The sequence below is a fragment of the Camponotus vicinus genome, unplaced genomic scaffold (assembly GCF_025532165.1).
Source record: "Camponotus vicinus isolate PSW18456_S1 unplaced genomic scaffold, iyCamVici1.0 SCAF_1, whole genome shotgun sequence".
NCBI lineage: Eukaryota > Metazoa > Arthropoda > Insecta > Hymenoptera > Formicidae > Camponotus > Camponotus vicinus.
The window spans coordinates 8,610,961-8,850,342 of NW_028141945.1; the positions used below are offsets into that span (position 1 = coordinate 8,610,961).

Genomic DNA, 239,382 nt, shown 5'->3' on the forward strand with positions numbered 1-239,382 from the left:
GGAAAACCGAGGCTGTAGATAGCGATTGAGAAAGGGGGACGCAGGATGAGAGAGAGAGAGAGAAAAGAGAGAGAGAGAGGGAGAGGAAGAGGGGGGGGAGAGAGAGAGAGAGAGAGAGAGAGAGAGAGAGAGAGAGAGAGAGAGAGAGAGAGAGAGAGAGAGAGAGAGAGAGAGAGAGAGAGAGAGAGAGAGACTTACGGGAGAGAAACATGCTGATGGAGTGGCAGAGTGGAGTGGGAAGGGGGTATCCTGCGGAAATTCGATGCTAATGAAGGAAATTGCGTAGATGCCAAACCAGTATTTCCCTTATCTCTCTCCTTCTCCCTCTCTCACACACACACACACATTCATTCCTTCTCAGTCTCTCTCTCATCTTCTTCTCGGAGGAAGATAACACCCGCCTCCGCGAAGAGGCCGTAACGAATTTCGCCCCCGCTTTCCGTTCGCGGGCGTGTACTTCTGAATTCACTAATTTCCAGCTCTTCCTCCTTGAACCATCGATAAACATAGGTCGGGACAGAAGGTTCTTGAATGTCTATGTTTTCGGAATTTGCGCCGAATTAATCCTTGATCTTTCTACGAGATTTACATTCCTGCAAATTGTCTTAATCGAATCAGCGTTCATTTTACTTCAAAATAATATCAACAAATTTTCAGTAAATTAGTAATAAACATAGATAAATAATAATAAACATAGTAATAAACATAGATAAATAAATAATAATAAACATAGTAATAAACAGATAAATAATTAATATTATCAATTATAAACGACATTCCTCATTTTAATTTCATATCGTGTTAATTCATATAATATTAATTTGTTTATAAAAGTGGATTATCCAGGATGCTTCTTAAATATTTTACTTATGACCCAGTTATTCCAAAATTAACCGATATTTGCGAATTGGTTCTCATCACCTCCCTCTTTCCCTGAAGCAGAATTCGCGAGTGAGTTCTTATGCCTTCACATTATCTTCGTTTCGCCAGACGCGTTTCCCTTATTGAGGCAAACCTACACGCACCCCGAGAGAGGGGTTACTTTTTCGAAGCGGTGAAGCAGGACACCGCACCCTCTATCGAGCGTAATTATCGCGCAATTCGCAAGGCAGTAAAGTTAGGTGTGAGGTGTGCGCTCGTCGTCGCTGTACCGCAAATAATCGCCAGCTTGATCCAATCTCTGGAAAAATAATGTAACTTGACTTTGCGCGGACATATTGTACGTTTATCAATCGACGTTAATTGCTTACATCGTCACGTGCAACTAATTGCATCGGGTTAATTGATTGGTCTCTAATTGACTACTCGATTTTCCGAAAGAATTTACACCAAATTGCTCCCCTTTTTGTCCGTCCGTTCGCCTTAATTATGATTTAACTCACGCGTGTAATTGCACCGGATGCTGCCTGGTAATTCCCGCGAGTTTCCAACAGGGATCATCGTCCGCGACTGTCCGCACCATCTCTTACACATTCGCGACCATAATTTCCTAGGATGATACTTCTCCTTCTGGACGCGAAAATACTCGGAAATGAAAGTGTCGGGAATATTTAAGACTGCAAGCGCGTACTACGAGCTTTTAACTCTCTTTCTCGCATCTGCGCCAAGTACGAGTGTTTTCGAACATGTTTCTTTGCGCAGAGAGAATTGTGGAAAACAAGTATTTTTGTCGCATGTGTAAAGCTATCTAAGCTATGTAATTTCTCGTCTGAAGTTATATTGTAGAAAGCCCGCAAAGAATTTTTACATAACAATGCTAAAACAAAACTGATAAGAATATATCACACACATTTAAATATATATATATATATATATATATATATATATATATATATAAATTTACAAATTTCAGAGACATCTATTCGACATATATTCAAAAGTCATTAAATAATAATATAATTAAAATAATACTTAATCCATGTTTTTTGTAATAATTTTATACGAAAAGGGAAAATATTACAGCAATGTTTTTTTCACACATATGATACGCATTTTCATATGTATTCACGTATTTATAATAATTATTTATTAATAATAAAACGTTTTTTAATAAAAAAATTTTCCCATTTATATATGAAAACTTAAAGAAAGATTATACAGAATATAAAAATTATTTTATTAAAATATATATACAAACATATTTTTGCATGTCATAGTTATATAAATAATTTTAAATCAAAATTAATTAAATATATATATATATATATATATATATATATATAATATTTATATAATTAAATTTGTATATATTTATATAAATACATTGGCTTTATTATAAAATAATTCAGCAATAATTATTATTGTTAATTTGATGTTAGTATCTTTTAGCCGCTTATTTTAATACAATTTGAACAACGTCGATGAGTTATTATATTAAAAAATAAATAATCACATATTAAAAAATATATTAAATTAATTGAAATTATCTTTTTCCTTTTTAAATGAAAAGATTTAAATTAGAGTCGGCTAAAATTTTTACAATATTACATCAAATACTGGTCATTACATAACAATTACGCAAGTTCTTATTCAATTTATTTAACTAACTAAATAGTGTAACGAATAAGAATGTCCTAAAAATGTTTTTATTCATAGACATGAATAATGCACCTGCACGTTGAAATAGGACATTGCATCATTCTTATTAAAAAGTCTCAGTAATTGCTGCTGCGCATTTTAAAGCCAACACAGCGTTTTTGACTGTAATAAGAGTAATGAAAAAATTGAGTGTAATATTTGAAGAGACCATGGAAATATAAATATAATTGAGATTTTTCTCATAAAATCACTAATGAAGCAATCACTGACTTTAAATGTTTGATTTCACAACATTATTATCTACCATGATTTTAGCTAGAAGTTAAGAACCTCAATTATTTTTATAACAAAGATTCATATATTATTATTGCAGATAATTTTAAATTAATGATTCCACATAAAATAGCGCATAATATTATATTAACGACATATGCATTATCTGTTACTTTAGTTCGAAATTTTCATCTTTTCCTACTCTTTTTTTTTACTATCATATAATATAATAATCTGATATTTTATATATAAGGAAAATGATAATTATAAATATTAATAAATATTAATTGTAAAATATTGATAATTGTTAATATTACGATCAGAACAATATTATCCGCATTAAACATTAACGGTATGTCACACATCGAAGTTGTTTACAAAGGTAGCAAAAGCGCAATACAAACAGTTTAATTAGAACGAGGGCTTTGTGTTAATATTAATAAGCACCGCGTTGAAAAATCGACAGTGCATTAATTGAACAAGTGGATTCAATTAATATAGAATCCAACGGAAATTGACAACATGCTATTTTGAACAATCGTTCGAAAATTAACTTGAAAATAGTTTTCCTTTGCGAGTGAGTCGCATTGTAAAAAACAAAAAATGATCGCACGATCGCGCTTATACCCTTGGAACGGATTTTGAAATATCTCGCGCAAACTTCCCGATACGTGGCGAAAGGGGAGGATTCCATAGGCGGAAGCAGAATCGGGTTGCGCGACTACCGATCTTCTCCCCTTTTTCCGTGAACGATACTCGATATTTCTCATTTCAGAGACGCCACTCGGCTATTTGCATCTTTATGGAACATTTTAGCCTGCAGCTCGCTCGCAAACGCGCGCGCGTATACTATTACTTTTTCGGCGGGTGTTACTCGCGCGAGATTAGACGATGAGAATAAAACGCACGTGCTGTGACGGAAATAAATGTTATTGACAAAAAGATTCTCGTGTGAAGTATTTTTGTTGCAAAGAGTGGCCATTTTTTTAATATTCTTGAGACACGTTCCATTAATAATTTTTATTCGCACACATATCAAAGTATATATATAGATATAATATTTTAAAATTACATGAATATGTATCTCAAATTATTAGACTACTTTGTTAAATAAATAGAGAATTTTCATCGACGACAAGAAAGAAGATAGAAAATTTAGGATAATGCCGCTGCAAAATTTTTCAATTGCAAAATCACGAAATTATGATCGCGAGTCACTGTTTTTCTCGTGAGAAAATTATGACACATCGCTTGCTGCGATTCATCACATGCCATTACACGAACGGAACGTGTTGTAAAACTATCGACAGGTAGCCAGTCGTGGGTAACAGTTGGCATCTGTCTATTGATTGATGAAGCGCACAAGCGAGGATATCGTTGTCTATATATGTTGTATCTAGACAACGATATATATATATATATATATATATATTTATATATTTATATATACACACACATATCTACCATTCACGTCATTGTACTTGCGGCACACGTAACCGGTGCACAGAGCATTTGGTTTTTTAACAGAGTTCAGAGGGAACGCTTTGCTCTTGTCACTATCTGCTGTCCTGAAAAGCAATGCGTTCTAATTTACGAGAGTGTCCCAGCAAATACCAGAAAGAGCATATGTTGCTTTGTATCTAATATTATTTATCTATACAATAGTTATATTATTTATTTAATATAATATAAAAGAAATCAAATTTTGAACGAATTTATATATCTCATATTCATGATACATTTATAGTAACATTTTATTATAATCTGATTTTATTTTACAGAGATAGCATTATAGTTTTTAAATCTTTGCAATAGTAATATTAAAATTTTGACATCGTGTAATAATAAATGAATTCCTGCGATAACACGATGCTTTGGTATTAATTTATTTTACTACAAAGAGAACATGCTATGTGAAAAAAGTTCGTAGAAACGCACACAATGACGCTAAACTTTTCTGTTTTGTATATAGCTGCGTCGAAACGTCTCTCGAATTGCAGAAGCGTTATAAAAATAAAATAGTATTCGTGTTTTATTAACTTCTGGAATTTGAAGGCGTACCCGATAAAAGCAATCAATGAAATTCACGCGAAAAGCGTGCCGACCGAGTTTATCCTTCCTCTCTCCGTTCGATAACACATAGAGGCAAGTGTATCTTTTTTTTATCCTATTTATTTCATTTTACATTGATTAACGTACGCGAAAGCACGGACGCGGATTCCATTAGGGATTTAAAAAATTTCTGTTCTTTCTCTCATATTTGCTATTCTCTTCATCAATTCCAATCTCATCTCTGATAGGTTTTTTCCTCATCTGCAATCTCGGTGTACGCACGATACTTGATGTATATTAATATATTGGTCATATACATATATATATGTATGTGACATAATCGACATTTGTGTGAATTTTATTGGAATTAATCTTGCGACTAGTGATAAAGTTAGATATTTAATTTTAATTTATTTTCATATTACAATATTTCTTCGCTATTTCTTCTTTTATAAAATAAATGAAAAAAATATTATGTAGAATATATATATATATATATATATATATATATATATATATAATATAGCATATTTGACAATATCTGCAAATGAATACATGATACTCTTGAGACGTTATATTTAGACTATGATAACGAAGTTTGCGAATTAATTTAGTTAAAATATAGGTCAAATTTGATTGTGTCAAGAAGGTGACAGAAAGGTATGTTGTGTGACAGAAGCTACATTATATGGACTTTCAGCTTTGATCATCATTGTCTTTGCGCGCGCTGTGGAAAGGTAAACAGAATCTTACCCAATTTACGGGACGCTTTCACCGGGCTCGATCTTTCATCGCGTCTGCTTTTCGCCCCGGCTTTACCCGAGAAGCGTCGTGAAAGTTTTCGAGTAAAGCAAGTATGAAGGTAGGAGAATCGAGGGAAAAGGGGTGGGCGAGGGGAAAAGATTCTTGAAAAGCCCCGTGCCATGGTATCGTACATAAGGAACATCTCGCTTGTAAAGTTTAAGCGGCCTTGAGCGCAGCATCTTTGAACTCGGTTGCAGAGTCTTCTTCTTCTTCTTCTTCGATCACAGGAAAGAAACCGATAGTTCGTCGAGTATCTTTTCTAGGGTAGTCCCTCGCGAGCATCTAATAGATTTTGCAGTCGTAAACAAAGTAACCATCCCAGATACTCCGTACAGTCCGACGAAAACTGTCTCCTCATCTCCGAAAGTCGATAATATGTCTTGTTGATAGCAAAATGATATTTTCGTCATGCAGATAAAGTTTTGTTTTATTCACGGCGTAATGTTCAGCTCCAAATGTATCTCCCACATAATCCGCTTAAGCTACTAAAGAGAATGTATGGATGTGTAACGTAGAACGATACAGCCAGAAATAAAAAAATTGTGCTCTCTCTTTATGTAAAAAAATTAGGATACATTTAGAGAAAAATTAGTTTTAATGAATCCTCTTGCCGAGAGGGATGATTATATCCTTTCCGCGCATTTCTTATGGAATTAATTATTTGATATTTCATGCATTTGAAAGAAATAGGATTAATCGCTCAAAAAACGAATTGAGTGATAGCTTATTATAATCTTTTAGTAATGTTGTTAATTTATTGAAATCATTGCTAAGTTATATCAAATGAGTAAATCTTTTTTGAAGATACTCATAAAGTTTGTAATTTAAAATAACAACTACGCACTTTTTTATAAAAGAGGAAGAGGATAAATGTGTAAACGATTTGATAAAAAAGAAATAATTATGATATTGATTTAGTTAAAAAGCAATAATCTTATTATTGAAAAATTATTTTGGTCTCCAACAATCCGACCAGTCTTAATTATCCGACAATTTTAATCTCAGTTTTAATGCCAGTAGTTAGCAAGTATTGCGCGATGATTTTTTTCGCCGTTGTTTTTTCATCTCTCTTTTCTTGACGTAACTTATCTTTCTCTTTCGGAAATGTACGTATCTCAGAAAATGTACATCGACGAGCACGAAGAGCTGCACTTTACTATTTCGAACTTACGATCTCACGATTTAGCTGTTCGTGACCGGGATTTGAAGCGGTCATCTAAGTGATTGTGCTTCTGGCGTCAATTTAACGAAGAGTTTCGTGATGCACAAGTTGAAGTGCGAGTTTACGTAATATCAGTTGCCGATAGGAAGCTTTATGCGCTATATATATATATATATATATATATATATATGTGTGTGTGTGTGTGTGTGTGTGTGTGTGTGTGTGTGTATTTTGCGAAAAATTAAACACTCGATGATTCGCAAAGTTATAAGATCGGGTATTGCTTAATAACAGTTTGCCAAGTAGTATTTCCGAACTAGCACACTCTAGAATCTAAACATTTTTTAATTAATATCATTTTAGGCCGGTTTCTCTCTCAAACTGGATATTACATAATTCCTCGAATAATATATTACTGATTTTTAATTTTATAAAAATGCACTCGTCAGGCTTCCATGGACTTTTCTCGTTACAGTTTGGTCACGAATGTACGCCAAAGGCGACGGGGATCGATCCGTTTTATCTGCGCGGTTCACATTTCTTGTAACAATAACTCATCGCTATCGCAATTACCGAGAGAACGATTACGACGCCGGAGGAGATCCGGCGTCTCTATTACGGATTCCGTCATTGAGGTAAGACAGGAAGGGAGGTTGCGATAGGAGAGTCGACGTGGTAAAGGGAAAAGGGAAGAGAAGTTCTAACTGTATGCAACGTTTGATTGGGTGCAGTAAGACCTTTGAGGGGATTGTTTAGAACAATATGACCGATCCACGGATCAAACGCATAGTAAGCTACAAGCTACTTGTCGAATAAATATTGATTTCCTTCCTTTTCTCTCAGTCTTGTGAGCGTTGTCGCAGAGATGGAATATGTTCTTGGGGGCAACTGTCAAGCTCACCGGCGTAACAAAGTAAGCGTGCGTTAACAAAGGTCGACAAGCAAACGGAATAATTTGTGCGTTTACCGCCATTACTACTTGTATGGACGACAGAGAACGACCAAGAGCATTTATTCTCCCCTAAATCTCTATATAATGTAAAAATATTATCTGTAGTCTGAATCTTTATTTTTTATGGGATTTAAATGCGTAAATTTTGAACTTTATGAATCTCTTTAGATGTAAAAAAAATACATTTTAAGATAACGATTAAAAGAGTAAAGATTAATTATTATTCAAAATAAAACACTCTTTTTCACTTAATTTTAAATAACAGTAACAACATCTTGAAAAAAATAAATCATATCAATAGATAATATAACGCGATTCTCGCTATAAATTTTTTATTCTGTACATGTAAAAAAACCGCATTTCTCACGTTAAATTAATAAAAAAACGAAGACGATTGCGTGGTAAATGATGATAGTTTTTGCATTTTGGGAGCAATAAAGAGTCTCGGGATATAGAAGACGCCAAGTTAGCCGGCCGACGCGGTAATAAATGAGGTAATTTTCCCGACAATATCCCCAGAAATTTATGAGTTATTAATTTTGTGAACCTTCGACTATCGTCGTATCTAATCGGGCGGCGCGTGTCATCTTTGGTAATATCTCTATTATGATTGACTGCGACCGCTTTTCCGTACGTTCGACAACTCGCAGGCTTCGTTCGTTATTGCAAACTCGTCGAGTTTCAGTTTTACTTCATTATATTCCATTATGCATAAAATAAGTTCATTCAAGTCGGAGTATATTTACGATTGTGATTGTTGCATGTTATATCGTATCTTATATTATTATAATTTACACATATACTGAACTTGAATAAACAATTATATAAATAAGTTTCAATTTTCATAGGATAAATTTATATTTTATATATTTATATAAATTTTTTTATATAAATTTTGTTTATATTTTTATATATTTATTTATATTTTATATAAATTTATATTTATATTTTATTCTTAAAAATATGAAGATTCACTAAAGATCACAGTAGATATTTTTTCTCTTTGTATTTCTCTCTGTATTGACATTAATATAACCAACCTGCCATAGCGAATAGCCATAGGAAATGTTTTTTTTAATAACGAATCTGCGCGAAACATTAGGAAAATTCTTATAATATTAAATATTAATAATAGTAATATTAATACGTGTGTGTATAAAATAGCAGTAGACCTTAATTCGCATTTATTAAGAACCACGTGTCCAATCAGAATCACATGCCAGTTGCATTTTAATTTCCACAAGTAAACACGGAATAAATGGAATAAATGCTCGATATTCTAACGAAAGCAAATCGAAAGCGAACCTCGAACCAACTCCGTTAGATCGATTTTATCAATTCACACAGCCTATAGTGTTGCATGTTTTTTCTGCAAAGTTGATTTATGCATAAAGTGCAAATTAGCAGTGTGTATGTAAATATTTCTGTGTATTCTAACCTTAGATGTATTTTTTTTTCTCCTCTTTTATATCAAAAGCTAAACTCATCATTTATATATTAAGCTTTTTATTTAATATCTTATCGAGAGAATTTTAACATCTTTGATGAAAATAATTATCTTTGCTCTGATTTGAGAATTAAAAAATAAACACGTCACAGCGATATATATACGCGGCATTCCCTATCAATCTCTTTCAATTCATCAAATCTTTTTATTATAAAAATTATAAAATAAAAAACTAAGATAGAGTTCGCAGATAAACCAGTATTACGTACTAACATCTGTGAGCAAATACACATTTGATCCCCCGATAAGAGGGATAGAGCGAGTTTCGATCCTCCCCGATGAATAGGTCTTATCGACTTGTATACGGCTTTGGGGCATCATTATGTATCGTTCAACGCCGCAATAGCGACATACGTAGTGCGCTGTCTGTTGACTCTTGTTTGTGCAGCAGTATTATATATCGTTGGCTCATGTCGTGAAAGGAAGAGTGAGAAAGGAAGAGTTGGTCCTATCTACGTATCTCTTATTCGCGAAGGGTTGCGAGATTACACGCCTTCAGATATTGTACCCCCATCTCTCTATCTCTTACATCATCCCGAGGATTAACCGGCACGTTGTCCTTTATTTCGGAGTAATGTTGCGTGATAACAAGCAAAGCTGGTTTGACTAAGAACTAAACTCAGGGAGAAGAATTATCGATATAATTGACAGATTTTCAAAGAGAACGAAATAATGGATGTAAAGTGTTGAATCGTTGAAAGCTCCATGATTATTTAATAATTTAAACTTATTTTTCTTCTATCGTAAAGTATCACGAATTATTTTTTTAATAATAATACATTTCAACAATATATAAAGTTTTAATGTTTTTTAATAATTTTAATATTTTAATAATTTTAATATTTCATAACATATTAATTTCAGGCTTAATTAGAAATTTAAGTTGGAGGCTTTTAAAGAGATGTGAATTGTAAATTAAATGTAAGTATTTAATTATTAGTGAATATTATATAAAAAATTTACCGGTTAATACAGTTTAATATTCAATGAAAATTGTATAATATTATTATATGACTTTGTGAACTCTATTATACTTCGATCTTTTCCCTGCAATTTTGCAGCAGCGCCATTGCCATCGCTGCGTCGAACGCTTTATCTTGGGGTAATGTTGCGTGATAACAACGAACGGGTAGAATCGTCCCGTCGGGACGATTATTAGTGCCGTCTGCAGTTCCGTAAAGACTGGCAAGTCGATAAGAAACTTATAGGGAGCCGCGTATTATTATTTCGATGGGATATTTTTATTCGCAAATTGATTGCATATTAATGAATCCAATTCTTGTCGCGTTATCTTATCGCTTTTATACGCAACATTAATATTTATTTTTATTTTCTGCCTTTTTATTGTCAAATGATGAAAATGCTCCAAAAATATTTTTCTAGTATTTAACCTTATTTAATTATTTGATTTTTTGTATTACATATTTTTTAAAGCCAGTATTGATTGGTAGCAATTTTATTGCTCGAGAATTGCCTGTACTAAATTTTATAACATACGCAAAATATCTTATTTGTGTATTTGCAATAAACAATAAATCATCAGAGAAATAAGTAATGGCAAATGCAATTGTTCAAAGAGTACCTTTATTCTCTGAGCTTGTTTATTTTCAAAAAAATAATATTATTCCAAACGTTCACTTGAGACGAGGAGAAGAGTGACTCCTAGTCAAACAGAGAAAGTTCTCTTTGTCAACTTATCTTTCGCGAATATAATAAATGCGATATAATAAAATACATATTACAAAGTGGTGGAAAACTGAAGATTCGACGGTATAGAGAGAGGAGTGTTCAAGATTGGATACGACTTATATAGCTTGACTCTCTTCACAGTGGTTTACCATCGCTCGTTGGTTTCGTCTGTCGAATGTCGGGAAAGGATGTGCAATAGGAACAAAGAAAAACAAGTCCGTCGAGCAGAGAATCACCGGGAGCAGTGAAAGATGAATAGAACTGCTGCGCTTCTGCGCTTTCGAATGATGCCGCCTGGTCTCGACCAGCGGTAAGCAAGAATAGCTACTTGTGAAAAATGGATTTCAATGTGGGTTCAACGATTGCTTCGACAAAAGCTAACAATACTACCGCTTTCGGCTTCTCGCATTTGTTATTCTAACTATGTTAGAAAGACTGTCTGTTTCGTTATCGATTGATGTAATTCTCTATTGACGAATGTTATAAATGCAATATTCAACTCGATATTCAGTGAGAGATATTTAATTACAGCAGATTCTGTTGGAACATTTTTAGAAACCTTTCCAGAGTGTATATACGGTATACATATATATACATATTTCGGATATTTTGCAAGGAAATAATAATAATTGAATGTAATTGACTAATATAATACATCATTAATGATACATATTTAATGACAGAAATATTTTTAATGATGATTATAACTAAACACCTCTCTTTAATTAATAAAATGATTAAATAAATTTCAGGGATTATACATACAAAAATTATAATTCATCTAATCTCTCGAAATAATAGATTTTATATAAATAAAATGTGAGATATTTTTTTTTACTAGATGGATATTTTGTTGAAATGATGCATACGCTGACTGTTCACAATATATTTTTTTTTTTTTAACGCAATATGGATGTTGAGATAAAGAATAAATATAAACGCAAGTAAATCGACATGACAATATTGATCCTCTTGAGCGGCAAGACTCTAGTTTCTGCGTTATCTTTCTGTCTATTGAATTTCGTTGTATCTTTTTGATAAAAGTTATTGAGAGGCTATTTTTCTCTTATCGAAATTGCATTCTAGCAATATACCTGTCAATTACACATGTTTTCTATTTTCATAAGATTTGGAGATTTTATATTCGGAACATATAAAAGAAATCCGATAATTGTCTTTGATGTTTTTGTAGTGAATATTTATTGCAAACGGAAATATCACGTCCGATGACGTTTTGTAATCATGTTTGAAAAAAATCGAGACGCTCGCTTATTAAAATTTTCGTGGATATAGTGTGAAAAATTAAACGAATTGCAGTATTTTCTATCCTGAATTTTCTATACTCCCAGTCGTGCATATTATATGTAAAATGTTTTACGCGGGATGAGTAAAATTTCAGAGTAACACTGTTAAAAGGCTGTTATGCGGGGGAGAACGCTATCTCCGTAACGATCGATTTCCTTGAAGCGTGAATTTGCGTACCATCACCGACGGTTTTATCATGGCTGCGATGTGGTGGTGGTGAGATGGATCTAGAGGGTGGAAAATGGCAGACGAGAGATAGAACTCGTTCGGTTTTATAATTTGACACGAAATTGCTCACTTCCGGCGTGGTTATATACTTACGTCGATGTAATTGCATACTTACAGTAGTGGCTTTCATCGTCAGGGCTCTTCTATCGGTTTTGATATACAACAATGGCTATATTATCATGGTGTCTTACAACAGATACACACAACAGATTGTCGTAAAAAAATGTTCAATAAGATGCGAACGGATAAAGATGTACTTAATATTTAATTTGAAAAGGTTTCTTTAACGTGAACTACTTGAAATTACAGAATCTTTGGCAGACAGTTGTCAAAATGTGCACGATAATAAATGTTACTTTACAAAAAAGTTAATTTATTTTTTGTTATTAAATATATGACTTATCTCACGATATTAAATACAGCCAATGGAATTGTTTTATACAAGTTTTATCGTAAAAAGAAGTTTGTGTGATATTTGCGAAGAACAAAAAAGGGTGACAAAGATAAAGAGAGAGAGGATTACACGATTCCTGAAATAATTGCTACTTTATTATATACGAATACCATTCATACGTCGCAAGTGAAAAATATTATGTATTCGAAGATCGAGAAGGGAGCCCGCTTATTTTCTCGACACATTTTATTATGTAATATAAACTTATGTGTTATACATCGCTACATATGCTTCGGCTTAATCGCTAGTCCTATCTGCTATCCTTACAGGGCTAGAATGCACAGTGACTTGTACAGAATAATCATCATGGCACTCCGCTTAGCTCCTCCATTAATCTGTCATTGATTTGTCATTGTCACGTAGACCGGAAACGCGCGAAAGAGGAAAGGAAGAATATATACATTTTCATATTTGAATAAATGTTCAATAAAATAAATGCAAGATGCGCAAAATATAAGCAAGTTGTCCGATTTATCATTGTTTTTTCAATAATAAAAAACAAATCGTATATTTTGCGGACAAATTAAATAATTAATTTGCAAAGTCAAAATGAATTGGAGCAATCATAATTAGATGATAAAGTATACAAAAGATATTTGTGATACTCAGATTGTATCCAAAAGGGAAAAGTTTTGCGATCTCGAGCTCAATTGAGGAGTACAAAGAGAAGAATTGCATTTCAAATTATCATGGATCTTGTTATAAATGAACTCTGTGATTCAATTGCACCGAACTCAAATACCTCTGTTCAATGATAATGATTTTACAGTAACTTGCGTCGTTTTTTTTCAAGAGTACACTCGATCCTTTCCTCTTTCCGTGTCACAGAAGCCCCCGTTTCTCATGAAAGCGTTCCCGTTTAGTTTACAAAACGTTTACCCTTAATGCATCTAAAACTGCGAGACGGCAACGGCTCGACCCTCTTTCCTATATATATTTATATATATATATATATATATATATATATATCAGAAAAAATGAAGAGAACGGCACTCTCTCTCTGTCTCTCTCTCTTATCGTTATATGGTATTGTTCCAAGATTTTACAATACGCCGGTTGGATTTCCGTCTCGGGGATTAACTCGATCCGATATTTCACTTCGACCGCGCGCTCCCGCCGCCAGCGACGGCTTCCAAGGGATTCTCTACGGCAAAGATCAGCCGCTAATTATCGCGGACGAACGGGTTTTAACGAAATAAGAAAGAAAGAGAAAACGAGAGACAGAGAAAGAGAGAAAGAAAGAAAGTATCATAAGTACCGCTGTAATTAAGGTTGTATCTTCGCCTCGTGCGTTTTCTATATCTTTGGCTCAAAAGATAAACCAAGAGTTATACATTTATATAAATTGCGTTTTATATAAATGATTTTAAGAGAAATTCTTTGACAAAGTCGATCCTTTCTCAGGAAAAATTTCAAGAGTCGTCATGTTTCGTTTGTATTCAGTTTTATTATGCAACTATTATTCTGATTGCGAGGGCTTTTTGCTTGTCTCTTCCGTTGAGAGATTTGCACAAAGGTTTCAACAACTTTAGAATTGAAAAAGAAATCTGAGCACAAGAGAGAGAGAGAGAGAGAGAGAGAGAGGGGGGGAGAACGAGCAAAGATGATTATGTAAAAAAAATATATCTTACTCTACACGAGTATTGTCGAAAGGTGTTGCGTAACGCGCAGATTTTTCGCACTTTCAAGATAATTATCGAAGCGTTATGAGATGCTAAGCGGCAATTTAAAAATTTTTACACGTAATCGACTCCTCTCACCATCTTTATCCGTTGTTATTATTGCGACGATTAGCCTTTCATTTCAGTTTCAGCGCTATGAAACAAACGGAGATAAGTACAGACATTACGCAAGTGTGGCATGGGAGTTTGCACAGTACGCTATGTTCTTCGCTCGTACCATTATTTTTCATAGCGTGCTTATTTTAAATTTCGCTAGAACCAACACAACAGGGAAATCATTATTGTTGTGTCACGCCGAAATTGATTTTGAAAATTTACAGTTAGTTATTTCCTTTTATTATGGTGACGCATGGTAACGGACACAATAGCGCTTTTCATTTTCGAAATAAACACATGATTAAAAAAAATTCAGATAAAAAAAGATTGTATAATTCGGTTAAAAAAAAAATTGTATAATTACAATACTTTAGCTACGTAAACCTCTAGTCTCGCCACGTGTTTAGCGCTAAACGCGACTACGCAATTTCTGCAAATTAAATGGCAATTATATTATTTTTAAAATTTAATTTAATCAATCATATATCGATCTCTTCACGATCGAGCATATTGCGCTGAATATCCGATGAGAATAGTGGCTACGGACACTGATAAACATGAAGGACAAGCCGTGCGTCGACAATATATACGTCGCGTGCGGAATTCAACATTGAGTCACTTTTAGATCCATCCCTCTCTATGAGATGGCTCGAATTCTTAGTTCTTTTGTTACAAATGAAGCTTCGCGCATTCTTCGCAACCAACGCCGAATTCCGCGTCGCGGACGCGATTAATACGGATCTAATAATTAACGAGTGTTACAATTAGACGTTAGTTATTAATTATTATCGTTAAATTTATGCCTAAGATATAATACACTCACCTAAAACGTACCTGATGATATCTTTGTAAAAATTTCCCTACCACGTCACGAGAGAGAAACAAATAGATTGAAAGAGAGGGAGAGAGGGGGAGGGAAGAGAGAGAGAGAGAGAGAGAGAGAGAGAGAGAGAGAGAGGGAGGGAGGGAGCAGCACTCTCGATGACGATGGAGAAAAAAAATCGTTTTTGCGAAACACCCGCTCTATCGGTTCCTGCTTTATTCCACGGTGTTCTCCATCGAGCGAGGAGACGCTTTGCGAAAAACACTCACGCGATTTTGTCTGGGATTTTGAAAATCTGTACGAGCTACCTTGTCTATACGAGTGCGCTGAAAATCGCTCTTACGCTTTTTTTTTCTTCTCGCGAGATATTTTAACTTTTTCGATCATTGCACGACATTTCGAAAAAAAATTGCAAGCGTATCTTGCGAATTCTCTCGAAAATGGAATTCTTTTGCGAATAAAAAATTATACTCTATAAAGATTAAACTAAATGTAAAATTCCAAGCGTAGAGATAAATAAAAAAAGAGAATGTACAATTACGAGAAGATATAAAAAGATTCTTTTTTTTTTAATCAAGAAAAAGATCTCATTTAGATCTTAAGTTAATTATTAACTTTATTTGTACCTTGTTTAAGGAGGATTTTATCGCAAATCTCTCGCAAGCAACCGTTTTCGTTTCGCGATAGAAAATAGCGGGCCGATAAAAACTTCGCTTTAAGCTATGTACGAGGTTCCCAGAAACGTCGGTTTAATTTCAGCGAGACTATGGTGTGGCACGCGACGGTTAAATTTCACCGGAGAAATTCTTGCACCTGAGCGTGTAGTACACGTCGATCATTCGCGGTATATTATTTGTACCGGCGATTAAACTATCGGTTTAATTGCACGTAACGTTTTTCTTCCGGAAAGTTGGGTCAATTTTCCAATTATGCCGAGGTTCATTTCTACCCTCGATCGCGTGCAAAGATCGAGGCGTATTATCGCCACGTTCCACGTTAAGCTCGTTTTCGACGCGAGTTAAAATCGCGAATTAATTTAATTTTCAAGGCGAGATTCTCTCGTTAAACTAATATATAGATCGAGGAAATCTATACGTGTGCATCTATATATCTTTGGTATCTTTATAATCTCAGACGTGTCGATATGACTAGAGACACATAGGTAATTCACCCTGTATTAGTGAGATGTTGCAGATAGATACATGACTTTTTTCTTCTCTTTTCGTTTTTCATTGTAACTTCACCATAACAAATTCGACAAACACACTGCTCGATTGTTCAATTACTTTGAAAAAAACGAAACACACTCCGACGAGTGAAAAACGAGCTTCAAACGCATTTTAGTGATACACGTGGAAACGCGATACGAGTTAGCTATTCGGATTTCTCTTTGGCAATCTTTATGTTTTCAATGTTCGGGGGTTTGCGAGCAAGGATACATATGTATCGCAGGGTAACATCAAACGACGATAAATGATTAAAATAAAATCGCCGAGTAATCATGCTTCTCCGATTATGTAATAATCGCGAATATCGTGATCGTGATCGCTTTGAGCCGCATCAGAAATACATCGTGCATGATCGTTTGCGTCAACATACGTACGTAGAATCATCCGGTATCCCTCAAATAGCCCTTTTTTTCCTTAAGATATCAGTTACCGTTTACGAAAATTTTTCTGTAATATATATTGTCAAATCACACACAAATCGCCCTCTAAAGCATAGCCCATAGTAGTACATTTCCAGCGCCAAGTCGATATAAAAGATATTCTCCAACTCGTTCAACCTTATTTCATGTTCTCCGTTTTAATTTAATTTCCCATACGTCACGTCCGTCCCGTTTGCGTGCGCATTTCTCGCATAAATCGCTCCTCACCCGCCTCGTCCGCTTGCCAGCGCGACCTCTCGTCCGTGAGCGAGTCACTTTGGTACACGTGTTCGTGAAAGGAGACCCCCGACAATGACTACCAATGGTAGTCGATGATGGGTTTGCTCTCCGAGCACGGGTTGATGCTGCCGCACCACTTGGTCTCCTTCAGCGGGGGACACGGGGTGCCACCTCGGCGCGGCTTTATCGTGACCTTCCGCGTCCTCTGGGTCTCGCCCACCCCGCAGCTGCGACTGCACGCGCTCCACGGACCCCATTCGCCGACCTTGCAATCTCTCGGTGCGCCTGGAATCACGAGTGCAATTATTCCGCTCGAGCGGGTCTGCGGATCCACGTCTAATCTCGCGACGTGCAGGGAAATTGTTGAACTAGATGACTGTGATAGGTGACCGCAACGAAAATGGAGAAAGTTCTAGCTTTAAAGAGAAGTCTCTTAAATTTTATCCTGATGTCTCTCTTGAAGACTAGGTTTGAAAAAAATCAATTTTTAATTTAAATAGTATTTATAGAATTTTTTTAAATTTTAATTAGCTTAAAATCGAAGAATCATGCAGTAATATTTCTCATCAAGTCTCGACTAAGATTGTCTTCTCGAACAATCACAACTGAAGTGGTAATCCTGAGATTAAATTGCAAGAAATATTAGATTTATGCAAACATAATAATGAATTTTCTCATTCTTTTCTTCTTTATCTTTTAAAATTAAATATTTATAATTTTTGTCATTATCTTGCAATTTGTTAGCTATACTGTTATCAAATCAAATAACATACAGGGTTTAGCAAAAGTGTGGAAACCCCTTAATATTTCGAAAAATACGCATTTTAAAAAAAAATGTTTCATACAAAAGTTATAGGGTTTTATGTGGCGCATTACACAGCAACATTATTATGACCTCGAATAGCGTTGTCAAGGTTATGTGAAGGTCACCTCCAAACCTTTTTAAATGGGATACCCTATATGCTTTTGCATATTCTTGTAGCTTATCTCGAGAGCTTTCCAAAACACTATAATTAAGTTAGTTTTCATTAAGTACTTTCCGAGTTATGAGGCTTGAAATAATTTCTTAATTTTACATAAACCATAAAATATCTAGTAAAATATTCATTTTTCGATTATCTTACCTTAATACTTTTATGTACAAAATAATGAGAGGAATCAATTGGTGTAAAGAAAAAACATAGTTGTTTTTAAGAAAAAATATGTAATTTGCAATTAACAATTCCATATTTTTTCTTAAAAACAACTGTATGTTTTCTTTATACCAATTGATTACTCTCATTATTTTGTACATAAAAGTATTAAGGTAAGATAATCGAAAAATAAATATTTTACAAGATATTTTATGGTTTATGTAAAATTAAGAAATGATTTCAAGTCTCATAACTCGGAAAGTACTTAATGAAAACTAACTTAATTATAGTGTTTTGAAAAGCTCTCGAGATAAGCTACAAGAATATGCAAAAGCATATAGGGTGTCCCATTTAAAAAGTTGGAGGTGACCTTCACATAACCTTGACAACGCTATTCGAGGTCATAATAATGTTGCTGTGTAATGCGCCACATAAAACTCTATAACTTTTGTATGAAACATTTTTTTTTAAATGCGTATTTTTCGAAATATTAAGGGGTTTCCACACTTTTGCTAAACCCTGTATACTGCTATGTAAAACAGAATACAAAAATCTTGCACACTAGATGCTCGCACGCGAGGAAAAGGCTGCATTTACTTGACACAGAAACCAGAACGGCGGACAAACGCGAGACAGAAAGGGTGGAGGCTACAACGCGGATGTGAAAGACGAAAGAGAAAGAGAGAGGAGAAGCGTGGTAGTGCGCTTTGATCATTTACGCGGGAAATATGGCTATTGAGAGCGCTCGGTTCTTTTGCATTAGCTACCGTCAATGAAAAACTGCATCGAGGGTTTTGTTCGGTCCTCCCGTTTTCGTCGTGTCTATTAAAGAGTTAATTAGAGGCTCGAGTAGATAGCAAAAGCAAAAATACCAGCGAAGGATCGAAAAACATTCTGAATTATGGTCCGTAATCATTCTTTGTCGGATTAGCGATGATCAATAGGGGTGGCTATCGATCGCGTTGCCTCGATATAGTGTCGTTATAATATCACATAAGACACAATATAAGGTATAAAAAGGACATGAAAAATATATCATATAATAAATAGTATTATTCTAAGAAATATAGCTTTCTATTAGCTGCACATGATAAAACTTCGCAAGTGACACGATTTGTATTCTGAAATTCTTATACTCACGTGTTCTAACTCGCTTGCCCTTGGACGTCAACCCGTGATGCTTCATCCTGAGTCTGTGCTGGCGCTGATCCGCCAAGTTGGTCGCGTTGCTCGCGAATGAGTAACCGATACTCGATACATTCGAAGCGTTCGCAATCTTCCTCTGGATATCCTCGTAGATCTGCGCCTTCTGCGCCTCCGCCGTTCGTCTGTAAGTCTGATAGTACGGCCAATCGGATCTTCCTGTCTCGCTGTACTGTCTCGTTTTATCACCGTCGACGGTGATCTTCGAAGTCCGCGGCATCGGGGTCGCGTTGTACCTCGGTCGCTGCCACGAGGCGTACGACGAGGCGATGCTGTTGATGATCGCCGCCTTGTTGTCGCGCGGAACGTCCGTCACGATCTGCTGACCGTTCCCTGTCGTGCTCCAGTATCTGAAGTCAGAAAAACGTCAAGAAGACACGTGTCATTAGATCGGGTAACTCTAGCAATTTCAAGGTATTCCCGCTCTGTACCTCCTATATCGATCCTCGGGAAGGAGACTCGAGGGACCGCGATGTTCACAGAGAGGAGCCGAATATAAATTAGTTCATTAAAATAAAATTGAGACTTTTTAATTAAAAGACTCTAGAATTCGGAAATTAGAAATTCGTAAAGTCTTGGAAACTTTCGCAATGCGAAGATAAAAACGCGCTGTGCGTGTACGTGTGCAATTCCAATTTCGCCATTTGCACCCCCGACGATTATTTACGTCAATATGGCGTTTCGTTAATATTATTCGCGTGTAATTGTTATTCGATGCGCGCACTTTGACGACGCATCGGGCAATGCTTTAACGCGAATCGGCGGAATTTCCATTACTATGTCCTGTCCATATACTCGCAATCAATACTCGATGAATATACATGGAGTCGGTCGGTGCGGTGCAGCGAAACGCCACAGTGTAGACAGCGCCTAGACAGTAATAAGTTGGACGAGCGTGTTAGGTAGCAATTACTAAATGGAACTGGCCAGGTATTAGTGGCGCACTGAACTTGTCGGACGCCATTTGCCAAACGTATACGTATTACTTGTATGAAGCACGAGATATGATGCCCGTGCGAGACAAAGTTGAAAATGAATTATTTTCAGGAGAAAGTAAAATTCGCGAATTTGTAAATAATAAAAATAATTTCATTTGAGTTCTGTCAGTCGATTTGTTTCGACTGAATTTAACTGGCCAATGTTATAATTACAGCTGCGTTGCACAACTTACGGATTTATTATATATAATATATATATGTATTTATCGATAAATTCAAGTATCGTTGGACTACGCATTGATATTCGGCCTTTGTGAAGTCATAATTAATATTTATTCGAGAAAGAGAGAGAATATATACGTACAATTAAAATATTATAAAAGCATGTACATTGTATTTAATTATAATTAACATTTTTATTTGGAAAAGAATAATTAACTGTATAATTAAAATAATATAGTGGCAGAATAATGATTATATAATCTTGAAAAATATAAAATGTAATCAAAAATAATTCACAACGTGATGTATACATATAATAACGACACAAAAGGAAATAATGATAAAAAAATAAAAGAAATATAATGTATTATTTTATATTCTCTCTCTTTTCTCGTAATATATTAATAGATTCTATCTCTAATATCAATTAAGGCTTGAGTTTACTAGTTGTTCACTAGTGCATTGAGGCTGGCACTTCGTTTAGACGACACCTTTCTCTAGATTTTCGCCGCTCGAGCGCGCCGGAATGGAATCGGTCGTTCATTATGGACCGTTTCTACGGGGGTTTTCGTCGTAGTTTTCGTCGGTACGTGCACTCCGACGAATCGAATTTAGCGAGCGCACTCGGAGGCGTGTGGATGTGCGAAAACAATTTCGAGAATTGATTTACGGTTGGCATGTGGTACACATAAGAGAACAGAATCAAGGGATTGTCCAGCAATCTCGAAACTTGCGTTTCATGCGGGGGAAACTTATTCACCCCGATTTTCTTTCCTTTCTTCTCTCATTTTCTCTCTTTCCATCTTCTCTATCTTTGGAAAAGAGACAACTATTGCCCAAAATGTTCTCAATTCGACGTTGGATTCGGCTTCATTTTCGGCTTAAAATAAAGTTTATGACATGTAGATTACGAATTACCAGTTCCAGAGGAAATGATGGTCAAATGATAAAATAAGTATTATTTATAAGGGTAGAAATAAAAATTTTTACAGGAGTGAAAATTAAATGGTAACTCGGTCCATCTGGAAACTCGTATATTATCCGTAATTTATGCATCATAAACTTTATTTTAAACTAAAAATGAAGTTCAACTTTAAATTGGGAAAATTTTGGACAATACCCTATGCGTAGTTGCTCACACCTTTTTTATGGAAAATTGGCTTTTCGTGTATTTTCGCTCAACGAAATGAAAAATTTTCATCGAGAGTGTTTATTCTCGCGATCGTTGGATGTTGCGTGTTTCCCGGCGCGAAATTGCCGAGCGCACGTGACATTTGCGATTTCATTATTATAGCGATTTGCGGTGAAAATTTGCACCGGACGCAATCGATTAGAAAATTCTGTTTAATCATGGTAATTACAAATCCCAATTGTAATTTGTGATCCAATTAAGCAATTACACTTTGCAATATGTAGGCAATGCATATGCAATCGGTGCGTATCAGTTTCGAAACGCAGCTACGAAATCGAAATTGTCTAATTATCATGATTATCTTCTAATCTGTGAATCCCTCTCGTTGACCTGCATCGCATGAGCGAATGAATGCGATGAAATAATTTCGTAATTTCTTTTTTTCATAAATTTTAGCTACATTTTATTATTTATCAACGAATGCATGCCGTTCGAAGAACGTAATTCTAAATTGCATTCGCCGAGATAACTTCTTCTGCGATTAAAGATACGCCGACATGGCTCGTTTAACATAACTGTATTTTCTACGCGATATTTGCATGTATGCAGATTTAGCATAAGTTTACTTTTTCCTACGCTTTAAATATTCCTCCAGGAAGTTCCAAACTTCACGGTTGGCTAAGAACTCGAGCTGGCGTAGGTCGGTATAATTTTTTAATTAAACTGACCACTGTTGCTCTGTCGTTGTCAACCGAAAAAATCTACACAAATACGAACAAACGTGAATTTAATTCGCTCTTTACAAAATTTATTGTCATCTAATTGCGAACGAAAAAGGCACGTTGGGTATTTTAATCTATGGGCACTTTTAATTTCTGTTCGATCAAACGCAATTCAGAATCGAATGTCAACAATTGGATCAATCGTCCTGTTTGAGTTGTGAGGCAATTCGTGGAATTATTTTATCGCAGGGAATCGAACTCTCTATATTTAGATCTAATCGACTCGTTACACTCTACCGGACTTGTGTAACGACATCGTCTCCGCCGATTATGGTCACGTCCACAGGAAGTTTGACGAAGTGGGGTAAACAGTATATGTATATCGTTGGCAATCAGTATAGTCGAGGGTGTGAAGACAAGTACAGGAAATTGTCTTCGTTATTACTTTACTTCGTAAAACAGAAGGACACTTTTCTTGGAAATGAAATTTTTCTCTCTTCCTCTCTCCGATCGATTTAACTTTCATTCTACTCTAATATTTTATATGAGAAAAGGGAAAGTATGAAAAGGAAAACCTTAATAAATCTTCATTTACCGAATAATAATATCGTCTCGTTTGAGGGTTCCCCTTATCGCGTGCCGTTTGCTTTATATTGAGTTTCATTCTCCGGGCGTTGAAACTTATTGCGGGTCGTTAAATCTATAAGAAACAGGCGTCGTTTCATTCCATGGCGATGGCGGAAAAGAAGGTATTAGCTTCTGCTTTATTATATATTTTCGTCGGGCGGAAATCGAGAGGTAGTTAACAATTTTACAACGATACGATATGCAATGCCCCACGGTCGCGTTTTACATTCTTACTAGGGATTCTCGATCCAGCGTATATTCTCGACGCAATAATTTAATTTATGTCACGCTCATGTGTGGAATTTACAAGCGCGATGAACTTAATACGCGGTAGAACGCGATACAATGGACACCGGTGAATTAATTGCGCGCTAATGCGTTTGCATCTGACGGCAGAAAGGAGAAGTGGAGAGGGGGATTTTGAGCGTTAATGCATGCATTTCATTGTCGGTCTCTCGGATTTTCGTTCCATTATATACGTTCTCGTCTGCACGTCTCAATCGCGATAACGCGTAACATGCATGATTTTTAATATAAGCTGCTCTTTTTGTCGGTATATTTTTTCATCTGTACATGAAGTATGAAGAATTGTGATTTGTTGCGCGAATTTCATCAAAAGTCTCTTTCAACGAGTAATTTATTTTTAGGTTTTTTCATCTTGCGACGCGATTTGTCCCATTATTAATTAATTATTCGTCATTAAAAAAAATATGTGTATGCATATATATCTTCGCTTTAAATCGAGAAAATCCAGAGTACAATTAAAACGTAAAAAAAAATAGTCTGGATTTCCGGAAAGATTCCAGAGATATATGAAATTGTCTAATATGAGTACGAACTATGGAGATTCTCCAACGGTACGACAGTAATAGCATTTACATTTTGGATTATGCAAGCTGTTTCCGTAGTCCGGCTCGCGCGGATTATCACAGAGCTCGTGAGAGATATGAAAAAATGTTTTCAGAATATTGCGGGCCACGCGCACACACTCGCACTTATACACACATACACGCGCACACACACACATATATCTATAATATATTTAACCGAGAATCGAGAAAGAGAGGGAGAGAGAGAGAGACATACGCAAAGTTATTTGCCGCGATATATCGTTGTGGATATTTCATATCCATCATTGACACTGATGGATTAAGATGTCCAGAATCTATTTTTTGGAAACGAGACGTCTCGCTCGGACAAGCTAACTTTAATTTCTTTGACCTCGCGTGCGCACCGTTGAAAAATACGCGCGTGGAAATAAATTATGGGTGGCGGGAAATAAATTACGCCGGGTGCATTACGATTGCCGCGGGTTCGCGACTCTGCTCTCTCTCTCTCTCTCTTTCTCTTTCGCCTTGCGATAAATACGGAGGCGGAATGCATCGGGTGCGATACCACCTAAGCACGTCGTCTGTTATAGTTACTTCTTGTTACACTCTCGCCCTCCTATCGCAGTAAATTCATTGGAACGTGCTATATGCCGAATGTTCTCTCTCTCTCTCTCTCTCTCACTCTTTCTGTCACGAATGGTACCTATTACGTTTAGCGTGCGATAGAGATTTACGCGGTCGCGTTTGTGCTTCTAGTGAAGTGCACGCGGTTTTATCACTCTGTCCGGTAATTAACTTTATGATTACGCAAAAAGCGTGAACTTCGCACACGAGTTTCATTGAATTCGCAGGAATTCATAAAGCTTGGCGAAAAACGTATTATTATTCTTTGAAATTCGCGATTCGTTGAAGTTCGTTATATCAAGATGAATTTCACAGGTAAGTTTCACCTTGAAGCTTTTTCTATTTTTATAGTTAGATGACTTCATTGACGTTCAATTGTTCTATTTCTATCTGTATATTCATAAAATTATATTCAGATATTTATTTATATAAGATGATGACACAGTAAGCATCATATGTGTTTAACATTGCCTTCAATAAATTTGTACAACGTAATTTGGCAAATTCTTATGATGGGAAATCATTATTTTAATCCAAAATTTATTTGTAACTCAAGGATTGTAGTTCAAGGATGCATATATTTATAGTTTTGTTGCAATAAAACTTTCGATACGTACATTTTCAACATTTATATGCAGATAAACAATGCGGATAAAAGATATTTTTTTGCAGAAACATTGTAAATAATACGTGTAATATGTTTTCATTTTTTCATTTTACATAATATTTATACATTTTAATGATCTCATCACAGAATAAAAATAAATCATTGTATAATCGAGACCGTATGCGGTGTGTGCGATTGTTGTCCTGATTTTGATTTATTATTTTGTTCCATCTCTTTGCGTGCCTTCAACAAATTTATGGAACCGGAGACTATTAATTTGTTTATTTGTGCAGTTTTATTAATATATATGGAGTAATATATTTCTCATGATAGAACATCGATGATATGAAAAAAAAAACAAAGAAAAACATATTGTTTGGTTAATAGAAATTTTTTTACCATAACAATGGGGCGAATTATTTTTATGAAAAGAATATAATTCACTATTCTGGGAAGCATAAAATACATATTGGCTTCGGGCACAGAAACTTTTAGCTAAATTGAAATATTGCTGAACGAGATTTACCTTTTATCAATTTGCTTTCCTTTTATTAATTTACGTATTTATTCCTTTATTAATTTATGTATTGACATTACTTTTAGCACATCCAAAAAATCAATTTTCGCGCGCAAACACATATATATGATAAAACTTACAAAAATTATAAAATAGCTTATATAAATTATAACTTATATATTATAAAGTATCGCTATATAGTTCTTTCATGACGCTTGTTTCACAAACAGTTCAATAATGCAGAGATATTTCTTCACGATAAATTTACAATTTCATTAATTACACGAAAAAAGTTTGTGCTCCCTAAGATTAATCTCTGGTTGCTAACTCCTCGAAGAGATCAGTTCAATGGCTGTTCAGTAATGAGATATATCGTTACCGTAGTCACATTGTTCCGTTCCGAAACTATCTTAGTGCGCGGGTCCCGGACAAGGAAATGACCGGGATGATCCGGTCGTAAGATTTAATCTGTTAAGACAAAGAGCAGGAAAATAGAAAGATCTCGTCCTAAAGTGGGGCAGTAGCATCAGTAGCAGTCTCGAAGGCACAATAGCAATTACCAGAAAACGACGATCGTTCCCTGCCGAGTGGCCAGATAGCGTCGAATGGAATCGAATCTGCGGTAACGTTCCGAGGAGATTGGCTACTCCCCGCCGCAGAAGGGAGGATTACAGATCGATCTCGAGTGTCATCGAACGTAAGCTTTATCGATCTTGACGGCGCGTTAACCGGATATTGGATGGATACTAGGAGAGGCCTGTAAAGCAAACGCCTGGTCGGTTTTCGCATGATCGCTCGCCGATTGTGCGTATCGATTCAATCGTTCTCCGAAATATTTTGCGGTCTTTGATACAGTTCCGATCTGGTTAACGCATCAGTTATCGCAGAGACGTTAATTGTGCAGTGATAGAAGAGCACGGAAAATACAGGATATTTTGAAACCACTGGGTGTATTTTTCGCGATGGATTTTTCGAGCGAGTCGAATAATCGGAATTGTTGAGAGTTACATCTTTCTTTTCGAATGGCATTCAGAATTTTATCCTGATCGGCTTTGTTGCGTCAGTATGAGATATCGAAGTATAAGAAATGCGTCATAGATTGGATTTTTATCGATAGGATAGAGTGGTCGAAAGTAGAACACGTGAGAGTGAAATCATTTGTTTGGCGAATTGTACGAATCGACGCGAGCGTAAATACGATTGTAATATATTGATAACAAATATGAGACAGCAACTCTTGATACATCACGCAAATACTCGAAACTATCAATCTTTAGTCCGATGAAAATACAATCGAATATAAAGGATGTTTCTTCGTGCAATTCTCATCTCTCGCTTTTTTTCGAAGTTTAAATCTCTTCAGAGCCCTTTACAGTAGTAAAAATATTTAATATTAAATATTAAAAATATTAAAAATTAATAGAGAGAAAATATAATTTTATATATAATTTTTTCTCTGGTATTTCGAATTATCGATATTTAATATTGAATTAAGCATAGTTATAAAATAATGGCATATATTTTACATCGTCCGCGGATTTTTCTACAAAGAACTATCTTTTCGCCAACTGTAATATTTCGCGCTGCGCACGGTCAGCTCTTCAGTGGAGAAAATATCCCCTTTATTTTCCCAATTTCGTCGGACAGCTTGATCGAAATTGGAGGTCATGAAAATCTCCGTCAGCCATGTCCGCCCCAGTAGAAGTAAAACAAGTATAAAATGTCGGAGACGATATAACAGAGAAAGAAAAAGAGATAGAGCAGCACGTTACAACGTTATTTTCAAGTTTTTCTCCCCGTTGATGTCGATATTTTCTGTCGGCTTTTAACCTCCGGTCGGATATTACGGCGAGAACTACCGGACACGGTTGCACGTATCGCAAAAATTGTCACGAATCATCCGTAAAATTAGTATCGCAATCATCCATTAGATATCAAAACCGCACACATATTCGATCGCGATTTTTAGAAAAGCTCCTTTCATTCTCGAAAAGCTTTACCGCGCTTTTATAATGCTTCAAGTTCGTAAGAAATATAAATAATATTCGCGAATATAGAAATGTGCAGAGTACACGTCCTGTTACGGAATAGCGGAATATGTGAATATGGAATATGTGAAGACGATATAGAATTTTATATGGCGATTGAAAACATTGAATTTATAGCAATTTCAATTGCGTCTTAAATACAAAAGATAAGTATAACGTGTATTGTGTATTATATGCGCATATTTATTATATCCCATAAAAATATATATTGCTTTTTCATCAAGATGCTGCTTCTTTCATTTATAATTATACAAATTTACTAATTGTACAAGATTTATAAGCTAAAATTAAAATTCAATATGAAATTTAAAGCATATTAGCAGTATAACTTTTTTACTACTTTACTTTATTACTTTACTACTTTTTATTTAAGAAGTACGTTTAAGTATGTCATCTATGTTTGAATCGTGTATACATATAAGTATTTATTTTCTGATTTTCATTTAAGTTAATGAAAATATTTTATGATTTACTTTTCATTACGATAAAAGTCCGATGAAAGTCGTCGAAAGGTGGTCGATCTTGAGTAACTTCAAAGTCGGGTCTGAAAGTGCACTTTCCGGCGTGTTCGCAGGTATATGAAAAAAGTGTAAAAAAGTCATCGTGCGTAGCACGTAATATTATATCGAGGTAATAGGTTATACCCCCCCATTTGTATTTAAAACATCGAGCAGAATCAGACGCGACACCCACGGACACGCGTAATATCGTTATTGGTATTCAATGTCGGCTGCGTCCTATCCAATCCGACTAGCTGTGTTTCACGATAAATTGCATTTGCGGCTCGAGGGGTAGCTTCGGTAGGATTTTTCGCTCGATAAACAAAACGAAAGGGGGAATATTACTTTTCGTCGCGTACAATACATACATCCTGATCAATTAGCCTATTCTGTTGGCCTTTTATATTTTCCAAACCAGATTTATATCTTATAACACGCAATTCTCTACTTTCTAGAAGTCGTACTACGAAAAATTTACTATTATTATAAATGGAAATATGATATTTTTATGTAGTTAAATTTATTGGAGAAATTTTTAATTTTTTATATACATTTATTCTGAAAAGATCAAAGTATTGTAAGAGTTAATTATGATTAATTTGCAATTGAGAAGTTATATGAATTTTGATCATTATTAAAGTGTATTGTTTAATCGAGTAATGACTAAGTTATATGAATTTCTCATGTCAATATCGGATGGAATTAAGTAATCATTTACTTTTTAATGATCTCCTAGATATAAGGGAGAATTTTACTTCGGATGTGGAAATACAAGCACATTTTATACCTGCACTGGGAAAGTGGTCTTAAAACATCCCCATAAATTCTCCTTAAACTTTTATTCTCGTGCAATTGGGGCGAACGGTGTTAGTAGTAATTCACAGTTTGCGTACTCATGGTGTATTAGAAATAGAAAGTAGACAATTTTATTAAAGTTAACTGAAGAGAGACTCGAGAAGATGTTGTTGGCGTGGTATGGCGAAAGTGAAAAGTTGTGTCGCCGGCGGATGAATTTTCTTCTGAGGACATATTACGGCGGTTTTGCTCCATTATTGCGCAAACGTTATACCGAGTTGTCAAATGTCACAGGGCGAGTCCGATGATTTTTCCGAGGGTCGAGTAAGGATGACACATCGTGAGAAAAGAAAAAAACCCTCGCGATCTTTATGTGCGAACCTCTCCCCGAGCTCGAGCTCTCCGTCATAAAAGTTAAAGAGAGAAATAGAGCGAGAAGGTACATGCTAGAGGGACGGACAAGGGAACAATCTCGTAAGGGCATGAAGAGATGCCGGTGGAAGGCAAAGGAGAACGATTCCTGTTCGTGTCATAAAAGAGAGCGGCGAAAGGGGTTGGATGAATCTCTTCTCGAGCGTGTGCTGAGCCTTTCATAAGACGAGAGAAACGCGAGAGTGACCCGAGAGGAAAGGTCAATACTTTGGCGGGCGACAGTATCGGTCACTGTGGAGGGAAAGAAAGTCCCTCACAAATACGTGTCGCAAACTACCTGAGAAGTGCATGGCGATTGAAGGTGGAATTCGAGATTTTTGTGAAATATGTTATTTTCGTATATTAGAAGTATATTTAAATGCTACTGTTTTGTAATATTACTTTTTTATCCATTTATATTTTTAGATTCAAATACATAGTTTACAAGTTACAGAGAATCAAGCACATCCGAATGAATATTTTTACTTATTATTAGAAGATACTATATCATTTTTTGAAGTATATGTCATATTGTTCTCTCGATAAAGACCTGATAGGGAGCAACAAATGCCACGTTTACTTTAAATATTTGTCGCTCATAAGCAAGGTAACTCAATGCTTTGCACTGTCATACAATTCCACGACTTTTCGCGCACGTTTGCCTCTCTTACAAGAGGAAAAGAAGCAAGATAGATGCGAAGACCATTTTCGGGTAGTCAATGACGCCGTTTCCAAAATTCGATACCAATACGCGGATGTTGTCAGACGATTGTCGCTCCTCTGGGATGAAATACGCTTGACGTGAATGTGCGCGTCCATTGAATACATACTCGTCATTTTTGCGATCCTCTCTCATATCGCTGGGAAAAGGCAACCATTTACTATCTACCGTTCTCAAGTTTAAGAGCTTCGTCTCACGGTGACGTCCTGGACGAACTAAAACTCGAAGAAAACGTACTAGGCTGCTGGGCTTAACGAGCTGACTTGAACTTTGGGCTTCCTCTCGGACCCTCGGTTTTATTAACTGGATTTATGACATAACGGTGTCTCCCTTAGTCCTCAATCTAACGTGACTGAATACTTTAAGAAGCGAACATGAAGAAGATGTCGCATCGTAAAAAATATTTAGTCACATGATGTGTCATAATATTTACATATATTAGAAATATCGAAAATTATACGTATTTATATAATGGCTATTATTTTATTTTAAATTATTATACTATGTATTCAGATGAAAAATAGTATCGTCCCTATATAATGTAATTTATTGTAGAGTTCGAGTCTTTTTATGTATGCTATATCTGTGCATCTAAATTTAATTATATTTCTTTAAATAATGAAGAGAAAAATCATTCATTTATATACGTGAAAAATACCTCATGTCCTACATTCTATAAATATTCTAAATTTCGGTCAAGATAAATTAAAATTTCTCTTTTCAAGTTTTTCTTTTAAAATTTTATAACCGATTCGATTGAATCCGAAAACGCGGATACGTAAAACAAGAGAAAATTCTTTTATTTTTTTACAACCCATTTTGGATTATCAAATATGTATGTGACCCAACACATACATACATAAAGTATAACTTTCTGCTCCCGTTAATCCGTAAAAATATAAAATTTGACGAAGGAGGTCGAGAAAAGACCGACTGTGGTAGTATGTGGAAATGTGTACCTGTATCTTTGGGTATCCATTTCCCTTCGTTCCTCGGCTATGGCCTCGTTTAGATCCCTGTTCGGATCGATTCCTCTGGGAGCCTCGTTGTTCGCTTGGAGATTGTCGTTGCTGACGAATTCTACCTCGACGTCGTCTTCGTGATACGATTCCGTCAGGGTATACTCGCGCAGCTGAAACAGCAGCAACAGCGAGCACACTTTCAATCAACGTTTCATCGGCACATCAGTTGAATAAAAATAAAAAGGAAGAAAATACCATCGGTTCTCTATACCGCGGAATAAGCGATGAGGCATGCATATTTATAAACCAGAAATAAATGTGCTCTTCGAGAGTTTATAAGCGTTTCGTTGCGTTTCACATGATCTACATGCGCGCAGTATGCGAATTATGCTCGATGGATAATAAACTTTTAAGTATCAATAAACGGATTTAAGAGGAGTGCTTTCTGTACATATTTATTGCAATACAACATAAGTACTATATGTGCGTATAATTAATTATATCGTAACACAAGTTACTTTATTTAATTAATTAATTTAATTTTTTGTTGTATTTTATTAATTTTTTATTTTATTATTTTTTACTTTTTTATTTTATTATTTATTTTTTTTATATTAAATTTTTTTTATATATTTCTTCTACTCTCAAATGTAAATACATACATACATGTATTATCAAAAAACAAAATTAGTCTAATTAAATGTTTAAGCTTTTAGACATAGGCACTATATAATTTTTTTTCAATCTCGGCAAAGCATCATAATAATAAGAAATATTACTTTGATGTATGTAGGGTTTCGTCGTAAGTTTGTTATTTTCATCAACAGATTCTTTTAGCAATCTAAAAGTGGGGAAGGGAAGAGCGCAATAAAAAATTAAAGATGAGTCTTAAAAACTTCCAAGATTTAATAAGGGATACAATGAGAATGTATAATATATCCTGATCTATTTAAAGATTAAACATTGACCGACCTTCTTCCCTTCCTTTTAAAAGTAGTTGAATTTTTCATCACCATTAACCGAAAGCCCCTTCTTCCTTTTACGATGAATTTTAATAAATGGGAACACAGATATTTGTAGTTGAGAATACCGGATGATGGATACTACTTGGAAAAACATATGATGTTACCAAATACATAATTTATATATTAATTTTTATGATTTTAATTGGGAAGAATCTGAGATTTTGGACAGGGAGTCCTCGTTGGGCAAAAGGCTTGTCTCTGAAATGCTGTTTATCAAGCGCCAAAAAAATAGCTTGAACTTGCAGAGTGATACAGAGGGCATCATACATTTGCGACGATAATCGATAATTTATCGAAAATATGAGGCGTTCGTTCACGCGTCGGTATGTTTGTTATCGTTGAGTCAACTGCGCATGTCCTTGGTTGAGTCCATGTTTACGTCCTGACAACCGAGGACATATTTATACAGTTCGTCATTGAATCTCGAACCGACATGAGGCGCACAGCGGTATACTATATTATTAATTGTAAAAAGCGCGGAATCTGGTGAGCCATGCTTCTAACTATTAATTTAAGCAAAAAAGCTTATTCACGTGTAATATCTTTCGGTATTTATTTTATTATTTTTACTCGATTTGTTAGATCTGCTGTGACGTCGCATAGCATAACTATAGTATATTTAATTGACTATTGGAAGCAGAGCGCTTACTAGACCTCCGCGGGACACAATTTAGCGTCACCTACGCGTCGAGAACAAATTCGTTTAATGTAACGCGTCACTATCTGTAACATATATTGTTAACATCGCGCTGAAGAAGGATCAAAAGATGATCCGAAACGTACGTTTTTTGTTATTATAATGTGTTTTTTAATAAACTAATACTGAAAAAAGAAAGAAGTGTTGTTGCTTCTCTGCGCTCCAACTACCGCGCGTTGGTTCTTATGCCATTTTCTTTTTAATTTTTTGATTACTTGAGCCAAATCTCTAATTATTATATTAATTTTGTTTTAATTACTTTTTTTAATAATTTATTTTTTCTCAATTTAAAAATAAGCCTGAAAATATTGTTAATAAAGTAGTTGTTTATTTCTTTTTTGTAAAATAACTATATACAGTCAATCAGGTGGGCAACGCATTAAGCAATTGTTGACTTGCTTTTAAAGCATCGTAGAGAATGATTGGTGGTAAGGTGCTTTCGTGTTGCAGTAACCTTACGATTAATCACTCCCAGTGGCCAGCAGGGTACGACCGAATTAAAGCCAATGAGACTTTATGGTGCTTTACCGAGCAACACACCGCCGTTTTTCTCCGTTTGCCCCTTAGTACGACTCGTTTGTGTTTCTCGCTGAAATTTTCGTAACTCCTGCACTTACTTCGTTGCGAAAAAACGGCATTTTGCACACGCGTGCGAATAAAATACTTTATATTCAATTTAAATAATGTATTATGAGCTTTTAATTAAACTTTTACACTTGTAATGTTTCCAAAGAAGAAGTAGAATTTTATTTTTCGTGAATTATGAAAAATAGTATAGCTTGTAAAATTTATTTAAAAATTATCGGGAAAGTAAAACGTGAGCGTAATTTCACATACAATGTGCAACATAATCTCAATATATCTTTTACGAACATTTTTGGATTTAGGAGAAAACTGTATCCCATTAATGCATCTTGAAACACTTTTATCCGTATTTTTACCGTTAATATCGGACATTTATTCTTAATGAAGCTTATCGCCGCAGACGTGCAAAAATTAACGATTTGATATCGATTTCCTTTTAGTCAATAAATGATGTAAGAGTCACAATTATAAATAAAAAGTAACGAATATACCATGTATCTTATCGAGCGAATAGTATCAAAAGAATTCATAATCACTGCTTATTATGATAAAACTTTCAGTGGTGCTCTGGTTATTTTAAGCAACTCGCTTCCTTAGATTATAATACTATTCCAACCAAATTAATTGCCTTACTTTCACGAGTGGTGTTCATTTTAATTATTCGATATACTTTGTTAAGTGGATAATTAATTATATGAAATATAAGAACAATAGTTTTTATAGAATTTTGAAAAAAGAGAAAAAAATAGTTATGCATAAAAGAGGCATTTTTCATACGTTTTATACATTTCTTTTTCAAAATAATTGATACATACTTGAAGTCTATGAGAAAAATAGAACAGTTACTAAAAAAAGAATATAAAAGTACTAACATTCTTCCTTTGTATTCATTTATATACTTGTGGAGACCATTGTGTTGATAAGTATTATACAACTTTATCTGCTTGCCTGTACTAGTAGGGCTTTAAAATTGGAGCAAGCGTTAAGTATTGTCTAATTAATCCTTTTAGTCGATAAATTGATGTAAGAGCCACAATTATAAATAAAAAGTAACAAATATACCATATATTTTACCGAGCGAGTAGTATCAAAAGAATTTATAATCACTGCTATTATGATAAAACTTTCAGTGGTGCTCTGGTTATTTTAAGCAACTCGCTTCCTTAGATTATAATGCTATTCCAACCAAACTAATTACCTTACTTTCACGAGTGGTGTTCATTTTAATTATTCGACATACATTGTTAAGTGGATAATCAATTATATGAAATGTAAGAACAATAGTTTTCATAGAATTTTGAAAAAAGAGAAAAAAATAGTTATGCATAAAAGAGGCATTTTTCATACATGTTTTATACATTTCTCTTTCAAAATAATCGACACATACTTGAAGTCTATGAGAAAAATAGAACAGTTACTAAAAAAAAATATAAAAGTACTAACATTCTTTCTTTGTATTCATTTATATACTTGTGGAGACCATTGTGTTGATAAGTATTATACAACTTTATCTGCTTGCCTGTACTAGTAGGGCTTTGAAATTGGAGCAAGCGTTAATTATTGTCTAATTAAACGCCGCGCGAAGAGCGACAGCTTCTCTCTAATCGCGTTTCGGTAATCATTTTGTAAAATTCCTCACGATGCGATAGTAGCGTTGATTCTATTCGAGATGGAGAGCTAAATCAATAGGTAGATGCAAACTAAGTGCAGCATGTCAAGCAAATATTTCTCAACCTAGCATATAGCTTGTTAGATATTTTTGAAATGTCTGCAGTAACACACAATAGGAAAAACAATACAAGTCTTTTTCAAAGATATTTCTTTGTTGAAATATACCGTAATTGATTTATTGGAAATAATAATCTCGATATAAATAGAAATATTCTTTTTTGAAGGAAAAAATGGTAGAACAATAGAATTCCATTTCTCTCATTTGATTTCACTTGACTTTAAATTCTATTTTTCTCATTCTGGAAACATGAACAGATATTTTAACGAAATATTTCTGCCAATTAAGCTTTTTCGAAAATCCTTCATTTTTCAAATAAAGAGTCTACAACGGAAATATTAATAGGACAATAGAACGAATGCTGTTCGTCAATTATACATATAAGTACAAATGTGTATATAATACTTGAGCTACTAATATATATTGTATATACATACACACATATAATTGTAATCGGGTGCTAACAGCGATACTAACTACGATCCGCGATCTCATATTGAGAGTCCGGGAGGAAACTCGCGGTACATGTTGAATTAATAACAGTCCAATTAATAGCCCCTCGAAACCCCTACGTGGTTTCCCAATTAATCGACGATAACATGCGTCCCCTTCGAGAATATCGAACGTCGAGATTATTACTGTTGCTAAGTGCAAGTACATATAAAGCGTGTATCCTAATTAATTATCCAGATAATGAAAAAATCACCTATTATTTTTCACCTATTATTACTATTTTGTGTAAAATCTGCTTATCGAATCATCGGTCATTTGATAATAAAATTCAGTTTGTCCACTCACTCGGAGAAAGATATTCTGAATTATGATATTAAAGAATATAATTTTCAATATTATTTTAATTTTAAAATAATTAATTCTCCACGGTATATTTTTTTCATTATTTCATTATTTTATTCACTTTTTCGTTATTTTAGCAATAAGTATAATATATGATGGTACTATATCGATTAAAATTAATTTCTTTTCGACAATAATTTTTTCGAAATTAATTTTTTATATTGAAGATTTATATACGTTAAGACTTGTTATTGTGGATCCTGATATAAGGATGAAAAATTCGTCTAGTTGCCGCTGACGACTTGCTAGGAACAAAAGGTTAATTATTTTCTGACGTAACATAAATTTACATTTTCTTTTATTCTCTTTCACAGAGAGTATATAATAAAATATCTGCAAACACAAAGCACTTTCACAAACACTTTTGTTTTCCTAAAGTGTGAAAAATCTAATTTGTATCATTATTTTTTTCAGCGGTTGGATGATGGCGCGTTTGATGCTTATTAAAATTATATCGTTTTCAATGTCTTTGATAGCAATCATATTCTTCATCCGTAAAAAGCAATCCTCCTTTGTATTCTGTCTTTTTTTTTGCATTTTTGTTTTTCTGTCAACTTCTCGCGTATTCAGGTAACGATATCAAAGCAATTAATATTGATTGGCGTCTGCATATAATCGTCTGATGAAATCGTCAAAACGTTTATGATCCGGAAAAAACGGAGGCACGTCGGCTGGTAAAATTCGAAGAGGATTTACAGATCTAATTGAAAAGGTTGGCAATCACGGTGAGTTGCCATCATTTAGAGAAAATAACTCGATCTCTCGCGAGCAAAAATGCAAAAATAACCTCCATTAAAGCAGATTAATCCTGCGAATAACAAGTCTGTTTTTGTCATATGGAAAACCGATAATTGTTCTTTTTTTCTATTTTACAATACATAAAGAAAATTGCGCTAATGGAACGAGCGATACCAGGATAATTAACGCAATTCGAATTTATATTTTTTATTTTTATTTTGATTAGAAATCACTTATTTAGCGGAATGAAATTAATTATATTACTATGAGCATGAAAATATATAAATCTAAACAAAGCGATAGCGCATATATAATTTGCACGAAGCATCTTTTTAACTTCAGACGCACACGCAGTTTTACGTGCATCTCTCCGATTTTTTTGCCGTTGTTTTTTTTTCGTGAACGCGCATCACGTCGAAATGGCGTTTATGAAAAAAAAGCTTCCCATGGCGTATAGTCCAGGAGAAGGTCCATCCGAATAAACTCCACCTGGCAGCGTGTTTTGTCTGCGTAATAACTTTTTCGTCGGGAGGTTAGTGGTTTTTCAGAGACGAGGGTTCGATCCGCGGTGGATACATTTTTCAACGGGCGCGTTGTCTTCGTCGTGTGTTGTCTCCCTCTCTCTGTCATTGAAAGGGGACGAGAACAAAAAACGCGGCTGACAGATACGATAGAGAGAGAGAAAGAACTTTGTGTCGGGTACGAGGAGCGTTCACGAGCACAGAGGAGACGATATTACCAGCCAAAACAAACCCCGGATAACCGAGAAAATTAGCTTGGGCATACGTCGCACTACCGAGGTAATATCAAGCTCGATGTAAAGGACCACCTGCGCTGCGTATTAGCGCGTAACTTCGATGCTTGTGTCGCGTTTATGTCTATTTCCGTTTTTACACGATTTTTTTCATCATGCGAAAGGCGACCATCGCTCTCTGTCCGAGGAGCTTTTCTGTCCCGATCTCTCGGCTCTTCGGATTAAAAGTAGAATTTAATCGTCATCTCCGAGCGAGTCACTATAGAAAGCATAAAGTATATGTTGCGTGATTAAGGGAATTAATTAAATTTATTTTATTGAAATAAAAATATTTTAACGAGCGTATAAGTCTTAATATCCTAAAATTAAATTTTTTAAAACAGTTGCATCTCAGTTGAACCTCAAAAGATTTAACTCCAACTTTAATTTACAAATCTCATTCAAATTCCAATTAATAAAGTTTCCAGAGACTTTTAATTGATTCTGTTTTTAAATATGAGATTATTATATCAGAATTAAGGAAACGTAAAAAGAGAGAGAGCAAGAATGCTGACATGAATAGTCGCATGTACTCAACATTATTAATGACTTAATTATTAAAGTTTGTACATTTAATAGCACGTTTTGCGTTTAATACATGCGCGCGACTATAGATATTTATACTCTTATGAAATATTTGCCGGCCTTTAATTATTTTATTACTGCCGATGCGAGGGAGAACATACATAGAGTTGTTTGTATCGCGCAGGGTATTAATAAACTTGGCGCACAACTATGTAAAACTACGTGCGTTGTAACAAAGTGCCGCTATAACTGTAAAGAAATGCTCGCTCGCGTCTTGTAACGTTCTCGCACTATCGCTCTCCCGCGCATAAATCAAATGTCGCCGTATGAGATAAAGAGTTTGCAGCGAGCGTTACGCTCTTCCATTAACCATCCATGAGAACTGTGTAAACGCGCGTGTTTTCTTCCTCTTTTTTGCAAGATATTAAATGAATGCGTCCCGAGATACTTAGCGAGATGAAGAAAAGATAAAATCTCTCTCTTGCTTCTTTTTCTCCACACAATTTTACCCATTCTCAATTTTCATTTGATATTTATCCGCTGGAACACTATAACACGCAGCAATTTATATTTGACGTTAATGAAAGATTATTAGCAAAGATTTAGAAAGATTATTAGTAAGTAAATAAAGAAGTGAAATAAAGAATAAATTCATGAATAATTTCATAATAACTCTTTTTTATTCTTTCATATTTTTTTCTTTTCACGGTAGCCGTATTTTGCGTTTTATTTAGAATTTATTTTTTAGATTTTACGACACGCGAAGATTCCAACTCGCTGTATTTCCGGTAATAGAATCTCCTCACTTGGAGTTCGCGTTATTTCGCTCGCGGCACCCATTCGCGCTTATACTCGCACGTCGCTTCCGTCATGAACCTGTCCGTAGCGTTCGTCAGCGGACGATTCACGATGGTTCGAAACGTAGAATTGAAATCGTAACGACAGTCAAAGTTATATCTCTCACCTTCACGCGATTCCCGCGAACTCGAGGTCCATGCATTTTGAAGCGTCGAATAGAGTGAGAGAGAGAGAGAGAGAGAGTGCACTCTAGGAAACTAACTCACAGGTGATGTCGAAGTTGCGTGGAAAATGTAGAGAGGAGAACAAAGATGGAGATAGCGATGAAAAGAGAAGGTTACAGGAATAATATGACATACGAAAAGTGTGTGTTTTTGAAACAAAAAATATTCCCCAAATATGATATTATCAGATAAGTAAATATTTAAAGATATTAAAAATTATCTGAATTATTTATATATATCTTAGATAATTTCGATATCTTCAAATATATATATAAAAGATGATTTATAAATAATAATAATTTATAAATAATAAGATTAAATAGTATATAAGGAATAATAAATTTACGAGTGAGAGAATACAACGGTACACGCGAGGGTTGGAGTAAAATAAGTACAGGAACTGTATGTAGGGAAAATGGCGAGGGACAGCGCCGTGAGATAAATCTCGACGCTATTTACGTGGGGTATATTTGCGCGTTCATTTGCCGCGGAGTCGAATGTCGCAGACTCGTGAACGAGGGAGTCACGAAGCGATGAGCAGACCAAAGGGAGGGTGCAACAAGGGTTGAACTGGCCTGGCCGGATGGCCGGAGGGAAAGAGAGGAGTGGGCGGGGACGTAAACACAAATTTGAAAATTTTCTCTGGGGTCTCCCTCACGTGCAAACGACACCCGCCGTTCATTAGCGCCCCATGTCGCCCGAAACCTAATCTACAACTCATACACACACGTGCGTGCGACACGCGTAGAGGAGAATCGCGCAGGGTTGGATACGACGACAAGAGAGAGAGAGAGAGAGAGAGAGAGAGAGAGAGAGAGAGAGAGAGAAAGAGAGAGAGAGAGAGAGAGAGAGAGAGAGAGAGAGAAGGGGAGAGAAGTCGTTCGCTATTTACCCGATAAATTCAAACAACTCTCATAAATTTGCGCGATCAGTTTTTGGCTCATCGCCGGGATAATCGCAATCGGCTCCCTTTGTTTCTCTTTTTCAGCATCGAGAATTTTACGGATAATCGCCCAATTTATTTCAGGATTCATTATATTCATACATAGTCGGTTTTTTTCATTTCTCAACGATACATTCGTGAACTTTTATGTCAAATTACATACATATTTTGGAAAATATATTTTTAATGTTCTTCTCCAATGCGTCAAAATTGTATTAGAAATAACCAGCATCAAAATTGTATTAGAGATGAGAATCGTGCTAAGTATGGATTTCTTTATTGAATAAAGATGATTCTGGTTTGAGTCAGATCTGTATTTTAGTGATATTTTATTTCAATACATTTATATTTTTACTTCAACTATAATTATCTGTGTTCAATAATTTTGGCCCAATAATTCACTTTCAATAATTTAAATTTTCGTTTTAAATTTTCGCACAACAGCTTTTATTTCAACTATTCAATTATACTTTATATTTTTATTCAGTCGCTTAATTCACTTTATTTGTCTTATTTAATTTTTATATAATTTTTGTTCTATTTGTGTGTGTGTGTGCATATATTTAGAGAGTAATTATTCCAAAACATTAATATATTAATGTTAAAGATCTTAATAAAGAGCTTGTATCTAGATGAAATTTTTGCGAGATCTGCAAAATTAATGATGGCTTTCTCTCTCTCTCTCTCTCTCTCTCTCTCTCTCTAATACTTTTTAATTATACAATTAAAAATAATGTATATTAACGATTATTGTGTATCATGTTATACATATTTTGAAGCATTATAAATACACCTGCGTTTCCGCGAAATGTATACCGATAATTTGGGTACATGTCAAGCAACGTTTGTAGCCATAGAATAGCATTTGAGTTAGAGGCGTTATTACTTCGCAAACAGTGCCATAACTCTGGGAGAGCCACGGCTTCGGCGTCTCCCTGGCTCGTCTCAGACCCTCGGGTAACTGCGCAAAGTTCTATGCACCGGGTTTAGACATCATGTCATCGTACAGTCATACTGGGAATATGTAATTACGTTGAATCATGCAACCTGAAAACGCGACCGATGTTAATTCCAAATAATATCCCTCAAACATTTTTAAGCAAGAATCCAAGACTGATTTATATTCTTGCGCACATTGTATGTGTGCAGAATAATAAAAACAATTAAAATATTGTAGAATAATGAAAAATGATTTCTCCTAATATTTTATGATAACAGTAATATTATGCTTTTCACATCACGATTTTTCAATATTCGCGTTTGCATTTTCAAGCAAGATGTTTACCGTTACGTATATCGAATATGCGATTTTCCGCGATTTTTCAACGTTTCTGCATAAAACAGCGCATAATCCGAGGCTCTTTTAATGCAAAGATTTTTGCAATATGAAATAATCCCCATTATTATTAAAGTATTCTGAGACACATTTCGACACGGGCTCTCCAGGGTAATCCGGCGACTTTATTACGTGCATCTCGTGGAGCGGCGTTTTCCAAATCCGCAGTCAAAACGGATCGTGACATTTCGTACGAATTAGAGCTTTCTGCCTGTGAGACTTTGGTATTAAAATTCGAGAAGTCACATTCAGTCGTTTATCGGAAATGCAGTTCGGTTACACGATTCGTCTGATTTAATTGCGCGATGTATCGCGCGCACGCTCGTGTGTTTGCGCTGAGCCAATAAAACTGGCACGCCGATCGTTTTTGTCCGAAAACGGTTCTGATAAAGTTAACTGCAACACTAAACTCCGTTGGACACAATCATCGATCCCTTCGTGCAAACGCTCGCGACGATTTTCATTAGTACAGCGCATTGCATTGTCCTAGCTAAGAGACCTTTGATACCAGACTCTTTGAGACTGGGAGGAGGTGAATAAAGAAAGAAAAGAAAGAGATAAACACGAGAAACAAAGAAAGAAGAACATGACAACATGATGAGAAGACTATAAGCGGAGAAAACAAGAAATGAGAAAATAAAGAAAATAATTTGAGATATCTTTTAACGGACGTAAGAAACGTTAATAATTTGTTATTAACTGTCATATATTATGAAATATTTTAAGTGATCAAATATTCCTTTAATTTTATATTTTTCTAACAAAAGTAAAAATTACATATCAATATTGTATTTAATTTCTAGTCTATTATTACTGTATTTCTTTTCTCTATTCTATATTGTATTTAATTTCCATCCTACATTTTTATTCTATCGCGCGAAATGTTATCTAAAATAAAAGATAATATTCCGTTTAGATTTTTATTACGTGAGTTTATTTATATTTGTTAGCATTATCATGAAAAATCGAATGGATCTTTCGTGTAAGACTTACACTTGCCATTTTACAATTAGCAGTAATTTAAAATTTAAATTATTCGCACGTTCATATGATTTGCATTAAATTGTTTGACATTTGTCAAATGATCTACTGACAATATGTACTTATTAGTCTTCTTTTATTCATGCGATTAAATAAGTTGTGCTGAATTTTTCTCACGTGAATTTGAATGTCAATTAGGTTTCGTTCAAATTATTTGGACGGTGGAAAAAACAAACATTTTTGATCGATTACTTGATTCGATAAAGATCGATGATTTTCGCCATTGAATATTACATTTCTAAATTGATACTCTTTCTGTGTAGCGTTATATTTAACCAATCGTTCTTTTTTTACAAGAAATTACGTCCGAGCTACGATTGAGTGTGCTAAGCGCATTTCGATTACGTCGCGTCGTTCTCTTTGGCAGGACGATTCATCACCGATTGGCTTCAATTTCAATCTGTCATCGGGCGATAATTTGCGCGATAATAAATAAGATCCGGTGGATACGTATTTTCTCAGTTTTTGAGTTCATCGATCGCGAGAGCACGACTATACAGCATTCGCGCTGAGACGTAAAACGCCTGCCGCGAGTAATGGCAATCGGCTTTCAAAGTGCCACTACTACTTACAGAATGACGCTGTAAACTTGACGGAACGAAGCGCAGATGCTCACCCTCGGCCTCGCTGTGTGTCGTGTCGGGGATCATCTCGTCATTCATTCATGGCAAGAGAAAACAGGGAGAACGCGGGACGCTCGTTGCATATAGTATAGGGCGATGCAGCTCACCGGGGTGGAATATCCGCAGTAACCGTTGTTCGTGAGAGCGGCCTGGTGTAAATTAATTCTGTAAACTTTCCGCGCCGTATCGCGGACTTACCGGGTGGCGAGGGAAGGGAAGGAACTGTCGGACTTAGAACGCAACGCCCCGCGCTCCGTAAATATGTATTATGTAAATTATTAATTACCGATGCCGCGCGCGCCGAGAAAACCGTGTTTCGCTCGCTGTCAGTCTCTTACGTAGTTAGACAGACTAACGAATCACAATTGAAGCCGGGGGGGCTTTCGAAGGTGCTGTTGAGCGTTAACAACTTGTTTGAATAGGTGTACCTCTGCACTCGCTCTTTATTTACTTGTTCATCCCCTGTTTATGGGAGTATCAATTAATTAGCTTCTACGAAAAGATGCCGCTCATAATCACTTGTTTTTAAACTTGGCTCATTTTCGATGTTAATGGCGTAGCGGAAAAGGGGTGATTTACATCTTGAAACTTTTAATGCGAGATGCAATTATATCATAACGAGATATTTAATATTTGGCAATTAAAATGTAACGAATAATAATTTTGACAGAAATCTGGAGAAATGTCATTTCTCTTCCTCCCTTTCGATTCGGTCTTTGAAAGTTAGGCTGATCCAGAATGACGCTAGTTAAATCGTCGTTTCCCCTCGACGGAGGAAGGATTTTGAGAGTGACGTTTCGGGAAAGGGGTCGAACGCATTTCCGGAAGCGTTCTAATTTTACATTGCGGCGAGCAGCGTGACGCTCGTAAATCTGCGGTTACTGAGGTCCGTTGGTGATGCTGCAGCCCGTCTACTATTTCTCTCTGAATTACCCGACGTTGCTGGCCACATCGCTGGATATCGCAGTCCGCCGACAAGCGATATCTATCCCTGCCGTGAATGCACGCGTTGCACGCACGTGCGCGAATAGGTGTTTGCATATCCGGCGCGACTCGCCGGATGTCGGTGTGTTTCTGCGGCGTTACTACTTTTTGTTTATTTAGAGTAAGGATGACGAAACTATGGATCTCATATCTCGGCCCGTAACGATATACATGATGGGAGAGCAACGGAGAACAGAAAGAAACGAACGGAAATGTTCAATTAAATAAAACAAAGTACGGCAAAAAATCGGATAGTCAGCTTAAACCAACTCAGTTTTCGTGAAAAAAATGAGGAAACGGGATAAAAAGTTTGCGCTGTGCACTCTTGACGCATTAATTTTTAATAGTAAGTACGTCCGTAATATAATACCTTATGCAAAGATGAGAGAAGAACAGATACTTGGCTCTCGATCCATCTACTCGCTTTTCTACTCTCTCTACTTGTATTCCTAATATTATCTTTACTCATATATTTAAAATTAATTTATAATTCATTGTGTTACATAATTAAATTATTTTCTAATTTACTTTCATTATTTACATAATCAAGTATACGATTATAATATTTTGGCACGCTTCTTATGATCCTGAAAACTTTGTTGGAATTATATCGCTAATAAAAATTAGATGTAAATATGCGCATGTAAAGGGTTCGAAATTTTATCTTTTAATGATATTAATACATTATGCGATATTTCCATATTTATCTATTCCCTTTCATATTCTTATAATATATTCGCAGAGTATAATAAGAATATTATCGTAGCACAAAGTAATATACGTTAGTATAGTGAATATTTTTACAGACACGCATGTGTCACGTGTACAACGAAAAAATCGATAGGGTCCTCAATCTTAGGGTTCTCAATTATCGCTCGTGACAATAAATGAGTTATTAATAATATTGAGTTATTAATATTATTTATAAAGGTAAATACATAATTATGACGAAAACGAATTACATAAGTGCCAATACTCATAATTACTGACACTCGCGAAATAATTAAACGTTTAAATCGATTAAAATTATTATAATGCGCTCGCGATGTGATAACGATATATGTAATCTCGTTTACATATATAATGCCTATAATGAATTGAAATTATAATGAATAATTGCAGATGAAATTGTCGGATACTGAATATCTTTACGCGTCAACGGTAAGAAATTTTTTATTACGTTAACACGCGAAAAGAAGATAGAGATGTTAATTTTATCATTATATATGAATTTAATTATTTTTTTGTAAAAATAACGAGTACAAGAATTTTCCAATTTTTTTCATACAATTTTATATAACAATTAAATATTGACAAGCATTTCTCTCGATTACACGCTTTTATTAATTACTAATGATGAGTTAATAATGAGTTTGAAATAATCAAAGCTTTTATTGCTAAATTGCATTAATAATTCAACTTAAATACGTATAATTAATCCGCAATCATTCGAATGACATTAAATTAAAAAAATGCAGATCCCAACGGGTTCGAAGACTTTTAATCCATGCTTTTCGAGCTTCTCTTTTCCAAATTGCTACTCTAAGCGATCGATCATACAGCTTTGCCACATGGCACATTCGATCGTCGGAATCGCAAACTATGATCGCGTGCGTAACCAGTAATTCATCTCGCGCTCGGAGCCTTTTTGCGTTTATCGAGGTGCATGTGCAACGTAAGACAGACCGTGTTCCGCGCTATTCCGCAGAGAGAAGCGCAACACCGCAAAGCCACTCCTATATCACCTTGTGGTTTTGGTTAGAGAACAGAGAGAAAACAGAGAGAGAAAGATAGGGAGAGAGAGAGGAGATAAAAGAGAGAGAAACACGTATCATTCGCGCGCGGATACTGCAGCAAATGGTGATAAGAGCGCCAGCTGAAGGGGTTGCACTGATGAACTATTCTTGAAATGGATTAATGGAATACCACACAAAATTGAAACTATTTGTACTCTCTGCTGAACTGCCCGTATACCATTTCTTTGTGCATGTATTTATAATTTCTATAAATTCCTTTATTATAATTTGTGAGTAATTTATATTATCATATACTCTCACGGTTCGCATTGCAAAATGATATAATTTCTAGATTTAATATTTTTTTTAAATAGATCGAATATCGCGTTATTAAAAAAAGAATAAATAAGTTATTAAAAAACAATAAATAAAATAAAATAAAATAAAAAACTTATATATTTTTAAAACATATTTTAGATAATGATTGATAAATATGTTTCTTTAATTTAGTCTCCCTGTATATGAATAAAAATTTATAAGCGAATAATGCAAAATGATATAATTTCTAGATTTAATATTTTCTTAAAAATAGATCAAACATCACAAGTTATTAAAAAAACAATAAATAAAATAAAATAAAATAAAACTGATATATTTTTTAAAACGTATTTTAGATAATGATTGATAAATATATTTCTTTAATTTAGTCCCCTTATATATGAATAAAAAGTTATAAGCGAATAATAAGAAGTAAAAATATTTCTAATTGTTGTGTAACAACAATCAAAGTTCCAGTTGCAACGATAATTAATTTAGAAAATATTTATATATTTTCATAGTACCGTTCTAAAGGAACTTTCGTTATTACACAAACGCGTAATTATATTTTTATAAATATTCCCGGTTATCGCCAATTACGATGAATCGCGATCGTTAGCGCGAAAACGAACTTCTCGTGCTACTGGTGTGCATCGATTGCTCGACAGTTCCCATTAATCGGATTTGTCCGGCATAAAATCTGTTAATACCGGTGGGGTCCGCGGTAATTAGCAGCCGGTGGCCGGCACTGTAATTTAATAATTGTCGCTAATATTACATCGTTTACTTGCCGGAGGGAGGCGAGGGCGAGTAGAGCGGATAGAGTTCGGCGTTTGCGTCGCACGGGAGCTGCTTTTCTCGTAACCACCACGTTGGTTAGTACGCTGATGGTTAGAGAACCGTGACAAATTGCAACGCGGTATAGCCGATCGAAACGGCCGACTGCAGAGGCGACCAACGAATTTCGTGAAATTGGAAACTGGAAAACCGAATCGAACAAGAGGGCAGGGGGAGAGGGAAGGGAGAACTCCGGAATTTCCAGATTGACACGCGCACGTGCCAAACCACCATGTATAAATTTGCCAGGCTCATAATTGAATAACGATGTTAAAGTCCATGTCATCGACAGGTTACGTATCCTTATTTTATAATTTTGATTCATTTTTCGAGTAACTTATCGATTTTTGTCATTTACATTTTCTTTATAAACGCACCTTTTTTTAATAAAATTTATTTCTTCTTGTTTTTTACTTGTATGCAATCCAGTTAAATAAATAATATTTAAAGAAAAGTTTCTTTCTCACGAAATTTTATAAATCTTATTTTAGCTTTCATATAATAATTTTAAACATATAATAATATTAAAGATTGATAAGCAACTATGAAATATTAATATTAAGTTTATATGTTTTAGAATTTATTTTATTATTATTTTTGATATGTGACAATCATAACGAAAGTATATATAAGTGTAACATAATTATATAATTGAGCTTTTAAATTGTTATATTAATTGAGCTTTTAAATTGTTATATCACGCATTGAATAAATTATCTTCAATTAATTGTCATCATTGAATATTTCTCTCCGAGTGTCACAGCAATGAAAATTTTACCTACGTCGCTTCCTTATCCATAATGTAGCTTTCCATTACGCGTCAGCGTAATTAGCGTAATTTAATAAAGCTTCGTTCCGTCGTACTGTCACGAATTACTGAAATATCAGTTTATCTGGCAATCGTTGCTTTCGTTACGGATTTATACGGTTTGGAATTACGTAACAGTCAAGCTACCTCAATAACGAGTATCTCGCGGAAATGTCATACTTTTTTTTTTTTTTTTTGATAAAGTGCATTTATACTCGAGAGCTTGCGCGAAGTTGCCATCAACAAATTCTCCTTAAATATTATATCATGTATTTTTTAATGCACACATAACTCTTAGAGATGATAGATGCTTTAATTTATTATGTATATAATTTCTGATTATATACAAGTAGATATATACAAGTTAGAGCAATTAGTGTAATTTAACAAGTGTGTATCTTGTACGATTTTAAATTGCTTTGCCATCAAATTTGTATTTGGCTCTATGTGCTCTTTTATTTAATTTACTCCGTGTTATAAATTTATTTGATGTGTTTCGTTTGAAATGTCAACATGTCTAGTTTTTAGTTTAGCAAGTCTAATTAATTATAGTATGATATTTATTTCATGTTTTTTGCTTTTTATTAAAATGATTACACGAAATAACTGCTAATGTTAATGGAGATTAAAATTGAAATTTTATATATATTGTATATATATATATATATATATATATATATATATATATATATGATTTTTTAATGTCACTCATCGAAGTGATCATCGCACTAGCGATAATCGCATTTGCAAGGTGTTCATCGATAACGTTTGTCAATAAATTATTAGCGGTGCTTATCGGCACTGCAATGATTTGTGAATTGCAATTTGTCGAACGCGCGATCGTGCATGATTAACGAAAAATCCATTATTGCGTTTGGGTGATACTTAATGACGAACAAATATAAAGTAATATTATTGGTAAATTTTATAAATTGTTAATCAACATTGTGGATTAAAAATTAGAAGATATTCCAGAAACCAACATATTTGAATGAGAAATGATAATGTTAACTTACACATAGCACTAAAATTTCTTATTCACCTATTGCATTACTTTTGTCAATATAAATTGCAATTTATCTGTTTAACTCTTTTAAATATTTAGCAACGCATTGAATATTTAATAAAATATTAAATTCTAACATCCTTCTTCTGTATATCTGCTGCATATATATACACTAAAAATATGCAAAAAAGACAATAGATAAAAGTTGCAATTATAAATATAACGTATTAGTTGTTAATATAACATATTATAGGGAATGCACACAGACGCTGAATTACACTTTGTTTAATAGATGCGATTATCGGTGGTCGATTTTAATACATTTATCATATCACGCGTATCAGTCGGATGTACAATTTATCTCTCTCCCTTTTCCTCCCTTTTCCGATAGGATAATATCGCGTTGCGTTATTATCGCTAATCCGCTTCAGGATCGTTTTGTCGAAATCACACAATGGTGAATTTTGTAAGCGGGTCGGCGAGGTATTGAATCAAAATTGTAATTTCCAATAACACTTTGCACGCGATCGGGCAATGCTGCAGGGATGATCCTATACTAAGCTCGATAATGCGGCCTGAAACTCGATTTCCGAGGTTATTGATATCGAAACTACCGCTTAGGATTTTAAACTTTCGCATCAATCTCGCGATTTCTGCCGTTATATCGGAATATATTGTTAGAATATCTCGGGATTTGCAAGTCTCTTGCGAGCAGAATCGAAGATGAATTTTTGTAAAAAGATTAAAGTACTATAAAGCATTTCCTCCACATCGTTGGAGAATCTGTACCAATGTTTAATGAGATTTTTGGTTTACGTGGGGATAACGGATTAAGTCGTAACTTTGTCTCTGGAGTTTCTCAGACTCCACAAAGTTTCGCTGTCGCGTGACTCGAGGAACAGTCATTAATGAAGTTAAACAAAGCGAAGACAAAAATTTACTTAGAAACCCATTTAACCTCAATATCCCTCGACTTCTCTCACGTAAGCTAGTATTACAAGTATACAATCGTGAGTTGGAAGAATAACACGCTGTACACGCTCTTTTCTTTCTTTATGTGTCATATTTAAAGTAAATTATAATTTACCAAAATATATAAAGTTAACGCGTGCACATCACGTGCTGGAATCTATTTAGAAAAAAAAAAATTTAGCAAGAATATCTCTCAAGTTCTATTTTTTAACTTTTGTCAAACGAAAAACAGGGAACTTTAAAGAGATGCAGTTTCGGCCACAACTAGAATTAAATCATAAATAACGTGTCAGATTTTTCCGACACGCAGCAGTATTCATCTCGCTCTTTTCTCGCGATCCGCGAAGCGTGCTCTCGAAAGGCGGTCACAATGTATTCATCGCGCTCGTTTATCACTGTCCATCGCGTATTTCCACAATGAGAGTCATCGACGACGGAGGAGCGTTCTCGCTCGGCGACAATATGGGGATGCGCCGCGCGAGGGGAATGGTTGCTATTTTTTTATGGCTGGACGAACGTTTAACAATGCAATACGTCCTCGTATCTTGCGCTGGACGTCTGTGTCGGCTGGTCAATAAAAAAAAAAGAAAAAATGGAAATAAAAAAATAAACGCCGTCGCGCGGTGCGCCGCAAGCTGCAATTCCGATTCCGCCGGCGGCTTTAAAGTCAAGTTGTTGCAGCTGCTGCAGCGGCGACGGCGGCGAGCTCGTGTTCCACGATCCGATGAAACGGAGAGAGAGCTAAATTCCGCGGAGTCCATAAATTTTTGCTTCGTTAGAGAATAGCTCCGGCTTCCTCGATATATACACGTATGTATCGGCGGAGCATATTTCACGTGACACGTATACGCTGGACGTGCGAGTATATCGGTGCAACGTGGAAAGAGTTATTTGCAGGAAACAATGTTGATATGGAAATGTCAAAGTTCCATCGCGGTCCATTGCGCTGCGCGCGCTATGCTATTTCGCCGCGGTAACGATTTTCCGATCGGGTTCTCATTTAATGAATGCAATTCGTTATTGATACAACCTAACGATAACGTGTTAATCCTTATACAAGTTTATTAATGAAATTTTCTACAGGGAAAAATATATTATCAAATATTTTTGGATAAACATTTTTAGCTTTTTTATATTTAAATGAAAGAAATGGAAAAATTCTTTTTGTATTTAAATGAAATAAAGATTGACGAATAAAATATATATTTATTTTCACTTAAATATAATATTATATTCGCACTATTATTAATGTAATTAGTAATGGAAGAGTGTTTCTTTTTTATATTCATTAATTCCGATTATGAAAAAGTTAGAAAATTGTTTCTTTACGTCTTCTTCTTTTTCTTTACTTTTAATTTACATCATTCTTTCTTTCATTTGTCCATTTCATATTTCTTCAAAATAATATTCGTTTTTCCTAGCTAAAAGCAAATAATTTTACTCATTTATGCATTTCATTATGTGATTAAAAGTATTGATCTTTGTGTTTGTATGCTGATAAGTAATTCTATAAATTTTTTTCTGATATAAATTTTATATCATCGTGATTATTTTTTTACTTTAAATATATTCAATCTTTTCATTTTTTATTAACTCTTCTTTAGCTTGAAATCGTCGACCTGATATGTTTATTTCAAATGTTTCATCTGGCCAATTCGAGTCCGCGCGATACTCGTTTATTTCATTATTGATTTTATATAAATCGCGCAACCGCGCTTGGTAACGTCCTCGTCTTATTTTCATGCTTCTTCGGGAATGAGGTCGAAAGTATTCCGCACAATTCACAGGTATCCGCTTGTGTACGAATACGATACTTTTTCGACGTATATAACCTCGGTCCAGAGAAAAGTTTATCCTAAGTACGCGGCGTGACTTCTTTCCAACTCTGTACGCGAAATGCCAGAAATGCCTGCGAACGAAAACGCAACCGTTGTGAAAATAAATTTCTACGGGGTTGAGAAAAGACTTATAACGTGACACCAGTTATAAATTCTTGCGTTTTCGCCGATACTTCGAAACAGACGAGATGAACGAGGAGAAAAGTAACTTTATTGGTCGGTTCTTCTTGCTTTCTCTCGTCGTCTTCGATTGTACAAGTGAATTAAATTCGACGAGTTCTATCTTTTATAAAAGCCAACCTTAGTTTCCTCCAATGATCTTTCGTTTGTTGAAAAATAATGTTTCTACAGTATCTTTTCCCAAAAGTAACGGATAGGACTTTCCATCGTTAATATATTATACTGATTTTCTTCTTCTAAAAAGGGACTATTATTTGAATGTTTCAACACATTCGCTTCTTTCTCCTTCATAAATTTTATCGTTATCTTATTATAACCGGAGAAAGAGAGCCGTGTTCATCTTTCTTCTGTCCACGTAAATCCCTGTACCGGTAATAACTTGCACGTGATGCATACGGAATATTACACATTTGTATACATTCTCACGACAGCGCGAGCAGAAAAATAATCACGGCTCTCTTCATGCGGAGGAGCGAAAACACGTAGCCGGCACTTTCGAAGGTACACCCTTGATGTTTGCTCCGTCGATTGCGTGCTCGGAATTTTCGTCGGATACACCAATGTATTCCGCCATTTTTCCCTAACCGAAATCCAATTTCCAACGTCCTTGAGACGACTTGACTGTATAAAAGGGCAAAAATTGCAATCATATTTTTTATAATAATTATCTATAATACTTCGTAAAGCTTGTGATCAATCTAGAAGTCATTCAGATAATATGCACTGCCGTAAATATCAAAAAATAGAGCGGCATAAGAACGTGTCATAGATTCGTGAATCATCGAGAAGCGAGCCATCCAATGTAAGGATATCGGGAAATTCGCGCGAGGTCGGGAGATTTTAGACGTAGAATATATTCTCACGCACATACATACACACACACGCGTCGTCTTTACCGAGATGGTTCCTTATCGCGAAGTTTAGGGCGTTGACGTTGATAGGGTGGCGTGGGGGTTGAACTGCCTCCCCCGTGCCGAGAGGCAGGCAAACGGCCCCTACTGCCTCGGCTTAATCTGTTTAATCTGCCTAATCCGTTCCATGCCGATTCTGTTCGCCGCCGCGAGTCTAACCCTTTATCTGCAGCACTCGACGATAGTAATTCATGCGTTACCAGTCCCCAGAGCACGATCACGTGTTTTCCCCGTGGGAAGATTTGGATATATCTATTCTGCAATTCGGATGGTATTTTTGAGCTTGGTGAATTAGCATATATTGTATCCGAAGACCAGTCATTGAATAATTTTATTCTGATACTCGAATTGAATCGATTCATAAATAAATTAATTAATTCGCGAATTAATTGTTAAAAATAATTGATTTGCATTTTTCCAGCATCAATCCTAGTGAGAAATACAGGCTTGACAGTAAGATGTCGAGAAATCGTACCTTCGATATGCAAAGATATATTCTCTAACACAATTTATAACATTTAAATTAATTCAGGACGCTCCGCATCATTTTCGAGTCGATTTAGCTAATTCGCCTCACGATTAGACGCACCGCAGCCGTAGACCTCAATTTATCCATATCCGTAGCCAGTAATTCATACTCTAGCATGTCCGCGCGCAAACCTCAAGAGGAGCACTAATTATCTCCATGTGAACAACCGTGTTCGAGAAAATTAACACGCGCGTATTAGCTGTCCGTATAAAATTCGTGTTCGCGTCAACATTAACAATTGATAATCGATCAAAATAAATATAAGCCATCTGCAAACGTTGGCTAGTCCACTTTCTGTCCACAGATACCTTGTGTTTAAGAAGTAAATATTATCCAATGGCGATCTCATCTCATACTGGCTAAGAAGTATCATTAGATAATTCAATTTATATAAAAATCTTTTAGAGCTCTTAATACGTACAGTAATTAATTAATTGATTGAGAAAATATTGTTGAATTAAATTAAATATAAAATTATTAAGTAAAAATCAATTAATATATAAAAATTAAATATATAATTACACATAAGAAATATTTTGTCATTTGAAAAAAACGACATCACACACATTCTGAGCCATTATAAAATTAACTTTAAGTTGTATTTTTATTTCGGTCGATATAAAATTAAGAATGCAAATAAACATTTTCAGAGAAAATTTCGAATTAAAACCGTATATATATAGTTACTTTTTAATTAAATTTCTTTTTCCACCTTTATAATTTCTTTTTTTCTGTTTGAGAATTAGACACATCTTAGTCTCTTTGCACAGATGCCAGTGAGCACGTCGCATTTTCCGCCGCAATTTTAATTTCGCGCGAACATGTTATCCATAATAAAACAAATTTTTACTGCAAATAGTATGTTAATAATATATTTATTTGTTATTTTAGAAAATTTATAATCAGTAAAATAATAATGAGTTTTTTCCTCCTTTTTCATCGAGTTATTCTAGTTTCTGTTACATTATTATTATTATATACTCTTTACGTGTGCGTGTATAATATATATACATAAATATATTATTAAAATAAAAATGTGAACTAAGAAAATTACTAAATCGATTACCAAGCTGTCGCAAGTATCTTAAGCCTGTTTCGCAACAATATTTATAGTTTATTCTAATTTTAATTTCTCTACTTAACTCCGTGCCACCGTTGTTCAAAGCTCTCAAGCAGTCAAGTGGCGTAAACAAACGTCCTCGATTTCGCAAAGCCGGACACTTTGGGGCGATAATGGGCGCGTTGTTGTACGAAATGGGCATTACATTAGGCGGTCTGATTTTCACTTTAATGGAGTTCCGGAAGCGTGAAGTTTAATGGAAACAGTGGGGTTGCGAGCGCAGTTGTGAGAGCAGCTCTCTTTCTCGATGGGGCTAAAACTGGCTCTTGATAGCTACTCGTGAAAACGCGTTACGCGTAGAAATATATCGATGCATATGTGTTACGGTGATTATATAAATTTATTTTGGACGCCAGATTCTAGGCTAAAAAAATGCACACGCCAAGTAACGACGTTTTCTAGGAAGATTTTTCGAATAAAATGCAAAAATCCTCGAAAATGTTACAACGTTATTCCGTTCAATGTCCCTAATGAGTTTGAAAACGCTCAAATATCAGAAACGGAGCCAACACAAAATAAATTAAAAGTAATTAGTAATTGAAAGTATATCGATTTATATCTTTAGCAATCAGCGATGTCACGTCGCGATTTTTTCCTATCTTTTTATTTATTCAAAATGACAAAAAATCTGTCGGAAATATTAGTAAGTGTAAATCATGTAATCATAAACGAGGAAAAGTCAAGGAGGAAGAGAGATGGCGAGAGAACGAGAGGCGAATATCGGATTAGCGACAAAAGTTTAGTAATTGAGTGATAAGTGAGGCCGAGAGCAAGGGACAGGAATTTAGCAGGCGGACCATCCCTTTGCTCCAAAACGGAAGCAAAGAGTGACACGAGTCAAAGAGAGGTCGGAAGCAAAGAGGTGAATGACGAGGAGGAGTCGGAATAAGGGAAAGAAGGAGATAGAATTAGACTGTAGGCAGAGATAATTAACGAGTTAATGCGAGTCGTTGCCTCTCAAATTTCCTTCCCGCAAGTGTCATGTTGTGGTTAGAGAAAAAATCTCGAGAGACTGCACTTCGTCTGAATTTTGGATCAACTTAAGTATTCATGTTCGTACGGAACGAGCGTAATCTCTTTTCGCGACATCGCGATTAAAATATTTATAAAGTTTTATTCATTATAAATCTTTAACACGTGCGCGTCTGGAAGCTTTATTAAAGTATCGATTGCTTATTATTCGCTAAACGATGATTAAAATCGTGTATTCTTACATATTAATTTTATTCTTAAAGTATTTATACTTTATATTTAAAGTACATTCAGATTTTGTAACGAAGTTTTACGTCTGAAACAGTTTTTGCCGTAATGTTAATATTTAACTCTCGGATAAAAAAACTGGGTTAGAGATATCAGTTTGGCAATGAGGAGGAAGATACTTCGCGAAGATAGCTTCGATGTTTGCAGGAACGCAAGGTGGAGGAGTCTGTTCGTATAGCTTCGGAAAACAAATATTTACGTTGAGCCAAGCCATCCTTCTTGCGTGTCAGAAACGTATTTAATGCCAGCAATAAGGAAAGGGGTGCGGGATGATAAGGGCAAAACAGCTCAGCGGTCTTGTTTCGAAAAAAATTCATCCATTGCGAAATATCGGGAAAAACGTCGATATACCATTAATCTTTTTAAGCAAATATTTAAAATATTTTTAATTAACTTATTTTAATGCATTTTTAAAAATCAGAAGTGTATAATTTCAATATTATACTTTGTGCTTGATATTCGAAAATTGACACAATGAAGCAATATCCGGTCTCGTCTATTCTCGGGCCTGTATTATTGGGTCATCTCGTATAAGAAGAATTATTAGATTGTTTAAACAGTGAATTGCATTTAATCAGTTTTATGCTGAAACTGATATTGTCAGCGCATTTATTATACGCAGCAATATCAATATCGAAATAAATTAATGGCTATTATCGAAGCCCGATGTTCTTTTAATGGGGGCTGCTACGTTATGCATGCATTTTATCAAACGACAAAAGGGCTCTTATGAAATCGAGATATTAAATGCATAAACGAACGAGATAATATTGAGCTATTAAAAAACGTATATAATTTATATATCCTAATTTTAAAAAAGGAAAATACAAAAAGCTTTGAACAAATAATTGATATAAAAATTCATTTATTTTATTATTCTTTTTTTCATGATTTTACATCAGGAGCAAAATTTTTTAAATTTTATATCACGTCAATAGATAATCAGATGGTTTATACCAAAATTTGACTTTATATAAAACCGATAATATAAATAATTATCTCGCGATAGATCAATTAATAACGGAGAATAAAGGATCGTACATATAATATAGAGAGTAGTGTAGTTAGTTACGTACCTTGGTAAATGTGAGGGTAGCTATCGGTGGTAGACGAGGTAGATTCGGATAATAGAAGCTTCCCGCGGGATGTGCCGGATATCGGGATGTGATCCTGTAAGCGATTCCTTGGGGCTGCGTCGGCCAGTTGGCAGCCGTGAATGTGAAACCGTTATCCGTGCCTCCATCCAGCGGGTCGAGCTGTTGAAAAAGGAACAGCGGAGAGTGGTTTAAACGGGGACGTGAATTTCCAAGCATTTGTGGATTTTAGCGAAATGACAAAGCGCGCGGCGCGACTTGCGGAGATAAATGTATGAATTATATTTCGCGACCGGCGCGATGCACGAATGCCTGACTTTCCGGAGGCTGATTCAAACGCGATTCACGTTGTATCCACGTATGTACATAAATATTTCATAATGTCGCGTAAATTAAAGCGCTTTGATATGCTTTCCTTACAAATAACGGTGGTCCAATAACATCGAACAAATAATACTGATCATGTAATGCAGAGATAATTTCTCTCTCACGTTATCTCTCGATATTTTTCGGATTTTAAGCTTCGTAAATTTCGATTTTACGTCGACCGACAAATCTTGATTGGCATAAATCATTTTTGAAAAAAAAAAAAAAAAATACATTTCAATATCCTTTCACGCGAGACAATTTTCGACCATATTGACACGTTTCGAGCAACATTAATTTGACATCGCTAGACGTAATTACCTCGACGGTAACGGTATCGACCCAATTGCCCTCGACGCACAATTGGAAGGAATCCACGCCTACGAACCAATCGGGACTGGGATTGATGCGCGCCATAATGCTAATTATAGTGTGATTGCCATCCAAGAAGGCTCGAGTGACGCTCGTGCCTTCGCCTTGAGGTATCGGCGGGCCCGCGAAGGAGTGCAAGCTATTGGGCGAATCCCCGTCCGTGTCCAATCCATCGGCTCTTCCGGTTTCCACGTACAATCTGACGCCCGTAGACAGTCTCTCGCCTAATCTGTACAGGGTGTAAGTCGAGTCGTGCGTTCGACCTGGAAAATAATACACAATTGCACCTCATTAAAATATTTCAACTTTTTCGAAAAATTCTGTGATAAATCGTTGCATCGTTAAAGGAGAGAAAAAGAGGAGATCCTCTCTCTCGATGCTATACATCAGACATATTTCGCATGAATATTTCATTCGCCCGAAGCGGCGCCTGTTTGTTCACGTTACGAAACGCGACGATTACAGTGTAAGCGTCGGTATAATCCTTATCCAAGCGGCGGCGAAACAACGACCGCGCCGCGATGCAAATGCATTTAACAATCAATTACTCTTGCCAAGCAGCCCGAACCCGGGAAAACCGTCTCTCGTCGTCCCGCTTTCGTTGCGGGGCACGCTAAATAGCGCGCGTTTAAGGCGCTTCGTTAACGGCGATTCCTCCTTTTGTAGTCGCGAGCAGCCGCGGACGACGAAAGCCGCTCTCGAGATAGCCGAATTAATTCCGAGCGAGAGAGAGAGAGAGAGAGAGAGAGAGAGAGAGAGAAAGAGAGAGAAATATGGAGAGAAGGAGAAAGAGTACTGAATTTATAGTCAATTAATGTACCCCGCTCGAAAGTCGTTGTCCGCCATCCCGGAAATAATGCGCCACCCTTACAGACGAGCCTTACGCACAAACACACGCACACCGACTTCCTCCTCACGCGACTACATGCATACTAACGCAATCCTGAAAAATCCCTCGGACGATCGTCTCTGACGCTTTTCACCCCGTGTCTCGTCGGTTTCACCCCGGACCGGCATTCATCGTCACACACGATTTAACGATCGATCGACGGCGAATAAACTACGACCCGGGCGCCTCTGAAAAACTAACGTCGCTCCAGACGGGGGATTTTGCGGCCGGGTATTGTGCGCTACACGTGCAGCTTCCGCTGCGCCATCCGTTCGCTTCTCCTCCACGCGAGTCTCCTTTTTACCAAGGACTCGCGGAATTTTAAAACAGGGATCGGCAAAACATCCGGCGCAATTAAACGCCGCGCGTCGCGCGACTCTTGGGCAATTTTTGCGGTGCTCGCGCATTTTAAAATACGATAAACGCTAAAGTTGAATAGGAAACAATTGTTTTAATTAATTAATCTCCATTTGCAAAGTTTCACATATTTTAGGAAAGAGAAAAATAATTACATGCTTGTCAGATAATATAATATTAATATAATAATATAATAATAATTATAAAAAATGGATAATAATTATAAAACTTTTTTGTCTACGCTGTATATTAATCAGCTGTATTTTTTTAATGCGTCGAGTTAATCGCCAAAACGAGTTACGCTGCGGCTTCTCGTACCATTGCCACGAACAAACTCGAAATGTAGCTTTCAAAGGGATCGAAATAGTTCTCCTGCCGAGTTCGAAGGAGACGTAATTAGTTACGAAATTAGTAGAAACCGCGAGGGATATGGACTGCGTGCGTTGGCAGATTTTACGCAGAAAGTCCGAAACAGACTGTTTCGTTGCAGTTTCGACGTGGCCCCGTCACTTTGTCGTAAGAATCGAAGATTGTGAAATTCGATGAGAGAACGTATTCGGATATTGTTATTTTTTACCATTACTTTTAAATAAAAAATTATACTCTCTACGTTTCTCGAGCACAAACGTAAAGATAATTTTTATAAAATTTTTGCGACTTACAAATTGCAAAATGACATCTTTACTTTATTTTTGTTTTATGTTTTGCTTATGATACGATTTAACTTTTATACATGGCAATGTTATATGTTCCCTAAACGAGAGCGAAATATTTCTTCTTTGATTCGTTAATTAAATTGATATATTTTCCATTTTCAATTAAATCTCAGTAAATTATAACCCTTTGTACAACTCTTTGTGCAGCGCGCTTGCGAGCTAATTCAATAGACACGGTAAAAATATTAGTCATTTCGTTCATGGTAAAAGTAAGCTAAAAAAGCTATTAGGATCGGCTCGTGGCTTAAATTTGCCTCTTTAATTAGATTAATTAGTATCGACCCGCCTCTCACAGTCGCTCCAATCTGATCCCTGTCTGTCTTGCAACGCCTTCCCTTCTATCTTGCCCTCGTGCTCGCCTCGGGCAGACAGAATTTATGAATGAATATTATCCCGTCCCTTTGAAGCTCTCTCTAACCTGTCTCTAACCGGCCGGTAATTTCATCAAGACTTAAATAGACGTTGATTCCATTCCGCAAATTACATTCGCAAACAGTGGCGTTTTATTAATTCCGCTCGTTACTGGCGGCGAAGTCGCCTCTTTTCAGCCAGTGCCTCGTTCTTTGGGCGAACTTGTATTAATGATTACTATTCAGGAAAATCTTCGGAGACACGTCCGTTTTATATTCCGTGAATCGCGGAGGTGAAGAATAAGAATTCGCGGGAAGAGATCAAAATAAAGTGAACGTACAAATAAGAAATAGTAAAGTCCTGTCTTTTTTTATTTATTAGATTTATAAAAGAAAAATACTAAGTCAACGCGTTTGATTTTGACTTCAAATTTAATTATCTTTTTGACACGCGTCATGAAAAATAAATGCGAATAAAATTCATGATTAAAATTAATAAATTGCATTCTCGCGACCAACCGGAAATTTGTAGATTTCGTGGGTGATTTTCTTCGCACATGCAAAATTTTTGCGCGGTTGATGAAATTTATAAAAGAAAAATACTAAGTCAATGCGTTTAATTTTGATTTCAAATTTAATTATTTTTTTGACACGCGTCATGAAAAATAAATGCGAATGAAATTCATGATTAAAATTAATAAATTGCATTCTCGCGACCAACCGGAAATTTATAGATTTTTCGTGGGTGATTTTCTCCACACGTGCGAAATTTTTGCGCGGCTGATGAAATTTAATCTGAGAGTTGTTCAATATTATTAGAAATTGAATATTATTGAGAAGTACTCGATAAAAATAAACGAATTTTGTCGTAAATATTTATCATAAATTTGCGCACGAAAGTTTAAAATAAGTAAGATATTCGATTCGATCAATCTATTGAAACTGTTGGAAACTTCTATTCGCTTGCTCTCTCTTTTTCTGTTTATATGCAGCGACCCCCATATTCGAGTGGTAAGAACAGGAGCTATGAAGCTTGGAACGAAGATTGACGACACGACGAACACGAATAGTGATCTTGCGATTCGACTCGCGAAATTCAATGTCATTGGATTTAAACTTTCTACGACAAAATCAATCCGCTCCAACGACCATCATAATTTACCTTGTCGAAGAATTCACGCGAGGCGCTGAACCGCGAATCCTTTTACGATAATTGTATCCTTAAAACGCGATTCGATGGAAACGTCGCGTATTATCAAATAATTCACGAATAGTATTAAAATTTCTATTTATTTAGCAGAAAAACTTGATAAAAATTCAACAGTACATGTATATTAAAAAAATAAATTATTAAATTTATTTTAATCTCTTAATGTAATTTTTAGCATCTCGAAGAAATGCATAAACGATATATCAGATGAAACACGATGATCGCTTTTCGAGAATATTCTAGGAGTAAATCTCCGCATAATATTCGGGCAGGTACTATATCAAACATATCCCGTGTCTTAAAGCGGTCGAATTCCTGATGAACAAGAGGGATAAGAACAATGTAAAGCCGGGAGGAGAAGAGAGCTCCGGGCCATCCGGATTGGCTGGTGGTGCTTCATTCAACGAAATCGACCGGGCCGTAATTGAAATGCGAACAAAGCTCTCTCGTGACAATACGCGACCTTTAATTAGTACCGCGGCCTAGGAACGTGCCAACGGCGACGAGCGGGGTTCGTCGAACTTATCCGTGAAGTTTCGGGAAGTGCTTAGGGCAAACAAGCGTGATTTGACAAATTGCTCACGATCGCGCCGAGAAAGACGAGATCGTTCATTCCGGTGGCTGAAGAATGAACGTCTCGACAGCGCGCGTCGACATCGAGATTGATAAATTCGCCGGCGCGCGATGGCAGAGGGTAGAAGTCGGATTGATGGTCGCGCGGAGCTGAGTTTCGAGCCGACTGTAAATGTTTTCGGTTCCTTCGTGTCGGGGGAAGCAGGAGAGAAAGCCCGGATTGGACCGCCCGGATGAAAATCCGCAGCAGGAAGACCAGCTCTCCTCGTCTCTCTCTTTGCCGGCAGTTTTCTTTGTTCGTCTTCATTTTCCCCCGGAATTGGCGCCTGAGAGAGAAACAACTTTTCAACTCTTTCCCGAGAGTGCCGAGAGTTAGGTTACGAAGATACTCCGCCCTGGAATAGAGGAGAGAGGCGGCGTGAGAGGTTACGCTACATATATTCGATATTCGATCCACGAAACTTTCCTGTATTCCATGGAATGTTCTCCGGAGCTCGGATCATGGAAATTATAAGGATCCGGGAAGAGAGGCCAAGTCTCTTAAGGACGTGCGATACCGCGCACAGATTTCTTCGCTCCACTTTTTCCACTCTATTCCTCTCGACACATTCTAATATTTCGAGGATTTTATCCTATTCTCGCGATCCTATTATCTATTTGAAAGCGCACTTTCGCGCTTCGTTTTTTGTTCGGTTGAAAATCCGTTGAATACGGTTGTGTGCAGCTTAAAAAGTGAAATATGTAATAGAGAGAGAAGGAGAGAATTTTTATTTTAGTCCATCGTACCTATTTGAGATGATGTGTGTTTATTCGCGTTTCTTAGCTGCGCTAAACTACCCTGTGTGTGAATCATCGTCTTCAGGCGTATAATTTAACTGTCACAATATATTTTCCGACGATGAAGATCAAGCGCTATTCCTTTATTATCTCTGCTCCAGTTTCTACAGTGAGCTTTAATAGTATCTCGAGGATTTTATTTCAGTTGTACGATTATTATCATTTCGGGAGGCCTATCTTTGCGCCGCCTTCTTTATTCACTCTCTGCCAAATATCTCTTCATAGTTCAACAGAAAATAATAGTCACTAAAGAAAGACTTTATCACTTTTTAAGATCATAGCTGTGAGTGCTCTTTACACTTATAAATCGCATTTCTTCTACTGCGAATAATTAAACTTTATTTCTTCTACTGCTTTATGTATATTGCTAATTATAGCGGTATCATTTCATTAAATACCACGCACTAGTGCAATTCTTTCTTTCACAGCTTTGTAGGACGTTTCACACTAATATTCCTTTATTTTATCGACTCAATTACTTTTTTATAGACATATCTTTTCTCCTCGTATTTTCGTATCTCATTTAAAAGATTTCTTAAACGTTCCTTTATGTAGTTTAAAAGAAATAACTATATAAATCGATCAGAAATGTAATAAATAAATGACATAATAAATTAATAATATAATAAATTAATATTAATGATAAATTAATTTAAGAAATACGGATGTATATTACTTTAAACAAATGGAATATACTTTTCATATTTAATTTTATGATATTATATAAATATTATATAATATATTATATAAATAAATAAATATATTAAATAAATATTATACTATATATAAAATATTACATAAATAAATATATATTTAAAAATTAAATTAAAATTGGTAAATTAGAGCCACAAAATTTTATTTAAATATATTATATATTTTTTTGTGTAGATAAAACATTTCGCGCAGTGAGATAATATAAGCAATAGGGTGAAGTTTTCGCACAATTTCTACATATCGCTTCCATCTTTATCGGTATTTCGACCTTATATATCGTCGACCTGAAATCTGTTGCATTGACAATAGGTTTCCTTCTCATCGATTTCTTATACGCTGCAGCGGCCCTCTTTTCAAGCTACAGGTTTATACTTTCCAATTTTACTCTACATCGTTATCATACTTTCTTAATCTCGTGTTACTTCACTCTATAGCTACCTAAAATTTTATAGGATAGGAATTTATATGCTAATACAAGGTGCATGCTTTGGATGAAGTTTAATATTTTTGACGGAGAAAATTTTTTGAACGAAATACCTTTGCTTAATTTCCTTGTCTATAATACTTTCTAAAATGTATTCTTAACATGTATAATGATGATGCTAAAAGAAAAAAAAAGACATTTCTTATTTAAGATGGTCCTCGTTTTTTTTATCCTGTTATAAAAATTGAAGGAATTTTTCGTTCGAAAATTGCGCATCGATATGCATCATCCGTCAGATTTAGAAATAACTATCAATTTGTGTCCGACATTCCGTACGTTCTTCGGCGAATATGTCTCTATCCATCGTATATCTACGAAAAAGAAGATAGAACGAGTCGCGTTTCATCTTCAGAGATTTAATAGAATATACCGCGAGAACCTACATTTTGGCACCGATGCCAAGATAATAATATGCCCACAAATTTTCTCGGAAATACATATACACAAAAATTTCGCCTAATCAGTTCATTCGTATAAGATTATCTCGTTTCATGAGATTATCTCGTTTTATATGTCTGACTTAATCTGTACTCAACTCCTTGAAGCGTAATAAATAATTTATTACAGTATATCTTGTATACTCACACTAAATCATTATGTTTTATATATTATATAATATATTATTCTACCGGGTTTTATATATGTACTATAAAATAGATAGAGATTGGATAAATTTCAGAAGTAAACGTGCATAGAACTTGAAATTTGGACGTTTAAAAGTTTAAAGTATTAACGTTTCCGCGCTACCTGAAGTGGTTACAAGAACGTCGGAGCAGCTCTCGCTCAGTGTCCAATAAAATCGTGTTATGCTGCGAATGGATGGCCTAGTTTTCGTACAATTTCGCGGCGATAAAGTCAAAGAAGCTTTTACCGTGCTGATGTAGCACGCGGCGAAAGAAATTTATGCGTAGCCATATGGCCAATAAATTGTAGCTATATTTTTCTACACAGATACACAATACATACAAGCTACGCCGAAATGAACATTAGCGAGGGAAGCCCTTAATTCCTAAAAATTAACAACAGAGATTATATGTTAAAGAAGAAGAGATATTATATTTCTCTTGTGCCTTTTATTTTTGTATCATATATATTTTTAGTGAATATTTTAAGTCTTACAGCATTAAAGGATATTTTATTTTTCCCAAGTTACTGTATCGTGGGTCTCACTCTCTTTCTTCTTTGTTTCTCTTAATCAATTAAGCTTCTTATCATTCAATTCTTAATAAATTAATTCCTCCAAACTTGTCCTTAGTTTGTAAGATCCCTCAGTGCATGGAGGCACTCTCATACGAGGTGGATCGACGTGTCCCTCGCGAATTTAATGAAGTACCGCAAGACTCTCCATTCTGGCACCGATGCCAAACTCTACCCATAATAATACGGGTAAATCTACTCTGGCGCGCGCCATACATTCGCATGCACACGCGTGCGCGCGCTTCCGGTGTATGTGCGGGTCGTTTCGGGAGGCAAAGGTTGGCGAATACGGGTGACGTTCCGGGGGATTTTGGCCCGGTGGGAGGGTTACGGGGGGAGACGATACGGAGGAGCTCTCGAGCGAAGTCTCTCCGTGGGTAGCACGATCCAACTTGATACAACTTTCCTAACAAGCCGGTCTTAACTTGGCGAGCAACCGCGAGTCGTCTGTGCATCGCTTGCAACTGCGCCTCGCACTGCATCTTCCTTCCTCGTCCCCTTCCCGCGACGCGTGTCCACGACACCTGCACCTGCCCCTGTCCCTGTCCCTGCCCCTGCCTCTGCCCCTGCCCCTGCTCGACCGAGTCCCTCCGCGGATGTTTGAAACGCGCGAGCGGGCAGAAACGTGTTCCTGCAAAGTGGATAAACTAATTTTGTCGCGATGATACTGTTATTTCGCGCAGCCGGCCAGCTTTGTATATCGCCCGCTCTAAGTTGCATCTCTGTATACGAGCATCTTACTGGGTCGAGGGGGAAAAGGGTGAAAAGAGACGATTTCTCGACGGTAATTTATGAATTTTGGGCTATTAATTTGTTCCTTTGGCGAATAATCTTTGAAATCTAAACATCTATCAGTTTTTTAAGCTCCTATAAATTAAAAATCCATGTATATTCTTTTTTTACTCGGATCCTCTAAAAGATATCTTATATAAATAAACCAATAAATAAATGTTATATGTGTATTATAGATAGTTAATATATTTAAATCTAATCATACGCATGGTTGAAGAACCATAATTCATATGTACAGAGAAATCATATTACTATTATATATACGTCCATTTTCAAAATTATATGTATGTGTAAATTAGGCCGTTAATTCCACATGAATTACAGTATCGAGCATATTAATTAATGTTAATTAACTGAGTATCTGGCTTATGATTGCGGTGGAATTATTTAATTATTATACATCGAATTTTACAACTTAATCTTGGCACAATATATTTGCAACTATGTGGATATTAATATCAAATCGCAATTATAATTAGATAATTACAAGTAATTATGCCAAATTATGCCGCTATTTAACATTTTAATACAATTATGTAATACATTTATTTCTCTATAATATTGCTTATATTATTATATTCTTCTAAAAAATATTTTATGAACTTGAAATGTATAGAGTCGATTTTGCTCTCCTCTGTCAATATTGTGTAGGACATTATTTGTTTTCTTATCAAGTTAATTTTTCCATTCTCCAGCATAAAAATAATTACCGTAGCATGTTAAATATAGTATCGATGCGGTTTCTCACCCAGATCGTTAAGGACGTCCTTTCATTCGCCGCGTTAAGGAAGATTTGCAGCTGCCGGAATTTGAGAAACTTCCGTCCAGTCGATTTACTGTCGCCTTTTCCAACACGCGCGCTGCAAGTGCGATATATATCGATATCGATCCGTTTTTCCCTTATCGATGAACCGGCAAATGGATGGTAACGTTTTCCGGAAATGGGGCATTTCGAATGCCGAAAATTGAGAGCGACCACCACTGCCCCAGTGACGGTGGCTGAACGAAAAGGGGTTTACGGAGCAGTGGCTTCGCGTCTAGGAAGGAAATGAACATTTCGTTCGCCTAGATTCCCCGGGAAACGAGTGATTATTGAACGCGTAACCGAATGGCACGATTGGCAGAGACGGAATCGCGGGTCGCGCGGGACTCGAAGCCGGTAACCGGTTCTGTCAGTGAAATTTATCGGAAGCGGCAATTAACGTAACATCAAACGAAACGATCGACGATCTGTGAAGCCGCGCGAATCATTTCCCTCGCGGGTGAAAGGGAGAGAACACAAATGATGTGCCGGATAAACGTTATTATCATTGAATATCAAAATAAACAGAATAAATTATAAACGAAACACGTTTGCGATTACGAAAAATAAAAGAAATCGATAAGTATTTTCGACACGTAAAGTATTTTAATTTCTTTCTAATAAAAAAGGACCCAATTTGACAATTAAAGAAAAATTCAATCAAAAACCAATTAATTTGCACAATTAATTTTTCAATTACTTGCTCGATTTCCATTTTAGTTAATTTATTTATATATCATTTATTTTCTATTTTAGAGTCTTTTCATTTTTTATTTACTTTCTATTAAGAAAAAATATATCGTTGATCCTTTCGTTGATCTCATACCAAATGCAATTTTTCATCAAGAATATTGTTGTCATAAACATATTCATTAATTAAATAATTAAAGCATGCAATACGATCTTCAATTTTTATATATTTCATTTATACTATATATTTATTTTATTTATATTCTATGTTTATATTTTATTTATATCTTATATTTTATGCCATGCTAGAGAGCTTTTATTACTTCATTCATATATTATTAACTTTATTCACATAAATCTTCTGTCTTTTTCATCTATCTGTCTCTTTCCTCTTCATAAATGATATTATTCTCCTTTATTTGAGTTTTATACTAGAGCAAAACAAATTATCTATCTATGCAATTTAGACGCGGATGATGATGTCGGACGATATTGAATGATGCCAGAGCACGTGGTTCATTTCCATTGGAAGGCTCGCCGGGAAAAATCGTGCCTGCAACATCAATATTTACACGACCTGGCTATGTCGTCGCTCAACGGAATAATCGTCCATTTCGCGTGGAGGTCGCGCCGCGAACAACCATATAACGTGCGGTGGCCGCAGCGCGCCGAATTTATCAGGAACAATAACTAATTTCGCGTAAAGCCGTATAAATTATGAATCGCGCCGTCCTCCACCTCTCTCCGCGATAGGACGTGGACGCTTTTCCGGGCGCTTCGATTACCGTAAAACCCGACGCGCTGCACCGCGAGAGCGTGTTACAAGCCGTGGCAAACAAACAGGTCTCTAACGAACCCGTCGAAATGTCCGCGCGAACCCTACAATGCGTTGCGAAACGTCAGAATAGCGCGGTGTTTGTCGCTTGACTAGATGCGTTTCGTCAACTCGGTCCCGAAGCTCGATCAGAATTCGTTCTACGAGTCAAAACGAATTATTGTTTTAAATTCCAAATACATTAAATTATCTTAGATCTCTATATTAAAAAATATATGTAATTTATATTACGTAATATTTTTATAATATATATATTTTGCATAATATTTATATTACATGTATTATATATTTATTATATAATATTTATATAATATATGTATTTTATTATATATCTATTCTTTTTTTCTTTTAGTATAAAATGATAGATCTTTCAATATAAAAAATTGATAAGTGATGGAAGATATATGATTAATTTTTTAATAATTTATAGGATTCCTATAGAACTATAGTGACTGAGAAAACCAAGTTTGTATAATGTAACAATTTACGCCGAGATGTTGCGAGAGAAAAATCGATGTTTATTCCCGATTTGGCTCACTGCACATCATCATTTGACTGCTAATCACCGTCATTTCGCCATTATCGATTCGGCAATCGTGTCGCGAAAGTACGCGTCGTTTTCAAACGGTTAAATTGCGCTCAATAATTGTTTCACGCGCTGAACAAGCTGAATAAATTATGACGACCGCGCTTGATGGCAATTCTCTCTCTCTCTCTCTCTCTCCCTCCCTCCCTCTCTCTCCCTCCCTCTCTCTCTCTCGCCCATCGATTAAAGTAGATTTTACATGGAGCGACATAAAGCGCGCGCACAGAGATCGCTCGAGGTCGTGCGATTGGATGCGATGGTATATCCGCGGGAAATAGCGTAAACAAGCGGCAAACCGACATATTCACCAAAAGTGCCGTATCCCATTTCACAATTCACCGCGAAGCGTTTAAGCGACACGCATTAACGTCGCGGATCCTCCGCGCGCGTGGCTATTTAATTAGAATTTCGAAACTGTAATAGAGTTTTACCCGCGTTAACCGTATTCTCGTATTTGCGGCTGGAGATAACGATTGCGAAGAGATGTCGCGAGATACCTGAAAGTGTGTTGAACCGCTATAACCGCTTCCATTTTATTTTTGTTCAACCTTCCTGTAAAGTCGAATGGATTTTTCTCGGATAGAGAATTCTAATCTGAAATTTGTTGAATGGAAAAAACATGCGAGAAAGAGAATAACCATTTTGTTTAATCTTTTTAATCCTGGGATGTCGATTCCGACCTTTAAATTGTTCCATTATGTCACAATATTTATTATTATATACAGTGAATATAAAATTCGTACGTACAATAATTTTCTTAAATATTTGAAAATTTATTTTGAATTTTGTTATAATTTTTAAATCTTAAAAGTTGTATTTAGTGTCAAAAACCTACGAGAAATAAAAGTTCTCTTTCTTACATTAAAAAAAAATATTTTTTTATTAAACTGTGTGCTAAAGATACTTAACAAAAAGTGATAACAACAAATGTCCATCGTATACTAGCTAGAGGAAAGTTGTTCTCAATTTTACGTCAAAGAACGAAAGATTTAAGATCGCATACACTTTTAACCTTTAATGTGTAACAATTTGAAAAATGTAATAAAATCATATTAATTCTTCTCTCATTTCTATAGATTGCGATATAGATTCAGAATATATATTCAAGTGGACTCTAAGAGATTCCATTATCGTCATCAATTAAGATAGGGTAAATTGCAGTTGCGGGGTCCTATCGAGGCAGTCGCTATCGCGTGCGTCAACGATCGAAGTTAACGTCGAACACGGCGCGGTCTAAGTAATTGGAATTAATTATCGATACCGTTCCGGAATTCGTACACGTTGCGCCATTTTGCCGCCATTTCGTGCCGCATCCGCAATCGCGGTCGTTTCTCTTGCGCGAAACGATCGACCGATCTCGGTCGGGAGCGAATTAACGCTGGATAAATATTTTCTAACGAACATTTGGCAGCAGTGGGTCGGCAATTTGATCCTTAACGATTTCCGGTGCACTCGTCGATTATTTTTCCTGCGATGTTAACGTTGATTTGTCACCATCTGGTGATTCATCAATCGACAGATGGATGCGGATCATCAACCGCGGTTATCCATTAAAGAGTTTTAATTTGCCGTTGACGGTGCTCATATGTATATAAATCGAGCCGCAATGAATTGTGTGTTTCGTGAACCAACGGAAAATGTCATTCGTCATAATGATAATGATAATGGAAATCGTCCGGTATATCGAACACACGATTCATTGCTGCTGCCATTGTACCCGAATTTTCCATTGTGGAAAATTGGTCGATGAGCAAAAAAAAACATGATTTGTTCTCGTCACATCGTGTTGTTTGGAACATTGTAATCCTTGATGCAAAATAGATTGAAATATTTCGATATTTTGCTTTTTATTAATACGTGACTCGATACATTTTGCACCGCTTAACCGCGTACGGTTAGAAGAATTAAATTAGTTTCATCAGAGAGAGAGAGAGAGAGAGAGAGAGAGAAAAAGAGAAATATTTTCCAGAATTTGATTTGCGGTGTATATGACATGCTACAAAGTTTATTTTCGATAGTTAGCTCGCGAATATAAAGTGAACATATGATTGAACTGTCAATAAAAGCGTAAACGCTAATGTGTAATGTGTAGTATAAAATAATTCAATAATTGTTTAATAATAATTTAATAATTTAATTTAACAAATAATTAAATAAATAATTTATTAAATAATTAAATAAGTAATTTAATTTAATAAATCTTCTGCAGCATATTAAATTATTGTTAAACTATTATTGAATTATTTTATATTACGGTACAAGAATTTTACTCAACTTTAAACAGAGAAAGAGAGAGAGAGAGAGAGAGAGAGAGAGAGAGAGAGAGAGAGAGAAATATATTAAAATTTTCGCAAAAATCTGCCGGATGTTTCAATATTGTGCCGCGATTTGTTGCTCGCATCAATCTATAACGTCAAATGTGCGACTTCTTGTTGGAAATCAATCATTAATCGTCGTCGATTCTATTCGCGTGTAGTAGATCGCGTCGAACATGGTCGCATAAATCAAGCGAAACGGGGCACTTTTTACGTTGCTAACGGCTGTACGGAAAATAACGGCGCATACGTATCGATTAGGCAATATGGCAGAAAAAAAGATTATTTACGACAGTCAACAGCGATTATTGATATAGCAACTTTATCCTTTTCATGAAAAAGCTCACTCTTTAACAAGTTTATACGAATTAAAGGAATATCAATGAAGAAAATTAATAACAGAGAAATTAAAAATCAATTAAAAATAAAAAAAAATATTTTGCGACGAAATACACTAATGCAATTAAATATTTATACAAGCACTTTACATGTACGTAGCATCGTATATTATTTTTCTCTCATGTTAAAATGTAGTTTTATAAAGAAACAAAAAATTAAAAAAAGAGCCAAGAGGCTCTTGCTTTTGACAAGACTGAAAATAACATACACTTTGTGTTGGCGCGAAAGTCTAGAAACGTAGCAGAAAAAAACACGCGTTTCTATGCAAGCAAGTTCTCTTGCACGAGTTGCTTAATCTGTCCTCTGCGACGAAGAGATATTCTTTTCTCAGCATCGCACGTGAGAGTTTTTAACCCGTAAGAGGTAAAAGGAGAACAATTTCGTGTCTTCGTGTTAAAGCGCGAATGCAATAATCTACCTTCTGCCGTTACGTTCTACAGTTATGAAAATGGGTGAGTTCGCGAGCAGTGAAAGAGAGGTATTCGCGCTCGCGACAACCGACTAATGCGCAAGAAAATGGGAGACAAAAGCGCAAAAGTTGAAAACGCTTTTCATAAAGCCGTCGAATTCAGAGTCACAGAGTAGACTAGGCTACTCAATCTACAAGCGCAACAAAGAGAGTTTAAACGCTTCGTACTGTTTTAAACGGAGCCTTTGACGACATATGATATACATATAATTCAATTGTACAGAGTATGACACGCAGAAGGTAAGCGAAAATTCCGCGATGATATGCGCAGCTATCTTTAAATTAGCTTCATTTTTATTTCTATTTAAAATTATATAATTCTACATCTTAAACATCAAAATATTTATCGTGTTTTGCGAAATTTTTATAAATAAATAGAGATAATATTTGTACACTTCTATATCAAAATTTAGTGAGTGATCATTACCATACATAGATTTTTAGAATTTTATATTTTATGGAAGAATGCGATATGATTAATATTTTTTGTGAAATTTCTCAGGAGAGATATATACAGTGTTTTTAGGAGGAACAGTAAATATTTTGGAAGATTGTAGTATCGATTATTTTGCGTAAAAAAGTCCATATAAACATGTGTCAATGGATGCAGAAATACTTATATTTACAGTTGTTTGAAACTGACACATACAAGGCTGAAGAGAAATATTAAAGAACGATAAATGACTTATTTATATTTATTGACTATTTGAGTGGTGAAAAATATAAATAATTGACAAATAATTTACAATCAACATTAATTGTTCGAAAATTCCATCATCAATCTCAATGCATTTTGCAACTTTTGTAGTAACTCATGTATATACATGTTATGTATACATGTTATAAATTATTTGTAAATTATCTGTCAATTATTTGTTTTGTATCATTTATAAATAGCCAATAAATACAAACAATAAATCATTTATCGTTCTTTGATATCTCTCATAATTGCTTTGTACACAATAATTTCAAATATCTGGCTATATCTCTATCATTGACAATAGGATATATTTATATGAATTTTTCTACTCAGACTAAAATCGATCTACAATCTCCCAAAATTTATTATTCTTCCTGAAGCACTTTATATAGTATGGAGCGAAAATCTCACGAGTATACCTCGGCGCCGATTACAAACTCGCAGTGAAGCGAACATACGAAACGACCGTCGAAATCTCGCTTCCACGAGCCCCGTTTCACGCACCAAAGTTCAAATGACGGGAATGAGTTTAAAGCATTTCCTTCACGAGTACATATTACGCGGCTACACTGATTCGTAGCGATTCGAGAGGGAGAGAGAGAGAGGACGAAAATGAGGACTGGAAGGCGGTTAAAGAGTCCTGGCGTCAGCCAGGTGCGAGGGAGGATGAGGGCCTCGCGAGAAAAAGATGAGAAGACGGCGGCGAAACAGGCGAGGAAGTAAGACAGAAGGAAGGAAATCAGAGATATAGATGGAACGGGGAAGTGGAACGAGGGGTGATTGCGCACCCCTCGGAAATGTTACCCACTTATGCACGGCACATTTAACTCCATTCTGCGTTATAGTGCAAGGAGCTCGGAACCTAGCCAGCTCTCATGCGTGACGTATGCACATGCACGTGGAAGCGAACGCGCTAGCCGGTCTCATGAAAGCCGTAGTCGGTAACATAATCGCTTGTTTTAACACCTCTGGCTTTTGTATGGCTTATAGGTGTCCATAAAGATGCATAGGGAAGACGAGGGCGAGGCTTTTCGCGCGCCGCTCTTTAAAACATATGTTTCTTTCGCAAAAAAGGTTGAATTTTTTAAACATATGCGTGCGCTTTTTATTCATATATCGCGAAGGTTGATTAAATTTTCCGAGACCCAAGTGTATCACGTACGCATCCGTATTTTTCTATGATCGTTGCCGCCGTATGACGGATAAATCAGGTCTCACCCGCGAGACGCGAAACGACAAATGGTGAATTTCTCGCGATCGGTCATCCGATATTCATGAGGTACAGCGTACGCGAACCGATGTATAGTTCATATACCGGGTCCATATATACATGGATTCACGTACACAACGACACACGTGTCGGAGTCGCGCGCCACGTGGGAATAGGAGTTATTCGCGGGGGGGGGAGGGAGGGGGCGTGAATATAAATGAACCGCGTGCACGCGCGCGGTGTAATATCGTGTGCCGGCTGTAATTTCCAATGTAGCTAACTAAGTTATGTATACATACACGCAAATGTGCAGTGCGTGCAGCCATGAGAATCCGAACGTGCCCGCGGCATCGCGCATTGTTCCGTAGATGCAACTGGAAAAGTCACCGCGCCGTTCGTTCGAAGCGAGATCGATATTTCGAGCCGGGTTGAATTTTCAACGCCCCGAATATGGAATAATTTTTCTTTCTTTTACGCTTTAACGATTGCTGGAATAAGCAGGCACGGAAAATATGTTTAATTGGAATAAATTTGGCACTGGTGGTTATTCGTTTTTCCACGCAATTAGACAATTCGAAATTGAATTTGAATACCATTTATTAAGTGATTTATTTTTTGCGCGCATACAAAAGCTGTATATTTTATATGTCGGTTTTTTCCATATTTGTGTCGTTCATGCGTCTGAAGAGCATTTTTGAAAAATAATATTTTTGTTTCGCGATATGAATACTCTATATGCACATACTAGAACATACGGAATATTAATTTTCCACTATTTGTAATTTTATATTTTATTCCATATTTTTAATACATTAAATATTTTCCGAAGAGAGAAAAATTCTCCAAATTTTTCCTAATACTGATTCAACGGATGTGTCGCTAAATTAGCGAGCATTCGTGCATGGTTCGTTTGTCTCGTCGAGGGACGAAACTCGACGGCACTTTCTCATCTACGAGGATCCTTCAGATCGTGACTCAGTTTAGAAGTCGCGAGGACTTCGTTAGTGCGGCTTTTCAAGCTAAAAGTCAAACATCAAGCAACCGGTGTGAGGGGATTAGGACGCTTTGTTACTTCGCCTCTTCATATAGATAAAGGCATATCTTAGCTGATGAACTCTAAAGTAGACACGTGCACATCCTATAATTCGTCATTTTGTGAAAATTAATTTCGGTGGGAAATATCGAAAATATTCATTCCAATCGATTTGTTTCGCATATGCATTATATATAAACGGGTTAAATTCTCTGCGTATTTCTCTCTCATTATGCGTAATTTTATACAACTAATATAATCGTTTATAATTACGTTCGAATTGTATTAAAATGAATTTTCAGCTTTGTAATTTAATTTGTTTATTCAATATTTAATAATGTAATGTTATATGCGATCTTTTCGCAGTATAATATTTTAATTTCATTACATTATATTTATATGTCGATACAAATACATTTTAGCACATAATATAAATTCTAATTTTATAAAATTGCGCATTTTCAGCTTTATGGTTTATCATGCAAAAATTCTCCTGTGGTCCCATATTATTCTGCAATTGCAAAATTCATTTCCATTAAAAGATCGTTTTGCAAGCTCTTCTAAATAACTAAATAAATAAAGAGTCATTTGGCAGAGATTTTTTTTATTTCAACAGTAGAACGCACAATGAGTCGAGAATCGTACGTCAAACGGCATAAATAAATGCCTCACATGGTCGTTTTTTCCACCTTATTCGTGGTACCGCTCGACCATTGTTAGTGCTTCAACATGCACGGCGGTTAAGTGCACGTTAAGAGAGAGCCGAGAAGCGGGCAAAAGAGAATGATGCTTAGAAAGGGTTGCAGTGCCACGCAAAAGCAGAGGTGGCTTTAGGCATCGCGACAAAATCTGCGGCAACGGTTTTAAAGGCGCCACTGCAATTTGTCAGGCTTTCTTAGGTGGTCACGAGATCACAGGCACGAGGTCAAGTGTACTCTCGCGATAAGAAACGTAATAGCACGTCTTCTGTTTTTCACGTTACAATCGCCTACACGCGAATATTCGTGTGAGTTAGAAGTTAAATAGCTTTAAGATATTTCATATACAATGTTGATAATGAGAATATACCATATAATATTCACTCTTTTAATTAAGGATTGAACGAACTTACCTAAGTGATGTTCAATCATGATTGTATGAGCCGCCTCTTCCGAAGAGATCATATTTGTAGTACCTCCCACTTACCACAGTGTCGCCACAAGCTTCAAAGCTAGGGAAAAAATTTCCCCCGCGGCGCGGTCCACGCGCCCTGCGTATATCTATCTATGTTCATTCTTCAAAGCTCTGCCGTAACTTCTATTCGGGTATTTCCCTCGAGATAAATGGGAGGGAGGGACTGATCTCTTCGGAAGAGGCGGCTCATACAATCATGATTGAACATCACTTAGGTAAGTTCGTTCAATCCTTAATTGTATTTCGCGCCTCTTCCTCAAGATCATATTTGTAGTGTTTAAAGTCGGTTACGGCAGTAGTATTTCGATAGAAAAAACATTATTATAAATAATGCCGTCCAGGATGGAGAAAGAAAGAAATAAACAAAAAAATTATAGTTTTACATTATTAAACTGTTTTTTTTTTTTTCAATCTTAATGACAAAGTTGTAGCTGTATTAGTCTCTCTAATTTCCAGCAACCTTACAAGCTATATTACAGCCTCGGTTTCTAAAACTGCTTCCGCAAATTGCGTGTTCTCCGCAATGACGCAACGATTATAAAAACGCGCGAACGTTTCAGAGTCTTTTGACCAGCCCGCGGTTTTTCGTATTTGATCGATATTTACTCCGTGACGTTTTGCTGCAGACGTCGATGCATGGCGTGTGCTGTACGCCGAGAAAATATTAATATCTATACCGCTTTTGCACATGACCTTTTTTATCCACCGACTAATCGTCTGCGCGCCTACTGCTTTATGCGGTTTTTTGAATGATATAAATAATTTGTTTACCAATCCGCGTATATTTTTGGTTTTTTCTAAATATATTAACAATACTGTAGCAGCGCAGATAGCTTTATCCTGCGTAAAAAAAGGTAACCTCAACACCGGCTGGTTTTTATTTTGGCCGGATGTCTTTATTCTGTCCGGAATTTTTATCTCCAACGTGTTTTCGTTTGCTCGATAAATATTCCTTATATCGATCACCGCTAGGGTCTGCATACGATGCCCTGTGACTAGGGCGAGCAAGGTCACTAATTTTAATGTTAAAGATTCCAAACTTAATTCTCTATTTGGGTACCAACTCGATAGATGTCTTAAAACGATTTTAGGATCCCACGTCGAATCATATCTGGGAGCAGCCGGTCTTAATTTTGCTACACCTCTAAAAAAACGCTGAACTTTTTCGTCTTTTCCCAGTTCTGGTCCCACGATTAACGAAATTGCTGATCTATAACAGTTTAGTGAGCTGAGTGATGCTTTCTTTTTGAACTCTTCCGTAAGAAAAGATAATATGTTATTCGTGGAACCAGAAAATGGATCGATTTTTTCTATTTTACAAAAATTCCACCACTTCTTGAGACCGGAATCATACTGTCGGAGCGATGATTCTGATAACGACGCTATTAATATATCAACCGATTCCAGTGGAACTTCCTTTCGGATGAAAGCTTCCCTGATAGCTTGCCGGCCACCAATGAAAGCCGATGTCACAAAGGGTGTGTTTCTCTGTAAGAAGATCATATCAAATTTTCATTCGGCTGAAAAATAATGGGCTAAGCGTCAAGTAATGATGAAAATAAAGGGAACCATGGTTGTGCCTCCCAATATGGCACCACCACAATGCCATTTGATCCCTCATACTCAATTTTTCTTAAAACTTTTAATATTACCGAGAAAGGAGGAAAGGCATAAAAAAGAAATCGTTTCCATTCCAGCGTAAATGCGTCAATGGCGATAGAGCCAGGATCTTTCCGCCATGACACGTACCGACGACATTTAGCGTTCGCCCTTGAGGCGAACAGGTCAATTTCTGGTTGTCCAAAAACTTTAACTATCTTTTGGAAGGCGCTATCATTCAATTCAAACTCTGTTTCCGGTTGTAGTCTCCGTGACTCATAATCTGCTTCAACGTTTTCTTTGGAAGGGATATAGGATGCCGAAATCCAAATTTCCCTTCGCTCGCACCATTGCCAAATTTCCCTGGCAAGGGAACTAAGACCTTCGTAACGACTGTCTCTCATGCGGTTAATGTATGCAATTGCTGATGTATTATCTAAGCGTAACATGATATTACAACGTCGCCTGTTACTTGCAAAGCACTTCAAACCAAAGAACGCTGCCATAAGTTCTAATAGATTGATGTGTAAACCTAAATCTTCAGCCTTCCAATACCCATGACTACGCTGATTTTCGCAAAAAACGCCCCATCCCGTAAGAGATGCATCAGAAAATATTTCTAAATTATAAACGGGTTCGGTCATTGGTGCGCACGCAAGTAGAATGTTCTTTTTCCACCATGCAAAATCTTCCTCTAGCTCTGTCGAAAGGCTTACTATTGCATCAAAATTATTCTGATTTTCTTCCAACGCGCGAAGTCTCTCCTTTTCGAAGCGTCTCACATAAGTCATCCCGTACTTTAAAGCCGGACACCGAGAGACTAACGTGCCTACGAACGCTGCTAATTCTCTTATCGTGCAATACGATGTTTTACTAAATTTATTCAATAAATCCACCGTTCTGTATTTTTTCCTCCGGTAACTCTATAGACATCTTTTCTGAATCAAATATCAAGCCTAAATATTTGCATCGCTGAGTAGGAACCGTAAGACTTTTCTTTTTATTAATTATGAAACCTAGCTCCTGTAACAGTGTAGCTGTTTTCTGGATATTATCAATACATTTTTCGTACGATCTTCCTATAACTAAAATATCATCTAAGTAGAACACCGAAATAAGCCCGCGTTTTCTTAAGTATGCTGCTACCGGTTTCAACAGTTTTGTAAAAACATACGGTGCCACGTTCAGACCGAAAGGCAAGCAAGTAAACTCAAACAATTTTCCTCTGTATAAAAAACGCAAAAATTTTCTATCCTTCTTTTTTATTGGTACGAGATAGTATGCGTCTTTTAAATCTAGTGTTGCCATATAGTCATGGGGGCTGATTAATCTTTTTGCTACTTTCCAATCTTCAATTTTGAAGTGCTCCGCTGCAACAAACTCATTTAGTTTTTTAAGATTCAATATTAATCTATGTGTTCCATCCTGCTTAGGAACCAAAAATATGTTTGACAAAAATTGACCTTGTGACGGAAAACAATCACTTACAATCACTCCTTTATCAATTAGCTTATTAATTTGTTTATCGCGTAATAATTTTTCTTTGTCAGACCACGTGCGTTCAACCGGATAGCTCTTCTGAGTCGGCGGGGACATAAATGGAATTTCATAACCCTGAATCCATTGTCGGACCACAGAATCCTTGGTCACTTTTGACCATATGTTACTAAAAAATTTTAGTCTACCCGCTGGTCTACCTACGCTTGCTGATGCTCTTAATGCCGTCTCCTGTACCGATCTCTGGTCGACTCCCTGCGATGTGACGTCTTCCTCACATCCGAGCTGCTGAACGTTCTGCGATGGCTGCTGGGGGATGTTTTGCGTTGCCCGCCGGACGCCGCCGTTCGACTCTTGTATAACTGTTGACGCGGCGGGCCTTTCACGTTTTTTGTGTTCCTCTGTGTGATGCTCTGCTGCGAAGATCTTTGCGGAGGTTTTAAGGTCTTTGTTGTTTTTTCGAGGTTCTTTGCTACTTTTATTTTCTCCTCCAAGTCACCTCCGAATAGCCACTCGTCAACCGACGTGTTTGACAGCGTTGTTTTCATAGAAACGTTTAGATTGGCCATGATAATGTTCTTTCTAGCCAGGGACTCGTCCCTATGAATTGAAGCGAGAAGCCTACCACCATCGCTTAGCTTCTCGAGTAGTTCGAGCTTTCCAGGAATATCCGTTTTGAGCGTGATTGAAATTGCTTTTCCTACGGCGCCCAAACATGCCGCAACACGCTCTTGTTTCTCAACAATACGTCTGTCTCTTTTTATTGTCGATTCTTGTACCGCTGCAGTGATTTCAGCGTTTAGCTTGGGAACCGCTATAAAATCGCAATTTTCCGGAATCGGATACTTTTCCAAAAGTGATTTGACTTCCTCCGGCGGGAGCCCTTTCTTTACAATTTCCGACCAGCGAAGAGCTACATCCTTATGAACCGCCGCTGCTGTCTTTTTGTCTGATTCTAGACGGGCCCCTATCACATCTACTATTTCCTGTTGAAGTTCGATCTCGTGCTCTGGTATCTCTTGCGGGGCGTCGTTTGGAGGATCTGCCGATAATGCTTCCGGCGTCTTGTTATCTGACGGTTCGACTACTAAGGCCTTCATAGCCTGTGTTGCGTCGTCCCTTCTCGACTCATGGTTATCAAGAATATTTTCTCTCGCCTCTAGTATCTCGTTGATACTAGGCGACGTGTGTCTTGATATAGATCGAGATCTTGAGCGTCTAACTGACGAATAGCTCAATACAGATCGAGCTGCTGAACTCCTGGGCGAGTATGGGGGTGCTGACCGTTCTCTATGCGGCGAATATCCCGACGAGTATCGGAACGGTGAGCGTCTTCGAGACGCCAAGCGTCTCGACACCGATCGAGACAAAGAGCGATCACCTGTGAAACCACAGTTAGTTAAACTTGTTATGTGGGTTCAATCCAATCTGTCGTTTTTCGTCAAACGAAAAAACGCACTCCCAAGGAGTGTCAGAATTGACAGGCCCTACGAGTTAAACCCGCGTGGTTATGGCCTTTTTTTTTTTTTTTTTACGAAGAAATTGTGCTTTTCAAAAAGCTTCATACGTAACGATCAAATCGCTATGGTAATCACTGTTCTGGTAAAAGTGAGGTTAGCTCTCTACTTACGACGCTCTTCCTTCTGTCGATCCAGTATTTCCTCCAATCGTTGAATTTTTCGTCGAAGCCTTCTGTTCTCCTTATCCTCATCGAGCGATGGTCTTCTCCTTTTTTCTTTCTTTCCCATATTTTACGCAAACGATGTAACGACACTGACACAAAGCGAAAGAATGAACATAGATAGATATACGCAGGGCGCGTGGACCGCGCCGCGGGGGAAATTTTTTCCCTAGCTTTGAAGCTTGTGGCGACACTGTGGTAAGTGGGAGGTACTACAAATATGATCTTGAGGAAGAGGCGCGAAATACAATTAATCAATTAGTCTACCTAAACGAAAAATTCTTTCATATAATAATGGAAAGGATGCGAATTATCTTGCATGATATGAAACAAGTGACAAGAAGTTCATTCAATACGCTGATAGGCAAAATTTCTCTAAGTATTTAGTTCCTGAATGAGGCATTTAGTCCCTAAATGACATTTCTAATAAAGCTCCCTTGTCCATTGGCGAATTATTCTTGACAAGTTGTACATGAGCTCAAATTCTCATTATGTAGTTCGTAGTCGCGGAAAATTACTTCTGTAGTCATGACATACCTAGTCAAAGTTGTTAGAGTAGCGTTTGCGGATTACTATCATGAGAGAACTGTTGCGAACATCTGAACATTCAGCTCGCCAAGTTGCATGAATTGTGCAAATTGAAAAGGCAGAACTATGTTAATCCGGCAAAAATTTCGAGTACAGTTTAATCGCTATGATATTATATATAGGGTGTCAGGGCAATCTCTTCCCAAAAAAAGCTCTTGTAGCTTACCTCGAGAGCTTTTCAAAACACTATAATAAAGTATTTTTTCATTGAGTACTTTTCGAGTAATCTAGTAAAATATTTAGTAAAATATTCATTTTTCGATTATCTTACCTTAATACTTTTATGTACAAAATAATGAGAGGAATCAATTGTGTAAAGAAAACACATAATTGATTCCTCTCATTATTTTGTACATAAAAGTATTAAGGTAAGATAATCGAAAAATGAATTATTTATTTATTAGATATTTTATGGTTTATGTAAAAATTAAGAAATTATTTTAAGCCTCATAACTCGAAAAATACTCGATGAAGAAATACTTTATTATAGTGTTTTGAAAAGCTCTTGAGGTAAGCTACAAGAGCTTTTTTTTGGGAAGAGATTGCCCTGACACCCTGTATATAATCACAATGATGATGTTCATATATGCATATTTCTAACAATTAGCAATCGTCAATTATTGAAATGATAAATTATCGAAATGATAAATTGACGAAATAATTTAAAAGATTTATATATAATAACCGACGACTCAAATGCATAAAATGTAGCAAATATTCTTGCGCGTGTTTGTACGACATATATAAGATTAGATATGTGACTGGATACATAATATACGAGGGTTGTTCCATACTAATCAAAATCCATCACATGAAGTGTACGTGCACACGTAAGGATCTCGGTAGTAAAATATGAGGAAGCGCCAAAGTTCCTTCTGCACAAACAGTTTAGCTAATAAATCATTAAGCAACTCGTCACCCGAGCAGTGTCCTCGACGAAGACGAATGATATTAGATCCGCAGAGACGCTCTTCGTCGAATGGTTAATTCCTTAAGTAACTCACGTGTCTGCGCATGCATGGCGACGACTTTGCTCCGAGAGCGAAATCCTTGCATCGGTGCTTGCTAAAGTGGATATTTGTTTTTGTTTAATCGCAAAGATCAAATAAATCCATAATTTATCTAAAGTCTTATATATAAAATCTTAATTCAGATATAAAATCGTATTTGAAATTAAAAAATTGTATTCTAGAATAAAAAATTATACGAATTGTGGTTTTATTTCACACATAATTTTATTCTGTATAAAATAAAATTAAAACTGAATGTTTTAATAATATGTGTGTGTATATATATCTGCGCGCGTACAAGTATAAACTTCATTTTCTATATAAAGATGATCTTTTATCCAATTTTTATAATTAACTGTCTCGTTTATTTTGCTGGGAGATAAAAGTATAAAATAAAACGATGGTTTTTAATCTAGCTTTATTCCTCAATCAAAACGTAATATTATCGATTCGAAAGAGAAATATATAGAAATTTTATTAAGTTTTATCATGTTACTTTTTAAGCACAGACATACATTGAAAATTACTGCTTACTTTCAAACTGGAAAACAGTGGCCAGGAGGCGGTTACGTATTATTCTATAGACAGCAATAATTTTGCCTACATTGCACGTAATTCGTTTTGAATAAAACAACGAAGTAAATTTCACTAAATTAAACAGAGAATTACGAACCATTGTGCGCGCAGTATAATAGATACAGATACATTTCAACAGGTTAAAATGCGCCGTGCGTGCAAGTTGTTTTTATTTTTTATTTTCTGGAACCGGAACTCACGAACCTGGTAGTTGCGATAAAATATGGCATAGTTGTTTATTTACTACTTTTATGACTACCTCAGGCCTGCATACTGGAATGTCTAAACTTGACATCTTTTGTTCATGTTATGCGGACCAGGGTGCCGTGTATCACGGTCGCGATATGAACTATAAAAAAACGTTTCACTAGCTGACCAAAATTCCTCGCGTTGTGTGACTTTACTTAAAATAACGCCAAATTTAATAAAAAATTTTAACGGAGTCGATGCTTGTCGCTCGAGGAACCATTTGCTTTCTAAAGTAGAAAAGAAGCAAAATTGCGCTTCTGTCAAAATCTCAGAGATGTCCCAGCCAGAAAAATTTGGATTATACGTACGCAAGTCGCAAATTTTCACAACATGTGTATATATGAAAATATGCATAAATTTCCGTGAATCCTCGCATAATTTTTTAAGATGTAATTTTTTATAACGTAGGAAATATTTCAAAAATGTTGCCAGCGAAAGACTAGGCTAAGAGTGAATTTTAAAACTTAATTCTATATCTGTTAAGAATATTATGAATGGGAATTTTTAATTTCATCGTGGAATTTGCAATCCTAAAATTATCAAGTCCATAATTCAGATCAAAAATTTCCAAGCGTTATTTTTATCACAATATGTGTTAACAAATAAGATCAGGAAAATTTGATTTGTATCTGATCAATGATACGTATAATATTAAAGTGCATTCGCAGTTGATGTTTTATGTATTTTCATTCAATCATTTGTAATTTCTTGTTATCGGAGGTATTGAAAAGATGACTGAGGGAAAATTCATACTTGAAGCGAGCGAGTGTTTGTGCTTGTTTCGATTCATTCATGAAGGCTTTCTTACGCAATTACGCAAGAGACAGTTAGAGAATGACAACGTTTCGCGCATCCAGCGGTTACTTTAGTCCGGCTCCGGTCAGGTTGGCGCCTTGTATATTTATAGATTGACCTAATCTCTCTCAAAGAAGAGCGAGAACGAGGAGACATGCGACAGATGGAGAGAGTTACCGCGTATCTCTCGGCTCTACGTTTTCCGTGAACGCCATCATGTCGCTGGCATCCGTTTTCGCCACTTTGCATAGGCGAGGCAACGACGAAATTAACGCCGAAGAGGTGAGTAACCGGCTCTGCTTCGGCAACAACTCTGCTTCTTGCGCCGCTTCTCCCCGCGGATGTCTTTACTTTATATAACTGTCCGCGATACTGAGCTTAAAGCTCTTATTCTTTTTTTTTTTAATTTTCTCTACATCATGATTTTTTTTATATATTTTTATAAATTTTTATTTTAAATTATATGACATTTAATATACCCGTATATACTTATGTGTTATATAAATGTATTATATAAATTCGTATATATAAATGCGGATTGAATAATTTATTTTCAAAAAATTCAGCTATGATTGTATCATGTTACATAAAATATTATTAATTTTGTTAAATTTATATTTAAAATGAATAAACCTAAAATATAGGTGAAATAGAAAAACTAATACGTAACATTTAAAATTCATTATACAAATTTATATAACGCAGAAGCGATAAAATAAATTTAAAAGAAATATATAATGTAAAGCCCCTTACATTATCTTGTGAATAAGATGATGGGGTTGCCGCGATTTCGGGTTTTGCCGATTACATCGCCTCTTGCGGAAACGCAGCGATTTGTTCTGTTTTCGAATGCGAGTTGCATAAACAGTGGCAGAAACGAAAAATAAAGGATGTATGTACGTACGTAGCTAAGCCGTGATATCGTCTTATCCCCATGGGAGACTTTAAGCCGGCCAGAGCTTAACGATCGCGGGAAACGACGGCCACTTTGGCGAAGGGAAAACGACTGCTCGTTCGCCATCTCTCCTCTCCGTCTTGAGAAAAAGAAATCCTCCCTCGTCGACTTACCCTCCCTCCCCTTCCGACGGCCAATTAAGACGACCGATTACCCTCGCTCGTATTATTCGTCTCAAATAAAATTCGTTACGTTTCTCTTCCTCTCCCTCTTTCTTCGTGTCGAATGTCCTCGGCTCGCATAATCGCGGAGACACTTGTAACAGGAGAGTGCGACGTCATGTTTAAAGCCGCAACTGGTCTAAAAAAAATCTCTTTGAAATTTTGATTTAGGAGTCGTCGCGCTTTTTTTTCTGTCGCGAAAAACCCCTTTCACGCAAAATTATACGGTCTCGGCGAGGCGTTAAAATTTTGCGCGCGCGCACACACACACACACACATACATACATTTTCTCGAATTAATTTTAACAGCGCGCACGGTGCACCTATAGTATTTACGTAATGATACTACTTACTTTCAATTTGAACAAATCTCGTGAGTATATAAAATAAGAATAACATTAATGGCTATAGTTTTTCAGATGAAAGGGATGAAAAATATTACAATTATACAGTGAGAATCGATCTATTTGATCAAAAGGCGCGGTAGAATTTCGTATCTTTTTTTTTAGAAAATCAAAGCGAATTATTCGAGGTGTAATCGATTTCAAATGATGCATTAGAACGCGATGCTATTGAATTAAGCTTCGTTTCACGGGCATTCCTCATTTCTCTCGACAAGGGACACGAAAAAAGGGGAGAGGGGGGAAAGGGGGAAATGTCGTTTAGGGAAAAATCATGAGCTCTCTCTCTCTCTGTGAAACTAGTCGCATAAATCTGTCTGACCAATTATCCTTTGATGTGCTTATTCGTACGTAACGTTGCAGCTCGCATCCGACTCCACTTATTTCATAAGTTAAGAGGCAAAGGAGAGTAAGGGGGAGCCGACTAATATTCATCATTCGCTCTTCTCCCGCGAAAATCAACAGTTATGTATTCTGTTTGCCGACATCGTCTCGCTCCGCCGCTTGACGTTATCGAGAGAAAGAGAGAGAGAGGGGGGGGAGGGACAAAGAGGAGGGAGGGATCCTTTGATCCTCGCGATGAATATCGTCCGTTTGCGTCGACAATTACGAATTGAGTAATGAAATGAAATACGTCGCACCGACGAGACTCGTCTATCAACGATACGAAATCAAGTACTTGAGTTTGCGATTCACATCCTTGATGCAAATTATCGTATCTTGCAGGTATCATCTTTTCTCGCAAGCTCGATAATCTTATATTCGTATAATTTCGCAAATATACCATAGATACGATAAATATGTCGCAGCGGTGTGTGAAATATCAGTCGTCTCTCTCTATTTCGTTCTCGACACGCGGATAATCCTCGTGCCCTTCGTGCGATTCTCGCCATGAACAAAGAGAAAATGGATAATGCTTGACCATTTGCACATACCGGCTGTACATTACTCGCCTCAAAAGCACCTCTGTTACCACTGAAAGCGCCCTTCGAGGCTATTTGCCAAATGATTTCCCGCTCGAGATACTCGTCTGTTTGCTATACATGCTGCATACTAACTATAATGCAGCATTTAGGGGAGCTTGCCTATTCGTCTCTCTCTAAGGATGCTTTGATGACAGAATGATCATCTCTATCGTCCTTTTACAAATCATGCGTAGCGAAATGCAAAAATAAAAAACGCATACAAGCACACATGTGGTGTTGCAATATTTAAAAAATTATACGAAAATTTAGTTTCTAAATATATGTATAATATACTTGGATATATTTTTAGATTAATAAATTAATGGAAACAATTATATATTATATAATTATTTAAATTGATATGTTCCTTTCGCTTTTATTTATTGATTGTGCTTCAATCAATTTTGAGAGATAAGGATTAGTTTATTTATATTAATATTATATAATGATAATGATATAATACATAATTACATATACGCTTAATTATATTTCGATTATTCTATAGCCTGCATTAATTCTAGTTAATAATTAAATGATTACTGCGTGCATGTAGTTGCATAATACTTTGGGATTAACCATGATTATGTTGTCTCGTTATTCGATATTTGCACATTAATAGTGTATGTTGTAAACAAGATTAAATATTAATATTTCCTAAGAATTTTATTTAAACAAAAATAACTAATATGCTGATTTTCAAGCAAAAATCTTTTGCAGCCGCTATTTCAAATTTCAATATATGTGATCATGTTTTTGTTCTCGTCTGTTCCTTTTAATATCGTGTTTGGCTTAGTCCGAGAGAAGAGTGACACGACAAGCAATAATGAAATGAAGACGGCTTTTTTTAACCTTTTAGCCTTTATCCTCGAACACTGTGTTCGGTACCAGACGCAAAATTCGCGTAAATATAAAGCTCTCTTTATGTTTTTTTACATGTGTTAGGCATTCATGGACGCCACTGAAAAGCAAGGCTCTCTATCGCGACGATAAGGATTTTCGTCCCATATAACGCGCGTCATAGCGTTATAACAGCGACTATATCCTGCAATCTATACATATATGTGTGTAAAGAATTTCACGTTTAAAAAATACCTAACATAATGCCAGGCAAACTCAATAGATAGTAAAGTGTGGCATAGATTTTTACAACGTGTGAAAGTATTGTTTTATAAAGTTTATAATTCTGTACATATATAGCAATTAAGAAAGTAAACTAACAATTACTACAAGAAAGAAAGCATAGCAAAAGTCACAATTATATCACAAAAATGTTTTAATAGTTTTTTTTACTTTAATTTTTTTGAAATATTTTTCTTTTCTAATGTTTAATTTATTAGCAGCGAAAGGAATATATCAATTTAAATAATTATATAATATGTAATTATTTCCATTAATTTATTAATCTAAAAATATATCCAAGTATATTATATATATATTTAGAAAATAAATTTTCGTATAATTTTTTTAATATTGTAACAACACATGGATATTTGTATGCGTTTTTTTTATTTTTGCATTTCTTTTCTAATGTTTAATTTATTAATTTAATTTATTTATTTGAGACAAAGGCTAATTGTAAAGAAATTTATAATTATGTAAATATAAATGCTATATATTATAAGAAAAGAAAATAATATTTGTATTTTCTTCTTTGTTCAAAAATGTGGAATTGATATTAAACTTTTCACCAAGAGATGTGCAAGATCGGGATAAAATCGGTTGTTCGATGAAATCGTAAAGAGAGAGAGAATTATCGCGACGCGAAAAGTTGGAATCTCTATAAAATCCCGGTGATAAATCGAAATTGTTAAATATTATCGACAGAAAGTGCTCCCAAGGTTTCCGTCGAATAAAGAAGAAAGAGCAGCTCCCCCCGTTACGTAGTCTTCGGAAGACTTCGGATAACGAGCCGTCTTTGCCTCACCCGAAACGACCCAATTCTCCTGTGGGAATCTTCGGAGGTGGAGGAAGCGATAGTAATATCGATCGCAATAGACGGAGGGGGGGAGAGCATCTGTCAGGAAGAGATGAACCAACGGCGAGTAAACGGATCGAACGAAGAGGGCTTGCGATCGTTTGTCCTTCCGTCGCGTTTGCGGTGGAAAAAAATCGAGCTTATCGAGCAGGAAGGAATCCCTTCCGGGTCACTCTCTGCAAAAGACAGACTATGGATAGGAGGAAATAATAAAGGGACTTTGTAACTGCAAAAATGTCGTATCGCAAATGCAATGCAGAAGCGCACGACCGATCGATGAATTATATTGGTATATGAAAATGTTGATGTACAGACTAATGTAAATGTTATCGTAGGTTCACTCGCTGTTTCCTCATACATGCTGATTCGTTGTGATAATAAATGATAAGAGAAATAAGAATAACAACATCGAAAAGAGAGAGAGAGAGAGAGAGAGAGAGAGAGAGAAAAGAAAAATAAAGATATTCGATTCTTTGTATAAAAATAGAGATTTGATTGATGAATTAATCTCAGTCTGTAATTATAAATTAAATTTAAATATACTCGTAAAAAATGTTACATTTATTGTAATCGTAAGAAATTTGAACGTCTTGTAATCTTCATCCCTTTACATATTATAAAAAAATATCAACGGGATATATTATCGTAATCACTTCCCTGGAGGATTCATCAGAGTTCCGACAAGAGGGTCGAGTTCGAATAAGTTCGCCGCAGACGGTTGGTCGCTCGTCCTTTTGTTCCACCCGATCGAGAGAAAAAAGAATCAAGTTTACCGAACCCCTTGTGCTTTTCGGGAAATTCCCTGTGAAGATATACGTAGGGCAGAAGGAAAAAAAAAAAGAGGAAGCGTCCCCCCTTTGTTTCATCGTGTCGTGCTCTCCTCCCGTTGCTGGATTTTCTTCCTCACAAGCCTCAAAAATCCGCGGTGGTTTCTCTCCCTCGCGAACCTAGTTCTTTTTATTTCGCTCGATTCACTTCGTCTTTTTTCCCACCCTTCCATCGCGACCTTTCTTTCGTCATTTGGTCTATCTCCTATAACCCCCTTGGACTTTCATCGATATCTTTTCTCGTGACTTCTTACATCGCAAAAATATCCTTTCTTCCACTCTATCTCTTTTCTTCCAACTTGTTCTCTTAGTGTATCTTTCGTTTACGTTTCCGTCCTTTTGATTATCTTGTCTGCTTTTTTGGCTTGTTTCTTTTCACCAATTTTTGCTTTTGCCCGAAAAAACACTGATTTGATATATTATTCAGAATTCGGTTGAAAAACAAATATTCTTTTTTCTTTTTATCTTCTTTCTTCTTTCTACTACATTCTTTATTCTTCACTTAACTCTCTTTTCGTTTTTTATTTTTTTACCTTCTTCATCTTTCCTCTATTTATTCTTTACCCTTTTTAGCCTCAAGAGGCTAATTAGTTATGCTACTAGATGAAGAGAAAACATTAAGTGGAACGGAGATGCGTTAGAGACGAAGGGTACTAGCCGCATGCAATATACGGTAAACATTCGTGGCACACATATTCGCTGAATTTTCGTGGAATAAACTGCACTGCGACCGTGGCTGCTTTCGATTTGAATATTTGTAGCATGCTTGGTTTACACATATTCCGTATGTGTATATTTAATGGAAGTTCTCTCCATAGAGTTTGTCCATACTGTATTGACATTTCAGGCTATCGCAAATAGTATTGTTTTATAAGGTTGTTTTATGTGCGACTACGGCACATGCAAATGAATAGACCAGTCCAATACAGTAAAAGTTACATATTCGCAGCGACGGAGAAATTTATTTATGTCCCATTCGGAGAAATCACATGCTGTAAAATAGTATTCATCAAAATATATCAAATGTAAAAAAAAGAGAAAAATGGAAAGCTTTTATTCCCTGCAATCCATAATATAAAGAGGAAACTGAATAGTAGAATATATAAAAAAAATGTAACAATGAATTTGTATATCCCGTGCATGTATCACGCATACATCCAATCTTGCAATAACAATTCCTGACGACCAGTCTTGAAACGAGAGTTCCGGACGTGAAAATGTATAGGACGTGGCCCGACGTAAATGTAAATGTAAATGCAGAATATTTCCGGCCGTGTCGATGGGGATGGTCCAACGATACATCAGAGAGGGAGCGGCGCATGACCTGACGAATTAATTAAGGTCGGGATTATGGTACTCAATGGCATTGTTTCGGCTCACTTTACGACCGGGGCGTTCCCAATATTCAGAGAACATCGAGTATAAACGTGCAAATTTAAATTGTGCATGTCTAGAATTCGCTCGTAAAAATTATACTGAGCAAATATGATGTTTGCATAATTATTAATAAGAAAAGTGAATTTCTTACTAAACATTTGGTGTTAATTGTTTAATGGAAAATTAGTCTCTTTTATTATCATTATATAAAGTGTACTATTTATTATGCAGGTTATTATAAAATGGAAAAAGAAAAAAATGCTATAAATTCTTTTTTCAAATTTAAAAAAAATTTCTCTAAATACATAAAAAACAATATCTTAAATATTATGCCATTTAAAGGGAATTGTACAGAATTTTTCATTACTGTGAAATTAAGTTAGGGAAATTAATTAACTGTTTATTAGTAATGCAGTTTCATTACGAATAAAAATGCTTGAAAGACTCTCTCAATGCGCAGCTTAATTGAAAAATGTTCGCGTTGTGGTTTGTTAGTCGTTGCAATATAAATCAACGCTTAATGTAATAAAGTGCCGAAATAGCTCATCTGACTGTAACACACAATAAAAATCCCAATTTTAAAAACTCGAATTATTACTTGCCGCTCACTTTTTAATGGTAGATTTTTTCTTTACAGTAAATCATCCAATCATAATCTTTATATTTTTTAATTTCAAGGCACTGTGAGCGATGTTGTTATGCTCGGATAAATTGTATTGATGTGAGCGATCATATAACTGAATGAATATAACATCAACAATCATACGTTTACACACAGTATGTTTATCAAGACAGGTAATGCGTAATAAATTTCATATCGACGCGAAATCAAATTTCTACTTGGTCAAATTAACTAAATGAATTCTTATATTCCATGCAATGATATTTACACGCGTATGATATAATAATGTATCTGTGTATATCTATATATCGATAATAATCTGTGTTTGACGTAACATTAAATTTTGCTTTTACTTCATTAAATTATTCGGACGATTTTCATCCACGCGAATTTATGCATCTCAATAACATATTTGTATATATTTATGTATAATTTACGTTTAATGCGAAATAAAATTGTCCTCTTACTTTGTCGAATTAACGAAATGAATTGCATAAGTAATATATGCTTTGTGTTCATTATCGAATGGTACACGCTAAAAACTATATTTTGCAAAATACAAAATATCTCACGCGTTTTTTTAAAGATAAAAAAAATTTCACTAATTTTATTAAGTACAATGTGAAATTTGATGGTCTTTGCAAAACTGCGAATTCTATTAAAAAAATTTTGACATTTATTTATAATATTGCGAATTTTTTTCATTATTCAAACTTTCGAAATGTCTACTTTATTTATTGTTTTATATGTGCGCGTGTATTTTGTTCGTATTTTATCTAAAAATGAAGCTTTTATATCTCCTCGTTACAGAATGAACAGGTTTCGATTAAACGCGGATGTACGTTCGCGAGAGATGTGTCAAATCTTTCGAAAAAATACGTCTCTCCCGAGAACATTTGCATTAATTAGTCAGAATATCTAAATCCAATCGCATCCGAAATCATCCCCGTAGAGCACCGGAAAGCCTGCACCGAGCAGATTGACCGTTCACCGGCGCTTTTCCGTCGTCCGTTACAAATGGTGATTGGCAGAGAGTGATGTCGACGTCCAATCGACAGCCGGATATATACCGCTGAGAATTGGCGACCGCTTATTGAGCATACAATCTGCCGGTCCTGACCGCAGGTAATTCGCCACCCTCCCCCTCCTCCCCACCCCCGCTATCGCGTATTTCGCATTCGTACAACGCGCGCAGCATCTCGTTGCAGTTTGTTGTTTTTCACGCGTAGCGCCGCGCCTCGTCGGACGGGCTTTGAGCTGGGAATTAACACTCTTTTCGCTCTATCCGCTGCGATATCGGTGCATGTTGCCCATGCCAATAGAATTCTATCAATCACCGATAAAAAAAGAGGCTATCATAATCGTAAAATTTCAAGCGAGGGCGAGGGGAAAAATATAGTTCTTTATTTAAAAAATATAAGAAAATGATATAAATTTTTTTACATAGGGTGTTAATAAGTACGTAATAAGTAAGTTAATAAGAAAAATTTTAGGAGATGATTCTTTGTCGAAAATTAAGGAGGATTTTTCATATAAACATATACTCCTACATCTGTCCTCCTGTGGAGTTACACTCCTCCAAAAATGGGATAAAAATTAAGTTTTTAGATTTTTATTATAATGTTGTTTTTGTTCCAATTTTCCTAACATTTACTCTAATTTTATTTTTATTTTAAAATTTAACTTCTCGTAATTCGAAACCCATATGCTATTTAGCATCGTGCTGTGTACGATAACGTATTTTATTTTTCTTTCTTGAAAACTACTGATTTTATGAAAAAAATAAAGGAAATAAAAAAGTTTCTAAATAAATCAAATTTTTTAATGCATATTTTTAGATGATCATATTCCGGCCCATTAAAAAGTTCTAATAAAAAATTGAATAAGGGTTGCTAGTTTCATCCCCTTATAACAATACGGGAGGCTGAAAAAAATATTAATAAATAACCTTTTTATTAATAGAAAATATCCACCTAATTTCATTTCTTTAATTTGTTCCAAATTTGAGAAAAAAATAAAAACCTAATTTTTACCTCCATTTTTGGAGGAGTGTAACTCTACAGTGAGGGATGTAGGAGTATATGTTTATATGAAAAACCCCCCTTAATTTTCGACAAAGAATCATCTCCTAAAATTTTTATCGCACTTATTAAGAAACGCCCTGTATATTTTATTCAACAGAAAGCTATATTTCCTGTCTTCACTTAAAATTTTGCGATTATGGTAGGCCCTTTTCTTATCGGCAATTGATAGATTTATAGCTTTCTTATAAAAATGTTACTTCTTGTACATATAAATATTATTTTCTTACATATTTCTTTTATAATATTTATACAAGAAAGTATTTTTTTACACATATAGAATATTATTCTTGGGACAAAATATAAGACCGGAGAAAGAAATAGAATATTATGTGGGGACATAGTAATATTCAAAAGTATGCAATGCGATAACCTTTGGAAAAGATTATTGCAGAATTCCAACATTGTTTCCTGCGATGGAAAATAAATATGAGACATTTATATCGTGGTTGCGTGTAATATAAAAATTCGCGTTCGCAATATGATATCAATCGTGAAAAAATGTCGCGAATGTGCGCCGGATATTACGAGACCGAATTCGAGACTGAAATGTTTCCGTGCTGTTGGATCATTTGGACGGATAATTTTCGCAGCGCAGTCGAATCGATGAATATGATTGAATCGATGAATATGATAACCGAAGTCGAAAAAAAAAAAAGATTCGCGCATAATGGTGCGTTTTGCTTGCTAATTTTCATCCACATCCGACGATGAATAACCGTTCTCCACTTATTAACGTTGCATTCGTACGGCGTAATTCGCGTCGGAATTTCATTTAACCTGAATTGAAATTAACCGATGAAACGTACAATATCGCGTTAGAGGAGCGCATTTATTGTAAACTTTATGCGCTCGCGTGTAATCTCGTAATTATTTTACCCTAGCGCGCGTTTGCTTGATACACCATGTAATTCGGTTGATAACAATAACAATGGCAATGTAACGATTATCGCACGGCCATTCTCAAGAGTATTTCATGCGCGCTGCATCGCGGTTTCCCCGCCGCCCGTCCTTCAAATTAATGACTTCGCAAATACGAGGTGCATCGAGAAACACGCACCTGTTTAAACAAGCTGATACTCAAATCCAAACTTCCCCGTGTGTATATAACGGTTATCCATCAAGCATCCTGTCTTACCATTGTTAATAGTGTCGTATCGAGACCCGCCTATCCAACAATACAGTTTATATTGCTCCCACTTGAGGGTCGGTTTATGCGTTCGTAAATTAATTTCCGTCATAATTTCGTACGGCTCACTCGCGATAATTAGTCACGAACACAACGTGCGTATAACTTTGTTAATTATATATTCGTCGTATGATATAAATGAAATCAATTATAATTGCATCGCGAGGATCTCTCGATACGTAATATGCAGCCTTTTCTCATGCGATTTATATCGGATATACCAAGGTGCTAGTATAAATATATAAAAGAGTAATAATCTAGGTATCATTGTTGCAAATTATCTGGGAAATGTAAACTGGAATGTGTTATACGTATGCGTTAGTACAAGTGTGTCTTCGCCTCAAGCATATTGAATCATTCAGGGGTCATCAGGCCTCCTGAGCGCCCATTAGCCGTCCTCTGTAAACCGGCATGTTGCATCGCATAAATACAATTCACCGCAATATATATTACATAATAGCAAGTTAAATTACTGGACGTCTCGAAAAAAAAAGAAACTGTCGGAAAACGCGATCGTCGCATTTTCGCGCGTGCGAAACGCACTCATTTACTCCTATCCTTTCATTCCCCCGCGAAGTAATCCGTTAATGAAAATATTAAAAATCCGATCATTCGGATCTCGCGATGAAGGTTTTTTCAAGCGTTTAATCACGGAAGAGACGAGCGAATTAAACGAGCGACTATCGATCGGTCGCTCGACCGGATTTCCAGGTCGAACTGCAAACGTCGACGTTTTATAATACCCTCCCCCTCCCCCGCGTAATTCCCGCGGACACTCGCGGGTGGCGGACGGCGCGAGTTGGTTGCAACTGGCAGCCAACGAGTGAAACGCGAGCATTTTCGGCCGGCTGCGGAGATTTGACACACTGCCTCAGATTCTAACCGATCGAACCGCGAGAGAGGGTGCGGAGAGGCGAGAGATGCTCTCGTCAAGTGTACGTGAATACACACGTATTGCGTATCGCAATACACGAGCGGGGTAATCAGCCTTTTGTTCCCGCGCTAACGAGGTGTGGCGAGAATCGCGCGGCTACACGTGTATGTATAAAGGTTCCGTGTACCGAACCCACGTACATGTGCGTGCTCGCACTTGGTCGAAATGTTAAACACGTACCACGAGAGTGTACTCTTTCCCCCTCTCCCTCCTTCCTCGCGCATGCCTTGAAACAGCTGACGTAAACCCCACCGCGCAATTACCCTACATAGACAATTCGATTTTTAATTACATCTAAATGCGAGAATTAAAAGCCATCATGCAGTTTCTCTCCAAAGTAATTTAAATTTAAATTGATTGAAATTAAACGACAAAGTGCGGATATAAAGTTTTCATTTTAAAGAATTTTATGCGTATTACAGAGAATTTCGAAACATGATACGCCATGGCTCGATGATGATTATATATGTACGTGATCGTATAATGACTGAATTTGCAAAATTATTTCCTCCATAATGATACGATAAACAATTATTATATTATAATAGTAAATTATCAATCGTCGTCGGCCTACGAATTAATTGCAAAATTAAGAGCTATTATATGAAAAGAGACGCACGTTTCGCCCGCGTCTATTATGTCCGCGCAGAATACATTTCATTTGCAGTCCCAACAATTAGTTTACATAGTAGAATTTAATTTTGCGCGTTGCGATAATGTGCTTGTTTTCCGAGTAAATGAAATTGACCTGATGTATATGTTATGGCGGCGCATTAGTTGACCGTTCGTTAATTATGCGTTTGAAGTAATTTCTCCTTTGCAAGAACGAAGTACATTAATGTACACGCATGATATTAGTTTATAAAAAAATATAATCTCCGATATATATTTACTTTGGATTCAAATAAAAATTTGCGTAAAGAGGATTAAAATAACACATGTGTATATTTCTCTTTTTTTTTTTTTTTTTAATATCGTCCGATATTGAATTTCCGTAAATTTTCACTGTACATTTTATGTTTAATTTCCTGAAATATTTTCTCTTTCCACATAATAGCTCTTAAAATATTCCCTGTATTTTTGAGAGCAAACGTACTTGTTATTGCTATGCAATTGGATGCATTTAACGCGAAACGTCTATGCGAATAAAGTAATTGAAGCAACATGGCCGATCATCATCAATCAAATGTATTTCGTCTGTTCAAGTCCGATCGTTTCGAGCGATTGAGCCGATCGATCGGTCGACCTATCGCAACCTATTGGAGGCTGCTGATTTTTCCGGCGAGTAGTTGGACACGGGCCCGAAACTACCGGATTTTCTCTAGCGGCGGTGGAGAACAAAAACACCGACCAACCCCGAAGAATGCGGCATCATTTAATCTCGCTATGGGACCGCGCCATATCGGCTACGCTTGGCATGCGCTCGATTGTACCATCCGAACGGCCGTCGACCCCTCGGAAAGAATTTTAATGAAAGGTTTTGGAATATTTTTCTAAACATCGCTCGGAATCAGAGAGATCGCGAGCGAACGAGTTACTCTGTCTCCCTTTCTCTATACAAGTGTACTTTCAATTATGTTAGCGGGAACGTGAGAATTTTCCAACAGAGGTATTTCTCGACAACGAAAAATCCCTCTTTATATCCCCTCTCGATAACCTGAATCTCCATGTTTCTCTATTTTTTCATTTCCGAAATAAAAATTGGAAAATAAAAATTATCTCTCGTTTCGAGGGAGATTACGTCCCGTATAATTTCTTTTAATTACGTATCTCTAAAGAGCATGGCTTTGTAACGCGACATCGATACGTTCGTTGCAAGTTTAAAATAATCAAAGAAAAAAATGCTTTTGTCACGAAAGAACCTTCGATATCTTGATATTTACAGTAGAGGGGAAACTCCCGAGTGCTCGAGAATGTAAAGAGTTAATAAAATGAAAGTCACAAACTGTGTTCCTTTTGTCGATGCTTGCGCGAGTACGACTGCAGTCGAGAGGAGGATACAAAGGACCTCGGACAAAAAATGAAAACGTAGATGTGCGAGGAGAGGATCTCTCAGCAAATACAAATGTATCCTCCGGTATCTCGAATGCGGTTGTCCCGGGTATAGGGGAGAATCTTCTCCCTCTCGACTCCGGCACAAATAGGTTCTAAAAAATCTCTTAATCGGCTTCACCCTTGTAGCTCGTGATCTCCTCTCGTTGTCAGGATATAGGGGGACGATGAATGCGGTAATCCATCTCGTGTTCCGTTCCTCCCTGAGTCCGATTGTATATCGAGGCTTCGAATAATTCGAATAATTCCTTAATTGATACAGCATCGTTCGCGAGAGTGGCTTTCGGAAGAACTCGCTCTTGTTTTTCTCATACGCAAAAAGTAATTGAAAAATATATATTTAATTAGGGGATTTTTAGCAGATATATTCAAATGTAATTTCACATTTCTCCTCTAATTATCGAGTGAATGTTTCAAATCGCATTTCACTATGTTTGAAAATAATCTCTTATTTATGTTATGACTATTCATGACGCGCGCATACGTTTGCAGCGCAGAGGTCCGGTTTTACCCGGCGCGAACCGATGATGCGGTATGCCGCGTGCGGTAATACGCCCACAAGCCAATCGGATGGCTTGCGGTGGTCTGGCGTACCGCATAGTAACGCGTGAATAGAATTAAGCCTTACGGATCCCATCCCAGGACCGGCCATGTAGCGCAGAGATATATGCCATATTTACATCCCTATGCGATTACTCGGGGCCTAATTTGTATAAATTTGTGATGCAATCGCTAGGCGCAGAATTACTCATCTACTCGATCGATCTGTTTATTTCGGAATCATGTAGCGAGACATGTGTACATGAATATCCAAATGTTATCGTATCGCTTACTATCACATGCAAAAATATTTTGTGCAAAAATGATAAGTAAATTATAAAAAATTATTATTAAAATAATAAATTGTTATTATTAATAATAATAAGTTGTTATTATTAATAATAATAATAAATCTTTATTTTAAATAATAATAATAATAATAATAAGTTATTATTATTATTATTATTAAAATAATAATAATAATAACTTAATAATAATAATAATTTTAAATAATAATAATAATAATAATAAGTTATTATTATTATTATTATTATTAAAATAATAATAATAATTAATAATAATAAGTCAGAAATTATACAGAAATTATATTTATATATAAAACATCAAAGTAAAATTATTTTGTAAAAATTACTCGAGCAATATTAAGATTAAAATAATTTTCCTAGTTTAAAAAAGCGAGGAGATTCGAACGGATAATAAATTCGATACGATAGACGACGAGAGCAATTACTGGAAAGATCGGAACATCTGTTTTGCGACGTCGTTTTATCGACGGCCTTAAGGCGTGCACGAAATTTATGAAATATCGCTTTAACGCGCGAGTCTCGATCTGAACGGAAGTATATTGGACCGGCAGTTCGTGTCTACGAGCAAAATGAAACGGTCGGCCGGTGGTGATGGTGGTCTGGATGGTGGTAGTGGTGGTCGTAGGATTCGCGAGAACAGATGGAGAAGGAGAGCAGTATTTTATATTTCCTTCGGACCCCGAGCTTTCTCCCTGTAACCAGCAATCTCGCTGCTTTCGACGTCGTAGCCGCCCGGAGACCGAAACTTTATTCTGTTTGCAGTTCGTCCAACGCACTTTGCCCGCTTACGTTTCTTTCGTCTCCTCGTCGCCCAAGTTTTCCATGAAGATTGTGGTGTACCAAGCCAAAACTTCAAATGGATGCTCGCGAGTGTGCCGCGATACAGCATCGGGGATTTTCCTCTATTTTTTTCCCCGCTTTCCATTGCTCGGTCGCTTTTACCTGTCTCCACCGCGTACAGGGAAATTTGTTCTCGCAAATTACTTTTCCGCGCTCGCGCTCTCCCCGACTAAATTCGGCACGTATCGAGCAGACCCGTGTCTCGATCGTCTCGTTTATTTCCATTTCTCGTGTAATTTCGCGCGTTTTCCGAAAATGATACGTCGTTTCCTAACAAGCGTTACGATCTATCATCTGCCACATTTATTTAATAAATTGTCGAAATGTCGAAATATATATTCGGGGAACGAATCATCGATAAAATATCGACGAGAATGATATACGCTGCGATGAAAAAGAGTATTCATGGGGCGCGAATCTGCTAACATTGGGCGGATAAGCCGACTATCTGACTTGCATAGCACGGCTCTTGCCACATACCTACTTGCAAATAAGGGAGGTACGAGTTCCTAAACTACTTTCATAAGTATTATTTCCCTTCGGCTGCCGAACGGCTTCAAACTTCTATCCGCTCGCAAAAGAAACAAGCGAGGAGTTTAGACGACTCTTCACGCGCGCGCGAGAGAGCATAATGCAGTCGGAATGCATTTTCCATGGGGAGAGATCCTGGAGACGTGTGCGCGAGGAGTTCTCGCCAAGCTCCTCGTTTAATCCGCGCGCGTACCAGCTTTCCCGTCCAGAATTACACAATATATCTACGAGGCGAGCATCTTCACGGAAATCGTATACTTGTAGCTAAAAAGAAGCGAGATCGATAAAATAAGAATTCAGCTCACACACACGCAAACGCGTACACACGTTCTATAACGACGATCAGTTTTTAAATGAAAATCCTAATTTACCTAATAAAGTAACATTGGAATTGAAATTAAAAATTAAGAAATTTTCTTAAGACGTCGAGTGTCTTTAATAAAATTTATTTAAGAAAAAACGATTTCTTTTGAAATTTTCATAAAAAAGAGAGAGATCGGATTTTTGCTTTCAACATGTCGTGCTGATTTAAATTACGATTGATTTTTTGATCGACGCGAGAGCGACAACTGCGACAGCTTGTCCGATGATTTTCTCACGACTCGATGAGATTCATGTGAACGGAAGGAGCGCACGTTCGAGGATTCAGCTTGGACCAGCTGTTCTTCACGAGAACGATGAAAAACGTCGAAAGTCGGGTTGTTATTCATTCGAGGGGGAGGGGGAGAAAATTTTTGCGCGGAATAAGAGAGGAAGAGAGAGATCAAGCGATATTGACTTTTCCGCAAATGTTTCCATTCTCCGTAACATGGATACGCGACGCACGAGCCAATAAAAAAGCGTTCTCTGTTAAAAATTATTATTTCACGTATGCTGCGTGCGGAATATATATACAGGGTGTTTCTTAATAAGTGCGAAAAATGTTAGGAGATGATTCTTTGTCGAAAATTAAGAGGGATTTTTCATATAAACATATACTCCTATATCTCTCCCTGTGGAGTTACACTGCTCTAAAAATGGAAGTAAAAATTAGGTTTTTATTTTTTTCTCAAATTTAGAACAAGTTAAAGAAATGAAATAAAGTGGATATTATCTACTAGTAAAAAGGTTATTTATTAATATTTTTTTCAGCCTCCCGTATTGTTATAAGGGGACGAAACTAGCAACCCTTATTCAATTTTTTATTAGAATTTTTTAATGGGTCAGAATATGATCATCTAAAAATATGCATTAAAAAATTTTATTTATTTAGAAACTTTTTTATTTTCTTTATTTTTTTCATAAAATCAGTAGTTTTCAAGAAAGAAAAATAAAATACGTTATCGTACACAGCACGATGCTAAATAGCATATGAGTTTCGAATTAGAAGTTAAATTTTAAAATAAAAATAAAATTAGAGTAAATGTTGGGAAAATTGGAACAAAAACAAAATTATAATAAAAACCTAAAAACCTAATTTTTATCTCATTTTTGAAGGAGTGTAACTCCACAGGGAGGGATATAGGAGTATATGTTTATATGAAAAACCCCCCTTAATTTTCGACAAAGAATCATCTAAAATTTTTCGCACTTATTAAGAGACACCCTGTATATATACACACACACATAGAAATTTTTTTCCGAATGCTTTGTTAATAATACTATGCTTTGCGTGCGGAAAATCTGCCGATGGGTCGCGTGGACACCTGTGTGAAGTTGGCCCCTCATTTTTTAAATTTGAAAAAAATGAGTAGAGTTCTGAATGCCCCCGGAAGAGTTCTAGAGTTCTCAGTCAATTTTAGAAAGAGTTCTGTCATTTAAAGTAATGAAAACACCATTTGAAAAACCGGGGGGGCTAACTTCATGACGCCCCCCATTTTGCGAAAAATTCAATTTTCTTTAGAGTTCTGAGAATATTTCAAATAGTTCTATAGTTCTAGATAAGTTTCAAAAATAGTTCTGTTCAAAATACCGCAAAAATTAAATTTGAAAGTTCAGACACGGGAAACGAAAAATTGCGAGAACTCGTTCAATTTTGATTTTAACGCTTCGAGCCTTAATAATAATCGTTAGAACTCGTGAGGGGCTACTCAGAACTCTCAACAAAACGTCGGATTTCTCAAAAAAATTTTTTTTCGATTTATAGAAGAAAAATTTTTTTCAACAATTCGATGTTATATTGAGAGTTCTGAGTAGCCCCTCACGAGTTCTAACGAATATTATTAAGACTCGAAGCGCTAAAACCGAAATTGAAAGAGTTCTCGCCAATTTTCGACTCTCGAGTCGAAAATTTCTGTCCCAGGCGTCGAAAAATTTTTTCCGGAAATCCAAAGTTCTGTTAACAGTTCTGGGTAGCCCCTCACGAGTTCTAACGAATATTATTAAGACTCGAAGCGCTAAAACCAAAACTGAAAGAGTTCTCGCCAATTTTCGACTCTCGAGTCGAAAATTTCCAAGTCCCAAGCGTCGAAAAATTTTTTCCGGAAATCCGAAGTTCTGTTAACAGTTCTGGGTAGCCCCTCACGAGTTCTAACGAATATTATTAGGACTCGAAGCGCTAAAACCGAAATTGAAAGAGTTCTCGCCAATTTTCGACTCTCGAGTCGAAAATTTCTGTCCCAGGCGTCGAAAAATTTTTTCCGGAAATCCGAAGTTCTGTTGACAGTTCTAGGTAGCCCCTCACGAGTTCTAACGAATATTATTAGGACTCGAAGCGCTAAAACCAAAACTGAAAGAGTTCTCGCCACTTTTCGATTCTCGAGTCGAAAATTTCTGTCCCAGGCGTCGAAAAATTTTTTCCGGAAATCCGAAGTTCTGTTAACAGTTCTGGGCAACTTCTCAGAGTTTTAAAAATTATAAGCATATTTAATATCACTTATCATCCTCAGTCCTTTTATCCGATTTCGGACGTGGTGATAATCTTTTTCATATACATACATACGTTTGCTTAGATTATCATACGTATATGGGACCTACAGTTTAACGCCGAACGGCTACATTAGAGAGATCTCTTTGCAAAATATTCTCGGTTGTCTTCCGAGACAGGAGCGAGCGTATACAATTTTTTGATTCTACCGGGAATCGAACCCGGAACCTTTGGCTTTGTAAGACTAGTATGCTGTCTGCTGTGCCACGCTTCGCTCATCGCTTATTATATGTAACAAAAAATCTTTGAATTTTTTTGTGTATTGTGTAACGTATATAACATAATAATAACATAATGTATCTTAAATTTTGTACTATTTTACTTAATATTCTACGTTATATTATTTTTATTTTTATACCACATTATTTTTCTTATTGCTAAATGTTTTTTTTTTAATTTTTTTGATTAAAAATTTTTTTGTTGGATTTTTATATTTTTTAAAAACGATTTAAATTTATTGCTGAGGTTTTATAAATTTTTGTCAGATATATATTTAAAAATTAATGTTTAACATAAATAATAACATGTGGACATATTTCTTCATTTGCAGTTACGGCAGATCATTTCGATGTCATATCATCGTATTTGTACCAATTCGTACCCGTATATGTGAATGCAACGTAATGTCCATTACTGAATCCACTGCCGTATTTAATGTACGAAATTATACCTGACAAGCTATAACAATTGTCATCAATGACAACAAATTTTGTTATATTGTCTAAGGGATCATTATGTTTGACTTCTATATTTTGGGCGTGCATATAGTTGTCATCACTAAAGATGCTTGTATCTATAATTAAGTGACATCCATATGAGATGGTACGGTTAATGCATTTTTTACAATTACTGCATGTTGTTTCTTTTCGAGCAATGATATTGTCATTTATCGCTTGCTGCATATTATTTAAGCCATTCTTCAAGATGACATCTACATTTATATTGCAGATCGGTGATGCTCTTCTGTAACTATGACTGCAGTTGTTACAGTTATAAGAAGTTGTGCAACTGGGGATATTTTGAAATAAATGTTCTGTGAGATGTGCAGCATTGCAATTTGAATTTAAGGAAAACATACTTCGAGTACATATTTTTTTGTTAAAAATAGGTATATTGCACAGTATCGTTGCTCGTGTGCTATAATCACTAGCAACAATTTTTCCGCGTGTTAAAATATCTATTATAAATTTTATAAAATGATTAGAAGACTTTATTGCAATTAAATCTGTTTTATAGGCATCGCGCATACCTATACCATTTGCGACGACTTGGAAGATGGAATCAAATGCGCAAGTTTCTCGCACAACAATTTGTTCCTTGCCTACTGTTGTGGCGTTGCATAAGCTGCCATTTTTTAAAATTGGGATACCTATTATCTTATTACTAGGGATTAAATCCCAATCAGCGCATGGCATTAAATAATTAGGTTTGACTCGCTTCGTAACTTTTTCATTATCATTTACGGATATTTCTCTTTTTATCTTACATCGCCAATTTTCCATTTCATTTAACGAATCGCGCGCAATCTCATTTCCATTTTCAATATCTTCATTCTCTATATTTTCACTTTTCCTTTTATCCTCGCTTTCTATTGATAAAAATTTATTCTTATAAATTATAGGCGTATCTGAAATTGTTACTGGAGTATGTTCGATAGAAATATCTTCATTTAATGGCGTTTTTTGATGATCGAATGTACCAGCTGTTAATCGAAGTCTACCTTCTAAATATTCGAGATGACGGATAATAAATTTATCGATGCGCATAGGTAATTGATTTTTAAATACTCTAGTCTTTAATTCCGAAAATTCAGCTTCGACAAATGATGACGTAGCAATGTGTGAACCACGTTTAAAATATAATTTCATTATGCCTGTCCATAATGGTAAATAAGACATAAGAGATTTTATTTTTTTTGCAGCTTCAGGATTGTAGTATGCATTAACAACATTTCCACTGTGCGAGTTACGAGCAGATTGTTGTGCCTCATCGCATACATTTTCGGCCCAAGTTGTCCAGCCTCCTATGACAATTTCTTCGTCATCTTTATAATCTAGAATATCTTTTTCTGCGTCGTCAATAACTACCCCTTTAATAACATCATTTATATCTCTCAAATGTTTTTCGGATGGTAATAATATTCCACTTTCATCTACGCCTATTTCCTCGCTTAAAGCTACTATTAATACTGATTTTATAAAATTATGCACCTCGATAAAATTTTCCATTTGATATGCCTGTCCTAAACATCTTAAAAAAAATTGTCGTATTTTAAGCGCTCTTCCTCTTAGACATTCCCATTTGGCGATCATACCTATAAAATGGCTAACGTCTAGTCTTATGTAACATTGTGGAATGTTACCGGAATATATATTATTAATAATTTCGTAACAGATTTGCATATAGTGACGTAAATCTAAGCAATTCGCGAATGCACGCGCAACTGCGATTAGAATTGCCTTTCCAAAATCTGTTACTACAATTCGTGGTATTGGGGCACCGTCTCTTACAATTTCAGACAAAAAATAACTTATAATAGATGCGTCCTGCTTTGCAGAGACCATCTGGAAGGCAGGGAAATTACCAAATTCAGAAACACACATACATTCGTATAAAAATAAATGTGGCGACTTTTCTTTATTGGGGAGTCGTAATTTTTTTCCTATACTTCCAGTAGCATCTATAGTTAGAAAACAATTAATATCTTGCTTATGAGCTTTTTTATACATAAGCTGTTGTTCGAGCGACCAATACATGCAGTAAAATGGATTTAAACCTATGTTATGTATTGTACGAATGAATCTAGTGCACTTGGCCATATGTAAATTTTGCACGGGATCAGTATTATGTAATTGTAGACGTTTGTCTAATTCAGCTTGTTTTGCCTTGCGCAAAACTGTCGCATCATATAAAATGGGTGGAATATTATCACCAAATGTCATTAATTTGGTCGCTTCTTCATTGCGCCAAACATTTGCACTTTTATGTCCGTCTACTAATTCACTTGCAATTTTTTCACGTACAAATCCTTTTAGTTGTCTTTTCTTCTTATGTACAATCTCGGTAGAATATCCAGCGAGAGTACATTCGAATACTACATCATTCCCTTTCATAGGCTTATTGTACAATATACCTATTAGTTGCGCACCACATTCGTTACACATACCTTTAAAACGCGCATAGCACTTGGCATCGCTATTAATATAAATCTTAGCGTGTTTAAATGTAAACGCACACGGTAATTTCGTTTGCTGCCATATTTTATCAGCAAAAACATGTGTCCATTTGCCTGGCTTCAATGACATGTACTTCCGTTTATCACGTCCATATATTTGACGCGTGGGTTTTATTTGCGCCCACTTTTCTTCAGAAATAATAAGTTTAAAATTTTTCAATTGTTCAGAAGTGGAAGTATTATTTAAATCGCTCACATTCAAGGTACTATCTTTTGAATCGTTGTACACAACTTTTTTCTCTATGCCAAACGCTTTCAATACGGCGCTGTACATACCGTTTCTGTCATTTTTTAGGATCGTATAAATATGCTTAGGAGTAATATGTGATCCACTATTTATAAGCGTTTGAGATATCATGCGATAAACATCATGAGATGGTGGAAAAATTTTACCATCATCACCTATAGTCCTATATTCATCATTTGTTATAATATCATGTAATTTGTCTTTATCATACATATTGAAATAAAATATTTAAAAAACTTAATGCAGAAGAAATAATACTATCTATCTATCTATCTATATATATATAATACTTAAGTAAAACTTTATATATATTATAAACTAAGGAAAATTAGTAAATTATAGAAAACTTAACGCCAAAAGTCTAAACCTAAAGTACAATAGAAAAATCTAAAGCTAAAATAAAATCTAAATTAAAATGTGGAAAACCTAAGGCTAAAATAAACTCTACAGCAAAAAAAAATCAATGGAAATGAAACAAAAATGATATATTATAAACTAAATATATTATAAACTAAGGAAAATTAGTAAATTATAGAAAACTTAACGCCAAAAGTCTAAACCTAAAGTCCAATAGAAAAATCTAAAGCTAAAATAAAATCTAAATTAAAATATGGAAAACCTAAGGCTAAAATAAACTCTACAGCAAAAAATTTAAAATAAACTCTATAGCAAAAAAAAATCAATGGAAATGAGACAAAAATGATACTCGTACGTATCAAAATATCAACTCTATCGTTCTGCTTCTCATTAAATGTTATGCTGATAATAGAAGTCACACGATTGAAAAGGCAATGTTCGTCTTGTTCGCCTTGCGCTTTCTGATAAAGGATCGACTTTCGTGGCTCTGCTACTCATTCGCTCACGAGTCAGAGTCAAGCTTATGCGTGTCGCAGAGTATGACGATGGTGGGGGCGAGTGGAGGCAGAGGCTGCTAGAGTGGAGGGAAAGGGATAACGCATCATGCGCATGCGCGTATGCTCGCGCATGTTGAGCTTGGCGCCTCGGCTAGCTTCGGGTAGTAGAAGAGGACAGAATAATGTTTCTTCTCCTTCCTACGAAGGCGATGGGCGACGCTGCACGCTTCGCGATATCGCGGTATATTCGATAGCACATTAAATGATTTTCTTACAGCTTTTTATAATATATATTTACCTACACTGAAGAGGGTCCGAATCGGACGTATGTAATTTTATTTTTATTTTTATTATTAAAAATTAAAATTTTATTATTTGCGCTCTAATTACTGCGTTTGGTTCTGTTAGCCTTTCTCATTTAGTGAAAACATATATATATTTTCATATAAAAAAACCTCATCAGAATTCGTGAGAGGCTATCCTGAACTCTTAACAAAACGTCGGATTTTCGGGAAAAAATTTTCGACACCAGGAACTTAGAAATTTTCGACTCGAGAATCGAAAAGTGGCGAGAACTCTTTCAGTTTTGGTTTTAGCGCTTCGAGTCCTAATAATATTCGTTAGAACTCGTGAGGGGCTACCTAGAACTGTCAACAGAACTTCAGATTTCCGGAAAAAATTTTTCGACGCCTGGGACAGAAATTTTCGACTCGAGAATCGAAAATTGGCGAGAACTCTTTCAGTTTTGGTTTTAGCGCTTCGAGTCCTAATAATATTCGTTAGAACTCGTGAGGGACTACCCAGAACTGTCAACAGAACTTCGGATTTCCGGAAAAAATTTTTCGACGCCTGGGACAGAAATTTTCGACTCGAGAATCGAAAAGTGGCGAGAACTCTTTCAGTTTTGGTTTTAGCGCTTCGAGTCTTAATAATATTCGTTAGAACTCGTGAGGGGCTACCCAGAACTGTTAACAGAACTTCGGATTTCCGGAAAAAATTTTTCGACGCCTGGGACTTAAAAATTTTCGACTCGAGAATCGAAAAGTGGCGAGAACTCTTTCAGTTTTGGTTTTAGCGCTTCGAGTCTTAATAATATTCGTCAGAACTCTCAATATAACATCGAATTGTTGAAAAAAATTTTTCTTCTATAAATCGAAAAAAAATTTTTTTGAGAAATCCGACGTTTTGTTGAGAGTTCTGAGTAGCCCCTCACGAGTTCTAACGATTATTATTAAGGCTCGAAGCGTTAAAATCAAAATTGAACGAGTTCTCGCAATTTTTCGTTTCCCGTGTCTGAACTTTCAAATTTAATTTTTGCAGTATTTTGAACAGAACTATTTTTGAAACTTATCTAGAACTATAGAACTATTTGAAATATTCTCAGAACTCTAAAGAAAATTGAATTTTTCGCAAAATGGGGGGCGTCATGAAGTTAGCCCCCCCGGTTTTTCAAATGGTGTTTTCATTACTTTAAATGACAGAACTCTTTCTAAAATTGACTGAGAACTCTAGAACTCTTCCGGGGGCATTCAGAACTCTACTCATTTTTTTCAAATTTAAAAAATGAGGGGCCAACTTCACACAGGTCGCGTGGACGACAACAGCGGTGTCAACGGCAGATTCCGCAAAAGCGGCGTGACATTCGGGTTGCACACGCGACAGAACGTTTACGTTCGCGGCCGTTATTTAAAAGTCGATGCACCGGCCGCGCGAGCGAGATCTGTGAGTTTTTAAACGAGCGAAACGCTCGAAACAGAATTGAAAATTCGCGAGCCCGCGGGGCGTTTTAATTCCACCTATCTGGACTAACTTTTGAGCGGATATACACACCCGTGGCATTTTATTCCTGGGCTCTTTTTGCCGATCACGTTCAAAAGAGAGAGAGGGGAGGGGCGGAGGAAAGGGGTGAAACGATGTCTTCTCGACGGCGCATCCAGCCAGGTCGATATAGTTTTGCGGCGGTCGCTTTTACGATTCCACCTGACGTCACATCCTCCCGTAGGCAGCAGCCGGTTATCCGGTAAATACCTGTCAGTCATAAGAGCGGGCAGGATGGAATTGAAAACCGTCGCCCTTCGCGACGCCGCTCGCTGGATTCGACGATTGAGAAACGTGGCGTGCGAACTATGCAGACACGATGTCACGAGCATATTGAATGTGCTGGGAAAAATGTGCTATCTCACTGCGAATGATGGAGGAAAGTGTGTCTCGATTTGCGAGAATGCCATAAATTAATTATTTTATAAATGTATAATTGATTATATCATCTCACAGGAATATTATTACATCACCTGCTCGAATAATGAAGGAAGGTGTGTCTCGATTTGCAAGAATGCAATAAATTAATTATTTTATAAATGTATAATTGATTATATCATCCCACATGAATATTATTACATCTAGACACGCAGTTTGAAATAATAAACTTTTAAAATACGAAAATTGTTTCGGAGCTCGCTTCTTTTAAGTTGATTTAATTACTTATGCGAATTGAACGATTATTTATTGAATTTCACGGAGATTTATCGGTAGTTTTTCCAATTTAATTTCCGCCTTAATTAATATCTCGAAAACGCAAATCCACACACGAGGAGAGAGTAATATTTTCTCATTTAGCACAACGAGCTTGAATTATCTGACAACACGCTTTTATCGGACATTCGGTTACGTTGCAGCTGCCTTGTAATGCTTTACACGTATTCCGTTCACGTTGGAGAGATCTGGGGAGGGGAGGGAAAGGGAGACACATTTCTCCGTGCACGCGAGGAGGTCGCCGAACCAGCAGATATACATTCGCGACGTGGGATGGTCGGCCGTAAAAACACGAACGGAGCAATTGAAAACTCGGGTTCGTGCAGTTTATAGATATTCCTCCCTCTCCCCTCCCCGGCTCTCTGTATATTTCTGCGGTGTGCGTTTTCCGCAACACGCGCGAGCGGAAACGCGTATTAGAGGCGAGGCGAGGCGTACCATTCTCCGCGGAAATTCCTATTCGTATGCGCATCGATATGCGAATTCGCCATGGTAATGCGAATCGGGGGAGATCGGCCACCGGGCGGGCACCCTCGAGGGCGCTTACAATTTTTTTCCCCTCCCCCCTTCTCTCCCCGGCTCGATTGCGATCGTCGTGCGGTCGGGTCGGAACATGAAAGATCGGAACTTTTCGGGGAAACCACGAAAGGCCTCTCGAAACTGGTCGATGCCTATGGCCGATCGGACTGTCGGGTTCTTGTTTCATTCGATGTGCGCCCATTCATCTTCCAACTCGTCGATAAATTTATCCGAAGCGCGCGTTCAGGCGGCGAAGGAGAGAGAGAGAGAGAGAGAGAGAGAGAGAGAGAGAGAGAGAAAGGACGAGGAGAACGGCCGGCTATATCGTATTCTCTTCCCCTCGCTCAGTCAGTCGGAGTTGAAAAGTTTTCAGTCATCTCGTGGAAACTAGGATCGGCATGAAGGCTCGTCAATATCGACCTGTGCACCTTTAAAAAGCCTGGCACGTCTAGGCGAGAGTGTCCCGCGACTCAATTCTAATGGCAGGTACTCCGACTCGATAAATCAGCAGTACACACGGGAAAAAAATAAAAAAAAAACGAGAAATCAACATTATTTACAAGAGAGAAACATTTTTACTGTTTTAATTCTTTTTACAACCGGTCCGCGGCTACGTGAATTATTTTTCGGACCTGACCCCGCAATAATTCACGTCGCTCCTGCGTGGACCCACAGCCACTACTCGCTCTACCTATCTATCTCTCTTTCATTTCGCAGCGTTGTCCCGCAACCCTTCCAACTTTTTTCCCTCCCTCGATTCCCCGTGTCGATATGTTTGTCTCTCGACGTATGACGCCGATTTTCCGAGAGAAATTTCGAGAGATCGATGCTCGGTGAAAGCATCGAGACGGGCGAGAAAAAGAGGAGAGACAGTAGGTTAAAACAAAAAGTTTAACAGAGGGTTTAGAGAGAATCCGCTGCATAACAAGAATTTATATCTCCCCGGTCGCTGGGAGACTCGCTTCTTTGTGTTTCGTAATTTTAAAAGTAGGTGAGCGTTGACGTACGGGAGATTGGTTTCTTTTGCGCGTCCAATAAAGGAAGGACGAATGAATATTTTCGCAGGTGAGAAACCTCCATCATGAGAGTGAAAGTCAGATGTCAGATGTCAGATGTTCGGAAATAATTACGTGGCGGTTACTCGAACGTTACTGTTTAAATCATTAGAAATTTTATTTTTAGCGAGGAAATTGACGGATATTGATCTCTGTCGAATCGAGAGGAAATTAATGTGACGTCTGTTGTTATTATTCGAATTTTGCATACAAGTCAAAATGCACTGACTACTCGAGAATATTTTCCTTTTCTTGTCAGATCTCTTCATCGCGAGAATTCTTTATGCTCTTTTTCCCAAGAATTTCTCTCGTACGATTGTTCTCGGAGAAGAGCAAGGAGAAAAAATATAATCTTCCATAGAGAGAAGAAAAGAGGAGAGAGAAGACAGTCTGGAAAATAACCTTGTGAAGTCGTTTCCATTGATTCTAACTGTCTCGAAAATTTCATATCTCTGCTTCGCTGAACCGATTTAAAGCGATTCTACCTGGCATTCGTGATCCCCGAATGCTTATGTCGCGATGGTCGGTATAAACCTGCCAATCCTTATCACGTTTTTCCGGCAATATACTGATCGAGATATTACAAGCCATATTTTTACGAGGTCGCTCTATATTCCTGCTCTTCAATATTCGCGGAAATATCTCTTGATAAAAGAACTGTCGTATACGGAAGAAATCTTTTATAATATTTGAATGTCACGCCAAATTCTCTTTCTCTCCGTCTCGATGTTTTTCGTCGAAAATACTTTATACGTCAAACGAACATCGTCTATCTCGGGAAAAAAGTGAGCTTCCGTAACGTTTGTCTTAAGGAATTAATCGGTTCAGCGCGTCTGAGTGGGACTCAGACCAATTATCGATCGAATTAGCAGGATTTCTCTCTTGGCCGGAGAGCAACGTTTTCTAAACTCGCGGAGAGCCGTCCAGCGGAGAGTCGCACGTACAAAACAAAAGATTCAATTGGGAGTAGAGTCGATTACACGGTGGATAAAAAGCGCCGGGTATCAGAGAGGTTTGCCCGAGAACCCCTCGGTCCGGTCGCTCCCTCGTCGTTAGCGGTTACCGAGGAATTAGTACGACTTTTCCTTTTGCCGCTTTTCCCCTCCCACCTTTTCTCCTTACTTCTTCGCTTTTCCGCCGTCTATCCGTTTTCCGTTTCCCGCTTCCGACAAGAAACTCGCGAAGACGCTGCGCCGGCTCGTCCGCAAGCAAGTTAGTTACATTTAGGTGAAATTGTTTGCCGATCCCGGTTGGTTTGTTTAAGCGCAAAATTCCGAACGGTTAATTCCATTTACGTCGAATAAAGCACCCCGCGGGAACGTCTTGTTTTTCCGTCCGCCGTTACTTGTGAAATGTAGGTAACGCGAACTATGCACCACGTAGCGACGTAGATCGATTGCGAAGAAATTTTCCACGAAAATTGTCGAGATGCAGAAAGAAATTTGTAAAATGTGTACATGTATTTTTGTTAGAAATTTTTCCTAACAACTACACTTTTCTCAGAGATTATAAATTCAATATAATGCACTTTTTATTTTTCTATAAAGCGTATAATTCCATAATAACGATAGAAAAAAAGTTATAACTTTTTATCCCGAAATATCTCTCCTCCATCATGCGATACAGCAACACTGTTGTTATTTTACAATATGACCGTCATAGTGTAATTCTGATTTAGGAAACTTTTCGTGTATTTAATCCGAATGGGGAGGGGGGGGGGAGGGGGCGCCGAGGGGGTAGTGATATAAAGACACATGCACCAAGAATTCCGCACTAATCTTTTTTTTATGTTCCACAATTTCTATGCCACGAGGACTATTTTGCATCCGAATAGCGGTTGATCGATCATCCCCCGAACGGTAAAAATTGAACGGTCGTGATCAGCAGAAGTCACGCGATACGATCCCCGTAACCACCGTGAAATTCGAGGCAACCCCTCGCAGTATGCAAAGCGGATCGGCCGCGTGACATAGGGCTTCGATGTTAATAGCACGAAGGTTTTACTTGGGAAGAGCACTCCACGAGCACGTTCGATCCGCTGGGAATTTGTCGGAACTAAAGTTTCGTCGCGCGCGCCTAAAAAGTCCGAATAAAACGTGGCGAGTTATGCACGTGCAGTGTCATGCATTAATTACCGCCGCAATGTAACGACAATTGAATAGCTTATTGTTAAAACGGCAATTAAGATAACGTTACCTTTGCTAAATAACACCGGTAATTTCTGGCAATGAATTATTACACGACCAAGGAAATATTCAAATATTCTCGTCATTAAAATACATTTAGAGCCCTTCAGACACAGAGCACGATTTTTTTTTAATTAATTAGGTTAGGTTTATTGTCGCGTTTTATATAAAATGTAAAATGTTGCGTTACGCAATTTCTAATTTTGCCGTAATAAAAATATCGCGTTTCTACCGATTGCCTCTGTTAATTGCCTCGTGGATACACTTTTATTAATTACCTCGTCGATGCACTCTCGTGATATACGCCTACACGCGCGTACGGCAATGTGTACGGACGCAAATCAATATGCGCTATTTGTAAATCGCCCCTCGCTTCTCTGTTAACTGTTTATCGATACTGCAAACGATCCCACGCTTGACTAACCGTTGCCTGGCGCTCTTCGCAATAACGCTTTAACGTTGATAGCTTCCTATCGGGAAGTCTACAAATCTTTGGTACACGTTCAATTATATCGCAATCAATGTGTAATTCTGTATGCTTAGAAACATCGAAGGTCATTTTCGTGTGCAATTATGTAGATCAAACGGTGCGTATTCGACTTTGAAGAGTTTAAAATCGATAAGAGGAAATTTCAACAAATTTAACTCTATTTAAAATTAAATAGAAAATAAAGAAAGAAAAAAGATAAAGATTTATTTCTCAATTTGTGAAAATGTCACAAAATTATAATTAGTTATAATTATTTGTAACCGAGATAATATTGATGCTCAAGCAACATTTTTCTAAAGTAATATTAATCCATCAAAGAGTTTATTTAGATAAAAGAAAGCGCAGAAAATCTTGAATGTGCTATTTTCACCTTTATTACATTGTAAATTACATTGCAAATAGCTTTCAAAAATTCGAGAAGGATGACTATCCTAATATGATTCCATTCGAATTCTGTCAAAAGAGGAATTAAGATAATTACTGAATAAGAAGCCGTTAAAGTACTAAAGAATTGTACCATAATACATTTCATGCACGGAAATTGGAATGCAGAGCGAAAAATAACGTATATTAATATTGCAAGAATAAAAAATTTAAATAACGCATTAATGGTAATATTTAGCCTCTGTCGAATATGAGCTCTATATTTTCAAACTAAAGATAAATAATGTAAAATATTTCAAAAGCCAGAGAAACTGACATTTTTTCGATATTAAATATTTCCGCTTTAAAAAAAAGGTAAAGGTAAAAGTAAAGATACATATAAAATTCACGCTAAATTACTATATAAAAATATCTCTCTTAAATAAAGCAATTTCTACTTAAGGAATTATTTGACATTTAAGTAATTCAATCTTTTCCATCTATTTTAAAATATTAAATAGTGATAGCTGAAGAAAGTAAATAGACGTTCTACGTTATTACAAGTTTCCAACAAACACGCTTTTAGAAATATAAAAACGGATCAAGAGGCCGATAAAAATTGGAGTAAACTCGCGCGCGAGTGATCCCAATGTGCATAAAGCGAAACGCAGTACAGAATCGGGGGAAGGGGGGAGGGTTGATGCACACATTCGCGATCGTGACACGGGAGGATTCGTCTCCTAAGGGAGCTATCGAGAGAGGGAACGGCGTCGTCCTCTTCCCGATCGTCAACTCCCTTCGTCCCCCTTTTCTCCCTTCCGTTTCGCATCGTGCAATTCTCACTTTCTCGAGAGGCTGCGCCGAGTGTCGATCCTTGTTGCCCAATGCGATCTCCGACGTTTCCTCCACCCACGTTTGGATAACGAAAGCGACGAAGGTCGACGGCACGAAGTTGAAGAAACACGACGCTCCTCAAATACCATACCGCGGCCCTTTTCTCGACAACGATTCAACCAGCCGCCTCTGTCGTTCCCTCCTCCTCCCCCCGACAAAACGACAAAGAGAGCTCGCCGAGCGTCTCGTATTGCCGAATCGTCGCCGGAGAATTGCACGGGGATATTGCTTCTCTAGAATTCATAAGGTTGCCGAGATACAATCTTTTGGCGAGGTGCATCGCATGAACCAAGGGCGCGAAGACACGGACCACGAAGTGATCAAATGCAGATATTATTATGTTTTTTTTAGAACAACTTTCTCTGATAAAATTTATATATTAAAAAGGTACAGGCTACTATAAAATTGATTAATTTATATTCGTGTAATTTGCATCGGGACCACTGAATTACGCTACATAATTTGTTAAATTAAAATAATATTAATACTGAAAATATCCAAATGAGAGAGAATTCTGATGAAAATAGTTTGTAACAATATATTATTATTTGTCGATATGTTAATAATATCAAGAATAAAATATATTAATACAGGACTGTTTCAATCGATAAAATTTTTATTTATAAACATTTTTTTTTAACAGAATTTCGTATTTTCTCATATCTTGCACATATTTGAACAGTATGCGCGACGATGGCATTACAGCGTATCACAGTTTCAATTTCCGGCTCGTAAATCATGCATCATTATTTCCGGTTATCCCGATGATTGGGACTACAGAGATTTTTTGGAATTTCAATGATTAAACTCTATTTGCGAAATGTATATCCTAAATTCTTCATTATTTATTCATAGATAAAATTTTTTAAGCAAATAAGCGCAATTCTTGCTAATGAATGAAAAACAATTATCTTTTAATCGAATTTTTTTATTAATTCTATAAAAACATTTTTCGATCGATGTCTTCGGTGCTTTTGATTGTTCCATTTATAGTATCGTTTTTGTCAACTTTTGCCGCGATCATTTCTCTCCCTTGTCACAAACCTCATAATTATTGAGTTGCTCGCGAACATCCGGTCCAGCGTTTGCTCGTCATTGCTCGCGCTTCCGGCCGGATTTACGACGTGGTTGTACGCTCGTTTCGTGTCGTTAGTCGAAGGGTCACGCGGATAAATGGCGCACCGCCCTGAAGAAAAAGTTCCACCGTCCCTTCTTCGCGCGGTGAACACGTAGGGCGAGAAAAAGAAAGGAGGGTTGAGCGATAAATGAGTTTACTCTGTTCACCGCGTCGCGTCTTGAGTTGGTAATAGTGCGTTTATCATGATAATCGGGCAATCAACAGACCGATGGACCGACATCCTTAATTTTTCAACTAAACATGGAAGGAAACGCGATTACGTCGACAATCGTTTGTTCGTTGCGCGGAATCATTCATGATTCACATTTCGTTTCTCGCATTCTATGCAAAAAAAATTGATTATCATTTCCATCGCTCGTTTATCGCCAAATATGCCTATTTGCGTTTCTTCACAACATAATTCAAATTCGTCGCGGATATCTCCTTGTCAGCGAATATTCGCGCGCATAGGTAGGTATATCGGCCGTTTGGCCGACGGGGCTGCTGAATTATTGGCGAAAATTCGGCAGCGAATTTTAAAATCGTTCCATTATGGCCGCTTAATGTATGCATGGAACGCCCGAAGGCAACGCGGGGGCAGATTATACGGTATAATAATTGGAATAATATAGCGCGCATGCGCCCCGCGCATCGAAACAATTTTGCCGCAGTAATTAATAATGCGTTAAATAACGCGTTCTTTGTCGGTATCTCGCAGCGCGCGTAATTCCCCGCTGTAAATACAATGAATGTCATATTGCTCTCTCCGGCATCGCGCGACCAGACTCGAGCGCCAAGCGTTTCTGAATTAGCTATGTATGACCTATTTACTTGCACAAGAGAGCAAAGTCTGCTGTATTTTACGGCTAAAACGAGCCGACGACTACTCGACTGTCATCGAGTACGAACTAGCGGGGATGAAATGCACGCTAAGAGCATTTTAAGTAACGATTGCTCGTAAGAACCGTATGGCAACTATGAGGAAATTTATAATGCGATTCAGAATCGAGAATACATTTTAAAGGTACTAATCTATCGTAAGAAATACGACGAGATATATTTTATCATCTCGAGTGGATAACTGGGGAATCGAAATGGAGGATTGAATATTTTATCTCGCGAAAGTAACATCATGTCAGTTAGAAAGGATTCTTCGATGAGAAATAGTATATACAGAATTTAGGACAACTATATAAACTAATAATACAGTGAAATGTCAAAAAGTTACTTTTCCGTAGTCTATTTTTATACAGTTATATTTTATAACAAGTAACAAAAGTCATGCTTATTTTCCTAATTAATGTTGCACACCAAAACTAGTCTTGTGATATTGTATTATCTTAAAATTCGAGGCAATATTAAGAAAAGATTTTTTTACTAGTTATCAAAACAATATCAAGATTAATATTGTCAAAATTATTGGTTTCGTCAATATTATTGATTTTTTTAAAAAACTAAAATATATATATTTGTAAATGATGAAAAAAAACTCACTATATTATATATGAATTTATATAATTTTATTTAATAAATAAAAATATTTATATTAATAAATTTATAGAAACAATTAATAATAAAATAAATAATATAATATAATTTTATAATTAAGAGATTAAATAAAATTTTAGATAATCATTACAAAATCATCAGTTACAAAACTGCGTACAGTTTATATACGCGATTTTCTGGTTGTATATGTGTATGAGGTGAATCTGCATTCTGCTTTTTCGTAAAGACAACACACACACACAAAAGACAATATATATCGTGTGTCAGGAAATAACGATTAAATATGAAAAATCTTGTCTTGATCTTGTTTCGAAAAAAAATTTCGAGATAATATAATATCAAGAATAATCTTGGTATCTCGTGCAATCCTAATTAGAAATAAGAGTGACTTTCGCCTTTATATAAAATATGGCTGTATAAAATATAGTCTACGTATTGTATAAATATGGTTTACGGAAAAATACTTTTTCGACATTTCACTGTAGTATTAGCTTACGAGTATATAGTTTATGCTTCAAATTCTGTATACCATTCTCCGTACATTATTCTGTATACTATACTGTATGTATTCTGTATACTATACTGTATGTATTCTGTATACTATACTGTATGTATTCTGTATACTATACTTTATGTATTCTGTATATTATTTTCCATCAAACAATCATTTCGAATCAATATAATGTTATTTTCGCGAAATAAATTTCAGCTTAAAATATTTAATCCTCTATTTCAATTCCACAATATCCACTTAAAATAATACTAATAAATAATAATAATAAATGGACAAATAATGGAGAAAGGATAAATAATAATAATTATCTTAAATTATGTTATAAAGATTATATTAAATATTATTTTAAGTAAGTATTTAATACTAGATAGAAATTGTTAATAAACCCGAAACAAGACAAGATATAAGACGAGATTTTTGCTATTAAAATTCAAAAACAAGATAATTTCATTCAAAAACAAAATAATTTAAATTTTTGAAAATTTTTAATACCAATGTAGTATTTTTACGAATATTGTTTTGTCTTGAATCTTGTGCAATCCTATTTCCGATCACTGTACCATTTCTATATATATGAAGTTATTACTGGACAAGAGTATTACTGGCGTGAGACACTGGATTTATACTTAGACTTTCCTGGTTCAAGATCGATGGGAATTCGCATTGTACTCATATATATATATATATATATATATATATACATTACAAATTTTTTAAAATTCTCCGAATACAGCATATAATTAAATAGAGGTGATGGTAGAGGAAAAGAGGAGGGAGCTTTCATACTTAAAAATACATTAAGAAGATTCCGCAGTTTCGTCGCGTTCCATTCCTACGATGGTCTCTTTCGCACGTTAATTCGTGTCCGAGCGAAAACAAACTTACGAAACAAAAGCGCAATAAAGTATCGGGACACGTGCTTCGTTTCTCATAGATATTCAATTTGTATGGGGCGTTCGTGCTTCCAGCATCCTACGCGGACGGTATGCAGATAGAAGGGGGCTGCAGAAAATAAGGCAACAAAGGGAGATAACTGAAAAAAGAATCAGACTCCCGATTGTGTCTGCGATATATGTGTATGTGTGCATCGTTTGCTTTGTGTAAGTAATCATATTAATAAACATCTTTTCGAGAGAAATTCTCCGCTCTCTCTAATCCTCTGCCGGAACTAATTTAAACTATGTATTACCCACTGCATTTTGAGATGTATACAAAGTAAAGTCCATTTCAAACTGTTTTAGAGCAAGCATTATAGTATATATTTCATTCAAAGAACCTATTAGCTGGATTCCCAGAATTTGTAATAGTTTCTATACCGGCAATACGTTGCATCTCTCTCATTTCGCGTTAAACAAGAGAAACTAACCACGTACGAGCGGGTAAAATCAAGGGGATATTACACACAACAGCTCGCGGATAACTAAATAACTCGAATACGTGATAACATACTTCTGAAAGTAACTAACTTCTATGCTTAGCCGTGTCTGCATCAGCGCGGAAACGGAAACACGCGCGTAAAGAAAACCGCTCAACAAAATATGTGAGAGGACTAGAAAAAGAGTTGAATGATTTAATGGTGGAAAAACTCGCTCTCTTCCACCCCTCTATATTTCCATCACATCAGGTCGGACAATTTCCACGGGCTCAGTTCCGGTCAGTCGGTCCACAAAGCTAGCCGGGCTTGACTAGACTAGGACAAAATCCCCCGGGATAGTGAAAGCGACGGATCGAAAATCGAGTCAATCCACCTCTCACCCCGTCCCCTTCCGCTCATCCGGCTGCAAGTCGAAATAGTATGCCATCAAGTTGCAAGGGATATTGGCTCTTTGAGGAGCCAGGAGGACGTAGTCGAATCAAAATATAAAAATTAAGAATATTCGACTGAGAGAAGAATGAGTTTAACGTTGTAATATCATTTATTCAATAATATTTAAATGCATGAAAGGAACCGACAAGGACATTTAGGCTGGAGTGCACCAAATCAATCGGATTTACTTCAGAAGTATCGCCTACTTCCATAGTTCAAACTATAGAAGTAATTTATACCGGGAGTAAATTACTTCTATTGTACACGTTGGAGAGCTAATATTAAATTTACTTCTGTAGTTTTAACTATAGAAGTAAGCTCTATCTACTCTTGTAGTATGGTTCTTTCCTCTAGGGAGCAGAGTTATTACAATATTTTTGTGGTCTAATTTGAGGTTAGATTAGGTTAGGTTAGGTTAGTAAGGTCTTAAATATTTCTACGTCTTTATTAAACTTTCTTCAGTTTTATTATTGCGTATTTTTACGAATATTTCGTATTTTGTGTGTGAGCAACTATGCATTGCTTTTCTTTTAACTTGTTGAAAATGGAGAGAAAAGAAGAAGAAAAGAAAAAACGAAGCAAGAATATGACAGAGGCAGAGAAAGCTAGATTTGTTGAGCTAATGAAAAGTCATATTGGTATTATTGAATCTAGAAAACATGATGTTATGGCATTAGAATTTAAAAATAAAGCTTAGCGAAAGATTCATATTGAGTACAATGCTGAAGCACAGCAGGAGAGATCTGAGAATCAGTTGCGAATTTTGTGGAAAGATTTAAAAGCAAAGGCAAAGAAGGCGAAAGCTAAACCAAATCGCTCTCGGAACTCCCCGTCAGTATAAATCTCCATTGGATTTCTTCTCTCTCTTATATTACGTATCACTACATTGTCCTCCTCATCAATATCCATATAATCCAAATAATCTAGTAGGCCTAAATCCAGAATTTTAGAAACTCAAATGAAAAAAAACATTAATTGCTTGCTATTAACCTTATTTCTTATTTCTGATTCCTTACTCGTTGACTTTACTCCTACCACACTGAAGAAGTAATTTTTGCTCTAGTTACTCTTATACTTTAGGCTAGAAGTAAATTACTCTACAGTGGTGCTCTCTGCACATTATTTACTTTAGGAGAATATTTAATTTTACTTCCAAAGTAATTACTATGATAGTAGCAATTGAACCTTACTATTGTAATAACTCAATTTCTAATGGAAGTCTCCGATTTACTATAGAAGCCAATTTTTACTACCAGAGTAGAGTTTACTCCGAATTGGTGCACTCCAGCCTTAAAGAAAAAAAATGATATTTTGAGTGAAGAGACATTTAAAATTTTGCGAGTACACGTCGATAAATATTCGACTATTTACTTAGATAAATTATGCTAAAAATTATTTAATTAATTTACTTGTGTACAATAAATAATTATAAAAAAAATTTTAATAAATTATTTAAACACACGAAAGTACTTATGGATGCGGCTAATAATTGACACGTAATATCATCAGATTATTAAGATAATACGCTCGACACTTAATTTGTACTTTAAGCAAGTTTGTCAAAGGACGAAAGATGAGAAAAATGAAAAAGAAATTAATTCTCCCGCTTTTATCTCGCAATAATTCTGCTCCTTTCGACGCGTGATTAGCGGGATCTTGTGCGAATTATAAAAAGTGCCACGAAAGAGAAATACCTTTCATCGTGTGCACGGATACGGTAGGAACAAATTTTTCCACTTCCTCGCCCGAGAGAAGAACAGAACGATGCTTGGACGCTCATTAAGCGTAATCTGATCAAGCAACGTCATTAATCTTTGTCCGGTTACTCGTTGAAGAAGAACGCTTCTTTGTCGCGAAACAAGACCGGATCACTAGCCAGGTAAAATCGGCTTCGATCCTGTCGCTTTATCGATTAATTATATTCTAATCACCGTCACCGTTTATTAGTCGTCTCATTTTCTTCACCGCCTCGTTTGCGCAACGACGATGACCCTATGTAAATGCACCTTTCCTTGACCACCGTAAACGCGATCGCTTTTGTGTTTTTCGACGCATCACAGCTACGTCAACCGCTCGTTCAACTACGTCAAGTCGTATAATTGATTACCGCCGAGAGAGAAATATCGGATGCCGCGGTGACAGCCGTCTATTTCTGACGAAAATAAATGCGATGATATTTTCGCGAAAAGTATTGCAATCGCGATTCTATTATGCGACGTATACAGTAAACTGTCTTTTTTCCCAAAGCTTCACGCTCGATATTCTGCGATATAAATGAAACTGATTCTTAAAAATACACATTTAATAATATACGTTATCTTCTATGTTTTTATCAAGTTTCTAATTTATTTAAATTAAATAAATAATACGCACAATTCTTATTGATCTTTATGTCTTTAGTAAATTTTTAGTATAATAAATAACGTTTGTCAAAACGTTAATTACTAAATATGGGAGAACTATAAGTGTAAATATCGTTTGCGGTTTGGCAAATTGAGAACAGCCGGTCGCTAAAGTGAAAATGGCAAATCACTTACGAGGTAGTTTGGATCGTGTAACTTCATTCGGTTAAGTATCGCTGAAATTACTCTAGCAACTGCCGGCCGGTGTTACTTCAATCTGCATAACAATTGAGCATACGATCATATGGACTACTAGACTGACTAGACAATCGCCACTGGGAGCAGCGACGAGGAAGTGAATTATTTCGCGCTCGATTCCGCGATGTATCTTCCGGAGACGTCGCATAAAACTCGCGCTGGTAGAGTAGTCACTGTAAAATAGGAAGTGGGAAAAGTACACTCGCATTCTCACGCGAGGAAAATATTCTGGGTAATATATGATGCATACATGTATGGTGTATATATATTTTTTTTAATCACACACACACACACACACACAAATCTTTGAAATATTTCAAAATAGAAAGGAGGATAAAAGGAGGATATTGCAAATTCGAAAACTTATATATAAGACGGAGGAAAAGGGAGGAGTGATGAAATTAGTTGTCATTTTTCGAAATATATTTTATATTAATATATATTAATATAATATATTAATATTATATTAATAATATATTATATAATATAATATGTAATAAATATATTATATATTATAATATATAATATATTATATATTAATAATATATTATATTAATATAATATATTTTATATTAAAGAGAATAGAATAAATAAAATGACAAAATTTTTACACCTTTAATAGGAAAATAATGAACGTTAGAATTTGAAAAGAAAGGAGGCGGGGATAAAATTTGTGCGAAATGCAAATCTTAGAGTGTTCAGAAGGAGAAAATAAATAATGAATTAATGAAATATTATCTCGGACACCCGGAGAGTATATGACGATCGCGAATAGCGTCTAATGAACCGAGGCAGCCATAAATCGCCGTGTCTTTTTATAACGACTCGATATATCCTGGGCGCTGTCGTTTTCGTTTTCAGGACCTCGTAAAAAGCTTCAGCAATTAACGAAGTTTCATGGTCGCGGTACGGTTCATAACGAGCGACGTGACAAAGTTTCGCGCAGTAATGAACTATAATCGCCGTGAAAATGGAGTCGAAAATCGGTCGTGTTCAATGTTGAAATTTTTTTTCGCGTATCAATTGCTGGTGATCAAAGATAATCGAACTTGAGAAAAAGAAAAACACTTTATGCGATTTAATCGATAGCTATAATAGCCGAATATTGCAGGATTGTTAAAACATAATATCAAAATTAACATAATTATACGTTTTATAATCTTCACGACCTGTTTTTCATATCTCGCAATAACCAAGTAGATCCTGATACTATCACAAAAAATATAATATTCAATATTAATTATTATTCACAAAATAGAGGAGCCTGTATAATAAGATAAAATTTAATAACTTAATCAACTCGAACTCTCTCTGATGGTCCATTTATCGTTCTCTCGACGCACTCTTGTTATCATCGCCCATCTAAAGTACCCATCCAACGTGTCTGTGAAGCTGGCACGACAATCTACGAATTTTAAAAAAATACTAAGAGTTCTGATAGCACTTTTCATAGTTCTATAGTTCCTGATAAAAATTAAAAAAAGTTCCGCATTCCTTATATTAAAAAATCGAAATCGAAAAAATGTCGTGCTAACTTCGCGAATCTAGCACGACACTCTTCCCTCTAAAGTACCAAAACGCGTTGAATATTATGATTTTTAGCAAGAGTTCCCGATAGTTCTGTTCAAGTTCAGCCTATATATGCAATTTCAGATCGATATTTCAAAAATTAATAATTTTTAAACAATTTTTAAAATTCTCGCCCGGCACGACATTCTCCCTCTAAAGTACTAAATCGCGTTGAAAATTATTATTTCTAATAACAGTTCTCGATAGTTCTGCTACAGTTCAGCCTATATATCCAAATTCAGACCGATATTTCAATAATTAATAATTTTTTATGAATTTTTAATGTCCTCGATCAGCACGACACTTAGTAAAAATGTGTCGTGCTGATGACTTTCCGTAGTTTTAATGGCAGTTCTCGACAGTTCTATAACAATTCTGTTCTTTAAAAATATTTTTACGCAGAGTTCCGACCGTTTAATATTTTTTAAACAATTTTTTATTATTACCCAGCACGACATTCTCCCTCTAAAGTACTAAAATGCGTTGAAAATTATTATTTTTAGCAAGAGTTCCCGATAGTTCTGCTATAGTTCAGCCTATATATGCAATTTCGGATCGATATTTCAATAATTAATAAATTTTTATGAATTTTAATGTCCTCGATCAGCACGACACTTAGTAAAAATGTGTCGTGCTGATGACTTTCCGTAGATTTAACGGCAGTTCTCGACAGTTCTATAACAATTCTATTCTTTAAAAATATATTTACGCAGAGTTCCGACCGTTTAATATTTTTTAAACAATTTTTTATTATTACCCAGCACGACATTCTCCCTCTAAAGTACTAAAATGCGTTGAAAATTATTATTTTTAGCAAGAGTTCCCGATAGTTCTGCTATAGTTCAGCCTATATATCCAAATTCAGAACGATATTTCAATAATTAATAATTTTTTATGAATTTTTAATGTCCTCGATCAGCACGACACTTAGTAAAAATGTGTCGTGCTGATGACCTTCCGTAGTTTTAACGGCAGTTCTCGACAGTTCTATAACAATTCTGTTCTTTAAAAATATATTTACGCAGAGTTCCGACCGTTTAATATTTTTTAAACAATTTTTTATTATTACCCAGCACGACATTCTCCCTCTAAAGTACTAAAATGCGTTGAAAATTATTATTTTTAGCAAGAGTTCCCGATAGTTCTGCTATAGTTCAGCCTATATATGCAATTTCGGATCGATATTTCAATAATTAATAAATTTTTATGAATTTTAATGTCCTCGATCAGCACGACACTTAGTAAAAATGTGTCGTGCTGATGACTTTCCGTAGATTTAACGGCAGTTCTCGACAGTTCTATAACAATTCTATTCTTTAAAAATATATTTACGCAGAGTTCCGACCGTTTAATATTTTTTAAACAATTTTTTATTATTACCCAGCACGACATTCTCCCTCTAAAGTACTTAACCGCGTTGAAAATTATTATTTCTAACAACAGTTCTCGATAGTTCTGCTATAGTTCAGCCTATATATGCAATTTCGGATCGATATTCTAACAATTAAGAATTTTTAATAAATGTTTAATATTATCGCCCAGCGCGATACTAATGAAAATGTGTCATTCTGATGATTTTCCGAAATTCTAATTTGATAGTTCTAAGTATTAAGTAATTGAATGAAGTAATTAAATTAATTAATTAAGTATTCCTACTTGTATGATTGTTATCTCAAGCACGTGGACTTTGTGTTATTATTGTTATTGTATTATTTAAATTGTTTTTATGTTTTTTTTTGTAATTATATAATTGATTGTAAATTATAATTTTATCACTACGTACTACTAAGTGCGAATTATGGTTTAAAAAAAGTCTTTTCTCATTTGTTTCGATTTATGTTATGGAGCAGATACGTTTATTATAGATATATTAGCATTAGTCTGTTTATATGTTATTGAAATATTAAAAGCCCTTTGTGTTTCCTGGAATTGTATGAATTGTATAAATTTGGAATTTGACCTTATTTCTATTTTGTTTACATAACAAAGTTAGTTTTTATCTATAATATAAGGGTATATAAAGGATATCCTTTTGGATAAGACGATCAGTAGTTGACGAAATCTTGTATTGAACGGTTGTGTCAAGAAGCGTACGTACTTGAACATATGTACGTATGTAATATTACGCACTTCGGCGAGATCATTCATAAAAATCATAAGTGAGAAGATAACTAGAAATAAATCTTGTGTTTATGTGTTATATTTGTATATAATTTTATAATATACATACAATATCACATACAACACTACATCTTTTATTATAAAAAAATATCAGTCATTAATAATAGATCATATATTTAATAAAATTTATACTTCTGTACTAACTATAAAAAATAAGATGCGGATTAATACTAATGTTTGTGTTCATGGTATTTCTTTTTTTTAAGAGCTTTTCTTTAAGATCATCGTACCAAATCGTACTAATGTGTTCAGTAAAATTACACTACGTGGATGCATGTGAAATTACGTACTTCGGCGAGATCATTCATAGAACTCATGAGTGAAAAGGTAAGTAGTAGAAATAAATTGTGTTTATATCTCATATTCATGTATAATTTTACAATATACATATAGTATCACATACAGTATCACATCTGTTATTACAAAAGACATCAGTCATTAATAATAAATTTTGAATTTAATAAAATTTATAACAAAATTTATATTTCGGCGGTAACATATAAAATAAGGTGTGGACTAATATTAGTGTTTATGTTCACAGCAATTCTTTTCTTTTTGAGATCATCGTATTCATACCAATGAGTTCCAGCTCTTGCATACGTGACGTAATGCCCGCTAGCAGTACTAGAGGATTTTACGTAATGTATTACACCAACTAAGATATATTTTTTGGAATTTAGTACGATACTTGTAGCGATTGTCTCAAGAGAGTGTATGATGGTTTTATCTCGTTTAACATATCGCTCATCAGTAAACACCGTAGTATCAATAAATAAATGTGGACCATACTCAACGTTTTCTACGACAGTATTTAAACATTTTCTGCATTTTGTCATAATTGCCAAAGCATTGTCGATTGCTTCTTGCATATATTGTAAACCCTTACAGAGAAGTATGTCCACATTTACATTTAATTCCGTAATTTTAGTTGTTCGCGAAGAGCCACAGGGACATGCGATAGTTTTTTGACAACTCGGTATGTCAATAAACAAATAATTAATTAAGTGTGCAACATTGCAATTGGTATTTAATTTAGAAATTCTACGGGTATAAATAGTTAAAGCGTCACTAAAAAGCGAGAGATCTAATAAGATTTTAGCTCTTTCTTTATAATGATTCATCATTATTTTTCCAGCATGTAATATTGATACAGCTAGATTTATAGTGCGATTTTCTAAAAATTTTATTTTGTCATCGTAAGACTTTATACTTGCAATGCCGCTTGCGACTAGATGAAGTACCGCGTCAAACGCACAAGTTTCATGTATGGTTATAACTTTGTTATTGACATTAACAGCTTTGCATACACTACCATTCCGTATGAGTGGTATATTTTGATCTCTCGCTAATTTAATATAATCCCATTCTGGACACTTGTCTAAGTATGATGGCTTATGTCGTTTTTTTGGAATAGAACATTGCTCGTCCGGTGATTCGCGAATAAGACCTCGCCAATTTTCGCGAATGTTACAACTTAATTGATTTTCATTATCGATAACGATGGTATCAATCATTGTACTATTTTTATCATTGTTATCATTATTATTATAATTATTATTGTTGTTATCATTGTTTAAATCATCAATATTATTAATAATGGTATCAATCTTTATATTTTTGTCGATGTCTTCTGTTATGTTAATATTTTGCACGTTATAATTAATTGTACTAGAATAAGAACAATAATTTATCGATAGATCTGTTTGCGTTTCCACGGAATTTGCAGAATAATTAAGTGTTGCTTGATTTTGCTCACTAACGTTTAAAATATCTTTTTGATACGAGGCCAATTTTATTTTTCCATCAAGATAGTCGAGATGCTCGTATACAAATTTGTCGGCTCTCATTGGCAATTGATTTTTAAATGCGCGATTTTTTAAATCTGCAAATGCCGCCTCAACGGAGGAGGAAGTAGCAATTTCTTCGCCTATTTGGAAATGCAATCGCATTACGCCACTCCAAAGCACTACATATGGAATTAAACGCGTTTTCATTATTTTAGCAAAATCAGGATTATAGCAAGCATTTATTGCTGTTCCTTCGGTACAATTCATTGCTAATCGTAAAGCATTATCGTATATGTTGGCACTCCATTGAAACCAGTCGGAAGTATTCTGATCTTCTTCTAATTTATCTGTTTCATCGCGATCAGTATTCTCATTTATTTCATCTGATATTTCTGGTGCAGGAATAGTTTTGATTAAAGCATTCAAATATCGTAAACGTAATTCAGACGGTAATTCCTCTCCGTTTTCATTGGAACCAACATATTCGCTTAATGCTACAACAAGAATTGCTTCAAAAAATGTGTGCAATTCTTCTAAAGAAGTCATTTTATAAGACTTGATTTTATTTGACTTAGAGAACGTAAATAAAACTTACGGACAAGTAATTTATCTCTCTGTTTGAGACAATTCCATCTCGATATCATAGAAATAAAATGACTTACATCTAATCTTATAAAACATGATGGAATCGTGTCATCAATACCGTGCAAAATATTAAAACATTTCTTTAAATAATGTCGTAAATCAATGCATTTTGCAAATATTTCTGCAATAGCGATTAAAATCGCCCATCCAAAATCGCAAACGACCATACGCGGAGCTTCATTTCCTTTTGCTATTATCTTACGTAAGAAATATGCAATATGCATTGATTTATGGTCGGCTGATACCATTTGAAATACCGGAATACTTCCATCATTATCAACGTACATACATTGATATAAAAAAATAGGCGGTTCACAATTAGAGTATCGCTTTATAACGCCTCCGGTTGCATCAATTGTCATAAAGCCTATTGGATTTTTTTTGTTTCTTGCTCTGTACAATAATTGCTGTTCAAGACTCCAATAGATACAGAAAAAATCTAATAATCCAATATTGTGAATAGCGCCAGAATGTTTTCCTTGCTTCGAACTTTGTAGTAAATTTAAGATGGGATTTGCGTATAAAAGTCCGTGCCGTTCTAATAATCCCTGCTCTTTTGCTTTCCGTAAAACTGCAGCGTTAGGAATAATTGAAGGTTCGATATCACCAAAATCTTTGAGGCGTTTAGCCTCTTGTCTGCGAAATGTTATAGCATCAATTTTTCTTTCAATTAATGTGGCAGTAACAATTTTTCGACGTTTACCTCTTAATTGCCGTTTTGTTATGTTAGAATGTTTTTCTTCTTCTACATTTGATATTATGAAATGTATCTTTATGTCGACATTATCGCGCGGTTTTTGTATAATTCTACCTTTTATATTCGCGTTACATTCTTTGCAAATTCCGTGAATGCCAATATAATACTTTGCGGAACTTGATTGGTGAACATCATGCTTTTTAAATGTTAGTGTACAATGCAATTTTTGTTGCTGCCACATTTTTTCAGCTATAACATCGGTCCAGCTGCTTTGCAGTACATATTTATATCGCCTTCCATAGAGTTTTCGTACGGGCATAATTGTTTTCCATTGTTCCGCGGATATGATTAAGTCAAATTCTTTTACGGAAAGCTTATTGATCGAATCATTTTTAACAGTTTCGATCGAGCAGGAAGATATATTGTGGGAGACCTCTTCATCATTTACCTTAATATTGAAAGCCTCCAGAATTTTATCTTTGAAGCCATTCCTGTTTTCATTTATTAAAACATAAATGTGTTTTGGTGTTATATGGGAATTCAACTGCTTCATTTTCTCCGAAATTATGCAGTATATTTCGGCCGATGGTGGATAAGGTCTACCACAATCCTTTATTGTTCGGTAATCCGCGTCCAGTAAGATCTCCAATAATTTAGTTTTATCATACATCTTGCTGTTTAAATAGAAAAATGTAATGTTAAATAAAAAAGTGTTAAAAAAAAAAATTATAAAGGAATATAATAAAGTAATATATAAATATACATTTTATAAATTTTTTGCGAACTTTAATTTCCTTAATTCCCTTTCATTTCTTATTTCATATTTTCAGAAAATAAAAAAAAATTATCGTTGGGACTTATGCATCACTATTACGCTAAGCTCTTACAACCCGATAAAATTTTAAAAAATTATGTATACTTACATCTTAATTATTTACCAATTTTATAATTAATTGCTTCCAACGGATCGCAATTTCACGGTGATCGCAATTAATATGCGGTCTGTTGAATCTCCGCACTATAAATATAACTATTGTCAATTTCCTCATTCTATTATTTCTTAATTTAGGAAAATATTTAAATAAAGAAATCATACGTGTGTACTTACATCTTAATAATTTGGCACCAATCTTAATCACAATCGTAAATTACGATTGCGATAATCGCGGTCTATCGAACGGTAAATATCTTCTCACGTTAATGTTCTTTCCTTTTCACTAAATATCGAAAACTCACTAAATTGCGAAAAACCACCTCACGATATGAATGACTCGCTAGAGAAGATGATTCACTGTCGAGAACACCTCGCCTTATGTACGCTTTTCTGTACAGATCTCAAGACTTTCCGACTTTCAGTTGCTAATATCTGATAGGTGCGGTTTTATTCTTTCATCAGTATACACAGATCACGAAAAAAATTATTGTCAAAACAATTGTCGGCGTAGCGTACTTACCTTACAGAACGCCGCGCTTCCCAAAAGACGCGCACGTAAAGTTAAGGCGGCAAATCCTTTAATGTAATATGATCATAGGGCACACCGCGTTCTTTACAAATCCACGAGTGTGCATATGTATGTGTGTATATGTGTGTGTGAATATGTGAATAAAACTTTTCAATAAAAGCCATGTTAAACGTAAATGTCAAAATTTATTTAAAAAACAGTGAACAGTCGGAAATCGGTGTAAAAATATACCTCTAAAGTATAGAATACTTAATTACTTACTTACTTAATTAATTAATTAATTAAATTACTTAATACTTAGAACTATCGAATTAGAATTTCGGAAAATCATCAGAATGACACATTTTCATTCGTATCGCGCAGGGCAATAATATTAAACATTTATTAAAAATTCTTAATTGTTAGAATATCGATCCGAAATTGCATATATAGGCTGAACTATAGCAGAACTATCGGAAACTCTTGCTAAAAATAATAATATTCAACGCATTTTAGTACTTTAGAGGGAAAATGTCGTGCTGGGTAATAATAAAAAATTGTTTAAAAAATATTAAACGGTCCGAACTCTGCGTAAAAATATTATTAAAGAACAGAATTGTTATAGAACTGTCGAGAACTGCCGTTAAAACTACGGAAAGTCATCAGCACGACACATTTTTACTAAGTGTCGTGCTGATCGAGGACATTAAAAATTCATAAAAAATTATTAATTATTGAAATATCGATCCGAAATTGCATATATAGGCTGAACTATAGCAGAACTATCGGGAACTCTTGCTAAAAATAATAATTTTCAACGCATTTTAGTACTTTAGAGAGAGAATGTCGTGCTGGGTAATAATAAAAAATTGTTTAAAAAATATTAAACGGTCGGAACTCTGCGTAAATATATTTTTAAAGAACAGAATTGTTATAGAACTGTCGAGAACTGCCGTTAAAACTACGGAAAGTCATCAGCACGACACATTTTTACTAAGTGTCGTGCTGATCGAGGACATTAAAAATTCATAAAAAATTATTAATTATTGAAATATCGATCCGAAATTGCATATATAGGCTGAACTATAGCAGAACTATCGAGAACTGTGGTTAGAAATAATAATTTTCAACGCGGTTTAGTACTTTAGAGGGAGAATGTCGTGCTGGGTAATAATAAAAAATTGTTTAAAAAATATTAAACGGTCGGAACTCTGCGTTAATATATTTTTAAAGAACAGAATTGTTATAGAAATGTCGAGAACTGCCGTTAAAACTACGGAAAGTCATCAGCACGACACATTTTTACTAAGTGTCGTGCTGATCGAGGACATTAAAAATTCATAAAAAATTATTAATTATTGAAATATCGATCCGAAATTGCATATATAGGCTGAACTATAGCAGAACTATCGAGAACTGTGGTTAGAAATAATAATTTTCAACGCGGTTTAGTACTTTAGAGGGAGAATGTCGTGCTGGGTAATAATAAAAAATTGTTTAAAAAATATTAAACGGTCGGAACTCTGCGTTAATATATTTTTAAAGAACAGAATTGTTATAGAAATGTCGAGAACTGCCGTTAAAACTACGGAAAGTCATCAGCACGACACATTTTTACTAAGTGTCGTGCTGATCGAGGACATTAAAAATTCATAAAAAATTATTAATTATTGAAATATCGATCCGAAATTGCATATATAGGCTGAACTATAGCAGAACTATCGAGAACTGTGGTTAGAAATAATAATTTTCAACGCGGTTTAGTACTTTAGAGGGAGAATGTCGTGCTGGGTAATAATAAAAAATTGTTTAAAAAATATTAAACGGTCGGAACTCTGCGTTAATATATTTTTAAAGAACAGAATTGTTATAGAACTGTCGAGAACTGCCGTTAAAACTACGGAAAGTCATCAGCACGACACATTTTTACTAAGTGTCGTGCTGATCGAGGACATTAAAAATTCATAAAAAATTATTAATTATTGAAATATCGATCCGAAATTGCATATATAGGCTGAACTATAGCAGAACTATCGGGAACTCTTGCTAAAAATAATAATTTTCAACGCATTTTAGTACTTTAGAGGGAGAATGTCGTGCTGGGTAATAATAAAAAATTGTTTAAAAAATATTAAACGGTCGGAACTCTGCGTAAATATATTTTTAAAGAACAGAATTGTTATAGAACTGTCGAGAACTGCCGTTAAAACTACGGAAAGTCATCAGCACGACACATTTTTACTAAGTGTCGTGCTGATCGAGGACATTAAGAATTCATAAAAAGTTATTAATTATTGAAATATCGGTCTGAATTTGGATATATAGGCTGAACTATAGCAGAACTATCGGGAACTCTTGCTAAAAATAATAATTATCAACGCATTTTAGTACTTTAGAGGGAGAATGTCGTGCTGGGTAATAATAAAAAATTGTTTAAAAAATATTAAACGGTCGGAACTCTGCGTAAATATATTTTTAAAGAACAGAATTGTTATAGAACTGTCGAGAACTGCCGTTAAAACTACGGAAAGTCATCAGCACGACACATTTTTACTAAGTGTCGTGCTGATCGAGGACATTAAGAATTCATAAAAAGTTATTAATTATTGAAATATCGGTCTGAATTTGGATATATAGGCTGAACTATAGCAGAACTATCGGGAACTCTTGCTAAAAATAATAATTTTCAACGCATTTTAGTACTTTAGAGGGAGAATGTCGTGCTGGGTAATAATAAAAAATTGTTTAAAAAATATTAAACGGTCGGAACTCTGCGTAAAAATATTTTTAAAGAACAGAATTGTTATAGAACTGTCGAGAACTGCCGTTAAAACTACGGAAAGTCATCAGCACGACACATTTTTACTAAGTGTCGTGCTGATCGAGAACATTAAAAATTCATAAAAAATTATTAATTATTGAAATATCGATCCGAAATTGCATATATAGGCTGAACTATAGCAGAACTATCGGGAACTCTTGCTAAAAATAATAATTTTCAACGCATTTTAGTACTTTAGAGGGAGAATGTCGTGCTGGGTAATAATAAAAAATTGTTTAAAAAATATTAAACGGTCGGAACTCTGCGTAAATATATTTTTAAAGAATAGAATTGTTATAGAACTGTCGAGAACTGCCGTTAAATCTACGGAAAGTCATCAGCACGACACATTTTTACTAAGTGTCGTGCTGATCGAGGACATTAAAATTCATAAAAATTTATTAATTATTGAAATATCGATCCGAAATTGCATATATAGGCTGAACTATAGCAGAACTATCGGGAACTCTTGCTAAAAATAATAATTTTCAACGCATTTTAGTACTTTAGAGGGAGAATGTCGTGCTGAGTAATAATAAAAAATTGTTTAAAAAATATTAAACGGTCGGAACTCTGCGTAAATATATTTTTAAAGAACAGAATTGTTATAGAACTGTCGAGAACTGCCGTTAAAACTACGGAAAGTCATCAGCACGACACATTTTTACTAAGTGTCGTGCTGATCGAGGACATTAAGAATTCATAAAAAGTTATTAATTATTGAAATATCGGTCTGAATTTCGATATATAGGCTGAACTATAGCAGAACTATCGGGAACTCTTGCTAAAAATAATAATTTTCTACGCATTTTAGTACTTTAGAGGGAGAATGTCGTGCTGGGTAATAATAAAAAATTGTTTAAAAAATATTAAACGGTCGGAACTCTGCGTAAAAATATTTTTAAAGAACAGAATTGTTATAGAACTGTCGAGAACTGCCGTTAAAACTACGGAAAGTCATCAGCACGACACATTTTTACTAAGTGTCGTGCTGATCGAGGACATTAAAAATTCATAAAAAATTATTAATTATTGAAATATCGGTCTGAATTTGGATATATAGGCTGAACTGTAGCAGAACTATCGAGAACTGTTATTAGAAATAATAATTTTCAACGCGGTTTAGTACTTTAGAGGGAGAATGTCGTGCCGGGCGAGAATTTTAAAAATTGTTTAAAAATTATTAATTTTTGAAATATCGATCTGAAATTGCATATATAGGCTGAACTTGAACAGAACTATCGGGAACTCTTGCTAAAAATCATAATATTCAACGCGTTTTGGTACTTTAGAGGGAAGAGTGTCGTGCTAGATTCGCGAAGTTAGCACGACATTTTTTAAATTTCGATTTTTTAATATAAGGAATGCGGAACTTTTTTTAATTTTTATCAGGAACTATAGAACTATGAAAAGTGCTATCAGAACTCTTAGTATTTTTTTAAAATTCGTAGATTGTCGTGCCAGCTTCACAGACACCCATCAACGTCATTCTTCTCGATTGACTACATGCACCGAGGAAGCTCAAGTCCTGATTGCATCACTGAACCGAGCACCACCTGTTCCGACCGCTTATACTGTCGCTTTTGTAGAATGCCCCGGTCTGTGCCCAGACAAGGGTCTCATCTTCGACGGGGTGGGTGGCTCAACGTCGTTATTAATGACGCACACTCGAAGTGCGGTAAGATGCCGAGGGATTTATAGACCTCGGGATACGCGAGTCAAGTTTGAGAGAGAAAGAGACAGCGGCGACAGAAGGCGCGGGCGAGCAAAAAGAGGCCTCGTTTTATCGTCGGAAACTTTCCCTCGTGGCGATGCTTCCAGAAATGATGGCGGACGGGTCAAAGAAGAAGGAGCGGTAGCTGAGTTTTTCTCCGGGCGATCCATTCGGCCCCGGGTCTGCGGTCGTTTCTTACCCGCAGGAGAAGAGAGTGGATACGGAAAAGGGGTGGGCACCTTTACCTCAGTCGGTTTGCCCTCACGGCGGGTTCTTTTTGTTTCAGATGCGTCAAAGACGTCGCTGAACGTGGCATGACGTTCTTCACAGAGCGTCTATTAATGCGCGGTTGAAAAATTCATGAACCCCCTCATTCTCGTGACGAGGTCGACGGCGGGTTTGCATTATTTTTCCGCGGAGAGATTTGCAAAATGGCCTTTTCACGAAGCGTTCAAGATGCGTGTATTTATAAGCAGCGCTTATATTTTTCAAATCCACGAGCATTGATTGCAAATGAACGTGAAGATAAATTAGAGTCTTAATTTTGTATCCTTCATTTTTTTCATATACATGAGAAACATATTCTCCATAAATAAAATTCTCTACAGAGAATGTCATCTGCATCCTAAAAACTGAGACTTTGTCGCAAATTCCTCATTTATGAAGTTACATACTTTGATTTAATTGTGAATTGTAATTCTGTGAAACAAAGTTTCAATTAAACTATATAAAAAAAAATTAAATTAAATTGAATTAAATTAAAAAAAAACTTTTGTCACGTGTCTATTCTTTTTCGAGATTTAATTTTCCTATATTTTTCAATTCTTAATGCGATAGAAATATCTTATCATCGATACAACAAAAGTCGTTTTTCTTAAAATTTATCCCTTGCTTCCAGAAACGAATAAATTGGCAGTTATCGCTTTGAAAAGTCGCGGAATATGATTCTTTTCCTCCTCGCGAAAACGTTATGACAATCGCAATAATCGTTGCGAGTTCAAGAAGCTTGACAGAAGCACAAGAAATTCGCGCAGGCCCTTTTGCGAACCGTGTTAGCTCTGGTTGCCGCCCAGACGATGACTGCGCACTTAATACCTTTAATATCGCGTTTTATTAAAATCTCGTGCCAGGAATGAAAGATGGACGAGGCGCGGCGAAGAGGAATCGCGGACGGGGTTTAATAAAAGCGAAACAAGCGGCCGAATCAGCCGATAGGGAGAATATTTGCCAAAGAAATAATTACGGGTCAGGAACGTGAAGAGCAGCCAGATCAAGCCCAACAAAGGACACGCGAGTACATTCCATCCTTTTTCAAGTATCGAGAAAGACATCACAAGAAATGCGAAATGCCTTAGATCAAAAAGCTGCTTCATTAAAATCTCTCCTTTTATTAAATAATCTAATTATTCCACCAAATTAATAAAACTGTCATGTCATAAATAATATATTTATCTTGAGCAATTTTTTATTTTGTAACATTTAAAATTATTTGTAGTATATATGATGAATACTGAATACATGATGAGTGACGAATGCACACTGAAAAATTGTATTAATTCGGAGGAATATTTACATAAATAACTTAATGTAAAGTAATGAAAAGTTGAGCTTTGCGAGGAATCAAGTTCTATCTACGCTACTGTCGCAAGGCATCCCTTTAGCACGTCTTACCGTTCCGGCTGCGCGTATAATACACTTGCATTCACGTCGTGCGTACACGCACGTAGCGACAAAGACACTGAAATACCGGTTAATTGAGTATTTGCATGAAAGGGATTTAATTTGTACTCGCGGAACTTCGCTAAGTACCTTGTGCGCGCTTTGTAAATTGAATAAATTAAATACGTGAGGAGCTTTTTCATTGCTTTTGCGTTCCGCTTTCTGTTCTCTCGAAAATATTTGTCCAACAATTCTGATATTATGGTATCCTTCATTACAATAACATTAATAAACAACTAGCGAGAAAGACTAATTAACGAAATTGCGATCGAAGGATATAAATGAAAACAAAGACGGGAAACTAATTAAGCGAATGATAATCGCGTCTGCACACACAGTGATAGCTAACGTGTTGTAATGTAAAATTGTCTGTGTAGATTGTTAACGATCATAATTATTCGAAATTAATTCGCAGTACGAGAAAAAACTCATTCGTAAATTACGCTTATGATTTACGGTCCTAATCTCGCACTGACTCAACTAGCCTGGGTAATCGCTTCGGATGTAATAAATCTACTCTGCAGCAGATTCGTTTTTCCCTTTACACGCTTCGCTCGCGCCCTCATCGCTGTCAAATTTGTCCGATATAAAACGCAATTTGTTCGCTACTTGTACGCCAACGGAACAAGATAATCTTACATAATACAGAAACAATCCCGAGAATTTGCGTGCATGATTAATTAATTATCCGAAAAACAGCTTTTTCCACGAATATAAGAGAGAATCGTCTATTCTCTCGTTCCGGTCGGACAAATTTAATGAATGTATCATGTTTTTATTTTCACGTACGCGATGTCGAATTTGTGCGCGCGAAATGTTGGGGATAATCGGCGGAATTTTCAAGCAATCTCATGTAAGTTTCGCCGGCCGGTGCATTTCATTTGCACGTTAATTAAAAATAAATTTGACCTAGACGCGCGTGCAGAGAGAGTATATTGCACCCGATATCTCCCGACCGGGGTATTCGTACTCGTTAGGGAAATTCCAAGCTCTCGGTACTAATTGTAAGTACAAAATAATAGATGCAATGAGTCAAGCATCCGTGTTTTTTTTATTTAACAAAACAGTTTTTGGTAATTATGCCTAAAAAGGACCCACCTTCGCAAATGTGTTATTGACGTATGTTGTGAAGATGTTATCCCTGATTAACATTCTGAAGATTTTAGCCGACGGTCGTTCTTTATTCAAAAGTTATTAACAAATAAATGTGAGAAATATTGACATAAAGATTCTACTTTATTTGTTCACCGATTTGCTTTATTTTTAAATATGTTATAGGGAAGATTTTCCCGAGTAATTTCGTATATATATATATAAGGGTCGGACTCAAATAGTCTTGGAGATATAGGCTGAAAAAGGATAAAAATAATAAATACAAAAATAAGGTAAACCTTCGGAAAACCTACTTATATGAAATAATGGGTAAGAATACCCAATTTCTACGTATTTTTACCTCCTGAACACGAATATGAAACTTAAAAATAGCGGTCGAACTCGCAAGTCGAAGAAAAACACAAAAAAAGGTAAATTAAAGATAAATAAAAAATAGGTAAACAATTTAAATTTATATAGAATTTAATACAATTTAATACAATTAAAAAATATCACAAATGTATGTGTACACACACACACACACACACACACACGCGCGGGGGGTGCAAGGGGGGCCTTCGGTCCCCCCTCCCGCAACCACCCCGCCGGTAGGCAAGGTGGATCTATCAGTATTATATGCGAGTGGGGATGGTTCTGAACGGCCGCACATGCATACAGACACTGTGTACCGTCCAAAATGACCCCCACTCATCCCCATTCCTAAGCTATCGATGCTGCTTCAGACGTAAGCGCGATAAAATGCGAAATAATACAACGTAATGCGAAGTAATTCGAAGTAATGCAAAGTAATTCGAAGTAATTCGAAGTAATGCGAAATAATTCGAAGTAATTCGAAGTAATGCATAAGTAATTCCAGGAAAAATGTACATGTATTGCGACAGTGAGACACCCCCTGAACTAGGTCTTAATTACCTAAGGTCTTAATTACCTAGTTGCTTCCGTTTATGATAACATAATTCATCACAAATATTAATTTTATCGTAATCTAATCATTTTATCGTAATCTAATCTATTAATCTAAATCTATTAATTTTATCGTAATCTAATCATTTTATATAAGGATTATTTTATTATTACATATACAAGTCCTTCTGTAAAGGAAGAGATACTTTTAAGTAATAATTATTATTAATGCTCGTTATACGCATCCATCTTTTTATTCATTATTTTATGTATATTTAAAAAAATACTATATATTCCTCTCATTATTATACTAAAATAAAATATGAAAAAATAAAATATTATATATTAAATATTATACTAAAATAAAATGAGAAAATAAAATATTAAACTGTATTAAAATAAAATAAAATTTAAATGAATAAAATGTGAATATTATACTAAAATAAAATATGAAAAAAAAAATAATCGAAATATTATTTTGTATTGTTATAAATATCAACGCATACAGCATGTAAAAATTATAAAATTGAATTAATCAAAGTTTAATTTATTTTAAAGAGACATGAGACAAAAATGTCATGTAGTATTAATAATTATTATTCAGAAATAAAGACGTTATATCGAAGAATTATGATGAAATTTCTGTTAATGTGCTATAAATATTATTTTACCATGAAAGTTCAAAAGAGAAATGTTCAATGTGATTATAGTATTCTTGTACGCGAGATGCTTCTCATATTTCTAAAAATACACAGCGACTGTGTAACTATTTTGAAAGAAACTTGTGAGGAGAGACGTTTTCAAGAATTCTCGTCGCTCTGAAAAATGCTCGGCTCGAGACTAGTGTCTCGAGTAGCAGAGAAAGAGAGAGAGAGAGAGAGAGAGAGAGAGAGAGAGAGAGAGAGAAAGTCCCGATATATTCTAAAGTCATGCCGGAGGCGTATGTGAATCGAAAAGTTTGGTGGATATATTTCCATACATATACATTAGGAAGACAGAAGACACGAAGTTCAATAACTTGGCGTGTTACGGCGGAAGATCGATGACTTGATTCTTTGTTAAAGCAGGAGCGTTTGATAAGTGCAACAAAAGCGAGCTCGCTGTATCTTTCTCGGAGTAACAACGACAACGACCGTGTTCAATGTGTTCCGTCACATGGAAAGAAAGAGCGTGTGTCGCGTCGTCAGTCATCGTCGGAAGAGACGACGAGGAGAAGTTTCGCGCCGTCGGAATCTAGGGTTATCCGCCGTCAACCTCCTTCCCTGTATCCGCTAAGTTGCCGCGCTCTCACAGGTGGCACGACGTTTATAAGCGACGTTTCAATGACGTTACAATGGGAGTTATGAATCTAGGTATCTTGCTGCGGCCGCATTTACGAAATGTCGCCCTACATTACTGCGGTTTGAGATAGTTTAATGCCGTGACAAGTGTACTCTAACGAAGTAACTGTGGACTTTCCCTCTCTATTTTTTGCCCATCGACAATTTATACCATCTCCAATAATTGTTAATTCAAGAAATTAAGTTCCTCTGTGGAGACCTTTGTAAGCAGAAAATCGAAGAGAGATAAGAGAGCGAACTTTGAGCGATAAATTATTCGGTCCATGATGCGGATATAACCGGGCCACGTGTCGTACAATCGAGGGCATCAAGCGTTCACGGGTTATAACGGGTACTCACACTTCGCCGAGTTCGCAAGTTGGCAAAGTTGCCTGCAGCGCACGATAGGTCGAAGAAGACGGCAGCCCAAGTGGACAGAACGTGTTTCGTAATCTACACGAGTCTGTTGCTGTCCTCCGGGTTTTCCCGCGACACGAGAATCGCCGGATGCAGCCGATTCGATTCCCACGGATGTCGGACGGAGCTCCCGCTTAATACGGGGACCATTCTCGTAGCACACGTAGACGTAAAAGGACGCTCAAAGGGTATCGATATCGGCGCAACTCGAGAGATGCAACGAAAAAAAAAGATTTCTGACTTGGGCATTTCCGATATCAATATTGCCAATATCATTTTGCCAATATTCCTTTAATTAGAATGTTAATTAATTAAAATATATATAATCCTCTAATTAAAATTTATATACAATTATATTTTAATTAGAATTCAGATAAAAAAATTTTGCAATATTAAATGCGACAATAATAATGTAAATAACAATGCAAGGTTTAAATTGAAATTAATGCTATGCGTCAAAACATAATTTTTCTTTATAATTTATAACTAATATATATAAAAAGTAGCAGGAAATTATAAAATTCCTATTGTTGAAAAAAAATACAATTTTAATTTAAAAAAATATTATTTCTTATTCGCGTTTCTTCCGGCAATAATTTCAATTTTAATTGTTGATTTAATGAGTATTACACGCACGTCTATTGAATAATACTTGCAATATTTAAATTAATTCATTAATATTGATATTACGTTATATATTACATGTCGCCATGAACACAACGCGATTCAGTCGTACTCATTCGTAAAAAGTAATTTATTATACGTATTAAACGCAGGCGACGCACGACTAGCAATACTCGCGATTCGTATTTAAAACTGGTGATATCTGTATTGATTGAAAATGCGCCCGGCCGGAACGTTTAAAACTAAAATTGATTACAAGCGTTAGAGTATCGATTCCAATTTGTGAAAATAATTTGGCCGCTCGCGCCGATGTTTTCGGAAGGTTAATTTAGAGATTGAAAGCTTTTCACGAAATATTATCGTTATACTTTCAAAATCATCTTTTTTTAGCGTGTGATCAATTAGCGTGTATAAAGAGAAAAGTTTTATTGATCGCTAAATAAAAATATTCAAACGCTCATAGATATCAGCTGCAAAGTTCGCAATAACTGTTTTGAAATATGCTTTTCTAATCAAGAGAAACAACTTGTCAAAAAAAAAAAAAAAAAAGTTTGATATTTTCAGAGAATTAGATTTTTAAAATAAAACATGCGATTTTTTCTGAATCGATAATCTAACGTGAAGGCTTGGACATTTTTTCGTCAATTATGTTACATCACACGTTGCATACAAATTAAGTCTTTAAAATTGTTGAATAACTCCCCTGTATATAATTTTCAGAATAATTTTTATAATTTTTATATAATTTAAATTTTTATATAATTTTGATATAATTTTTAGAATAATTTTTATCTTTAAAATTACTAAAGAAAAACACGCGAGTTGAGATAACATATTTTTCTCGGGCGGATCGTAATAATTTTACCTCTAAGCCCGCAGGTGAAAATATCTCCTCGTGCCAGACAATTCGTTACACGGTAATTAACAGCCCTATCGTGTCGTGTAACACTTATCCGTGGCTTAGGTCTGTCTCCCTCGGTAAATAACAGAAGAATGATCCTGCTTACGAGAAAAGCGAATTTTGACGGCGGCTCGACCCGGCTCGGCTCCAACGTTCGCATGATTGCCCAGAATCCACCGCAAATCCATGCTCGCCTAAGGCTCGTCGGGGATCAGGGGCGTCTATAATTTAAGCTCCGCGTATCAATCGCCGTGGGGCGAGTACGGCTGGAGGAGCAATTTACGTGATCGGAGAGGATGAAGGTGGAGAGATCGCCGTGGTGGACGCGATGGTGAGGCGAGTCGAGTTGATGGTGGAAGTAGGGATTTCCAGAGGGTGGATGGGGGGAGTGACTGACTGGAGTTCGAGGCCTAGGGGATGATTTCCCGATGGGGCTGAGAACGGCGGCGATCCAGACGACCGGGGAGGCTACGTGGCTGGTTAGGCCCGTGTATATCGATCCCCCGCACGTCGCTACACGCTTCGCCCTGGGCTGGCTCCTCTTCGGTGGAAGTAAAACCGCACTCTTTTGCGCTTTTACCTGTTTGCGCGCGAGAGTGATCCTTTTAATACCCTTGCCTCCCGGGCGGCTGTCTCGCTTCGGCGATCGCGAATACGTGCGCACGCAACATCGAAAATTGCAAACTGTAACACGCCGCGATCAGCCACAATCTCGCCGATTGTGTTGGCTTCCCTTTGCCGCCTCGCTTTTGTTTGTGCATCCCCGTTAGTGACGCGTCGCGGAGATTCCATCGGCTTGCGATTCACTGATACTTGTGCGCGTTTGTTTTAAAGTCTGTCGTACATTCGTTCTCCGAGCATTGGAAATGTTTTTTCAACTTTTCCGCAGGTTTATCCATTTGTTTGTTAAACGAATTTTAATCTCTCTTTTGAAACGTATACATCGTATGTATTCTGTGAAATATTTTAATTAAAATTGTTCATATTTAAAAAATAATGAAACATTTAAACATATTATTTATATCGTTAATTCGATGTTATTATCATAATATTTAGACTTGAACGGCGAGGTAAATTCCATTCTATTTATTCTTTTCTAAAAATATTAGATTTATATAATATTACTTTTATTAATAGATCTTTTCTTCCATCAAAGTAGGTATCTTAGAAGAATTTTTAGATCACGTTACAGCCGCTTACAATAATTAGCCGCGACGTTATTCTTGGGAGACTCAATCGAGCTATAATGAGTTTCTGCCGACCCCGCGCGAGAGCTCCTTCTCATCCTGTTAAGGATTAGGACCGGCTGCGAGCTACGGAAGTGGCTGCTGCAGGATGGAGCAATCGAGTTACTCCGTAGTCCGCCATATTGGCGGCACCGAAATTTAATAAAGCTGATTGGTAAATTGCCACCGAGACCTCGTAGAAGGAAGAGAGAGAGAGAGAGAGAGAGAGAGAGAGAGAAGAGGAGGGGGTGAAGACACGAAGACTCTTCCCTTGGATTTCTGCGCACCCACACGAGAGCAGAGATGTCCTCCTACGAAGTTACCGTGAATTATTAACGGGAGAGGACACTGAGGATAAATGTCGAAGATTAGTATTCTGAAAAGATAGAAGGAGAACCTGGATACGCAGTGATTATCGGTACTTTTGATTCACGTTGACTTTGAACCTCTTTTCTATCCACTCATCGAAGATATAGTGATTTTTCTCGTTTCACACAAGTCTAATTGCAAGTGAAACACAACAACTTGTCGGTCCATTCATCGTTTTATCGTGTTCGCTTTCTAATCAATGCGTATTGACGCTTAATGTTACCCGCGAATGTTCATCATTAGCGGTAGTGGCGAGATGAGATCTCGTGGTGATGATCAAGCCGCGCATTCAACGTTATTATCATCATGAAACAAGCGGGCTTTGAACGGGACTCCGGGCTCGAATCGAAGATCGAATCTTCCGGGCCAATCGCAATACCCATTAACGGTGTGTGTGAAGTTGGCGTCTCATTTTGTGGAAACTCATAAATAAATAAGAGTTCTGGCTTTATTTACAATAGTTCTAGAGTTCTTGATGAATTAAATTAATAGTTCTGGCCTTTAAAGCAAAAAAATAGTTCAGGACAAACTGAGACGCCAAGTTCACACAGCGTCTCACTTTGTCCTACGACATTTTCCTTATCAGTAATTGTCAGAATTCAAAAGATACATAGTTCTATTAGAGTTCCAAAGATAGTTCTACATTTTAAAAGTAAAAAATATTAATTAAAATAAAATGAAGGCACTCGGATCCCTATATGTACCCGCATAGAAATGAGACGCCGGTCGATTTCTCAGAGTTCTGATTATTCTAAAACAGTTCTGGTACAGTTCCGGGCATGTACCATGCCTTTCCATAGAGTTCTAATCATAAAAATAATTAGAAATTTTTTTAAACAATTATTATGCCCGAAAAATCATATATTCCAGGATAAAGGTGTGAGACGCCGGTCGATTTCTCAGAGTTCTGATTATTCTAAAACAGTTCTGGTATAGTTCCGGGCATGTACCATGCCTTTCCATAGAGTTCTAATCATAAAAATAATTAGAAATTTTTTTAAACAATTATTATGCCCAAAAAATGCATATTTTCCAGGATAAAGGTGAGACGCCGGTCGATTTCTCAGAGTTCTGATTATTCTAAAACAGTTCTGGTATAGTTCCGGGCATGTACCATGCCTTTCCATAGAGTTCTGATGATAAAAATAATTAGAAATTTTTTTAAACAATTATTATGCCCGAAAAATCATATTTTTCAGGATAAAGGTGTGAGACGCCGGTCGATTTCTCAGAGTTCTGATTATTCTAAAACAGTTCTGGTATAGTTCCGGGCATGTACCATGCCTTTCCATAGAGTTCTAATCATAAAAATAATTAGAAATTTTTTTAAACAATTATTATGCCCAAAAAATGCATATTTTCCAGGATAAAGGTGAGACGCCGGTCGATTTCTCAGAGTTCTGATTATTCTAAAACAGTTCTCGTATAATTCTGGGCATGTAGCATGTCTTTCCATAGAGTTCTGATTATAAAAATAATTAGAAATTTTTTTAAACAATTATTATGCCCGAAAAATCATATTTTCCAGGATAAAGGTGTGAGACGCCGGTCGATTTCTCAGAGTTCTGATTATTCTAAAACAGTTCTGGTATAGTTCCGAGCATGTACCATGCCTTTCCATAGAGTTCTAATCATAAAAATAATTAGAAATTTTTTTAAACAATTATTATGCCCAAAAAATCATATTTTCCAGGATAAAGGTGTGAGACGCCGGTCGATTTCTCAGAGTTCTGATTATTCTAAAACAGTTCTGGTATAGTTCCGGGCATGTACCATGCCTTTCCATAGAGTTCTGATCATAAAAATAATTAGAAATTTTTTTAAACAATTATTATGCCCAAAAAATGCATATTTTCCAGGATAAAGGTGTGAGACGCCGGTCGATTTCTCAGAGTTCTGATTATTCTAAAACAGTTCTCGTATAATTCTGGGCATGGTGAATGCCTTTACATAGAGTTCTCGTGATAAAAACAATTAGAAATTTTTTTAAACAATTATTTTGTCCGAAAAATGCATATTTTCGAGCATAAAGGTGAGACGCGGTACGTATAAGTACCGAGGTGAGACGGTGGTCATATTGCTAGATCTTTATGGATTCTGAAAATGTTATATCACTGTAAATGCGTATTGTTTTAGAAATGTTTATTAGAAATATATATCTCGTTCTTAGCATTACCCAGAACCACGGCGTGGACGTGACAAGATTACGGTTGTGTGCGTGAAGTTAGCATATCATTTTCCAGCAGATCATAAATAAAAGGAAGTTCTTCTCGCATACAGTCGAGTTCTATAGTTCCTGATACTTTTTAGTAATAGTTCTGGTGATTTTATCCAAAATAACGTCGATCGAAAAAATGATCTGCTAACTTCCCGTAGCAGATCATTTTCTAGGAGATCAAAAATAAAAAGAAGTTCTTCACGCATGCAGTCGAGTTCTATAGTTCCTGATATTTTTTAGTGATAGTTCTGGTAATTTTGTCAAAAAACGTCGATTGGAAACACCAGCAAATCTCTTACTTATATATATCGAGGTAAGACGCCGATCGATTTTCGAGAGCTCTGTGTGTGTGTGTGTGTTCCTTACAAAATAGTTCTCGTACATTTTTGGGCATGTATATTGTCTTTCCAAAGAGTTCTGATGATGGAAATAATTAGAAAATGTTTAAAACAATTATTTTACCCGAAAAACGAGTATTTTCGAGTATAGAGATGATATGCTGGCCGTAATTCGACAGTTCTGTTTATTCTAAAACAGTTCTCGCATAGTTTTGGACATGTTCATTGCCTTTCCAAAGAGTTCTAGTTACGAAAATAATTAGAAAATTTTTTAAACAAATTTTTTACCCAAAGAACGAGTCTCTATAAGTATAGAGGTGATATGCTGGTCGTAATTCGACAGTTCTGTTTATTCTAAAACAGTTCTCGTATAATTCTGGGCATGTTCATTGCCTTTCCAAAGAGTTCTGATGATAGCAATAATTAGAAAATGTTTAAAACAATTATTTTTACTGAAAAACGAGTATTTTCGAGTATAGAGGTGATATGCTGGTCATAATTCGACAGTTCTGTTTATTCTAAAACAGTTCTTGTATAGTTCTGAGCATATTAATGACTTTTCCAAAGAGTTCTAGTTTTGAAAATGGAAACAGCTTAAAAAAAGAAAAAATTTATTCAAAAAATTGTAACTATTTTTATCATTATAACTATTCGGAAAGGCACTGTACATGCTCAGAATTATGCCAGAACTAGTTTAAAATAAACAGAACTACCGAAATACAGTTAGCATATCACCTTTATCTTCGAAGATGCTTGTTTTTTAGGTAAAAAAATTGTTAAAAAAATCGTTTAATTATTTTCATAACTAGAACTCTTTGGAAAATTCATTAATACGCTCAGAACTATGCGAGAACTGTTTTAGAATAAACAGAACTGTCGAATTACGGCCAGCATATCATCTGTATACTGAGAGATGCTCGTTTTTGGGGTAAAAAAATTGTTTAAAAAATCGTTTAATTATTTTTATTACTAGAACTCTTTGGAAAGGCAATGAACATGCCCAGAACTATACGAGAACTGTTTTAGAATAAACAGAACTGTCGAATTACGGCCAGCATATCATCTCTATACTCAAAGATGCTCGATTTTTGGGTAAAAAAATTGTTTCAAAAATTTTCTAATTATTTTTATCACTAGAACTTTTTGGGAAGGCAATGAACATGTCCAAAACTATGCGAGAACTGTTTTAGAATAAACAGAACTGTCGAATTACGGCCAGCATATCATCTCTATACTCGAAAATACTCGTTTTTCGGGTAAAATAATTGTTTTAAACATTTTCTAATTATTTCCATCATCAGAACTCTTTGGAAAGACAATATACATGCCCAAAAATGTACGAGAACTATTTTGTAAGGAACACACACACACACACAGAGCTCTCGAAAATCGATCGGCGTCTTACCTCGATATATATAAGTAAGAGATTTGCTGGTGTTTCCAATCGACTTTTTTTGACAAAATTACCAGAACTATCACTAAAAAATATCAGGAACTATAGAACTCGACTGCATGCGTGAAGAACTTCTTTTTATTTTTGATCTGCTAGAAAATGATCTGCTACGGGAAGTTAGCAGATCATTTTTTCGATCGACGTTTTTTTGGATAAAATCACCAGAACTTTTACTAAAAAGTATCAGGAACTATAGAACTCGACTGTATGCGAGAAGAACTTCCTTTTATTTATGATCTGCTGGAAAATGATATTCTAACTTCACGCACACAACCGTAATCTTGTCACGTCCACGCCGTGGTTCTGGGTAATGCTAAGAACGAGATATATATTTCTAATAAACATTTCTAAAACAATACGCATTTACAGTGATATAACATTTTCAGAATCCATAAAGATCTAGCAATATGACCACCGTCTCACCTCGGTACTTATACGTACGGCGTCTCACCTTTATGCTCGAAAATATGCATTTTTCGGACAAAATAATTGTTTAAAAAAATTTCTAATTGTTTTTATCACGAGAACTCTATGTAAAGGCATTCATTATGCTCAGAACTATACGAGAATTGTTTTAAAATAACCGAACTCTGAAAAATCGACCGGCGTCTCACCTTTATGCTCGAAAATATGCATTTTTCGGACAAAATAATTGTTTAAAAAAATTTCTAATTGTTTTCATCACGAGAACTCTATGTAAAGGCATTCACCATGCCCAGAATTATACGAGAACTGTTTTAGAATAATCAGAACTCTGAGAAATCGACCGGCGTCTCACCTTTATCCTGGAAAATATGCATTTTTTGGGCATAATAATTGTTTAAAAAAATTTCTAATTATTTTTATGATCAGAACTCTATGGAAAGGCATGGTACATGTCCGGAACTATACCAGAACTGTTTTAGAATAATCAGAACTCTGAGAAATCGACCGGCGTCTCACACATTTATCCTGGAAAATATGATTTTTCGGGCATAATAATTGTTTAAAAAAATTTCTAATTATTTTTATAATCAGAACTCTATGGAAAGGCATGGTACATGCCCGGAACTATACCAGAACTGTTTTAGAATAATCAGAACTCTGAGAAATCGACCGACGTCTCACCTTTATCCTGGAAAATATGCATTTTTTGGGCATAATAATTGTTTAAAAAAATTTCTAATTATTTTTATGATCAGAACTCTATGGAAAGGCATGGTACATGTCCGGAACTATACCAGAACTGTTTTAGAATAATCAGAACTCTGAGAAATCGACCGGCGTCTCACACATTTATCCTGGAAAATATGATTTTTCGGGCATAATAATTGTTTAAAAAAATTTCTAATTATTTTTATAATCAGAACTCTATGGAAAGGCATGGTACATGCCCGGAACTATACCAGAACTGTTTTAGAATAATCAGAACTCTGAGAAATCGACCGACGTCTCACCTTTATCCTGGAAAATATGCATTTTTTGGGCATAATAATTGTTTAAAAAAATTTCTAATTATTTTTATGATCAGAACTCTATGGAAAGGCATGGTACATGTCCGGAACTATACCAGAACTGTTTTAGAATAATCAGAACTCTGAGAAATCGACCGGCGTCTCACACATTTATCCTGGAAAATATGATTTTTCGGGCATAATAATTGTTTAAAAAAATTTCTAATTATTTTTATAATCAGAACTCTATGGAAAGGCATGGTACATGCCCGGAACTATACCAGAACTGTTTTAGAATAATCAGAACTCTGAGAAATCGACCGACGTCTCACCTTTATCCTGGAAAATATGCATTTTTTGGGCATAATAATTGTTTAAAAAAATTTCTAATTATTTTTATGATTAGAACTCTATGGAAAGGCATGGTACATGCCCGGAACTATACCAGAACTGTTTTAGAATAATCAGAACTCTGAGAAATCGACCGGCGTCTCACACCTTTATCCTGGAAAATATGATTTTTCGGGCATAATAATTGTTTAAAAAAATTTCTAATTATTTTTATAATCAGAACTCTATGGAAAGGCATGATACATGCTCGGAACTATACCAGAACTGTTTTAGAATAATTAGAACTCTGAGAAATCGACCGGCGTCTCACCTTTATCCTGGAAAATATGCATTTTTTGGGCATAATAATTGTTTAAAAAAATTTCTAATTATTTTTGTGATCAGAACTCTATGGAAAGGCATGGCACATGCCCGGAACTATACCAGAACTGTTTTAGAATAATCAGAACTCTGAGAAATCGACCGGCGTCTCATGTCTATGCGGGTACATATAGGGATCCGAGTGCCTTTATTTTATTTTAATTAATATTTTTTACTTTTAAAATGTAGAACTATCTTTAGAACTCTAATAGAACTATGTATCTTTTGAATTCTGACAATTACTGATAAGGAAAATGTCGTAGGACAAAGTGAGACGCTGTGTGAACTTGGCGTCTCAGTTTGTCCTGAGCTATTTTTTTGCTTTAAAGGCCAGAACTATTAATTTAATTCATCAAGAACTCTAGAACTGTTGTAAATAAAGCCAGAACTCTTATTTATTTATGAGTTTCCACAAAATGAGACGCCAACTTCACACACACAAGCCCCTAACATCGATTTTCAGACGATGCAAGATGCGAAAACCTCATAGTGCTCAGAGCACTATCAGTGGAAAATATTAGAGTCGACTAGTCACCTGCGTAAAATAGCTGAGTAACCTTCTAGAAAATCGCGAACATCAATCTTGCGGAAATTTACATCTTTTCTCTATAGCTTTGATGCAAACAACATTATGTAGGACGCAAATTGTATTACTTTCGTCGCATCTATCTTCTAATAAAATGTTCTCTTTATAATTTTCATATATCGATGATATATTACATTATCTCTCCTATTCCTTCATATCAGGAAAATACGATAATATTTATATCTATCCCTTATCTTTATATTTTATTTTCATCCTTCGTGTGATAATATTTTTTTTTTATTACGTTTCTCGCATTCTCTATTTTTATATTTTATTATGCGTTTTCTTATAGCGTCGCTAAAATTCCAAGACGCAAAAGTATTGAACGCGACGATAATCCCCGAACGTGCAAATAGCCTCGCACGAGACTGCGCTCTAAAACACCCACGCAACTCGCGCAGGACGCGCGTAAATCGTATATTTCTTTTCTGCCGTGCCGATAACGCGTCATCCGGCGTTATCGCTCCCCGGTGTGTTTATATCGAGGGGATTTCGATGGCGTCCAAGGAATTCGAGATCGCCGGGCGCTCGCGTTATTTGATTTATCGTGGGCTTTCAGGACGGACGAAAACAAGGAGCGCGCCAATATTAATCTGCAGCCCTGGGGGTCGCTGTAGATTACGCCATCGGCGAGCTCTCGTTCTTTCCCAATTCGCTGGAATCGCGCGGGGAGCGGACCGTCATGTCGCGCAATCCGCATGTCCGGCATTCCCTATCGCAGACTTCTATATTTCCTGTCCATTTTTCTCAGTGATGTATAGCGCCGGTCATTAATTGGACTCGACACGAGAGAAGAGCAAGTATACGTATGCTCGCAATTATTTTTCCGTTAAGGGGGGTTCTGCAGACGCGATTTACGGTCATATGTAAAGACATATATATAAGAAATATTGGTAGTTTTATTTCTTCTCCGTATTTTAATATATAAAATTACTATTACTCCTTGCATATAATTTGCTTATGAAATAAGCAAGATATATTATTATTTTATTTTTATATTTTATCTTATTCTGTTGCGCGTTTACGTAAAGTACGTAGAGGGAAAAGAGAAATCTGTCAGCGGTGCGAACGCGACGAAGTTTGCGAACTGGGTCACAACGACAGTACGTCGATCGTACGTCAGTAACTCCTGCAATTCACCGTCTTCGAAATCGGGACTCGGAATTATGTAATCCGCGTAGGGCGGACTCGGCCGACTGGAGTATCACGCTTGGCTGGCCGAGCATCGACCGTTACTACTTGACGAGCACGCTGGAATCGTTCGCTCTCGCGCCGCATTTCCTGCTCGTCTCCTTGTCTTTATCCGATTTTTCCTCGCGTATTCCGTTTCCCTCGTCCTTTCTTGCTACGATTTCCTCTCGCTCTTCTTTTTCTCGTATCCTCCCCTGTTTCCGCCCGTCCTTTTCTTCCCCGGCTTCTACTTCCGCTCGTTCCGCTTTCTTTCGCGACCTCTCACCGCGATCCGCCTAGAGTCTCTCTTTTTTCGAATTAGCCGAGAGAAGTGCTGCTTAACGCATTACTGTCCGTGCACGGAATTTGAGGGCAAAAATATCGCGAAATCTAATCGGCTACGAGTGTAATGGCCGGAAAAATTGGAGATAAATAGTTTGATGCTTTCATTCACGCGGTGGAATTACTTTGTACTGGTCGAATAATCTCGATGTATCTTTAAAGTAAATTCGATTAAATACCGGTTCAAAATTTTCAATAATGTTCGTCTGAACATTGTTGAACATTGAAATGTGTGTCTGATGAGTCTAGTATTGCGAGAGCAAAAAATATATTTCGGAAAAAAATACTCGTTAACCTATTCATTTCAATCCGCGCAGATTTAAAACGTGGAGCTTTACGCATAAAATTCGAGAGCGTGAAAATTTGCGAGCATTATCTCGGTTTTTCTGCGATGCATTAATCCGTAAAACACATCCGGCAAATCTGCGTTACGATATTACGCGCGAAAGCGATGGAAACGATTAAACGTCAAACTCGCTCGAGGGCAAAAAAAAAAGAAAGATATGCGCGGCCAGAATTTGCGATCAGGAAATCGATTTTTGCGAGATGTAACATGTAAATGCGCGTCGTTTTGAATAAATTGATACGCTTTATCGCGGCAATTCAACAGAGCTCGAAAAATAACGATGAAAATATATTTTAAATTTAATGACGTACCCTGTGCATCAGCACAAATTAAGCGGATTTCTTTTACAAAAAACGAATGACCATTATTATATGGCTATTATCTTTGAATCCCGAGAGGTAGAAGAAAGCGGACGAGCTCCGATACTGATTAATGGTTTAGTGTATCTCGTTTAATAGAATAGGGATCGTAAAGAAAATTGCCAGGATGATAGTATGGCTCCAGTTATATGTATTGGAGCACGTAAACAATCGAGCTCGCGAGCTACCCCTTTGTACTCGATGATAATACGATATGTCACGTGCGAACGGGAACAACTTCGATAATCTCGATTAATCACTTCGAACGATAATAATCTAACGGCGTAAGAGACACGTGTAACCGAGAGATACGAAACAAATGTAGACGAAACAAAGTTACGTCGCGCGGTAATAAATTTCTGAGGGACACGCGTCGTTCCTTTGTCAGACAGTTTCTGACGAATTAATGGAGCGAGGGGAAAAGCGCTAATATTGAGTTGGTAGCGTCAGCTCCGACGATGGTAAACTTCGTGTCGTGTGTTCGCGAAATTGCGGCCAATTCCGGACGAAAATCATTTCTGACAGTTTACTAGTCTCTTCCCTTCGACCGAGTGCGACTAATGGGAAATTCCTGTTGGATCACGTTAGATTTTCGGATGTAGAGTCGCGATTTTAACTTTATTCCCGATAATGATTCTATCCATTGTTCTAGGCTCGTATTCGACATTCTTCACCACTTTTATATGAAAATGAGTGAAATTTTTGTTTTGTAGAAAAAAATGCATAATTAATTACAGAAAAATAATATCATAGTTAATTAATTGTATAAGTAAAAAAGTATTACAACGTAAAAAGTTTACGTTTTTACTTGATATTTTTAATCCTTTAATATTTTAAAATAAAATGGAAAAAATATATAAGCGGCTTTAAAAAAAATACATAATTGATGATGCAAAGCTTTCGTGTACATAATCTTCGTGGTATTGCGACAAGATCAACTTGCTTGCTGGGTGCTCTTCATCAAGTACCGGCAGAGTTAATAGGTCAAGTTGATTTTGGAAGCTCGAGTGCGAGATATTGGCATTTCAGGCGATGAAGGGTACTTCTAGTAGCTAGGAAGACGAGTAAAACGGGAGAGCCGAGCCATTTTTAAGAGCTCTTCGAATGAAAAAGAGACAGAAAAATGAGAGAAAAGTCGAATTTTTCGATAATATTGATTCGACCGAACGGTTGGCACGAATCCATTGAGAATCTGACAAATCGCAGTCTCGCGAACGTAATCACCTGAGCTCTCGCATCAGAGATACATTTCTGCGAACGTAACGGGAAAAAAAAGTAAAGTGCTGCTTTTTTTACAAGTGATTGATATTAATGAAACGCAACGCAGGCAAATGTATGTCGCGAATTTTCCGGCAGGAACTTTCACCATCGTAAAATTCGGTGCAACGTTTTCTCATAGCGCTGCAAGCGATTTTCCTCTGAACTGTAACCATTCGTTACATCCAGGCGTACCGACGCCATTCGTCCACGAGGAATCTCCTTCAGATAAGATCTCTCGTCGCCATTTAGAGTTGCCACGCAGACAGAATTTCGTAAATTTTCCCTGACCTTTTCTCTCTCGTTTATATACGTATATGAAGCTGTCTATTTTTCAACAACTAAAATCCGAGTCCTAAATATCATTACGAATATTTTAAGAGAAGTTAATGAGAAGTTAGTAAATATTATAATTAAAGTAATTTTGATATTTCCTCATTTAATTATTTCTAATCTAATTATTATTATAAGTCATTATTTATAGTAATTGAGTTAATTACTACAAATGTGTTTCACATTATTTATTACAATTTTTTATAATATATGTATAATGTGAGTCATGTGTGGGGTTTATTAATAATAAAAAAATGATAAAGGAAAAAGCTGAATAGCGTAATAATGACCTATTTTCCATAATCATATTTTTTAGCCCACAAATGCATTCACATGAAAGGTAACTGCATCTTTTTCTTAATATTTTTAAATAATTTAATTCTTTAGAATATTCAGTATAAAAAGTTATATATAAAGATAAGATAGCCGAAAACTGAATAATTTATGAGATACTTTGCATTTTAATCTAACATATTTTAACTTAAAATATGAAATAGCTTATAAAATATACATTTTTCAATGATTTTACTTTAATATTTTTACACAAGAATAATGAGATAAATTTGTTTGAAGTAAAAAAATATAGTTGTTTTTGTATGTAAAGATATATAGTTACATATATTGGAAATTGCATATGTTTAAAAAAAAACTAAAAAAAATATTAAAGCAAGATATTAACAACTGAATTTTTTACCAGATATTTCATATTTGATGTCAAAATATGTCAAATTAAAATATACAATATCTCATAAATCACTCAATTTAGACAATTTTACTCTTATAACTTTTTATATTCTCAGGAATCAACTTATATAAAAATTAAAAGATTCTATTTAAAATGCATTTTCGCATTGTTACACGAAAAAAATAAAGTCATAGAAAGAAATTATAGTCTTGTGCGAGCTGCATGACTCATTTTATGCGTGTTAAAATATTAAAAAAAAATTATATTTAATATTTTATTAATATTATCTTTTTAATATCATTTGTTATTCTATTTCTACTAGGAAATTTTTTTGATTTTTTAATTTTATTAATTTTTCTAAATCTCGTGATTTTTTTTAGACTTCTAGGAATTCTATTATTTATATTCTATTATTCATGAATCTCACGAGTTCTTGTCGATATATCGGTGAAGCCGACATTGGTTGGTCGTCTGGTTCAAAAGAGTAGTGCACTGCATCATGAAATATTTCTCAGCAAACATCGGTGGGCTTTTTATGGCGTGGCCACAGTGTGCGTACGTGATGCTTAGGTATGCGTGCGGCAATATCCGCACGTTCTTGTCGACGGGTTGGCTGTAAAACCCGCAGTATTAGTTACGCCGCGCGACATAAAAAATGTAGGGCTTTTATTGTTCCGCACCCTTTCGATTCTTTCGAGCCACAGACGACCTTGTCTAGAGATCCCATACATAAAGTTATCGTAAGTTTTGCAGCAGACGGAAATAAAGTTGCGAAATTGCGACGAAAGAAGAGAGAGACTATACAATCTAGAGAACTCAGTCTAAAAAAGCCTCCATTATAGAATATAAATTTGAGCTCATTAATTTCTAGTGGTTTAACGATAATCTTTTATATTTGTATTCCGTACGTAGTAAGAATTAATATAATAATTAATAAATTAGAAAAAAGTGTCTTAGTGAGAGAATTAATGAAGCAAATTGCTGGGATAAAATAAAGTAAAATAAGATAGAGAGGAAGATGTGTCTTGTAAATACAAGCGATTTTATCTCAGGTAAATTTCGTATAATTTACTTATGAATATTTTATGTACAGCATTTGCGATATTATATTATAAAGAAATCATATAATTATATATTTTATTACATTATGAAGAAATAATATAATTATGTTGTAAATATAGATAATTTTCCATCAAAATGATTATTTTAGAGAATTTTGGTATTAATTTTACGGACTTATATATAAATTATTCTCTTCTTCAAAATTTAATAGAACTTGTATTAATCTTATTAGTCCTCAGAGGTTTTATCTTATTCCGGAAATATCGATCATATTTTATTTCTGTTCGCAATTTTCTAGATCTCTTCCTTTCCTATTACAGAAATAGGTTGAGACTATTACTATCATCAATGCTAGAAACGTGCATGTTTTCTCAAGAATAAATAGATTTCCGCTCAGAGGCCGAAATGTCGAGAATAAAAAATAAAAGACAAGAAAAATAAAAGGCGCATAAAATAAGGAAAACGAAATACATGATTCGCAATATTAGAGATGGAATTCAAATATTACTCTACTATTCTTTCTCTTCAAGATAGTCACAGATACTTATGTGAAAAATCTTTAAGAATGTTCTTCACACGAGTATAATATTTTAAAATCTTCTTTCTTTAGCTTATACGTTTTATTTGTAGACAATAAACAATATATTTCATTTTATACTTCTATTTCATATCCTAGCTAAATCCTTGTTTTGTGAACAATTTGTAACAAAAACAAATACCAAATCTAAAGCGTAGATGGTTACATTAATGCAATTCGCGTGAACGCTCGCGGTTTTGCTCGCATAAAGATTGGATCGTTACATTTATTTGCTGCTCTTCTTCCGCGATTCGAGCAGCCCTTTTGCATTTGAATGGCGACTAATGCATTTAATCGAGTCGCGTTTGTAATGCCGATAGTATCGCGTACATAGCTGTGATTCGATATCCATTTAGGCTTTTTTTGTTTTAAATTTTATGCGCAACTTTGCGGCAAACAGAATCGTGTATACAGAATGGTAAGTGTCTATTCTATTGATTATCGATAATTTCTTTTCAACTGTATATATTTTTAATATAAACTTTTATCGCGCAAAAAGTTGTATTTTCAACAGCTAATTTTCTAAACTAAAATTACGTAAACCAAAAAGATTTTGCTATGAAGCTAATTTTATTGTAAAGCTAATTTAAAAAAATTTTTTTTCCAATGTCTTATGATTCAAAACTTATTTGTGGTATTATATATATTTATTATATGTATTATATATATTTATCATGAAAAAATTTATACTCGGAAAGTAGACTCAAGAAACTATATGTGAAACAAGATTGATTCTATGACATCCTGTACACTTTGCGTAAAATTTTCCTGATGTAATCAGTGGGGAATCATCTTATTCATCGCCAACTTCATTTGTCGGTGTGCATTTTGTTCGGATATACTATGCTATCCAAGAAAAAGCTTTGCAAATTGAATATGCAGACGAAAGAAGAGGGATAGAAAGGAATAAAGAAACAAAAAATAAGACAAGATTGTAACAAGCGATATGTTCGAGACGAATCTGCCGTGTCTATCTTCAAGAAAACACGACAGGAGTGATCCTAAAAATGACTGTAAAACTTTACCGTCGTCGAATTTTCTACATACAAATTAATAAAACAATGTGACACTTAATCCTCTTTTAAGTCCTCGTTGAGCACAATCCCGAATTTTCCTTGCTCTCCTTTTCGATAACTAGTAATCGCCAAGAAACCTCTAGTACCAGAAGATCTACCGTAGTAGAAATTTTAGAAAGTTCGCGCGATCGTAATTTCGGATCTCTCGTTTCCCTTTTCTCCTCTCTCTCTCTCCTTCTGTTAGCTTCGCAGGGTTCTCCACGAGCTTCTCGGAAAGTACGAGCGAAAGGAGTCGTTCCAGACGAGAGGGAACTTTGGTTCGTTACATAGAGGAGAATCCGCGATTGCAGTTGTAGCCGCGGTACAATCTTGTCCGAAACTTCCTGTAAGCGCTCGGGATTGCATCGAAGATAGATATCTACCGGATAGCGTGCGCGACCCTTAGGGGTCGTATCCTCGCCCTAAGGGGTAATTTCTGACCCAGCTGGAATTTCTAGCGGCTATTAAATTAGATCGTCCCTCGCATACCGAAGTGCCACCTCGAGTGAATCTCGGCGCCGAGTACGTATCTCCGTGGATGGTTACACAAATACACATGCACTAGGAATGCGTATGAGACTGCTGGATCGCATACATTACATATACATTCAAAGCATTGCTTAACGTAACGCCTGGCCACGCGCGTTAACCGCCTGAAATATCTGTTCGAAAGTTTCGATAATGGCGATCGCACGATCGACAACGATGGCACTTTGAACCTCGTCAAGCGAAAGACCTAAAAGCGAATAATATGCAGAACGAGCATACCGGCATAGAACTTTCGGTATTAGACTTTCGCGATTACTCTCTTGGCGAAGAATTTAATATTATTGGTTAAAATTTAAATGAAAATTATTTTTTAAAAATTTTAATTTAATTCAATATTTTTTCCAATATTGGATATAATAAAAAATTTCAAATAGATAAAAAGAAAAAAAATTTTTTAAATTTGCAATTTGTCGGAGAATTCATTATTAAAATTAAAAATGAAAATCCTGAATATAGCAAGAGAAATAATTGTTACATTTTTGGAACTCTAAGCTTTGCTTGTAAGAGAAGAGTCGTTGCACGTGAGTGCATATCGAGATAATACGAAACTTGCAACAAGGTTTTTCATTTTCCGTAGCACCACTGGACGCAAAAATATTTGTTACTATTACCCAAAGTACATTTATCGCGAGAACATCTTAGTATGTTGTTTCGAAACACCCGGACTAACGAGGGATTAAGATCTAATTTCGTGGAACTTAAATAATTTAATATTCCCATTCTCTCTGCACTACATGCTCAGTACAGATGCAAGATCTCGTTCGACGCGGGATTTTGTACTGTGTGCTCGTTACTTGTCCTGAACGTTAAACAGCGCAGTGTAGGTATTCTGAAATATATCTGTAATTGTAGAAAAGGTATAAGCAATTTTCTCATAATAAAATGTCTTCTTCTACGCGAGAAAAATATCACATAAAAATATCGTGCTACGTTTATTATGTAAAATGCAAAATAATCTATCTTGTATTATAATATAACAGCTACTTGCATAAATGAGAGATTTTATAATATGATGAAAACTGAAGAGAACAATAACATATAAAATATATATAATAAAAAGCATAAAATAAAAAACACCCTTAAAAATTCATTGCTCGGCTTCATTTGAAATTAAACGATTTATAAAAGAGAAATTAAACTTTTCAAATCACAAAAAATAACATAGAAAAGTTTGCAAAGAAATTGTTGTCGGTTCCCTCTTGTCGCAAGTATTTCTGACGTAGCGTTTCACGAATATCTCGTCGGAATCCCAAGAAAATTTTGCATAATTCACGGGCGAGCGCGGAGCGCTTTGACTGGGAGATGGTTGCCCGGGAGCTTCTCACCTTTTAACCACCCTTAATCTGTCTTGCAGCGCACGTTGTACGCTCCAAGCGCCACTTTTCCGCTCTAGCGAGCGGCTCTAAGACTGTGCCAAGAACGCGTTTCGGTCCAAAGAAGAGTCATCAGGGCGATACCTTAAAGAAGGCTGGGCAACGAGGAGAAAAAGGAAGGGGAGGAGGAAGATGAGGTGGAGGGAACGATGGCAAAAGACAGATCCGAGGATCTCGGGTAAACGATGCCGGGAGATAGAGAGAGGATCGCACGTGCTAAAGTCGGCGAGGTATGAGCTTGTCGCCGGCGCGAAAGAGACGAATAGCGACGTATATAAAAGGACGAGCTAGAGAGACGAATAGAGATACGAGCATAAGGAAGAGGCAGGCATGGAAACATGGGATGAGTAAGGGTGGAAGGCCGCGCAAGTGGCACGGCAGCTCGTGGAAGTTATGAGGCTGTGTATTTATCCGGGCTTAACCTACGACCCACCTAGCGCAACCTTCTTGCTCCCGATGTGATCGCGTATCGAGTGTGTGTGAGAGAGAGAGAGAGAGAGAGAAAAGAAACAAGAGATTAGATGAAGCGAGATAGAAAGAGAGAGAGAGAATTACCGAGTTTATGTCAAGTTGCCTAGAAAGTGAGCGAGAGGAGGTGGATGACGAGAAGCCAAAAGGAGAAGTGTTGGAGGAAGAATGAGAAGGGAGGAAGGTGGAAGAGATCGCTGAAACTACGCCGGAACTAACTGTTCGTATAAATTTGTGCGGATTCACTCGCGTTCGAGTGTAAGAGAGATATGGCCGGTCCCAAAGTCGAACCAAGCTAGTCGAACTAATATTGTATCGCTTCGTTCTCTTCTCTCTCTGTATATCACTCTCACCAGTAGACTTACTTCGGCGAGCAAGGGAGCGAATCGCGAGTATGCAAGTCCAAAAACTCCATTTTAAACCGATCGCGGTTTTATCCGAGAAGAAAAGATATTATAAATTGAAAGGATTGGCTTTTTATATCGCTCAATAAATTATAGAAATTTTAAATTACGAGTTTCTAATTTAGATAATATTTAGAGAAAGGTGTTTCTCTTCTTATCTATTAATATTTTAGTTCGTTGATTCCCTTAATACGCTGCACAAAGTAGTTTCTCACAAAGTAGTTCCGCTTCGCTGAATTTCTGTTATACATTACAAAGTACAATTACATATGGAAAGGCATATTATCATAATAATTCAAGAATTAATAAACAATATAAATCATGATATGAAAAAGAATTTGTTTTAAATCCATACTCTAAAAAAAATAAATTTAAGGCAGTTTAAAAAGTAAGCTCTTCATATATCATTATTACGTGATATTTCTTTCCAGCTTTAAGACAGCCTTCCATAAGCACTATTAATATAAATAAAATTATTTTTAGATATGTCTAAATGCTTAAAAAACGTTCAATATATAAAAAGTTGATATTCAAACCTTGGATACATTCTCTTTCAAATCGTGTTACCTTTATTAGAAATCTTCCAATATTTTTATTAGAAATTTTTTTATCTCCACCATTGGATTGTTAGTATTTTCTTTAATTTATTGAAAAATAAATTAAATGTGATTTGAGATCGTGCGATTTAAAATTATATAATTTTATCAAAAGTAGCAAAAACGATCAGAATTGCCAGAAAAATTTGATCTTATTCAAATATATTCAAATAAATTAAAAGATTCTATAATTAAAATTCAGAAAAAGTTCAGCACAAGTAAAATGCATCAAGCAAAATGTAATCAATAATGAATCAAAATATAAAAAGAGAGTAAAAAACTAAGATATTATCTAGCGTTAAGAAAAAGAAATATAAAAATAAGTAGTTTTGCCATATGATTTCGCATCCGTTCCATTAACATTTGAAAATAATAAATAATTATCGCGACTACAGGTGAACGCTTCGAAAAGTACAACGAACAGAAGCTATCGAATCGTCACATCGAACGTCGTTGCAAAACAAGTAGTTCGAAGCCACGTCGTGGCGCGGCAAAAATCTGGAAGTAGTAACGAACCGATAGCGCCAGACGACGCGCGGCGATACAGATTTCGACGCGACCACTTCGAGCGACGCTGTTCCTCGTTATCGGCGAACGCACGTGAACCGGAATAGCCGATAAGAAGGATATATTTTTTTCTCTTCTATTCCAGAAATAGACCGAAGCCTTCTCGCATCAAAATCACATTGGAACGGCGGATTTATCCGTCTCCCGTCTCCGTAGTTTGTGGATCACTTTAGCATCTCTCGACTATCGGCGCGCAGTCGAGGAAGAATGTTTTATTTATCGCGAAGCAAACAGCAGATACGACGGAATAAAATATTGTGTTATCGATATAAATGTTTAAATCACCAGCCTTTTAATGTTAAAAAGAAACATGACAATTGCATCTCCTGTGCTTTCGAAAAAACGTAATGATTTTCCATACGATCGATAATCGCCAGAAGAAATAAATTATATCGCGCAGAAATTTATTGCCTATTTTCCCAATCGTTTCTGTGATAATACCATGTGAAAAAAAGACGCTAAATATAACGCTAAAAATAATAAAGCGCATTTCCGTTCGATTCGCATTTCATTATCGTATATCCCATTATCGCACAATGGTGGGACAATGCTGTAATCGGACATTGCTAGATACCGCAGTCACGTACACGTTCGCAGAACACGGGACATACAAAGCATCTACCGTTAATGACACGCGTCGCAACGAACAAAGCCTTTTCGCAATATACCTGATACTGCCCTTTGATTTACACGATAATATGCATTCGCCCTTTCCCCCTCCGCGATCCTCCCTCCCTCTTCTCCCCCTCTTCAAAAAAAAGAAACCTTTGTGAGAGCTTTCCTCGTGCTGCGCTATCGGGCTCTCTTTCAGCCTTGGTCATATGGAACGATCACAGAACTCGTACGAGAAAACATAAAGCGCTATCATTGTTCCATCGACATCGATATCGTTATCGGGCATGTTCGGCGCTTTGTGTAATCCCGCGAAATTAGCGAAATTGCCGCCGACCGCATCTCGTCGCGTTATCGCATTTTGTATCATTCAGACGAGATTATCGTTCGCTTTCTGCATCCTACCCTAGCGATGATGTACCTAACCAGATGTCGCAATGCAGTCGAAACGGAAAGAAAGAGGAATGAGAAGAAAAAAAGGTATCCAAAGAATGCGAAGGAATAGAAAAGCAAAAGAGATAGATACGAAGGGACAAGGGAAAAGGGAAGAAAAATGGAAAGGAACGCTTTATATATTTTATTCGGCGTAGAGAGCACACGAGTACAAATTATGATACATCATCGTTAAAAGTCACGGAACTCTCGACGGCAAGAGAAGCGTAACAATCGACGTCGACGTCGTCGATGTAAGATGAGAGGACGAGGAGCCCTTTAAGAATTTCCTCGTTGGAAAAATTCTGAATTTATTAGTTTACATCGCTGTTCTATATTTCTCTGACATTCTGTAATGGAGCAAAGCGCAATCTATGAACAGCTGTAAATTACGCGCTTAACGCGCCCATTTAAAGCATTAATGTCGCGGCCGCGACATTACGACCGTGTTCAACGGCTGTTCGGGATAAACCCAATAATTGCCGGAACATGACAACGCGCTCGGGCTATAAACGCTGATCAAGATGCGCGCTGATCGATAATTATAGCGCGGAATGCGCGGTACGCTTAGTATTAACGAATTGTTAGCCACGTGATCGGCGTTCGGTGATAAAATGAAATTGCGTGGAGTACTTTGCACCGAGCGTCATCTAAAAGTACGACATGGTATTTGCAATTATGCAGATGACCGAATTAACAAGCGACAGATAGCGGATTTATAACACGATTTCCATGCATGAAGATAACAGGAACAGCGATACGATCGAAATATATATCATTCAAACGCGAAATATTCAACGCTAAGTATAAGTGTAAATATGTATGGATGCTTTATATGTATTAATGTAATTTATGTTAATATAATTTATTTACATATTTTATAATAACTTTTAATCGAAACTTTTGCATTTCGTTCAATATTCAGCGACAGTCAATAGATAAAAAATTATCGCTGCGGCAAGTGCTCGAGAATGATTTGGTCCCCCGGATGATTTATTAATCCTTAAGTCTGCCGCGGACAATATACCGACAATATGCCCCGAAGCTCATCATCGTCCGTAAACCCTTTTTCTATCAAGCGCGATCTCGCTGCTTAAGTACGTTCGCGTGCATCACTCAGAAAATGATTAATATAATCGCAAAGTGTCAAGTAGAGGCAGGCTGGTTCTTGCCGCGTCGCTGAAGAAGCGCGCGAAGAGGAAACTCTCCGACGAGCGGGCTTCCTTTTTTTTTTCGACGACGAAACTCTTGACGAGAGTAGCTGCAAATGACTCGACCGAGGCCCGTGCTTCGAGAGAAATTCTGTTTGCACCCCGCGCAAAACCTCGCGAGAGAGGGGGGGGAGAGAGAGAGGGAGGGAGGGAGGAAGAGAGAGATGCGATACTCGAGAAACCAGTTACCATAATCCCGGGTATGGCGTTCTCGAGCGGTAACACCCTGGGAGTCCGTTCACCCCTTCATCCCCGCTCATCCCCTATCCCCTTCGCCCGAGGTTGCGAGAGGCTTTTTGCCAGTGCGACGAACGTCGCTGCAAACGAGCCCCTCTTAATTGCTAATTTCGGAAAAATTTCCCGCATGCCCCCTTCTCGCAAAAAAACGGGTTGTCCGGCGCATGACGATCGACTGCTATTCGCCTCCGTCGAATTACTTGACCGTCTCCTGGGACGGCGCGACAACGTCATCCCGATTTCGCGGAGGAGAGCACTTCGGCGTCGTCGAATAACGTTTCTAACGACCGACCCACCGCGTCGGCGGAGCGACGACCTTTAACTTAATTGCAAACGAGACGTTTTTCTGGAAATTCGCGCGATCGTCGCCTTGACGAGTTCGCTCGAGAGCTTTCCGATCTCTCGGTTTCTCTCCTCGGCACGTCTCGAACGTTAATTAACGCGGGCGTATATTAAAGATGTAATTAATAGCAAGAACAATAGGTGCTCTCGCCATTGATGATGAAAATAATTATTTAACAGGAGACATGTCCTTTCACATCTAATTCTTTGATTTCTTTGCCATTGCTTTTCTTGGACAAGGAAAACTCAGCTGCTCGGATTCTGTCTCGATAATCGTTCTTAACCAAGGAAAAATCGACATTGTGATCTTTAAAGAAACATTTTTTTCCGACATATATAGGATAAATCGTGCAATTATTGACTGTCAAGCGAAATTAACAACTTTAAAGTTTCTAAGCTTGCAAATCGGACAAACACGACGTGAAACGAACATTCTGAGCCAAAATATCCCGCGTTTCATGTATAAAATAATCCTTTTCTCTCGCAAAAAACGAAGAATTTTCTTCTCAAGAGTATTTTCATCGCAAACGTCCCAAGTCTGGTAGTTCAGTGACCTTTTAGCTGTTTTAGTTCTTTTCGGTCATCCCGGCCACTTGTTCAATCTGATGGTTAAGTTACTCGAGACACAGCGCCTCGAAGGAGCTCAAGAGCTATCAAGAAAGCGACGCGGGCGGTAGAAATTCGCGAGACAATTATATTTGATGGATAGCCCGGGCGAGTTGCAGTCGGATACACCGGGATGGAGAGAATGGAGAGTGTGAAAGTGACGGAGATGGTGTCGGAAGTTGAAGGCGGAGGCTCCAATTTCGAGCGCGTTTCCCGAAACAAATGGCCTTGCGCGCTCTTTTTAATTTTCATCTTTTTCTCCCCGAGTGTGTATATATATATATATATATATATATATATATATATATATATATATATGTATGTATAATATATGTATATATATGTATACGTATGTATATGTATGTATCATATACATCGTGCTAGGAGAGCTAACGCCTTGAAATGATGAATTATTCATTTCATTCTCCTAGGATTGCGCCTGGATAGAACCCTGTAGAGAGATCCGGTATAGTAATAGCAGTTTGCCCTGAGCGCAAATATTTGCTATTGAAAGATTACTCGACAATGAACTTATCGGTTAGTCGTACGCGCACGCTCGCTTTCGTAATCTGTCACCGTGTATCAGCAGTAATGTTATTCTCGCCGTTGCATCATCGCAGACAAAAGTTGGAGAACGTGCAATTAATACGTAAAGCGTGTAAATAATTTTGATAATTAATTTTTGCAAGACGGTTAAATAATTGTTTCCAGTGATAATTGCATTATTCTCGAAAATTATCGTAAGATGCTTTAAATATTTATTCAATCCGTCTTTGTGATTTTATATCGACTTTAAATTTTATTTTTTTTAAATATAGTTAATTACTGCGCGGGTTCACATATGTAATAAATATGAAAAAAAAATATATATATATATATGCTATGTTCTTTAATGTATTAATACATGTACACGTATACATGTATAAGGGAAGATAAGAATTTTTAAATTACTCAGCTTCCGCTCTCAGCTCATATTTAATAAATGATATTAATGAATAATGCCGCGTGTCCCTGTTTTTAAACCGCAAAATATTACAGCGGAAAAGGTATTCGCAGAACTGTGTGCAACGTGCGAAATTATTGCATCCGTATGCAACTCGGGGATTTCATTTATCCCACGTTCCATCCGCCCGTTGTAAAACTCTCACTTTGCGCGCTACAAGTGGACGTCTATCGAGGTTAATTTGTTGAATGTGGGAGCTATACTATAGAGAGTTACAACTACTAAAATGAATTAAACTTTAATTGCGTTCGAATTGCATCGTCCCATTTCCGAGTTTGTCACAATAACACGTGTGTGGATGTACGTATACGTGAGGTAAATATACAAGTATGCAATTAATTATTTGAGAGACAACATCTCTTTTTTAAGCATATGATAAATTACTTCTAGTTGATTAATTTAACAATTATATATAGCAAAAACTTCTAAACATTAGAGTTTTTTTCTCTATATAAGATAGAGAAAAAATAGAAAAAAATTAATAAATCAAACTATTATTGTTCTTCCATGCAAAAATGTTTCAATTTTAATGATATGTAAAAATGATAATTATATATTATTTATATATTTCTTACATATTTATTATCTTACAAATAAAGTATGATTTTAAATAAATCTCTCCATCTCTTGCAATCTGCAATTTTTATGCAATCGTAAAAATAACTGGATTAGATATATATATATCAATCACACACGAAATATGACGAGTGGGATATTGATTTGATTGACTTGCACGAATATATCTGAGAAATCACCGGCCATCTCAGAGGCACGAACGACCCTCGATGCTTTTTGTTCGCCTCTTCATTCCGTCATTCCTGACGCTCCACCCTCCCATCCAGATATCATATCAGCAAGATCCCACGGGGGGAATAATTTTTCCCTCGGCTAGCAAGTTGCTGGTGACACATTTTGGATATCTATTAATCTCCGGGCGATGCGACGCGTTGAGAACAGCCGACAACAATGATCGCCGTAACACGAGACGCGCGGTTCTACGTGTCGTCTGACAATTATTATAAAAGATGATGCTTGTTACGGGCAGCTGCCGCTTTCTTCGCATCTTCCTCTTTCGCGCACTCTCTTATGTCATTTTACCTAATCGAAACGATCATTTTTACGTCGTCGGATAGCGTCAAACGAAAAAAATAAGGAAAAACTCGCTTTTGTATAATATAAGTTTCTTTGAAATTTTTTCATCGATATTAAATTACTTATCCATTTCGTATGAGACACAAAAATTATTGTTAAGAACTTGTTGACAATTCTGGCAACCTGTGTATCAAAAGTATCTCGTTGGTTAATTAAATAGAAAGAACAACGCATAGAAATATGATTTATAGCGAACAAGGAAAAATATATGCAAATATAACGATTATTAAAATTGATGAATGTAAATAGAAATGTACGGCGAGAGTGCCTGAAAGCTCTGACAAAAATTTCGGAAGCACGTTTCATTCATCAAAAGGATGAAAAATATTTATATAAATCTATGTGTCTGGGAGGAAATACTGTCCTTTTGAGTTATAGCCCTTTCATTATAGCCAGACAGAAATGCCAGTCGCATCCGTACCAAAGAACCAAAAGCGCAATGATTCCGTATGCGTTATAGTAGTGACCTATCTCGCAAAATAATGCCTCATGCTATCTGCGTAATACTTTTCCTCAATATGCATACCTATCGGTTCGTTCTACCGTTACACGCGGACAAAACTTTGTCGCAGGGAGTTAACAATACGATCCGGATCCCGGCATTGAAAAAGGAAGACGGCGAGAATCAACGAAATTCGATAATTTTACCGTTGCAGGAAGTTCGTCATATCCGATTCCGTCGACTCTCTCCGCCCGTAAAATTGCCGATAAAACTCTCGAATGAGAAAATATCTCGAGCACGACCGAGAATTGTACTCGCATGAAGGAATTATTACTTCTCTCAAGATTTTTTTCGCTCGGCTCTCTCGCATATCGATGTTATACAGTTCATTCTCCAGACCGGAAGGTGCATATTTCGCATTCAGGGCATGAATCTTGAAGATCGCCGCGATGAAAACTTGGGGCTTTATGCGGGAAAGCGTCTTTCCGCGACGAGGATCCTCCAAGATCCTCAGCGGGTAGGGCGTAACTTGGAGAAATCGTGGACGCAAAGGCGCGAAACAAGGGACCTGCTCCCTCCCGGAGCGCGTTGAATGGAAATATAACGAAAGGGAAGCGAAAAAAAATCCGATTTTTTCTGCTCGAATATACTTTCACCTCGAGTTATACTCTCACCTTTGTATCATGAAAGACGTTCTCGTCGGAATACATAATTAAATTCCGCCTTTTACGACGCGAACAAACTTCCGCATCGAGGGTATTTCATGGCGTCGAATCGCCTGCGATTGAATTAATTCCTTTGTTGTTTATTTCGCCGGGTCTTCGCGATGGAACTCTTCGAACAAAAAAAAGAAAAGAGAGATACATCCGGAACGAAGAAAACGTGCTGCAGCGTCTTCAATTATTCCGAGCCGAAGAATACTAAGGATTCTCTTTCTCGACCGCAACCAAGATTTATTTGTCGATTAAAGATAGCGGCACGGGCTAATTTCTGCAAGAATACGGCAATCCGTTCCCCATAATGTTCGCTAGCCCTCCGAACCTGTATATATTTTGTAGATCGAAGGGATTAAGCAATTAAATCACATTTGTTTTGTTAAGCAAAGATACATATATATATTTAACAGAGAGAGAGAGAGAGAGAGAGAGAGAGAGAGAGAGAGAAGGGAGAAGATAAAGTAAAAATTTCTCTAGTAAATTTTTTTTTAATTTTATGCATGTATTTTAGAAAGATCTTGCTATCGTCATTTTTTCTGGGAGATATCCGGGGTCTTTATCAGCATTATTCGTACCTTCCCCACGAGTTATTCAATCAGAACGATAAATTTACCCGATTCCTCGATTAATTGAATCTGGAAAATAACGTCGGGAATCCTATAGAAGGGCTCTTAACGATCCTCACGGGGACGAAGGGCCAGAGAGATATTCGAAGGTTTCATTAATTGACCAAGATCCGCGCGCAGATTAAAGCGATCCACACCAACAGCGGAATCGCGGGACAGCGAGAATTGCAAATCTCACGAGAGCCTTCCCGAAGCCTTTCTCCCTCTCTCTTTCTCTCTTTCTGTCGTGGAATTAAAATTATCCTCAACTAATGAACACTCCGACTCTCTTCTCTTATATTTGTTTAGGACTCATCAGAAGTAATGGATATAGGAAACGCAAACGGATAATTTAATAGTCAATTTTAAAGATGAATGTATAATAAACTGTAAAAATGTGCGCTCAAGATATAATATTTATTTAATTTTCATATCAATTTATATTGCATTTTTAATCAGATAATTAATTATCTACCTGAGCAACATAGATTAACATTTTCTTCATTCCTATAAATGAAATCGCGAGCGCAAAACCATTATTCTTTTTAAACGTGAAGATATAACTTGATAAGATGAGCATTTCTGTGCATCTACATTTTAATCTTGCAATCTGTCAAATATTTTTTAAATATTCCTCCACATTTTTTAATGCATTTTCAATATATCGGGAATAACGTTGCATAAAGTGCAGTATACCTTGATAAGATGAGCATTTCTATGCATCTACATTTTAATACATTTTAATCTCGCAATCTGTCAAATATTTTTTAAATATTCCCCCACATTTCCTAACGCATTTTCAATATATCGGGAATAATGCTGCATAAAGTGCAACGTATACCTTGATAAAATGAGCATTTCTGTGCATCTACATTTTAATTTCGCAATCTGTCAAATATTTTTTAAATATTCCTCCACATTTTTTAATGCATTTTCAATATATCGGGAATAACGCTGCATAAAGTGCAACGTATACCTTGATAAAATGAGCATTTCTGTGCATCTACATTTTAATTTCGCAATCTGTCAAATATTTTTTAAATATTCCTCCACATTTCCTAACGCATTTTCAATATATCGGGAATAACGCTGTATAAAGTGCAACGTCGGTTATACTGTGGCTAAAATGTATTTCGCAGAGAGGCGACAACAATTGCTTATACCGGTAACGGACGTGACGTCGACAGGCGTGCAATTTGCTTGCCTGCACGGAATTGCTTCTCGATGCACCACTACCGATCCTCGCGTCCTCCATCGCTATCCGGCACGCGGTCGTCAGCTCTAAACAGCGCGTCGAATTCCAGAATTAGCTCCTATTGGATCGTGTCCTCGTCGGTTAGCGGCACTCCGGAGACTTTGTCGGAAACTCACGCGGTGATATTACGTACGAATTTCATTAGGGTTAATCAACGTGGAGATTTCACTCTTCCGTTAAGCAAGCGACGCAAGCTCGTCACGTCAATATTATTAACCGTCAGTATCGTGCAATACGTTTTCACTTCGACGAATGCATACGATATATTTGGTCGCAATGCTATCCCGAACACTATTTTGATACGATATGTTTACTTTTCATTTTTGTATCCGTTTGCACGAGAAAACATATGCCTGGTTTTTTTTTCTTATTTTTTTATATAGAAACCAAACGCGAGGATTTCAGTTTCAGCGCAAAATCTATTTCACGGTTGACTATAGAGCCATTTAATTTCCATCGCACTTTCCGCCGTACTTTTTTTTGGATTTAAAATTTTTTATATGCCCATTCAAACGAGCAAACGATTCAAACGATCAAAAATCTATCGCTAATTGTCGATTACAGCGCGATCGAATCGTCTAAAACGTAGCGTTTCAAAGATAATCCCAAGCTATGAAAGAGTGCGGTGATTAAAATTGTTTACCGTGTTATCGGCACACGAGAGAGAACCGCGGATTTTTATGTGAACGTGATAGTGGTTCTGCAAAAATTTCGCACGTATACAATACATTCGCAAAACCAGAAAGAGAAAAAGAAAGAGGAAAGATGAAGAGATGCGGTGAGCTTTCAATAACACGATGCAGAGCCATTTTCAAAATTGAATTTTATCTTTCGCATATTACGTTGCCTCGTTTTACTCCGTTTTCAGGATTTTCTTTACGTCGTGTGCACTCGTTCGTATCTTTTGCCGATCGTGAAAAACTTTTTTCGCTGCCACCGCGCATATCAGCGAGAATATTTTATTCTTAGCTGTCAAAAAAAGTGAGAAAGAGAAAGAGAGAGCCGTTTATACGTACGCAAAGCGCTACAGAAACTTGTAATATTCTAAATATATTAATTCCGTGCGAAGACAGAATAATACAAGCATCTAAGTATTATACAATGAATATGGATTCTACAATGTTATACTATTTATCATAATTGATTGCTGGAATTTAATCGAAATGAATTAGTAGTTTATTTCAAAGGATCTGCAACTGCATTGTCGTGCAATTCAGCACAACTCACTTTGTCGCTCCAATCGGATAGAAGAAAGCAGAAATAAAGAGCAAACGAGTCTTATTACCAAGTGCAGCGAGTTTGTTGAGCGAAAATACTCGGATGGAAATACGGGATGGAGAAGGGAACGAGAGAAAAGGGGAAGTTGCGAGATACGGCGAAAGAAAAGGGGAAGAAGGAGAAAAAAAAACCCGAGAGAAGAAAAGGAAAAAAAATAACGAGGTCGAGAGAAGAAACTACAAGAAGCGCCGGGCGGACGCGGGTGCATCTCGAAATCCCGTAGGAAGCGGACGTTAACTTCGTCGTTTAATTTCAGTTCCTCTACTACGAGTCAGGGATAATCCGACGTTCTTCTGGCGGGGGTGTAATTTTCCAGACGCGGAATTTCCCGTGGACTCCCGTCTCGCGACGCAAGAACAAAGAAGTCGGATGACAAATACTGCCGTTGGCCAGAGGTTGTCAGTATTCGGAAGCGTTCTATCGTTCGGGAAGAATAGCACAACAAGCAGTGCGCTATAAGACGTGTCGTGTTAAAATTAAAATTAATTGCACGCACTTATAATCTCGTTTATTAGAGAATCGAGGTTCAGTAAATAGATACTGAAAGAGTAATGAGCGGAATATCATCGGGGGAGAAGAACGAGACGATGGAACATTTCATGGTCGGAGACCGTACGTTCGTTGGACATCAAGGTCCGAAAGGGAAAGGGTCGTCCAGTCGGCGGAGATGGACGAGCGTCTTGGAAAAAGGTGCAAAAATCCGGAGAGCAGGGTGAGATTCTCCCTCCGACGAATGGGACGTACGCGGGAATATTTTCTCGAGCATTCAAGCCCGACCGGCGAACTCTCGAGGAGAACGTGAGGCGAGAGGGAGGATAAAGAAGAGAAGATGGTAAGATACGAGAGAGGCTGGAGTCTGAGCCAATCAGTGTCTTTTCGGAGCTTTTCACTCTGCTGCCGCCAGACACGTTGCGAGAGAAGACGAGAGGAAGGGGAAAACGCGGGAAAACGGACGAGGGTGGAAATAACATAATAAGGAATGATTTTATTTCCGTCTATATATCGGCACGCTCTCGTGCGGAGGCCGTTTCTAATTTTATTTCACCGCATTCTCCTGCAGCGGTTTCCTATCAGCGGCATCATCGACGCGGGGTGACAATCGAGAGAGGCGTCCGTCCCTTCATCCATCTTTCATTGTTCTCGATTTCTCTTCCCTACACAAAAACTTGGAGCGAAGATAAAAGGACGAAGAGACCGGAAATATATACTGTGTACCGATAATTTCGTTTATAAAATAAAAATTCACGGTCCAATATATTTATCGTTTCAGAAAATCTTATAGAAAAAAATTAATATAATCTTATTGCGTTATTTAGAGATTTATGATCGTTAATATTCATATAATTAAAATTAATTCTCAAATATTATTACCGCAGATATTTTTAATTTATCGTTTCTTTAATGCCTTAATAGCAATACTCAATTTTTAATGTTATTTTACAAATCAAATAATTATTTATCTACAATAAGAATTTTAAGAAATCTTCTAAAAAAATTCAATGGGCTATTGAATTTACATGTCCGCGACGTATATATTTTTAATCCCATCCTGCTGTCAACATCTCGTCGAGGACGAGAGATTTGCCCAAAGTCCCACAATGCTCTAGAATCAAGGCAGGCCCGGTAAATAATGGTTCGCGGCGGGTGTCCCGAGTAAGAACAAAAAAAAGGAAAAGAAAGCAAAAGAAAAGGTAAAAAGGGGGAAAAGTCGGACGTTGAAGGAATAAATTTGAATGCGGTCTTACCCGGCCGTGGCGTCGCGCGGCGCGACGTGGCCGTAATCGAATGATATTCAAATTTAAATGCTCGGCGCAATAAAGTGTTTAAGAATTTAAAACTTTATTTGACTTTCAAAGTGGCTGCGTTGCCCTCTTCTCTCGTGTCGCCCGCGTCCCCTCGCGTCCGAGAGACTCGGATGGGGGTAAGGGACGTCCTCTCCGGGAAAGCCGTATGACCTCTCCCGGGCTCTCACTTCCGTCTTACGACCCGAGTCGCGGGAAGAAAGACGTAGACTTCGCAGTTAATTTCGCATTTCGTCGCTTTTACCGCCGGTCTACCACTCGTTTCCTTTATACCCCTCGCGCGATTCCACGCTAATAGGACTTTCACGCAGAGAGAAATGTCCCGCTCACAGTCGAGTTTCGCGTCGTTCTCGTTTAACGGATGCTCATTACACTGTTCTTCGCCCTATCGTGATGTACCGCGTGAATCGTTCCTTCGATCACTTTGGTAAAATTAATCAATTACGCTTCCGAACGCTCGGAGAGCTCAAATGCTGGATTATATGCTTTTTCGTTCGTTCATGTACAATTTCATTGGACAGAAGAACTTTGCAAAATTTAATTACAATGTGAATAAACGCAAAATTTTACCATTGGTTTTTGTTCGACAACAATACCGAGATATCGATGCAATTAATTATAATTAATTGAATAATTTTTTAAATTATCACAATGAACGTCACGTTTATTCTGTCGCCAGTTGGTTATTTCTCTCTCTGCATACTTTATTACGTAAGTAATAATTACGTGTCCTTTTAAAAAGACTGTGATTTCTAATGAAGCGCGCGATTAATTAAAATACACTCCGATACGCTTGGCATAATTTTTCTCCGCTTAATTAACGGTTGTCCTATCTGCGAATACGCATTCGCACTAGCGTGCCTGCGCCCTCTCTTTCACGCTCGCCATATCGTAAATTCGCAAACGTGCACGCGCGCGAACGCATCGTAAATTTCGACTACGCTATTGAGAGTCCATTTCAATAAAATTTCGATAATAAATCATCGACGCGCCTCGGTCCAAGCCAAGTAAATTGAACATACCTTTTTGGACAAAGAACTTTGCCGCGCTGTTCTTCCTCGACGGTAAACGCTCGCGGGGCACTCACGCAATTATTTCGCGTGACGTGCGACAAGAAAAATTGCCCCCGATTTGTGTAGTTTGCAATTTATGCGCGAATTTAGTGACGCGCGCGCCGATAAATATTCATCCGACGGATAAAATGTTCTTCCATATTGATTTGGCGATAGCCATGCGCTCTCGTGTTTGTTTGGCTAAAAACAATTGTAAACGCTACGAGAATAAATCCCGCGCACTTGGAAAAATGAAATTTGTCAGTGAAATCTGTTTTGTTTTCTATTTGCGACTATATCGAGCGAGCTCTCTCAAAAGTCCCGGTTGATTGTCGTTAATAAAAAGTCATCGATGAAATGACTGTTTAATGCACATTCGGAAAAAGCATCCCTTCTCTGTCTCTCTTGCTCTAAAAGAGCAAATAAATATTAAAAAGTTGCAAAGAAAATTGTAGAGAAAGGATGTGATATCGAATTACCTCGAATAAATGTCAATTTCAAGTTTATCAAAAAAAATTGTCAACTAAAATTAAGATCGAAAGACTTTTGAAATATTTTTAAATACACTTTAGACTCATAATTTTTTTACCTTACATGCATTCCGAAGATTGACATTATTCTCGCAAAATCTAATCCAATATATCTCGACGGTGACACATTTTGCCATCTTATCGCAAATGTCTGACAAATCAAATATGTACTTGAGTGACATGACCGTTGAAAGGACGATGTGCTACGGCAGCGCGACAATCATTGCAAAATGTGCAAATTAAGGCCGTATATTTCGCACTGCGACATCGGATGCTCGTGTGCGAGGTACATACATCCGAATACATTAATTCACTTTCTGCATTGAATGCACCCAACGTGTCACTTTCTCGTCTATGTTCACTCGATTCGTGCTCATTCAACAGATTTGCGTCGTGCGAATTATGGGGTGCATTTTAAAAGATGCTGAATATAATATTTAGTTCTATTTATATATATATATATATATATATATATATATATATATATATATATAAATTTTTGAAAATAATTTAATTATATTAAATAGAACACAAGCAAGCTACGGTTGTTATTTATCTACTCTCTAAAAGTGAATCAGCGTATTATCACTGAAAAACAGTAAATAGTCACTTATTACAGCAGTTATAAGTACAGCACTGTAAATCAGTGATATTTTATTGAAAGAATCAGTTAATAATTTTGACTGTTTCAATCAGTAATATTTCTCAATATTAGTAATATTTCTTTCGTTATTGTCAATAATATTAAATTACAATTCATCTCTCTACCTGTTTCATATAAACTTAAAAATTTTATTTATATTTACTAAATATTTATTATATTAAAAATTTTATTTTATTTATATATTACATGCATATTGAACTTGTTATTTTAAATAAATAACGAACGAATAATTTTCATTAAGTCGCCAGACATTTATTTGTCCGACTTATAAAGATCGATTTAATATCTGAAGCCTCTCTATTGAGATTGTATCAAAAATTAAATCGAAGTAATACTTCTAATTTTAAATGTCGCTCCTTGCAAACTTTATATAATTCTTATGACTAAAATTAAATACGAGAGAGATAGCGATCGTAGCGGTAAACGAACGAACTAGCGATTACTGGTTTTACAGTAAAATTTACTGGTTTTACAGTAAATTTTATTTTAACTGACCATAATCAGTGAGATATAAGATAAAATAACAAAAAAGTAAGCGTTTCCACTGAAGATCAGTAAAATACTCACTGATTCTCAGTGAAATCTTATTTTACTGTTTAAATTAGTGATATTTTCACTGATTCACTTTTAGAGAGTATGATTACGTTTAAAAAAGTGTCTTACGAATTGGAATTGTTGTTTTATATTAAGTGTATATAATCTAAATCTATATAACCTATATAAATGTATATTTAATTTATTTTTAATTAAATTATTTTTATTTTAATTAAATTATTGTAAGATCTTCCATTTCTCATCTTCCTTTAATCCAATCATTAATATTTATAAATGATAATAACAAAAAATAATAAAAATACAACTATAGAATTGCAATCACATCAAGCAAACGTAATCAACTGACTTCAATATTGTATTAATGCATAGTGTACGAGAATGAAACGTGCAGAACGTGAGGAAAACAGTTCGCGGCTATTTTTGGGAAATCCAATTTGACGAACTAGAGGCGGTACCAGAGGCGGGATGGTACATATTTTATATGCAATTCGTAAAGGGACCGCCGCGACGAAACGTGAGGAGACGAGGAGAAAGAAGAAAAGAAAAAAGGGACGAACGCAGAAAAAAATGCAAAGCCAACTTGGGAAACCGGCGAGCGAACGAGAGTCGCTCGTAAAAAAAAAAGCGAAAAAATGAACGCGAGGTGGCTCGTTCGCCTCTATTTCCTGCGGATTCTCCATGATTTTTTGTATTTCGACTCACCTAACTCGTCGTTGTATCACGGTCGACTTCAATTGGCGTTATAGAAAGCAATGGCAACTATGCAATGCAGGTTTTAAATAATAATGAAAAATGAAAAGGAAATAATAAACGTTTAAAAAAAACAAATTTAACACATTATATTTGATTAACTTGAAAATACTCGTATTGAATTAACAAAACGATAATGTAATATTGTGTAATGTGAAAAAAAAATTTACAAGCTTCTGTTAAATATCAAAATTTTAAAATAATCTTAAAACATGAAAATTTAATATTTTATTGTTAAAGAATTATTAAAGATTCTTAAAATATGTTTAAATAATGTGTGCTCTCTTTTTTCCTTCGTAAGTAAAATATTTTCCTAGTTTCTCAGATATCATAACATGAAACTTTATATAATAAATGTGACATCATATTAAGTTTATTTTTTTCTCATAAATCTTCTAATTTCGATATATCTATTTTTAAATCATATTTTGCTGAATTTTAGTAAAGTTTATATCTTTTCTAAATGTCATAACATAAAACTTTACGCAATGACATCATTAAGATTATTCTCTCTCATAAATCTTCTCTAGTTTCGATATATCTCTTAAGTCATATTTTACTGAATTTTAATAAAGTTAATACCTAATTATGAAGGGATAAAGTCAGTTTGTACTCGAAATCTCTTAATCCATCGTTATATCGAAGAAAGAAATACCGGAGATACCTTGTTCGTCCCAATCTTTGTATTTTTTTTTCTAAGAGTCGTGTCAATCCCCGGACTTTCGTCGTAAAGCTTGCGGATTGCGCGGGACAAAGAGGGCCGAAGAGGGGCAAACGGCGTGGGAAATACATCGCGATAGGAAATCGTAATCCATGCACTTTCACGAATGTCGGCTCGCGTTTGCGATTTGTACCTTTTGGAGAAATCGAGGCAGGTGAGCTTGTTTGAGCACGGCTTTGAAATATCGAGCAAGGGAAAATACCGTGAAGCGAGGTGAACCGGTTAACGTTCGACTATGCAAATTTTGATTTCATGTTTGCAACAAAAAATCGTGAATTTTTGATATTTTTAATAAGTTTAATAAATAAGCGATATTAAAGAGAGATTTAAAAATAATAATTTCAATTGTATGGAAATGCATGTCTCTCCCTGAAAGGAGGGTATATATTTCAAAATCGCTTTATAAAAAATTATATACCGTTGAACTTGATTGCCGGCTTATTTTTGAGGGAAGAATGATTTCTGTTCCTCGGATTCGTCTATATTTGACACGCAGGAGAGATTCAAGAGCGGCTGATTTTGCAGAGTATTAGGGTGGTGGGTCAGGCGAGAGGATCAGAAAGCGGATTCAAATCGAAGAATAAACAGGGGAATCGTGATTCCGAGTTTACCTACTGTTTACGGAGCCCTTCTCCGTATGGAAGAAAGTCCCTCTTCGGGGAACGCGAATAATTTCGGCAAACACGAAACCGTGGATTACGCGGCAAAATCGCTTTCGCTTCTGCGCGCTTTGCCCTCCCCCTCTAACTATGTATGTGCCTTAGCGAATTTATATCCGGAATAATTCGGGCGCCATTATTAAAATGAAAATTTATGCATTCGGCTTTCAACTCTCTGATCCAATTTCATAAACTGAAATTTCCAGCCGGGGACCAACCGCGAGTAACAATGGCGTTATGCCGATACGGTATGCGCTCCGACTAGCGGAAATCATCATAGAGTGCAGTGGCACCTCGTGATAAAATTTCTTATGCAATCGGGATAGAGAGGCGGAGAGATAATCTCAATATTCTCCGGAATGTGAATAATCGATATAACATGACTCCGTCATGTGCTGTCGATTGTACGATTCTTTAAACAGATTTAAATGCATTCTCGATATTAAATTAATCCGTCGCGATATTGCTCGCAGGCGCGATGTGTTTTCTTCGAAGCACGAAAAACCATTCCTTTCATCTCGGCGAAGAAAGCGCTGGTCAGTTCACACTGAAATAAAATCATGCGCTATACGTTATATTCCCGCACTAACGTAGGTGAATATATATATATATATATATATATATATATATATATATATATATATATGTACACATATTCTTCTTCCCCTTCACTCCCATCCCTTTTCACCATCTCTGACTTCAACCAACCATCCCTTTGTGTGGCTATGGTCGGGAAACGAGACTCTGCGCTTCCTCGGCGCAAAAGGTCGAGCTGGCCCGAAGCGAGTGGTGTCGTCGTCGTTGGAAGTCCCATCACATCCGGATCGAAGGAAATAGAGAAGACCGATGTAAAAAAAAAGGAAAGAAAGAAAAGGACGCGGCGGAAAGGCGAAGGAGTTTAAGAAAAACGATATACGTCTTCGCGATGGAAAGTACCTCGAACACACAATATAGCGACGACTCTTTTCCCTCTCGCTTCCCGGTAGATATCTCTTAACGTTTCTTTAAATAGAATGACCCCTGAATTTTATTCCCTCCAAGTTGCTCCTGCGAAGCTCGCAGCTGACAACGATAATACCTTTTCTCGTTTCGGCGTGTTTTCTTTAACCCGCTCGTTGCTGCAACAAGCTCTGAGAAATGCTAATGCAGGAAAATTAGATCTACTGCAAATAGAATTTGCGTGAGTTTTTATTGGTTACATAATGTATTATCTAGTGAAAAATTCAATCGACAAAAATGTCATTCTTACTTATTCTTAGCTTTCAATTTTGCCGTGTGTTCCAAATCTTTAAAAGTTGTCTATTTAAAAGAGAATTCTTTCGTGCCTCCTGTATAATAATACGATACGAATGGTTGTACGAATGATATCTTACGAATGTGGGACGCGAATGAAAGAAATCTCGATAATTCCGAAGGAAATTGACGAAATATGAGAATCGCGACGCGTGTCACACATGGCGAAAATCAAATGGAAAATTGGTGGATGTTGACGAGGCGAGACGTGGTGGTACTTTTATTAGCAATATCGGCGGGAGATCGGTCGACATAAAATTCATAATGGTATTCCGCGCGATACGCTTCTGATCGCGGTACATTTTCCCGTTATATATGAGCGTGCGGGAGGATGTCCACGCCATTATGATCCTTTGCGCGCTTTATTCTTGGTTCATTTTATTCTGACATAATATTACTCGACTTCCGTCTGAGCATCAAATTTTAAATTTAATTTTTAATTATTATTAATTCAAATTAATTCAAATTAATTCTCGGCGGATATTTTTCTATATATATGTCGTTAATATTATGTCTTTTATCTAAAGTAATGTACCTGAGATTTAAAATCACATAATCTAATTCAATCAACTCGAGTAAGAATAAAATTATGATTGAAGTATTTGATATTTATAGAAATGCAATGAAATCGTAAATATAATTGCCATAATACGTGTGCTTTTATATCACTGTGTATTTATGTTTTTATATTTCTATATATCTATTAAGTCTATTAAGTCTTTTCAAAACTTTAATTTTCTATTAATAATTATTAAATAAATTAATAAATTGTAAATTTCATTAAGTAATTCATTTGCTAATTAATTTATGATGGCAAATATAATTAATGGCTAAATTATTTTAGTAAAATTTCAAATAAAATTTAATTAAAAAAGTTGAACACTAGAAGATGTTTTTATTTTCACATATTTATTATCTTTACATTACTTAAATTTTTCATTTTTTAAAACTATTTAATATTAAATTATTCGACCATTGAGCCGCAGATTAAATTTTTACCGAGAGATTATTAAAAGAAAATGGCTGGAAAATTTATTTTCTTTTTATTTTAATGTTCCGTAGACGCTTTTCTATGCTGAAATGTTTCTTGTTACTTTTCGCTGATTCCAGCAGCTTTCATCGGTTCTTTCGAAAGCCACTTAATCCATGACGTTGCGCGTCTCAACCCGTAAAAAAACCTAAGCAGAACCATCAGGGCGAAATACTTCTCATGTTCACCGTTTTTATAGAACTGTTAACACGCACACGCGTCGAATACACACGTTCACGGCCAAGTGCGTGTACGCGTCGGCACATGCCAAGGGAAAAAAGATGAGGTGGAAAGACAAACCTTAAATGGAGCGTAAACCCTAAACAGCATTCTATAATAGTTTCCGGAATATCGACCAGATCCTTTCTCTTAAAGCTCGATCGCGCCATTTCCTCAGAATACTCGACGACATATCAGTTTACGAGATATCATCAAGATGTTATTTCATATTTCCGTCCGATCAAAGTGTTATCTTCAATTTAATACATTTTAGAGAATCACTTTCTTACATTACCAGAAAATCTTTTCATTGATAAATCTCAAAGTAATATTCCAATTACTTGATACTTGCATATTTAACGTCTTCAAATTTCCAATAAAAATAATTTAAAATTTTTTTTCCATTAAATAAAAATCTCAAAATCTTTTATATGTTTAAAAAATTAATATTATTATACGTGTTTAAAAAATAAATGTTTTAATGCTGCATAGCTAATCTATGAGAAAACCAATTTTATAATTAACTGCGAAAAAGATATCCGTAAAATGTAAGAATTCTGTGCTTGCTATACATGTAAACCGCAATCTGAATATATTGCAGTGCTTAAAAAGAATTATCGTATATGACTTGCGACACAATGTCGGTCGTGACGTTCGCCATTCCTACGCCGGAGACGGCAAAAAACTAGGCCAGTCGAATGAATAGAAACACTGCTGGGACTTGCAGCCTGCGAAAAATTCCATGATACGGGACTCGCTCGATATAGCTCGCTATTATTCTTCTCTTCGGCCGTCAAAGTAAAAAAAGAAGAAAGAAAGAAAGAAAGAAAGAAAGGAAAAAAGTAGATCACCGGTGATTCTCGCGTGTCGCGCGATCACAATAAAAATTCGATCTGGCCCTTTCAACGGCACGAACAAAAGATTTACTACCGTCGATGAAAGCGTCCTTACGATTGTAAATCGCGGTACGCTTGGAAACGTTTTATAAATGTTATACGCTTCATCGATTTTAAAAAACTCGTTCTCGACCCTAAGTTTATTTTATTTAATCCTTCCAGAAGCGCTAGTTTAAGCATCTTCTCAACCCAAATGCCTATTTCCATCACTAATATATCTCGCTTCTCTATCGATTTCGCATTCACGAACCTCTTTATTCCTTCCGTTATCCATCCATTTACGACCACAGTATCAATAATCTCTCTATATATCATTATAATACGATTGTTTAACTGTGTCGATTCTTTTTTACTATTTTTATCATCCCCTATAACTCTCTCTTCGCAATCAATTTACTCTCATAATCTTATTTACATATATTTCTTTACGTATTGAATTTTTTTTTCAAAGAGAATCTATTTATTCGTATTTATCATAAAACGCTTTAGAGGAGGTCTGGCAAACACGAAAAAAAAGCGTCGAGAGTCTAGTAGTAATCGTGTTCGCTTTATGACGCTTTGCTAATAATAAGTCATCTTAGATCTAAAACACGGACGGCGGCTTATGATCTATCCGAGGAGAGGCTCATTTCCGGAGAGCCACTCCGATCTTTCTCTCGTCGACGCTGCCCTCTTCATTCAATCCAGGAGGGTGAAGCACTAGTTAAGTGCAGCGGAGGCGCAGTTATTCAGCAAGCGCTTATTATATATAAACGAGGCACTCTTAGAGGAGCACACTTGACCTAGTGAATGCAACGGTGAGTTTAATTCGAGGACAATAATACCGGTCGATATCGATGGCATCGTTCCATCAAGAGGCGAGAATTAGGAATATAAACGTGAGATTGCGAGCGAGGACAAAGTTACGGAATTCGCAAAGTGGTATTCCAATAATTTTATTTTTGTGATAACTGCATAAAGTCGAGCAGTTTATCATAAATGTGTAATTAATGTGAAAATGGCTTAATAATGGAAAATAGATAATACTAATCATTTATAATAAAGATTGTATCTCTTAATCATCTGTGATGTTACATATATAATGAATCAATATAATTAAAGTTTTCTTTATCCGATCGATTGATATGACAGTATTTTGATCATGCAAAAAAATTTTTAATATTTATAATTGCCAGAGATATTATCTGTTTTCCTAAATGGTTGTTGGATATATTCCTTAATCATTGACATTTAAAACATTTATAAATGTGCTAAAGTAAAATATATTTTAGCATTAAATGTTTCCATTATTTAATATCACGGTTGAAGAAAGCTTTTATCAAGAATATTGCAAATTAGCGTAGACTCGTCCCAGCAAAATGGCCGCGATTCGACACAAACAAGCAGAAACGTACGACAAATATATTAACGCGAGTACACGAATTGTATGTACAATTGCGTTGCGACTGTTGGTGACGCAATACACAGCACAACATTCGCAGAATGGAGCGGTTTAGTCGGCTCAGCTGTTTGGGTCGAGAACAGCCGTGGCTTGATACGGAAGACTTGGCAGCAATATAACTCTTGGAGGGTAATTTTCCGGATGTAACCATCCTGTAAGGAAGATTGAATTGTTGCACGGCGTAAACGGCGCGGGATTACCTTCAATGTGGTTCAAACGAGTATTACTGCGCGGGAATTCGACGTAGAAAAGCGACTATTTTGGACTCGTCTAGACCGGATAGATTGGATGCTCGGTAGAGAATCAGAGTCTCGCTCGTTTCCATACATATATTTCGCCAGGCTCGCATTTGTACTTATGACACAAATGCCAACAAAGTTTGGCGGGGACAAAATTAATTTCGGCGCACGGTCTTAATTAAACGCTAATGCTATTAGCGTGCTTTTGCAATATGAATCGCGGTCGAAACCACGCGGCGATGTTCATCGGGAGCTGAGGTTACGGGGAGATGCGCGCCTCCAACGTCTACATCCCGCAGAATACGAAGTGAAGACGCGCCTACGTCCTCGAGATTAATACGTAGACGATACGCACGTAGTCTGTCTTCCTCTATCTCTCCCTTTCTACCGTCTACACGTGTCTACATGGCTGCGTGTATAGATACGGTTATGGCGCGTGCGGTTCGAAATTGGTTACATGCATCAAGGGATGCAACACCACCGCCGAACGTCTTCCGTTCTCTTGCTCCTTCTCGTCCTCCTTCGACGAGGATAGCTGTCGCGTCTTCATCCTCTCTCCCGTATCGATTAAGCATTATCTCTTAACCATAACGTCGAGGGGCAAATTCGCCTCTCTCTATCTCCTTGTCGTTAACAGAACTGAATTTAAATTATTTCTCTGGCAATTTTCGAAAGAACAATGTGATTTCAAACTAGAGCGATGTATGTAGAACGAGATGATTAACGACGATATCGATTTTATATCTTCGATTTTGTTCAATAATGTTTGATTCTTTCCTTCGGTCACGAGAACGAATACGAGATTTAGCTTGGCAAATAAATTCAGACGCGAAGAGGAAATCCTTCGAACGCGGGATTTCTCCTCTCGGCCATCCGCGGAATTCGCAGAATTTTCTCGTAAGGCGAATCTGCAGCATTTCCTTAATTATTGAAAATCCAAGTCTCGTTGAATTCGAGAAAAGAGGTTTCCTTGAAAGATTGAAGAATTTCTCTAATCGGAAATTCAGAGATCCGACGATTTCGAGATTCTGCAACGTGAACGTTCGCCAATCTCGGCAAAGAAGCCGATAATTCATTCACTTTGAAATCACATACTAAAGATGTATTAAAAATCCAAAAATTCTGAATTGCCGAAAAATCAAGGTGAAGCTCGTCGAGACGAAAAATTGAAAATATCGCGTTAAAAATAAAAAACTGCATCTCCTCGCTCGCGTGAAGATTTAACGTACGCTAAGATGAAATATTTCTTCACATTACGCAATCATACGACGCGGACGTAGGATTCCCGACCAATTGGTCTCGCTGTAACTCTTACGCGACGTCGCCCGTTAGAAATTATGCAGCTGCAGCAGCAGCAAAACTGCAGAGGCGCCAGCATATGGTAGACGGCATGGCGCGTCCCGGATACGGCGAGTTCGCAAGTACGTCGTAACTGTGCGAATAACGTGTCGTTATACGGTAGCAGGAAGCGGAGGTTGGCGCAGCAGGGGTTGCTGTACCGTGCGAGGCCATTTGTTTATAATTCCTTCGGGGACCGAGAGCTTCTGTGGCGGTCGGTCCATCCAGCCTCGTATCTCGCTCTTTCTTCTCAGTCTCTCTTTCTCGTTCCCGTGATGTGAGACGAGCCGAATTTAAATTTCCCGGATTCTGTGCTCGCTTATTCCGCCACCGGGTCTAACGACTTTCTTAACGACCCTCCGTGGAGTCGCTCCTCCTCGCGTCCTCCTCGTATGTAACTCTGTACGTCTCTTTACCGTACGTTCCCGGGACGATTTAATGAAGACGACACACGTCGCGAATCGTCCAGTCCGTATGTTAATCAGTCGACTTGTAATCAAGATAATTTTGAATTAATCCGCGATCAGAGACGGATTTGCATAAGTGAGTTTCAAGCGATGAATGTGAATTGTACAAAGTCTTTTAAAAATATGCGATCGAGGAAATTTCGATTCGGTTTCTCTGTTAACTTTATGTTTTACGATGAGCGATAAAAAGATGTTAAAATTAATAAATTTTTCGAGTTAATAAACTAACTCATAAATATTTATATATAAAAATCATGCATTTATAATGTTATTTATTGCAACTAATTTAGCGCTATGAAACTATGGAAATCATGTTAATACAGTGCAAAATTTGTAGGGAAATTTGCTTGGATCGTAAAATTGATCTTCCATTATCTGATATTCCACTAAAAGATTAATTCTCCATATATGAAATTATTTAGGAATAATCAGTGCGCCCGAAGCATAATCGGTAAATTACGTTGCGAAATTAATAGGGTCAAAGGGATGTTTGTTATTATTAGAACCAATGGAAAAAGATACACATTTTATAAGCATATAATATATGCTACGAAAATTATTTAAATATATCAATTAGTCATTTCAAAAATATAAATTTTTATTCTAAAATCATTACTTGCTATTTATCTTTTGCACAAAAATAACTGTCTGTTCTTTCTTACCGTACTCTCTTACTCCACTGATACAAAATATATGTACTAGATGTATTCTTTTTTTCATTCCACGGATCGAATCATTTTTCGTTTTCGCATCTTGTCCCGCTCACCGCTCTTTTTCGCTCATCGTCGGCGGAAAAGGGGTTGAGAATTTATGCGGGAAATTCAAGGAATTCGCTGCGAACGAATCGTCCAGAAACCGCCGGATCGTGCTCCCCCGAGATTTCAAAACGATGTTTTATCCGGCGTCCAACATACCCGGGATTCCCATTCTTCGTAGGAGAGAACAATAATTTCATTCCACGCTCGGCATTCATTCCGCATAATTTTCTGCGCGCGCACGTACGATCGGAGAATTGAAGTTCCGGCCGTGTGTATAGCTTGTATTACAATCGTGACCGGGTTCGGGGAGTCTTGCGCGACGACGACACCCAGACATTCCGCACACGGGGACCGAAAATCCGTATATACCACCGGCGCGACCGTCGTTTTACAAATTTACGCGCAACCCCCGTCGAAGAGGAAACGGAACACCCTCCCCCTCCCCTCCCCCCCTCCTTCCTCCTCAAGGTTCCTTGTTCGCGAAACTTCGTGCCTGCCCCGCGGTCGTGCAGTTTGCATTCTCGGCGTGACTAGCACAGTAAAATTTCATCTCATAATGGCTGCTACCCGCCCGACCTCTCTCTCGCTCTCTCTCTCTCTTTCTTTCTCCGTTGCCCTTCTCGCCATCTTCTCGACGCGACGGTGGTCTCCACGGTGCGAAAAGTCGTTTCCGTTTTATTACGCAAGTTCCCTCATAAACAGGAAGCGGATCCGCGCTGTTTTTGACTGGGTATTTATTATGTTTTTACCGTCGCGCGATAATGCCTTTCTCTCGTGGGAGAGAATTCTTTTTGTTCCGTCTCGCGACTCTCTCGCGAAATAAGAATGCGGAAACATGCTAACTTTCGTCGCGCTAGCGAGTAATCACGATAATACATATTCCTATAAATATATGCGATTCTAATTATATTTCCTTGAAAATGAGTTTTTTTTAAATAGTATTTAATTATAAAATAAATAAGTTTTTAATTATAAATAAAAGTGTTAAAAATTAGGATCATTGTGCGATGATTAAAAGCGGATAAGATCCGTTGAACGCGATGATAACAATACTCCCAGACGGAAGATAAGTATTGTTAGTCAATCAAGTTTTGTAAGCGTACCTGACTGCTCCTCGTTTCGCCTAGCTAGGAGAGAAGCCTTTAATTAGCGAAAGGAGCTATCAAAGACTGCCGCTAAAATGGAACGAGATCTCGCCGCATCTCTCAGTCTACATAATTGGACGAATCTCGTCTCGAGTATCGCGTTTCCAGAGCGAACACGGTGGCGCAAGAAATAAACATTTTTAAGAGAGGCAATTGGTATCTTTGAGGATCGCTGGTGCATTAATTACCATCTTGCGATGATGGAGTCGCGCGTCTCGTTCGTATTATCTACGCCTCTACGAATTCGATGCAGACGACGATGACGTCGAGTGACGTATAAGCCGATTTGCAAGCATAAATTATACAAGGAAGTGCGCGCACTTTGATTCACGAAGATGAAAGCTGGTCGTGTACTGTTATATATTAACCTTTACTTAGTCTTACTAACTAACATGTGATAAGCTGAGCATGTTAATCATTAAATATAAATTTATTAACGTCAAAAGTGAACTTACCTCCGGAACTTTTATAGAACTTAATTATTATTTTAACACGCGCAATTTAAACGATGGAAATAACATTTTTATCTACACTAGATAAAATAATGGAAATAATAATTACATCGATTTAATCATAGATCAATGGAAATAACATTTCTATCTACACTTCATCTAGATAAAATTCTATTTTCGCATAATAGTATTATAGAAATAATAGTATTATAAAAAATAAAATAACAGTATTATAAAAAATAAATGAATGAGTAATTATTACTTTTTTATCGCTGCGTATGGATGATAATTGCATTATCAAAAGCTAAAAAAAAGCGAGAAGATATTTGTACAGATTTTATTGTTCGAATCAGTGCGCGCAGAATATCGGCTTTTCTCGCGAATACAATGGAAAGAGCAACAATGCCGAAATGTCGTGTCGGGGATTGCCAGAAATCCCGTGAAAATCTTGATAAGAAACGAATTATATATGTCGTACATTTCGCGAAATCAATGCTGTTAGTAATCACCTCACATTTTAAAATGTTATTCGAACCAAATCCGCGCGTTTTTTCGCATTTTTCAGCAATATATTTTGCTGTTTTGATCAATATTAAATTTCTAGTCACAATTAATTTTACGTATTAAACTAACATAAAGATGAATTCCGCCGGGATTTAATAAAACATTGGATTTTCTCACAAAAGACGAGCAACGTTATTAATGTCTCTCGAGTTATTTTATTAAAAATTCTACTCTCTGTAATCTTTTTTTTCAGATACACATTAATACACTCACTCGTCCTTTTCGTTGCATCCATATTATTATTCCCATACAAGCATAATTTAAAATGTTTCTCCGAAAAAAGATTGAAGGCGAGCTACTTTTTCATAAAATGAAAATGAAAAACTTAAAAACATAGTTATCTATATCGTTTGCTTGCAACAAATATTTGAAATCCCTCTTCATATTCATATACTTTATGTATAAACTATCAGTTCTCTCGCGATTTGATTAGATTAAAAGTGGATCAATATTCGCGATTATATATTATTGCTGCCGCCGCATTGATACCTTTATTAGACATTATACGATTCTCTTTTTTGTGGCGCATGTATGTTCTTTTTTTGACAGAACAATTTGTTCTTTTAGCTCAAAAGCCGTGGATGAATTCATCCTAATGAACCGTGTAGCAGTCTAAGAGCCGGCACTGCGTAATGCTTTCCGCTATTCGTGCGTAAAAAAAAATTCACCTACGTCCAGAAAATTTTTTTTAATTATCTCCGCATATTCACATAACGCAGAAGAGAGAAGCTTTCGTTTCCTTCATACCAATGCGGGCGCTCGTATAATCCCTCCGTCTGTAAGCGCGCAAAGCACAGGTACTAATTTAGCGTCCACATGGAAAAGCATGCGATACACATCGCGCATAAAAAAGAATGTGAAAGGATTACATAAATTTTCGTTCGCTATTAACTCATTCTGCATGAAATAAATAATAATTAAATATTTTTTCAGTAAATTTATAATTATATTTCGAATAAATTTCCATTATTAAGCCTCATTTGTGTTTTCGCGAAACACGATTGTTCGAAATACGATTGTTTAATCAACATATGACGGAAAAATAAAATATGATATAAAATTTCTTGATTTTTATACTTATGTTTAATGCACACCGAGACAAAAATCATGAAAAAAAAAAAATAGGGGGAGGCTCATCAAACTGTAATTCAAGGATGATACCGCTGTTCAACTCTCGCCTTCAGTTCAATCACGTACGACATTTTTTCGACCGCGGCGGAATTTAAAACGAACACGTGACGGCTGTTTGCTCGCGACACGTGCGTGGCACTCGATTCCCGCGAAGTACCGTTGTCCCTAAACGCGCTCGTTCCCAGTCGGGGCACGATTTTTCGGGGCGTGTTATCGCGAGTCGAAAATGCACCCTCTTTGGGGGATGAGTTAATGTCGAGGGACGGCAGTCACGCAAATTTCGTGGATGAATTCGCCGTAATAGAGCATCGGCTTGTTCATCGCGTATCTCGCAGCTCGGCAGGGTGGAGACCCGAGGAGGCGATGCAGATAGCGGCTCTCTCGCACGTGACACGGAAAAGAGAATGATAGAGACCATTCCCCATAGACAGTGCGTCCGGAGACCCGTCGGTACATAAATACAGAGTACAGCGCGACGTCATCAACAATTCATCGCTATTATTAGCGGCGTCCTAACGGCACTCTGTTCTCTCTCCCTCCCTCCTCCTCCTCTCTCTCTCTGTAACCGAGGCTCCCAAGGGTGGATGCAAGCGAGGGAAGGAATGAAGGGTGGTGTACGGAGCAGTTGGAATATACGAGCAAAGCGGGGGTGGCGGCGGTCGCTCCCGAGCTTGCGGACGGCGAGAGAAACAACTTCTGGAACACGCACGACTACACGAACACGCGGACGTCTAATCTGCATGACTAACTATACAGTTTATCCCTTGCGACTATCCAAGTTGCTCGTCGCCACCGCCGCCGTCACGGAAATTTGCCGCGTGCCGAAAACAGATCGCGTTATTAACTGGTCACTGGGTAATTTGCGAGCGTATAAATCACCCGATTTTATCCGGCCGATCGCCGTGAACGATTTTATCGTAACGCAAATCGCAGCTGTTAAATGAACTATTACATGATACACTTAAAGTTATTATCATTCGTGTGACACTCTTTTTTTTATAATAAAAACCATTAGAGCACAAGCGGTTGTGCGATAAGACGATGTTGGAGCCATTTTGGAAAAAGTTTTATCGGACTTTTGTGACTGTTTTAAGTAAAGAAAAAGAATTAGATTTTTATTAAATGATATATTATCTTGCTTGAATAAATTGCATCCTCGTGATTTTATTGATAGAATAATATTAATTTAAAGAAATTCAAAGAGTGCCGTTGCATGTAAAACAAATAATTAGTCTGTATTTATTTCTCCTGTACACAAACATTTAAATATAAAATTCAGTGTGCATTAATAATTCTAATGAAAAATATTGCCGTCTGTAAATTAAATTGTTTCTCACCAATAAATATTTGAATTAATCATATAAATTAATCGGTTATATAAAACAATTGCTTCGAGATGTATTTGTTATTGATACACTGCGCGTAAAAATATACTACTGCATTATTATGTTAAAACATGTTGCAGCAATGAAAATGTAATTCAGCTTCAAAAATAACTCAATAAATACGTCAAATTATTGAATAGATTCATTATAGTTCCTTTTCATTAATTATGTTATCAATCAACTTTGTGCATTTAAATTTGACTTTGAAAAAAAATATTCGGATCTAATGTTTATCAAATTTTCGATCTCGATTAAAATATATCATATTCATATTCATCTTATTTTTTATCTTATATTTCAAACTATCAATTCGTTGAATTTAATTCGAAACGCGATAAATGAGGAAGAATGTTCGCATTATTTGTTCGATTGAAATTTTCCTCGACTCTCGCTTTTAAAAGACGCGATTAAAATAACATCGCGACTAATGGTGACGGAGAAAGCACATTCACGCTTTAATTTCTACAGGGTTAACGATATTTCGTAAATGGGAGCATGTACCGGCATTAAGGGAAACATGTCGAGCGTAATCACATAAAGAGGAATGGATCGCAATTTTTCCTTTCCTACGTGACCCCCTAACTCGACATCGTCGTCGTTGTCGTCGTCTTGAGTACGTCCAGTTCTCACGTTTCACGACGGTATTAAAATTAATGACTCGATCTAAAATTCTCCTTCTTATTTCCTCTTTTCTTCTCGGTGTGTGTAATGAGCGTTAACACGGCGTGTACATTTGTAAAAGACAAAAACAGTTGGATATCCGACGTCCTTATGATTAATTGACATTTGATGTCGTTTCGTCAATTAAAATAGCATTATGCAACGTTTATCGAATTTTTAAGAGTTGAATAAAATTTTAAACCCCTTCTTAATTTAATATCGTTTATCATTTCTAATTTTATTATATGCCAATCGAGATATATTTATTTATAGAATGAGAACGCAGCTGTGAGAATCGAGTATCGATTATCCTTCATTCCTCGTACGAGGCACATTTTCTTTTATATACAGGGTGTCAGAGCAATCTCTTCTCAAAAAAGCTCTTGTAGCTTACCTCGAGAGCTTTTCAAAACACTATAATAAAGTATTTTTTCATCGAGTACTTCTCGAGTTATGAGGATTGAAATAATTTCTTAATTTTACAACCATAAAATATCTAGTAAAATATTCATTTTTCGATTATCTTACCTTAATATTTTTATGTATAAAATAATGAGAGAAATCAATTGGTGTAAAGAAAACACATAATTGTTTCGAAAAAAAAATATATAATTGTTAATTGCAAATTACATATTTTTTCTTCGAAACAATTATGTGTTTTCTTTACACCAATTGATTCCTCTCATTATTTTGTACATAAAAGTATTGAGGTAAGATAATCAAAAAATGAATATTTTACTAGATATTTTATGGTTTATGTGAAATTAAGAGATTATTTCAAGCCTCATAACTCGAAAAGTATTCGATGAAAAAATACTTTATTATAGTGTTTTGAAAAGCTCTCGAACTAAGCTACGAGAGCTTTTTTTTGGGAAGAGATTGCCCTGACACTGCCCTGTATATATATATATATATATATATATATATATATATATATGTAGACGAAAAAAAAATACAAAGAAATAGTAAAACTGTCGCATGTGTTCGTTAAGGAAAAGTCCCGACTGTCGGTCGCGCTAACGAGTTTTGTCTAGGTGAAACGTAACAATAGGTTGCTTTAAAAGTTCCGCGTAGATAGAGGACGAACGACAAAATTATAGCTGGAGTTAACTCTCGCAAAAGTTTATACGAGTTAACTTGCCCGTTGAAGTCTTCACGCCCCGAACGCGGGTGATGCGCGGGTGGCGCGCCTTATAACTGGAGGCCGCCGTGATCTCGCTGCCTCCTTTAATCACCGACAATGAATAAAGTGTGCATTTCTAACTCCAGTTAGCTGCTCCAGCAATTTAGTACGCCGGATAAGGATTAATTAGTATCAGAAGCCATAATAAGCCGCTGTCGCTGCCTTCGAAACTTTCATTCGGCGGCGATTTATCGCGAACCGACAAGAGAATTCATAGACGAAAAATCAAATGCGCAAGGGGAGTTTCTCGAGCGACATACTTGCACTATAGGAATATAAACGGAAAAATATTTCGCATCCAGCACACATACTAGGAGAGCTCAATTCTCATGCAAATGCGAGATGCTTTCTTCTTCCTCTTTTTCTCTCCCCACTCCTGCCTATCCAATAGCAATCTTTGTTTCATTCCGTGTATTTCAAGGAACTGAAAAAAATATGTATGTATATACTCTGGGGAAGACTGTCTGATGCTACAACAAGAATCGCGCATTAAACTTTTGTCGAGACCTCGACTTCTAAATCTCCCATCTCTCGCCATAAACCTTAATGTCCAAATCGATATTCATTTCGAACCACCTTGCCAGCGGTGCTTAAAAGTATCGTCGACGCGTTTCGAATAAAAGTCGAGACCTTTCGCAGCATCCATCTAGAGAAACGGAATATGGGACAAACTTACAGGGGAATGCCGCCGTCGCCGACCCAAACTCATCAATTCAAATAAAACTTTGTGAATACGTAGAATGACTCGCGAGACGAGTAATGGTATGCCTCATTCGTGCCCAACGGTCCTTTAAAGCTCTGGTATCCAACTTTGAAGTTAAACTCAAGTAATGTCACTTTTTCGTAAATATAATATCTAAAATATGATATTTGAAATAATAATAATGTAAATAAATTATGAACGATTAGTGAAATTAGTAGCAACACGCGTATGTAATAAATATTATTATAAATTTTATGGAGAAATATAAATTATATAAAAATATAATTATATAGATAATTTTTTTAAGGATATTTCTTTTTCTTCCTTGTGTCGAAAAATAGAAATTTCTGAAACTTTTTATTCGTATTAATTATAATTTTATTTAAATAAATAAAATCGGCTATATATAGTTATATTTGTTATATTATAAAGATCTGATACTAAATTATACTTCGTATGTTAGCGTGATAAAATTGCGCGCCTGGATATTTCAAGATCCTGACGAAATGTCGACGCGTTTCCGATTCTTCCTGAAATTTTCTTTCACAGACGAGAAGTTTCGCTCGTGATGAACGTACACGGACATTAACTCAGCGTCATGCGAGGAATTTCTCCGATCGATTTTCCCGAGGAAATTCGACGTTACGCAGAGTTACGAGGACGGAAATATATTCCGGGCACGTTTCAAACGGGAGAAGATCCACCGACGGTCTCGGTGTCGGCAAGGGAGTTCTCCTTTTTCGTTCCAAGAGGATACTTGTGCTAGAAACTCCGTGCTTTTCGTACTCTTGTACGACCCGCAAAAATCGCAGTGCTTTATAACGCCACATTTAACCGGCAATCTTCTCGTCCGCTGCAACACGCGATGCTGTGAATCCGTTTTCCCGGAAATAACGAGAGATGCGATCGAAAAGAAACATCGATAAAACTTTTAATTGCTTTCGTTAACGCAAAAGGTTCCAAGGAGAGATACGCGCCTTTATTAGTCACCTCCGATCGCCGTGACATTTGTGGAAAGTTGCTAATCTTGTATCTAAAAGACTCATGTATCTATCTAAATAAAAACTAACATTGAATTTTCCTTTTCAAAATCTTACAGGTTTGTTTTTATATCTCCAACATATAGTTATATATTTTTGTTCACTTAATTACGTACGATTATAATTAGTTTTATTGCATGTCGCAGTTGTAGGCGCAGGTATACGCTATATACGAAGGAAGCCATCTTGCCGCGTTATAAATACTTAATTAATTAATCCCGTAAGTCTCGTAGTTTATTGACGGCTTCTCTGTCCTTCTCCTTTTTCATTCCCGGACTCGGTTATCTCGGTTACTCACGCGGAAGGCTTAATTAGAGCGGGAGGGCCTTTATACAGTTACAGCGACGTCGTTAGATCTTTGTTGGACCTTTCGGAACGAAAACAAAGGAAAAGGGACCGATATTGCTCGAGGAAACCGGCAGCAAAGTTAGGGTACTCGTCCACCCACGCAGGATGTTACAGGCGACGCGACGTGAGTTCTGTCAACTCTCAGAAACCAGAAATGTAGTGAGTTCCGAGTTTTCGTGTATCACCAGTTTTCCCTCGAGTTGCTTCTGTTTCTCTCCCTTTTTTTCTCGGCTCTTCTTATTACTCCGATCGGCCGCGAGACACGACCAGATTCGAGAAACAAACGAGGGATGACTCCGGGGAAAGCGAGAGTGTATTTACAAGTTTTAAAAGAAATATTAAGTGGAGACTTCCCCGCGGCGCAATGATGGTGGCCGTAAGGTAATGCAAGTCGAGTTATCGAAGCACTTTACATAATTTATCCTCCTCGTAATACTGTCCTTTCTACGGAATAGAGAGAGAGAGAGAGAGAGAGAGAGAGAGATTCTCTCGTTACAAGCCGACATCGATCGAGAACCTGAGCATTGTTACATGTGTTTATTCACTATTCCTCTCGAGTCGTGTAAACAACGATGCGCGAATTATCGATCGATCAAAGTGCCATTAAAATGCGATGTGTTTTTCGAGTATCGCCGGAATCTCGGCGCCTCACGATCATACTCGAAAATGTTTACTCTAGAATCGAGAAACCCTTATATACATGTCTGTGTATATGAAATTAATAACTGTAATGCGAAAGAGAGAACTGGATTTCTCATGCAATTAAAGCTGTAGCCCTTGTATAAATATGTTTGCATATCTCGTTTCGATTCATTATCGATGAAAAAATAATTCCAGATTTTTTAATTTCGATTTAATTATTTAAGTACCTTTAATATCCGCGAAAATGTCCGATTCAATGGAAATGTTAAAAATGCGACTTTCGAATTTCGATAGATATGGAAGATGAAGCCGAGATGAAGTCGAGAAAAAGCGAAACGTACTCTTACCCGAGACGTGACGAGATATTGAAAATCTTCACGAATCATGCCCACGAGAGCCTCGGGTCGGATTTTGCACCAGGTAAAAGACGGCTTCTCACATCCCGTTCCTAAATCTGCAATCTGACGATCTGCTGTTTGCTTCGCGAGCAGAGGAACGGAGCAGAGTCGCTTTTGATCGCGACACCAAACGAGGATATACAACCGCTAGGTAGTGGTATCTCGTTCGCCGTTCAAGTTCTCGTTTCGTTCAGGATTCTCGCGAAATCTTCAACGCGGTCGTGCGTTTTCATCTCCCGTTGGAAAAAGTGGCGGAAGCCGTCTGAAACGGGCGTTGCAAATCCGCTGCGCGTGTACGGTAGGTATAAAATGGCTGTATCGCGTCGTGTAGTAACATATCGTAGCAACACAGGTGCCGACTATAGTGTATAACGCGGTTAATCGAACGGCGAGCACCTCTCCGCGCCCGTAAAAAAAAATGGTAATTCGTTTGTACGTTAACGCGACGAATTATTACTCGCCTAATGAAAATCTCAAGATGCCGTAGAGACGAAATTACACGTGAAAGTGACGCTCTAAATTATATAATATAGATAATCACAATATTGTTATTAAAAATGCAATTGATAGAAAATTTTATTTTTATTTTTGACAATTATAATAAAAGAAAGATAAAATATTTCTCCAGAATGTTGAGAACAAATAATACGTCATTTTAAGTTCAAAGTTGATTGTTTTATCCATTCTCAATGACAAACGAAATAATAAAGATATCAAATAGAATAGTAAAGATTTTTTTTCTCCTTTTTTCGACATTTCTCTTTTATCGTTCATTTTTGGAGGCAATCAATGACGAAAACTTGCTGGGTTTGCGTTTATGAGATAAAGGAAAATTTATATCCTCACCCGATTGTGAGAATGTGCGTGAACGGAATTTCGCGCATAACTGCCATCCTTATTCAAGGCAATATTTGAACCACGTACAAATGGTATAAAAAATCTCCCACAAATGCTTACTGGTGTTAAATCTAAACTGCAAATTATTAGGCAAAAAATGTGATAGTTTTGAAATTTTTCTTTCGTGTTAATTTAAAAAAAGCGAATTTCTACATATCAAGATTGTGTAAAATGTTATTGTGTAAATTTCAGACATGAGATCCAAGAGAATTATTTGAAATCGTCGACGTTGACCGACACACAGTTGGAATGAATCACCCGAGTGCAAAATGATCCTACAAAGTGAGTCAGTAGTTCAACCGTGATATCTAACTATAGCGAAGCTATACGTTTCGCATCCTAAATATTCATCCATAAATTATCGTGGATCCAGTTATTCGGGACGAAATTATACACTATGAATCATTCATAAATAAATTTAACTTTAACATTAGATCAGTAAATCTAATAATTAATAAAGTTATTGGATTTCATAGAATAATAATGTAATAATTACACAGTAATATATTATAATAAATATTTATATACTCCTGGACTTCAATTGATACTTAATCAATATATTAACGATAAATTTTATATAAAAATTAATTTTTTTAACCATTTCGGTGGTTGTAGAAAATTGTGAGGCAATAATTATTGTATAGAAACTCCGCAGAGACCTTTCGTTTGCGAAAATACATGAAGAATTCGTCAGTAGTTCATTCCGATGGACAAAACAACGTGGGAATCTTGGATAGGTATCAAATACCATCAGTATGCCTTTCAAATAACGCGACATTAGCACACGTACGCCAAATAACCAGGATAATTTCAGAAATGAAATTCTACCTACGTAGCACTAAATCGTAATTAATATCGTGTTTCCGCCAAACTAGCTCGTTAATCAAATTTTATTCCGCACAAGGGCGCATTATTATGACGATCGCATAACCGGAAACGTGGCTCATTACGCAAATGGTAGTCACAGCGGTAAATGCGTGTACGTATTTACATGTGTAAGTAATCCGTGCACGTGTATGCGAGATCACTGTTGATAGCGCAAGCACGGGCGAGATAGCCTCCAAAGGGTTAATTCTGTTTCGTAAGGGCTCGACGAGGGAAATAATTTATTAATGAAACGTGTGTATTCATAACGTAATGCCTTTATCAAGGACAGAGATTTCTCACGTGGTATAACGGACCGGAGTTCATCCAAAAAATTGGACTTGAAATATGACTGTGATATTTGCAATTAAAATTTGGAGGGGTTCTAAAAGAAGTAATCTCCCTAAAATGTAGAACATCAGCAATGATTTTACAATTTCAACTAAAAATTGATTAAATTTTAATATTGAATAATATTATCTCTATATAACATTAAATTTTATTAACCTCTTTGTTGTTTACTTTGAAATAATTTATTTGACGATCATTATCATATAAAGATTGTGTGAATAAATAGATTGAGTCGTGTTAACGATCGCTCTTTAATGTCATTCTACTTTATCGCAAAAATAATCATTTTTCGAGATCAACGGAATCATGAGAAAGACGAGATTCTTGATTCTCATTCTAGAATCGAAGAGCAAGAAAATGCGGGTGATTTGCTCCCCGTGCCAATCGCCGGGTGGCAAGAGCCGTTCGTGAAGAAGGGTGGCACCATTTGAATAATTTCACAGGAAATTACCACTTGACACTGGTTGCTCCTAGACACTGAAGGGATAAGGATCTTCCGACTCTATTTGTCGAGTGTGCGGCTCTATTATACGACGGGGAATATTAAAATTCAAAGGGAGGATTTCTCTCTTCTGCCCCGATAAAAACGCATAATATCGTAACGAAGGAAATACGATACAAATGTCGGGGAAGGAAGAGGAAAAAGAAACGCGATGCGATGTAACGGGAGGAGAGTGCCGTGCGAAAAGAAGTAGTTTGAGTAACGAGTGAGGGTAATTACAGCCGCGCGTGCAAAATCGCATACGTAAAATCCCGTACTTTGTAATCCAATCGGAAATGGCGGGTTCGCGAATTCGCGCAAACGTTCATGAACGGGTAGATCACCGCGCCGCCGTGCTTTCGTCTCGATGTTTTTGCGAATCATGCAAATGCATGCTCTGCACTGCGACAAAGGGAGAGAGGATTTCCTTTTTTTCCCCTTTCTTTTTTCTTTTTCTCTCGCTACCCAAAGCTCGGACATTGATTCGCGCGTAACGTAATCCAAAGCGCGGTAACAAATGAGTGAGCCGAGTGACTGAAACGGAAGGCGAATATAAAACGAGTAAAAATAGAGAAATATATATAAAAGAAAAAAAAGAAGTAGAGAGAGAGAGAGAGAGAGAAAGAGAGAGAAACGTAGACGAAGGAGGAAGGAAGAATATGACAATGGGTAGAGTGAGTCTGGGACTGGTGAGCTCGAGGGCTGGCGTTTATTAAATCAACAAAAGCCCCTCGAGGGATGGTTTTCAGATGCGAGTACTACATCTGCTACAGAAAGCTTTCCGTCGTACTTGTTCCTCTCTCTTTCTCTCTCTACCTCTCTTTCTACCCTTCCCTCTTTCCATCTCCTGTCGGTCGCTTGTTCTCTAACTAGGCTCCTCCTTCGTTACACTTTGCGGTTTGTTCTGACTGGCGATTACGACACTGATAAGGGGAAAGATTCGCTTCTGAGAGAAAAACCTCTCGGGATAGTCAAAACCAGAAGTATCGCGGTGCTTTTAATGAATTACTTCAGATTTAAGATGTCTTTCTGTCCTCCATCCGGCTTCGCTCTTGACTTTCATCCGTCAAATTCCTGTCATTAAAATCGAATTCGTTTTACACGTTACACGACCAGGACTCGGATTTTCGTCGCTTTTTTTACACGTATAAGACATTATTTTTTAAATGCATATTCACATGCTGCTGTTTTAAAATGCAGCTCTATACATAATGAAGCAACGTAGACGGCAAATAAAAATTGTGTGAAACAAAAACTAATATGACGCGCGCATACAACTTCATATTTTATAATGCGTTATAATGCATTAGGAAATAATGCAGAAAGATATGATGACGAAAAGCGTCCTTAAGTATTATTCATTTAACAAGACTGATTCCAGAACAGAACAGCGCTCGTTCCAATTACGCTGAAAACGCGTTAATAACGTACACGAGGAAAACTAATTAAGGATGTTTTGTACCTATTTTCAAAATATTGAGAATTTAATGAAAATTGTACAGAATGTCCTTACATATGTTTAGAATCTTCAGTATAATTTTTAAATCGATTCACTAAAGCGTTCACAAGTTATAAGGATTTTAATTTGCACCGAATTAACATGTGTTCTTATGGGAAACGTATAACCACGTCGATTCAAATGACAAAAACACATGGAAATAATATTCAGAATTTGTTTAAAATTTGCAAAAGTGTAGTTTAGATACAGAGGAAATATTTGGTCAAATAATATTATATAAGTACTAACTGGTTAAAAAGATATTAAATATAATTCAATGAAATTAGCTATATATCTGACACAAAGCGAAATTCTCTGCCAAAAGTTAATCATTTCGATTAACAAAATTCGGAATATTTCAGTAAAAACGCAATAAATATTAAAAAATACATCTCTGCACTGTAGCTAAGATCAAATTGTAATATTCCACGCAATTTCTCATACTCAAAATACACCAAAAGTGGATATATTCGTCAATATTGGTTTTCAACTACTTTTTGCTGGGATTGTACATACAAAGCATCCTTAAGCGTCAATTATGCGCGTGGTTATTTTCACCGCAGAAATACGTCGTGATATAAATATTTTCTCGTGATAATCGCGAGGACGATTCCCTTCGATCGGTCGTCGCGACAGTAAAATAACGCGGACATCGTGTATCGCCGGAGACATCATTATTAACGTGCCGCCCATTTCCTGTCGTCGCAAATTATTATCCGCATTATCGCTGTATCGTCGTCGGCAACGTGTTTACATCGTGTGGCATCGAGACAAATCGATACTCGCGCGCGTTATTCCCCGAGAGTTTCGAGAGTAAACAGATCCGAGATCTTTCCTTGGCTCTTCCACTTCCACGCTTCGATGATGCTCTTATAGATATAATTTTTAACAATTTAATTTCTTTGCGAGCACAAAAAAAATGCACGCAAAAATTTTCACGTATCTCGTCGAGAATCGCGACCACGGAAATGAGAACGAATTCAATCTCCTACAGCCAATTGCGTAATGATACATCATGATACGTCTCGAATCGCGTTATCGCAAACTGGGCGAAAAGTCTCGAGTCCCGCTCAATTAGCATTACGACTTGAACAGGCGGTAATTATAAATCCGTTCGTTCTCTCTTTCCCTCTCTTTACATAACGTTCAAGCACCAAGATGTTCCACAAAGATGAACTGGCTCGGCTTTTTAGATTCGCCTGAATCTGCGTGTCCAACTAGGTTAGCCAATTACAGCGAGGAACAAAGTCAGAGAGACCGATCTCACGTTGGATGAATAGAGAAGCGATGAATATTATTATTTAAGTTTAGTTAAAATTGTTTTAATGGTCGTTCTTCTCGTGTAATTTATATCCAAGTTGAGGGGTTCACTTAACGCGCGTTACCGGGTATAAAATATATTCTTATAATGTAACTTTGAAATTTTAAGCAATTGCCTCTCTAAGAGGTGAGCGTAAAACAGTTTTATACATTATTATACAATTAATCATGCAATATCACAGATGGCAATCTTGTTAGATTACTCTATACATTAATATAACGTAAATTTGTAACGTTCTTCGAAACGATATACTGGCTTTTTTTGTTAATATATAATAGATAATAGATAATATATTCAAATGTATGTGTAACAAACCGTAAAACGTTTGCAAATAATACATAGTTTGCTAATGAGTAACTAAAAACAAGTAGCCACTTTGATAGCGTGAATAACGAAGAAAGACCGAGTGTCTTATATTCTCGAGATCAAACAAGGGGAAGTAGGCCACAGGTTGAACAGACTAAAAATTGTCTGGATCTCTCTTTTTGCTCGTCACAGCAGCTCGAAACACGCGGAATGCTCTTCCGGTTTCCTCAAAATATCGGATGACGAAGGAAGAGCGAACGCGTCACGATCGGACCAGAGGAGGATATGTACGTCGCGTTTTAGCGATTCCGTCACGTCAGAAAGTTGTATAACGTCGTTACTCCTCGTTCGAGTTATATACTTTGAGAGGTCGTTGAATTTAACGCGGAATTAACTACCGCGTTATATAATCTTTTCACGAAGGCGAGGGAGGAGCCGGTGATCCGTCCTAGTCATGACGCGAAGATACCTCGCCAAGATTCCAATCTTAACAAATCCGCTGACAATGGCGCCTATCCCTCCTCTCTTCCCTCTACTAACTTCTTCTGCTTTTCACCGTCAATATGGGTGCAGCCGGTGTATACGGGAAAAGAGAAACGGGAGCAAAGGGAGAGAAGAGCTCGGCTTTCTCGGGTCCGGACTAAAAATACACCTCCTCCTCCCCCGCCCCTGCCCTCGTATTCTCACCCTCTTCGCTATGCTATTTCTCTCTTTCTCTTTCATCGTTACTTCCTTCTCGCTTTTTCTGGATCTCTACATCGCACGTTACCTCGCTCGTAGTCCAGTCAACTCACTCTATCCCTCACTTGTACCAAGAGCCGTAGCTCTATAAATAAATAAAAAAAAAGATAATGAGAGCATCGCGGGCACATGATGCGGGTGTCTCGAGAGTGGAATAATTAGAAGCGGCCCTTGACTCATTCGCAGAGAAGGAAACTCGCGTAAACGTTTTCCATGATTTTCAATGGTCAAAGTCGGATTTTGATGGTGTGTCATCTCTCTGTGATATTCTATTACTAGAAATATATTTCTTAAAAAAGCGGTGAATTTTAAACGTCCCTAAAAAGCGGAGTATTTTGCACTTTATATAAAATTTTGGACTGTCTTTTTAATCCCAATTCTCAGAGAGATAAAATATACATAATTTTCAAGCTTTTTTAAAATTATTTTAAGTCTTTTACTTGGCTTGCGACGTCACCGAGAGTCGAGAGGATCTTGTGTAAGCGAGAATAAAATCCAACGAAGAAAAGAAAATGTTCCCGAGGCAGACACATGCGAACGTATATATTTTGAAAAGTTCTCGCGAAATTAGCGTACTTTGCGTGAACGCGCGCGCAAGTTTTATGCACGGGGCATCATTCACGGCAACTTTATCCCTCCGTTCCCTCTCCGACCTCGCTTCGCGTTGTATGGTGTACGCGTGGCCCCGTTCCAGAGTCTGCTTTACCTCCGGCGAAGTTCCAAGACGGTCTGTCGGCGGTGTCTAAACGCGGGAAACTCTCTCTCTCGCTCTTTCGCTGAGAAATCTACAGTATATTGTGTACGTCGAGCATCAAGTTATATTAAACACCCTCTTACGCTCGGTAACCGCGTTCGCGTGATCAAACCTTACCCAACAGAAAAGTTGCGTGTAACTACGCGAGCGCTTGACGAAATGTCACTCTTTTCGTTAATGGAGTAATTTTAGTCTCAATATAAATTATTACATTATTAAATGATTTCTAATATAAAATAATATAACAGAATTTTCGTATTTTATTAATATCTGTTAGTTTTGAAATAGTAATATAAAAATATATAAAATTTATACATGCACTGAGAAAAATCATTTGATTGTACCAACAAGACGTATCTGACAGAAGGCATTTTGGTTAAACTAAGCAGAATTTTTTATAACTAGAATGTTTAATAAAATTTACTATAAAGATTTGGTTAGTATTTTCTAGTTGAATCTATAAAACTTCTTGTTATATTAATTAAATGGACACAGTGATGCCATTTTTTTGTAAATTTAATATTATTAAGAAGAAAATTTGGTAAATTTAACAGGAAGAAATTAATCATACTCATCTGGTAATTCCTAAAGGAATTCTGATTCGTCCATTTTCCAACAGACATAATGATTGAATCTATCAGATTTCTAATTAATGCAACCAGATTTTTTCTCAGTGTGTTTTTCTCTGTTTCTCTTAAAAATAGAAATATAATACTATAACATTTTAGATGTTGAATGATTACAAATGAAGGCGATTATTCACAAGGATTAACGATCATTTATAGTGAATCTATCCTCACGCACGTTGACATCGCAAGCTTGCGCTCACTAAAGATATTTTTGGGCCGCCTTAGACGCGCTGGATGATTCACGCTACGAGAAACAGAACACTCGACACCCAAAAAGACTCTACATCGAGAGACTCAAGGATGAATTGTGAGTACACGCGTAAATATATACGTGCAATTCAAAACATGTCCGCAAAATAGTACACACGATACCTTTAAACGACATTTATCCCGCGCTTCGTCACATCAGGTCTACGAACTGTCAGTGATGGGGAAAAAGCGTTCTTTCTCGCCGCTGTTATGGGGTCTATTAGCATAGCGGGAATAGGGAAACTTTCGCATACGTCGGAGTGCTTTTCAACTTGCCGATGGCTTCGGATGCGATCCCTCTTTTCCCTCGAGTAGCCCGAACTTTCGATGTGTATCATCGTCGCCGAAGAACGCGGTGAACGTATTCAAAAAAGCATATTGCCATAATAATCCCACGTGTATAAGATAAAAATCTGAATATCGACACTTTTTATCAAAAGAATAATTTAACAATGGAACGATTACTACGTCAATATATTGACAGTGTATGTAACGCGATTGCTTTATATATATTCTTGTGAATAAAAAATAGGCACATTTGATGCTATTAAAAGGTGTTATTATAAAAAATCACGATACGTTCAAGTATTTCTTTCCGTTCTTTTTTTTCTCTTTAATGTTTCAGCAAAGTGTAAGAGATCAAGCATATTTTTAAGCATGAAATTAAATTCGCGATTCCTAATTAAATTCCACGCAGATTGCATTTTATGTCTGTCAGAAAATATTTTCCATTCCTGCACATCGCGCAAAGACGTTTACAAGATTTGCCTTGTTATTTGATATAATTCGTTCTACCTCTGAAGAAGATATTTGTTCGCCATTAGCGTAGTGTCTACCGTGCATTAGCGACGCTATTATTATCGTGTTTGCTTTGCAGATACGCGCACGCGGCCCTTTGTTCTTTGGATACGTGCAAGGGGCTCATAACCGAGTAAAATGAGCATTTATTCCGACCTGGTTCAGTTATGGATGGTTTCAGTGTGTTTATATTTGATTCTCGTTTCAGTTAAAGGCTACTTTCCTTAAAATGCGCCATTTTTCTCGTGAAGATATCATGCGTATTATTTCTTACTGTACATAATATTACTAATTATAAAGACTGCCCATCGACAGAGAAAATATCTATTTTATTGTATCAATTTTTCTTGTTAATTAGACATTATTGTCATTTCATTCTCGGAAATAAATAAACTTTAAATTATAATTTTGTTAACGTTCATGTAATATCAACTGAAAACTTTCCCTGTATTTCTATCTAAAAGATTTTATCTTTATATGTATAAAACAGAAAAATACATGTTCTGTATCTAGATTTGACTATGCGTAAAAAAGCGTTATCGAATAATGATTGCGATCTCCGTTTAAATCCAGAGTTCAAGAACGCAAGACAAAGAGGATAAATTGAAGACTGAACAGAAGAAAAAAAATACGGATCGAGAGGAGAAACAACAGAAAGCGGAAAGGGGAAAAAAGGAGAAAGACTCGAATTAAATCGACCATATCCGGAGCCATGAAAGGAAAACAACGACAGTGCGCGGGCAACAGTTTTACGATTCGGACGCATGGCTGAAGGTACCTCGGAAACGACGGAGGGTGTATATACGACGAGAGGACGAAGAGATGCGAATTCCATTCCATTAGTCGGCCGTTAACGATCGAACGTGTTCGCTCGACTGTGTGCACGCAGGATATATCCACAGAGAGGTCCTGCGGAATGCGGAGAGAAACCTACTACTACCCTCTGTCTCCTCTGCCTCGGTATCACCCCCGCGTCGTGCCTCGTCCTTCCCGATTTCTCCCCGGAACGGCGTAAAGGATTTTCGATTACGTTTTGTCGCTGCTTTTGTTCCGCTCTGTTCGGTTTCGAGCCCACTTCACGTGGCCCTTCTTCTCCCCCCCCCCGCCCCCCGCCTCCATCGTATTACACGAGAAAACTCAACCCTCCTCTCGTCTCCCATTCTTCATCTGACCATCCTTCGATCCTCTTTCCGGACTAACCTGTGCATTTTTCCGTTTTCTCACGCGTCGTGTCTCTTCTTTTTTCCCTAATTATACGTAAACTTTTCGCAAAATTTATTTTCCAGGATAAATCGCAACGTGACTGTTAAAACTTATGACCGAGGCAAACTCGGACGAATTTTTTGATTGCGAAAATAAATTATGGAAACATGTATATTTGAAAAATTCAACACTATTTATTAAACGAAGAAAAATAATTGTGTAGAATTTTGAATTAAAAAAGTTACTCTCCCTAATTGAACCATAAACAAATATATTATTCGTCAATTATTATTGAGTAAAAGTTTTCCTTACATCCAATTCATATAGACACAATTTATAAAGATAAAATCGTCATTACTTTTCAATCATATTCGAGCGAAATATTTCAGAAAGTAATTTCGAATCGCGAGTTACCCCTACGAGACTGGATCCAGCGAAAAAGGAAAACACGGCCTTTCGTATAGTGCCATCGGGCGGGATCTCTCGACTATGCTAAAGTCTGGAAATTGAATTTCGGCGGCGCACACGCGGCTTTCTAATTCGAATTTGAGGTTTCTCGCGGAACATTCGCTCGTACATTCAGCAAAACGGCCGGATCAGGTCCAATGGAATTTATTCGACTTTGCTATACTACGGAAAGGGGCTGGTGCTGGGCGTTGTGGAAAGCAGAGGGGAAAGAGAATGAGAGACGAAGCGAGAACGAAGGGTCGCGACCACAAACACCAAGCGAAAGCGCGAAACTATGGAGACTAACTGATGGCAAGCGGGGTTGGGAGGGATTTATAGACCGACGAAGACTTACGACACCTGCTCGTGCTTATATACAGGGTGTCCCAGGGAGCGACAATAAGATCCAGATCTTTAATCAAGATTGCAGTGAACTTGTAATCAAAAGTTATCATTTAATGTCCGCGTGTTGCAATCTCGATTGATAGAAAGATTTAAATAACGATTATATATCCCGAAAAATTCATCTACACATAATGGAAAGATCGGTCCTTTTCGAGAGACACTCCATGTATACGCGCTCTGTCATCACTTTGGAGGCATCCGTGCGAAGACATCTCACATTCATGTCAAACGACTGCAAACGCCAGTAGCGTAATGCGATAATTCCCAACTTCTCCAATTATTGTCTGATCCCCGCCCATCTTTGCGCTTTTCAGGTCGAAAGACCGAGAAAGGAGGTCGCGAGCAAAATAAACCCGTAGAATAAGGCTGATGTTGCCCGAAATCGTCCGGGAGAAATAAGTATTCGTCGTGATCGGAATCGCGCGGTAATCTGCGGGAATTTGATCGAATTAAAGTTTCGGCGGTGACGCATGAGAGATCGTCGTCGAGAGAGTCGATAAGCCGGTAGACAGCTCTCGCGAGAGAGATCTCATTAATTAACGCGACGCTGCTCTTTTATGAATGATCGTGTTACTCGCGAATCGTGTAGACTCGAAATAATTAGAAAAAAATCTAGCAGATCTCAGCTCTTTCATCTCGGCATCCTCGATAAATGAGATTCGAATCGTTCCAGGAACAATTTAATCTAATTTTGCATGACGTCGCGTTTGATTAAAACCGTATTTAATATCCTGTGTACGTAAAGAGAGAAGTATTTCCAACGTGGATATTTTACATTTCAATCTTCATACGCGTCAGATCCAAATGCGTTGCAAATGATATATTAGCCTTTAAATTAAATTTCATTACTGTAGAAAAATAGCTCTTAATGTGTAAAACTGTTTGTGATTCTCTTTTCATACGTGCGAGTTACATCATTTAAATCATTTTAAATCTATCCATCAAATATTTCTACGACAATTATTACTGCAGCATTTATCCTAAAATGGTACTCGTGCTTTTTTTTTTAATTTTTAAAAAATTGAATATATAATATGCAAAGTTTTTGAAAGCATTTTCAAAGATAAATGAAATAATATATATAATAATATATATATAATATATATAATATATATAATATATATATTATATATAATATATATATTATATATAATAATATATATCTTTCGGTAACATAAAATTCAATAAAATAAAATTAGAAAATAAACTTGAAAAATTAAATCGCTTAGAATAACGTATATATGCACCCTTTACAGAGAGAGTACCATTCTTAGGGTTAAAATTATCAAGTCCTGTTTCATGCACAATTAATCGAACTCATTCGACACACACAATTAAAACTCACCGATCAGTTTGCCGAACTGCGCTGGGGGCTTCCACTCCGGATAATGTCGTGGGAATCGCGCCCTCGACCAGTAGGTCCTCAGGGTAACCTTGTATAGCGCCAGCTTGTCCTGCTTGTCCTGCTTCTCCTGCCGGTCCTGGACGTACGATCCGCATTGTCCGTGGACGGAGAGGAATCGCGTGGCCAGCAGGAGCAGCGAGAGCATCGACCACCGGTGCCACGTGCCACGAGACATCCTGCGGTGACATCCGCACAAGTAGGGAAGGATAAAAAATAAAATCGCCGTCGTGCCGAGCGCTATTAGCCCAGTCGTGGTGCGCGGTATGCGACACGTGTTAACATCCGCCCTACGTATGCACGCACGTATATGTGCACGTGTTGCATACTTGGGTCGCTCATTCCGAAACGCGACCGCGCGATGGAATTCGACACGCGCGCGCGTCACACCAGACGATTTTCCAGGCGTATGTGTGAGTGAGGATAGGTTTATGTGTGTGTGTGTGTTTGTGCGCGCCAACGAAATATTAAGAGGAACGCGAAACTTTTAAAGTGCTCCGTATAAGGAAACGTCAAGGGAAGATAAAGCTGCGAAACGACCTACTACTAGATGCAGCTACTTCGGATAGTAATTTCTACCGTTACTACTACACGATACCGTCGGGAAAATATAAAGCTTATCTCTTATCGGTGGACTAAAATAAAATGAAACGGGGCAACAATTCATCATGTCATTGCGACCGTACAATCATCTGTTATAAGAGTCTCGGGGAGAATAACTTCGTCTCTAGAATTATAAGCGAAATGCCATTGTCTGCATCTTGCATAATCGAATTATTATAGTGCCTGAATGCGAGCAAGAATATATACATATAAATAAAAAATAATATTTTTTGAAAGTATTTTTTTTATTATTTAATTGTAAATTTTTTCTCTTCACGAGAAATTTCTTCGCGGAACGAAACTCTATCGTTTAATTAAATCACAGTGCATATTTTACTTTCATAGAATTTTAACATTTTTATTCCTTTTTCAAAATTCTTGCCGAAAGTAAAATTCGATTTTAAGTTTCTCGAATAATTCATCACGAAAAAAGCAACTTTTCTCCTGGAAGTCTCCCGATTTCAATTACAATAATTAATGACGTATGAGCGTACGATGAAAGAGGCACGCATAATTCAGGATAGTACTTTGAAAGAGCTTGAAAATTATATTGTCAAATATAACTTTGCTGTGGTAACCTGGTTTCGATGCGGTAAACAAAATTGATCCGAAGGCATGTCGATGGAAGAGAGAAGACGACGCGCTTTTCCCTCGCGTAACTGCTGAATAATTCAGGGGCCGCCCGAGAGAGCTCGGTAGGGGTCCTAGGGTTCTTTTACATGGACGCAATCAAAAGGATAACGCGATATTACCACACGGACGAATAAAGTGCCGCGTAAAAGGCGATGTTCGGTGGGATGTCCGTGCCATTACACCCCCCCTCCCGTTCCCTCCTCCCCCTAACCCTCTATTCGTTGCGCTTAAGAATGTGCCGATTTTTTTTCTAAGTGAATCCATTACTCGAGGGAGAAAGAAGGGAACGTCTTCCAATTATCATCTCACCCGCGGACTCGTCGGGGAAAAATGTCTTGTCATAAAGGCAGGGACGTAAATATATATGCTACTCGCATATATATATATATATATTTGCGAAACGCATAAATTTCGTCGTATTTGAAAATCCGTGTAAATCTATCGATCAAAGATCTCGGAAGCGATCGGCTGTCCCTTTTGCCGGATGCGAGCGGCGACACAATTGACGTTGCACGACTACGCGATCGTATCTCGAGGGCTTCATGTTTACATATGCAGATCCGCGCATTCAAAATTCAAATCGCATTCGAATCGTTTCCGATAAGCCCCGACTTGGTCAACCAATCGTGTCATCGCGAGTCGTCGAAATTTCACGGCGCTTCCGACCCCCGTTTTTTTTCCGGCTGACCACTCGGCTTCAAGAAAAATCACGTCGCTGGAATCGTTCCAATGGATTTCGAAATGATTGGTGACCCATCATGCGGCTATTTAATATTTAACAGAATATTTCTATCTCGAATAGAATTCGTCATTGTCACTAGTACACAATTTTTCATAGACAGATAAAAATGCAATATATAATAAGATATAGAGATGTGCTTGATTTTGATAACAAAATTAAATTGATAATAAAATTTTATATGACTGATCTTTTTCATCAAATTTTGTATTAATTTTTATTTAAGAAATTGAATATGATTATCTTGGATGAAATGTATATAAATATTTCTGCTGTATTATAAGCATTTTCAGGCAGAGAGAGAAGATTGTTTGAAAATATTAATTACGGCGTTAAAACTTGGATGCTCTTTCAGTAAATACAAATTTCAGCTTTTAAGATAAACGTCCTGTTTTTTGTAGCTAGCCTTTCTGACGAGAGGCTAAAATGTAAACCGAACAGTTAATGAAAAGCACACGAAAAATATTTATATCCCTTGCGCTAAACTTTACAAACTTTGCGAATCCGCCGTTAAATACTTCTTTACGCCCCGGTACAGCGAGATAACTACGGAAACTTTCCATGTTTCCGATTCAGTATTGATCACGACGCTATACGATTGTAAGAAACAGAATTCGAAAGCAATACGTTTCAATTTATTTGAGAATTCATCTACTACGTCTCTTAAATATTAGTTTTTACTACTTACCGTAATTATATACAACGGATTTATTTCACTATTATTATTACGTATCTGTAAAATACTAAAAAATCATGATTTCATTTTTTGTTAAAATAATTTGCATTTAATCTTTCATTAAAAAAATTCTCGGTCCCCAAGTTCCTAGTAGAATAAATATAATTTGCGATCTATGCATTATAAAACTACTGAAAAATCAACGAAAATTATGAGAGAAAAGAAATTTTTAGATTAATTTTTTCCCAACGCGAGAAAACTATCTACTCAAAATTTTATAATCCTTTCACCTCATGCAAAAAAAGAGATACGCGTACTCTCGCTCTATTTTTCTCTACGATGTATCAACGTAGAAGTGGAGTGGTAGTGATCCAAGTTAAATTTTTCCTCGGAAACTCAATTATATTTTTACGCGAGAAAATATCCGTGGCAAACACTTCGCAGGAGACCTCAATTCGCGGCTCGCGTCAGTAACGCGTTGCGTAAAAATCCATAATTATAGTACGCTCTTGAGAGAGAGTCGGGTCGAGTCGGAGCATCTCGGGGGAGGCGTATCCGGAATAGAGTTCCGCGGAATGTTCTTGCGACCGACATGAGGAGAGAGGAGGGATGAAGAAGAGAGAGAGAGAGCAGAGGGAGGAAATATTATTTAACCGCGGTGGTGCAAGTCGCCGCACTCTCGGAGTAGCAGCGGCAGTAGCAGTTGGGTAACTGAAAGCCTTTTTTTGCTTTTACATTTCATTATGTTTCATTAGAGAGGGAAAGAAGGTGAAATAACTCACGCGAGTCGCGAGTTATGATCCCCTTCGCGCGCAAACAGGTACCCGTTCTCTCTCTCTCTCTTTCTCTCGCGACATATGGAGGATCTGCATTGTTCATTTTTCAACCCCGGTGACCTTATTTCGTCGTCACTGTCGCTGGGAAAGTGGGAGCGACGACGATCGAGGGAAAATTGCGACGGCGCTGTACGAACGACCGCGGATGACGCGAACTTCAGACCCGGGGTCCGTGTTTTCCTGAGGTCGAGCGGTTGATTAATTTAATGGCCGCGGGAGCTGATTCCTCTCTTTCCCTCTTTCTCTCATCCTCTATCTCTCGTCGGTCTATTAGCGCGATCCTTCGCCCCGGTGTCTTCGAACTTCGCCTTTCCGCGCTTTCCGGTAAGCAACAAGTTGTCGCAAATCTGATTATTTGTTGGCACGTAAATAACGAAAAGCCCGGGGAATCTTGTCCGAGAGGAAGGGGTTTGCATGAATTTGAAGAACGATGCGCGTAACGTTTCCCCGATAAATCTTAATATGAAACAGATGGCAAAGATTATCTCTCCTAAGGCGAGATTCCTCGAGAAGAAATTTGAAAGTGAAATTATTTTTAATTTTGATGCAATCATGATAACTTTGTTTTATTTTTATGTATATTTATAGGAATATTCCGATTATATTTTGTAAAACCAATCGATTTTATTTTTCATAATCTTTGATGCAATCACGATAGCATTATTTTTATGTATATTTACAGGGTGTCAGGGCAATCTCTTCCCAAAAAAACGCTCTTGTAGCTTACCTCGAGAGCTTTTCAAAACACTATAATAAAGTATTTTTTCATCGAGTACTTTTCGAGTTATGAGGCTTGAAATAATCTCTTAATTTTACATAAACCATAAAATATCTAGTAAAATATTCATTCTTCGATTATCTTACCTTAATACTTATGTACAAAATAATGAGAGGAATCAATCGGTGTAAAGAAAACATATAATTGTCTCGAAGAAAAAATATGTAATTTGCAATTAACAATTACATATTTTTTTTCGAAACAATTATGTGTTTTCTTTACACACACCAATTGATTCCTCTTATTATTTTGTACATACATAAAAGTATTAAGGTAAGATAACTGAAAAATGAATATTTTACTAGATATTTAATATCGAGGTAAACTAGAAGAGCTTTTTTTGGGAAGAGATTGCCCTGACACCCTGTATATCGACCTTATATTCCGATTATTTCGTAAAAAATCAATCGATTTTATTCCTTATCATTTTAACGAGAATCGCCGGAGCATCGTAAACATAGTGTTTCCTATGTGTGAACGTGAAATTACGTCTTCATACACAAATCCACGTTACGGATAATTAGCTTCGGAAAATTAATACTCCCATACATCGAGGAATCTGAGACGGAACCAGATTTAGAGCCGGAGCGAGCTCGGATTCAGGATCCAAATCGTAGTTAATGGAATCCCCCTCGCTAAAATCTGAGCTGTGCATCGCGCGAATACGTAATAGTTACTGCGTAATAATAACCTTAACTCGCGCGGATACAACTCGGGTTACACAATAATGGAGCTCTCGTCGGACAGCAGGTATCATCATCAGCTAATAAGTCATAAAACGATACATCGTAACATCTATTGGAAATCTGTTCTTTTGTGCCATTGAGTGCACATACTCAAAATATATATAAAATAAAAATTTATGTACAGTTTTATAAAATTAAAACATTTACCTATAATTGTAATAAAAAAAATTGTCAATTATGAATAAATATATTTACTATATTGAATTGTAGAAAGAGAAGTTGAAGATTTCTTAAAATGATCATATAAATCGGATAATCATGCAATAAATAGCATTACTTATCTCGAGAGATATCAAATATCATAACCAGTTAACGAGCCGAAAGAAGAAACGCCATGAAATGTATTCAACATTTATACTTTTGTACCATTAAACACGTGCTCGGAATAAATATAAACAAAATAAAAATTTATATTACAGTTCCTGTTTGAAATGAAATATTTATTTAGAAATATAATAAGAATGATTGTCAAAAAAAATCATTCGAAATACCATAACATTAAAAATTTATTCTTTTGTATTATTAAGCATACTCGGAATAAATAAATAAATGGAATAAATAAAATAAAAATTTATATGCGACGCGACTTGATATTTATTTAGAGTCACAATTAAAAATAATTATAAATAAATGTATTTATCTCGAGCTATTTTAAATTGTAAAAAAATCGAACGTTTTCACGATCACGATAAATCAAATAACGAATGAAATAAAGCGAAATTCGCGCAATATCTATCAATGAGCTTGATAGAGAACGGAAAAAATTGTATACACGTTTTACGGAAATCGTTGGCGACTCATCGGCGCATGGATCTCAATTTCACGTAAAAAGGATACCTTCAATCTTCTATTTAGTTCCACATTGAACGAGTAGCCGCTCAAAGGACTCGAGCTTTGGCGGAAAAAAGAGAGAGATAACGACACTCGCTTAAATGTTTTCCGAAACAAATTACCTCCACCTGCGCAAATCATTTCTGCTCGCAATCACTCCCACCGTGGTGTATTCCTTAGGAAACTAAATATATTTATCGCCTCTTAAATCTCCGAAAAATATGTTTATTATTCGATAATAAATTTAATATTCTCTCTATGATATTTTCGAAAGCGTTCTTTGCGAAAGTGCTCTTTTACAAACTATCAAAATTGAGCTTGAAAAATATAGCTCGATAAAAGAGACGTGCTTTGTGTTTTATACGCGTTTCTTCGTAATAAATATGGCGTATGTGTACGAGTGTGTATATGTATGTATATGGCACGGAAAAACCTTGCGATCAATTTCTCGAGTCTCGCGAAAATCGCAATTCAATCCCTTGCGGATTAAATTCAAAACCGTCAAGATTTAACATGATATATTGACCAAGCTCTCGTCTATTCGCGAGCATCTTTGTAGAGGTAAACACATCGGAATAAAATCGGAGTAAAATCGAGAAATTGACGTCACGTACTTCGAAAAATGCAAACTCTCTTACCTTGTCGACGATCCGTCACACCTTCAATCAAGTCTCGTGCCCACCTTCCGTCTGCAGTTTTCTTCTCGGATTCCAAGCCGAAGATGCAAAAGTACTCGCGAAAAAACACTTTTCACACGTACGTATCACACAGAGACATCGCGGATCGTGTTACGAGTCGCGGCGCGCGGGAAAGGAGGTGGCGGGGGAGGAGGTGAAAAACGGCAAGTTCAGGACGTGACAGAAGCTGTCTTCTCCTGACCGATCGTGTTCGCCGAATTCGCGCGAGATTTCCTACCGCCTTCCTCGCGAGGAAGCGTCGCGACGACGACAACGACGACGCTCTCGTCGACACGCGCACGAATTTGGTCACGGACGATCCCGGGGAGAGGTTCTCACGTTTCACACAACTATACGCGGCCTCGACCGGCTCGTCCACACGGCGGCGCAAATCCCCCTTTTGCCGGGTGACAGCGCCAAGATACACGATGCTTCTATCTCGAGGGTCGCCGCGGTACTGCGAACGAGCGAGACCGCCGCGCTCCTCGTGAAGCTTCGGCCGCGCATGCGCGCGCGTCGCGCCGCGCCACCACTCGGCGCCGCGTCTATCCATTTCAAACTTGCGCCCTTCCTCGTGCGTTGCTATGTTCACGCTTCGTATAAACAACATTCTTTCTCCGATAGTATAAACAATCGCGAGTGTTTAGGTTAATTTACGCAGCATAGATCGTTTTTTTTGTTTTGGCGTATAATATTAGAGAGAGGATTCATAGAGGGTAAGTAATGTACGCTTTGAAGGGCTCCTTTTTTGCCTCCTGAGATTATGACTTTGAGACATTTTGAATAGTATTTTTACAAAAGCGAATGTAGTTCCAATAACCTAACCAATAATTCTCGATAACTTTCAAAAGACTCTTATTATTGTTAAGTATTCACTTATTCAGATTAAGTTACTTATTATTAAATTTTTATTTAGAGGTTTAAATATGTAAATATATCGAATTCATTAATTTCAGACTCTTTCTTTTGTATGGAAAGTTCCAAACTAATATATTGTATAAAGTTTTACTTTATTATAAAGGAAAGAGACGTGAGCGGGGGAGGGGAGGCTCTAACCGAAAAAAATTAAATTAATTCACTTAATTTCACTTTAAAATCAGAAATACATGTAAGTTAGCTTAGAATTTTTTTGGGATGAGTGTAAGAGGAGAGGCTTTCAAAATTCAAAGTATTACTTACAAATGTATTCTTTGCTAATATATGTCAAAAGAAAAGTGATCCATGCTGTATAATGTAAACATTTACCTAATGTAAACATTTACCTAATTGTGTGTTCGTTATTGAGTGCTATTTTTAATAATAATTGTGTTGTGAGTGCTATATTGAATAATAATTTTCTTCACATATTCAAGAAAACCAGTATTTTCTTGTACAAAAAATTAAGAGATATACAAGGGATCAAATGTACGTGAGTATATATTCAGTTTCAAATATAATAATTTTTATACAATGCAATATACGCAAATAAAAATATCGATAAATATTTGCATTAACTTACACAACACATTATTTTTCTTTTAATTATAAATTCTATTATAAATTCTAATTACAATGTTAATATATATATAAAATATTTACAATTACACATAAATACATATATGCTTGCATATGTACTTTTTACATCTGAAAGTTTATATCTAGTTTTTATTTTATAAATTATTTTTTCGGAATTTTATGGAAATATATTTAATTATATTCATAAATTTTTAAGTACACACATACATAATGAAAAATATATTCCCAAGATATAAATTGCTTGATATAGCAATTACATAAAATATATATATATCAATGTTAAAACAAAGAAATAGCTAGCTTTAAATAAATTATACATGTTGCAATCTCTGTTACTATATATATTACAAATCTGATTACTTTATGTGACACTGCTAATTTCATTATTAAAGGTGTGTTTTTTATATTTATATTTTATTTTTATATTTTTTATATTTAATATGAATCATTTCTTTATTATACGAATGTGTGCTATGATAAACGCGATACTCGAGCTTACGATCACATCTAATATTTGATAATTAATGTTAAAATGCAGATAAATGTACAATTCTTTGATAGCATTATGCAATGTCTGTTTTTACATTTCACGGTCTTTTATGCTCACATATACGCAAAGTCATAAAAAGGTACGAAATACTTTCCGCGGAAAAGCAACGCTATTTTCTATACTTTATCTCCAGAGCCAGAGTTGGATATACAAATAACCATCCATATTGTCGGACGTACATCTGCGAATAAAGTTTACCAAAGGAAAGTAACGAAAAAAGTTTCAACAGAGGAAGAACGATTGATTTGCGAACTTGCGATGTAAACTCGGTATTTTTTGTTATCGAGGAGAGATTTAAAGTCATGAATTATTAAATCGTCAATGAATAAAATGTTTCTAAATGTCTCGTGCCATGCTTCGCTAAGAGTACGCCAAGTTTTATTTTATCAATTGGGTACAAGACATTCTTAATTTTTATTCTCATCGAGTGACATCATCTTTACTCCCGCATATAAGCCTATTGAAATTCTTTTAGTTTTTGTTGGAATTAACGTTAATACGTTAATTATTGGCACACAGTGAAAAATCACAAAGTGAAAAAGAAATAGATATTGTTGACAATATTAACGATGAAAAATGTTTTTATTCAAATTTTTTTTATTTTTTTAAAGTAATATATACATCTTTGAATAATATTTGATTTCACATTTAATGTTTACTAAATAATATAAAAGATATAAAGTTTTTCCGATACGACATTTATTATGCAGTTTTGATCTTGCAATTATAACGTGTATTTTTCTAAAGATTATTGAAATATTTATACTGTGCATGTTGTCGTTACGTTATGATACTGCACAGCGCAAGGCAACGATGTCTATCGAATGAAATATGTTGCCCCGAATCGTAAACAACCGATTTTCATTCAAAAACTATTTTTCCATGCGCGATTTCCGCATCTCGTTTTTCCGCACTCGTGCGAGATTTCGCTGAGCTTTGCTTCACCGAACAAATGAATTCCGCTGCAAGCATCTCCACTTCAAACATGCGCATACAAGTTTGCTGTTTCTTTATTTACACTTACAGATGAGACTTTTTCTACCGAATACATTCACCTAGTCCGGATTTAACGTAAAAACAGATTAAAGAACATAGTCATATACACACGCGTAATTATAAATATAAAAAATGCACTGAAATGTGTGTGAGAGAAATATTTACAATTATAATGATAATGGAAGAAATATTACAGCTAATTATTGTTATGTCCGCGTTGAAAGGTGTCCAATATTTTAAATATAATTTTTTTCTCAATATTAGCGAAAGGTGCTTGTATTAATTTATTTTAATTTTTTGAAATAAACATCTTATTTATGTAAATTTAGCATTTCTTTAAAATATTATATTTTTAATATTATTTAAATGCTATATTTGTCCTTGACTACGAACGAAATTATTATAATTACAAACGAAATATTGTCATTTTCTGCACTAAAAATTTAGCTTACTAAAATCAGAGAGCTAAATTCACATAGTGATTGTTCCTATTTTTTACTTATAAATAATTTTTAGAATCGAATGAGGTTATATTTATTTATATTTATGAGAAATATATTTGATATATTTTTACCGATTATTTGATCGCGATCTTTAATATCTCTCGTTACAAATAATAATGCCGCGACAACGCGAGTACGTAAGAAGGGAGCAAACGCAATTTACGGTAAGACGCGCGCCGCACATCAAGGGAATGCTCGACTTATGAGAGGGGAACTAATTGTTAATTATGTCTGCCGGTAAATACATACACGGTTAGGGTATGTGGAGGGAATGGGGGAGGGATGAAAAGGGAATTCCAACACACAATGATCCAGACGCCCGAAGAAGACACGCACACCCAACACGTACGCAAACAAATACGCAAACACACACGCATAGAAACACAAACACACGCGTCGTAAGCGTAAGCGAGGGTGCGAGGGTGCGAGGATGGATGGAAAGAGCGCGAAATGGCTGGGAAGGAAGGCTCTAATTCGACAAAGCTTCGTCATTACGGCGCGTTTGTTCTTACCCCGTTGCTCTCGCTCCTTGGTGGGCGAAGTGAGATGAGGATCGATGCCACGGAACGAACAGCGAGAAACGACGAGCACAGTCGGAGAGAAGACGGAAGGAAGCGTCGTTTAACGGAACGCCGCCGCAGTCGACGCGATCGCTTCCCGAGAGCCACTTAACCGAAATTATCCGATCCGATGGAGGTGAGAGAAATCGCCGCGTCTGATCCTCGGGGCTTGATCGAAACCCCGTGAAATACGTAACATTGATCGCAGATGAGCAACAGTATTGAGAATCGATACATGATGAAGATTGGCACTGAGATTAGGATCGTTATCTTCGACAAAGCTATAACGGCAGTTAATGGAATTGAATTGATATTAATTGATATTCGAACTCCTGCAAACATTCATGCACTAATATAACACAAATAAGAAGATATACAGAAGGCGAATATTGTAACGGGAGAATATTTTGTTTCATCAAATTAATTAAATTAATGCGTATATTAAAATTTAGCGATTGATAATTTTATAATTGATTTTATTTTATTTTATAATATTTATATGTTTTTTATTATATATTTTATAATATTTTATAAATTGATAATTTTATAATTGATTTTTATATATAAATAACTCATACATTTTTTTAAATTGAATCGGTGAAAATGTCAATTAAAGGTGATTCACTGAAGATCAGTAAGATTTCATTGATCTTTAGTGAAATTAGTCACAGTTTGCTCCTCCATCTTATGCTTCAGTGAGGATTATGGCAATAAAATTTCACTTAAAAAGTCAATAATAACCATATATTTTACAGGATATAACTGTTTTAAGATTTTTTTCTACATATTTTAAAATACTATTTTTTGAAAGAAGTCTACATATATATATATATATATATACACACACACACACACACACACACACACACACACACACACACACACACACACACACACACACACACACATATTAAAAATGTGAAACATATATAATTAATACTGAAAAATTCATAATTATATACATATTACATTATTTTATATTTAAAATGAGATACACAAAATGAATATAAAACTCCTAACAAAAATTTTAGACATTCCTTTTTAACAAAATATATTATGAATTTATTTAATATATTTAATATTACACGACGCATTTTTAAAATATCACTGATTGAAATAACTATTATTATTGGTTGATTATTTCAAAAAAATTTACACCGTATACTTATTGAAATTTTCAGTGATTATTTACTGATTTTTTGTAATAAACGTGCCGATTCCATTTAAGAGATCAATATCGTGTAATAGTCATATCTCTATTTGAGTATAGAAAAAAGAAATTACGTTGAAGAATAAAATGGATCGTGTCAATTTTAAAATAAATCTTTCAATATAATAAGATTAATTAATTATCATAGTTCAACCCTTTTGCGACAGCTAGATAATTACAGCATTATTTAATTTTTTTGGTATCGGATAATCATTACGTCATGCCATTTATTAAAATACTTCAATTATCGTCCTTAATTTTACCAAAAAATATGTCATTAAACTATCTCGTGTAGTAAAATAAACGATGGCGTCTTTCTGTACTAGTTAACAGCGGCCGCAAATAACATCAACATGTTTTATGCATGCTAAATTAATGGAACGAGGTTACCTCTCTTAAAAACGCCTTGCTAAATAACCGCTGGGACTTGACAATGTCAACAGAATTTCATTTTTATACTTGAAACTATTAAAGAACAGTTTTATCTAGGTGCTTGCAAAAATATACGCTATCTTTGTCACAAGCAGCAATATCGATTACCAATATTGTCAGAACAATAAAAGCTTAATAACACTGGTTTATTTTAATACCATATAAATATTTACTAATATATATTAAAAACTAATGTTATTTAACAATAACATGAATTTGTTGTTTATAATTATTTAATATTATTTAGATTAAATTAAATTTATTGTAATTAAGCTATTTTAATTCTTGTTATGTCATTTTTAACAGTATTTTTTCAATTTCCTGTTGGATTCTATATAAATTAATTTAACTCTCTCTCTCTCTCTCTCTCTCTCTCTCTCTCTCTCTCTCTTTTTTCTTTGTTAGACTAAACTCACAGTTTATTTTACGTAATATAATTTCCGAAAAGCTACAATAATGCGTTAGAGTATAATATTTGCTAACAATTTCCGACACTGATAACTTATTCGGCATCTTTAAGAAAGAGAAATTAGTCTAGATTCTTAATTAAATGTTTACTGTGTAATATTCGAACGGTAGGTTGCGGAGAGAATCCTTTCGTTACTCTTTCGTCGCTTTCAACTATTCTTTATTTTGACGTCTTCGCGGAAAATTCAGATTACGAAGTTAGCTTGACGCAGACGAAGAAGAAGCTGCTCAGCTGTTCGGGAAAGAAAGGAGGACACGCCACCTTCGCAAGTAGCGGTTCTCGTGACTTCCGACTAAAGAGAGAAAGAAAGAGAGAGAGAGAGAGGGATGCAGAGCAGCTTGAAGAAAACTTTTGCATCTTCGCGATCCAATTCCCCTCTTCTTTCTTTTCTTCCTTTTTTTTCTTTCCCCTTCCGTCTCTCTTCTTTTCGCGAGGTGGTAGTCAGTCATTCGGTCCCGTCTCATTAATTCTTTCCTGCCTTCCGGGAAAGTTGTATCTCGGATGTTTCTTACCCGCTCGGAACTGCCGGCCGACTACGTTCTCTTCTATCTCTCTCCCTCTCCCTCTCTATCTCTTTATCGCGCTCCTTCCCGCCCTCTCATTTTTCATTCGCCGCCGCTTGGAGAAAAGTGCACTTTAGCCATGTCACCTGTAGACAAAGATACAAAGGAATATGCCGTGCATTTGCAAATATCACGTAGCCGGGCCACTGGAATATTTCATACGTCGTGAGTGCATGTCGTTGCTCTTAGGTCCGTATTTATAACCGACGACGCTTAGACCGAAAACACGCGCTCGTCCGTCGAACATCGCTTTCCTTGCACCGAGTCTCTTCTTTCAGTGTACCTTAAGCTTCCTTGTGTGCGAAAACTGTGAGCGACAATTCGGAATGTTTGGAGGAAGGTGGGTAAATTCTTGAGTTTTGTCGGGGTACGTATCTCATTAAGTTAAATAGGCTTCTAAGTTTCTTCTGATTTCGCGAAAAGTTGCGATAATAATGCACGTAACTTTTCGTACGCGATGCGCGAAAAAAATCAAATCTTTTATGTTGGATAAGTTCGTAGCATTAAATACATATGTGCCGGATTTTTTTATTTTTAAAAATGTGACAGATATTTAAAAAACACATGGTACGTAAACGATTTGCAGCGATAACTTCTTTAAGACGCATTTCCGCACATATTAATTTACTGGAATCTTTTTACTGAAAATTGAACTTTCCGTTCAATCTTTGATTCTTCTCGTCCGATTACGATTTGTAAAAGCACTCTTCTACTCTCCCGAAAAAAGGAACATTTAACGATTTACGACGTTTCGCTCCGATCTCGCGGGTAATTGTTCAGAAAGCTATGCGACTAGATTTTAAGTAAATGGGAAGGACCGAGGAGCAAGGCGAACCATTCCGTCACGAACTCAGAAAGTAATTTATAGAAAATGGACATCAAGGAAAAAGAGAGAGAAAGAGAGAGAGGGAAGCGGGGGCGAAAATAAAGCTTCCGTTCGATTAAGGCCTGAAGACGAATGCCTGCGAACGAAACTTACATTTTTCCGTCGGTTAATCTATATACTTACGTTAGTATTTGACGAACGTCGAAGAAAAAACTTGCAAATTTTATTATTCATAAAATAATATCACGAATAAAGTGCAGAAGTTTCTTAACGAATCGAAGTAATTTTGATATTATTAAAATAAAAGATAAAACTTGGTTGAAGATATATTATTTATAAATATGCATTAATAAATTCTATAAAATCTGAAACATCGAAATTATTCAATTTTTTAAAAATATATAAAATAATGTAGAGAAAATAAAGATGAACACACATATGGTAATAGAAATGATATTTTACATGAACATATACGCTAATATATCTATATAATTAGATATATAGTCTTAAATTAATTAGCTACATGAATTATTAATATCCAATTATTTATTAATCACATTAATCAAAATGTATTATTAAAACTATTATATGTATTCATTCTGCATGTGATATCTATTTATTTGTAAACGTATAATAATAAAATAATAAAAAAAGTAACGCTGTTTTTATAAAACGTGAAATAATAATAAAATGATGAAATATAGAAATCGCACGCTTTTTTGAAACAAAAGTTATTAAAAATAGAGCTTACTCCATCGTTTATTTCTATTCTGTTTCATGCCCCATATTAGTTAATATTTTTGCTCGACACGAAAGAATCACTCGTTGAAAAATTGGAACGCTTATTTAAGTGCGAAGTAAATCTTACTAAAGTTCACACCATCGCTGAATGACGGGCCACTTTATCGAATTCTCGACGAATGATGGATCATCGGTCGCGTCGTTAAATTTATCTCGAGCATATTGCAAGGTAGGCGTTGAATTTTATCGATTGCGACGCATTCGAGACACACTCGGGCACTACATTTTGCAGTACATTCTCAATGCTGTCGTATATTAGCGAGAGATTGCGTGCTGTTGATAACCCGGGATAATGTATGCAATGTTTATCCTTCCGGGAGCGCGCGATATTACTTCATTCCTCGTAATATGCCCTCTGCGAAACTTCGCTGAGATCTTTTATTAAATGCAATAGCGTACATATCGAGGATTCTGGGTTAACATTGTCTGCGTTCTTAGCTCGTATATTGCTTACTAAGTTATGTATCTTTCTGCGAGAGAGGCAAACTATCAAAATATCAGGCGGAATAGAATACTTTAAATCGCTGAATATTCTCTCGAATATCAAGTCGTTGTTGTCGTATCATACAACGTCACTGACAACTCGCGAGCACGCTTCGGTCGATATATCGGCTTTCGTGTCGGGGCATCTAAATATTTTCTCATGGGAACCACACTTCATATCGGAACGTGCACGAAGTTCCGGCAAAACTGGTTCACGCGACAAAACTCTTAGCACTTTCGCTATCTTTCCCATGCTTTCGATTTTTCAAGCGTGTCTCGTCGCAAGCTTTATTTAAATCACATTTTATGCGCTATTTTTGTAAAATTGGCAATGTGAGCAACGAAAAGAATATAATTCTCTTGCATTATTCGATAGCCGAACGAGATAATTTTCCTCGACATAATTAATTATTAATAAACCAGTAAAAATTATATCGGATATAACGTGTAAGTTTTCGTATGAAAATGTTTGTTTTAAAGGAATAAATTGCGGCAATTTAGTTTACCTTCAATTCCATATGTACAGGATGATAATTATCTCGTGATCTTTATGTTGGACTAGATCTGTTTAGATATAAATAATTTTCATTTTCGGTGTGTAAAATGGTTTACTCGCATGGGAGAAGTAGACAAATACATCCCTTTCGTGCGAAACCTCGGTACATTCTCCTAAAAGCTCGTAATAGATGCCTTTCATTATTCACAAAACCGATAATTTACATGAGAGTGAGCTTGTCGGATTCTCTACACGTGCGGTTGCTAAAAAATCCTTCGCTTCCTGGTTAATTAAACTGATAACTATATCTTCAATCGTGCTAACATTATTAGTCATATTGAGAGAATCCGTGTCTTATTTGCCAAGTTAAATATTACATTTTTATTCCGTACGATCTCGATCGTACAATTGGCCATCTCATGAACTCCCCTTTTTCAAACTTTCCAACAGACATTCTCCCTTTTCCCATGATACTTTTATCCTGCTCCTTTTTTCCGTATTCTATCTCGTCGTCTTCTTCCGCTTCGGGACAAAGTCAATGTCAATGGCTTCTTCGCCACGACAAACCCCTCGGTTTTTCTTCTTTACCTTTCCGGTCTCCTTTTCTCCTTTTCGCTTTGTCGCGGTCGTCGTTTCACCTCCGCCAGGATTTCAGGATTATGACGAAAATCTGACGAGCGCAAAGGTGGTTCCCGTCAGACACATTTCGCATTTTTCAGGCACCGCCTGGCGAACGCGTTTTTCCGCTTCGCCAAGCTGGAACTCTCATGGCCGGATGGCTTTAAAATCGCTTTCTCGTCATCCCTGCAAAGGGTGATTCCGCAGGGTCGAATTTATACATAAATTAAATAAAAAAAGAAAACGTTTTTCTTAATATTATTTCAGTGAGAGACGATAAAACATTGAAGCTATTTGTATAATTTATATCATGTCATTTTCAGATATTGAATTTTACTATAATTGAATTAAAAACAAATACTCTACATATATTTCGAATTTTCTAATTTCTACTCTTTGTTTCGTACTTTTAATCGTAATTATTCTTTTATCTTTTTACAAAATTCGAAGGATATTCTGTCTTGATATTATGCAGCAATTTTCCAAAGGTATTGCTTCGCGCAATGGACGAGTTGCTCAAATTTTCCGAACGATTAAATTTGTGTCGTATTTTCCAGGATGAGAAACGCTTGCAAATGACAGACGTTTCTCCAAAACGGAAAGGAATCAATATCAATTTGCACAATTGTTCGGAAAAGAGGGCAAGGAGTGCAGAGGGGAGGGGGAAGGGGAGAGGGCAGGAAGAGAGAGATGTGAACGGTTCAAACTTTGTGTCCCAATGCGCCGATAGTCCCACGGCTTTTCCACTCCGGCTTTCGACTCAGAGAATTCTTCGGAGATTCCAATTTTCCGTAGCAAGTGGCCCTCTACGTTGTCGGTGCAATTGAAAAAGTTTGTTCAGCGAATTAACAATGGCCGACGTACGACGGTAAGTAAATGTCGAGTGTATCTCGCGACGAACAAAGCTTCAACGAGACGATATCCTCGGCCCCAAGAGATATGTCTCTCTCTCTCTTTCTTCCTCCGTCTCTATCTCTATCTCCCTCTTTCTCTATCGCTCTCGTTCTATGTCTTCGCCCTCTTCTCTCGCTAGTTGCACGAGTGGCAGCAACTTTAAATGATTCCGCGACGCATTATGAAAAGAACGTGCCGCACATTCGCAAAGAGATAAAAGTTCTTCGCCTGCACTTTAGTACGCTCGCGCTCGTTTCGGTATTTCCTTTTCTTTCGTTCGCTCACATCTTCGTTTGTCGCATTATCTAATTGCCCTCGCCTTTACTCCCGTAATTTTACACAATCTCATTATCATGATCAACATGTCATAGACGTCATTTGTCTCGAATTGTCTCGATTATTTCATTTTACGCATTTCGCTTTTTCGTAACGAGCAATTAAAGGTCGACTATAAATTTTATAGCAAATTTGTGCGAAAAACTGCGGTTAATAATTTTATATATAAAATGATACGTGATGTTAGAAGAGTCTGATACGCGCGATGTAAATAACATCATTCAAAAAAAAAAACTTGTAGTATGTAAATAAAGAATACACAGCATATCCAATGTGGATCACATAGAATACATATATTGAAATATATTTGCACTCTACGCGTTACTTTATTTTCCTACATCTCGTGTTTGCATTTTATCGATTTGTATGTTGAACATCATTGCGCAGCTTTTTAATATTATATGTATAAAATAGATCAGCGCAGGAAAAGTTATCATATTTCTACGTCTTTTTTTTTAGAGAATAAATGATATTTGCATGTCGCACTTGTTTTCAATGCTTGTTCTGAATTGCGCGAAAAATTAGCATAAAACGTGTTTAATTACAAGTTTCATTTTATGACAAATGACAACCTGAATAATTAATTAATTAAAAACAATTTATATGCAAAACGTGAGAATTTTGCTCACAAATTGCATAAAATTTCACTTTATTTTAATTTGTTGGCAACAATTGACAACAATTATTTGACTAAATAAATAAAAAAAGTATTAATAAAGAAAAAAGGTTATATATTTTCATAATTATTTCAATAAAATGTTATACATTAAACTCTCAGATCGATAAAAGTAAAAATAAGTACAATATCAACAGATTATAAAGTTGTACAAGAAATTGCTTTTTATACAATAGGAAAACAGCGGCATCTCGTCAGAATATATAATGCAATGGAAACAAACGAGAAATTTTGTAGATTGAAAGCTTTAGACTTCGGTGTTTCAAACTTCAACAGACAAATCGAACAAGGCGCATTTGAAACTTGCACACAGAGAATAACGCGCTCCCGCTATTTCTCTGCAATTTAAAATATGTACGCGCCGCTAGTATATCATCTTAATCGGACGTATGCAGATTATGCGCGGATAAATAGATTAATAAATAACACATCGCGTGTGTGCGCGCGCGCGCGGTGTTTGGTTCATCTTGGTATCGTATGAGTTATGCTGCGTTATGCAACGATAGGGGAATGCATAAATCATGGAGCGCACTTTCGGTGCGATCGACAAGGATTGAGCCGCAATGAAATAGAAAAAGCCGATATAAGCAACAGGAAAAATAAAATATATGTATCATATCTTTTCCATTAAAAAATAATATATAAAATTTAAACGCACATGTTTTTTAGGTGCTTCACGACATATCACATCTTTTAATATCGAAAAGTATATTTTTTTCAAACTGACAATGCGCTATATTATTTTTATTTATATATATTATATTTTATTTATACATTTTTTTCATATATATTTATATATTTTTATTTTTATATATTTATATATCTATAGGTATATTTATATATGTTTTTAAAGAAAATTTATATGTTGAATTTTCGTGCGGAAGAAATCGGTTTTTAAATAATAATCATAATATCGAGATAAATATTCTCAGAAGTTTATTCGTGTCGTACAAATCCAATTGTCGATTGTATAGGATGATTTTTATATTTCATCGTCCCTGGAGATGTTGCATTGGATAGAATGGATCGCGGACAACCGACGGTCTCAAGTATCGAGAGAAAGAGAAAAAGAGAGATACGAGTATTCGAGAGATCTCACGTCTTTCCAAATCGCGGGAATATCGCCCTTAAGTGCAGCTCGATTCTTCCCCTGGTAGCAACTAGAAGCTCGCGACGACGAGCGATGCCCCGCATTTTCCGGAATATACTCCCGTGGTGCATGCATAGACGATCGCGCTGACGATCTCGTCTTTTCTCACACGGAGATTGAATTCGTCGGAGTAAACTCTATTCTGCATCCCCTCGATCGCGCACGCGATCTCCTTCCACCGAGAAAACCGAGCAATCCCCTTTCGCCCCTCTCTCTTTCTCCCTCTATCGTTCTTTTTGCCGTAAAGCTCCGTTTGTATACTGCTCGATACTTTGTATTCACTGTATAGACGGTGGTCCCCGACAGCTCGAATCAATCCGACTGCACCGACGATGGCGAGCGGTGCATCACTCACGTTGCGGGCGCGACTCTACGAACGTTGTTTACTTCACCGGTGGTAGTTCATCACCGGGTAGATTGCTGCACTTGTACTTACCTCGATGCAGCGTGGCAGATCTCATGTTCGTGGCACATTTCTCTAAGATAATAGAATTAGTAATTGCCCTCTCTCGTTCTCTTGAAAAGTTGTTCGTGGCTTGTTAATAAATATATCTTGTAATTATCTTACCGCCTTTCTTTACATTTATGGCAATTTAATCGTTTTCATCGCAAGTTTAAAAAATGATTCAATATCACGCTTATCCTTGCAGCGCGATTATATCGATTAACCCATTTGAGAAGCACACTTTTCGGAGAAATATAACGTATCGATTGTCTGTTTTATAATCATGAAGGGAACATCTGTGAACATTCGAGCACTTGGTAGCGAATAATTTAAAGAGATCGATATTTTCCACGCCTAATGATGTTCTTATACATTCTTAATGCAGGTCAGTAAGACCGACTTTAGTGTATCGACGTGCTCGGACTTACTTCTGAATACGGCCAGATGTATCTCCGGAAATGGAGATATGCAGATTAGGTGGATACCAATTTCATGTATTCGTGACCTCCATCAAATGGGATATGACGCGTAATGGAGAGATGCTCATAAATAAGACAAACAATGGTTGTTCTTGTAGCCCATAAAAGCGCGTCGTAATTTTTTGCATAGGTCGTTTCACGCGAACCATTAAATATAATATAATCGCTCTTTTGATAATAAAGAAGCATTTCAAATAAGCAATTATTTTTAAGACATAGAACTATAATATTAGCGCAATTATAATTTCAGATATACAAAGACTCTTCATAATGTTCTATACTAAATTTTTTTACAAAATTATTGTTTTTGTTGCCATAAGAAATATCCTGAAATACCGAAATTAAATATATTAAATTGTTCATGAATTATTATAATTCTCCTGCAAGATTACAACTTGAGCTTTATCTGAATAATTGCAAGAGTGTCACTAGTGTCAATATACAAGATAATCTATATATGTATTTGCATTTCTTTCTGTATCCTTTCTTGCAAAAATCTAATCTTCTACTCGACACAAATTTCTATTTCTTGCTATAAACTAGTGAAAAAAATAATAAAATATCGGCACTGTTTAAAGATAAAAATGGAAAGCTAAAACACATAAAAATATGATTAAATTTTTAACAAATTGGTATTGAATTTTCTCACGTGTAATAGTTCATCGCAAAATATACCATGAATTTCCAACAAATATTTCAACAGCACCGGTTGTGAATTCTCGCGGTATTTAAACGCGAGATTTGTAGAAACCGCACAAATCGGCTTGGCACAGCTAATCTCTCTTCGTCACGAGTTATCTTGCAAAAATAGCGGAATGAGTCCGAGTCTGTCGAACACGCGCGTTAAGCAAAGGCAGGAATAAAAAGGATTAAGCAACAGGGAAGTAGAGAAAGCTTCGACGAACGTGAAACAAAGTTCGAGATTCCACTACTTTTGTGAAGTTAGTCCCACATTTTCGAAAAATAAAAAATATTATTATAAAGTTCTGAATGCTCCTCCGAAGAATTCTAGAATTCTCAATCAATTTTAAAAAGAATTTTATCGTTTTTAAGGAACGAAAAACCCGAATGTAAAAATTCGGGAATTAACAAATGATATTAAAATTGCAATTTTAAAGTTTGCAAATTGCATTTTTAAAGATTTTAAAAAGATTTAAGATAGTTCTATATTTATAGATATATATACATAGGTACAGATCTAAATCTAAAGTATAAGTCTCTTTTTTAATCATTAGCAACGTTAATTTATTCAGGATTGTATATGATCGCCTATATAACGTTTCTTTTCTAAATGCTGCAATTTTCGAATCAGAAATATATGACTATATATATGACTGTACACTCTTTATATTTAATCTTTATATTTAATCTTTTTTGTTATTCTTTCTATTAGAATTTTAACTGAATTAAATAGTGGATCTATAAATTTTATTGAAAGAGAATCAGAGTTAGTATTTGAGTTTAATATGGATTTTAATCGTAGATTTACATTAATTTTTTAGCTTAATAACGACTAATCTTTTTTCTAGATTAATGTACGATAAGCTCTGTAATACTTTAATCATTTAACAAATAATTAATCTATTAATTTTTTAAAATGCTTATATAATTCAATATTACACGTATATGTATAATATTGTCGTACATATATATAATATGTATAATTATGCATATACATATAATAAATGTCGCCGCATAGTATATAAAGTATTTTAGTAACAAAATAATAATACGGTTTTTGTGATGCATAGCGCGCTGTTTACGTGCCTCGGTTCTGTTTATATTCGCGCGACGGCACTCGAATAAAAAAATAGTGGTGCGAGATACTACATCGAATTGCTTTTTCGAACGCGATCGCGACCAGTATCGAGAAATTATTTACTATGATTAATAATAATTAATAAGTAATTAATATTAGAATTGGCTTCTGGATTTGAACCGTGTAAATTATTAATTTGAGAACACTCTGATACCATATCAGGTTGTTCTTGCTTAATGAAGTGAACTAAAATATTTATGAAACATTGGAATCATAAAGAATTTACGCGGTCCGAACCCGGAAGCAAATCTTAATATTCATGTACACCGCGAAAGCCTCAAATATCAATGAGAAAATTAATTTTTAAATAATATATAATTACATATATTGCGATAGTTCTCGAAATTCATATTCCATGTATTTACTGAATCAAATCATTTACTTAATCAAATTTAAGAATCATTATAAAAATTCAAAATAATAAATTATCGTATCGTTGCGATCTTTATAGAGAATAATTATTTTTCTAATGATTCTTAAAGTCAAATATATTACGTTCTCGCGATATGCGCGAATATATTTTATTCTGTTTTAGTTTTCTATGATTTAAATATAATTCGGATTAAAAACGCGCAAGTAAAATAAGGAGAAGTCAAGTAAAATAATTAAATATTTAATAGAGGTCAAAGCTGCTTTATCTATGTAAATAGCCAAATTGAATGCGGTCAGAATTAAAGGTTTAATACATTAGCCTGAAGAATGACTAAGATAATAGAAGTGACCAATATTGCTTAAAAGGCGTAAATGATGCACATGAAGGAAAAATACACGTATTTTTGCATTTCTACATTCAATGGCACGTAATCTACTTTAAATAAACATACAAAATAAACGAATAAAATAAACGAGTATGCGTAAAATAAATGCTAATCTGTAGAAAAGATAAATATAAAGAAATAAACAGAGACACAAAAACTGAACGGAGAAAAAAAAACACTATATTGATGCGTTCGTAAATTAAATCTTGATTAGGGTACATTCCCCAAAAACCTCGAGTAATCGTGAATTCCCACACAACCACTACTTAGGATTATTAAGATTGCCAGGACTATTAAAATTGCTAGGGCTGTTCGGATTTTTATTATTATATAAAATATTATAAGGTTTTTCGTAGGATATTAAAACTTAAGATTATAATTTAAAATTATAAAATTAAATATAAAATTAAATATAATTTCAAAAACGTCCAGGATTTATATATAATGTTATATATATATATATATATATATATATATATATATATAACATTATATTAAGTTTTAATATCCTACGAAAAACCTTATAATATTTTATATAATAATAAAAATCCGATATAATTATATATATATATATATAATTTTTAAATTTTATTAAATATTCATATTGTACATGTAAGTGATGGAGCAAAAAACGTATTCAAAGTATATATTTTAATGAAATTGAATATTTTGAAATATATTAATAAAAGAGAAAAAAGAAAAACTTTTTTCTTCTTTTTTACTTAAATTCTTCTCACTTAAATTATCTCGTTTTGGCTGTTACTTTTGTCACTTAGTAATTGTTATTACTTCAAACCAATTTTCTTTTATTTTTATTTTGGATTTATATAGTTTAACCGAAAGTAATTTACATTAATTTAAATTCGACAACAAGAGAAATGCGAGGAGGTCGTATTACTCGACCGGATCTCTCTTGCTCTAAGGCACGTCTCTCTCGCAAGGGTAGTTTTTTTCAACAGACTTTGAAGTTTTATGGGATACCTGCACTATGCAAGAGACGAGTATTTACGTAGGAACAACCACTATCACGCCGTTTGCGATAAGATGTTATTACGTATATAAAAAATCCTCATCCCTTGAAACTGCTATCTTTCTAGTAACTCATCTTTTGCCGACTCGAGCAAAAATATCGCGCCCTTAGCTGCCGATGACTTTAACAAAATTCAGAATATTGTACCGCCTCTTTCTCTTTTGATGTGTACCGCGATATTTACAATCTCTTGTATATGATAGCGCCACGTCATCTGTAAAATTATATGATAAACATGAGTACTCGCATCAATCTTGTATATGTGTGGATGAGTGCAACAGAAACGAGAGACAGAAAATGTGTGAAACGTGAAGTGATAATTAAACATGGCTACATGATAGAAGTAATTAGCAGAATCTTTAAATTAATTATGAGATTAATACTTGTCATGTTTGTGTGAATAATTTTATAAAAATTATTAATGTTATCTCTAAAAATTAGATGTTCGTTTTCTGCTCATTTAACTTGAGAGTAATTATTTTTTTATAAGTTTATTAAAAATATAGAAGTATATTATATTAGGCAGGTATATTTTAATATAATGCATATATATATATATATATATATATATATATATATATATATATATACATATATATATTTCTTTTTTAAACAAAGAGTTTATAATATTCTCTAAATTATTGACTTTCACATTAATTTTCCAAAATAATTGCGAAGGGCATAAATCTGGCTAAATATAACATATGCAATACGATGAACAGCTGATGTGAAATGTGCATTTTTATATAATCGATAAACGCTTCGTATATAAGAGTACTCTAGGATAGAACGTTGCAATAATAGATATGTAACCTGGTCACGACAATATATGTTATTTTATGAGTGAAACCATAAAAGATTATATGAGGATAGTGCTTCGATATAACACTAAAAGTGACATCGTTCCAATAAAATCGCTTTACTTAGGAAAGCTTCTTCTAACGCAATATTTCTTGAAATTGCTCGGTATGCATGATTCGACTATTCCTTATAGATGCGTAAGATAGCGAGGAGAGATTTTCTTCCTAGATAGATTAAATTGATTGAAATTTTAATTGAGAGCACATTGTCTCTCTGTATGATATATATAAATAATAATATAATGTAATATCATTTATTTTTCATTTCAGTCTAATAGATTTAAATATCGTAGAATGTTGAGAGAGAGAGAGAATAATATAATATATATATCTCACAATATTTATGCATTTTTATGTGAATTAATATGATTAAATTCGGATCTTGATTTCTTGTAAACGCGATGCTGACTTTAAAAAACGATTGGAAGCTGCCGGCTAGCGTCTCCGGTTTTCGCCGACTCATCTCCATCAAATCGTGATTTGGTTAGGGTAAGGGTCTGCCTAATAAGATAAATCGAGTGGGTAACCTGACGAATGAAGGGCGCGCACGCTCTCCCTCGGAGAGCTCACAAGACTTTCGCCGAATCAGGAAAATTATAATTCTCGTAAGTGCTGCTGCTTCGTCGCGATCGAAATGAGTCGATGATGAGTCGACGACCTTATATGCTGCCGTCCTTGTATGAGGGAACGCTTTCGATCGTTGCGCGATTTCTTGTTCAAATAATTTCCCGAATATTATCCCGCGCGCTCATCTGGCCGATAGAATAGTATGACAAATTGAAACATATTGTTTTCGATATACCCTATACAGAAATATATTGGAAGAAACGTTATTGATGCTCGTGAGATTCATTTCGGCGATAGAATCAAGAAATTCCGTCTAATAATTCTTTTTACGCGATAAGAAAAAAGTATTCTCATCCTTTTCATAAATGAACAAATTTACGGTGTTAATAGTTTGAAGAAAATGATTTAGAGGAAAATTATTAGAGGGAAAAAATAGTGTCATATTATTCTAGGATATCTTTTCTTTCTGCTTTATACTGTGTTTATTATAATCGAGAAAATGAGAAAATGATTATCAATACAAATTTAATAAAAAATATGACATGTAATTATCATCGTATAACCAATGTGAATGCATAAATTCAGAGTTCATCGAGTCGATAATTTCATATATGTATAGAATATCTGAATTCTCTCATTATATACAACAAGCGATGTGAAGCGAAATGCGCAGCCAATTTGCACACGTAACATTTCTCTATTTTTAATCCGCTGAATATGTCACGGTCACTGATTAAAAAATTTACATTTTGCTTCGAAAACTGGATATAAAGCAATTTTAGATAAACTAACCGTTGAATCAAATGCAATTTGAATCGCCATTATAAAATTGTCATCTCTGATAAACGAAAAAGGAAATAATTTCATACATATTATACTTTCATATTCAATTTTCATATTACTTATCGTTAATTACTGCGTGGTTTCATTTTTAGCAAAGCGCATTTATATTTAATAAAATTAAGTATGATACTTAGTGATTTATATGTATACTTATTAATTTATATTTTCGGGATTAAACAAATTTATGAGATCGATTTTGACATCATTAAAACAATGAATTTAATTGAAATATAATGTACAGCAACACTGGCTTATTTATAGCTTTTTCTTTTCCTTTAGACTACGTATTTTTAAGTAATTTGCAAAAATGAAGGAGAATATATCGTCCTACACTTCTCTCAAGTAATCGTTTTATCTTCAACGAGGCTTTTTAGACGCATGTAGCAACTCGTTTAAGCTAAACGAATTTTAAGCACCAGCGCTTTGATCAGCTTTTAAATTTAACTTGTGTAATGTTCACAGAAAAAAGTAATTCACTGATGATCCTATAAAAAGATACGTCGAGAACAATCGCAAGATTTCTTCTCCCTTTACTAATCTATACGATGAATATAGATTATAAACGAAAGAATCAGTAATTAACAGTGAGGAAAATTAAATAATCAAAAGAGAGAATACACGAATATATAATAGAAAAATTAGACAATTGAAATACTATACGTATATTGATATATTTTTATGATATATTTTTTTATAATATAATTTGAATATATACATTATTATAGTTTATCTAATAAATACCTGCAATTAATAATAAAAAACTAATAAATAATTGGTGTCAGTAAGAATTAATAAATAAAATTAGCTATACTAGTATCAGAGAGAGACTAGCCTCGCTTAAGTAAAATATAAAATGCTCTTTTAAAAATCAGCATAATTTTATCATAATCGATAAATTAGCAATGCAAAGCGCATTTTTTTTCTTGTACATATGCGAGACTAGATCAAATATGATGTGACACAAAAACTAAAGTACGCAGTGTCGACTGCATGAAATGGCAGGAAAATGGTGAGTGGAGTAAAACTAATCGCCTGAGCAAAAAAGCGATACATATTTTAGAACATCATCATCGGGGCGTCTCTAAGGATGGGGTTGAAAGCTGTTTATTATCTCCTGAGTGCAGAAAAAAGCTAAGGAGCCGAGAGTTAGCAATGTTTTTTTAACGAAATTAGAGACACACGAAATTGGAGCACATTCAAGTGTAAAAAAGGGACATATCGTAAAAAAATTATTACGTCTTAAACGAGCCTCGGAAAGTGAGAAAATAATTTTTCAGGATCTATTTCGCTGATATTTCACTTATATATTAAAAAGAAAAAAATCTTTAAAGGAAAAAACATTTGCGGAAAATGTCTTCCGAACAGAATATCCAATCCTCTTGTCGTTCTATTCTTCGTGTCATCATTAAATTGAACAAGACCGATACTACAATACATTGACAATGAGAAAGAATTGCGTGTAATAGAAATTCATGACGTACGAAATATTTTCGAACACGTCGAAATATCTTTCGAATCTAGTTCGCGAGGAAACCACGTTTTTATTCTTCCAGAACTCTCCTTTTATGGTCGCTTCGATATCTCTGTCATTATTTATCGCGTCCTGTTTCATCCTCTGTCTATTTCCCAATCACGGACAGTTGGCTGGTTAAACATTAACCAGAAAGACATCGTTGGGAAGAACTTTTGGGAATCGAGATGTGTTGTTAGTTGAAGACTGGTAAAAGCGGATAAGGTCGAAGGGTCCATCGTAACCGAAAGAGGGTTTAGATTACACTTAGGAAAGATAGGTCGCTATCGATCACGCTGTTATATGAATGTTATATGAAGTCGAATCGTACTTGACGTCATAAGCTCGTACTTTGCGTGCAAGATAAAAGTGTCGTTGACAATTTAAATTGACATCCGCGGAAAACCGCGACGTTAATTGAAACGGAACGCTCAGTCTAAAAGCTAGATTAGTTTTCTTCGAATAAATAAAGCGTCAGTTTACTCAACAGATGTTTAACTAGATATATCTAATTGTGTGTGTCGTAAAAATAATTCCTTATAGGAAAAGGAAATAATAAAATTTTCCCTATAAGAAAAGATAATGATTTTATATATTATATGACGTGCTTTATAATCGAAATTTTAAGCGATATTCTTTAGAAAACTTTTACAGGGGCCTTTCATGATGCTTTTAATTTATAATGATTATAAAATTGGTGTATCTTAAGTGCATATGATCATGGACCTATTATTCATATATAGGCTATATTAATTTAATGAGAATGCCATCGCATGATGAAAGCCCGGAGAAAGTGCTACAGTAATGACATTTAATCAATAATGCACTTTGTGCGTTAGTTTCCCGTATTCGTAGACGTAAAACTAGATTTAAGAAAAGTATATGACTCTGGTGACACTAGTATTATTTTATTCATAATAAAATATACAAAATTATTAGTTTCAATCTAACTTAACGTCAACATTATGAATAATTAATATGTGTTATAATAATTAATATCTGTATATTAGATAGAAATTGAATATTTAGAATATTTAATAGAATATTTAATAGAATATTTAATAGAATATTTATTTTGTTAAAATTATTTGACGTGGACACAGATGATACCAACAAAACTTGTATGTATTTTTTACCAGAATTCTTGATTCCCGAGTTTATAAAAGATTCCATTAATTTCCTTTGTTCTTACAAAAGTAATCTTCAATTAATTCTCATGAGAGAGAGATAGGGAGAGAAAGGCGATTCTTCGCCGAACGAAGTTTGAGAAGGAACCCACCGATATCGACGATACGCGAAGACGATCGCCCGGAGGCGAGTTATCGCGAGACATCCGGTTCGCTCTTCTCGAAATAATCTTGTCGTCGAAGATAAAAGGATCACGATATCGGGATATTTAACGAAGTAAACTCTCGGCGAAGAGGAAAGGACGGGGGAGTTCAAGCAGGTAAACGCACAGCTGCTTACCGACATACACATACCACATACATACACGTGCGTCCACGTAAATGCTGGGATCCTGACCTCCTAAAATCCGAGCTATCGTGTATAATCTACTTATGATGAGCGCAACGTATCGGACCTAATGCAAATCCGTTTAATCGTAGCTCTCGCGGAATAATGCGGTTATCCGAGATAGATCCCTCACTCACGCAACATTGTGCGTACACGTACGAAACGATCTGGCGGACCACAACCGAGAAGGGCCGACCAGTCCGCCACGTTTTCCCTTTACGACCGAGTTTTCATTCTCGGTTCTTATTTTCGCGAAACGAGCCGCGGCCGCTTTGAATTTCCAGTCCTGTTTGCGCCTGCGATTGCGATTTCCCTCATCCTTTACGCGATTCTATTGTTTATTAAATGGGCGCGCGCGCGATATCCGGTTTTAGGTTTGGCATCAAATGTAATCGCAACAACGATAGAATTTCACCTGCCGCCTTTTGCCTCAAGTTTGAGCGCTCTGCCAAACGCGAAATTAATTCTGTCATTTCCTACAACCGCTATTTACGAACGCTGGAGGCCATAGACGCATAAGACAGGTATTACAGCGGAAAGCAATGTAATATCTAGGAAAATTAAGCTTGTAGATGTATTAAGTTGTAAACTAACATTGTCTCCTTGCGCGTGTGCTCTCGAGTGGAAATTGTTTTCCTACTTTTAATTTCAGTTTTTATCAACATTTCTACCTATCTAACATTTCTGTCTTTGATACTTTAAACAGTTGGACTTTTTAAAATTATTTTTTTAATCTATAATTTTGCCGAATGCTCCTTTTTTTCCAAGTGGAAAACTGCTCGTTTACTGTGCCTACCTATTTAAAGTATAAGGTAGAAGTTTAATTCCTATATAAATTAAACCTATCAAAATCCTCTAGAGTTAAACGTAAGAAAATTGAGATTGAAAATAAGAGCAAAATTTCGACTCTTGAACTTCCTTTTATATTAAATTATATTAAATTATATTGTTATATTTTGAAGAAGTAATATATATATTGTATTAAAATTATAAACATTTTTATTAAAACATTTTTATAAAAATATTACTATATTTGTCAATCGAATGCAATGCTTGTAGCATCTTTTAAATTCCAAACATAAGAGGAAACGATAAAAATTATGACAAAATGCTACGAAATCTGTATGCATTTATATACTTGAATTAAATTTCGATTTTCCAAATCAGATAATAATTCAGATAATAATTCAGAGAATAATTTCGTCAAAAATATTTATATATATGTGACATAAAATGTTTGAAGACTTGTTGGTTTTCTTAAAAGAAACACCTCACCAACGCGAAAGTTTGACAGCGCGACAAGTTTCCCCGACACGCGGCTTAAAAAAGTCCGAATCGCCGAGACTATTCGCCAAAGCGTCGTCGTCGTCGTCGCGTGACGCGAATTCACCCGGGGTTTCCGGCGCGAGAGTTTTCCCGCGGCAATTATTTCTCGTTTAGCGCGGCGGCCGTTCATCAGATCGACTTGCCACGGTCGGGGCGAGTCACGTATCGCGCGCGGCAATATCCAGTCGGGATCCTTATTCTTTCTTATTACTTAATATCCTCGGTAACGAGAACAAATGCGGCGCCCGGCCGCTCCTTCCCCGCTTGCTTCCCCGCAGCTAATTGGCCCTGGTACATTCCATCCATGTTTCTTCTTCCCTTCCTCGTCGTCAATCTGTATCCTGTCGACCTGGCGCCGCAGGACGAATGTGCTCGATCGAGGAGT

At 36.1% G+C, this 239,382-nt stretch overlaps 2 protein-coding genes and 1 long non-coding RNA gene across 3 annotated transcripts; 1 reads left to right on the top strand and 2 right to left on the bottom strand.

Annotated features, from left to right (window-relative positions):
- Positions 1-12,862: 12,862 nt before the first annotated feature.
- LOC145972318 (spondin-1) lies at positions 12,863-215,213 on the bottom strand. Its single transcript, XM_083100835.1, has 7 exons — positions 214,729-215,213; positions 208,192-208,427; positions 57,638-57,951; positions 56,933-57,112; positions 31,443-31,615; positions 19,727-20,139; positions 12,863-17,738 (listed from the first exon to the last, which is right to left on the bottom strand). The coding sequence occupies exons 2-7, from the start codon at positions 208,424-208,426 to the stop codon at positions 17,530-17,532; spliced, it is 1,524 nt and encodes a 507-aa protein (XP_082956961.1). The 5' UTR covers position 208,427; positions 214,729-215,213; the 3' UTR covers positions 12,863-17,529.
- On the top strand, positions 36,827-61,321 carry LOC145972324 (uncharacterized). The gene is made up of 3 exons (XR_014439134.1): positions 36,827-37,061; positions 37,612-37,874; positions 60,993-61,321. It is a non-coding gene; the product is annotated as an uncharacterized LOC145972324 (long non-coding RNA).
- LOC145972319 (uncharacterized) lies at positions 76,391-80,983 on the bottom strand. Its single transcript, XM_083100850.1, has 3 exons — positions 80,746-80,983; positions 79,320-80,496; positions 76,391-77,507 (listed from the first exon to the last, which is right to left on the bottom strand). The coding sequence occupies exons 1-2, from the start codon at positions 80,861-80,863 to the stop codon at positions 79,334-79,336; spliced, it is 1,281 nt and encodes a 426-aa protein (XP_082956976.1). The 5' UTR covers positions 80,864-80,983; the 3' UTR covers positions 76,391-77,507; positions 79,320-79,333.
- Positions 215,214-239,382: the final 24,169 nt, after the last annotated feature.

Bases quoted from the DNA above. Each gene is read 5' to 3' on its own strand.
- LOC145972319 (XM_083100850.1), bottom strand. From the start codon at position 80,863: ATGGGAAAGAAAGAAAAAAGGAGAAGACCATCGCTCGATGAGGATAAG. The intron at 80,497-80,745 runs GTAAGTAGAGAG...GTGGTTTCACAG, and splicing joins TCGACAGAAGGAAGAGCGTC to GTGATCGCTCTTTGTCTCGA.
- LOC145972318 (XM_083100835.1), bottom strand. From the start codon at position 208,426: ATGTCTCGTGGCACGTGGCACCGGTGGTCGATGCTCTCGCTGCTCCTG. The intron at 57,113-57,637 runs GTAATTACGTCT...CTTTTTCAACAG, and splicing joins TCGATACCGTTACCGTCGAG to CTCGACCCGCTGGATGGAGG. The intron at 20,140-31,442 runs GTACACATTTCC...TTCTGACTTCAG, and splicing joins ATGGATACCCAAAGATACAG to ATACTGGAGCACGACAGGGA.